The sequence below is a fragment of the Mustela nivalis genome (assembly GCF_964662115.1).
Source record: "Mustela nivalis genome assembly, chromosome: 20".
Classification (NCBI taxonomy): Eukaryota; Metazoa; Chordata; class Mammalia; order Carnivora; family Mustelidae; genus Mustela; species Mustela nivalis.
Window position 1 is genome coordinate 24,630,956 of NC_139039.1, and position 288,358 is coordinate 24,919,313.

A 288,358-nucleotide genomic window follows, 5' to 3' on the forward strand; every position below is an offset into this window, starting at 1 on the left:
TTCCTGTTTGCCCTCCCCTCTCTGTCAGTTTTTGCTTCTGTCCAATGAGTGGCCTCATGGAGGTCAGACGTGCCAAATTAATTTACTTGGTTATTCAACACCCGGAGACCCAAGACCCACTTCTCTGGGTCTTGAGGTCTGTAAAAAATACCCGCTTCAGGAACCACATTGGCGTGATTCATTTGCCAGCTTCTCCAAGTACAATCAGGCTGTCAGGGTCCTATTTGTGCTCTAATAATCTCTGCACAGCCAACCCCCAAAATCAGTGGTCTCCAGCCTGGCACCGTCACCCCGGCCCCCGGCAAGGCTCTCACACATATACTCCGCGTATCAATTGGCCCAGCCCGGGGGTGGGGGGTGCGGGGTGGGGGGTGGAGGGGATCCGCCATTTCTGCTGCAGGTGTGGGGGGTCACCTCGGGTCTCCTGAGAGCCCCGTAATCAGTATGCTGCTCCCGCCTGCCGGCGAGTCTCCTACACCCAGGCGTTCTTATCAGATCACGAGTTTCATTATGGGCTGTCCACTGGGAATCCGACTAAAAGCAATAAATTCATTTTGCTGCGCGAGTCTCTGGACTATTAAAGCATTTCAGTCCTGTTTCTCCTTTAACATCCCACGAGCCAAATATTCACTCTGACAAAATGCTATTCATTACAAAGTTAAGATGACTTTGACTCTATTTCTCTCCCACATAATACAATGAAGACACTCTGTCCTGGATTCGTGTACAGCCTGATGGTATTACAGATAAAAACACGCCAAGGCAGGCAGTCTTTTCTCAAAAAAATGGATTGAAATTACCTCTAGCTAGCTATGCCTTGCTTAGATAAAGAGTAGCTGGGGGGGGGGGGGGGAGGTTTTCTGCTCATTTTTAATTTCCTGACCAGTATACTGCTTTAGGGAGGATGATCAGGGAGAAAAAAAAAATAATAATGAAATAGTAAAATGAAATATCACTGGAATATAAAAGAGATAAAATCCCCTGTGACTCCTCTTTTATCCACGGATACTTTCCCCATGCAGAGTGTGAGCAAACAGATCAGAGAGCTCGGTGGAATTATGGGATACCTCTGGGGCCCGGCTCGAGGTAGATCTTAGAAAGATCTTGCCAATTGATTGATTTAAGCAGAAATTATAGCTATATTAGATTTATCATCTAAGTCAGCTGCAGGTCCAAACCCTGCATCTGACACATACCAGTATCAAGTAAATTTAGAAACCTCTAGAAAATGGGGGAAACACTACCCCCATCCTCCGTTTATTGTGAGGACGGAAGGAAAGACCTGATGCAAATCTCCTAGCCCAGCCCTTCCCAGGCAGTAAGAAAAACATGAATATTTTTTTCCCCTTTTCTTTGTCCTCCTTCCAGCGCAGAGAGCTAAAGAGAGAGTGGGATAGATGAAGACCAAGAACACAGCCCTAGATTATTGGGGGTCTCAGAGAGACAGCTCTGCCCCACCTATTTGACTTAGAGCATGGGATCTTTCTCCTGCCTCCATTGAAAGAATTAAACCAAATAACCACAGAAAATCTGATCGCTGTGTTTGGTGTAGGAATGAGGCAATGGATATTCCAGATAAAAACTGGACGGCTCGGTTGATTAAGTTCTGACTCCCGGGCTCAGCTCAGGTCATGATCTCAGGGTCCTGGGATCGAGCCCCCCTTCAGGGTCTGCATTGGACCTGGGGTCTGCTTGGGATTCTCTCTCTCCAGCTCTCTCTCTCTCTCAAATAAAATTAAACAAGAAACAAAAACAAAAACAAACAAAAACCTGTGAGAGGAATTTCTCTGTGCCTGGAAGATAGAGCCCCTGAGACCTGGCTTATGCCAGTCTTAAGTGTCAAGGATCATATGGCCCTCCTGATGGGTCCTGGGTTTCATAGCTGTATATTTTGGGTGTCAGTTTCACCGCTAGGCTTCCACCCTTCATTTCCTTTCTCCTCCACCCAGGGCTCCTCCTGATTTCTTTGCTCACTCTCTGCAGTGTTGCATGCTGTGCACCTTTGCAAGCCACCTTGTGCCTTACCTAATTACTTTGTTGATTAATGAAAACTCAGCTCTTCTGCTTTTCTGCCCGCAGGCTCTGCACCAGGCTTTCCCTTCCCCGAGCTGGACGAGAACACTGGCGGCTTGTCAGCTCTCACAGCTCACGGCCTCCAGGGCTCAGGAACAAAGGGAGGCTCTGTTGCTTCCACAGCCCTGACCAGCCCCATCCCAGAATAAGGAGAGATTTAGGCTGAACTTTCCCGAACACAGGAAAAAGGACCGCCCCCCCCCCCCCCCCGCCCGCCACCGCCATCAGCCAAGAAAACAGGAGTCATTTATCCTTTCACTTGTCGAATTAGAGGCACTGCTTTGTAAATAAAGCAACTATTTTCTTAAAAAGGTCTGCATCCAGTCTCTCTGGAGTAGATCGACTTCAAAATACCTGATCTTGTCAACCCTGAGAAATTCTCTGGAGAGTGTGTGGAATCCATACGGGTACTAGAAGGTATCTTCGGATGCCTTCTTAGACGGGACGCCATGAGAAGGCTGTGATAACAGATAACACTGTGGGGGGCAAGGAAGAGGGTAAACAAAGAAGAGTTTCCACACCTCAAGTTGTATATCGGCGCCTCAATATGTTCGAACAGCCCATCAGTCATTAACTGGCTGGGAACATTTCCAAGTACTACATCAAAACATACAACACCAGAAGGCATTCTCCAAAACAGGTCTTATTTATTAAATGTTGTTTACTATCTCTTGGCAGCTTTGTCTTTTTAGATGCCGTTTGGAAGCCTCCCTAATATATACACTGTCCAGCGGAGAGATCTCTGTTCAGATTCTCAAATAAAAGACTGGCAGAAGCTCAAAGGCAAGCATGGTAACTTGGGTTTCTTGGAGAGATCAGAGAAAGCTGCTCACCAGCAAACCCACCCATGTCGAGTCCATTCAACCCACTGGATCCATCCAGGACTGTGGTTTAGTGGGAAGGATTAGACTGTAATGCTGTGCTATGATAAGACGAAACTCAGAGCTCAAAATATTATAAGCATGGGTAAGAGAATAGATATTAGTTGAGAAGAAAATGCATGGAATTTCAGATGTGAGTTGGTGTTGCCCATTCTGGGCAGCGTTGGAAATTTCTTTTTATCCTAAAATCCTTTGTAATTCTAGAAGGTAGGAGGAGCTGAGGAAGAATGAGAAATATAGGAGATTTCATTCTCTGGATCTGATCATTTTTGTCAACCACACGTAAATATAGAGAGCTGGCTTTCAAAAACATATACAATTACATTGGCTTTGGGGTGTAAAATTGTGAACTTACGGGATCTAGTCATTGATTAATTTTTGAGATGAGCAGTTTGTTTATTCCTTCCTTTCAGAGGAATAAAACGTGAGACAACAAAATGAAGAAAACAGATCGAGAAAAACCGATCCGCCAAGACCTCATGAGTGACAGACCATGGCCCTGAATTTGCCACCTCGACTCAGAGAGGGCCCTGAATCTCGGTGTGTTAGAGATGACAGAGCAAAGTAGCCATTCTAATGAGTCGCATGGGCACCTGCAGAGGACACAGAAATTCAATGCCTGCCCACGTTTGTAGAGGGACTGTTTCTGTAGCTGCTTCCACCAAAGTCACTGAGCAGCCCAGATGTCCACTCCTGTTTGAGGCTAGAGGCCTGTGGATGAGTCTGGGGTACCCGAAGTGCAGGTACAAAAGGCTAGGATAGGCGGACTCTTGCTGGGGGTGTCTGCCAGCATTTTGTGACTTCCATCCCCACCGACCCCCCGGGAGGAGGTCCATGTGGAACTCTCGGGACACTGGATGCCACAGGGCACAGGTAATAGCGCTCACCAAGCAACTGGACCCCTTTTCCTACAGTAACCCCCACTTCCTGCAGAGACAAACTGAAGTGCAGGGACATGAAAGTCCTTTCCTAAATCTACCCCAAGCAAAGCAGCAGCTGCGAAGTTACTAAAAGCCATGGATTACAGATTCTAGGGCCACAGTTGAGCATTCAAAGGCCTTTCCTTCTCCTTAGAGGAACCCTTAGAGTGAATAATCCCATACTGTAGGACCAATAAAATACAAAGAGTTTTTATTCTAAGAGAGAGAGGCATAAATGGAAAATGCTTCCAGGCTTATTTTTTAAAAGGAGAGAAAATACATGAAAGCATCGTAAACTAAAAGAAAAACACCTTGCAAATCCAGAGTATGATTATTGTCTTACTACAATATTTCATCACTTGTATTTCCAGGAAACATCAGATTACTTGACCTCAAGGGTACTTGAAAAGGACACAGAGCCCCTGCTCTGATTAGAACAATTGAGGAATTGGGTTCTCTCTTCCTTTGGTAACAATTCCAAAGGAACTCACTCTATCTTCGCTATGTCATCTGAAGATTTAGATTCCCAAAATAACCACCGCGCTGTATTTGATTAATAACGATCACAATCTATAGCAACGCTCAGATGAGCTTATTCAATGTCATCCCTGATGCCGAGCGACAAAAGGGATATAAATACTTGTGATATAACCAATACCCTCTCCTACCTTATGCCTCATTATACGAAAATGGTGCCATTTCCCCCTGAACAGTAAACCTAAAGAGAAGACTTATGTTTTTCTTTTGTGCTTCCCCTGAGGAGCAAATTTCACCTAGAAACAGAGTTACATCCACCAAAAGCAATTTGTGTACCTAAAGCATTCAGAAATGCTAGCCTGCAGAACCATCATTAGCATTTGATAGCACGCTTTGTTCCTAACAAGCACTCCTTGGCCCTGCAAAAGGCAATAATTGTAGTTCTTCTTCATTCGCTTTAAGATTAATTTGTCCCTGGGGGTCACGGGACTGCCAGGTTAGCAGCCCTAGAATCTCACCTCATAATTGTACTAAACTATAGCCTTATGAAGCCTCCCTCGGCAATCACTTAAAAAAAATTACGATTCTCTCCAAATCCTGAAGGTTAGAAAACAGGCAGTAAGGGACACAGCTGACCTAGACCCAGCCATGGATTTCTAACTTAGTAAGTTTAGAGACAGAGCATTCTCTTTGCTGGATTAACAGATGTTTACTCTCGACACGATTAAGGGACCTTGCTCGGAGTCACATGCATTTCAGGAAATCTGCAAAGACCACACTCTTCCCTTGGGTTCTGTTGATCTTGGTTGACTTTAATCCGTGGTGTCATTTCCCCTCATGTCCAGTTTAGAAACGTATTTACTGAGGACGATCACAGCGCGCAATCTGAAGCAAACAGAATCCAAACCTTTCAGAGATTCGAGAAGTCGAGCAGATGCTGCCGATTTGAAGCAGAAGCTCTAAACATTATGAAGGATCCGACATCTGTGAGCACCTACTGTATGCCAGCCCTTGGGCTAGTACTTTGCGCTTATTTTTTTTTTTTTAAGATTTTGTTTATTTATTTGAGAGAGAGAGAGAGCGAGAGCATGGGGGGAGGGGTGGTGGTTGGTAAGGGGCAGAAGGAGACGGAGAGAGGAAGAAGGAGGATCTCCTCTAAGCGGGAAGCCCGTGGCAGACTCCCAGGACCCCGGGGATCATGACCTGAGCTGAAGGCAGATGTTTAACAGCCTGAGCCACCTTATTTAATATTCACAACAACTTACTGAAATAGATTTCATCTCCCTTGACTACAGAGTCGAATTTGAATTTTGTGGCTATTAAGTCAATTGTCCCAGATCACACAACTAGTGGGCCGGGGAGCCAGATTCCAAACCAATGGCGCCCAGCACCCCTTTCTACCACGTCGGGCAACCCTTAAGCCAGCAATCACTGCCCCCCTCCCCTCCATGCTAAAACCCAAGCCCCGATGGCGGCAGGGGGGGACGGGTCCAGCCGGTGAAGCAGGTTGGAATTCCAGGCAGTAAGATCCGAATCTCTGGGTGCTAGGATCCGCGTACTTGACTGAGCTCCTAAGACAGATTCAATAGGTCAAATGCAAGACATTGGAGAGCAAAGTACTTCCTTCTGGGCCCTTGGGAAAATCAGACCCAGAAGAAACATTTGTGGTGACAGTCCAGGCCCATGACAGAAGCTAGGAACACTTACAGGCATTACAGGATGTGCTGAGCAGGAAACAGCCACTCGTGGGGGCAGACTGTGCTCCGAAGAGACAGCCGATTGCTAGGCAAAGCTAAGGGGAAGCTCAATGAGTCCAAAGTCGGAAGAGAGAGATGCAAGCTGCTCGGAGCTGGTGGTCAGCGGCTCGGCTAAGTGCCCAGGGAGCAGCCAGTGTCTGAAGTACCGGCTTCAAACCCCGACCTCACCTGACCTTCTCTTTACATGCATGTCACCCCACAGGCTGCGAAGCCACGGTGGGTCCCCCAGGGACCCAGCTAATGCTTGGTGATGCTAGAGACGGCTGCACAGGGATCTGAACGTTATGAAAACCTTCATGTCCCCAGGGTTAAGCGCTGTGCTGAGATCAGAGAAGGGACTCAGTACTTGTGGAAGGCAGGAGGAAAAGGAGAGAATAGGCAGATTCGAGTACCACGAACTTGCCATTTAGAACACGTCCAGCTCCAGGGTTGTGCGTCAGGAAGGGACAGCAGAAACCGAAGCTGGTCTCCCAGCTGTGCAACGACCACCATTAGAAAAAGTGTTGTGTCTGACGACAAGGAGATGTGCCTTGAGGGACTCTAATCACAAAGATGGTCTGGGTTGCAAGATGAAAAATCCAGTCATCAGAAAATACCCCGAAACTAAGAAGAATCTTGCCCCCAAGGAACTGGGAGATGAATTAGGACCTTATTCACTGAGACACGGGAAGGAGGAGAAAGCAGGGAACCAGGATGTGGAGGCAGTAAAGACAGTCGGACCAAGAACCCAAGACCTAACTGGGACATTCCTCTAACTGAAGCCGTTGTTAGTTTCGGGATGAAGCCCAGCCTGCAGGAAGGGCTCCGTACTCTTCACAAAGAACGTTCCAGGTCCAGCAGACAGGGAAACTTAACGGATCACTGCACATTTTTCTGGTGACCAGTTGCTAGTTATTCATTCTGGCCCCCAGATAGCTGAGGGGGTAGAGGAAATCTCCCCGGATTGGGTAACAGATCGGCCCCTCCTGGTGAGCCCTTTTTTTTTTTTTCTTCAAGGATTTTATTTATTTATTTGACAGACAGAGATCACAGGTAGGCAGAGAGAGGGGGCGGGGAAGCTTAGCAGGGAGCCTGGTGCGGGGCTCGATCCCATGACTCTGGGACCATGACCCGAGACGAAGGCAGAGGTTTAACCCACTGAGCCACCCAGGTGCCCTCCTCCTGGTGAGCTTTTTAAAAGGAGGAAGAAGGGTGCCTGGGTAGCTCAGTGGGTTAAGCAGCTGCCTTTGGCTCAGGTCATGATCTCAGGGTCCTGGGATTGAGCCCCGCATCAGGTTCTCTGCTCAGCAGGGAGCCTGCTTCCTCCTCTCTCTCTGCCTGCCTCTCTGCCTACTTGTGATCTCTGTCTGTCAAATAAATAAATAAAATCTTAAAAAAAAAATAAAAGGACAAAGGACACGGATGAAAGAAGGCAGCGGGGCAATCTACCCATAACCGCAGTTCTTTCAGGAGCAGGGAGCAGTACGACCCTCAAAGAAGAGGCACGGCGCTCCTCCGAAACGGAAGCCTCTGGATCCAGTCCTCGCCTGTAAACTCCTGCTCCAGGGGGTGGGCTGGCGGGTTGGAAGGTCTTCTGCCCCTTCCTTCCCTCTCCTCTTCTAATGCCACTTTACCAGCTGGACTATTTTATTTTTATCCATACAAGCTATAAACTCCAAGAGAATAGGTACTAGGTATAGTTTTTTTTCCTGCTTTGTGTCCTTAGAACCAAGGTCTGTGCCTACCATACTCAATAACTGACTTCTCGATGAATGAATGAATGAATATCAAGGATTTACCTCTGATTTCAACTACAGGGAAGAAAGAGAAGCATTTTTAAAGCCCAGAGGATTTTAGACACAGGACGGGTGTCTACACGGGGCCATACAGTATACCCTGGATACCGTACAGGGATCAATTGCTTTCAAGTTTTTCCTTAGAAAGCTCCCGCGGGTTGCAGGGTAGCAACATAGAATCTTAACATAGGGCTTGGGGCTGGAAATCCAAACATTACACAAAAAGAACGGGTGACAAGATGAATGCTGTAACTTAGTAATTTCTAGGTCACTTGCAAATGATTACCGTTAATAATTATAAGCTTTTATGGGGCCCTTTCTATTTTCAGAGTGCTTTACAATCATTCATGGGTTCTTCCTCACAACGGCGCTATGAGGTAGATCATCATTATTATCGCATTACAGATGCACTAAGGATTTAATTGATCCACGAATGGAGCTAGTTTTAGTGGTGCATTTGCCCCGCTGCTTTCAGGTCTTAAAAATCTATTGATGCTGTCTAGAGGGTGATCCTGCTAAAGGGCAATTGAGAAAGACACATTGCAGAGAACGACCCAGAATCACAGGAGCAACGTAGGTACTACATTTCTGAAAGGTTAAGAGGTGCCCAAGAGAAACTTCGATGTATTCTATAAGTACATACATTAGCTGCCGACCGTGTTCTCAAAAACGACTTTTCTCCTAAGGTTACTGCCACCTTGAAAATAAGGATTTAGTTTAACGTGTATAAGTTTGAAAGCAATTTATACAATCTGGCCTCACAATGCTGAGCCAGGGTTCCCCTCGGTGATGTATTTGAATCCCAGGACCAGATTATTCTGTGCCTACGGGAGCTACATGTGATCAGATGTTCACTCCGAGGACTAAAGTGGGTATGGCCACCTGTTGGGAATGGTATGGCCCGAGAAGGCTGGTGAGTCTGTGGAGAAGCTCTTGAGCCATGGAAACGCTCGGTCTCCATTTGCAAGGACAGTGTTTTGGCTGCTTGTCTATGGGATGCTTTTCCTTCCCCACTCCATTGTCTGCTTTTCCATGCGTCCATCTGCAGAGACTTCTCAGCATGCACTGAGATTGTCCTTGTTGAGTGTTGAATTATATCCCTCAAAAAAGACATGCCAGAGTCCTAACCCCAGTACCTCAGAATATGACCTTATTTGGAAATGGTGTCTTTGCAGAGGTTAGCAACTTAGAATGCAGCATAAGGATAGGCCCTAATCAAATATGACTGCTGTCCTTAAAAGGGGAAAAATTGAGGGGTACCTGGGTGACTCAGTTGGTTAAGCGTCTGACTCTTGATTTCAGCTCAGGTCATGATCTCAGGGTCATGAGATCTGGTCCTCCATCACTCTGTTGGGCATGGAGCCTGCTTCAGATTCCCTCTTTCCCTCTACCCCTGCCCTGGCCTCTAAAAAGGGGGGTAGGATTTAATATAGAGACAGACATACAAAGAGGGAAGATCGCCCTGCAAAGATACAAAATTGGAGCGATACATCTGTAAGTCAAGAAACACCAAAGATTGCTGGCAAACGTCCAAAAGCTAGAAAGAGGCAAGGAAGATCCTTTTCCAATAGGTTTCAGTGGAAGTACTACCTTGCCCACACTTTGATGTCAGACTTCTGGTCTCCAGAACAGTGAGTCAATAATTTCTGTTGTTCTAAACTACCGAGTTCCTAGTACTTAGTTGTGGGAGCCCTAGGAAACTAATACAGTCCTACTAATAGGTTAATCTCAAAAGGAGATGAAAAATGACGTATCGTTCAAGGTCACCCAGTGTTCAATTCTTTCAGGAGTATTATGTCACTTCCTACTATGGAAAAACTTGAGTAAATAAAAGAAGATCCCCCTCATCCAGACCACTAGATAATATTTTGAATTGTTGCATTAACAATTATAATTATGGCCACAGCCCTACACCATGGAAGCGGCCCACTAAAAATAAATAAGATTTTCCTATTAACAAACTATATCCCTATTTTGTTGGGGACCTTCATTGGAAAACACATGCTTTTGGTCACAAAAAATGCAATGGGGAAAAGTTGAATGACAACACATGACATTATAAAGTGTTTTAAATGCATATCTTACCAGTGTCCACAACAAGCAATTTTTTAAAAGAGTGAGTTAAATACAAATGAGAAGAAGTGAAATAACAAAGGCAGGATATCAATGAAATAAAAAATATAAAGCAAAGAAAATCAACAATCCCAAAAGTTGGTTTTTTGAAAGATATTTAAAGGTTATAGATATTGGGGCGCCTGGGTGGCTCAGTGGGTTAAAGCCTCTGTCTTTGGATCAGGTCATGATCCCAGGGTCCTGGGATCCCAGGATCAAGCCCTGCATTGGGCTCTCTGCACAGCAGGGAGCCTGCTTCCCCCATCTCTCTGCCTGCCTCTGCCTGCTTGTGATTTCTGTTAAATAAACAAAATCTTAAAAAAAAATAGAATAAAATAAAACCTGATGAGATAATCACTACACATCCACTGAATGTGTTAATGTGAAAAAGAGCCACAATACCAAGTGCTGGTGTGAATGAAAGCCTATTCCTTGCCCCTGGAAATATAAGTTGGCACAACTATTTTAGTAAATTGCTTGGTAGTAGCTACAAAAGCTGGGGACATTCACACCCCTGTGGCCCAGTGATTTTACTCCTAGATAAACGTCCTAGGTAATGTATGCACGCAGTTACCCAAACACACATACAAGAACATTTAGAGCAGCACTATTCTTAATAGCCAAAAGCCAGTAATTGTTACATTGACACAGATCCCCCTTGCAAACATGCATTGAGCAAAAGAAGCCAGATACAAAAGAGCTGATACTGCATGATTCCATGCCTACAGAGTTGGAAAACAGGAAAAATTAATCAGAGGTGGTAAAAGGCAGGGGGGGCAGGGAGTGGGCGGAAGAGGGTCTGGAGAGGCTTAGAGGCAGTGCTGGTGATGGTCTGTTTCTTGATTTGGGTGACGGTGACAGTGGTATGTGAGTTTTGAAAATTGATCTAGTGACACACGCTTGTTTGTGTATTTCAATACTAAGATTTTTTTTTTTTAAGATTTTATTGTACTTATTTATTTGAGAGAGAGATAGTAAGAGAGAGAATGAGCAGGGAGGGGAGGGAGAAGCAGGCTCCCCACTGAGCAGGGAACCTGGCATGAGACTTGCTCCCAGGACCCTGAGGTCATGACCTGAACTGAAGGCAGATGCTTAACCGACTGAGCCACCCAGTTTGTCCCGCAATATTAAGTTTAGTTGAAAAGTACATATCCTATTGATAGTAGGTCTTAAAAACCACATAAAACCACATCAAGTCTGATAGATTCTTAGAATTGGAGTTCAAAGGGGAATGATTGACCCACCCTTGATGAAGCGGCGACCAGAACTATGGCCGGAAGGATATATTCAGGTCACACTCTGACATCCTCTCAATGCCGTGCCAAGGGCTTGAGTTTATTCCGTAGACCAGACACAGTGAGCAGCAATCGAGAGAGGCAATATGATCAGATTCGTGTTAATAGAAAAATTCTTATGGCACCCTATGAAATAAATTAAAAACGGGGAGAGAAGACACAGGGAGACTACTGAAGACATTGTCAGAATGTTGAGACCAAAAAAATGAAAGTTTGAGATGGCCAAGCATTCGAACTTGAGTTCTGCCCCTGCCCATCCCTGTCTGCTTCTTTATGTGGATCTGTTCAGTAAACAAGCACAGATTCTGAAAACACTGCTTCTGCTTGGAAAGTCACCATCCCAGTATCCCAGGAGTATCTTCAGTTGCTGATGGTTTGCGGGAGAGGGGCAAGCCCCTGGAGGACCGGCTGTCAAACCATTTTTATTCGGACGGCTACTGGGTGCTAGTTCTTGTCATGCTTCATCACTCAGGGCACATTCAAGCATGGAATTTCCTGCGAAGGTAAAAGAAAAGTTATGCTATCTGTTGAAAAAAATCACAGGACAGAGACTGTGAGCAGCTCAGATCTGAAGACTACCAAATTGGATCAACCCTTTTTAACACCAACTTCTTTTTTTTTGCTTTTTACCATTTTTGATTTTTTTCCCCCATTATTCTGTATAATACAGAATAATTTCCATTATTCTGTAACCTTTGGAAAGAACCACATGAAACTACAAAATTGGCAAATGTCTTGAAATCTGTTTATTAAATATTAAACACAAATTACTTCTAATTTCAACCCTCATTTATTAGCATACCCCTCAATCTTAAAAAAAAAAAAAGACAGCTCCGAAGATAGACTTATACCATTCTTTAAAAAAGGAAATTGTTCCCTTTTAACTTTACACCCACCAGACACCCCAATTTCAAAACACATCATTTCATTGTCTTGGTCATGGACATTTTCAAGGCGAGATTTTATATTTTGCCCTCAGAGCTTCCAGTTATCAAGAAAACCCTGCTTTCCTTTACTGAAGGAGTTTGGTGCTGCTGACGTTGGTGTATCCCTTCCAATATTTGTCATCCTTATCTTTGCTTCTGGAGACATTTCCTCTGGCTCACTAGCTTCATCTTCATTAAAAGCTGCTGTGACTGAAACGTTTTTTGGAGCAAGCGTTGGAACAGTTCTTTAGGCTTCCTTGATCCAAGTTTGATGGATATGGCTGAGGCTTGCTTTGTTGTCTACCTATGGCAAATCCCAACTTGGAGATCTTTGTAGGTTTTGTTGGGAGGCCCACAGCTGCTTCTTCAGCTGATTGCATCTCAGCGCTGTGACTGGAACCTTCCCCTCCATGACTGGAAGAAATAGTCTTAACTTTGACAGTTTTTTCTACTTCTTCTTCAGGTTCTCCAGCGGCTCCAGCTCGCTGTGGTTTCTCCGGCTTCTCCTCTCCCTCCTTCCTGTCCACCATTTTCCCGGCAGTGGCCTGATACCAACTTCTTTACTTGAACGATGCTGTCTGACGGTAAGCTAAATGGAAACACGAGACAGTATAGGGAATGCTCTAGCTGGTTTATGGCTTTGTATGTAACCAGAATGTTCCTCCAGTCCTGCGGACACAAGAAATTCTCCCCCACCCCCTAGTTTTTAAACAAGGTATACAGTTACAAGGATCCAACAAAGAGACAAGAAAACCTCTCCCACCCTTTTCTTTTTGTCTTTTTTGTTTTTTGTCTTTTTTGTTCATTTTTTTTTTGTCTCTTTTTATATATAGTATATGAGGTGGGGGTATATGAGAAAAGAGTTAACCCAGAAGGCCTGAACTTCTATTCTTGGAAAGGCCCTGCTGCAAGATTAGCCCTTGGCTGGCATCTGGGAATTTATATTTCAGGAGTGTTCCCACCACTATGCAAGCAGAAGGGCTCACTGTATCTCAACTGTACAAACAATATGGTGTATACTTGTATTACGGTTCTACAGAGAAACAAAACCAATAGGATATATAGAGAGATAGATGCATATATAGAGATATAACATATGATACATATGAGATATATATGAGGTACGATATGAGATATGATAGAGACAGAGAAAGAGAGAGAGAAAAAAAGATTTACTTTAAGGAATTGACTTCCATGATTATGGAAGCTGGCAAGTCCCATAATTTGCATCTCTGCAGTGTGGACCATTAGGCCTGAGATCCAGAAAGAGCCAATATTGCAATTCAAGTTCAAAGGCCATCTGCTGGCAGAATTTCTTTTTGCTTGGGAGCAGTCAGTCTTTTCTTTTTGTCCTTTGCCCTGGCCTTAAAGTGACTAGACAAGACCCACCAATGTTATGGGGAATAGTCTGCTTTACGCAATGTCCACCAGTTTAGACATAAATCTCAAACAAAACACCCTCACAGAAACATCAGATGTTTGACCAAGTATCTGGGCACTGTGGCCCAACCACATTGACACATAAAATTAATCATCACAATGCTGAATGCCTGCTTTCTTTCTCGTGGTCTGGATATATGGGACATGCCAGGCAACGACTGCCTCTGTGATCAGCTCTCAGTAAAAACCTCAGGCAGTAAGTCTCTAATGAGCTTCCTTGATAGACAACATTTGTTGTCACAACTTGTTGTTGGAAGAATTATGTGGATTCTGCACAATCCACTGGGAGAGGACCCTTGGAAACCTGCATCTGGTCTCCCACAGACTTCATCTCACACACCTTTTCCCTTGGCTAATTGTGCTTTACATCCTTTTAGTGTAATAAATCATAGTTGTCAGTGTGGCTAGATATTGAATCCTGTGGGTCTCCCCAGTGAACCATCAGATCTGGGGGGGGGGATCTTGGGGACCCCCCAACCCAGGATATTATAAAAGCCCATCTCATTCTATTCTTCTCTTGAAATACATCAAAAGGCATGACAGAAGTAAATCATATATTGTATCAAAAGAACATAATAAATGACATAAAAATAGTTCAAGAGGAACTAGTGATTACAGAGTACTTTAGAAATATGAAGTGCTACATAAATACTAAGTAACAATAAGACAAATTGTACATTTCCATTAATTCCAAAGGACATTTCCGCAGATTTTCACAGAAAATAAACTTAATTATGTATGTCCAGCAAGAATGGTTATAAACCTTTTAAATAGTCCTAGTATATTTTCAGTGAGAAGGATAAGTGTAGAGATCCATTAACCAAAGGGAAAAATGTTTGGGGACTACTGAGTGAAATTTCAAGCCTAATAGGTTTTGAAATCAGTTTATTAGAATTATAGAGAAATATTTCATATATAATGATCTCTGGGTTTTGCTTAATAGTCATACTAATTAACTTCTCAAATTCAATAAAAGTGCAGGAAATTTACCTATGTTCAGTACTTGACAAATAAATCATGGTAATTACATATTCACATGGCCAATGATAATTTTTCCAACCTAGTCTAATAAGCAAGAGTTCTTCAAGATAATTGTTCTTTAAAAAAGCCATGTGTATAAAATGACTTCTACTGGTCAGGAGTTTTGAGGGTTCATGCTGATATCCAAACAAGTTTCCTAATTCTTTAGGAGAGTAGTAACAACCTGTCCCTTTTAGTAAGATGTGTATTTCCAGGGTGTTACAACACATCCAGATAACAATTTCTGGGGGGGGTGGTGAAGGTGTTAGGTGAAAAAGTACTGGGATTTTTAAATTTCAGGTCTGCCTTGACTTCCTCTGTTGCTGCATGGTGAACAAGAGAATATATTAAAACCCCAGAAAATCCACAGAAGATGAATTATCAAAAGCCTGATATCTAAGAAGTAATTAAAACCAGGAACCATGCAAATTTAGTCCAACTTCTATATCACAAACGAGGCTGGTATTTAATCACTTGAGGTATATAACCTCATCTAAAACAGTGATCCTCAACTCATCATCACTAGCCATCAGGGATATTCAAATTAAAACCACATTGAGATACCACCTTACACCAGTTAGAATGACCAAAATTAGCAAGACAGGAAACAACATGTGTTGGAGAGGATGTGGAGGAAGGGGAACGCTCTTACACTGTTAGTGGGAATGCAAGTTGGTGCAGCCACTTTGGAAAACAGTGTGAAGATTCCTCAAGAAATTAAAATAGAGCTTCCCTATGACCCTGCCATTGCACTCCTGGGTATTTACCCCAAAGATACAGATGTAGTGAAAAGAAGGGCCATCTGTACCCCAATGTTCATAGCAGCAATGGCCACAGTCACCAAACTCTGGAAAGAACCAAGATGCACTTCAACGGATGGATGGATAAGGAAGATGTGGTCCATATACACTATGGAGTATTATGCCTCCATCAGAAAGGATGAATACCCAACTTTTGTATCAACACAGATGGGACTGGAAGAGATTATGCTGAGTGAAATAAGTCAAGCAGAGAGAGTCAATTATCATATGGTTTCACTTATTTGTGGAGCATAACAAATAGCATGGAGGACAAGGGGAGATGGAGAGGAGAAGGGAGTTGAGGGAAATTGGAAGGGGAGGTGAACTATGAGAGACTATGGACTCTGAAAAACAATCTGAGGGGTTTGAAGGGGTTGGGGGGTAGGAGGTTGGGGGAACCAGGTGGTGGGTATTAGAGAGGGCACGGATTGCATGGAGCACTGGGTGTGGTGCAAAAACAATGAATACTGTTATGCTGAAAAGATATAAAAAATTAAAAAATAAATAAATAAAAAATTTTAAATATATTTTATATAAGTTATATATATATATGTATATATATTGTGTGGCCAATAAGCACATGAATAAGCACATAAATAAATATATAAGCACATAACATCACCAGCTATGGTGTAAGTACCTGACATTAGGCCTTGATGGCTGAGGTACCCATTTCAAAAGACACCCTTCTCTTTCTTGGGAACAGACACGGGACAGGTGGGGGAAGGTGAAGGAAACTTCACCTTGGTAAATTTCGTATAGCTTCCGATAACCAAGGATACCAAAAATGGCACTATTAAGGTCGTTTCTTTGAAGCCAAGAGTCAAAATACATGCCATAAAATGTCTGGCAAACTCCCTCTGTGGCCAAGGCTTGTCCAATGAAGGTGCTAGTTACCTTTATAAGCAGTTTTTTTAAAGAAACTCAAAGAAACTCATATATTTTATCCATTAGGATCTGCTGTAGGTCTTTCAGATGAAGAGAATTTAATATCAGGAATCAAATGCAAAGATTATGGAAGGGACAGAGAAAATAACCCAGGCATAACAAAGCATCCCAGAAATTAGGGAATCATTGACTTCTCCTGGGGCTGGAGGGCCAACAGGAGGAGGTGATATTGCCAGAGCCCAGAGGCCCAGGGGGGCAGATCTCGTTCCATATTTCAGTATCACAGATGGGTAAGGTCAAGACTCTTGCATTAAGAGGGGAAATAATAGTGAGATGTGGTTGTCAGCAAGGGTTTTTTCAACCATCCTCTTACACATGCTTGTTTCCCATGGCACTTACTTGTAATTAATCATAGTGGGAAGAGTCTCTGCTGTTGAGTCAGTAATATCTTAATATCCCTGGCAACCTAGAAGCCAGGCATTCTAAGGACAGTAAGGCAGGAAACAAAATAGGGAGAACCCAAACTTTTAAGTCAGAGAAACTGAGGTGGGATGCTCTGAGTAGGTTCCACAGGAGTTCCATAGGCTACGTTTTTGGGGGGTCACTGAGAAGAATTTTAGTATGGACCTGATAAATGAATGTACTGATACCATTCTTACGTGTTATTGCAGTCCACCTTGAAAAAAAGAAGTTCTTTTAGTCTTTAGTAAGCTCTGACTTTCTCAGTATTTACATGTTTTGATTTGACATGATCAGGAAGCACCTTGAGTGCTCTCAGTTGCTACCAAGAGCCACTTGGTTCCTTGTCTTAACTCATGTCTCCGTCACTCTGAAGCTTCCTGCTCTAACGCTGGCCGGCCTTGGTAGCTGTCGTCTTTGGCTCTCCTCCCCCTCTCCAGGTCTGAATAGTGATGATTATAAGTTTCCAGTGTTAATCAAGGCTTGAGATATTCAGGCAGCCAAATCAATAAAAGCTTTGTATAATTAAAGTTGAGAAAGTGATTGAGAAAAGCCATAATGATGCGCTTGCTCTTTAGAAAGGGTTGGCTGAAGTCTAAAGATTTTCAATAAGTTCCACCTTCCTAAGAGCTTTGTTTCTCAGAGCCGAAAGAAAAATGGTGGAATGAATTTGAGAGTACTGTAGTGGCAAGAATCGTAAAGATAATTACCCACATTAGCCACATTCCATCCATTTTCTTTGCTTTTTTTTCTACAAAACTAGAAACGGAATCCAATAAAACCCATCTGCGATAACAGAACAGATCCCTTTAACCAAGTCTAAGTGCGCTGGAGCTATAAATCCAAATGATAGTGCCCAAACTGCCAAATGCTGTTCAAATATTCTGCCCAAGTCAGGTGTTGAGGGAACATGCTAGAAAGATATGGCTCACTGGCATCCATAAGTCCTCCTCGTTGGGAGTCCTTGGGGTGGCATGGAGCTCTCCCAAGGAAGACTGTAGTATGATCTTGGGCAGAGCACAACACAGAATACTGTCTTCTGTCTGGCTCTAGAAGCACAGGGGCTGTGGGCCCCCAGGGGGCAGCTCCATCAATGATTGCAATGCTATTAATACTACTGATCATTTTTAATGAGATCTTGAGAATCAATGATGGTACTTCATGAATACACACTGCACCTAACGGACTGGTTAATATTTATAGAAAGTCTGTGACATTTCCAGTGTTGTGACAAATAAAAGAGCTATTATTATCGACCATGTGATTCTACGGAGCTTTCAACATAGGAGAGTCGTATGTATTTGCCACTCTCTGCATAGGAGGACCCATATGCAGAGATGATATTCAAAATATTTAACAACCTTTATGGCCCAATTACCAACCAGTCAGATAGAGGTCAGTCAGCAACAGTTGATGGAGCCCTACTTCTGCATATTGGCTGAACATCAGTCCTGCTTACGTCAGAGTCTCCAGAATCTGAGTACATTACAGGAGACCTACCAGAGACTGATTGCCAAACTCAAAACGCAAATGAGATAACCATATCATCTTGAGGACTTTATTCTTAACTGTAGATGGGGATACAGAAGTAGATGCAGAATAGTCCAAAAAGGGATATAAGAAAGGACTGTAAAATTGTATCTTTAAAGCTCTGTATAGAACTCTGAATTTTTGAAAGCACAGAATCTCTTGTCAAAGAGAGAAGCCCCACACGTGCACCCGAATGTTTATAGCAGCAATGTCCACAATAGCCAAACTATGGAAAGAACCTAGATGTCCATCAACAGATGACTGGATAAAGAAGATGTGGTATATATACACAATGGAATACTATGCAGCCATCAAAAGAAATGAAATCTTGCCATTTGCGACGACGTGGATGGAACTAGAGGGTATCATGCTTAGCGAAATAAGTCAATAGGAGAAAGACAACTATCATATGATCTCCCTGATATGAGGAAGTGGAGATGCAACGTGGGGAGGGGGGTTGGGGGGTAAGAAAAGAATAAATGAAACATGATGGGATCGGGAGGGAGACAAACCATAAGAGACTCTTAATCTCACAAAACAAACTGAGGGTTGCCAGGGCAGGTGGCGGAGTAGGGAGAGGGTGGTGGGGTTATGGACATTGGGGAGGGTATGTGCTATGGTGAGTGCTGTGAAGTATGTAAACCTGACGAGTCACAGACCTGTACCCCTGGGGCTAATAATATATTATATGTTTATAAAAAAATAAAAAAATAATTAAAAAAGAGAGATCATATATACTTTAACTTAGCATATATTTTGGGAGAACAATTTGAATGAAGAGATCAAATTTGATTGCTAGAGAAAGAAACCATTCTTCATCATGCGTAGGAGTTTCCAGGATATGAGAGGGCAGAGACCTGCTGATCTCCCAATGGACTAGATTTTATTAGTACTCCTTTCCTTCCTGAGAGCTGAACCAGACCCAGAGTCTGGAGGGGACGGCAGGAAACTGAACAGAGCCCTGCTCATTCTTCCTATGACTTTATGTAGCAAGAACCGCTCACTTCTCTGTGATACCCATAATTATTCCTATTCAAAGTCAGCTTTGCATGTGTGGTTTGTATAATTGGAATGTCAGGAAGGTGCCGAGGGAAGGAAACTCATCCATTGTGGAGTACCATCCAGTACTGAGGCGGGTACACACACTGGAAAAGCCGGGAGTAAACGGTGTAGTCACCATGTGGTAATGGAGAAATCCATTCTGGACAAGATGCGGGTCCTACCTTCTCAAATGTAAAAGGACAGACAAGATTAAATAGCCCTCCCCCAATCATAAAACAATAAAAACTGAAATTTGTTTGAAAGTTAAAACTGCCCTCTCATGCAGCTTAAGGCTGTTTTAGAAAACTTTCAACTGTTTGGATGAGACCCACCCACAAAAATGGAAGAAAATCTCCTTTACTTAAAATCAGCTGACTGTAGATGCTGAAAACTTCTGCAGAACATCTTCATAGCAACACTAGATTATTGTCTGATCAAATCCCTGGCACCACAGCCTAGCCAAGAAGACCTATGAGACTCAACATCACCCTCCACCTTGTCACCTGGGCACCCATACACATCTCCTTAAACTACGCTTCATCTCCAAATACAAACAATCAGAAAGTCATACTTCTGAAAGGACATGGGACCCAATTTGAGCCAAGGAGATGCTGGGAGAAACAAAGAAAGTTTTGCCTTTCCTGCTTTCTATTTCACTGAGAAAAGAGAAGCAGTCAAGAGTCATTCTCAATCTCCCACAACCATCTGTAACCGTTCATTGCACATGTGACCATCTACGCTGCCTTTTCTTTTGTTACTAAAGATGGACTCTCCGTGATTGTCCTCTAGAGCTCAATCAACCCTTTTAATTATCTAAGGACACGTTGCCCAGCAATTCTCAGCTGTATCTCCTGCATCATGAATTCCCCTCTCTACAGGATTCCTCTCATCAGCAGAAAAATATACTTTATTTTTCCCATCTTAAAAACCCTTCTTTGGGGGTACCTGGGTGGCTCAGTGGGTTAAAGCCTCTGCCTTCGGCTCAGGTCATGATCCCAGAGTCCTGGGATCAAGTCCCGCATCGGGCTCTCCACTCTGCGGGGAGCCTGCTTCCTCCTCTCTTTCTGCCTGCCTCTCTGCCTATTTGTGATCTCTGTCTATCAGATCAATAAATAAAATCTTAAAAAAAAAAAAACCCTGTTAAGTGACTGTTAAGGAGCACAATATTTTACTATCTACTCTCTACTAAAAACCACTGACTGGTACACTTTACATGGGTGAATTGTATGTGAATGTGAAGTGTATCTCAGTAGAACTATTATTAATAATAATAATTATTTATAATTTAATAATAATAGATATTATTAAAAAAAGAGGATGTTGGCAAATATATTTAAATATTTGAAATTGGGTTGAATAAGTCACAATGATATTTCAAATACTTTAATGGAAGATCTGAAAATATTTGCAAACTTATTCTACAAAAACGATATATCATCTATTCATTAAGAAAAATGTGATAGAATAGAAAACAAAAAGAGGAAAAGAAAGTACCTCCATTAAAAAAACCCTCTCTTGACATCATGCCTCCTTCAGGTTGCTGCTTTATTCCCTCCCTTCCTTTGCATCCGAAGTTTATTTTGAAAATTGTCTCTACTCTTTTTCAGCAATCTCTCTTTTCCCACACTTCATTGAACCTGCTCCATTCAAGCCATCATCTCGCCACTTCAATTAACACTACTCTTCAGGGGCACCAGGCACCTCCATGTAGCTACATCTGATCGTCAATTCTCAATCCTGATCTTTTCTATCAGTCATCGTTGACAAAGTTTGCCTACCATTTCCTTGCCATCCTTGCTACGCAGCTACAATGGTGCTGTGGAACAAATCCACCCCCAAACTCAGTAGTTGAAAGCATTTATTTTGCCCATTCATCTGCGGGTCACATGAGGGGTCTTCTAATCTAGGCTTGGCTCACCAGGGACCCGGCAGCAGGATGGGCTCAGATCTACTACACAGGTTATTCTATCTTGGGCCAGTGAACTCACCAGGCAGGTCACATTTATCTCCTGCAAGAGATCAAGTGGAAACATAGGATGCCTGTAAGGTCTAGATCTGGTACTGGCATTTCCACCAACATTCTATTGGCCAAAGAAAATCATGTCTTTGAGCCCCAAATCAAAGGACCCATAAATATGTTCCATTTTTAGGGGCAATACTTACATTGTCATATGGCAAAAAGCATGGACACAGGGAGGGGTGAAGAATGGGGTGTTTAATTTAATCTACTGTGCATCCTTGAATCACTTTCTTCATTGATTTCTAGAATCTACACTTTACCTGTTTTACTTTTTCCCTTTGGCTATTCCTTCCCAGAAGTGGAATTGGAATGCCTCAAGGATCACCCTTGGACTTCTTCTCTAGCTATAGGGATTCTTTGGTGATATCATCTAGCTTTATGGTTCTAAAAATTGTTTATGTGCTGATGTCTCCCAGTTTACATCTTCACTATGACCTCTCCCCTGAATTCCAGAATCATACACCCAACACCCAAGCCTAGACTTGAATGTCTAACAGTAATTTTAAACTTAACATGTCTAAAAACAAAATCCTGATCTTCTTCTTCTTCTTCTTTTTTTTTTTTTTTTTGAAGATTTTATGTATTTGACAGAGAGATCACAAGTAGGCAGAGAGGCAGGCAGAGAGAGAGGAGGAAGCAGGCTCTCTGCCGAGCAGAGAGCCCGATGCAGAGCTCAATCCCAGGACCCCGAGACCACGACAATGAGCTGAAGGCAGAAGCCCAACCCACTGAACCACCCAGGCGCCCCCTAATCTTCTTCTTAAAGTATTCCCCATGTATGTCCCCAGAACCGTTGCCCTTTCCTTCCAGATACTCAGGTAAACCCTTAGAGTCGTCTTTCCTTTTTCTTGTCACCATCATCTCTTATATTTTAACAGCCTCTTCCTCCCTAGAATCTGTTTTCAATATAGCAGCTAGAATAAATTTTTAAGGATATACATCAGATAATGTCATTCTTCTGCTCAAAAGCCTTTAATGACCCTTCAACTCACCTACAGACTTCAAAGCCATGGGCAATCTGATATTCTGTTATTCTTTGACCCTATTTCTTCTCCCTTCCTCACTCACTCAATTCCAAGCACATGAACTTCCCTGATGTTTCCTGTATGCATGGCCCTTGGAGCATTCACAACATTATGTTGACATTGTCTGTTTATGAATCTATCTTTGCACTCAACCATAAATACCCATAAACACCAAGATAGGACCAGGTCTAACTCATTTTGGGATGGGTCTGGTAAGGCATGGGGCACATAGGAAACAGTCCTGTGTCTATAGGGGCCAGGAACTTCCCTGAGTAAAGCTGGCTAGATATAAACTAATAAAAAGAAACACTAGGAAATAATTGCCCTCTCGTAATACCAAGTGGCAGCAACTCTGCAAACTTCATCCTATTCTTGCCACCCCCGTGGCAGCCAGAAGAGATTGTATTTGCATTTTCCCAAATAGAAGAGGCCCTTTCAGTTTCCAGGCTTACTAGATCTTCCTTAAAGACAAGGGGCGCCTGGGTGGCTCAATGGGTTAAAGCCTCTGCCTTTGGCTCAGGTCATGATCCCGGGGTCCTGGGATCGAGCCCTGATCCAGGGTCCTGGGATCGAGCCCTGCATCAGGCTCTCTGAAGCCTGCTTCCCTTCCTCTCTTTCCGCCTGCCTCTCTGCCTACTTGTGATCTCTGTCTGTCAAATAAATAAATAAAATCTTAAAAAAAAAAAAAAAACACTGTAAAGCAAAAGAAGTAGGTGCAAGAGACTGGAAATCATTTACTGGGTGAAAAGAAACCTCCATGTTATCAGGTAGGCAAAACTAGTCATATTTTCCACATAACCTTCAATATCCCATTCCCAGAGGCCTTCCTTAGTTCTTGATGATAATAAGACTCAACTTTTTTTTTTTTAACTTTCCAGGACTTCAAAACATTTTTAAAAATTTTAGTATCATTAACATACAGTGTTATTTTAGGGTATAGAGCATAGTGAGCCAACAACTCTAGACATTGCTCAGTGTCCATTGAGATAAGTATATTCAATCTCCTTCACCTGTTTTACCCATGCCCCTACCTCCCCTCTGGTAACCACCAGTTTGTTCTCTATAGTTACCAGTCTGGTTTTTCATTTATCTCTTTTTTCTTTGTTCTTTAGCTTTGTTTCTTAAATTCCACGTATGGGTGAAATCACATGGTATTTTTCTTTCCCTGACTGTCTTATTTCACTCAGCATTATACCTTCTGGATCCATCTACATTGTTGCAAATGGCAAGAGTTCACTCTTTTTCATGGCTGAATAATATTCCTATAGATATAGATATCACATATATCTATAGCTATATATAGATATATAGATATCACATCTTCTTTATCCACTCATCTATCAACAGGTACTTGGATTGCTTCCATAATTTGATTATTGCAAATAATGCTTCAGTAAGCAGAGAGGTGCGTCTATCTTTCTGAGTAAGAGCTGAATTTATCACGTGCCAGGAGCTGTTCTAAGCCCTGGACATATATATATTAACTCATTTATTTCTCACAACAACTCTTCTCTCCTCACCTTGCTGTTGGGTTGACAGGTTAAATAACTTCTCCTGGATCATTCACCGTCTTCTTCTGAGGTACGATATCAAAACAAAGATAGGATATGAAGGAATAGGCAATACCAATGAGAAACTGCACACAAATACCGTTTAACTCAAACAACTTCCATTCATTTATTTCCTTCAATGAGCCCAGGAACAACTGCAAATAAGCAAGAGATGATAGCTGGTACAAGGCCCACACCACCTGTTTGGGGATTGACTAGTGTCTCTCAATGTCCCTGGTGCCACTGACTCCCACCATAGACCTGGTGGGCTCTGCTTGCCAAGGTCTTCACTCTAGTCTTCACCAGGGGTGAAGTCATGATTATTATGTGGTGGTCTGTGACCCCTGATAGTTAGGGATATATATTCATCATGGCTTGGCTGGCTGGCTCCATGTTCTGAGTGGGGAGGCTGAGTACTCTGGGTATACCTTAGGATCTACTGGCTTGCACTTGCATCAGCCCTATTCTGATTGGCTACACCCCAACTTACATAAGCCATTTCAGCATTACATATGCATTGTTAGCTAGTTATGCTATTCCTTATCAATACATTCCAGAGCTTTCTGGAACTTTTCCTTCTTTCTTTCTTTCTTTTTTTTTTAAAGACTTCATTTATTTATTTGACAGAGATAGGTTATAAGTAGGCAGAAAGGCAGGCAGAGAGAGAGGAGGGAGGCAGGCTCTCTGCTGAGCAGAGAGGCCGAAGTGGGGCTCCATCCCAGGACACTGAGATCATGACCTGAGCCGAAGGCAGAGGCTTAACCCAATGAGCCACTCAGGTACCCCTGGAACTTTTCTAAACTTGCTTATGACTTTGGGGGATAGCAGGTATTTGTAAACTCTTTTGAGGGATGAAGCCATATGCTAATCTGTAATGGAGTGTATATCTACATATATATATGATTTTCATTCCTTTTGTAAAAAATGCTTACAAGAATATTTTGGTGGGAAAGCTTGTTTACCATTTTTTTAAAGCATAGCAAGTAAGTTTTGATTTATCTCTGTCAAAATGCAAGTTGTGGCATTCTTTAATCACACATAGCTAGTTAGTGACAAAGCCAGGATTTATGTCCATGCAGTCTAAATGCAGAGTCCACATTCTTTTTTTTTTTTTTTTTTTAAGATTTTATTTATTTATTTGACAGACAGACCACGAATAGGCAGAGAGGCAGGCAGAGAGAGGGAGGGGGAAGCAGGCTCCCCGCCTAACAGAGAACCCGATGCAGGGCCGGATCCCAGGACCCTGGGATCATGACCTGAGCCAAAGGCAGAGGCTTTAACCCACTGAGCCACCCAGGCGCCCCCAGAGTCCACATTCTTAACTCGTATATTACATTGCCTCTTTTCCTAGAACTGATACTTCACACTGAAGTGACTACTGCCAAGTATACAGACCATACCTGGAGAAAATCAGAGCTATCAGAGGCCAGACTCGGCTACATAAGAGGTATCTTAAAAAGCAACTGAAAATGCTAATAAACTAGTGTATAGGGATCTTTAAATTACTGTACTTTTCTTACACTGTAATAAGTTATTAAGCCTTTTATTTTAATTAAACATCCTCAGATACAATATGGCTAGCATGATTGCAGCTGTTTTAAGTTTTGCCCATCTATGGCTTTTCAAGAAAATATTCTCCTAGGTTTCCAGATGGAAATTCATCTAAAATTTCTCTTGGCTCTGTACCACCTTCAGAGAGAGAAATCTGGGCCATTGGCACAAAGGGCATTTCTGGCACGAGAATAACATCTTCTAAGGCCAAGGTGAGGAAATGGCACTGCCTCAGCTAAGCTCTAGCCTGTTCTCGTGAATTTGCAGAGAAGGCTTTGCTCAGAGCAAGGAAGAAAAAGTGGATTTAGCAGATCTGAGATACTGCTAACCGGTGAACTTGGATCTGGGGCAGACTAATGAGAAGTACATGGATGGAATAACCACACCAAGTCTAACTGAACTATGGACACTGCAAGTTAATGACTGTGTAACTTACAAAGTGCGTTCATATGATCTCCATGGGGAAAAACAAACATTACATCACAGCCCAGAAGGCAAGTGCCCTTTGAGTTGGTGGCTCTTTCTTTTGTGTCAACAGTATGGCTCACGAGAGAGCTGTGTGCTCACATTTTTATACCACACGGACATGATTTTTCTGAAAATATTTTTGAAAATGGCAAGATGTCACATGACTATGATCCTCAACAATTCTTGGAGATAGTCAGGGCCTGTACAAAATCTTGAATTTTCAGATGAGGAAACAATTAAACCTGATCTTTCTTTGCTTAAGATTTCTGCTATGTGTAAAATGTTGGATATTTTATTCCCAGTTGCTGTCTTTGTCAGAAAGGATGTTGTAGTGGTTATGAATTCCTATTAACATCTGATGTATGCCTCATAAAAGAATGAAACTAACACTCCAGAAGGACTTATAAAACACCCAGGTCTTCTAATCCTCATGACAATGCTACGATAAAATCAGAATTTTAGAATGACAGAGCTGAAGCATATTTACTAAGATTAACCAACTAGTAATGGTCAGAGATATGATTCAAGCTCATCTGACTTCAAGCTTTGTTCTTTTCATTAGGGCACAGTACATTCCTCATGGAATTGCGTTTAGCTGTAAAAGATTAAGTAATGATCTCAGCCCTTTCCTGTTTAGAGCTCAGTATTAGTCCATATAAACCTAAACCTTATAAATACTTAATGTAAAGTACATTTACTACTTTCCACTGGAGGGGGAAAAAGCAATTTCCAATTGATCGAACGCATGTTCAGATGTTTACCAGTAGAATAGTTTCAGGCAATCTGGGCTTTTAATCTTTATCCCCCAGAAATTTTCTTATTTATTTGTATTGATAAACAGATGCAGTAGATACATTTGAATTAGGGTAAATATGACAGCTTCTCATAATTGGCCATCAGGGTCCAGGTGGGATATTTCTCATTCAGGGAGATGGCCATAGTCAAGGGGCACAAGGTGAGTTAGGGGCATCTAATGTATTATGTTGATAATACATAATACACTTCTCAATGCTATCCTGTGCTGTGCATTAACTTAAGATTCAAAACCAGAAGAATGTGTATTGTGACAGATTTTAATTGTACTGATGGAGGTTTTCTTATTCAACCATGTATTTTAAACAACGGTACAAATTTATGAAACAGATGAATATTGGTTAAAGTTATAATCTGAAATCCCAGATTGATAACAAATGTCACTCATAATATTAATTACATTCCTGACCTTGATTTATGTACATGGTAGTCCTAAATAAACCTACTTATTTATTTAGGTGAGAATATTAACATCACAGTAATTACCTTTATAAATTTCTTTTTTTTTTTAAGATTTTATTTATTTACTTGAGAGAGAGACAGTGAGAGAGCATGAACGAGGAGAAGGTCAGAGAGAGAAGCAGACTCCCCATGGAGCTGGGAGCCCGATGCGGGACTCGATCCCGGGACTCCAGGATCATGACCTGAGCCGAAGGCAGTCGTCCAACCAACTGAGCCACCCAGGCGTCCCCACAGTAATTACCTTTAATACTGAACATATAAAAGAACGATTTGGGGGCACCTGGGCGGCTCAGTCCTTAAATGTCTGCCTCCCTCTCAGGTCATGATCCCCACGGCCCTGAATGTAGCCCTATATGGGCTTCTCTGCTCAGCAGGAAGCCTGCTTCTCCCTCTCCCACTCCCCCTGCTTGTGTTCCCTCTCTTGCTGTGTCTCTGTCAAATAAATAAATCAAATCTTTTAGGGGCACCTGGGTGGCTCAGTGGGTTAAGCCGCTGCCTTCGGCTCAGGTCATGATCTCAGGGTCCTGGGATCGAGCCCCATATCGGGCTCTCTGCTCGGCAGGGAACCTGCTTTCCTCTCTCTCTCTCTCTGCCTGCCTCTCCATCTACTTGTGATTTCTCTCTGTCAAATGAATAAATAAAATCTTAAAAAAAAAATCAAATCTTTTAAAAAATAAACAAAAGAACGATTTGTCACTTGGGTTTAATATTCTGTAGAGACAAATTTCTATTTGACCCATGTAAACCTTGCTTTTTCTTAAGGCAGTCTCCATTCACGTCCCCTCTACTGGAAGAAGGCCGTTTCTCTAAACCACCACAATGCCTCGTTTACTATTAAATAGGAGGCAGGAAACGGAGACCACCCGAGATTATCCCATGCACGGACACATCTCTTTTTCTTTTTTTTTTTCAATTTATTTATTTTCAGAAAAACAGTATTCATTATTTTTTCACCACACCCAGTGCTCCATACAATCTGTGCCCTCTATAATACCCACCACCTGGCACCCCAACCTCCCACCCCCGCCCCACGCCACTTCAAACCCCTCAGATTGTTTTTCAGAGTCCATAGTCTCTCATGACACATCTCTTTTGATGGAAGGCCATAAAAGTAGGTACAGGCAGAGGAAAGAGAGAAAAAGGAGTTGCTGAAGAAAGTCATCTGAAGGTGAGTGACGGAGAGTAGTTACATTTTTATCTCAGTTTGGGAGGGAGAGAGGAGAGGTTCAGCTGGAAAGAATTCAAAAGGAAAACATTCATAATTTTTTGAGTCAGACTTAAGGTGAGATATAAAAGTAGAGAGAACAGAAGAGAAAGAAGATCGTAGCTTTAATAGTTAACAATCACTGAACGATTCAATCAGTTTGGCAGGGGAGAACGTGAGACACAGAATGGCTCAACAGCTTGCCCAAATTTATACAGCTAGAAAAAAGGAGTTTGAATTCCAATCCTGGCAATCGGAACCCTTATTTTTATGGAACTATTAACAAAGTGGATGGAGCCAGGATACTTCCAAGAACGGACGTAGAGACCAAGGGAGTAATGGGGCGTAGGGGGCCAGACCCCATATTTAAAAATCACCAAGGGGCTAAATATGGTTATGTTTTACTAATGGTCAGAGCGATTTCTATACATTAGTTCATTTAATTCTGCTAAAAATTCTGTGAGTGACACTTTGTTTTATTTCTTAGACGAGGCCACGTGGGACATGATAAACGTACCCTTCTTGCATTGAGTTACACCTCAGGAGACGCTCTGGAGTAAGACAAGGAAGACTGAAGGTGACTTGGCAACAGAACGGAACCGGGCAAGGTAAGCTCCCTGAGAGAAAGGAGGAAAAGTGCCCCATTTAGGGAGTGGTCGGTTCCAACTTTCAAACCTCCGCAGCCGGCCCGCCAAGGCGTCACAAAGCCCGCCCCTCAGGCACAAAGCCACGCCCCCTTCCGTGGTTGTTCTTTGAGCTCCCAATACTTCCCTCCTTCTCTTTGGCCCCTCCCACTCCGCCTAGCATCATTTCCTGTGCGCTGGATGCTAATTGGCTTAGCGGTCGGAAGTGAGGGCGGGCGGTGGGGCCGTTGCCGCAGTGACAGTGCTGGGGGAGTCCGAAGATGGCGGCGTCGCGTCGCTCTCAGCATCATCACCACCATCATCAACAACAGCTCCAGCCCGCCCCAGGGGCTTCGGCGCCGCCGCCACCACCTCCCCCCCCACTCAGCCCCGGCCTGGCCCCGGGGACCACCCCAGCTTCCCCAACGGCGGGTGGCCTGGCCCCCTTCGCCTCCCCGCGGCACGGCCTAGCGCTGCCGGAGGGGGATGGCAGTCGGGATCCGCCCGACAGGCCTCGATCCCCGGACCCGGTTGACAGTACCAGCTGTTGCAGTACCACCAGCACAATCTGTACCGTCGCCGCCGCTCCCGTGGCCCCGGCGGTTTCCGCTTCATCTGCCGTCGGGGTCGCTCCCAACCCAGCCGGCGGTGGCAGTAACAATTCACCGTCGTCCTCTTCTTCCCCGACTTCTTCCTCATCTTCCTCTCCATCCTCCCCTGGATCGAGCTTGGCGGAGAGCCCCGAGGCGGCAGGAGTTAGCACCACAGCAACATTGGGGCCTGGGGCAGCGGGGCCTGGGCCAGGGGTCCCAGCAGTGAGCGGGGCCCTACGGGAACTGTTGGAGGCCTGTCGCAATGGGGACGTGTCCCGGGTAAAGAGGCTGGTGGACGCGGCAAACGTGAATGCTAAGGACATGGCCGGCCGGAAGTCTTCTCCCCTGCACTTCGCTGCAGGTCAGAGACTTTTATTAATCCAGGGGTTTGGTCTTGGGGTCGGGGGTCTGGGTAGGGATAGAAAACAAGTTATGATGGACTAGAATGGGGGCGTGGTTATGGTTCTTTAACACCTCACCGGAAGACTAGAGGTTTCCTTTCTTTAGGATAGAGCCTGGATGACGGGGGCGTGGTAGGGGAACGCGTGAATCCGTTCTTAGTGTTTGCTTCGTGATATTTGCGTTTCCAAACTCCTTTAGTGGTAGTCTCCGGATATGGGTGTACTTAAACTTTTTCAGTTCCGAGTGTGAAGGAATAAAGTTAGAATCGGGCTGTCTTAAGAGTTGTGTCATTTGTTGGCTAGTTTCTTTCGTTTTTACAACAAGGGCATGTCCCAGGAGAATAGTCTAAACCAAAAGAGGTTTAACTCAACAAGTGTTTAAGGATCTATCGTAGTCTTGCTAAGCTAATGAAAGACATAAATGAAATTTGTGAAACTTTCCCCCTTTCTCAAGGAGCTTACAGTTTAACTGGGTAGATTAAGATGTGCCTATATGAAACAGCTGGAGAAGAATATTTGGATACATTATGTGACCGTAGAAGAAATAGGCTTTGAAGTCCTGGACTTCTATTTGTTACTTTTCTGACAGTTTACCTTATCTAGATCGCCTCCGTTTTCTCAGGGGAAAAAATGATATACCAAGTTTGTGTGAGGACTTAGCGAGAAGCATCTGAGCCATTGGTTCTCCCCCCCCCCCCCCCCCCAAAATGCTGGTTCCTGGACCCCACACGTGTAACTAGGTATTTGCTGGAGTGTTGCATATTTTAGGTGAAGTAGCATTTCTTTTTCTTTAGGTCACATGAAAGGTCTAAGTCTGATATCATGAGTCAACTGAGGTTTTCTTTCCCGTACCTTGTTCCGAATTGGACTATTTTAGCACATGTCACAGATCTTTTTAAAAAGATTTTATTTATTTATTTGACAGAGAGAGAGCACAAGGCAGAGCAGCAGGCTGAGGGAGAAGCAGGTTCCCTTCTGAGCAAGGAGCCCAATGTCAGACTGGATCCCAAGACCCTGGGATCATGAGCCAAAGGCAGGCGCTTAACTGACTGAGCCACCCAGGCACCCCTACATGTCACAAATCTTGTATTCCTCAGCATACTGCATTATAAATAATCATTAACCTGATGGTAGTGATATTTATTTCTGTGATAATGTACTTATTTAGGTTTAGTCACACATAAAATGGTGCTTGTCTCCCAAATCAACTTTTTCCTGTTACTTTTTATTCTGTTTTAGAGGTTTATGTGTGCAGAGATAAGTTATCAGACAGACAGTAAACCACAGTCCTGTAATGATGTTTTAATTATGAAAACTGACTTAGAACTTTTTTTTTTTAAAGATTTTAAAGATTTTATTTATTTATTTGACAGACAGAGATCACAAGTAGGCAGAGAGGCAGGCAGAGAGAGAGAGGGGGAAGCAGGCTCCCTGCTGAGCAGAGAGTCTGATGTGGGGCTGATCCCAGGACCCTGGGATCATGACCTGAGCTGAGGCAGAGGCTTTAACAAACCATTGAGCCACCCAGGTGCTCCTGAACTTTTTTTTTTTTTTTAAGAAATAAATTTTTTCGTTTTGTGGAAATCATAAAAACAGTAAAACTCTACATGGTATTAAATTGTAACACTCTGTAGTCATTTTATGATACTTTCATGTTTGTGTGCATAGCACAACAAATTGGTTAAATCTGGTCTTCTGTGTGTAGGATGAGTAGTTAACAGTAATTCTCAGTTGACTCTTAGTTGGTTAGAATGCGAGTAACGGGATTTTCATGGAAAAATGGTTTTAAAAGAGGAAACTGGAACAATCCCTAGGATGGAAAAGTTTAGAAATTGTAATTCATTTGTTCCACAAATGTTTTGTTACTTGTCAGAGGTCACATGTTAAATACTGACAAAATTTTGATGTGGCAGATACCTTTGCCCTCATGGAGCTTACAGTCTAATAGGGAAGATTAAAGAAGAACAGCAGTAATAAAATAGCACATTAGTAACCCGAAGTTATTGTAATAAACCGTTGTGGAGGGGTAATAGGGATTCTTGTCCTGGTTTTGAGCATTTAAGGAAGTCTTTTTAGATGGATAGGGATTTAAAGGATGAGTCTGATCTCTCCAATCTCATTGAAGGAATGTTAACGCCTTAATTTCCATTTAGCAATGATTTTATGGTTCCAGAGAATAAATGAAACCATTTAAAAAATCTCAGAAGTGGTGTGAAGTCATATTTAAATCCTTACAACTTTTAAAAATATTATAGTTCTTTCCAGCAGCAGAATTAAGAATTTTTTCTATCCCATTTCGGACTGTGATAATACTTGTTTCAAATATGATTTAGAGAAAATAATGGAATCATTCTATCCACAATTAGAGACATAATCTTCAGTTTCCATTGTTGATGCAGATTCTCAAACTATTTCTAATGCCTTCGTAAGATGGCCACATCCGAGGGACCCAGGCTTTTATTGTTGACTGGAATTTAAAGTTGACTTTCTCTTCTATAGATGAGACCCTTGATCCTGATTTTCTGTCGTGCTAAGGACAGCAGTCAAAGCTTTATAAAAAGTATCAATTTAGAGTGGTATTCTCTTTTAAGTTTAGTTCCCAGTAGTGACATACATATTTTTGTCACAGGGACCAGTATGTATTCATGAGATCGCTTTTTGAAGAAAAGCTTAGATGAGGTGTTTTTTTTTTTTTAAACGGCTTTAACAAAATGTTGAATTCCAAGGTTTCATGGTACTCACTTTAATTTGATGAAATTTTGAAATAGGCTTCCTAGGTAGTTAATTAACACAAAGATTAGGATATGTAAAATGAGGCTCTTCAGTATCAAATCTAGCAAAATATGCATGACAGTTTTATGCTTTCTTTTGACTTGAATGGTATTACAACAACACACATGGAACTATTTAAAGTTTGCCCAAGTCATTCCGGACTCTTCAGACTTTTTAGCATGACCATGCTTGTCTTTTTTTTCTTCACCACTGTACAAATGAAGTTCCTACACCTGAAAAAAAGACACAAATAGCACTGTGTCCTCTAAACGCATCCGTGGCTAAGAAAACAGTCAGAGTGCTTCAGCCGTGGCGTGGGAATCTATTTTGTACTTAACATGGTCTGCAGAGCAAGCTCGTGGATTGCACTTTCTAGCAAATGCCCAGCCTCGGGGTAGAGGCTCTAATTTGGTAAAAGGTATTAGCTTTTAAATGTCTTCTCAGTTTTTCTTTTTCTAGTCTTTTCTTAAAATCTTGTGCTTTGTTTAAGGTACCCTTTAAAACAAAAGTTACATTGAACTTTTAGTTAGAAAGGTGTGCTAAGTTTCTCTTACAGTTAATGATATTCTTTGGAGCAAATGATTTAAAGAACAAAATAGCTGTTTGTAAGATACTATGTAGAAGTTGGTAACAAGCAAACTGGTCAACAGAGGAGTGTTTGCATAAATTAAAATACTGTATAATTTCTGTTACGTATCCATCTGCTTGTATATTCCTCTATCCATTAGTCTGTCTAATATTTTGAACATGTCCCTGCTCAAATTTCAAGCACCTGTGCAGCTTCCCCTGACAACACCATTATATGCACGTTATTATCTAGAGTTCAGTGTTTGTTCACAAATTTGTCTTTTAGTGTAAAGTCTATACAAATCTTATTTGTGCATTCGTTGAGTTTTGACAGATGCAAGCACCTGTGCAACTCAGACCCTTATAGAAAGGCGTCATCGCCTCAGAAAGTTTCCTCCTGCCGTTTTCCTAAGTCCCTGTCCCAGATACAAACACTCCTTTTTTTTGTCCACTCTAGATTACGAGTTGCCTGTTTTAGAAGTTCATATAAATGGAATTATATAATTCCGTAATTCCAAATATAATTATATGATATTTACTCTTTTTTCTGCAAGATTTATTTGGCTCAGTTAATGTTTTTGATGTTGTATCAGTAGCTCCTTTTCCCTATTGGGTAATATGTCATTATGTAAATGTGCTACACCTGGTTTATCCCTTCTCCTATTGATGAACTTTTAGGCTATTTCCAGTTTTGAGCTATTGTGAATAAAGCTGCTCTGAACATTCCTGTAAAAATTTTTTTTTGTGGACATAGATTTTCTTTCTCTTGTGCAAATACCTAGTATTGAAACTACTGGGGCTGAGGGTAGGTAAGTACTCAGTTTTGTAAGAAACTTCCCAAAGTGGATGTACCATTTTACATTCTCATTAACAATACTCACCATTTCCTGTTCTTAAGTGTTTCAGTTTTAACCCTTCTGGTGGGAATGTGTGGCATCTCATTTTGATTTTGTTTTGCATTTCCTATTCTTAAGTGTTTCAGTTTTAACCCTTCTGGTGGGAATGTGTGGCATCTCATTTTGATTTTGTTTTGCATTTCCCTGAAGTCTAATGTTGAAGACTTTTTCATGTGTTCAGTTGCCATTTATATATCTTTTATGAAGTTTTGTCTTTTTTAAAATTGGATAAAGTTTACTTTTATTGGGTTTATCTTTTTATTGTTGAGTTTTAGTCCTTTGCTAGCTACACGTTATACATGTTGTGTTGATCCATTTTTAATAGGTCTTTTGAACAGATGTTTTTAAATTTAAATTTATTAAATATATGTCATTTATATATTTATTTTACAGTTATTATTTCCTGTGACCTATGACCTGGATAAGAACTTTTACCTGTTCCCAAGTAACAAAAATATGTTTCTTACTAAAAACGGTATGGTTTTAGCATTTACATTTAGGTTTGTGATCACCCTTATGTTTATTGTTATCTTTGAGCTTGAGTTGAGGTGGTTTGTTTGTTTGTTTGTTTATTTATCTGTGTGGCTATCCAGTTTTTTTTTTTTTTTAGGACCATTTCTTGAAGAGGTTTTTTTCCCCTATTGGATTGCTTTTTTTCCATTGTCAAGAATCAGATGTTTGTATAAGTGGGGGGTCTATATCCAGACTTTATATCTGTCTTACCTATCTATCTGTTTTTATGTCAGAATTACATTGCCTGGGTAACTGAAGCTTTGTAGTTAGTTTTGAAGTTGATAGTGTGAATGTTCCAACTTAGCTCAGCTTTTTCAAGATGCTTTGGATTTCCTAGGCTTGTTGAACTTTCATTGAAATTTTAACTTCACATAGTCAATTCTACAGCATGGCATGCTGAGCTGATAATTGGGGTTATGTTGAATCTATAGGTCGGTTTGGGAAAAATTGACATCTTAAGAATATCGAGTCTTCCAATCCATGACCATTATTTAACCATTTATTTTCTCTTAGCAGTTTTCATAAATTCTAGTGTGGGGAGCCTTTCATGAGATTTTTTTAAATTCTAATTTTTAAAATAAAATTATTATTTCTAATAGTTCTTTTGTAGATTCTTTAGGATTTTATTAAAGAATCGTATCTTCAAATAGAGGCAGTTATGACATATTTGTTCTTTTTGATAATGTTGAAAAAAGTGATGAGGGTGGATATCTTTGTCTTGTTCCAACTCTTAGGGGAACAACAGTATTTCACCATTAAGTATGATGTTAGCTTTCAGTTTTTCATAAGTATCCTTCTATCAAATAGAAGAAGCTCTTTTCATTTCTGGTTTGTTGAGTGGGTTTATCATAAAATGGTGTTGAATTTTATCAAATGCCTTTTCTGCATATTTCGAGATAACCATATGGGCTTTATCCTTTATTCTTTTAATATATTACATTGCATTTATGAAATGTTAAGTCAACCTTGCATTTTTGGGGTAGACACTATTTGGTCATGATGTCTATTCCTTTTTATATATTCCTAGGTTTTGTTTGCTAATGTTTTGTTAAAGATTTTTGCATAGATCTAAGTTTATGAGAAATATTGGTTTGTAATTTTCTTATCTTTTTTGTTTTTGTTTTTGTAATACCTTTGTCAGGTTTTGGCATTAGGGTTATGCTACCTTCCAAATAAAGTGTATTTGGAAGTGTTTATTTCTTTTTATTCTGAATGATTTTTTTGGACACTTGCCATTATTTTCCTTAAATATTTGATAGAATCCCCCAAAGAAACTAACTAAACCATAGTTTTCTTTGTGGGAAGATTTTTGATACTGAATTTAATTTCTTTAATAGGTAGATGGCTAAGATACTCAGTTATTATCCCTCAATTTTGGTGAGTTATATTTTTCAAGGAATTTGTTTATTTTGTCTGAGTTGTTGAATTTGTTTGCATAGGTGTGCTTATAGCATTCTATTTTATTATTGTTATATTGTCTCTAAAAGCTAATGAGACAGACTCCTTTATTATTTTTCATACTGATAATTTGTGTTTTCTTTGATTAGACTAGCCAGAGTGTTTATCAGTTCTACTGATTTTTTCATAGTGCCAACTTTCAGCTGTGTTAATTTTGTCCATTGTTTGTTCTCTTAATTATTTCCTCCTTTCTACTTATTTTGACTTTACTGTATTAGTTACTTGTTGCTGTTTTTGAAATACCCCAAAACGTAAGAGCTTAAGGTAACGAACATTTATTATTTCATAGTTGCTTTGGGTCAGGATTCCAGGTGTGGGTCAGCAATCTGGGCATGACTTAGCTATGTCTTCTGGCTCAAGATCTCTCATTTGACTTCAGTCAAAATGTGGGTTGGGCTTGTGGTCTTATCTGAAGGCTTGACGAGGGCAGAATCTCCTAACAAACTGTTCATGTGATTGTTAACAGGATTTATTTCATTGGCGGTTGTTGGACTGCGGTCTTTCAGTTCCATAAAGCAGCTCCCAACATGACATTTGGCTTCTTTCAGAGCCAGCAAGTGAGAGAACAAAAGAGATCAAGCAAGATGGAAGCTAGAGTCTTTTTAAAATGTAATATTACAAGTATTCCCTCATCAACTTTTGTAGTATTCTGTTAGCTAGAGGTTAATCAGTACGACCAGCCTGTATTAAAAGGGAGAAGATTACACTGGGGCATATATAATGGGAGATGGAGGTCACTGGGAGTCATCTGAGGAACTATATTGCACATTTACTTTGTTTTTCTCTTATAAATTTCATTTAGTTTTAGTTCTACAAGTAAACGTGTGATAGATAGTCCCCAGAGATGACTACCACATATTCTTCCTCTTTATGTATATGTATACTGTATCACTTATCAAAAGGTGGAGGCTTTTTCCTTCCACCTGTATTTGAGTTGGTTTTGTGATTTGCCAGGATGAATGGAATGTGGCAGTTTTGCGTGTAACACCTGAGCCTTCAGAGATCTTAAGTTTTCACTTTCATGCATTGGGAACTTTCTTGAACCCAGCCACCATGCTGGGCCTTTCAGCCAGAACCCACTGCCAGCTGAGTGAGTGAAGCTTGGGTATTCCAGCCTCATCAAGCCTCCAGACGATTGTATCATCAGAATAATAAGTAGTAGTTGTTATTTTGAGCCATAGATTTTGGAATAGTTTGTTATATAGCAATAGATAAGAAATCATTATTTATAGCTACAATTCTAGCCATATCTGTTGCAAATGCTCACTGCTAGTCCTAGTATTGATGTCTCTAGTTTTTTTTTGGTAGTCTGTCACTACTTCGCTGGAGCTTACTCAGGAAGGTGTCCTGGAAACAGCAATGCCTGAAAAAAAATTTTTTTAAGAGATTTTATTTATTTATTTGACAGACAGAGATCACAAGTAGGCAGAGAGGCAGGCAGAGAGAGAGAGAGAGAGAGAGAGAGAGGAGGAAGCAGGCTCCCTGCTAAGCAGAGAGCCTGATGCAGGGCTCGATCCCAGGACCCTGGGATCTTGACCTGAGCTGATGGCAGAGGGTTTAAACCACTGAGCCACTCAGGTGCCCCAATCTGAAATTTTTTTAATGCCAGTAAAAGCCGTTGCCTTATTCTAGGAAGTCAGTTTGACTGTATATAAAATTTTTGGTTCTTTTTTTCTTTCCCGAGTATTTAAAAAATTATCCCATTTTTTCCTGGTAAAAGCTGCTAATGTTGAAAGTCTGATGGTAATCTGATTTTCTTTATGTCCCAAGGATTTTTTCCTCCTGCACAACGTCAACATATTCTAACAGAATTTATCTTAGTCTTAGTTTCTCTAAGTAGATTTTCTCAGATATATGTTGTGTTTTTTTACATTGCTCCAGATCTTGTATTTTAGAAAAGTTTTTTTGAATTTTGTTTTTAGTTTTTGGGCTTTTTTTTCTTTTTATGTATATTGGAACTTTACCTTTCACTAAATTTGCCACTTGCTCTGTGTGTGTATGTGGTAAAAGAATACATAATATAAAATTTACCATTTTAACCATTTTTAAGTGTTAGTTCATTGTTAGTAAGTACATTCACAGTGTTGTACAACCATCACCACTGTCCATTTCCAGAACTTTTCATCATCTCAAATATAAACTCTTGTGTCCATTTAAACACTAACTGCTCATTCCCACCTTACCCCAAGCCCTGGGAACTGTCATATACTCTTTTTTTTTTTTTAAAGATTTTATTTATTTATTTGACAGAGATCACAAGTAGGCAGAGAGGCAGGTGGGGGAGGGGAGACAGGCTCCCCACTGAGCCCCATGAGGGGCTTGATCCCAGGACCCTGGGATCATGACCTGAGCCAAAGACAGAGGCTTTAACCCACTGAGCCACCCAGGCGTCCCTGTCACATACTCTTGAATCCTTTTTAAAAAAATATATCTCATTTTTTTTTCTTTCGTTTAAAAAAAAAAAGTTCTCCTTTTATCTGCCATTTTTCTTAAGGCAAGAGTTGGGAAACTTATTCTATAAGTGACTGGACAGTAAATATTTTAGGCTCTGTGCCTTGTGTGGTCTCTGTTTCAGTTGTTTCAACTACTCAGCTCTGCTTTTGTGTCATGAAAGTATCCATAGACAATACATAAATGAATGGGCGTGATTTGCTCCAGTAAAGCATTATTTTTATAAAAGCAAGTGACAGCCATATTTGGTGCATGGGTTGGAGTTTGCTGATTGCCATTACAAGGCATTCACTGGGGTATTTTTATTCCCTGGGGTATTTTTTTCCCTTTTATTTTCCTTCTTGTTTGGTTTTTACTTATTTATCTTTTAAAAATTTTTGAACTATTTTCTGAGTTCTGTCAACTTATTTTTAATTCAGATATATGCTACTTTTTCATATGTCGCATCATTTTCATGTTGCCTTTTAGCCAGTATTGAAGTAGTAGGTCATAAATTTGAAAGTATTTTCTTCTGGTGTGCATTGTCTGTAGGGATGTTAATCTGCTCAAATTCTTCTTATTAAAAACTCTGCATGGGATTTCACCTCAATTTTTTTCCTCATTTTTATAGAAATTAATAAATAATATCAAGAATAAAAATAGAGGTCTGAAATGTTGAGCATTAACTCCCCTTTTTCTCATGTTGGACATACAGGTCTTATCTAGGATAGATGAAGTCTCCATAAGGTTCATGTCTTGGAGTAGTAGTATTTAAATCATGAAATATCACCATTTTATATCTCAGCTTATATAGCCTCTGTACCACTTTTTAGGAACATTTACCAGAGATACTATGTTAAGGGCTTTTTTATAATAAAATGGTTTCCTCATAGTCTATTTATGTAGATTTTTTGACAAGTTTTGTCTACTCTTCTGTGTTTTCTTTTCCCTTGGGGCATCCCGTTCCTTCCAAAGGAGCTGTATAGATCACAGCTAGGTGTTCATTCTTTCCAGACCTCAAGTGATTCTTTGGCAGTTAAAAGGGGAAAGAAATACACCTGGGAGATAGAAGAAGTATCATCAGGGGCCACGTTATGAGCATGCATAAGTTTAAAAATGGGATCTTAAGCTTAGATCTCAGGAGAAGAAATAATCAAGGAATGTAACTAATGCTAAGAAAATACATAGTAGTGCTATGTTTTGGAAAGGAATAAACATTGTCATGAGTCTTGTGATCAGTTGCACAAGACTAGCTTGTTCTTGAATGTCTTTAATAGCCTCCTTTTGCTTCACAACAAAGAAATCTTTTGGGTGGTTCTCTGTAAAATATGCAGTAGATACAATCGAAGAGATCAGTGTCTCTTAAATTCTTATTTTTTCCCACATATCAAGGTCCTTAAAGTTACTTCGACTTATGTTTATTTCTCTGATAAAAATACCCAGGAAGGTGGGATGTAGCTGTGATCATGGTATTTCCATTAAAATTTAGGTACTCAGGATAATTTTGAGGGTTGTTTTCCAAAAATCATTTTTTGAGTAACTGAGAAAAGGTAGGAGTTTTTGGTTTTGTGTGCTTGCTGGGTTTTCCTTTTAAGGCTTCATTAGATGTCTGAGATTGCTTTTCCTTACAGTGAGTTGCTGGGTTCTTTGTCAACTGGAAACTTGTTTTGCCTGTTTGTTCAGTTATCTGTGGAAAGAATTAGAACTGTGAGTTTAAATCCCACCCCAACATCAACACCCCCCCCCCCGCCTTTTTTTTGGAGTGTGTCAGCTCCCTATTCAGTTAACTAGTGTGCTTTTTAATTGTGGGGAAAAAAAGAGAAAAATATGAAGTAAAGTTTTCTCTCTCCTATGTCTCCTTGATGTAACAAAAAGTACACTGATGGTTGGTGGTGGCTGCTTTTTTTGTTTGTTTGACTTGCAACTTCTTTCTTATATGGTAGATGTATTTTTTTAAAAAGTGAAGAGGCATTTGGTAGATGATTTGTATTAACTGTAAACTGCATTTACTGATTGACCAAAAATTCTTGAAGCTAAAGTCCTGATCATCAATTACAGTTTAAAAATAACCTATGTACCCAGTTGTAATGCTTTTGAAAAGCTAGGGTATGCCCAGTTGATGCCCAGTAATAATGCTATAACTAGACACCAAAAAGATCGGATGCCTTCGTTCTGTTATATTCACCAGCCGTGGAGACCATTTTGATGTTCTCATCCATCTTGTTAATAAGATGTGCAGTTCTCCCTTTCCAAAAGCTCACATTGTTCTCATGTTGACAACTCTTTTTTTCTTTTTTAAGAAGAAATGACCTGGGATTACAGCTAGTGAATAAATGAATACATTTTAGCTATTTTCCCCCACTAATGTCTTGAGAAGAGATGTCAGCCTATGCTTTTCCTCTTTGTAGGAAGATACTCTTATTTGGGGGGAAAAAAAAGTTTTGGACTAATATAAAAATTGGTAGCAAGTTATCAAAAACTTGGTTGCCCTCCTACCCCCAAATACCCACAAATTTAACAGTAGTGAAGTATAATTGTTACCCTATTAAAATCTTACAAAAGCAGATAAATTTGTAGTATGTAATAACAGCAGTTCAGTGTTTAATTCATTGAATCGCTTCTAGTATGTGCTTTATAAATATTTGAGCAAGTGAACTTTGTAAGTTAATGCTTCTGATTTCTCATCTTCTTTCTTAAATGTATAAATAATAATCCTTGTATATTAGTCCAGTCCTTTGTTATTAAAGTGCTTTCACTGCTCTGTTGGCACATACATGAATGAACATAGTTTTGATATTACTAAATAATAGTATAAAAACTAATAGAAATAGTAAGAATTGTCTGGGAGTGACTTTTGTGCTTTCCCTGTGTAATTTTATTTGATCCTTACAGCAGCAACCATACAAGGTAGATTTTGTTTTTGTTTTTGTTTTTAAAAATGAAGCAACTGAGACTCAGAGAATTATGTCTTTTCCAAGGTCACAAAGCTCTTAAGTGATGGAGCCAGATACAGTGTTTTCCTTGAAGTGTTAGGCTCACTTTGTTCATTCTCAGGAGACTGCCAGATACACAAGTCAAACAGAGCTCAAGCAGTTGCATAAGTATTATTCCTCAAGACCACCGTATTTTGGTATCTACAAGTGATTAATGTGTGTTTCTCATTTTGTCACAAGAATATTAAAAAGGTTGTGTACTCTAGGGTTGAGTTTAGTAAAATTAATATTTATATTTTCATGACATTTTTAAGTGAAACTGGCTGCCCCCGCCCCCTCCCCTTTTTTAAACTGTGAGGACCTGGTGGTAAAGAATACAATGACTATTAGTATAGTTTGGTGCCACTGTCTTGGTTCAAGCCAAGATGTCAGCAGTTTCACTTGCCATCACCGTTGTAGCACCAAGAGCACCATAAGTGCATCTTCCAGATGACCGGCACATGATGTTACAAAATGGTGTGGTATCAGTGTGTTGGTATCAAAAAATTCAAAATGGTCTTAGTATTATTTTGTAAATAGTTTTGACTTTTCAGACTCCCAGAAAAGTCTCAGGGACCTCCAGACGTACCCACCACACTCTGAAAGCTGCTGAGCTTATGTAAGTGGTTCTTAATTTTGTTAACACTCTTTTTTGAGAATCTGATGAAAGGCATGAACATTCTCCCAAGAAAGGTGAACAGCAAATTTTACATGTAATTTTCAGAGGATTACAAACATCTAGAGGCACTAGAGCTATATGGTTCTTAAACTGCATCAGAATCACCTCAAGGGCTTGTTGAAACAGATTGCTAAGACCACACTCCCAAAATTTCTCATTGAGTTGGTCTGGAGTAGAGTCTGAGAATTTGCATTTTTAACAAGTCTAATGTAATGCTGATGTTGATGTTCACTTTGTGAGTAGTGATTTTTAACTCTAGACCAATTAAGTCAAATCCAGAAGTAGGAGCAAGGCTTTTGCTTTTTACAAATCTCCTCTGGTGATTCTCACATGCAGAGTTGAGAATCACTCTTTGAGGATATGTGTAACATGGATTAAAACTCCCAAATCTAGGGGCGCCTGGGTGGCTCAGTGGGTTAGAGCCTCTGCCTTCGGCTCAGGTCATGATCCCAGTGTCTTGGGATCGAGCATTGGGCTCTCGGCTCAGCGGGGAGCCTGCTTCCTCCTCTCTCTGCCTGCCTCTCTGCCTACTTGTGATCTCTGTCTGTCAAATAAAAAAATAAAATCTTTAAAAAACAAAACAACAAAAAAAACCCCTCCCAAATCTAGTGATATTAAGAACATCTAATATTTGTAAAACCTTTTATGTTTTAGGAAGTATTTTGACAATTGTGACTCAGTGACTACTAAAGAGCCTATTACGTAGTTATTACCTCTGAGAAAAACCTGGCTAGGTATTCAAGAAATTGTAGTTTCATGGTTGTTTGGATTTTGAGTCTAGGAAGTTTGAGTCTAGGTAGTGAACTGAAAGGGTGATCACTGAAAGTTTTTTTTTTTTTAATTTTTTTTTTTTAAGATTTTATTTATTTACTTGACAGAGATCACAAGTAGGCAGAGAGGCAGGCAGAGAGAGAGGGAGGAAGCAGGCTCCCTGCTGAGCAGAGGGCCTGATGAAGGGCTCCATTCCAGGACCCTGAGATCATGACCTGAGCCGAAGGCAGAAGCTTTAACCCACTGAACCACCCAGTGCCCCTAACTGCAAGTTTTTAAGACAATGCTATACATATATTCCTAGAGAGTTTTTGTATATAGATACATGTGTTATGAAATTTACTTTACTAAAAGGTTCTACTAATTTATATTACTAACATACCCTTGACAACACCAGGTAAAACCCCTGTCATGTGTCATTGAGTCACTACCCCTCTACCACTCATAGATTAGTTTAGTTTACTTTTGAACTTGGTATGAATGATATTAGATAGTATATACTATATTGTGCGTGACTCCTCTCTCTTGTATAGTTGTAGTTGATTCATTTTCACTGTTAGAAGGAATGCCATGGTTTGAATATTCTGGTACGTATCTGTTCTAGTGGTGATGATCATGTTTTTGTGAATATTGCTCCTCTGAACATTTTTGTACGTTTCTGAACATCATCATTTAAAACATATTTCTTAACTTTTTGATTAAAAAAACAGTTCATGTTTTAATATGCATTTCTTTGATTATATCTGGAGTACCTGGTTTTACTTTTTTAAATAATTTGTATTTCTTTTTTAGTGAATTGTTTTCTTCCCTTACACTTTTTTTTTTTTTAACCTTTTGATGTTTTCTTATCATTGCAAATATTTTCCTGGTTTGCTTTTTAATTTTATATCCAACTTTTCAAACCTGTTGCCTTTAATTTTTTTTTTAAGATTTTATTTATTAATTTGACAGAGATCACAAGCAGGCAGAGAGGCAGGCAGAGAGAGAGGAGGAAGCAGGCTCCCTGCTGAGCAGAGAGCCCGATGCGAGACTCGATCCCAGGACCCCGAGATCATGACCCGAGCCAAAGGCAGCGGCTCAACCCACTGAGCCACCGAGGCGCCCCTGACTTTTTTTGTTTGTTTGTTTTCTTCAATTTTATGTTTAAAAAGGTATTTCCATTCTGAAATCATGCAAATGTCCACCTCAGTTTTTTTATGGCTTCATTTTCTTATTTTGTACCTTAATCTGTTTTGAATTTATTTTGCTATATACTAAGAAGTAAGGATTTTAAGTTTTGGGTTTTTTTTTTCCTAAGCAGGTAGCCAGTTTCCTTGAGCCCTTTATTGTATAATAAGTACAACCATTAAAATAAAAATGAAGATGAAGTCTCTTAATTATAGTTGAAAGCAGAGGTATTCATTAGGGCACATTTTGCTTCTTTTTCTTTGAGTCCTCATTAACTGTTTGATTAATTCATTGTGCTGTATTTGACCTTTCTGTTTCTACTTTTATAGTGAAAGTATTTTCTGCAATAATATATTGAAATAAATGGAAGTAGACTAAAAACTCAGTGGAATTTCAGGAGTCCTTAGCTTTTCTGTCTTCTAACAGTGTTGTATATACAGATACATTTTGCAGTTTTCTGATACCTAAATTTGCATTGCAGAAATTTTAAATTATGCTGCTTTGATAGGGAACAGTCATAGTCTAACCCCCTGACATACAGAATTTAAAGGATTTTTAATTCTGACACTTCGGTTTTGAAGGCTGATCCTGCTTCTCCATGGTTTTTGTGGTAGAAAATTAGTTGATTCCATGTTGTTGTCTGTTTCAGAATCTTTATTACTCTTTATTACTACCTCTCCGAACCACTCTGAACTTATTTTAGGTACTTGAATGTACTTCACACCTCTTGAGCTTTGGATATACTCTATCTTGTCCTCCTTGGGACATTTATTCCAGTCCTTTTTTCTGCTTAACTACTTACTCTGTAGAATTTAGCTCAGGATATCACTTCATTGGGGACGCTTTCCTACCACCAGCTTAGTTACGTTTATATGGCTGTGTGCTCTTTGTAACGACCTACATGTTGCAATTATTTGCTGGAATGTTCATTGTTCAGTGTTCCTGGAGATCTCACACACACACACACACACACACACACACACACACACCCATCCCTAAATCCATTTTTCATCATGCTGAAGTATTTTGATGAAATCACTTTCAACTAGTATCTTTTTGTGTTCAGCTTTGAGATTTTACATATCTGAGATTAATTTTACTCTTTCATGTAAATGAAAAACTGGCTGTATATGAAATTAAGCATCAAAATGCTTTTCCTTGGGACGCCTGGGTGGCTCAGTTGGTTAAGCAGCTGCCTTCAGCTCAGGTCATGATCCCAGCATCCTGGGATCGAGTCCCGCATCGGGCTCCTTGCTCAGCGGGGAGCCTGCTTCTCCCTCTGCCTCTGCCTGCCATTCTGTCTGCCTGTGCTCGCTCTCTCTGCCCCCCTCTCTCTCTGATAAATAAATAAAATCTTTAAAAAAAAACAAACAAACAAAATGCTTTTCCTTAAAATAAAGAAGGTTGACTTTAATCTGAAGTCAAAAAGTTTGTCTTTTCTTGCTGAAAGGTTTAGAAATTTCATTGCCTTTAATATTGCCAGATTGCACAAAACATGTCCATGCATTCTGTTTAGTGCTTTATGAACTCTTATTAATCTGAAACTTTACATTTCCCTTTAATTATGAGAAGTACTGTCATTATTTCTATGTATGTATAAATCTTATCTTCCCATCCTCTACCTTTCCGCCTTCTCTTTATCCCTATCAGATACTTACTGGGCTAGTTCTTCAACCTTTTTTTTTTTTTTTTTTTTTAATGAGGAATTTATTCTTTATTTCATTACTATTCAATCAATTCATTATATATTTTAGTTTTCCACTTACATTTTTCATGACAATATTTCCAGTTGGTTTTACCTGAATGATTTTTGTTCTCATGTCATGCTTTCAGTATTCTCCATTATTTTCTCTTGAAGCATTTAATTTGCCAGTTTTAAACGTCTTTTTTTGTTTTGTTTTGTTTTGGTCTATTAATTCTGCTTTTAGTTTATTGTTCTTTCATGGTGCTTGCACTCCTCAGACATGTTATTTTCCACTGTGAGCTTACATTGCCTTAAAACCAACAGTTGGGCCAGTATTGCATTGTTATGGGAGAATGAGTTTGATAGGGGTCAGGTTTAGGGGTTGTGAAAGCCTGTGTTCTGTTTTGGTCCTCCAGGTGTTTTGAGGTAAATAGGGACGTACCTCAGGGTAGAGAGGCTCTAGGTGGGAATTTTTGCTCAATTCCGCCCTGGTTGCACACAATTTCTCTCACTCTTATCTTTTCAAAGTGTTGTCACCTTCAGTGTATTGCCTAATTAGGAGTCTACCTCTACTTTCCTTCCCACCTCAACTAAGTTCTACTATTTTACCTTGGTGTTACTCCTTTTCTGTTGGCTAGAACTGGTTGGAAATACTGCTTTATATTCCACAGTGGCATAGGGGACAATGTGACTGTGTTGAGGAGTAAAAGGACACAATTAGGACATTTTCCTCTTGCTTCTCCTCTGTCCAGGATACCTGATCTATCTCTTAAGCTGATGTTTCTTCTCACAGCGATACTTAAATATTTTCTTTTTCTTCCTCAAGGGATGATTTCTTAAACTGTTTTGTTGTTGTTGTTTAGGTTGGAATCTGAGATTTATCTCTTCCTTTCTGCTTCTCACTTGGGTTTAGGGAACCAAAATGTCAAGAACCAAGAATGTCAAATGCATTCTTGACTATACTTGCTAATTAATACTATTTTATCTACCCATAAATGCTTTTCTAAATCAGTTTCTACAAAGTGGAAAAATTAATTGGTGAGATGCTTCCTTTGACAGATGAAAAACATGGAACTTCATTGACATTGAAGTCATTCTGTAGTTTGTTTTCTAAATTGTTATTTTAGAAATAGCAGGTTGATAATGCTGAAGAAAGTAAGTAGGTTCTTCTTCTGTTTTATAGTCTAATTTTTTCTAATGTTTTTAGACAGAATAATGAACAATTTACATCTGTCATTAAGTACCTTTTTATCCATCACAGCTTAGCTTTTGTGGTTTCCTTTGATAATAAGAAAAACAGTGATATATGGGAGAGTTCATGAGTTATTTCCTAAATATTCTCAAACTTATTTTGCTCTTATTTTGAGTATCTTTTGGGTATAATTAGATCTTTCTACCCTTAAGGAAAAAAATTAAAATGAATAAATATGGGAGATGTAATATAAATTTTTTCATTGAGTATATAAGTGTAGGTCAATGGATTTCATAGTTGAAATGATATACAGTGGTTGTTGCTTTTGTTGACAGTCTAATTAGGTAAAAAATATCTTTAGGTTATAACTTTGTTACCGTAAATAATAAGATCACTTTAAAATACTCCAAACACCTTAGGTTTCTCATGTTTTATTATGTTTCAGAAATCACAGTTGTTAGTTACAAGATTTAATATTGGTCAGGGTTGTTCCTTGGAAGCTTTAATTTTAGTAGGTTTAAAATATTGAACATAGGGGCACCTGGGTGGCTCATTCATTAGGGGTCTGCCTTCCGCTCAGGCCATGATCCTAGGGTCCTGGGATTGAGCCCCACCCACATCAGGCTCCCTGTTCAACAGGAAGCCTGCTTCTCCCTCTCTCACCCACCCCCCTTTCTTACTGTGTCTCTCTCTGTCAAATAAATAAATGAAATTTTTTAAAAAAGAAATATTGGGGGCGCCTGGGTGGCTCAGTGGGTTAAAGCCTCTGCCTTCGGCTCTGCTCATGATCCCAGCGTCCTGGGATCGAGCCCCGCATCGGGCTCTCTGTTCAGCGGGGAGCCTGCTTCCTCCTTTCTCTCTGCCTGCCTCTCTGCCTACTTGTGATCTCTGTCTGTCAAATAAATAAATAAAAATCTTTAAAAAAAAGAAAAAGAAATGCTGAACATAAGTGAAACAATTTTCTATCTCTAAACTTGGACTTGGTGAAGAGATGCCAGATGACCTTACATTTGATATTGAAGCATTTTTGAATGGCCTTAATTTAAACTCTAACATTAGAATAAGGAAAACAGTTAAGTATACTTTTAATGGAAGCAACGTGAGTTTACCCCATGGTGATTCACAGAAACTATATCAGGTGAGATGTTGCACAGAGAAAAACTTTATTTGCAGCAAATAAGGAGATCATGTGGAATAGATTCCAAAGCTGGGACTCCCCGAGAGGGTGAATGGGTACCTTTTGTTTAGGGTTAGGATGAATGTTTAGATAGGAAAGCCTTGTCAGATATGTGGAGGTTGTATAAGGTTAAGCATATGCCTTAAGGAAACATTCGTACGCATACGTTATATGTATGTAAATAAGGCTGAGGCTCTTCCTTGGGTGGAGATTTTAGTATTATAATGAGATGAAGGTAATTTCCTCTCATCCAGGAGTCACTCCACAGTCCATCAGAATAGGCACATATCAGGGATTTGGGTCAACTCTGGGTAGTTGCCATCATCTGAGGGTGGTTTTGGGTTTCATTTGTCTGAGTTAAGAGGTAAGCCAGAGGAGCGGGGTGGCTCAGTGGAGTAAAGCCTCTGCCTTCAGCTCTGCTTTGGTAATGATCTCAGGGTCCTGGGATCAAGGCCCCGGCCCTCGCCCCCACCCTCCCGAGTTGGGCTCGCTGCTCAGCAGGGAGCCTGCTTCCCTTCCTCTCTCTCTGCCTACTTGTGATCTCTGTCAAATAAATAAAATCTTAAAAAAAAAAAAAAAAAGAGGTAAGCCAGAAGGAAATGCTTAAGGAAAAATGTGAGACAAAGGTTAGTCAGTACGAGTAGGTGGGCAGTACAGGACAGGTCTTGGGATCTAACTGGTGACATATTAAGGTAAGGCTTTGTGTTATGAATTTAGGTTTTCCTCACAGAATCAGCACAATGATTTCCACATAGTATATTTTAAAATTTCTTAGAATATATAAAATAATGCACTTCTTTCTCACACTGTTGAGGGGAAAGCAAGTGCTGCAGTTTACAAAATAAGTTCACATTACTTAGTTTAGTAGAGAAGAACAGTTTCATCTGGGTGAACTTTTTATTGCTACCTGCTTGCCTGGACCCTTCTCCAAGTGGCGCCTCCATAAACCGAGTTGCTCAGGCTAGAAGCTTGGGAGCCAGTCTTTGTTGTCTTTCCTTTTGACCCATCTATACTGCTGCTGTCTATTCCAAGCCACCATCAATTCTTGCCCAGACTGTGGCAGGTTTTTCTTAGCCTGTTTCTCTGATTTTGCCAGTGACCCTCTCCATTCTGTTTTTCACATAGCCAACCGATAATTCTTTTAAGACTTAAATACAATCAAGTAATTTCTCTCAGAATGGACTTCCAACATACTTAAAATCCAAACTTCTTACCCACGACTTAGAAAGCTGGGACAGATACTGTTGGTCATTCACCCAAAAGTTCATTTTCTCCTTTATCTTCAATAACAGATCTTAGATTTTGTAGAAGGCTGCGTGTGCCCAGTTTAAAAAAAAGAAAAATTGACTTTCCAGACTTAGGGGAGCTGGACAGATGACTCATTTTTGGCTAATGAGATATAAATGAAAATATCTTAGAGAGGCTTCCTTAAAAATAAAGACTATGAGAAAGCCTTTTTCTTCTCCCTTTTCCCTCTTCTTTCTTATGTGGGAACCTGAATATGTATAACACTCTTTTGTGACCATGAGGAACAAATGAGAAGATAGCTTATGCATGCTATAAGCATGCCAGAGTGGAACAATGTTTAAAAGCTCTTGTTAAACTTATATATGAGACTGAATTGCCTCTGACCGGACAAGTTTAGTGAGATATGTGGAGTCTCTACCTTTTTTTTTTTTTTTTTGAGGTTTCACAAATGAAGTATATCATTATTTGTAGCTGGGTGTGTTCCTCACTGATAAAGGCTCTTCACTTCACAATCTGGCTCTTGCCTGTCTTCTGACCTCTTTTTGCCGTTACTGCCTCTGGTCACATTAGCTGGCAGACAAATCTTGGCTGACAGACTCCTTCCTGCTCGGATCCAGACTCCTCATGACTCAAAGGCTCTGTGTGATCTGGTTTTATTGACTGCCCCTAATGTACCACTGCCCTCTCTGTCCCAGGATGAAAAAAAAAAAATCCTTAAAATACCCCCAAATCCTTGAGAAATATGTGTGAGATACTAATGAGGAAACAACACAAAATGAGAGCTCTGAATTTGAGGAGAGGTATGTATATGATATACATGGATATACATGATACATGGTATATCATTTCCATGGATTAGAAGATTCAGTATCATAAATTTGTCAGCTTTATAGAATTAATTCTAACCAATGAGCTTTAAAAACTTTTCTAGCACATTTCTTTGTGGAACTTAAAGATAATTGCATTGAACATCAAAAAGCAATAGTCGCCAGGATAATTTTTTAAGAGAAACAAGGGGGATTGACACTGCCCTACTTGGTATTTTAGACTTTCTTTGAAGTTAAACTATTAAACAAACTGACCAACCAAAGAGAAAAGATGTGAAAAACATAAAATTAGATCTGTAACTCCCAGCATATATACAGGTAGATTAAAGATGTAAACATGGAAAGCAGGGGCACCTGGGTGGCTCAGGGGGGATAGCCTGGACTCCCTAGAATCCAGGGAATCTAGGGAGTCTGCTTCTCCCTCTCCTTCTGCCCCTCTCTCTGCTCATGCTCTCTTTGTGTCTCTCAAATAAATAAAAGCTTCAAAAAAAAAAAAAAGTGGAAAGCAGAATTATAAAAGGAATCTAGGGGAAAATGTATGAACAGTGTAGGAATAGAAAGGATTTCTTATAGACTTTGTCGAAAGCAGTGTAGGGGAAGATTGATATGTTTTATTATGTTCAAGTTTAAAACTTGTCTGAAGTTAAACATAAATAAAGTGTCAAGATAAGCCATAAGCAAAATAATGTGTTTTTAATGCATGTAACCAATATAAGATTAGTGTTTAGGATATATAAAGATCAACAAAATAATAAGAAAAGGCAAAAAAAGACTGTCTGACAATGAACTGAAGGCTAACAAATGAAACTTGAATGATCAGTGAAGATATAAACAGATATTTGTATCAGTATGTATGGGTTCAGCTCCAAATATTCCAAAATTCAACTAACAGAAACTTAAGCCTGAGGATGTTTATTTCCCGCTTGACAAGTCTAGAGGTAGGAAGTTCAAGAGTTGGTCGGATACTCTGAGCACAGTAGGGTTCTATGCTAGGATTTTCGTAATTCTCTTGACCTTCTCATCATGATATCAGCAGCTCTGAATGTCACAACCTTACTGAGAATTTTCTAGAAGTAGGAAGGGAGAGAGGAGAAAGGATCCTTTTTGTTTTACATATCTTCTGTTAGCAGGGAGAAAAGTCTTTCCAGAAGCTTCTAGGTTTTCCATTCTGTCTCCTTGCCAGTCATGGCCAAAGAGGAATAAAAAATCACCTTTCTGGCTTAGAGGAATCAGGACTCATTCCTTGTGGGAAAGGTTTACCTTCTCTTTGCTAATATAGTACATTTTTTTTTTTTTAAGATTTTATTTATTTGACAGACAGATCACAAGTAGGCAGAGACACAGACAGAGAGGCAGGCAGAGAGGAGGAAGCAGGCCCCCCATCGAGCAGAGAGCCCGATGATGCGGGCCTCGATCCCAGGACCCTGAGATCATGACCCGAGCCGAAGGCAGAGGTTCTACCCACTGAGCCACTCAGGCGCCTGCTAATATAGTACATTCTTACTGATTCCTGAGCAATAATTGAGTTTCCATGGGCCAGCAAGAAGAGGGGATAATTGCCACAACTATTAATTTCACTAATAGAGATTGAAGATCATGTGATAGTGACAATATAAGTATATATAATAACATGGAATATGAACAGATCAAATATAAATATATTAATGTGAAATATATAAACTTACATGTTTAAAAACATGTATATGAAAAGTATAAAAATACGGACAAGTATATCAAACATTGAGTTTATGTAACGGGGTCTTTGGGGAAGAAAGGAGAAGAGTAGGATTAGGAGAGATTTCAGCTGTATTAATATATTCAATTTTCTAAAAAAAAAGTACAAATATCTGAACCAAGAAAATGTAAATTAAGCAATGCATTTCTTATTTTTGCCTCTTTGTTTGTAAAGATTATAAGTATGTGTTCATGTACACAGGATAGGGAAATGGGTGTACTCAAGCATTTTCGTTAAAAATGAAAATTGATGGATTGAATTAGAGGACAGTTTGGCAACATATGAAATTTTAAACATGTATCCTTTGACCTAATCCTTCTGCTTTAAGGAATTTATCTTAAAGAACTGGACAGATATATGAAGATATGTATACAAGAATATTTTACTTTTTTTTTATAATGGCAAATTTTCTTTTTATAATGGTGAAACCACCCAACTAAATAAACTGTGACATATCCATGTATTAAAAATCTAAGTAATTCATAAGAAAAGGATGTATACATTTTAAATTTTTACCTGAAAAAATATCTGAGATAGTTGAAAAGCAAAAAGGCAGAGTGAAGATGTTAAAACATATACACACACAAAAAAAGAAATCTGGAGGTTTAATCATCAAATGTTCATGCTGGTTATTTCTGGATGATGATGGCATTACAGAAGATTTTCCTTTGTGAAAATTTGGTGTTTTGTTTAAATATTTAAAAATATCTCTGGTATTTTTATAGTTGGAAGAGCCTTCATATGTTTTCTTTTTGTAAATTAAAAATACAAAATTAAAAGCTACTCACTTGCTCTTTGATTTAATTATGATGAAGTAAGTAACATTATGTATATTCATGTAATCAGCAAATATTTTGCTGAAGCCATACTGTGTATCAGGCACTATTTTTTAAAAAGATTTTATTTATTTATTTGATAGATTACAAGTAGTCAGAGAGGCAAGCAGGGAGAGAGGAGGAGGCAGGCTCCCTGCTGAGCAGAGAGCCCTCTATCCCAGAACCCTGAGACCATGATCTGAGCCCAGGGCAGAGGCTTTAACGCACTGAGCCACCCAGGCACCCCTGGGCACTATTTTTGATGCTGGAGACACACACTGGCTCATGAGATAGTTCTTACACAAGAATACCTTTTTTTTATGGAACATCTTGAGTGGTGAGTTATATAAAAGGCAAATAGGTAAATGAACAAGGTAATTTCAGGTAGTGATTATATGCAGAAAGAAAGTAAAACTGAGTGATACTGAAAATAATGATGGAAAAGTATATGTACATGCATAGGTGACTTTAAATTGAGTGGTCAGGCAGAGTCCACTGAATTGCTTATCTTTGGGCTGATAATTGGGTGGCAAAAGGAGCTAGGGGAGTGAAGATCCCAGGTGCAAATTCTCAGAGAACAGTGCAAAGTCACCTAGGCTGAAAGGAGTTTGTCATATTCAGGGAACAGAAAGTGAAAGACAGGGCAAATGAAACTCAGTGACATGGGAGAGGGGAGAGGGGAGAGGCGTCAGCTCACATAGAGCCTTGTAGATCCTAAGGAGTTTGTAGTAATATCATATGTGTTATGGGAGCCCACTGCAAGATTTTCAGCAGGGAAATGACCTCATCTGATACATGCCTTGGAAAGATCACTCGCCTACTGTGTTAACAATGTAGGGCAGCAGATGTGACAGTAGAGAGACCATCAGAAGTATATGCTGTTAGAAGGCTGTATGCGGAAGTCTAGACAGGAGATTATGGAATTGGAAGCCGAGATGTAGCACTGGGGAGTAGACAGAATTGAGATGTGTATTTAGAAGCAAGGCTCATGAATATCAGCACTGAAGGAAAGAATTACTTAACAAAATGAGGATAATGGTATCTCTCACAGGGTGTTATCATAAGGAGATGATGCATGTCAAGTATTTGGCATACTTTTTGACACATGTAAGAGCTTACTAAATGTTCGTTACTTACCATTATTATTTTTAGTGTTGTCAAGAATAGGGCATGTACTTGGAGCAAAAAGTTTTTCCTGTAAAAGCTAAATTATCCCTCTAGTGTAACTCAGTAGCATATGCTGTGTGTTGGTAAAGATCAGGGAATTACAGTCTTTTTAGTGACCTTTGCTGGATCAGAGAGAGAAGGTATATTGGTTTTCCTTCTGTCCTTCCTTACACTGAGCCATAAATACATGGATAAGTAGCAACTGTGTATAAGTGGCAACATTAAAAAATTGTGATTTAGCTATTTTTTTAATCATGTGGTTGCTTAATGAAATGTGACACTGAAAGTCTTGTCTGCGGTATGTGTCTGTAATGCTTTTACTTTTGGTTGTTTTCCAAAGAGTTAATTAGCGATAAGTTACTTCAAATTCTATGCAGTTCTTTGACTGTGATCCTAATTACTATTTTTATTTTGGTTCTTTAGACCCAAATAAGCAATTCAATTATAGGGATAATTATGACTACAAACCTTGTTTGTGAAACAGAGGCCTTGTATAACCATCAGAGATAATGAATTCTCTCTATGTGTGAAAATAGTGTATAAGCATTTAACATTATAGAATGATGAATGACCAGTTATGATTCATACTCAATGGAACAGATAAAATATATGTTCTAACTAAACTTTATGTTTTAAATAAGCTTTTCTAAATTACTAAGTACTAAATTTCTAAGCCATTTAAATAGGGGACTGTTGGGTGGATAACAAAACCTCTGATTTAATAATATATTTTATTAATGCAAGACCAAGTTAAAAGAGATAATTCCTTCATTGTCTACTGATTTTGACTCTTTACTTCCATGTTCTTTTATAAACATGTATGTGTACACGATTAGATAAATTTTATACAAAATTGTGTTTTAATATAATAGGAAAACAGATAAAGAGAAAAGGAAATTCTATAATCCCACTACTAGTGATTTAATCTTTTTTCTATCTTCAAATATACATGTGTATATATATTTTTCCCCTGTATTTTGTTTTATATATTTTTAATCTAAAAGACTAATTACTCTAAAAACAATTTTCCATGTTTTTGTGTTAACATCCTGTGTTTTCTTGCATTTATGGTTTCTACTTTTTACATTTTTTTAAACTAAAGTAAAATATACAAATTTAAAAATTTTAAATTTTATTTTAAAATAAAATTTACCCTTTTAGCCATTTTTAATGTATAATTCAGTGGCATTGAGTATATTCACAATGTTCAAGAGCATCCTTTTAGTATAGGATAATGTCATATGAAAAACCATCGTTTATTTAACAGAGTCTTTATTGTTGGACATCTGAATTATTTCCATGATTTTCCATAAATAATGCTTTGATAAACATCTTGATGCAGTCTTGGTTCAGCTAATGCTAAAATTTTTTTTTTTTTTAAATGTGGTACCAGTTTATACTCACTATCTGTATGTGAGCACAATTCCATTACCCTGCACTCTGTTTCATACCAAGCATTTTTGGTTTGCTTTTTATATTTTAGATCTAAAAGTATTAGTAAAAAGTAAATACACTCTTTGCCATTTTGCTTCAGATTTGTAATGGATACTTATAAAAATGCCAGGTGATAAGTTTTTAAAAAAAGGATCTTATTTTAGGTTACCTGTTTATTATTGAAGAAAGGAAATTATCATTCTCAAATATTATCAATGCATTGATTAGGGAAATGTGAGTTTGCCTTGCAGACTTTATTCAAATCCATAGAAATCATGAAACCTTCATGAGCAAGGAAGGCATCTATGGCCCGATGGAGAGTAAGGTTGTGATAATAGGGTGAAGGACACTGAAGTTAGAGAAATAAACAGAACCTAACATCTGTAAAGTTGTGCAGGTATTAAGAAATGAACAGCAAGATGGGGATAGTTATATTTAGCATGTATCCTATACTTTTGGGATTTCAGTTAGTGATACAGAATTGACCTCTTTTCACTGAAAATTTTTCAACTGAATTTGAAGGATATTTTCTATGGAAACCCAGTTCTGACTTTGTAATATGGATCTGTGGAAAATGTCTTTTACTTGGGAGACTTTTTCTTAGAGCTTGTTTTCCTGGATTTAATGAATTTCTGTAGATAGTATGGAGAACATATCTTGAAATAAATCTTTTTTTTCTATATTCCTCGTAGTGTTCATTTAGTTTATATGCATAAAATGAAGGAAGATATGACCATTTTATTCTTTCAGTTTTATTTTTATTTTTAAAATTTTTTATTTTTTATAAACATATATTTTTATCCCCAGGGGTACAGGTCTGTGAATCACCAGGTTTACACACTTCACAGCACTCACCAAAGCACATACCCACCCCAATGTCCATAATCCCACCCCCTTCTCCCAACCTCCCTCCCCCCAAAAACCCTCAGTTTGTTTTGTGAGATTAAGAGTCACTTATGGTTTGTCTCCCTCCCAATTCCATCTTGTTTCATTGATTCTTCTTCTACCCACTTAAGCCCCCATGTTGCATCACCACTTCCTCATATCAGGGAGATCATATGATAGTTGTCTTTTTTTGCTTGACTTATTTCGCTAAGCATATTACGCTCTAGTTCCATCCATGTTGTTGCAAATGGCAAGATTTCATTTCTTTTGATGGCTGCATAGTATTCCATTGTGTATATATACCACATCTTCTTGATCCATTCATCTGTTGATGGACATCTAGGTTCTTTCCATAGTTTGGCTATTATGGACATTGCTGTATAAACATTCGGGTGCATGTGGATCACTACATTTGTATCTTTAGGGTAAATACCCAGTAGTGCTATTGCTGGGTCATAGGGCAGTTCTATTTTCAACATTTTGAGGAACCTCCATGCTGTTTTCCAGAGTGGTTGCACCAGCTTGCATTCCCACCAACAGTGTAGGAGGGCTCCCCTTTCTCCGCATCCTCGCCAGCATCTGTCATTTCCTGACTTGTTGATTTTAGCCATTCTGACTGGTGTGAGGTGATACCTCATTGTGGTTTTGATTTGTATTTCCCTGATGCCCAGTGATATGGAGCACTTTTTCATGTGTCTGTTGGCCATCTGGATGTCTTCTTTGCAGAAATGTCTGTTCATGTCTTCTGCCCATTTTTTGATTGGATTATTTGATCTTTGGGTGTTGAGTTTGCTAAGTTCTTTATAGATTTTGGACCCTAGTCCTTTATCTGATATGTCATTTGCAAATATCTTCTCCCATTCTGTCAGTTGTCTTTTGATTTTATTAACTGTTTCCTTTGCTGTGCAAAAGCTTTTGATCTTGACGAAATCCCAATAGTTCATTTTTGCCCTTGCTTCCCTTGCCTTTGGCGAAGTTCCTAGGAAGATGTTGCTGCTGAGGTCGAAGAGGTTGCTGCCTGTGTTCTCCTCAAGGACTTTGATGGATTCCTTTCGCACATTGAGGTCTTTCATCCATTTTGAGTCTATTTTCATGTGTGGTGTAAGGAAATGGTCCAATTTCATTTTTCTGCATGTGGCTGTCCAATTTTCCCAGCACCATTTATTGAAGAGGCTGTCTTTTTTCCATTGGACATTCTTTCCTGCTTTGTCGAAGATGAGTTGACCATAGAGTTGAGGGTCTATTTCTGGGCTCTCTATTCTGTTCCATTGATCTATGTGTCTGTTTTTGTGCCAGTACCATGCTGTCTTGATGATGACAGCTTTGTAATAGAGCTTGAAGTCCAGAATTGTGATGCCACCAACTTTGGCTTTCTTTTTCAATATTCCTTTGGCTATTCGAGGTCGTTTCTGGTTCCATATAAATTTTAGAATTATTTGTTCCATTTCTTTGAAAAAGATGGATTGTACTTTGATAGGAATTGCATTAAATGTGTAGATTGCTTTAGGTAGCATAGACATTTTCACAATATTTATTTTTCCAATCCAGGAGCATGGAACATTTTTCCATTTCTTTGTGTCTTCCTCAATTTCTTTCATGAGTACTTTATAGTTTTCTGAGTATAGATTCTGTGCCTCTTTGGTTAGGTTTATTTTCAGTTTTATTTTTGATGCCACTTTCTAACTACATTACACAGTAAGTAATAACATGCAGGTAGTGATACTTAGTAAGACCAAATAAAATTTCAGGTAGGAACGAAAGAATCATTAAGAACGATATTAGCTTCTAAAGATAAAACCCTAATGCTTACAGTCTTCTTTCTTCTTAATCCATTGCAGTGTGGCTTGTCATCATTGCACTATAATTTAAAATTGTCAGTGGCTTTTTTACCCCTCTAAATCCTTATCATGCTGTACTTCGCATAGTGTTGTTGTCCTTTGACTTCCATAATGTACTTTCTTGGTAATTTTTACTTTTCTCATTGTGTGCCTGGTCCTTCCACTGATTCAGATCCGTTTTTTTCCCCCACTTTTTCTATCTGAAAATTGTTATTTCCTATCAGTTTTCTGGTTCTTTCTTAATGCCTGTATTCGCACTTGTTTGTCATATTGTTTCCTCAGACTAACTAAATCCAAGCTTGCCTTGTTTTACTTTTAGTTTGCCCACCAGTCCCAAGAGTAGATATTTTGGCATTATCTTTAGTTCTTCCTTTTCAGAGTTCTCATAACCAAACTATTACCACATATTTCTGGTATCCATACATTCTTCTCTAGTTCTTCTGGTATAATGTTTAGTGTTGTAATTTGTTTTAGATTTGGCTGTCAGCAGTATTTAATTAACCTTTATTTCTTAAAATAGATGGATTTTATGCGTATAATTTTTTCTTGCGAAGCATGAGGGCAAAGTGAATACCTTGGATTGGAGTCTTACTCAATTTTGTATTTCTAGCAGAGTTGCCCGGCACATAAAAGGTGTTGAAGAAATGTCCTTTGGAAAAAATTGAAAAAGTCTTTTGTTCAAAGACTTAAGGAAGAGCTTTCTTCCATCCAAGTACTAACCAGGCCCAACCCTGCTTAGCTTCCGAAGGAAGAGCTTTCTTAGTTCTGAGTTCTGTTAACAGGAAAGAATCCATTTGAATGGTAGCCATTTTTTTCTTTCTTTCTTTCTTTTTTTTTTTTTGTTTTTTTTTAACTCTTTTTACTATAGAAGACAGTATTGCTAGCATTCCTATTTGGTAATATTATTAAATAAATATTAATGGTTCTCTTTACAAAATTGTTTCAATGTATATTTTTCCTCTTTTTAGGGTTTGGAAGGAAAGATGTCGTAGAACACTTACTACAGATGGGTGCTAACGTCCATGCGCGTGATGATGGAGGTCTCATTCCACTTCATAATGCCTGTTCTTTCGGCCATGCTGAGGTTGTAAGTCTGTTACTGTGCCAAGGAGCTGATCCAAATGCCCGGGATAACTGGAACTATACCCCTCTGCATGAAGCTGCTATCAAAGGGAAAATCGACGTATGTATTGGTAAGTATTATTTGATGATATCTAAGTTGTTAGATCAACCTGACAGGTATAACATTTTAAATAAAGGTTTACCATTTTTCTTTCCTTTTTCTTTTTATTGTGGTAGAAATCGTGTTCTCTCAGAATAAGAAGGCTTTATTACTTTTTACTCTTAGAAGCAATTTTTTTCCATCAAAAGGGAAATAAGGAGATGGCAATATAAACTTGGTTAAGAAAAGGATTCACAACATTAACTGTCCAAATGCAAGTCAGATGCTGACTGATGTGGAACATAATTTTGATGGATTACTATTACAAATTTAGTTAATTTACAGTCTCTTTAAAAGACTGCAGTTTTCCGTCCTAGCATCAAATGAGTGCCATTATAAAATACAAGGTCTTATTGAATTAGATGACATATTTGGATGCTTTAGGTTGATTCAAGGAAAGTCATCTAGCACTAAGGCAAAATCTTTTTGTTTATGTTGCTATGAGTGAACACTGGCTATTAGCACTGGGAAGCTTTCAGTGAGTGGCTCAAATACAGTGGTACAAAGCATAACATGTTCAACATGTGCCATAACCTAGAATAAAAGCAAAGTTCAGTAAAACTGAACTTTTCAACCATTTTAAATTTCAAGATGATATGAAATTGTATTTAGAAACATTTCTTTCTCTTTTGTATTTATCTAAATTGTGTGTGTGTGTGTATCTAGTATTTTGCTTTACTGTATACCATTCATTTTTAAATCTAAAACAAGCTTCCAGAAGACCAGTATTTATTTCTTGACCTTCAAGATGGTGGATATTTGTTTAGTCTGTGGCAGGTTGATTTGCATAGTTGTCTTCTGGGAGGACATCCATTTCAAGTTTAGTCTTTCATGTTTATCTTTATCATAAAACTCAAATATATAAATCATTTTTAAAGATGTATGGTGGTATCGTTATTAAGATTTTTCTCTCTCTAAATAGTTATCTTATTCCAGTGTCCAGTGTATTTTTTATTTTCCCTCCAATTACTGCAATGCCTGATGTATGACTTCTTTATCACATTCTCTGTCATTGTCTTTTGTTACTTCCACATCTTTTGACATGAGCCCTTGGATACCCTGGTCCTTTTTGATCTTTGAGATCTTCCATTTTCATTTTATTCTCCCATTTCCTCCTAAGTCTTTCACTGACCACATCCTGAACTACATTATTACCTAAAACTACCCTGAAAAGCTTGAACTTTTAAGTATCCTCTCTGACCACAAAACCTCTTTAGTTGTGGTAAGTTACCATGTGATGATTAGTATTTGAACTTGATATGTATTCTTACCTAATCTAGAGTTATAACTTCCCTATCTTCATTCCTTCTTGCTTTACCTTGTGAAGTATGTTGGATTCTTTTGTCATTAGTCACACAATTTTATATAGTTTTCATCTTCTCCAATTATCATTTCTAGGCTTCAGTGTTCTATTTTCTTACCTCTACACCTCTGAATTTTCCATTCTATCGGTGCTTTTAATATCTTACCGAAATGAATATTCTTTCCTCTTCCTCCTAATCCCCCTCCCAACAGTACATAACGAAAATGCTCCTTTTATCTAGGTTCTGTTGAAATGAAAGACTAGATGTAGGATGTGAATTTTTAGAGAATGGATCTCCATAGCCCCCAGCCCCATGATCTGTAGTGTACTTTGGCACATCATGTTTTCCTTCTGTTTAACTTCCTGTGTCTTATAAAAGTTGAGGGAAGGGAAAGGGCACCTTTGAATTATAATCAAAATATAATTGAGGATACAGCTGCTATTAAAATAGTTATTATGGGAAACAAGATTGGTTGTAGACCCTTTTGTACATTTAATTAGCTTTCAGGAACCTGTTAGGAAACCAAATATATCAAAACCTCCCATAGTTTATGTATCATACCTTCTGAATTTGAGTATAGTTAAGGGATTTTAAAGTGTTACTATAGGCAAATTTCCACTTTGGGACAACTGGTCAAAAGCTTGAGTGTGATGGTTTGGAGAGATTAGTGTGCAGAATTAATTTTTGAAAGGTTTTTGCCTTGATGATGAAATGCTGACCTGATTTTTTTCATATTAACCGTATCTCTATATGTGAGGTAGAATAGAGAATACTTTTGATTTTATAAAGTTAGAGCCAAGACACATTATCACTGGCTTAAGGGAAGCAGCAGGATGGTTGCTTCAAAGCACGCGTTTTGGGACTATATGGTGACCTGACTAGTTACCGGCTATATATGAAACTAGGGCCCACTTAACTACCCTGTTTTATTAGATGTGAAACGGGAATGCTTGGATTCTCAGGAGGATTAGCTGATGACAAATGTAAAGTTCTTAGAGTACTTGATATGGTGAATGTTAAATAATAAATATTGGTTGCTATCTTTCTTAATTGAAATCTAGTTGACGTATGTTATATTAGTTTCAGGTATACAACATAGTGATTAGACAATTTTATACTTTATGCTGTGCTCACTACAAGTGTAGGGACCATCTGTCACCATACAGTGCTACTTATCACAATACTGTTGACTATATCCCCTGTACATTTTTATCCCCATGGCTTATCCCTTCCATAGCTGGAAGCCTGAATCTCCCACTCCCCTTCACCCATTTTTCCCATCCCCCCTCTGCCCTCCTCTTTGGCAGCCATCAGTTTGTTCTCTGTATTTATGGTTCTGTTTCTGCTTTTCGTTTGTTTGCTTTGTTTTTAGATTGTACAAATAAGTGAAATCATATGGTATTCATCTTTCTCTGTCTGATTATTTCCCTTAGCATTATACCCTCTAGGTTCATCCGTATTGTAGTAAATGGCCAGATCTCATCCTTATTATGGCTGAGTGATAGTCCATTGTGTGTGTGTGTGTATATATATATACCACATCTTCTTTATCCATTCATCTTTCTTATCTTTCATATCTTGGCTATTGTAAATAATGCTGCAGTAAATATAGGGTGCACATATCTTTTTGAAGTAGTTTTCATTTTCTTTGGGTAAATACCCAATGGTAGAGCTAAAGAATCATGTGCTATTTCTATTTTTATTTTTTTTTAAAGATTTATTTATTTGAGGGAGAGCAAGTGCGAGCGGGGGAGGGGCAGAGGGAGAGAAAAAGAGGGGGAGAGAGAGAGAGAGCGCGAGCAGGAGACCCCCTACTGAGCACAGAGCCCAACATGGGGCTCAATCTTATACCCCAAGACCACGACCTAAGCCAAAATCAAGAGCTGGACATTTACCAACTGAGTCATCCAGGTGCCCCTTTATTTTCAATTTTTTGAGGAACCCCCATACTGATTTCCATATTAGCTGCATCAATTTACATTGCCACCAACACAGCCTGAGGGTTCTTATTTTCCACATCCTCACCAACACTTGTTATTTTCTGTCTTTTTAGGTCTAGCCATCTGACAGGTGTAATAGCAGTTATTAATTGCTATTATTACTGCTAAGATCTCAGCCTGAATTCTGACTTTAATGTAATGTAGATTTCCTGATTTCTTCTCTTTGCCCATTATTGACTTTTTTTAAAAAGGCCAATTTATAAAAGTCTGTCCCAACAAAGCAAATAAATGAAAAAAAAAGTCAGACTCATAAATACAGGAATAAAGTAGTGGTTGCCAGAGGGGAAGGCCGTGGTGGTGGGAGGGGTATGGGCAAAACGCATGAAGCGGATTAATAGGTACAGATTTCCAGTTAAAAAAACAAAAAACACTGAGCCTGGGTGGCTCAGTGGATTAAGCCTCTGCTTTCAGCTCAGGTCATGATCTCAGGGTCCTGGGATCAAGCCCCGCATCAGACTCTCTGCTCAGTGGGAAGCCTGCTTCTCCCTCTCTCTCTGCCTGTCTCTCTGCCTACTTGTGATCCCTGTCTGTCAAATAAATAAATAAATCTTAAAAAAAAAATACAACAAAAAACAAAAAAGAAACAAAAAGTCTATCCCATGTGTTTCTTAGATGCTGTTTAGCTACCATAATAAAGAACAAAATACAGCCTGAGATTATTTTAAAAAATCAAGTTTTAAATGTTTGTATAATTAAACCAACTACTTAAGACAGAGGTCATGTTAATTATATTAATGCTGATGATATAATTTTTATATTTAACAAATCTAATTTACTTTAGAAATTAACATTTTTCTACCTTTAGAACTTATTCATTTCTCCCTGTTTCTTCCTACTCCCAGATATAAAGTCACCTAAAATTAAAATAAATGACATCTTCTTTTCTAAATACATGTCACGTGATTTTTTTGAGACTATCCAAGTGTTAGTGCTTTGAAATTCCATTTAAAAAGCCAAGTCGTAGATATATCTTTCACAAAGTTAATTGAAATAAAATCTGGGACTCCTAATAGACATTTGTCTTTTTTTTTTCTTTCTTTCTTTCTTTCTTTCTTTTTTTTAAATTTTGGCTAGCTAGTACCAGCTACTTTTCTGATTTTGGAGATTTAAAACAATGAGTGATCATTCTATGGAGAAATACAGAAGCTTCTGGAGTCCCACCTCTCTTGTTCCTATCTATCCTGCAGACAGGGATGGCCTTGTTTTGGTCAATCAGACAACCCCTTCTATACTGTTGAATTTTGAGTACAAAGCCTTAGAAATATTAAGGAATCATTCACTATAGCAATTTTGTTTCCTGCAGTGTTAGTAGTGGCCCCGCTCCATTAAGGTAGACAGAATTGGTTTCTGTCATTTCCAATGAATGCTGCAGAGATCTTGAGGATATAGCTAGGTGGAAGTTCCAGTATGGGGCCTCTAAGATAATCAAGAAATCTCTTAAATCTTTATATAATTTCTATTATCTACACTATTTACATTTATACCACACTCTCATTTCTTCTTCTTATACTCTGTGATTCTCAAGGGAGAAGGGGACAGAGCTAGTTCCCTTTGAAGACTTCTGGATTCCTCACCAGCATGGAACAGTGTGCTGACTTCATAGCAAACAATTTCAGTGATAATGGAGGTGTGTGGTTTTTAAGACCTGTGGGATTCTCACTGATTGGAATATCCAGCATTTAGATTTGAAAGCCCAGTAAACCAAGTGAAAAATTCTCAAAGAGGGGAAGAATGAACAATCAGAATATACCCAGAATTGCTGTAGGGGTCGGATAAATACCTGAATAAAAAAACAAAACTAAAAAAGATTCCCTTGGGGAAATTAAAGTGTAATGTGGAAGAAGCCTTCCTGAGGCCAAAACAATCTAATATTTTTCTAAGGTAAAAAATTCAATAGATGAATTAAAGAAAAACCACATTAGTAGCCTAAAGATCACATGAGAAATGACCCCCTATACAGAGCAAAATGTTAGCATCATGAAGTCATAAAGGTAAATAGATGCAGGAAGTCAATATTATTTTGAATACCTAATGTGGTAGGAGTTTCAGGAAGGAAAAAGAAAGAAGAAAGAAAAAAGGAATTGATAGAAGAGAGCAGTAGTAAACAAATGATAAGCTGGAAACACCCAAGTCTTGAGATTGAAGAGTCACAGAATTCCACGCTAGATTGATGAGAAGAGACACACCGAGGAAGACAAATGTGTATATACTGATGTTTTCCAGGCAGAAAGAGTTGAAAGATCCTTCAAGTTCCCCTGTAAAGGTGGAGGTTGGAATTAAGCAAAGGACTTTCCATTTACAACACTTAGGGTTTGAAGTCAGTGGAATACCTTCTAAAGACTACTGGAAGAAAAGTAACAGAAATTCTCTTGATAAAGAGGAGTTCGTCAGCTTTTTCGGGGTATGAGAGGCTGAATAGAGCAAGTGACATTATTTTAAAGAAACAAAGCTCCTGTCACTTGCTTTCTCTCTCTCTCTCTCGGTACTTTCAAATAATGCTTGACTTCATTTGTCTTACATGCAAAGACTAAGAGGATCCTTACTATATAAATATATCTTACTTGGAAACCTCAGATTCAAACTGCTACTTAAAGTCTAACAATTAGCAGTTTAAAACATTTTTCAGGCTCAGTGGCATTATATTATACTGCTTGGAGTCAAAAAGATGTGGTGGGTCTTTGAGCAAGTTCCTTATTCTCTTTTAGTATTAAAGTGACAGTAAGAACTGTACTTCATATAGTTGTTAAGGGGATTACATGTGAGGATGCAAATAAAGTACCTTCGCGTAATATCACCGTATATGCTCAGTAATTAGTAACTGCTCTCATGTTAGTAAAAAAATAACATGATCAAAAATAATATTCCTACCGTATTATATAATATTGATTCAGACATTTTTTTATTTATTAAAAATGCAAGAGAAAATGGAGCTGTGATGATACTTTTTAATATTATATTTTTAATATTATATTTTTTAAGCAAATTGGTTTATTAGGAGAGATTAGGTCAGCTATACAGAGTATCACTTAATACCATAATTAAAGTTAACTATTGAAATCAATTAATAAACATTCTTAGGTACAGTTCTTAATTTTTTCTTATCCCAATTTAAAATTTCAATTACTTATTTAATATGTAATAGGATTTCTGCCTCCCCCCCATTATTTACCATTTGGAGAGTCTTCGTTATATAATTGTATCTTGTCTGTTCTTTTTCTTTGTCATAGAAAAGGGCATGCCTTAGTTGGTTAGTATTCAACTGCATAAAACTTAAGTTCAGGGATGCCTGGGTGGCTCACTTGGTTAAGTGGCTACCTTCGGCTCAGGTCATGATCCCAGCATCCTGGGATCGGGTCCCACATGGGCTCCTTGCTTGGCAGGGAGCCTGCTTCTCCCTCTGCCTCTCCCTGCCACTGTGTGTGCCTGTGCTCACTCACTCTCTCCCCCGTCTCTCTGACAAATAAATAAATAAAATCTTTAAAAAAAAAAAACTTCATATCCTGGATAAGATTCTAGTTCAGAAAAAAATAAAACAGACACTATTACATTATACAGTTTATGTAATTTTTATATAAACATATGCACATATGTACGTGTGTGTATGTTTATGTGTGTGTGTGAAATTAGGTGATTAATCACCCAGCTGATCACTTGTTATTGTGGCCTGATAAAAAAGAAGTTACCAGCAATAGGAAAGATTTTGCTCTTAGAGTCACGAAGACTACTGTGGTCCGCTGCAAGAAACAGTAAATAGCAATCAGGGGACCTGGTGACTACTCTTGGATCTCTCATTAGTAGGCACTTTGACTTGGGACATATTATGGGGCAGATTACTCTCTGTACTTTAATTACTTTGTTTATCAAATGGAAATAATGGAACTATTCTATTTATTTATTTTTTTTACCTTGCTGTTATTTTATAGAAGTATTAGGGGATGGAGGAGGGTCATGTGTGTTACAGTTGTGCTTTTAAAACTTGTAGCTATAAGAAGGGACATGCTATATGTATTAGGCAAAAATAATAGCCCAAAAATGTCCACATCTCAATTCCTGGAACCTTAGGAATATTTTATTTTACATGCAAACAGAAATTAAGGGTATATAGATGGAATTATGGTTGCCAGTCAGCTAACCTAGAGACGGAGAGATTATCCCAGGTTATCTTGGTGGACCCCAAGTACCACAAAGTTTCTTCAAATTGGAGAAGAGAAGGAAGTCAGTGGTGCATTGTAAGAAGGATTCAACCAGCCATTACTTGCTTTGAATATGGGGAATAGGGCCATGAGCCTAGGAAAGCAGGGGCCTTTAGAAGATTGAAAAAGCAGAGAAATGGATTCTCTTTGAGAGTTTCCAGTATGGAATGCAGCCCTGCTAACACCTTGATTTTAGCCTACTGGGACACGTAGGTGTTCAACTTGAACCTTTAGAACTAAAATAACAAATTTGTGTTGCTGTTTTAAACTATTGGACTTGTGATAATTTATTATAACAGTAATAGTAAGTACTTTTTCAAAGTTTATTAAGATTTGGCATTTTCTAAAGAGAATAGTAGAATGTTTCTTGATATAATTAAGCTGCTTTCTTGGTAGTACTTAAAGTTTTGGCCACGTAGGGTAAGTAACAGTGTTGGTTGTATGTATTCTTAAAATAAATTCTTAAAATAATTATAAGGTAGATTAATAAATATGTAGTAGATTCATATTTGTACTTAAATTATTGTTTGGAGATATTTCAAGATTTGGGTTAAATAATGTGACTGACAGCATTTTAAAACGAGAGATTTTGTATTAAATTCAGCATGAAGAGCCCTTGTCCTTATACAGACAGATATTCAGATGGAACATTTTCTTTGTCATCATTGTCATCGAGTGCTACATAATAAAAATTTGAAAAACGGTGTATAACTTGACAGCCAAATTGTTTCTTATATTTAAAAATGGAAATTTTATTGTCTTCAGTATGTGGTGCTATTGAATATTTAGATTGAATTGAAGACTAATGAGAACATGGAGATTTCATTCTTGTCTACCTCTAAATCACTGTTATTACTGAGGGCAGATCTTCATTTTCTGCACTTGTGGTCCATGTGTTTCTAAAATGAGTCAAGTAAGCATTGTAAAGGTTCACTGTATGAAGTGCTTTCAGACCCTTCAAACTCTAATGAGCAGTTTGATATTTATAGTTTATTTGGTGATCCAAAAAGCAAAGGAAAGGTAATGTTGAATTCTCATAGTTTCATTTCACGTCTGAGTAGGAAGAAGTGAGGATGTGAGGGAATCGGTTAATGGCAGTGGGGAAAAGATAACAAGAATCAGTTGTCATTGGTATTATTGTCATGGAGAGCTGAATGCCAGGGCCAATTCTTAGCTGGTATGGGAATGGGGATTTGTCCTGTTAATGTTTGTTGATAGCTTGATTTGTGTGCTGTAGTTTGCTTTAGCTTTCCTTGAGAAAAGGAAATTTTGTAATTTAGTAGGGGAACCCTTAAATGTTAACTCTGGAAGGAAATGTTTAGTCACTAAATTGCTGGTCATGGCCAGCCACATGGCACTGGCTCTTCTGAGTTTACCTTCCCTTTTGAATTATTTTATTTCATTTATTGGTCCTTGGGTATCAGTTATAATAAGAGGTTTTATATCAGAAAACCCATTTCTTACCATAAAAATACTAAGATTTGTCATATAACTAAAAATATAGGCATGTACCTTGATAAACATTAGAAGATAAAACCAAACTCCTAATATAAAGCTGTGTTATAAATACTCCTTTGGGGTCATTTTTCTGCATGTACACAATTGAATTAGGACTTTCCAGTGGTGAGTGCAGTGACTGTATCTACATTAGTTTATTTTCCTGGTAAATCTCCCACAGGCAAACATAGGCATTCTTTATTGCCCCAAGAAATTTTTAAGTTCAAAATTAATTTTCTTTTTTTGGGGGGGATATTTTTATTGATGATTATGATTTTCTGATGTTATGCTAATAGAGTTTCTTGAAATTATAATGTAAGACTATTTTGCCTCCCCTGAAAACATCTACTAATACCTCTTTATCGTTAAAAGTTGCAGAGGAACTTATCTTTGCTGATGTTGGATGCGTTGGAGACATGCAGATTGGTTTCACACATTTTTGGATTTAGGATGCTTTTTTTCGGCCTCCTGAATCAGTACATTGTACCTTATTTCCCCCTCCATTGGTTGCAGTGGAGTTAGTTGGTCACCATTAGTCAATGGTGATTGCTAAGACTGTGTGGGACTTATGCTAAAGACATAAATGTGTTTGGTATCTGAGTAGGGGGCTTTTAGCTCTTAACTTCTTATAAGCTGACACTGGCTAGGATGGTCTAGGAATCCATCATTGTATACTGTAGAACTTCAAGACTAAATAATACAAAATATTCACAAAATTATAAAGTATTTATTAAAGAGAAAATGCATGTTCTCATCTCTTTCTAATACTACTGAATCTATAAATCCACGCATAATGGGTTGATAAAACTTTTACATTGATGCCTCAAGAAAGCTCTAGTGGGTTGTCTTTGCTAGATTGTTGCAGTAAACCACAGATCTTAAAAATCATATTGCTTTATTGTATTTGATTCTTTGAAACAGTTTACATAATAAGAAGCATCTATTATATACCTTTCTCTTTTTATTTTGAAATAATTGTAGATTCAGAGGAAGTCACAAGAGTAGAACAAGAGGATTCCATGTATCTTTCACTTAGTTTTTCTCATTGGTTACACCTTATGAACTTCAAGTGTAATACCAAACACAGGAAACTAGGATAGGTACATTGGGCGTATAGTTCTGTGCCATTTTATTACATTTGGAAGTTCATGTAACCACTGCAATCAAAATATGTAACTATTATCACAAAGATCCCTCTCATTCTTTATGGTATACTTTTATGTGGTTGACTCCCCAAAACCCATCCTTAACCCCTATCAACCACCAATCTGTTTTCTGTCTGTATGATTTTGTCATTTTGAGAAAGCCAGAGTCATATAGTATGTGATTTTTTTTTTAGACATTGGCTCTTTTTTCCACTCTGCACAATGCCTTTCCATTTTTTTTTTTTGTTGTTGTTGTTGTTTTAAATTGCTGACTCATATTTGATATACCGTGTTGATATATCATGATTTAGCTATTCACCAATTGAGAGACATTTTGGTTGTTTCCAGTTTCTATTATAGATAACTCTTCTATGAACATTTGTGAATGTTCTGTGAATATGAGTATTCATTTCTCTGAGATACATGCTTTGGAGTGTGATTGCTGTGTCACATGTTAAGAGGGAAACAAACTGAGGATTGCAGAGGGGATGAAGAGGGGATGAGTTAGCCCAGTGATGGGTATTAAGGATGGCACATCTTACAAGGAGCACTGTGTGTTATATGCAAACCATGAATCATGGAACGTTACACCAAAAACTAATGAAGTATTTATTGTATGGTGACTAACATTACATAACTTTAAAAAAGACAGAAAGAGTATGTTTAGTTTTCTAAAGAAACCGTCATCTTATTATCCAGAGCGTTAGATCATTTTCCATTCCTACTGCAGTATGTGAGAAATCTAATTTCTCTGCACCTTTGCCAGCATTTGGTATTGCCACTTTGTTTTGTTTTAGATGTTCTAGTAGGTGTGTAGGGAGATCTCAGGATGATTTTAATTTGTACTTCCAGAATGGCTAGTGATATTGAATGTCTTTTTGCATGCTTATTTACTGTCTGTATATCTTTTGGTATAAGATGTCTCTTCGTGTCTTTTGCCCCTTTTCTAGATTCTCTGTTATCTTAGAAACACTCACTTTCAAATAACAGAACACCTTACCATAAATCGCTTGAATAACAAGTACTTATTAACCAATTTCATAGAAAGTCTATATGAGGTTACAGGATTGACTCAAGAGTTTCAGCAATAAGTAGAGCATGTACAGAACCTTGTACGTCATAGTAGGCATTTGGTAGTATATATTGAATGAGTGATTGACTAATGTGGATATAAATCCTGTGGTGACAGTAGGTATGAACAGCCATGACATGATCTATTTCCCTTATGGTTTCCAGTGTCATCTCAGTTTTTTAAGGAAAACATTCAAATTAGAACACTTAGATTTTGACTGCTGAATATTTTTATTGTGATAGCATACTGAATATTTTTTGTCCGTGAAGGTTTATATAGCAAGCATGTTGGGTATCAGTTCCTATTTATTTGTTTTCAAACATTTACTCCTTTACTAAGTATTATTTGTGCCTATTTTGTTCCAGGTACTTGCTAGGCATTTAGATTTATACACTGGTAAATAAAACAGGATTTTAAAATGTTTATAGCATCAAAATAGATGGTGCTATACTTGGTCCAAAAAAATAATGATTTAAAGGTTCATATAAACTGATGGGGTATTTTAACTAATAAAATTGATGTCAATGCCTGAATAGACTCCTTTTATCTCAAATGAGAAAAAGCTCCATGTTATATTTTTGGAAATCAAACAGTTGAGTTTTCCATAAGCTTTATGATTTATCCCAAATAACTTAATTTTATTATTTAATTATCATTAATCTGATAGTAAATCTTATAGCTAAAATTTTCTGATTAATAATAGTGATTGAACTCACAGTATTACTTCCCTGTTCTGTTTGAATTCTGTTCATATGACAAAAAAGTTCTGCAACCAGTGATTTGAATGTTTGGAAGCCATCACACCTGTATTAAAGGAGGCATAATCTACTTGTGTTGAGTAGATTTGATTGGAGAAGTAGGAAACTGGAAGCAGGATAGGAATTCTAGATCCTGGGTGGTAATAGTATCAGCTAGATTAAAAGATCTGGTATCATTTACATTTCAAAGGACCCTTGTAAAGGGTCAGACAAATACATGAAGTTATAACAATATAAATTATATATGTTATATATAATATATATTATATATATAATAATATGTAAGTTATAACAATATAAAATTGTCAGAGCACATCAAATTGTTGAGTCAGAAACTCAGCCATGCAGGAAAACCTAGAATTGAGAACCAGGCCAGCTCTGGGGACTTGAGCAGCACAGGTCTATGAATCTTCACTCTAGAATCCTCCACTCATGTTGATGTGTCCTGGCTTCAAGTTTACTCTGGTTTTTAAACTTGAGATAGAAAGAATCCAACGCCCCAACTTGAGTCAAATGTTGACTCTTAATCAATCATCTTTGGTACCAGAGAATTTTCCTAGTATGGACATGGCTCTTTGGGCCTCACCACTTCGACTGGGTGCCATTCCTAGAGAGGTACTGAGTGGGGAGGTGCAGAGGGTGTGGTAAGTCAGGGAGAGGAGGAAGTAAACGTGGTTGAGTTTTGAATTTGGATCCCTTCAAATATTGAATAATGATTACCATTCTTTGAGCCATTTTATTATGCCTTTAAAGGATACCTTAACACTGTTTCTGAGGGAAAAAACCCTAATATTATTATAATATCTTTCAACAACTGACTCTAAACTTTTTTCTTGAACTTCTGATTTTAGTGTGTGTGTGTGTGTGTGCTGCTGCCCAGTGCATCTCTTCTCTCGCAACATGTTCCATTGTCTCATTGGACTTTGTTTATCAAATATATGTTAAAGGTTACAATTATTAAGAATTTTAAGATGGTGACAGCAAAGAATTAAACGAAGCATGGAGCCCTGTGCAGCTGCACAGGTTATATGCCCTGATCAGATCACATCATTGGCCTGATTAAAATGCTTCGCAAAGAATTCTCATTACACTTAAATGACATCTTAGTTCCTTATCAGGGCCCTACTTGATCTAGGTCAGACTCCCACTGTCTCTGAAATAGCCAAATTGCTTCTTTATCAGCGTATGTATACTCGTTCCTTTTGCCTGGAACACTTTTTCCCCAGATTTTCCCACACAATGTTAATTCCTTGTATTTTTTTTGATGACACTATCATGATTTCTTGCCCTTCCCTGCTTGTCTGGTTCTCTAACCATGTCTCATTTTACCAACCATGTTTCATTTTACGTAATAGCACCTATTACCTGAAATTATATATTTGTTCGTCATCTATGTGTACTCTTCCCTACTCTCTGCCTGATAGAAACACAGGAACCTTGTCTACCTTATTTTGCACTATTTCAAGTGTTACACACTTCTTTGCCTACTCTGTAACATGCGTGCTCTGTGCCAGAACTTCTTTGTGGTCTTTTTTTTTTTTTCTTTAAGATATTATCTATTTGAGAGAGAGAGAGAGAGAGATCATGAGAGGGGAGAGGATCAGAGGGAGAAGCAGATTGCCTGCTGAGCTGGGAGCCCGATGTGGGACTTGATCCTGGTACTCCTGGATCATGACCTGAGCCAAAGGCAGCCACTTAACCAACTGAGGCAGCCACTTAACCAACTGAGGCCCCTGTTGTGGTCTTATTTTGCATAGTGTTGAGCACATAGTGTTGAGTTCATTTGCCCTTTGGCCATTTATATGGTTTTGGAGAAAAGTCCTTTGTTTATGTCCTTTATTTATTTTTAATTGGATTGTCTTTATTATTGAATTATGAGAGTTTTTTATGTATCTAGATACCAGTTCCATACCAGAAAGATGATTTGCAAGTATTTTCCCTGTTCTCTGCTATCTTTTCATTTTCTTGATAATGTACTTTAAAGTGGAAAAGGTTTTAATTTTGATGAACATTAAAAAGTCTACTTTTTTCTTTTGTTGTTTGTGCTTTGGTTTCATATTCTTTGCCAAATCTTAGGTTATAAAGATTTAACCTGTGCTTTCTTCTAAACCTAGGGACTATTCTGTGATTTATAGTTTTAATTCTTTTTTTAGGTCTCTGATCAAATGGAGTTAATATTTGTATATGATGTGAGATAAGAGTCCAACTTCATTCTTTGGCACGTGGGTATCTAGTTTTCCCATTTGTCTCCTAATATTTCTTTACAATTCTTCTTTGTTCTGTAAACTTGGTAGTAATGTACTTCTTTCATGTGTGATTCTGATTATTTGAGTCTTCTTTTTCTTTTTGAGTCTGTTTAGCTAAAAGCTTGGCAGTTACTGTGCTCATTGGTGGTTCCTTTTTGTTGTTGTATCGTGTTCCAGCATGGATGTAGTACAGTTGGTGGACGTTTGGGGGGTGTACAGTCTGTGGCTATTACAAAGAGAACTGTTGTGGATGCAGGTGAATAGGTCTTGGTGTGAACATACTATTTCAGTTCTCTGGGGTAGATGCCTATGAGTGGGATTGCTAGGTGGAATGGTATGCGTCTGTAGAACTTCATAAAAAGCTGAATTTCCCTGTTGGCTGAATGTGTTGAGCATATTTTCATATACTTATTGGTCATTTGTGTATATTCTTTTTTGAGGACTCAGCTCAGATTTTTTTCTTTCTTTCTTTTTTTTTTTTTTTTTTTTTGGTATTCTTATTATTGAGTTGTAAGAATTTTTTTTGTGTTATGGATATAGGTCTTACAGTGTGTGTACTGTGAATGCTTTCTCCCAGTCTTTGCCTTACACCTTTCATTTTCTTAATGGTGTTTTTGGACAAGCAAAGGTTTTTAATTTTGGTGAAGTCCAATTAGTCAGTTAAAATAAAATAGTATTTGGTGTCTCAATAGCATTCGAATAAAAAGGCAAGATTTCTGTTAGACAGTTATTCTTAGGCTAAAAACAGTTTATGGTGAAATATGATTATAATTTTAATTACTTACAGAAATACAGGAAAGCAGTTGGGTTTAAGGGTTTTTTTCTTGAATTGTATTATAACAATTTGTTTAGGATACATTTTTAAAAATCAAAATGAAACAATAAGCCACTCCATAGTGAAAACAATATATAGGTCAATTTTAAGATTTAAAAGTTAGATGGACCTTGTTTATTTTTTATTTTTTATTTATTTATTTTTTTTTAATTTTATTTATTTGACAGAGATCACAAGCAGGCAGAGAGGCAGGCAGAGAGAGAGAGAAGCAGGCTCCCCGCTGAGCAGAGAGCCCGATGTGGGGCTCGATCCCAGGACCCTGGGATCATGACCTGAGCTGAAGGCAGAGGCTTCAACCCACCGAGCCACCCAGGTGCCCCTAGATGGACCTTGTTTAAATTAGAAAATAATTATCTAAAATGTGCATGCTTATTTTTGTGGTAACATTCTTTGCCCCTGCCATTTGGAGGTGTATTTTAGAATTTAGGGAAATGGGTTATGTTTAATAGCTTATTGCCTGAAATCTTTCGATAAAGGAAGGCTCAACAATTCCTTACAATTGAACATTTTTAGCATTTATGCTTTCCCTCTGCTTTTTTGAGATCAGAGGACACATAGATGTCCTTTCAGCTGTTTCTTCATGTTAGTGGCTTGGGTAGAATTTGCATAGTTTTCCATATTTCCATATTTTCACAATATCAACAGAAAATATGAGCAGTTTAAATATCCAACACTGGTCTTTTTAGTCTGATGTAGGCTAAACCTCCAGTTCTTGTTGGCATCTAGAAGCAAACAGTCCTCTGTCCACTGAGTATATTTACTTTCCTTCTTTATCCCTCCAATAAAATGTGAATGGGAGCAGAATATACCACCGCTGAAGCAGAAGTGTGAAGAACCAGAGCATAGTTTTCCTCTGTCTACCTTGGTTCTGAGGATACCACATTTTAACACAGAGCTCTCTCTAGGTTAGGCCTGGGAGTAAGGAAACTCTCCTGCTGTCACTTTCCCAACTTGTGTGACTAAGAAATGAACTTCTTTTGCTAAGCCTATGAGATTCTGGAGCACTTTGTTACTGCAGCAAAACCTAGACTAGCATGACTGAAAGCACTGCTTATGAATTTGAATTCAAAGTAAAAATAAACAATAAAGAACCGATTATTTAAGAAGAATGACTTGTCTGGATGTCATTATGGAGAAAAACACCTTGGAATTGTTCCCCAAATACGCCAGGTTCATAAACACAGGTATTAAATTAAAATTGTTTTAATCAACATATATTTGCTTTATAATGCAGCTGTTGGATGAGGGGCCAGTCTCTTAAACTGAATCAGATAAGGTGTGAACTTGAGTATGCTCCAAATATGGTAGTGCCCTGTCGTATGTTTCTGTAGTGTGCCGCTTAGATCTTGGTTCTTGTTGCTTGATAGATTGTTAGTTCTCTCTGGTAAGGAACCAACAATAATCTTTTTATTCATTCTTGTATTCTTACTGCCTATCCTTGGTACTAATTATATACTCAAGAAATGTGTGTGGAATAACAAGCACTTCATAAGAAGTTGGCATGAGGGGTGCCTGGGTGGCTCAGTGGGTTAAGCCGCTGCCTTCGGCTCAGGTCATGATCTCGGGGTCCTGGGATCGAGCCCCACATCGGGTTCTCTGCTCAGCAGGGAGCCTGCTTCCCTCTCTCTCTCTCTCTGCCTGCCTCTCTGCCTCTCTGTCTACTTGTGATCTCTCTCTGTGAAATAAATAAATAAAATTAAAAAAAAAAGTTGGCATGATTCTTTCTGGCCTTTTTACTTTTAAGTCTGTGTTCTTGGGGATAAGGAAGGCAAGTAATTTTCCACTTCTTGATTAGGTGATATTTTGAAGTGTTTCCATTTTAAAGTTAATATCCAGCACTCCCATATTTATGTAGAAATATAAAACACATTTTATGGTCAGGTATAAATTATGTTTAGATTATTTATCATTTGCCAAATCATTATTATGCTTCATTAGGGTAGGTCAGTGAATATTGATTCCAGTCATGCACTGATTCTGGTTATAGTGGATTTCATACAAAGAACAGGCAGTCAACAGTTTTTGTTGCTACTTGTGGATTAAACCTTTGAATTCCTGCTGTCAAGAACTGAGGAATTGAGGTAGGGAGAGGTAGGAATTGAGGTAGGGAGAAGAAAGAAAAAGGTGATGGTGGCAAATGTAGGACAAATTGCTGTGGATGGATGATAAATAATAAAGTGCTTTCCCTTGAGGCAGCTCAGAGTACTGAACCAAATTAATTTCACTAATATTTATGTACTATGCATGAGGCAGATGATTCACATTACCTGCCATTTTATCAGTGAGGGAAAGAAAGCTGTTACTTTCCTACAGTCTTTAAAGCTGATACAAAGTTGCTATAATAGAAATGTTTTCTTGATTGAGAACTGAAAGTTCTCTCTGCTTAATGGGATTTATTTAAGAATATATTTTAAGCATAAAAATTAATTTCGATCTTTAAGTGTGTCAAATAATTTCTTCTTTGAGTTTAGCTTTTTAGATCATGTAATATTAGCACATTTAAAGTAGTATTCTTTACCTAGCCTTATTTTAAAAGCCTCAAAATGAAATCTTAAGATAATGTATTTATTAAAACTTAAACCAAGTTTTTGTTACTGTAACTCACTCCTAAAGTAATATCCCTCTCATAATGCAGGTAACTCCATTTTGCATTATCTGCTATCTAGAAAGAGATCTTTTTTCCTTGTGTGAGCTCTGTTGTGAGTGGAGTTTTACTTGATCCGTGGTTACCTGCCCTTTAATGAAGTCAAAAGCCCTGGAACTTGGAATGGCATGCATTGGGGATGGGATTGGGAAGAATGAGATCAGTGCTGGACTGCCTTGGGTACATTCTTCCCTCCTGTTATCTTATCTTATCTTATTTTATTTTATTTGTTTGTTCATTTATTTATTTTACTACCTGTTATTTTAAACATAGTGTCTCAAAATTAACAACTTTCTTGGTTTTGTCTTATTATTTGTCAGTATTGTTAGATGTAATAGGTGTTCATTAAAGAAGATTTAGAAAATAGACCCTAACAGCAGTCACACTGTTTTCTGCCCAATATGGTAGCCATTAAATGAAAATAAGCTAAAACTTAACATATTAAAAATTTAGTTCCTCGGTTGCACTAAGTCACATTTTAAATGCTTAATAACCATATATGACTATTGGCTGTCATATCAGAGTGTGCAGATGATAGTAATTTCCATTACTGTAGGAATTTCTGTTGAACAATATCGTTAGATCCAGTGTACCTATATATGTAGTCCTTTTTATAATAAAAATAGGATCATTCCATGCATGCCATTTTCTTATTTTTTCACTTTGTGTTGTGAATATATTTCATTATCAATGAATATTTTTATCTTATTTTTAATGGCTGTCAAGAATTATATGGAAATAACCATTATTTTTGTATCACTCACCCATATTAGACCATTTATAATATTTTTGGCTTTTCACTTTTGTTTTATAAACAGTACTATAGAGAATATCCTCTTCATTAAATATATGTGTAAACCTTAATTACTTTAGCATAAATTCCTGGAAAGCCACAACTTTTTAATAAGAACCAAAGAAATGTAGCTGCTGAAGATCTCTAGTAGGATTCTTGATTTAGTCATATTATGTATTTATACGTCATTCATAAATGAGCTAGGTTAAGGAAAGTCATTTCTCACATATTCCTTACTCTTTACAAAAATTCACTGAAGATTCCGTGAAGCCCTTGAGACTATCATTCACTTGCTTTTGTTTCATGATTGTCTCTTTTCCTTTTTCCTGCCAGAATACCTCCCGTAGGCATTTTTTACCATCAGTTTTCCATATAAATACTGAATTGGGATCTTTTAAACAAGTCTCAATATAGCATTTTCATAAAAAGTAAAGGTTGGCAAAATTCCACACTTAGTTCCTTAAAAAGGAGAGGAAGAGCCAAGAATAATAGTAATTTCTCCCTTCTGAAAAAATCCCCATTGACACTGAACACTGTTATCTTGATAGCTTGCCCACTTAGGTTCAACTGCTTTCAAGAAAGTTAGAGTATTTATGCATTTACCTGATAAATTTGGGACTACGTTAGTAGGCATTCTGGTTAATGGTAAATATATACATACACGCACACGCACATTTATATGGAGAGTTTTATATATGCTTATTGTGTTGTATTAGAAATTCCATAGTGAATGCCTTAATTCTCCTAAGGCCTTAAGAAATAGATCAAAGATGTTTAAATTAGAGGGAAAAAGGTAAAAAATCAAGAGCAACTAAAAAAAGACCTCATGGTTTTTTTTTTAAAGTGATGCAGGGATTTGCGTATGAGTCAAGTCTGCCTGTTAAAGGAATTAATTTTACATTTGCCTTTACTTTTAGATTAACCGTGGTGATCCAAAACAGTCTGGATTTCAGTGAGATGATGCGTGGCTTAAGTTTGTGGTTGTATGAAAATGGTATTTGAGGCAAATGGCTCATGTAATCAGTTTTCCCTTTACATGGTTATCGTGTTATCTGAAACGTGTACATACTAAAGCTGTGTCCTTGCTTTGTATGGTTCCGTGGCAACGGAAACGGCAGAAGCAGGCCCAGATGGGAAAGATCCCCAGAGTCCTTTCCACTCCGCATTCTCTGCTGGCCAGACTACACACAAAGTTAAGTGTAATAATTGCAGTTCCAGGCTTTAAAAAAATCTTCGGTACTCTTGTTTCCGTGCTTAAATTATTGGAATGTGTTAATTTTCTCTTAAAGTGGAGGGGGTGTTAGACTTTTCATCCATAAATAGAATCCAGGAATAAGTAAATAAACATTACTGTGAGTTGTTTAATATTTTGCCCTTAGGTATGACAATGATTAAGAAATCCCACAGGGCAAAAAGTGACAAGGCAAGAAACAACAAATGTTGGAGAAGTTGTGGAGAAAAGGGAACCCCCTCACACTGTTGGTGGGACACAAGCTGGTGTAGCCACTTTGGAAAACAGTGTGGAGGTTCCTCAAGTTAAAAATAGAGCTACCCTATGACCCGGCAATTGCTCTCCTGGGTATTTACCCCAAAGAGAAAGATGTAGAGAAAAGAAGAGCCACATGCATCCCAGTGTTCGTAGCAGCAATGGCCACAACAGCCAAACTGTGGAAGATGCTGAGATGTCCTTCAACAGGTCAGTGGATAAAGATGTGGTCCAAATATATGATGGAATATTACTCAGCCATCAGAAAGGACGAATACCCAACATTTGCATCAACCTGGATGGAATTGGGGGAGATTATGCTAAGTGAAATAAGTCAAACAGAGAGAGAAAGTTATATGGCCTCACTTATTTGTGGAGCATAAAGAATAGCATGGAGGACATTAAGAGAAGGCAGGAAAAATGAAGGTGGGAAATCAGAGGGGGAGATGAACCATGAGAGACTGTGAACTCTGGTAAACAAACAGAGGGTGTTAAAGGGTGAGCCCGGTGATGGGTATTAAGGAGGGCACGGGTTTGTTATATGCAAACAATGAATCACGGAGTACTACGTCAAAAACTAATGATGTGCTTACTTTATGGTGACTAACAAAATAAAAAAATTATTTAAAAAAAAAAATCCCACAGCGATGGGGCACCTGGTTTACTGAGTCAATTTAGCGTTGGACTCTTGATTTCAGCTCAGGTCATGATCTCAGGGTCATTAGATCCAGCTCCGTGTTGGGCTCAGCGCTCAGTGCAGAGTCGGCTTGAGATTCTCTCTCGCCCTCTGCCCTCCGCCTTCCGCCCTCCCCAGCTATGCATTGTGCACGCGTGCTCTCTCTCTCTCTCTCTCTCTCTTTAAATGGATAAATAATTTTTTTTTAAAAAAGGAAATAAGAAATCCCACAGGGTATCCAAATATATGTTTATTTTGTGTCAAGCCTGAAAATTCCTAAATTAGCGGTGTGTGGTACAAATAATCATGGTTAGAGAAAGAGGGCGTATATTTTCTTTTGCCTCTTATTTGCTGTGCCTATTTTGGGACAGTTTTGAGTGTTGATCTTTAGAAGGATTATGCTAGAGCATGAGATTTGAGGGAGCAAGTGCAGGAAGTATTCTAGTGGGTCTCCAAAAACAGAACCCGAGCTGTCATGGGTATTATTTCTGTGTCTTGGTTTCATGCTTTCCCACAGGGGGGATTGTTTGATGGGATGAGAAAGAGGTCATTGGTCATGGGAGTAGCAGATAAGGTATTTAGGACAAACGTGTAGATGTGCCTTTCAGAATTGACCTAAGAAGAAGAAAGCTTGAATTACAGTTCTGGGGCGATCTTGCCTTGTACTTGTGTGGATGATAAGGTAGAAATTAAATGCTTGGCTTTAGTATTAGGTATGAATTCTACTTTACTGCTTAAAAACTGTCATCTTGCACAAATAATTTAGTTGCTGTGAACCCCAGTCTCTCATTTATAAAACAAGTATCCTACATATTGCATTAGGTTGTTAATGGAAGTAATGTGAAATACTAAAGCAGGTAGAGCCACAGTAAATGCTTGTTCCCATCCATTCTCACCCCCCCCCCCCCGGGTGGCAACAGTAAGGTGTTCTTCATAGGTGGGTTTTGGATTCTGACACTCAATGAAAGCTTAATGATGGACTGGGTGGCAGTTACCGTATGCTGTTCTTTGTTATCATCAATGTGAATTAGTTTATGTCCTTTGTTTCATAGCCTGTGTAATTTTTTAAACTTGAATTGTGATTTAGTAAGGTATGAAATCAGTTGTTTTTCTTCAACATGGGAGAAAGGAGCTGAGGTGGGATATAAAAATATGATCGAATAACTGTTTTTAAAAATACTATAATATTGGTTTGGGATGTTTGTGGGCAAGACAGGTGAAGGACCAGTTATAAAATAAGCCACAGGATAAAAAGTAAAGCAAAAAACAAAGAAGAAAGAAAAGAATAGTGTTAATAGGATAATTTATAAAATCCAATAGAAAAAACAAAAGTCAGTTTAAAAAAATTATTTGGTATCTTTCCTAAAGAATGAAGACTTAAAGAGTTATAGTCTTTGTCAGACTGGAAAGTACAACAGCGCCTTGAAGTTCAGTCTGTTGAATCAGTTCTCAGAGGTACAGGAAAATGATAGTAATGATATAATTAATTGTTTTAATATTTTTATTTATGTTAAGTTCAGTTAGCCAACATATAATACATCATTAGTTTTTTGAGGTAGCGTTCAATGTGTCGTTAGTTGTGTATAACACCCAGGGCTCATCAGATCACATGCCGTCCTTAATACCCATCACCCAAAGCAGAATCAGGATGTCATGGTATGGGCTCAACCCTATGTTCCTTGTGGAAAATGCTTTTAAATGTGTAATTTTAAACCTTGTATCTAGTGGTATGAAGACTAGTTTTAATTGGTCTTAACATTTTTTTACTAATGGGGAGTTTGCCTGGAATACTAAATCCTTGAGACTTGAGAGAGGGGTGATGCGAGTGACAGTTTAGGGAAGGTTTCCCAGAAAGAGACAGATTGGGAAGCACCCTTTTGCACATGGTCATTGTCCCTTAGAACGGTGAAAAGTCAGACTAAAGTTATCTGCTTTGTTCCTTATTAGTGTTTCATTAGGCTTGAGTAGTCAGGTTTTGGAAAAAGCAATCTCCCCCTAAATAAAAGGAAGCATAAAACAATATTTGACTTGGCACAAATGAATTCATTGTTTGTAGGGCTCTTACCATTTAGCCTTTATTTCATTCCAGCAGGTGCATTTTTAGCACTTTCTGTGTACATGATTCTGTTTTTGAAAGGCAGATGAAAAGATCCTGATCGAAGGGACAGGGTATTATAGTGAGTCCCTATTGTGTGCCAAGAGCCACACTAGGTTTATATGTATTGTCTCAACTATAACGGGAGTTCTCTGAGAAGGGTAGTGTTGTATGAAAGAGGAAATTGAGATTGACAGAGTTGAAGTAACTTGCATAAGGTCAGACAGTTGTAAAGGACAGAGCAGTATTCTAAAACCCAGGTTTGTCTGACTCCTGGACAGTACTTTCTTTTAGACTTGACTCTCTGGGGTTTCCAAGTAGAAAGAGATCTCCTTTGTCATAATCATTCTTTCCTTTTTTTTTTTAATATTTTATTTATTTATTTGACAGACAGAGATCACAAGTAGGCAGAGAGGCAGGCAGAGAGAGGGGGTTGGGGAAGCAGGCTCCCTGCTGAGCAGAGAGCCTGATGCGGGGCTCCATCCCAGAATCCTAGGATCTTGACCTGAGCCAAAGGCAGAGGCTCAACCCACTGAGCCACCTGGCACCCCTGTTATAATCATTCTTATATTTATTTCAGGGTGCTTTATCTTAAATTGTGGCTTGTGTAAGCAGTTAATGCTGATTTCCCAGATGTATTGTGGCCTGGTTTAACTCTGTTGCAGAAGGTCATGTCATTGATTTCTGGCTCTAAAAATCTGCTATATATAACAGAATAATCTGTTTCTAAGTTACTTTAGAGCAGTGGGCCTTTTAAAAATTTCTTGATTGTCTATATTTATAGGTGAATTTGACAATGGGAACAAAAATCTAAGTGGAGGATTCTTTTATTATTATTATAATATTTCATACCAAAATTTGATCACAAAGAACTTCTCTTCTTTGTGAATTCAGTAAATTTTTATTTACTTGGATTAATTTTCTGAGGGAGGAAATATTCTCTAATGTCTCAGGTATACATTATGGTGATCTCCATGGTATGTCTAGTTATCATTTGTCACCAAAGTTAGGATATTTTTGAGAATCTACCTCACACTGTACTTCATATCCTCATGACTTATTTATTTTATCACTGGAGGTTTGTACCTCCTAATCTCCTTTGCCTACTATATGCTGGGCACTGTTCTAAAGACTCCTCAAGTATTTATTAGTTTTGTTATCTTTTGTCCTAATTAGGTCCCATGTATTGGGCACTGTTGTTATCTCCTTTTTACAGAAGAGAAAACGGAAGAGCAGAGAGAATGGAGTTCTAGGGCCCCAGAATCGGGAGGTGGCGGAACCAGGTCTCTAACCCCTGCCTTCTAGTTCTTAACCACAACTGTGTTCTTAAGTGGTTAACTAAGATGTTTTGCCATTAATAAGTGAAGCAGACTTATAGAGAATTTGATTTTTTTGAACTTTTTAAAAAAAAAGAAACGCAGTCTTATTTTTTTTCCAGTGAGGGACATGGAAAAAAGTAATCAGTAGGCATCTAATTAGACACGAAAGGCAGGTGAAATTAAGTAATGTATCACAGGCATGCTAATCCCAGATATTGACAGAATTCTTTTTTGGTGACTTCTGTATGAAAAGGCAAAGATTAAAAAAGTTATTAGAAGCTTAGGGCTTTTTACACAATAAAAAAGCTATTTCTTGACTATTTTACTTGAGTCATTTTTACGGTCTCAGTATTATATAATCTGGATCTGAGTTTGTCACCACATGTATTTGTTGCATTTTGTTCTAGTCTGTAGCTTTCCTTTTCATGTTTGTAAATGTGTCATTTGAAAAGCAGAAAATCTTAATTTTTATGAAGTACAATTGATCGAGATTTTTTTATGACTTAGGCCTTTTTATCTTAAAAAAATCTTTCTGTCTCAAAGTCATAAACATTTTCTTCAATGATTTGTCCTATGGGTTTTATTGTTTTAACTTTTATATTTAAGTGTATGTCTCGTTTGGAGGTAATTTGTTTGTGTCCTGTGAGGTAAGAGTCAAACTTCATTTGTATTTTTCCTTTTTCTTGTCTGTAGATAGCAGTTGTTCCGGCATGATTTGTTCAAAAGATTATTTTTTCTTTCGATCATTGTATTACCTTGCTTTCTCTATAGAAAATCAATTGACCGTACATGTGTTGGTCTGTTTTCTTTTTTGTTGTTCTAAATATCTGTTTTTATCCCAGTAATTCACTGTCATAATTACTGTAGCTTTATAATAAATCTTGAAATTGGTGGCATGATCCCTTTAACTTTACAAGTATAGACTTTTCAACTTGATTCTTGGAGTATCTCCCTCTCTTTACTTTTTCATATCATATTTTCCTTTAATTCTTTGAATTCATTTGTAATAATTGCTTTAAAGTCCTTGTCTGCTAAGTCCAACATCTAGGCCATCTTGGATATGATTTCTTTTGACTTTTGTTGTTGTTGTTGTTGTTCTTGATTATGGATCACATTTTCTTTTTTCCTTATATGTCTAGTAATTTTCTTATCCAGTGGTAGATATTGTGGAGGCTGCAATGTTATTTTTATCTATCTTGCTCTGAAAATTTTTTATTAGTGTATTTGCATAGTTTGGTTGCTAGGAAGTCACCCTGAACTTCTGCATGTTTGGGGTTATGCTCTATTAGTGCATTTCTGTGGAAGGTGTTTCCTAAGATCTTCATCTTAGTGGAACTCAGTGTTCATACTGTCTCCTCTGCAGATCTTGTTGAAGTTTGGTTTTATAATTTATTAGGGCGTGTCTAGATTAGGGCTTATTCTAGGGCAGTTTTCAAGTATTTTGGCCTTTTTGCATTCTGAAGAGCTTTATTTATATGAATCATATAGAACATTAGAAATCAAAACTACAAAAATTTAGTAAAAATACTGGCATTAATGCAAATAGTCTTTATTATCTGGCTTAATCGGAGTCGTTTGGATTGTCATACCTGCTTCTGTGTGCAGTTATGTTCTGATGACGTAGATTCAGATTTTAGTTGGAAGACGGCAATGTATTTACTAACATTTTCAAATAATTATGAATATTCTCCTTTGATATCCCAATCCAAACATGGCAAGTGGTAGTTTCTAAATGAGTAATTGCAATATGGAAACAAACCATAACAGAAAACTTTTTCTATTCTGTAACATCACAGTAAATTAGTCTGTGTTTCACTTTGAAGGAATTTGTACCCAGACATGATTTTGTAACAGTTTCCGTTGGTCACTTTGAAAGTATTGATTCACTCAGACAGAAATTCCAAAATGTTGACACATTTTAAATACCACATCAAAAAATTACATTTGTTACATCAATGTTAGCAGAAGAGCATAAGTATTTACAGTAAGTTCAAGTTCATGTAGGTAGATTAAGAATTTTACAAAGTTCTAATTTTTGCTTGAGCGCTTAAATTTTATCATTTACATTAAAAAAAATGCCTGCCAGATACCCAAGTCTGAATGACCATAGTATTTCTGTTCATATTTATTTTCATTAAAAAGGATGCATCAGGACAAACAGTGGCTAGTTCAGTGTGTAGCTTCAGTAATCACCCAAGTCGTCTGATTGAGACAACTCTTGTGCCTTTCCATTGGCTGCAGTCCTTGAGGCATGTTCCAATTCTTTGCAGAGAACATTAAAAAGATGTGAATCCAAGGGTCAAGGTTTAGTAAAATTAATAATTTTTACTGTCATTAAGGACATTCTAAAATGAAACTGCTTGTTTTTTCTTTTAAGGTGATTGCATGGTCGTGAAGAATGCACTGATCACTAGTATAGTTGGGTGCCACTGCCTTGATTTGTACCACGTTACCAGCAATTTTGTTACTTTTGCACCATGTGCAAATGTTATTACCAGCAGCAAAACAAGGAGATCAATGGCTTTGTAGACCCCAACTCTCTGCTCGAAGGTGGTCTTTTGTTTCTCAGCTCTGCACGGTGTTGAAGAGGTGTTTTTAGAATCTCTGTGCTTTCTTACAGCCAGACTTCCAATTTCTCTCAGCCCTACTCCCCCCACCAACCTCCAGCACTTTTTGACCTCAAGTAACTGTTTTTTGCTCAACCGAATAGCAACTACTGTTAAGTCTCAGATGGCCTTGTCTTACACAAACTATACAGGCCAGCCCACAGCCTTGTTATCAGCAGGGGTCCCCACACAGACATCTGAGCCCTGCTGTCTGTAGAGTCCCTCCTCTCCAGCTTGCCATCCGGCAGATTCCAACCAGTTTATCTACTCCGAATTCAGATCACTTGTCTTCTCAGCTCAACATGCCAGCCGTGTTCTGCTTTGATTCTTCTAGCTGTATGCAGGCGGTTGCCACATTGCCACAAGCAGAGTAGTTGAGTGATTATGGTAGCCACCTTTTGAGTTTCCTTTCTTTCGAAGATCACAGTTGAACACTATTGTTCATCGCTGCCGTCAATGAGTTGCTTCATATATTTTGTCCAGTTCCGTAATTATTTACATTAGGAAGAGAGGGCTAGTCTGCTGTTACTCCATCTTGGCTGGAAACCAAAGCCTTCATTTGTAATTTCAGTTAATTGTATTTTTATTTCTAGAGGTTCTTTTTGGTTGTTTTACAAATTTGCCTTACCACTTTTTATAGTTTCATATTTCAGCTTGTCTTTTATTTCATTAAACACAATAAACATAGTTCTTTTTATATTGTAACTGGTAGTTCTTTCTGGTATTTGAAGTTTTTATGAGTCTATTTTTTGTGTTGTTTATTGATGTTAGTTGTTGCTTCTGCATTTTAGATTACCTCTGCCTGGTTATCTTGGCTCTGTGCTGGGCGTTTTACTACAAATTTATTGACAGGACTAACTTTTTGCCCTTTGATGAAGGTACCCTCCCCTGAGAGGATGGGCATATATGTTTGCCAGATACCCTGATGTTACTGCCAATCTGGGACCACCTTAGAATCAAATTCAAGGCTTCAGATAGTTTGGACACCCTGTTTTTCCAATCAGATGTGTGGTTCTGTATTAGGGTGAGTTCATGTCACTTTATCCTCATCCTGAGGATAGCCCTTTTTGTGTGGGGACAGTTTTTGTTAGAATCTTTACTTTGGGGGGCCCAGCAATGATTGCTCTTCCTTTTGCCCTTTGAGACACTGCAAGGACAGCTTATATTTTTCTGTATTAGTAATTGCTTTCAGAACAAAGACAGTTTCCATATACATTTATCCTCTGGATTCCCATTTGCTCCTTAGTTTTGGGCTAGTAATTCTTTTTCTTTTTTTAAAAGATTTTATTTCTTTATTTGACAGACAGATATCACAAGTGGGCAGAGAGACAAGCAGATGGGGAGGGGGGGCAGGCTCCCTGCTGAGCAGAGAGCCCGATGCAGGGCTTGATCCCAGGGCACTGAGATCATGACCTGAGCTGAAGGCAGAGGCTTAACCCACTGAGCCACCCAGGCGCCCCTGGGCTAAGAATTCTTTATCTCATTAGCTCTTAGATGATTTTAAGAAGTTACATTTTTGTTTCAACTCCAGTTTTGTTCACTGTTTACAGCCCAAGGATTGTTCAGCTAATACTGAAAATAGGAAATTGTGTCATGTAAGTTCTAATCCAAATTCAATAAGCCATACTACTATATAGGATCATACCATATATATATGTGTGTGTTTGTATGTGTATGTATGTGTATATATTCATGTTACTTGAATTTTCATGTTTACTCTTAGTGATAAATAAATTCTTAATGATTTTTTTAAAATAAAATACGGTAATTTACGTTTATGCCATGTAAAATGTATCCTGAATGAAGAAATAAATGGCTTTTCAAATAATAATGTACCATATATAAATACATACAGCATTATAGTGGTATAATACTAGTATTATACAATTATTGTACATGTTTCTGTGGGAGAGGCAGTCTGCATATGTATCAACCACAGAATATGTCATATATATCATTTAGAAAAAATGTCTTTTAAAAGCATGTGTGTTGGTGAGAGTCCTATACACTGAAGATTGTAGTTAGTTAAAATTTGATTCCTTGATATTTTGCTCTAAAATTGGGTTTTATTTGCTAAAAATTATAATGCATATAGTCCTTTTGTGACTCAATTTTGGAAGCTAAGTCAAATGAATATTAAAGAGTAAGATGACTATGAAACACATTTTGACATAAACATAACTTCTTTAAAAATTGAGTGTTCAGGGCACCTGGGTGGCTCAGTTGGTTGAGCAACTGCCTTCGTCTCAGGTCATGATCCTGGAGTCCCAGGATCAAGTCCCACATCACAGGGCCCTCTGCTCATCAGGGAGCCGGCTTCTCTATCTGCCCCTTGCCCCTTTCATGCTCGCTCTCTCTCTCTCTCTCTCAAATAAATAAAATCTTAAAAAAAAAAAATTGAGTGTTCATGTGGGTGGCTCAGATGGTGAAGCATCAGCCTTTGGCTCAGGTCATGATCCCAGGGTCCTGGGATCAGGTCCCACATTGGGCTCCTAGCTCAGTGGGGAGTCTGCTTCTCACTGCCACTCCGTTCACCCTGCTTGTGCTCTCTCCCTCTCTCTGTCAAATAAATAAATAAAAATAAAATCTTTAAAAAAAGTTGAGTGTTCATTGTGAGGAACAGTTTTAGACTATTAATGTAACTCTAAAATTCATGTAACAAAGCATTTATGATATTAATAGAGAATTTTTACCTTTTATAGTGAAAATTATACTAAACACTTTTTGATAATTTACCTAAAAGTCTTGCTATGTTTTTAACAGTTTATTTTTTTTAAAGATTTTATTTATTTACTTGACAGAGAGAGAGAGAGACAGATCACAAGTAGGTAGAGAGGGGAAAGCAGGCTCCCCACCGAGCAGAGAGGCCATTGTGAGGCTCGATCCCAAGACCCTGAGACCATGACCTGAGCCGAAGGCAGAGGCTTAACCCACTGAGCCACCCAGGCGCCCCTTGCTATGTTTTTAGCTTGGAAAATTCATACTGTTTCTGTTTCTTTTATCTTCTTCTTCTTCTTCTTTTTTTTTAAGATTTTATTTAATTATCTGACAGACAGAGATCACAAGTAGGCAAAGAGAGAGAGGGGGAAACAGGCTCTCTGCTGAGCAGAGAGCCCGATATGGGGCTCCATCCCAGGACCCTGAGACATGGTCTGAGCCAAAGGCAGAGGGTTAACCCACTGAGCCACCCAGTCGCCCCTTCTTTTGTCTTCTTAAATAAATTAATAATACCTGCAATTAAATATAGTTTATCCAAAATATAAATATGATTTACATAATAGTACTTTTTATTTTTCTAGGAATTTGATAGGCTTTGTGTACATGTAGGAATATTTTCTTTTTTTGGAAGAATTAAAATGAAATGAATGCTTAAATTTAATAGTTTTGAGAAATGAAACAATTTTAGTTCCTACTGTGCTTGCTGGTCACAGGGTAAAGGCATGAATCTGGCTCATTATAGCTGAATGCTTGTACCAGAAATAGGAAAATCACATGTCCTTCTTGCCATGAGCTCTTTTGAGAATGACATTTTAAATATTGTAATCCTACCTTAGTTTTAGCTATCTGTTGTTATGCCAGCTGCTGTATTTTCTCCATCCTCCTAAACTCAAAATGAGATAAATGGATTTGAGATAAATGAGTTGAACAATTGGATACAGTTAAGTCATTTGGGATTCCAGATTTGATGATGACCTAATCGGTTAAAGATAGTGCAAGGAGATTTTGAAGGGCCACAGTAGTCTTGAATTTATATACTGGGTGTTATTCAGATTTTAGTTTCCTTGTTTTTCTTTCAAATGTTACCTTGTATATTGTTTGTATATTTTGGGAACTTTTCTTCAGACATTTGTGTTACTTTTAAGGGGGAATTTGTTACATATTAGTGTCTTGTCAGTGTATATTGATGTTACAAGATGGATTTTTAATTGCATTATGTATTACAGGTCATATTTTGTTATTGTTTGGTAGCTCAGAACTTTGAAAGCAGAATTTGAAGCAGCGAGAATTGAGAGTTGTTCATGTCACCAGGTCAAGTGTAGACTGACATTCTTGAAAGCCATTGTTGTTACCTTTGCCTGATGTATGTGCTGTTCTTCTGATGTTAAAAAATAGGGAAACAGATCCCCTTAGAGAATAGTGTAAAACAGCAATTTGATTGGAGGAATTGCTTGGGAGAAGCTTGGGACGTTTTAATACATACCCCACAACTTCCATTGATGATGGGCTCAACTTCGAGTTTTGTCAAAGTGTTAGGGTAAATCAAAAATGATTTTTTAAATTTTTATTTAGACGGTAGGGGAGGAAAAGATTCTACTTGAAGTAACTCTTTTTTTTTAAATTAGGATTTCAGAACATAATATTTTACGTCTTTGCCAATAAAATACCTTAGATATCTAGAAATCATCTACCTAGTCCAGCTCCTTCACTTTATAGACCTGGAACTCTGGCCCAGAGAATTTTACATGTGCCCTGGCTCATTGCTTCTCAAACTGTATGTGGTAGAGGACCAGTTTTCTTCCTCTCCAGTACATGGCAGGCCAGTAATTTTGTAAAGTATAATAAAAATGAAATATGAGAATAAGTAATTTTAAAAGAACATACGCAATTCTAAATGCTGCCTCTTAATTTCTGTGCTTATTTCAATGTCTGGGGATTGCAAAGAGACCATACTGTCACTGCCCAAGGTTGGAGTTGGCAAACTCTGACCTATGAGCCAAATACAGCTCACCCCTTGCTTTTTGTATGACCTATAAGCTAAGTATTGTTTTTACATTCATAAATGATTTTTAAAAATTCACAATACTAGTATTTTGTGACACATGATAATTATACAAAATTCATACTACACTGTCCATAAATAAAATTTTATTGGAACACAGCCACACACATTCTTTTAAATATTGTCTGTGGCTACTTTTCCTCTATAAGGATGAGGTTGAGGCCGGGATGAATTCAGAGACCATATGTTCTACAGTCTTATATGTATGTACTATTTGTGAAGATCTAAAGAGTTGGCTCTAGGACAGAGTGTTGAATCAGTAGTTAGTGGCAGAGTTGAGAGTATAAACAAGGTCTGCATTTACAAATGCACTTTAAATATTATCATTAGCTGCTGGGTAATATCAGGCTCAGCGCTTAGTGCCTTTGCATGCCGCTCTGTTCTCATGTAATCTTCCCAGTACTGCCCTTTTATACAAGTCAGAGGTTAGCTTTCTGGTTGTGGATGGTTTTATTGCCCCCCAAACTCTTGATTCTACTGAGTTTTGTTGTTTTAATTAACTGCTATCCAATTAATTAAAAATGGTTGAGTATTTTCTAATGTGGATTTTGTAGTCAGCATCAGGCTCAGAAAATCCAACTTCTTTTTCTCTGCTGCCGCATTACTCAGCACGGATGTTTCTGCATTCAGGTCTGATGGAAGAAATAATGGAACTCAAAATCTTTAGAAAACAGATATTTCTAGTAAAAAGATTACCCTTTAAAAGTCACCCCAAATAAAGCAAAACTGCAGCTGAACTGTAATGGCAGATTTCTATTGTAAAGTAGCAGAGAGATAATAGCTAAAATACCAGCTACAACAAAAAAGATTGAGGTTTTAGATGACTTTTGGAGGAACAAGAAGGCTTTCAGGTTTTTGCCTCTACCTTGTAAGCTGCACAATAAAAGCTCCCATCGTATTATTGTCAGGTCTTGTTAAATTAAGATATTGCTTTACTTGTTTAAAGCAGGCTCTGAAGTTCTCCAGATATGCATTAGAAATCTCTGCATTCCTTGTTTTCCTGCCCTTTTCATGTGATCAGTGAACAGCTTAGTAAAGATAAAGTGATAGCTGTCACCTTTACATGTGATACACGAGTCTGCTTCATGATAAAGACCCTTTACAAGCCAGACCTTCATGTTGGGTCTTCTTGGAAGACCATTCCTCCTTGGAATCAAAAACAAAAAACTGGAGCATCTGGGTGGCTGGGTGGGTTAAGCTTCTGCCTTTGGCTCAGGTCATGAGCCCAAGACCCTGGGCTCGAGCCCCACATCAGGCTCTCTGCACAGCAGGGAGCCTGCTTCCCCCTCCTCCCTGCCTGCCTCTCTGCCTACTTGTGATCTCTGTCTGTCAAATAAATAAATAAAATCTTAAAAAACAAAACAAAACAAAAACCTCACAAAACTGTTGCCATGAAAACTTATTCTTGCTGATGGAAGAGTAACTACAGTTTGATCTGTGATACTTGCTATTTTATTCTACTTCCTCTCGAGTCAGTTTGCAAACATCTAGAAAATAATTATGATTGCTTACATTCCAGGGTGAAATAATACAGAAGCACTTGGCAAAATCTCTGAACCACGACTTGTTTTTACTGTCCCAGATCTGAAAGTAGCAAAGATTTAATGCAAGAGGTACTGATGTACACTGTTCCGGCAGGTGTGTCTTAATTCTAGAGAAGGCTGATCCTTTGTACATTATAATGAAGCTATTGACCAAGTGGCTTATGGATAAAAGGAAGGAGAAGAGCCTAATAAACAGTGGGACTTATTCCTTAGTAATATAGGAGGATTGCCTTCCAAATATTACAAAGGATGTACTTGGAATGTCAGTGAATGAAAATTCAGGACTCATCAACGGTAGTAGCGCAAATGTTTTTAGATATTATATAACAGGTCTCAAACTACTTATTTGAATTTAATATTTCTGCTTTGTTTTAAATTTATGTTGTTAGGCTAGCAGTAAGTAGTAACAGCTACTGCTCTTCTCTGGAGTACACAAAATTGTAGCTATCCGAACTGTTAGAATTTCTAACTTGGAATTGAACCTTGCTTGCTCGGACCAGTTTTTAACGTATGTATTAGCTTAACCATTGGTTGGGTAGCATTACAACAACACCCCTCTCACCCCCGTACACTCACATACCAGATGTGCTTGAGAAATGTTTTGGATTAATAAATTACTCCATCTGGATTTTACTTAAACAAGTGCTTCTGTCTTTTGGGAGCGTCCATGTCTAAGGATTCTCTGTAGCCACTTTCTACTGAATATAGCATGTGCAACACTAATTTCTTAGCATATATTATAGTGATTGAGTTTCTGTTCCTAAACATTTTTCATGGGAAGAGTTATTGTGGAAGGCAGTGCTTTTTTGCAGCTCGACTGCAGGGGACTAGAGTTGCATGCATTACCATGTCTGCTAAACTTCTTGGAAGCGAGCCAGTATGTTATGGTGAGTTTCATATGTAAGCAGTGAGCCACTAAAAGGCTTGCACAGTATTACAACTATTCTGAGCAGAGGAAGCGTTAGGAAATTCAGCAGTAAAGCAGCAGCAACAAGCAGCCACAGTGGTAGTAAAGATAGGAAGGTTCACGGGTTGCAGATTTCATGGTGCGAGGCAGTGAGCACACAGCTTCCCGTTCTGCTGCCCGAAGGAGGCAAACCCAAACCGTCTAGTGCAAGATTTTTCTAGTTTCATGTTTATGATGTTAAGTCATGTGATAATACTGTACCACAAGTTGCCAACTTTGCTTTACTCTAGAGAGGATCCTTTGCTGCAGTGCTTTTTTTCCATCTTTCTGTTGCTTTCTTTCTTCCTTTTTTTTCTTGAAAGAGAGAAAATTGTGCAATGTATGTTTATGCCTACACCATGCCGAGGCGACACTTACCAGTAAATAATCTCTGTATCCCTGAGGTAAGATACTGTTTCTGCTTTCCCTGCACAGTGCTGCTGCAGCACGGAGCTGATCCAAACATTCGGAACACTGATGGGAAATCAGCCCTGGACCTGGCAGATTCTTCAGCAAAAGCTGTCCTTACAGGTGAGCAAACAGAGAGCTACCTAATTATTTTATCTATGGAACTACTGGCTTGATTTGATAAAATTGGTACGTGCTGCATTTTATTTTCCTGCTGGTGGAGCTCAACAAATAGATATGCCATTACCTCTACTTTATTAGTGATTTGCTGTATTAACTGTCTCATTAATTTCTATGCCATCATAAGCAGAAGCAGTAAGACTGTTTATTCATAGGATTTCTGAGAATTACAGCACTAAATGATAACATACAGTGTTCACTCATATTTTAGTCCTTTTTTATGGTTTAGATCGTAATTTTTCTGTACCTCATCTTTTCAGTGGATTTCTTTTGAAGACCTTCACCACTGAGCAAGCAAGGGCATTTGTCTTACTTTATAAAAGTAGTTTTGATCGAAAGGACAACCTGCTGCCTTATTACTCAGGGGAATGGTTAAGTAAAATATGATGCTGCCCCTCCTTTGCCCTTCTGTTTGTGTTTTTACCCTGTCTCCTCACTTTGCCCGAGATAGCTGAGTACTTTGTAGATGAGGCAATGCAATGTGTTGCCTTTTCATTTCAGATCATAAAATTTGGGGCTTAAGTATTGGTTTTGATTAAGGCAAATGTCAGGAACCAGCAAAGAGGAAATGCTGGACTAGAAAGGCTGTCTCCTAACAATATAGAAAATGCTGCTATAAGTGATACGATGTTGAGCACCTATTTTCATTGATCTTCATTCTCAAAATGCTGCATTGGATCTATTTTTGCTTTTATCCTTAGCGTCCGGCTTCTGCTGCCTTTGCCTTCTTTCACTTAACTGACCTTTGTAATTGGGAGCCCTTTTGTCACTGCAGTGCTAACAGTATTGTTTTAGGTTGTGTGAAAGTCAATGACTTTTACCTTCCTTTTAAATTTGCCTGTGTTTGAAGAAAATAAATCTGACCTTCGCTTTTAAGTTTTGAGTACATGCTGTGCATTTTTATCAAAGATTCTGAGGTGAATGGAAAATGTTTATATATAGAAAGCTTTGAAAATACGTGGAATTTTGCTTAATTGCTCTCATAGGAAGTCAATGTCCCACTATGTTAAAATTAAGATGATCTCTGCTAAAGTAAAGTAATATGACTTTTCTCAATTAATTGATTAAGTGATTTGGTCAAGTGAATTGGTTAAGTGATTTGGTTGCTGAATCAAGAGAACATCCACTAGAGGAATAAAGCTATTTTAAACCAGTGTAGATAAGAAGAAATTTAAATATAATTATACACTTCCAAATAATGAAATTAAAATATGTCGCCCCAGGCCTCCTTAGGTTCTGCAGCTCTTCCTTCTCCCCTTTTTACAAGGCGGTGGGCAACAGTAGCAGCCTTGGAGTGGTCTCTGCCAGACGGAGACACAGCGTTTGTTCGCAGTACCAGAGGTGCCTTAGAAATGCTGACCAAGACTGTCTCTGTAGCTGCGTGTCCTCCCTCTGACCTTTCCTTCTCCTCAACCCTCAGAGCCTTCCTCGTCCGTTCGTGAGATTCATTTCATGCGACACTGTTTTTAGATCCACTTTCAGTTTTTTGAAAGACAGAGTTTAAATATAAAGTATTAACAGCAAGAAGCTATCTCCTAATTTGAAACGATTTCTGGGGGGACTATATCAGCTGCTCTTAGTTTGCAGAAGAGCTTTGGCATGATGACTCGTGGAGACTAGGTCCCTGGAAGACAGATCCCCTAACTGTTAAACTCGACTTGAACAGTGTCTTGCACTGTGCTTTGCTGAGATGGAAGATCTTAACTCTTCTTAGTCATAATACTGAATTCATTAATTGTTCTTCTCACGAATATTTACTTTTTTGGAAATGATGTACAACTTTTCATATAGGATTTAAAAGAAAAACATTCTGTCAAGAGTGAATTTAGTAGAAAATATTAAGCTAGTGATATTTACACATTCTTGTTACATAATATAGCGAATTAACGCTTAAGGGAAATACATTCTAAGATGTTTCTCTGCCATGCACGTTCTCTTCTAAGCAGTTCTTTCGAATGGAATTTATAGAGGAAGTATTTCTAAAGCTAAATTAAAATGATAAGGCATTGATTAAAAAAAAGTCTTTGGGGTGCCTGGGTGGCTCGGTGGGTTAAGGCCTCTGCCTTCGGCTCGGGTCATGATCCCGGGGTCCTGGGATCGAGCCCCGCATCGGGCTCTCTGCTGAGCAGAGAGCCTGCTTCCTCCTCTCACTCTGCCTGCTTCTCTGCCTACTTGTGATCTCTGTCTCTCAAATAAATAAATAAAATCTTTAAAAAAAAAAAAAGTCTTTAGAAAGGAATGCCTTAATTTAGAGTTAGTAGAGATTATTTTGGGTGAAGTGTTGTTCTTTATTTTTATGCCAGGTGTAGTTGTAGTACTGGTACTTACCTTGAGAGTAAACTCTCTGTTCTTAATATTTTTCTTCTTTGGGAATTTAATTCCTGAAGATGACTTTGTAATATCTTTCATGTTACTGCTTTTGTGCATTAGCCAAAACTGTGTACAGGTGTATATGTATATTCCTTAAAGGAAATTAACAAAGTGAAAGTCTCTTTTTACAGAGTATTTTGAAATATATAAATGACTAATAACCCCTTCTGCATAAAGAATGCATGGATTTCTGTAAAGCTATGTAAAACAGTATCTTTAGTTTTATAGGTAAGGTACCCCAGCAAGAGCCATTTGCTTTGGATAGTGCACTTAGGTATTTCAAAGAGAATAATTAGTTGGAGAGACTCATTAAACTCTTCGTTGAATTATTGTGCTAAGGTAAATGATACTGTTTAGAAGAAATCTTAGGGCTCTTGTTTTTTGTTAGCCGTTCTGAAGTTTTGGGCAGTAAACTAAAGGATTTGGAGGTGGTTTTTGTTTGTTTGTTTTTAGGAAATAAGCATATGAAAAGTCTAAAATAGCCCATGTAAATTTTATTTTAGATCAGTGTGGTTGTGTTATGATTTTGGATACTTAAAAATTTATTTTGGCCTTTTCCCCCCCTACTTGTAAGAAATACATTCTTTGTAAAAATTAAGGAAAACGGAAAAATAATACAGAAAAGGGAAAAAAATCATTCTTAATTCTACTACCTAGAGAGAACATTTAGGTATATTTTATTTATAAGCACTTTTTTCTGAACACACGTACCCCACACTCTTCTTTCTCTTTATTGAAATCAGCCTTATGTATTGTATGCATACTGCTTAATAATAATTTTTTTAAAAATTTAGTTACATGGATATTCCCAGAAAGCATTAAGTATTCTTTTGCAATATGAATTTATAATGGCTTTATAATACCCTTCTGTGGATCTAGTTTAGTTTTTTGAGCTAATCCTCTAGGGTTTACCTTTTAGGTAGATTGTTTTCATTCTTCATGCTTCACTGTGAATTTTGAACCCTTTTATCAATTCTGTTGGAATTGTGCTTCTTTATCATATTCAGTCTTAGCATCCACAGATGCGCTCTGTCTCTCCATTCCTGATTGAAGTATGTGAGGATTTGGAGAATGAGGAGCTTCCCTTTTAAACGGCTGTGTTGCATGTGGTATTACATGGGGAGAGCCACATTTAAAGTTGGACACAGGACACGTTCATTGAAGAGGTTAAGGATGTTGGGGTGTTTGTTAATCCTGTAAAGAAGAGCCTGCGAGCACAGTGGGAAGTTGAGTCAGGAGAAGTATAATAGCAGACTGAAGCTGAGAGTTCGGGAAAGGATACAGAACCAAAGATGACAGGGATATAAAGCGGGTGAGTTCAAATGTCGAGATTATTAGTCCCAGCAATTTCCTAGCAGGCTTAGGGGTAAGAAAAGTGGGCAAGAAAGATGTATTCACAGTAAGGTCTCCCAAGAATAAGCTTTAACCTGGATTCATTGCACTTCTGAGGAAATCCCAATCTGTGATTGAGGGACTGGCTCCCAGTCTTTGCAGAAAGTTTCAGCTGTGACTCAGGCCAGAGGCAGTGTGGAAGGGTCTGGCATGTGCTTGCGGAGCATGGCATGTTAGATCAACAAAATATATCTGGAATTTTACTCTTTTTTTTTTTTTTTCCCCTACCCCACTGCTTCCTGCTGCTTTTCAGATGAAATCTGGATCTTCAGTAAGATCAGTGAGGACTTTAGTGAACTGGACCCTGCCCAGATAGATTTGACTGCAAGGTTTGCTAGAGCCACAATTTAGGATTCCTGTCTTTTTTTTCATACTTTGCATTCACCCTGTCAGTAATTCAGATCTACTGTCCTTTCAAATCTCCAGTCCAGCCATGTCTTACCAGCTTCTCTGCTTTCACCTTGTATATGGCTTCATCGTCATTCTTTCGTGACAGCAGTAATCTTGTAGCGTCTCTCTGCCTCCACTTACTCTTCGCTCTCTTTCCACTGTAGCTCGAATTGGCCTTTCTAAAGCCTAGACCAGCCCTATGATTAGAAAATTCCTTTCTGTATTCTCAGGTCCTCCTAATAAGTCCAAACTCTTAAGCCATAGCACTCTGTGATCTGGCCCCTGCCTTGCTTATATCTGATTATGTTCCTCTGGGTTCTCCCATGATCTCTTTGCTTCTGCTACAAGCTGGCTCTTTGCCGTTCCTCCCCCAGACGAAGCCCTTGTCCAGTCTGGACTAACACATGCTGTTCACTGAACCTGGAACACTCGCCCAGAACTCCACGTAGTTCAAGTCAAATCTGTGCTCAGATGTTTACTCAGAGAAGTCTTTTTGTCTTCAATCCCATTAGCTTTCTTTATTTTCTTCATGGCTTTATTGATATTTGAAATTGCATTATTTTTCTGTTCTTTGTTTGCCCCAATGGAAAGAAAGCTTGGGTATCTTGCTCGCTTCTTGTGCTCAGGACTTGTGCAAATACATGGAATGATTAAACAAACAAATACTTCAAAGATCTGATTACTGGTGACTGAGGGCAGCCTATTTTCCAGGTTCTTCAGATAGTCATTAACCAGTAATTATTTGATCTCTCATGGCATATTGTAGTAGTCTTATTAAATATTGTAGGTCCTGAAAATTGTTTTGGATTGCTTATAGTCATGTACATCTCTTAAGACAGTGCATTTAAAAGAATAAATTGGGGGGCGTCGGGTGGCTCAGTGGGTTAAAGCCTTTGCTTTCAGCTCAGGTCATGATCTCAGAGTCCCGGGATCGAGCCCCGCATCAGACTCTCTGCTCGGCGGGGAGCCTGCTTCCTCCTCTCTCCCTCTTTGCCTGCCTCTGCCTACTTGTGATCTCTCTCTGTCAAATAAATAAATAAATAATCTTAAAAAAAAAAAAGAATAAATTGGTATGATGGTGAGGTGTGTACTGAGCCTTTTATCAATAGATTTCTTGGATAGCTCTTTTGATTGAGAACATTCCAGTTCTGGAAAGATCAGACTGCCTGCAGCTGTCAAGTCAGACTTCTAGATGTCAGACTAGGGTCTAATTTGTACTGTTTTCTTTTGGCATTGCTCTGTTACTACGCTGCTTTGCATACTAGCTAATACTACGGTGTGACATGCATATCAGGTGTAGTACCTTTTTACTGTCGGCCTACATGATTGAAGACTGATTTCTCATATCCTTAATTTGAACTTTAGGAATTATTTTTATCAGTTATTAAGAAATCTAATAGTATAATATGCTTTCTAGAAAATAAAACATATGAGGAAATACCTTACTTTTAAAGAAAAGCTCTATGTTTATCCACCTCATTTTTATTAGCGAAAATTATTGTTATGTTAGGATGAATACCTTTTTTTTTTTTTTAAAAGAATTACTTTCAGTGTGAGAGTAAGAAAGTTAAAACATGTTATTGCTGAAATAAATCATTGTGAACACTCTTTTAAAAGATATGTTAATCCCTTAACCACATAATTCTTAAGAAAATTTTATTAATGCTTTGATTTGTCTATAATATTGGACATGAGCAGGAAAAGTGTAAAATTTTGGTACTAAAAGTGATTGAAACACCTTTTCTTTGAAACTTTAAAAATATGAAAATAATTTAGAAGAATAATATAAAACTACTACCTTTTTAAAACGATCTTAGCTGACATACTGATTTAACTTTTAAAGTGTTACACCTTCAATAAACAAGTCAAAGCCCTACTGAATCTAGTTATTATAATAATAATGATGATGATGATGATGTTAATGATTGACAACTCCTGAGTGCTCCTGTGAGCCAAGCACTGTACTGAACACATTGAATCCTTACACCACTAGGAAATAGATATGATTGTACCCATTTTTACAGGTAACTGGGGAGTCAGGTTACTTTTATGAGTTCACACACTCATTAAGGGAAATTCCTGGGATTTGAACTCAAGCCATTTGGCTCCAGAATCAGTGCTCTTACGCAGAACTGGATTTTTTACAAACTTGTTCATTTAGAAGGATGCAGTATAAACATATTTGAAAAACTAGACAAATCCATAAATTCAGGGCTTAAATCCAGTCAATTAACATTTTTCTCTACTTTCTTAGATTAAAGATTATTTCTTTCACAAAAGAAAATTTAGGGCACCTGGGTGGCTCAGTGGGTTAAGCCTCTGCCTTCGGCTCAGGTCATGATATCAGGGTCCTGGGATCGAGTTCCGCATCAGGCTCTCTGCTCAGCAGGGAGCCTGCTTCCCTCTCTCTCTCTCTGCCTGCCTCTCTGTCTGCTTGTGATCTCTCTCTGTCAAATAAATAAATAAAATCTTAAAAAGAAAAAAGAAAATTTACTTGATTAATATTACCTGCAAGATTCATCATTATATTATTACAGAATGAATTAATTGGGTAATAAAAATGATTTATCTAATTTATAAAAGCTATTTTTAAGTCTTTGCTCTTTAGTCAGCAGGCTTGAATAATAGTCACTTAACACATTTTTTAAAAACCAGTATTTTGAAGGAAAGATGTAATTCAAAATGTTTGAGCTCTTCATAGATAAGGGGCAGATAATGTAAGCCAGCCTTATGTGAGTACGGGCAGTTATGTACATACAGGGAGTAAGGGAAATGGAAACTGTCCTTCTGTACAGATAACCCAGCACTCTAGTATTTCAGACTCTTCCCGTCTACCTTTTTGTGTAATTAAAGCCAGTAGGCTTACATCATTAAAACCAGCATGATCTTTCAACTCATCAAAAATGACATATTTGTGAAGCGTAATAACTTGTTAGTGTACACCCTGAGAGCAGCTGTCATTTTCCCCAGTGAACTGTAGCAGTCATACAGCATCTTCATTGCATTTTGGATTACAGCTTTAACTTCAGCCAAATCTTGGCTATTTTAAATGGTTCTTCTAAAATTTCTGATAATAAAGTGATTACTGTTAACATTTACTTTCTTAAAACAGCACGTGTGACATCAGGATTCATTAATGCTTTGGTTTTTTAAGGTTAATAGCCCTATTATTTGAAATTTTTACTAAACTTTTATTTTGACATACAGTTTTTCATACAGTTGTAGGAAATAATACAGAGGTCCCCTGTACCTTCTGTATTATTTTCCCCTACTAGTAACGTTTTACAAAACTGTAGTATGGTGGGGGTGCCTTGGTGGTTCAGTTGGTTAAGGGTCTGCCTTCAGCTCAGGTCATGATCTCAGGGTCCTGAGATTAAACCCCACATCAGGTTTCCTGCTCAGTGGGATGTCTGCTTCTTTCCTCTCATGCGCTCTCTCTCTCTCTCTTTCTCTCTGTTAAAAACAAACAAACAAACAAACTGTAGTATGGTATCATAAACAGGATATTGACATTGATGTAGTCAAGATACAGAACATTTCCATCCCAGAAGATGTTCTGTAGTTTCCCTATTCATAATATGTTTATTCTGGTAATGCTGGCTTCATAGAATGAAGAAGTATTCTTTAGGAAATGTTGAGTGCTTTTATTTTCTGGGAGAGAGTATTTCTTTTGGTAGAATTCACCAGTGAAACCATTTGGACTTGGTGCTTTCTTTTTTGGAAGATTTTCGATTCAGTTGCTTTTATAGATACAGAGCTAATTAGGTTATATATTTCTCCTTTTGTGAATTTTGGTAGTTTACGTCTTTAAAGGAATTGCTCGGTTTCATCTAAGTTGTCATATTCCTACGGGTAGAGTTGTTCGTAGTTTTCTCTTATCAGGCTTTTGGTGTTTGCAGGATCTATAATGATACCTTCTGTTTCATTTTTGGTGATTGGTCATTTGTCTTTTCTGTGTTATCAGTGTTGCCTAGGAGTTTGTTGATTTTGTAGATATTTTCAAAGAGCCAGTTCATTGATTTTGTTCTTTTCTGTTTTCAATTTTATTGACTTCTGTTCTTTAGTATGTTCCCTGCTCTGTTTGGACTCCGTTTGCTCTCTTTCTAGGTTCTCGAGGTGGTAGCTTAAAATTGATCTGAGATTTTTTTCTCTTTTCTAATGTATGCATTTAGTGCTATAAACTTACCTTTAAGTACTACTTTAACTGTATATCACAAATTTTGTTATGTTCTATTTTCATTTTCACTCAGTTCAGTGCATTCTTTTTTTAATTCTCTTGAGACTGCCTCTTTAACCCATGGATTATTTAGAAGAAGTATGTTGTTTAGTTGCTGAATGTTTAGAGATTTTTCTCTTACCTTTCTGATACTACTTTCTAGTTTGACTACATTGCGGTTGGGCAACACTCCTTATGTTTTCATTTCTTTTCATTTTAAAGTTTTTGTTTTATGTCCCAGGATGTGGTCTTTTTTGGTATGTTCATGGGCATATGATAAGAATGTGTTTTGATGGTTATTGGATGGAGTATTCTGTAAACAAATGTTAGACCCTGATAGTTGATGGTGTTGAGTTTTACTGTATCCTTGCTGACTTTCTTCACATAACCTCAACTGATATCAGAGGGTAAGAGGTAGGACAGGGTGGCCTCATTCCATTGGATTGTAGTGTAAGTCTGTGGCATTCTGTGATCTCCACTAACACTGTGTTCAGGGGAGGCTAATTATTACCTAGCAGATGTGAAAGTCCTGGCTCCCAGTGAGTTTGTTAATCTAGGCTCATCACGAGGCCTTTGATTCATGGGTATGGGTGGAACCACAGTTATTTTGTTTTTTTTTTTTGTTTTGTTTTGTTTTGTTTTGAGTTTTGCTTTTGTTTCTGTTTTTGTAGTGTTTGGCTGGATTAGGCTGGTTATTATCTAAAGGTTTTCTGTGTTGTTAGGCTATACCTTTACTACTCTGTTGTCCCAGAGGGCGGGCTTTTGTCTGCATCCATGGTCATTTCTAGATTGCGAACTTACTCAATTCTTAAGTCTGTGTACATGGAGCAAAAAGAACTTGAAAACTCACCACCCTGTTGTTCCTTGGATATCAAGATCTCTAATCATTCTGCCTTTTTCTACCTATGAGTCTTTGAATGTTTATTTTATTTATAAGGTTCACATTTTTTAGGTGTTCTTAGTGGGAAGAATAGGGGAAAGTACATCTCCCATTTTCCTAGAAGTCTAGAAATTATTTTTTATTAGTCATTACTATATGGAGCGAGTCATTTGAGGATTTATGCATATAATGAAACTGCATAAATAGTAGGAATTTTTGTGGCATATCTATTTTTCTAAACCTGCCTGCTGATTAGAAGCATAGATTTAAATAACTGTGAGTTATGAGAGGTAGTATTGGACCCTCAGTACTGTTCACACAGTATTGCACAGAATACCATTGCTTGATAAACATTTTTGCTTTTTTAACTGAATAAAAAACAATATTATGATTTTAGGTTTTTTAAAATATATATGTAATTTTTTAATTTTTTTATAAACATATAAGGTATTACTAGCCCCAGGGTACAGGTCTGTGAATTGCCACACTTACACACTTCACAGCACTCACCATAGCACATAGCACATACCCTCCCCAGTGTATATAGCCCCACCACCCTCTCCCTGTCCACCCCCTACCCCCCCACCCAGCAACCCTGAGTTTGTTTTGTGAGATTAAGAGTCTCTTATAGGTTGTCTCCCTCCCGATCCCATCTTGTTTCACTTATTCTTCTCCCACCCCCCAAACCCCCCCACGTTGCTGATTTTAGTTTTATAATTGACATAATTGTGGCAAAAAGCAAAAGTTATCAAGAGCCTGCTACTTTTCAGTTGGTAACTGGTTGAAAAACATATAGTCCTCTCTTTTGTGATCTTCTTTCTATGGTGTTCACTAATTTCATTTACTCTTTGGCTCAGCCCTAGGGATGTTGGGGGTGGATAGCCAGTATTTTCCTAGTTTGCCTCATTCAGAGAGGAATTATATTTGAAACTTTAGAAAGTCACAAACATATGGCATGAGGTTTTTATTATTTAAAAAAAAAAAGTTGTCATTGAGTAGTGGAGCAAAGGAATAATTGGTCATTTTTTAGCATCACCGAGGCTCCATAATTAAAGTAACCAGCTTAGTGTTGGAGAATTTCTGGTAGAATTTTTACAGAATACCGTCCTTTCTTGCTGTACAGTGTCAGTGTCCCTCAGTGTCCCTTACTCATTCATAAGGCTGGGGAAATGAGCACGAAATGATGCAAAAGATCTAAGTTGACTTAAAACAAAAAGCTTCTTTGAACAGATACCTGCTTTTATGCCTGGCATTTTCCAAGCAGAACTGTGCTTACACCTACCTGCATTTCACAGTTTCCAACATGCTGTTTAAGCAGATGTCAGTGAGGAACATGAGCTGACTGAGAGGCAAAGACTAACTAGTCGTGTAGACCCATTTGCTTAGGGAGCAGTTTAGGGAAGCTTTGGAACCTCAGGAGGATGGTTGATGACCATGGAAGGCTGGGCGCTCTTCTCAACCCTGTTTATGCTAGACAGAGGGAAAGATATCACGAACAGCAGGTTCATGGCTGTACTCTAGGACTGCAGCATTGGCTGTACAGCACAGTTATAAGAATTGTGGAATCAAGGGGTGGGAGGGCAATCTGGCTGCGACATCTGTCACCTCAGTGATCACCAGGATTGATTCGGCTGATCTGGCTTGGCTAGGTGGGTGTCCCCTTCCCCCCTTACCACTCCCATGTGTGTCCCTCCCAAAGCTAGGTGCTTGGGCGAAGAGGATAGCCGTCCCCGATTTTACAAAAAAAAAAAAAAAGAATTGTGGAATCAAGAAATCTGCTTTATCCAGCTTAGATTTTATTGCCCACCACTGTCTTCTCTCCCTTACAAACATAGTCAACTGTTCACTGACTAGAGAGCCAGTGTACTCACTGGCGACACTATGGTATTAAGCCCAGCTGTCTGTGTACTTTATACAGCTGTACTCAAGAAATGAATGTTGCCGGAAAAAAGAAATATATGTGTGTATATATGTATTGACATATTTATATATTTTATATATTATATATATTTATTTATATATATTTTATATATATATATTTATATTTAGATATGGTATTATATATTTATATAGTATATATGTATTTTATGTATGTTCTCTATATATTTATATACTATATATATTCTTATATATTATATATATATATATATATATATATATATATATGACCTTAGTATCATAGCCATAAACTTCAAATCAGCTCTTATTCTTGTTTTAGCCATTTCTCTCCTTGAATCTTTTTTTTTTTAAGATTTTATTTATTTATTTCACACAGAGAGAGAGAGATCACAAGCAGGCAGGCAGAGAGAAGGGGGAAGCAAGCTGCCTGCTGAGCAGAGAGCCCAATGCCAGGGCCCGATCCCAGGACCTTGAGATCATGACCTGAGCTGAAGGCAGAGGCTTAACCCACTGAGCCACCCAAGCGCCCCTTGAGCTAGTCTTCTAATGGCTTCCAGGATACCATACCTTCCTGCTCCCTGCCCCCCCTCCCCACCCCCGATGGGTCCTTCTTGTGCTGATTTTTTTCTCCTTTGCTCTACATCTAAATATTAGAAGAGCCCAGTATTACTTTTAGGATTTTCATTTCTTTTCTGACTTTCTGGGTGATCTCATCTATTCTGTTACTTTAAATACTATCTGTGTGGCTCCTCAAGCCCTTTATCACACCAGTTTATGACTCTAGTGCTGACCTCTCCTTTGAGCTCTAGAAATATGTGTCCTACTACCTATTGACACTTTCAGCTTCATTATCTAATAGACGTTTCAAACTTAACATACCCAATACAGAATTCTTTATCTCCCTAACTAATGCCATTGTCAAGGTCATCAAGCTCATTCTTTCAAACTCTTAAGAAATGGCATCAAAATCTACCAAGTTGCTCAGGCCGACTTGATTTCTACTCTTGTCATCATAATACTTTCAATTCATCACCCAGTTCTGTTGGTTTTACCTCCAAAATCTATGCCAGATTGTTATCTCTCAGTTTTTCCTACTGCCGCCAAAACTTCTAATTTAGACCAGGGCTAAACAGTGTGATCTCTATAGGCTGGTTCTGGTGAGCTGTTTGTTTCTGGCTTACAGTGAGATAAGGGAGTGGCACCAGAATATAAATCAACTACATCAGTAAGTACACTTTTAGCCAACTTTTTTTTTCTTTTAAATAGCAAGACTCCTTTGATGATAGCACATTGCACTGATTTACATTCAGATGCAAGCTCCTGACCTTTTGGTAAACTTATTGATTAGTGGTGGTGGAGGCTATTGTTGACAGCGTCCTGTCAGCCTTCCTTTAGTCCACTGTCTATATAGTAGCCAACAAACTTTTTAAAATTTTAATTGGTGTATTTCATTCATTTCTTTAAAAGTATTTCTATTTAGAATAAAATTCAAACTTAAAAAAAAAGATTTTATTTATTAATTTGACAGAGAGAGAGACAGTGAGAGAGGGACACAAGCAAAAGGAATAGGAGAGGGAGAAGCAAGCTTCCTGCCAAGCAGAGAGCCCAACGTGGGACTTGACCCTAGGACCCTGGGACCAAGACCTGAGCGGAAGGCAAATGCTTAACGACTGAGCCACCCGGGCGCCCCAGAATTCAAACTTTTTTTTAATCTATTTCCTACCTGCTTATCTGACCGCATTGTTCAGTATTTTCCCTGTTGCTTCTTATAGTCCAGCCACATGAACTGCATTTCTCTTAATCATGAACTCCAAACTGGTTTCTCTATTTCTTTCTCTACCCTTCTGTCCTCTCCTTGGTATGCTGGTTCCTTTATTGGAATGCTCTTTTCCTCAGATCTTCTTTTAACTACTTTCTCTTCGTATTTAGGTCTCAACTCTCAAAAATCACTTACCTAAAATAAGTTCCTCCTAACCTCTCAAATACATTAGTGTCCAGTCCCGCTGATGGTCTCCCTTTACATCACTGACCAGTCACTGTCTGAAGTGATTTCATTTATTTACTTTTTGGTTATTTATTGTTTAACTCCCAGTCTCTGAATTCCAGTACTGGCTTCTTGAGATACGGGATTTTCTCTTTTTTGTTCATTGTTTATAGCGTCAGCATTCTCTAAATATGTGTTAAATGATCATTTAGTTAATTGGTGCTTCATAAACTAGAACTGTTTTACTATAACACTGTAACATGGTAATATCAAAGTAGCATTCCAGAACTATAAAATTACAAGAAATGCTACATCAGTCAGGCAAGCTGCCGTTGACAATAAGAAAATGCAGAAAGGGATCTTTGATAGGTTTTCCAGTCTAGTGTTTGTTCATTAAATCTGTGTTGATCTGTTGATGGCAGCGTCTGCAAGTGCCATTTCCAGCTGCTCTTAAATAAACTAACGAATTTGCTCCTTAGTTAGAATGTTTAAAAAAGAATCCTCATCACATTAATGAAAGAAACAAAAATAAAAAGCACCTCTTGTGTAAAAATTCATGCTATATAAAATTTTCCATTATCACCCATGCTAGGACCCCAGTAATAATAGCTTTTGTTATTGAAGGACAATTACAAATGATTAGTTGATTAATTTGTATAGTTTGTATATAATATCATAATCCCAGATGTATAAAATAACCAATGAAGAAGGAGATTCTGAAGCTCTTCAACTGATTTTTATTGATTTTTTATGTTCTATATATACCCTCAGATTTTTAAAAATATTTCATAATTTCATCCAGAAATTTTTTGTCCAGAGTAGAGCCTTCTTTTATGGTCTCTTTTTGATGAAGCAATATTTGCTACCTCATGAGGTTTTTTAAATCTTCATGCAGTTATATAAGACCACTATTGATTTGATCTTACTTTTAAAGAAAACAGCTTTTGAATTTGTTGATTCTTATGAGGTCGTTTTGGTTAGATACTCTTGCTAGGTTTAGAAACTTTATATCTATCAGTGTGTTGATTTCAAACATTTAATTTTATTTTTTAAAAAAATTTAAAAATTTTTTATTTATTTGAGAGAGAGTAAGAGAGAGTCAGAGGAAGAGGCAGACTCAGGGAGCTTAATGTGGGATTTGATCCTGGGACTCCAGGATCATGACCTGAGCCGAAGGCAAATGTTTAATTGACTGAGCAGCCCAGGTGCCCTCAAACATTTCTTTTTAGTAATTAGCTTGTTCTTAAAGCAGTTTCCATAACACTGTTGTCACTTAAAATTTTTACTTAGCAAGAATCCTCTTGTTTTTGAAGAGTGTTAAAAGGGATGTTCCATGACAGAACTCCTGACACCAGCTATGGCATTGTCGTAGTCAAGAGCCATTTTAGGGCATTTTAGGGTAGACAAAATATTGAGAACCTTTCGTGACAGAATAATCCTACTCCAGTGTGATATGATTTTTGAGGGTGTATTTTTATGTATTTGCTTAGAGGTCATAAAATATACTGGTGAAAAAGAAGCCATTGGTAATTATTTTATAAAGTTAGGTTGCTTCTGGTGTCATGGAAGGAAATTTACTAAAAACTAACCTAATTTGGAGTTCTTATCATATTAATAAACAGTCTTGTCTTTTTTTTTTTTTCCCTTTTGGTAGACTTAATTAGATCCCACAATCAAAAGATCTGCTTCAAAATTTCTCATTTATTCCAGTCTATGAAATCTTGGTTTTTGTATTTGTAATCCCTTGCTTTTTGCTTTTTCTCTTTTTGGTTTTTCATCTTCTTCAATTTATAAAAGACTTTTCCAAAGCAGAGCTAAAACAGGATCTGACATGGTTAGTTGATTTTTTTCCCCCCAATAAACAGGTGACAAGTTTTTAGGAAATTTTTAACATGAACCCATCCCTGGAATGCAGATGTAGTTTTCATAAAATGGCAGTTGCAATGGCAGTGGTGCATGCTTCATTGGTTGACTCATTTATAAGTCTTCTAGAAGGAGAGGAGGGAGATGAACTTTGTGTTGTATGTTCAAAAGTAATAAAATTTTACATTTTACATTAAAATCTTTGAAAAAAGCTTTGAGTAGATCTTTAGTGGCAATTTTAGGTGTTACTATTATTTATATCTGTGGAGAACTTAATAATATCCATAGTTGAAACTTGTAATTAGACCTTCAATAAGTAGAAAGACGGTAGATTTCATATACTAAAATACAGTGAAATTTTTACTGTTTAATACAAATGCAACTGCCATTCTGCCCCAAAATTGCATTATCCATTGGATTAGCAGTCGAGCTATTGAACTGCATGATTCATATAACATTGCTAATGTCAAGCTTCCCTACTGCTATTTCCCCAACGTTTTTTAAAAATATTTCCAGCTTATAGAGAAGTTAAAAGAATAGTAAAATGAATATTTTATACATTCTTCCCATACATTCACCAGTTAACAGTCTCCATATTTACTTTATATCTTCTCTCTCTCTCTCCATATATATATATGCACGTATACATACATACATACATATACATACACACACACACATATGTTTATATACATATATATATATGTATATGTTTTTTTTTCTTCCTTGAACTTTTAGAGTTACTTGGAGACACTGTGATGCTTCACACCTAAGCACTTTAGCATGTATGTCCTAAGAACCAGAATAAATACAACTGTACTTGAGAAATTAAGCATTAATAGAATTCTGTCTTCTAATATACAATTCATCTTCCCACTGTTTTATGAAAATATTTCTTGGCCTGTGACCTTTCTCATCAGTACCAGGTAACTCCATTTCTTTAAGTAGCTTTTGAGCCCTTTGAACTCTTTCGTGGACACTTAGAGATCAGTATATCATTTCACTTCTACCTCATTGTCACCCCTTTTATTGAAGCTGTTAATATTCACTGAAACATTTACCTTTTTTCTTTCATATCTTTTTGGTTTAATGATGTTACTGCTGCCTGTGTTTGTGTCATTCTTTTACAGGGATAATTGGATGTAGCTAGTGATTGTGGAACATGATGCATTACCACTTACATTAAGCTCTTAAGAAATATATGTAAAACTGTTTTAAAAATAAAATTAAGGGCGCCTGGGTGGCTCAGTGGGTTAAGCCGCTGCCTTCGGCTCAGGTCATGATCTCGGGATCCTGGGATCGAGTCCCGCATCGGGCTCTCTGCTCAGCAGGGGGCCTGCTTCCCTTCTCTCTGCCTGCCTCTCTGCCCGCTTGTGATCTCTCTCTATCAAATGAATAAATAAAGTCCTTAAAAATAAATAAATAAATAAATAAAAATAAAATTAAGGAGCACCTGGGTGCTCAGTCAGTTAAGTGTCAGACTCTTGATTTCAGCTCACGTCATGATGTTGGGATTGTGGGATCGAGCCCTGCATAGGGCTCTGTGCTCAGCAGGGAGTTTGAGATTCTCCCCTTTCCCTTTCTCTTCCCCCCACCACATGCTTGTGCTCTCTCTCTCTCTTTCAAATAAATAAATCTTTAAAAAAATAAAAATTAAATTACGACTTTTTAATCTTCCTTCAAAAATTACATTACTGATCTTCTCAAGGGAGTTTAATGCATTGGTAATCCAGACTGGATTTTCTAAGACTTTATGATTTTTAGCAATAAAGATATATAGACAAAAGGTTATTTATAGTTGTAAAATATTGGAACCTTCCTAAATTCCCACTTAGAGGAAAATGGTTGAATGATGTGGTATATAAATATAATAGGGCGCCTGGGTAGCTCAGTGGGTTAAAGGCTCAGGTCATGATCTTAGGGTTCTGGGATCGAGCCCAGTGTCGGGCTCTCTGCTCAGCAGGGAGCCTACTTCCCCCTCTCTCTCTGCCTGCCTCTCTGTCTACTTGTTGATCTCTCTGTCAAATAAATAAATAAAATCTTAAAAAAAATAAAAAAGATTTCACACCTATAAAATAATGAAGTTCTTTATAAGCTGAGGATTAATTCCCTAAGAAATACTGTTTCCTGGAACAAAATATGAAAGCGTACTTACAGTATGCTGTCCTTTTTATAAGAAACATAAACATAAGTGGTGTCTAATCCCCAATCACCTTGCCTGTCCTTCTTCACACCTACACTGTGTCCGTCCCACCCACACTGTGTCAGAGTTATTCTATGTGACCAATAGCATCGTGGCTGAGCTGATGGTATGTCACTTTTGGGACGGGTAATAGAAGATTGTGGCTTTTGTCCTGGGCTTTTTTCTTGTACCCTTGGATCACTTGCTCTGGAGGAAGCAAGCAGCCATGCTGTGAGCTACCCTATAAAGAAGCTTCTGTGGAGAGGTGCTGAATTCTCCGGCCAACAACTAGTGAGAAACTGAGGCCTGCCAAGGGCCACCAGAGAGTACTTGGTAGCAGATTCTCAAGCCTACGGCTTAGCTGCCGCTTTGTTAAGAGACATTAAGTCAGAATCATCCAGCTATCCACTCCTAGATGCCTGACCCTCAGAATTATGTGACATATCTGTTCTTTAAAGACGCCAAGTCTTGAGGTGATTTGTTTTTTTTTTTTTTTAAAGATTTTATTTATTTATTTGACAAACAGAGATCACAAGTAGGCAGAGGCAGGCAGAGAGAGAGGAGGAAGCAGGCTCCCTGCTGAGCAGAGAGCCCCATGTGGGACTCGATCCCAGGACCCTGAGATCATGACCTGAGCCGAAGGCAGCGGCTTAACCCACTGAGCCACCCAGGCGCCCCTTGAGGTGATTTGTTAAGCAGAAATACATTACTAGTACACAAGGGAAAATTTTAAAAAATATATTGTTATTATTGTTACAAAATGAAATACAGGAAGGCTAAACCAGAAAACATTGAAATTAGTTGTGTTCAAGGGTGTGGAGACTTCACTGGCAAAGGAGACTGTAGCAGATTTTCTATAGTATACCTTTTGATACAATTTTAATTTCTGGAAGCATGTCGATGTTTTACACATTCAAAAAATAAAATTAAAATTAAATTAAGAATGGGAGGGGACCCTAAAATTTTAATTCAGACAGAAACAAATGAACCATCTGCATTTCAAAGAAATAACCACATTGAGAGAAACAAGTACTGATCCAAGTAACTTTTGAACATAGCTTTGACTTTATAGTATACCTTTATTTAGAAGGGAGGAAAAGGGCAATTTCAAACAGACATTGAGTTCTTTCTGTTAGGTGGTTTTGCAGTGATGTGGGGTAGTAATTCAGAAACTATTTTATGTATATTTTAATATTGAATAAATGTGTTGCGAGCCACATTTCTTACTGTAGCATAAGAAACTTACAAATGTTGAATGTGGGAAGACAAAGGAGAACCTTATGGTGTTGGATTGAAGGTGCAGGTTTCAGAATCATGGGTAGTGCCTAGGGGAGAGGAACTTCTTAGGTCCGCTGCAGAAAAGGTCTACAGGCAGTTATGTCGTCCGCAGCAATGGAGAACCCCTGCTTTCTGTGCTATTTCCTTACATGCTATTAAAAGAGCTCTTTGAAAAAAAAATAACAAGATTTCAAGGCTAGTACAGGAAGGTATAAGATGAACCTGGAGCATCTTAATTGTGCTACAAAGTAAGGAAATTCTCAAAAAAATAATGGGGGCATGTCAAAAGGACACAGGGGCCCTCTCAAGGGAACTCCCACCAACCAGATTTGGGACAATTTGACCATGAAAATAGATAGTGATAGTAATGGATTATAACCCATTAGATTAAAATAGGAATAGATATATTCATACAGTGATGATAAGTGAGTGAATGAATGAATGGGGAGAGGTTGGTTCTTACTGGTAGATTGCTGGTAGATAAATGGTAGATAGATTGCTGGTAGATAAATGTGGTGGGACTGTTGGATTTGGAAAATCACTGTTGGCAGCCATCAGAGTGAAGACTGGTTAGGACAAGAAAGAGCGGGTGTTAAATCTCAAAGACCAGATTTGACGAGGAGCAGTATGTGTGCTGCTGGTTCTCAGAATAACTGCCCACAGATTATTACTTGGAAAAACAGTAGCTCTACAGTGGAGAAATCTGACAGTATCTTTTTAGGGAAAGCAAAATTAGTATCACCAGTGAGAGTCAAATAAACTGTGTGTGCTGGCTCATATAATAATTAGGAAGGACATGGCATCTCTTATGTTCTCTTCTAGCCAGGGATGCATAAGTAAGTCTCATGAAAAGACATTAGATAAATATAAATTTAGGCACATACTACCAAATAATTGGCCTGTATTTTTAAAAAAATGTCAATGTTTTGAAAGACAAAGACTGAAGAATTCTTCGAAATTAAAAGAAATTAAAGAGACATGACCACTAAATGCAAAATATATGATCCTGGACTGGAGGGGGAAAATGCTATAAAGGATATTAATGGAACAATACCAGAATTGGAATACTTACTCTCTATTAGATAAAAGTGTTGTACCAGTGTTTAGTTTCCTGAATATAATTACTTTGCAATGCTTACATAAGAAAATATCCTCGTATTTTAGGAAACAGATGCTGAAGTGTAATAAAAGGCAAAGAGACACAATGTATTGCAACTTTCTGCAGTGGTTCAGAAAAATTATTTGTTACCTATACGGACATACACAGAGATAGGGAGGGCGGAGGGAAGAAAAACAAGTTTTTCTCTGCCCTTCAAGGTCTCTTTCTTGAAGAGAAAAAAGAAGTTTATGTGAGACAGATTACTAGGCAGACCATTCTTATACATTTTAGACAGAGAGACAATAAATTCGTGGGGAATTGATAGGATAAAGAAAACAGGTGTTTGAGAGCTCTAATTAGTAGGGAATTCTAAGCAGAATTTAGGCTGAATTAGTAGATTAGAAAAAAAGATGAATTTTCTTCCTATAGCTTTCAAGTCCCTATCTCTGGTGATAAGGATATCTTTGTACTTCTCAGTACAAAGAGAGTATTTTTCATATGGAAGATTTGTTTTGCTTTCGGGAGGACAGAGGAGGGTCTGAGTGTCCTTCCACTGCATTTAAGTAACTTATTTAAAATAATGAATTTGTCAAAGTGACACACTTTGGGGTGATCTGCCCTTGGCCCCTACAGGGAAAAAAGACGGAATGTAAAGCACACAGGTGAAAAATTAAAAATTTGGTGATTCTGAGCAAAGAGTATTCAGGAATCCCTCTGGACTAATTTTGCCATTTTTCTATATGTTTGAAATTATTTCAAATAAAAAGGTTTATCAAATTATTACTGTAGGCAAAAATGTGACAGAGTTTGGTTAATAAATTATTTAGTCCCTCTATACTATTTTCTACCTTTCAACCCCAGATCTCGGTGTTATTTTTTTTCTAATTACTCATGTTGAGGAAAAGCTCAACCTTTTTTCCTTCTAACTGCATTTGTGTTCCGTTCTTTTTATTATTCCCTCAGAATTAAGTGTTTATTTCTATTCTGTGAGTAGAGGTCCAAGCTGCATGCCTTGTTTTGGATCAGAATACCATTTTACAAGCATTGTTGTGATTGTTAACTGTCTTTGTTTTCTTTTTCTGAAGAAAACTCTTGGGCATTAAATTTGTTGAGGTTATTTTGAATCCAGTAATATCTCTATCCTTTTTTCTCTACTTCAAGAACTCAATAGAATCAATATTCTTCTTTGGGTGAGAATGTATTCACTTCGTTCGAGGATGCATCGCCTTAGTGGGCGCTAGGTAGGGCCTAGTGCCCCGGAAGCTTTTTCACTGATTAGCCTTCTTAGTTTTGTGCATCTGTTATTAGTAGGTGAGTAGGATTTTCTCTTCTCAGGGAATGATGGAGCTTACTTACAGTGTGAATGATTTAGAGTGTCTTAAAATTGTGCATTTGATTATCAGCCTCTGACACGTTAAAATGCTTGCCTTTTTTTTTTTTTTTTTTTTTTTTTTGACGTGAGCATTGAAATCATCTGAACTGACAGCTTGACTGGGCACGAAGAGGAATACAATGAATCATATGCTCAAGTCTTTCTGAATGAAAGAGGAAAATGTGTAATTATCCGAAATGACAATGAGTATTGTTTTATACGTGGGTATTTCTTTTGAAAGAAGTAGTTTTTAGGCGATTAATTAGACAGGAAATCAGTGCTTTACAAATAGACCGTCCGTTGATTTGTGGATTATCAGAATTTCATCATCTCTAGGTTAGGTTATAATTCTTTTCTTTCTGAACAGGAATAGCACTGTGTATCAGTTTTTATTTATGTTCTTCTCCTCTGGTTTTTTCTTTGTGGGGAGAAATTCATTGCTCTTAATTTTAGTTATATGTATTTGGCATCAGTGTTTTGAAATAGGCCCCAGGTGAGTGAAAAAGAATCTTTTTCTCTGTTGATGTTCTAATCTTTCTGTGTTGGTTTTCTATTATTCTCTTACCCTCCATTGCACTGAAAGTGAATGATATATTGCTTATGACAGGATATAAAAATGACTCTTATTTTTAAGAAGTCATTAGAATGCCGGTGGCAATAACAGACAGACATGAGAGAGGTATTCTTTTCTCCAGAAGAGCGACAATTCTGTGGACTTGTTTGAAAAATAAGCCTTCTTTCATTTTTAAAAACCTAATAAGGGAGTATAAAATAACTGGTTGTCTGTACTCTTTATACAGCAAAAAGAAAAACATGCCAAGTAGAAATATTAATGATTATTTATAGAAGAGAAGGGTAACCAAGAATACAGAAGGTAAAGAAATTTAATTAAGAATGGAAGCAATATTTAAATGCTTTATGTTTAGAATCACCATACCAAAAGTTTGTGATTTTATTCATTCCTTTTTCTAAGGATATATTTTTATACATACCTTTCTTGATATTTTAATTCTTAGTTAGGGGACATTTGACTACTCAAAGGACTAGGATTTCAGAGAAAGTTCTTGGATACTTTAAATTTCTCTATAGTAACTTAATCCTGGCTTTCATGTCACGGTTACCCCATTCATTATTTAAAATACATTTTGGGCCAAATGTCATGTATAAATGTTGTGGGTGATGCTTTGAATTATGACAGGGTTTGAACCTAAACATCGAGTCTCTTGGAGAAGAAACTAGCCATGATCATACAGCTACATCTGTGTGTGTGAACGTACACACGTGTGTATATATCCATTTTACATGATTATTATTTTTTCTTTCAGAACAAAGACATAATGTTATTGAATGATAATTTGTATATTTTATTTCTTAAAGAAAAGAGAATGGGAGATATTATTCCAGGCATTTTTTTACTTTAAGTCGTTGTGTGATGCTTTTCAGAGAAAAATGGTTAGATAAAAGTTGATACATTTTTGAACATGATTTGACCAAAGAATTAAGGTAAAGATAGTCTCCCCTAAGAAATATTTAAAAATATGAAGTAGAAATATTTTTTTAAGTTTCTTTTTTTTTTTTTAAGATTTTATTTATTTATTTGACAGAGAGAGCTCTCACAAGTAGGCAGAGAGGCAGGCGTGGGGGCTGGGGAGCAGGCTTCCCACTGAACAGAGAGCCCAATGCCAGACTTAATCCCGGGACCCTGAGATCATGACATGAGCCAAAGGCAGAGGCTTAACCCAGTGAGCCACCCAGGTGCCCCAAAGTAGAAATATTTTTTTAAATGTGTTAATAAGCAATGTCTGCTCATATAAAAAGGAGAATGGCACATTTGGGGGGGAATAGAAAAAAAGGAGGAAGATGATGTACATAAAGCCCTACAGAAGAAGTGCATGTACGTACATGGTACAGCTGGTGCCCGGATCGTAGAGCTGAAGAACACTTAGAGGAATGAATAACTGGAAAGCTTTCTACAAACTGAAAAAGAAAGGGAATTTGGTTGAAGATCTCCTGAAAATTTTACCCATAGAGAACAGAATGAGGAAAGTCCTTAGGAGGCTACAAAGATTGCAAAAAGACTTAAATTTATAAAATGCCTGACTTCTAACAGTTTTCCCCCAAAACAAATTGTTTTCTTACCCACTTTTATTAATAAGTTAACTTACTTTCTGTGAACCTGAATTGAAAAATATTGCTACTGTTATCATCACACTTTGCCCATAGGTTTGCCATTGTCCAGTAGTGTGATGTAATAAATCTGAGTGTTCTCAGTGTTATTTAAAACAAATGGGAACGCTATCTTCTAGGTTCTTTGAGGTTAAAATTCAGCAACACTGGTGTGTTTTCTGTAAAATAGATCTATCTTTAATTGGTATGAAAACCAATTAAGCTTTCAAGTTGCCCACATTTACAAACTGTAAGTTGTTTCAACATAAGGAGAACAGCTTAGGAAAAGTTTTTATCTGTAGGATTTAAGAGTGGCTTTCTTTTGATTTTGACCAAACCTTTTTCTGTGGGCTAAAACAAATGAATTTTATTTGTTAATCGAAGTGATAAAGCACATATGATTGCTTTAAGATATATTGCATAACCTTTATTTTTCTTATCTACTGTATAATCTTATACAAATAATTAAGCCCTTTTTTCCTTAAGTATTCAGTGAAAGACCTTGTATCTTTTCATCATGTGGGATAACACTACATATATTTACTATGTGTTCTGTGTTTAATGCAGTTAAATAACTTTTGTATTTATCTCTGATTTAATGAAATGGGCTTAATTAAGTGCTGAAGCCATTCCTCCAAAATATTGGTGAATTCTTAGTGTCATGTCAGTTTTGGTTTGTGCTGTGAGTCTGTTGCAGTGACGAGGTGAATTGAAGCGTGTACAGAAACAAAAGGCCTTCTTTGCGTACTTTGGAATACTTAGAATCTTTTATTCATTTTCCCTTAAGACACTCATTTCTACAAATGTCTTCTGGCAAGCTGTGTAAAGCTTGGTGTTCCAACACATTCAGGAAAGTTCAAGAGCGATGAGCGGTGTGCTTTTATTTACTCAACAAAGGATAATTGCAGATAAGGATCACAGACCTCCGTAAATCTTCCCACTGTATCTGAACTCTTGAGCTGGAAAATACTTATACAGGGAACATATGAAAAGGCCTCAGTGGTAATTTTGATATTCTTGCATCTTGATCATGTCAGTGTTAGGTTTATCCTTCAATTCAAGGCTTCATACTATTTGGGTGACTCATTGGAGAATTGTTCACTCTCATTCAGTTTTAGTTACACTATAATATTAGAAAATCAAGCACTGTCTGACTAGGTCCATTATATTCAAGAATTTGTCTTATGTTAAATGGATGGCAATGATTGAGAATGAAATTTGGCATAGTAAGAGTCCTCCAAAATTAGTTTCATTTTCTTTAATTTGTAAATTTGTGCTCAGCTGATCAGTAGAAGTAATGTTTTCATTACCAATTAAATGCTCCTTTTGAGAAAGAAAATAGCACCTCATATTCGTGAACTATTGTGACACATCTAGGCCACAGACAAAAGCAAGGTCATTGAGAACCCACAACTTAACAAACATCCTCCTCACAGGGTTGATAGGAGTAACAGCTGCCTTTTTAGCTAGCCATACAGTTGCCCCCATTTTCTAGCAAGATACAAACCTCTGCTTCCTTAGACCCTCCTCACAAGTTTCCCAACAAAGCTCAAATGCAGTAATAGATTCTTTGTAACACTCCCTCACTGAAATGCCCACTGTTTCCTGTCGCTTGTGTTCCCCCTCAGGGTAACAAATGACAGACCCAGCTTGTTCAACTGTGGCTGTGTTCCTGGTCATCTTTGGTTGGAAGGCATTGACACTAAAACATATTTCAGAAGATGCAAATTATTCTCCCAGCATTTAGGAGGTGAATGTTTTGTTATCTTTTTGTTAGGTATATTTTCAATTCATGTGTTTCTTAGCACTTACGTATCAGTCATTTTGATATTTGCTAAGTGTATAAGGATACTGTCTCTGCCTTCTAAGGAGTTTCAAACTGAGAACTGATGTATTTTCATGTAGTAAAAAGGAATCTGATTTATTTATAAATCTCTTTCCTTTATAGATTGTACTCATTTTTACTATGTTCAACTGGAGGCAAAGAAAAATGCTTGAAAAGCTGTTATTTTTTATAGGGTATGAAATTTTGGTTACCTTTGTCTAATACCTTGACAAGGGCTCACTTTTTGGAACTTATTCACAAAAACTCTAGTGTCATGGAGTATTTAAACATTATAAAATAATCTCTCTCAGAATGTTTTGTGCATGTGTGACAGAGAGAGACATTTACTTTATAACTCAGTCACAATAATTTACACAAAGCCACCTGATGGCCAGTTACGATGATTTGTCCAGTGCCTTCCTGAAAGAACTTCTGGAATTACTGTTAGCTTCAGCATCTGCCCCAGGAGATCTGTCTCCACAAATTGTTTTCTGTAAAATATGAAAGTTTCTCAGTTCAGTGTCAATTGTGAAGACTGTAAGTCTTCATTTCACACAAAGCAGAGAATGAATCTTAAAGCATTTCTTAGTTTCGCTCTTCAGCAGATAACCTCAGCAAGTCTTCTTATATTTCAAGGCAAATCAGCGAACCCCTGGGACTTGAGATTTTTAAACCTTCAAGCAGCTACAGATAATTCTTTATACACTTGTTGTAGATATGTTTGCCTTAAATCTTTTAAGGTTATCAAGATGAGAAGACATGAGGCTGTCAAGAATCAGAAAATAGCTTGCTGAAATTTTGAACTAACTCACTCTTTAGGTAATCCTTGTTACTACTCCTGTGTAATTATTTGCAGAAGCCATTATAGAAATGGCTGGCTCTATCAATTAAACCACATTTACTCAAAATGAATGCATAGTATTTTTTGCTAGCACAGAATGAGAGATTATGTAAAAGAAGAATCATTTTCAGCATTTGCATGGTTCTGGCTGCTGTTAATTATAGCTTTCTCTAAAATCTGTGACTATTATTACCTAATCACAACTTAGAAATGTGAATTTATTTGAAACAATTACCCACTTTTGTCACACTAAGATTTCCACAAACATAATTTAAATTTTGTTTGTATCTATATTCTCTTTGGACTGGGGACAAATAATTGGAGATGTGGCAAATGGGCCAGAATAATGTCATCCTTCATAAGCATGACCAGCCATGAGCTATCTCGCTATAATTTGTCAGACTGTTCTTTTTATGTATAAAATCCTTTAATGTTGTCCTTGAGATAAGACTCAATTCCATTTAGTTTAGGATATTGGATACCATTTTTTCCCTTTTCCTTTTCTTTTAGCCCTTTCTCTTCAAGTCTTTTCTAGAGATACTTTACTTCTCTATTTAAAATGAATAATAGTACCTTTTGAGGAAACGGGTTAATTTTTTCCTGGGTTTATACCTGCAAAGAAAATACTGTTAAATAAATGCACATTCTTTAGTATCTCATAAAAATTCATGTTAATTTAAACCGAAACATAGAAAATTCATTATTTTACCTCTTTTGGAAGACTATCATAGTAACTGCCTGACTGCAAGTGTATAAATACTACACTTCTCTATACCCTGTTGTCATAAAGCAGCTGATTATGCTATACTCCCATAATTTTATGAAAAGATGAATATTTGTCTGATTTATTTTTATATAAATTTTAAGTCTGTGAAAGGAAAAGACAGATTGAGTAAAAACCAAAATCTGCTTTATTAAATGTCATTTAATACGAGAAATTATCCAGAGAAGTTTGCTTTTTTTTTTAAACTCATATTTTGGAACCATTTATATATATCTTGGGCAGTGAGTTTTTATTAAAAATGTATTCATTAGGGGATCCTGGGTTGCTCAGTTGGTTAAGTATCTGCCTTCGGCTCAGGTCATGATCCCAGGTCCTGGGATTGAGTCCCTTATCAGGCTCCTTGCTCAATGGGGGGCCCTGCTTCTCTCTCTGTCTGCTGCTCCCCCAGCTTGTGCTATCTCTCTGTCAAATAAATAAATAAAATCTTTTTAAGAATTTATGCATTAGCCGTAGTCTTGAAAAGTAATATAAAATAAATCTGGGGTGTACCATTTCACATCCATTAGGATGGTACTATTTTTTTTTTTTTTAAGCCCTTAGGGGCACCTGGGTTGCTCAGTCTGTTAAGCAGCTGACTCTTGATTTCAGCTCAGGTATGATCTCAGGGTTGTGAGTTCATCCCCCACATTGAATGTTCTTGGGGATGTAAGAATAGGCAAAGAACACAGACCCACAAATGATTTTTCATACAATATAGAAAATGTGACGGTACGCAGAGGAAGGGAACCATTGATTCTCCACAGAAATTCTTAAAGCCAAGAACTCAGGATTTTTTTATACCCAGGTTGTTCTCCACTTTTGAAGCCTGGTATTTTCTGTCTTAACATTTTTGTGTATTTTTCTACTTAGAATATTTTGTTTTTCCATACTTTTGCTCAACAGTGTCAAAAATACAGCCTAAACATACGATCTTACTCAGTTTCCCTCTCCAGTTCCATCTGGGTCATCTAAAATGCAGTCAAATGCAGTCAACAAACTAAGCAAAAGGAAAAAAAAATACAGTTCTTTCCTGGCTTGTTCTTAGCAACACTAGTATTATTCTGCCAGATAGATAGCACTTTCTTCTGTATCCATCCGAAGGCATCAGGTGATTAGAATCATTATGCAAAATATAAACACAGGAAATTAAGATCTAGAACGAGGGTAAAAGTATGCTTGCCTGTGTGTGTGCGCTGGCTTGCTTGTTGTTTTTTCAAGTTAGAACTTGTATAACCTTAGAACCTTTCCGTGAAGGTAGTAGTAGGTAGTAGCTTATTTAACAAGAGTTCCAAATGTGCTGCTTTTTAAATTTCCTAAGATATTAATCAAGAAGAAAGGAAAAGGAAGTAGCTATCTCCAATCTGCCAGTCACAGATTTCTGTGCTTTATTTAGTGTTTACTCTGAGCTGATGTACTGAAGATACAGACACCTGTGCACATGCGTGTGTGTGCTTGCACAAACACACACACACACACCCCAAGCATGAGTAATCAGTGACTAGCAGAACTGATCCTGAAGCCAGGCTGGTGATGTCATCATTAAGAAAGCATACTAACTCAGAAGAAAGGATCATGAGACGCTTCTGTAACTGTGGCATGGCCTTGGAGAGAAACATTGTTTTGTGCAGCCTTGTCCAAGTCCTATTGGAAACAGTCATTATCAGCAGGGCTGACTTGTACTTCCTCAATATATACAGTAGTACTAATCCTAGAGTACCTTTACTTATCTCAAAATTCATGCTTTAAAATACTGACTATGCACTAATAACACATATTAATCTTCAGCCAAGTTTCATAAGGATTGCTGCCTTCCGAGACTGTTACATTTCTGGGTAGATAAATAAAAATGTGAAAAAATCAGTATGCATTTCGTGAAATCATTATAGGTAATTTAAAGTAAATCTAAAGTTAAAAATGAACAAAAAACCCAAACACATATGAAATAGAGTAACGAATTCATATTTTTCATTATGACAACATTATTGAAACATGGGGTATACCATGTTTCAATAGGTCAGTAGGTCACCAACTAGGATTGAAGAAATATCAAGTGTCTGTAGGATAGGAATTTATTACCAGTACATGCAGCTTTCTTTTGGAATGAAGTTTTCTCTCTAGAGGAAATAGAGATCTACTCATTGTGAGGTTCCGTCAGTCTCAGTAAGATTCTGTCTCTTTTGGTGCGGAGGAAAAGGGAGAGTTCATTTGTGTGTTTTTTTCTAATTACTTCTCCTGAATCGCTTTCACTTTTTCTTGGAAATTATTTAAAACAGTCTATTTTTTTCCACTATTATATTTATATGGTACATCAGTTTCTATAGCTTTCTTGTCATAGTGTGATTACAACTTTCTAGGGACCCAGTAGATTTTTTAGGGCAGTGAGACAAAATGCCTCCCCCTCTTTTCATTATATAAAAGCGATTTTATTACAGAGAAAGTTAGTGGGGTGTGGAGAAATCTGTTTCCTCAGAGTCCTTACATGTTAGTTAATCAAAATTCTTTCTCTGATGTTAATGAAAAAGAGTTCCTACCTCTTTGGTGATTTCCAGGGAGAGATAACAGTTATTAGTATATCAAATGCCTTAAAAATTTGAGAAGTGTCATCATCATCATTATCACACCGTCGTCATCATCATCGTCATCATCATCATGTGTTGAGAGGACTACTGGGAGTCAAACATTGTTGGGTGTTTTGTGTATGTTACCCTGGCCCTCAGAGCCCCTCATAAGAGAAGCATTATCTTTTTCATTTCACAATGAGAAACATGAAATTCAGAGGAAGGTTAAATGATTTGGTCAGGCTGACTTGGTGAGATAAGAGGGACCCAAGATTCATTCAAAGGGTGTGGCACAAAAGGCGATGCTTTCTCTTGTGAGTTACCACTGCTTCCTAAGCCAGGCCCCGGCCATGCTGCTTCTCCCTGAACAAGTGCACCTCCCATCCCCTTCTTTATGATGACAGCCATGAAGTTAGAGGAAGAAAAAAGCTTAGAGGCAGTGGTAACACACCATCCTAACTCCAGTAAGAGCTTTTTACCTTCTCCTTTTATTTTTTGTCCACAGTAAGCATATGGAGCTCTGGAAGAGATTCATCATTAACCCATCTTATCTAATACAAAGATTACCACAAAAAATACCACACCCAAATGAAATATTTTGTTTTTGAGTCCGTGAAGAAAAAAATTATGTATATCCTTTTATACTTTGTAAGGATATGTATATCCTTTTCTAGAAAATTATTTCTGAATGAGATACATTTCTGTTGTTTTTGTCCCCTTCCTCTGTCTCCATTGGCTCTCTGTGTTTTGCTCTTTTGTTGTTGTTTTCTTAAATGCTTCATGTGTTAAGGACCATGGCCATTGGCCACTCTGGCGCCACAACTCTATAGTTTTTATTATTTTTCTAATGTAAAAAGAGGGCTTTTTCCCAGTTGTATAGTGGACTGTCTCAAGGAGGAACTCTGAGCTGCTTTTGTCAAATACCTGTACCCGGATCAGTGTGGCTGGAATAGAGTGATTGGCGGGGGCAGAACAGGGCTCTGTGACTGGGAACTCCACTCCAGTCACGCAGTCCCGTAAAGGAGGGACTTGGCCCATGCCAAGGGAGAGAGCACTTACCAAAAGAAAGATATAACAGGCATTTGGGCAGATAAAAATAGTATGTCTGTTGTGCTTTTCGGTTTGTATTTATGTTTTTCCCTAGTTTATTCCTAACCTAGTGCTAATAGCTAAAGATGGGGTGAGTAGTCATTATGCATTTACAAGAAAAATAAAATGTTAATTCTTACGCAGTTGAAAGGAAGTATGAATGCAGTTCCTCAGAATTTCATCAGTTTTTCTTTCAAAATATACAAATGTTTTTATTGGTACAGATTGTTTTTTATGCCATTGCAAACTTAACCAAAGAGGAGAGTAGCTATTGTTTTTAGATACTCAGCATATATCTTCTCTAAACAGCTAATTCTCCAAAAGAAGGTCATGCCAGGTAGAATTTTATTTCTTGGTTTATAGTCTCTAGGTGTTAAACTGGAGCCTTATTGAAAAAATATTTTATTCCCAGCAACTCGTAGGGAATACCTTAAAAGTAGAATGTGCTTTCCATTCAGAGAGGAGCAGTAGTCGAGAAGCAGCATTCATCGTGGCTAAAAACTCTCCATCCACTGCACACTTGTTGTGGGAGGCACAATAGTGGCATCCCAGAGATGTCCGCACGCTCTTGCCCGGAACCTGTCAGTGTCACCGCTTGCTGTAAAAAGGACTTTGCAGATGTGGTTGTTAAGGATCATCACATGGGGAAATTATTTCAAGTTATCTGAAGGAGGTCCAGCAGTCATCAGGGTCTCTGTAGAAAGGAAAGAAGTCCAGTCAGAGAAAGACGTGTGACATGGAAACGGAGGCTGCAGCGACGTGGGGCCACAAGCCAAGGCATGTGCACAGCCTCCAGAAGGAATGCAGCCCTGCTCGTCCAGTTCAAACTTCTGACTTCCACAATTGGAAGAGACTAAATTCGTGTTTTAAAACAGTAAGTTTCTAGGAATTTGTCACCACGACAAAGGGAAACTAAGATAATTTGCTCTGTGACCTTCTACTTCTCCATTTCCTCACGTGTAAAATGGAAGTCAGCATGGAACCAGAACAGTATTTGGGGATTAAATGAGTTCCTTAAAGGAAAGTGCCTGTCAGACAATAAGGTCTGTCATTTTATGTATGGACTGAACTTAGAGACTCATGGGTAGATCTAATGAAGAGCAGCCTGCAGAATGCACGCATGTATAGTTTAAGTCTAAATTTATTGTAATTAGCAAGTATACAGCTGTAACATAGACGTCATGCATATACATATATCATCATGGATCTGTAAGGGACCTAACAGCTCAGCCAATCTACTCCATTACTCCATCAGGATTCTGTACTGTATGCCCATGTGACATTGCTATACTATATCCCTGTGAGCTCTCTGACATCATTAGTCTGTTGTTGAAGAACTTCAATGGTTAGAAATATTTCTCCCATTTATTAAGCCACAAATGCACTAACAACTTTTTGGAACTATATTATCTATGGCTTTGCATTTTTCTTTCTAAGAGCTCCTCTGAAATACACTACCAGAGGACACTTCCTCTACCTATAACCACCACCAAACCCTACCATCTCATTTTCTATACTGGAGGCTAAGTAGCAGCCACTCCCACCGTTTTTATTCTGCCAATACAGAATAAGTTTCCATTTTCTTTTTTTCTAAATGTCACATTGATTCATTGAGTTTCCTATCAAACCAGCTTTAGAGTAGTTGAATCTGGGCTAGTCATAAGTCAATTTTTAAGTATTTCTTAACTTGTATATGAACAGTCAACTTTCTTCCTTCCCTCTTTCCTTCCTTCCTTCCCTTTTTTTTTTTTTTTTTTTTGTTTTGTTTTTTGTTTTGTTTTGTTTTGTTCTACTAGCAGGACATTGTCTTTATCCTTGTTATTCATGTAGTGCTCACCACCAGTTGCCATCATTTTGTATCCTAAGCTCAGGTTCCTCAAGACCAGATTTTGTTCTTTCATGTTATCTAGATAGCCTTTTTTTTCCCCCCCAAAGCTCCTTTTACGTTTCAAGTAGAAATGATGAATTTATCAAGTCACTTGGTCCCTTTCCCAGAAGTTGAGTGTCACTAGGCATGGTCTGTATTTCTTTTGGTAAGATTGTTGATCTCTGTAAGATTCAGGAAAAGTGGTGAGTAGTGTGTTGGACACATTATCTGATCATACTCTCAGTCACTCCTTGGCACGTGCATTTGTGTGAGGTGCCCTTGTAAAAAGCTTGTGCTGCCTCTTACGGGTCATTAGCCATCGCCGGTCTATTTCTCTGCATACTCTAGTATGTGACAGGGATTCTTCAGTCCTTGGTTTCTGTGACTTCTCTTCACTACTGCATGCATCGATAAAGGCCCTGTTCACCTACTAAGAAAAGCCTCACTTCTGCATTATCTGGTCATTAATGTTCAATGCTCTGTATCTTTTACTCACTTCTGAGTTTTTAGCTTTCTCAGAGTGTATCTCCGAAACTTCATTCTTGGTTTCTTCGCCCTTCCCAAACTTTGGCCCCTCCTCCTACTTTTACTACTGTCCTTTCTTCTCTCCTATTTCTTCCTTCTTATACCTCCCCTTCCCTTTCTTGCTCGCCTACCCATCCCTCCACCCCTGCCAAACAAATGTCCGGAAGTCATGCTCTGAATCAGAAGTTCCTTACATCCAGGAGAACTGTTCTTACCTCAGAATTTGCCCCAACATTAGTGACAGTGTTTACTGAGTTTAGTAATCTTCCAGCCCATGATAGTTTTAGATGTTAACTGTCTAAGACAGTAGCTACTGGCCACAGGTAGCTATTGAACACATGAAATGGACCTTGGTTCACATGGTAAAATGGTAATATTTCAGATTTATTGGGTAAAATAAATGTATTATTAAAATTAGTGTCTTCAATTTTTTTTTAAAGATTTTATTTATTTATTTGATAGAGATCACAAATAGTTAGAGAGGCAGGCGGAGAGAGAAGAGAAAGCAGGCTCCTCTCTGAGCAGAGAGCCCGATGCAGGTTTCAATCCCAGGACCTTGAGACCATGACCTGAGCCGAAAGCAGGGGCTTTAACCCACTGAGCCACCCAGGTGCCCCTTCTCTTCACTTTTTTTAAACATGGTTCCTAGAAAATTTTAAGTTACATATGTGCCTTGAATTATATTTGTACTAGATTGCATTTTTAGACACTCTAAATTAAGGAGATTCATTAACATGAAGAAAAAGAGAAAAATAAATTATACATTAAAAATAATAAAATGCATAGCATCCTGGAGCCATTTTGGATAGGTACACCTATCCCTGCATATCTCAACTGGCCCAGAGGGCACTGCTGGATTGTTGCACAATCTGGCCAAGGTTGATAATAATTGGCCCTGATTTGTCAAGAAAGATTAAATTATGTTTGGAATAAGCCACTTTTGAATGCATACAAGTGTATAATATATTTCATAAAGAAATTCCATCAAGAGTAGAGGGATTAAACTTCTAAATTAGCAGTTATGTTGAAAACTTGGTTATCTGGAGTGATTTAGTTTTCGAGTGTTCCAAGAGAGTTAATTTTTATGGTAGCAGGTTTATAATAAGGCTGAGTGACAATTTTTATATGAGAGTAGTTGACAAATTCATGGGAAAATAAGACCACCAAAAGAATGGAAATACCAAAATATTCAAAAACATTTTGTTTCTTCAGAAATGTTTAATATTTGATGTGAAGTATTGTATTTATATTAAAAGCATTATTTCAAAAGAATTTTTGTGAACCAGTATGTAGATTTGATGTCATCATTCAAGTGATCTTATGTCCTACCTGCAATATTTGTCTTTGATCATCTGTGTTTAGAAATGGTGATGAGCATTTCTTACCGGCAAATTCTACAGTGAAGTTATTGATCATTCAAAACTAAAACTTAACCTTGGAAAAACAAACTAATGTTACCATCCGTGTCTGAACTTCGTGGCAATGTTGTTTGTAGGAAGTGATGTCTATCACAGGTTAATCTAAGCAGCTTTCTAAAAAAATAAGAAACAAGGAACTTCTGAACAATTATGTTCCAAAGAGATATCAATCACTGAAAATTATATAAATCTAATTTCTTCCCTCTAAGAAATAATAATTAGGCAGACAAATTTACATTGTACATACAGAAAACAAAGAATATTGCCTCAAATTTCATTGTTACTAATACAAGATTGTCTTAGACATGTTTCTGGTAAAAATTTTGCTGCCCTGTCTTGCTAGGTATTTAAAGTAAGGAATTAGATGATAAAACTGATGCTAAGAGATGGGGTTTAGTATATTTCAGATAAGAAAATGAAATGTACAGTTGACATGTGGTTGATATAAACTCCACATAGGAGAATGTATCCCAATAAGATAATTTTAAGATTATCTGAAATTGAATATCTATTTCTCTTTTCTGCTACTTCAAGTAAAATTATTTCTCTGACCTATTTAGACAGACCTGAAACAGTTTCCAAAAGCAAAATGCTACAAAATAGTGTTTCCCAAAAACGCAGGTATATCCTCTTCATTTCCTCAACCTTTTGAAGTCTTCTTTTCCTATTTTTCTGAAGTAAATTTTCTCCTACATTGCCTTCTCAACTAAACAAAATAAGGAAAGTAGATAAAAGTACAAGAGGTTAGTTGAAACTGGAAGTAGTCAGAGTAGTACAATAGCCCATTGTATTAACTTTATAAAAAATGATTAAGTAATTAAATGAATAGTCTAATCTATATTAGATTTTTTTTTTGAGGCTAATATTATGCTTAGGGAAAGGACAAACTGATTTTCTAGGCATTATATCTCAATAGCTCTCTTTTATGGTCTTTCAGATGCAGTATTTTTCAAAACTACTTCTCTTAGAGAACATTATCTTTAATATGTCTGAAATGCTTCCTAGCTGAACTGTGAACCCTCAATGTCTGTCTTGAAATGGGCTGTATAAGAATGAAAGGCTGTTCAATTTTAACAACTAAGTTAATAATTAAATAAACTGGCCATATTATTGAAATAGGTTATTCTAACTTAATAGGCATTTCTCAGTATATAAAGTCTGAATCTAGAGTAATATATTCATTAAATACAAACTGAAACAACAAAGTGCTTCTGTGGTTGTGTTCAGCAAGATTATTGGACCAAGTGTTAATCTAAGACCAAGATATAAATATTTAAAATTTTACTATTTATAGCTATGTAACATGACATTCGTAGTCACCCAATAAAGCTAACACATCAAGTAGCAAGCCCTGCTTCATTGTGATCCACGGTGCCTTCTCTCTCCTTGATGTTCTTTCCATTCTGTTGCCACCATTTATGTTCTTTTTCCTCCCGCCATCCACCTGCGGCAGCCCCGTAACTAATCCCCAGTGTCTCCAGGTCTTAATTCAGTGAGTTATCAGGTTAAGTTCAGCTTTAATTAGCCTACTCTCGTGCTCAAAAAAGGAAAAGAATAACTCCCTTGTCCTGTGCCTTACAAAATAATGTTCAATTCTGCAACATAATATTTCTAGATTCAAAAAAAAGATCAAATTTATTCTTTTGAAATATTATTCAGTGTCCTCCATTCCTTCACAATATATTTTATATTGGTCACTCTTCCCCAAGTAGACCTTCACTTTTTCTAACTTCTTTGCTCATGTAGATAATTATCCAATCTTCAGTCCATTTCCACGTGTTAAAAATCCTGCCCAGAGATGTATGGGCTAAGCTCATTCGTGATTTGACTTCATGCAGTCACTCCATATCATTCCAATTAAAAATACCACCAAAGGGCAGAGATTACGGTCCTAGTTTTGTTACTACATAGTTTTAAAATTGGCGGTATTAAAGGAATCATGTGTAAAATAGGGATATCAAACCATTTATCTTGCCAAGCCTGTTTTGAGATTATTATTTAGAATCAATGAACACAAACCAGAGGTTCTTAATGTGTGGTAACTATGAATCCAAGAAGCCTATAAAAACTCTAAACAAAGATTTGAGTTTATGTTCAAATGCACAAGGTATTTTTCTCTCTAAGGAAGGAGGTCTAAAGTGGCTTTCTTTAGCTCGTTAAGATTGTCCATGATCAACAAAATGTTAGTAACTATCATTACCCTGATCTGAGTCTTTTATTTACATAGACATACCTAGACGCACACAGTATCTCTCTCAGTGACACTGGTAGATGTCTAAAAGCTTCAAAACCATAGTGCTTAGCTCTGTTATCTCCTAAGAGTGGTCCTCAGCCACTTTTCCTCAACACATCTGACCAGTAATGTTCACACTGGTGATACACTTCCAGCAAGAGTAATTCTGCCCTGCTGCTCACTAAATGACTGAGATATTCTGGGGGTTTGGTGCCATTCCTGGTGTTGTGGCTTTAAATTTATCACTTTCTTTCCTTCTGATTCAAGATTCAGTACACAATATGTTATTAGCGGCTATATTGTGATTGGCATATTGTAGATTTGAATACATATTTGTTAAATGAATAAAGAAAGGATGTTATTCAATGGAGAACTAATACATGAATGGCAATTTTTGAAAAAAGAACAAGAGTTTGAATGAGAAGGATTATGCCTAGGATAATACCATTAATCAGACTTCACTAAAGTTAATTAACCTTGAATAAGAGATTAAATGATACTTTTGGGAAAATGCAAGAAAAATAGTAAGTTAAGCATTTGTAGTTAAAGAAGTAAATCACAATTGATTGGTACTTCTTGAGAAGACCCACAATTGTAAACAAGGTTACTGCATCTTTTAGAGACTTTGTAAATGAAGGACAAAATACATTATACTAAAAATATAAATGCAATCATACAGAATAATTACAGTGAAGACAAGACAGTTCTCAAATCATTCAAAAGGTAGTCACTTGTACTTCTACATTAGCCTTTGTGGTTTTTGTTTGTTTTGTTTTGTTTTGTTTTTGTTTTTGTTTTTGTTTTTTAGTCCCTTATACTTGTTGTAAGCAGCGAGGGTTGGACAGTCCCCAAATAGGTGTCTCACAAAAATCCAGGCCCTCAGTAGGCTGCTGCATTGAGGGTCCAGGCTTCCTGAGAAGAGTAAGGACTGTAGGAAAATAATTTTTTTTTCACAGATAACAGTATGATTCCTATAAATCAAAATATACTTTGTTCATATATTCTCATAGCTCTGGGATTGCAGGTACTACGTAGCAACACTTTCTTGAATGAAGAGATGAAATTTCAGTATTTTTCCTGTTGAGAAATACACAAAAGCACCAGTGAGAAGCGAAGAACTAACTAAAAGGTGTGCAAATTGGTTCAGTTTAGGTGAATTGCCAGTACAAGAAGAGGGGCTGGGATTTCTAGCTGTGAGGTTGTGGCAGTACTGTCTTATTTCTCATTTGTCAACTTTTTCTATTTTGTTCTTGTTTTTTGATATTGTTCTATTTTGATACTGTTCTACTTTGATAGGTGACATATCTGTACTCCAGAATTAAGAATTTTTCAAGTTTTTAAAAAGGCATAATGGGCAGTTTCTTAAGCAATTGAAACATATACTTATTGTACAACTCAGCACTCCCACTCCTAGGTGTTTACCCAAGGAAATGAAGACATGTACATTTGTCCTTGCAAAACTGAATGTTTATAGTAACTTTATTCAGAATCACCAAAAACTAGAAACGACCCACATTGTTCAGCTGGTGAATGGGTAAGTAAATTCAGAAGCGTTCATATAATGGAATACTACTTAACAGTCAAAAAGAACAAATATTTGTATGTCCAATGACTTGAATAAGCAATTATACTAAGTAAGAGAATCCATATTCAAAAGTTTACATATTCTGTGATTCCATTTATATGACATTCTAAAGAAAAAGTAAAACTATAGGGACAGAAATCAGATCAGTGGTTGCCATGGAAGGGGGTTGGATAGGAGATTGATTGTAGAGGGACCTGAGGAAACTCTTTGGATGATGGAAATGTTCTGTATCTTGAGGTAGTGGCCACTCCGCTGTATAAGTTTGTCAGAATTCACAGAACGTAACATCTAAAAAAGGGTGAATTCTATTGTATGTAAATTACATATCAGTAAGCAAATAAAGTAAGACACTGTACATCAACTATATCTTATAAAACATCCCAGTACAGTCTGGTGCTGCACCTTGTAATCAAACATTAATATTTTTGCAATGAAATCTATGATAGCTGTGTATACTAAGTTGGTTGAGTTTTGCTGCCAAATGAATTTGTGGAGCTTTTTGTATTTGGGATTTGCAAATAAATTTTGGATGGGTGACTATGGAAAAAGCACCACTGGTGTAGAAACAAAGAATATGAATCTGTTGGCCTGTTTTGGATCAAATATGGATTTCACTTTACCAAACCACTTTTTCGGAATAGGCATTATGATAGTGAAAAGATCAATGTCCCATGTCTCCCCATTTCACTCAGTTCTCCCTTCTTGTCTTCTTTTTGATGTATCAAAAGGTCTTCTTCTCTACAGCGTAATCTAAAAGGTCATTTTCTTTGTAAGTACAGGTGCACTTTACAGAATGTCTCATTGGTTAATAAAGTCCTGTAGGAACACTTTTCTTGGCTTTTAATATCCAGTCTTTTAGAGGAGATATATATATATATTCATACACACACATATATACACACACACACATATATATATATATATCTTATAATGCTTTGGGGGGACCAGTGTATATTTAATGTATATTTATATTTATGTCCCAAATCTTAGTATTTACATTTTTGAAAGAACAGCAACATAAGGAATAGGGCAGAGGGCAATAGGGGAAGGGAGGGAAACTGAATGGGAAGAAATCAAAGAGGGAAAAACCATATGAGACTCTTGACTCTGGGGGAAATAAACAGGGTTGCAGAAAGGGAGGTGGGTGGGGATGGGGTAACCAGGTGATGGGCATTAAGGAGGGCATGTGATGTGATGAGTCCTGGGTGTTATATGCAACTAATGAATCGTTGAACATTATATCAAAAACTAATGATGTACTATTCATTGGATAATTGAATTTAAATTAGGAAAAAGATTTAACACTCAATCTAAAATGTAAAAACAAAAACAGCAACAAAAGTCCAGTGAAAAGTCTTGTTGCATGCCAAATACAATTGACAGAATGTCAGAAACAGGTTTAAATCATTTGAAACTGCAGAGAGTCCATAAATGGAACATGTATCTTAGATGTTGCTGGGGCTAACTAAGCAAGGTCATATTACTGCATACAAAGAAACTAGTTATTAACAGTTCTGTCATTTATTGATTGCACTACATGTTTTGTTTTTGGTTTTTTTTTTTTTTTTTTTTTTTGCAGAGCCTTTGTTATGTTTGAATGTTATGTCTTTGTTATGTTTGAATGTTATGTCTTTGGAATGTTTTAAGACACTGGTTATTTTGTGTTGACATGTAACCTGTTTTTATATTTTAATCAATATAGTTGTATTTGAGGATCTTTTTCTTAAAGTTAAGAAATATACAAATCACCACTTTCTTCTGAAAGAACTGTTTTTATTTAGCTTCTAGTTGGGGTGTTTCCCCAAATTTACAATTAGCTAAGTAAAAAGTATAAGTTGAACAAAAATTGCTTTACTGCTTTCTCTGTAATTCCAAGGTGTAGTATGTTTTATAATAGTTTAGTAGAGATTTTGTACCCCAGATAATTTCATGTTTTCCTTAAAGTTTGTTTAGAGCAACGTTAAAATTGTCATAGAAAAAGATCTGAGCAAAAAGAAAAAAAGATCTGAGCAATATTGAGAATCAAATATAGGATGAGAATTTTAGAGCTGAAACCAGAGATGATTTAACCCTTCACCCTCTCTTTCCAGATGACAATAAATTGGAAGGTCCCGGAAGATAAAGTACTTTCCTGAGGTCACACAAGTAAATTGATGGTAGAGCTAGAATTCACTCCAGATCTTTTATCATACAGTTCAGTGTTCTCACCTGTATTTCATGCTGATGAAGAAGTTGTTTGGTACTTAATAGGAGACACAAAGTTTATACAGTTTTGGCGGTGACAACTTTAAGAAAAATATGGAAAGTAGTTTATTAAAGTAAAAGAGGACTTCTTTTCTGTTTTTTTCAGGATGACTTTTTAAATAGTCAATAAAAACACTAACGTAGCATGGTCCAAAAGAAGTTCGAACAATTCTAACGTTCTCCCTGCGCTGCCTACTATAGTAGACAATAACCCCACGTGCTCATTAAAAACTTGAAATAAGACTAGTGCAACTGAGGAGCAGTGTTTTTATTTTTTTATAATGTTAATGTACGTAAAAGTAAACAGCAATGTGAGAGTGCTGGGTATTATATTGGACAGCAGAGCTTCGAGGTTATGTGGTATTATAGCACAGGCCATGTTTAATGGTAGCTAATATTGGCTAATTGAAAAGGTCAGTTGTAGGAGGCAAAAGAAGAAAAGGATCTCCATTAGGAAAATACTCTGTTCAAGCGTAGAATTTGAAAACCCCCAATGATTCTGTGTGTAGAATGGTTGTGGAGTGTTTAGTTTGACCATGATTCTGGACTTAAGTATGGACTTTGAATGCAGCATCAAAATGCGTGGAAGACTGGAAGATTCAGATGCAGGAGGAAGGCATTGAGAACTCTGATAACTTTGTAATTTTTCCCCAGTTGTCCTAAAAATATTTATGAAAGATTTCAGAAAAAAAATAAATTCAAGAATTCCTGGAGTTTATTATAGGAGAATAGCAGCCTGTCTGAAAATTGCTTTTGGTGGAAGACCTATAGCTTTAGCTTCTTGAGATTAGATTATTTCCTGGTGTGGTAGTGAAATTCCTTCCATAACAACATAGTCGGTTCTAAATTTTCAAATCTACTAGTGAAAATACAGTGGTGTTTGTCATCTAAATTAATATTTTATTTCCCATATAGGCTGTCAGGTAAGCTACAAGATCTGTTCATCTCTTACATTTGCTGGTACCTTGATGAGGAAATATCTCTGTGAGAATTATCAATTCATGGTACTGTTTAGCACTCAGCTATGTAAGGGTCCCTAAACCTGATAACTGAGATGATTGATTAAAGTCTTTACATAGCTCTTCCCTTGAGATATCTAAAGCAGGAGGAATTAAAGCATGCTATAGGAAATGCCAAATGTATTGATCATTTGAATAGACCCAGAATGAATTTTTCTCTTCTCCTCCCTTGGTCCACATTGTTAAAACAAACTAAAAGCTTAAGCCCTTTATACATTTTTTTGGTTCTTGTTTTACAAGCTCATATGAAAGTTTAAATGCTTTAAAATGTTTTGTTGGAAATATTTAGCTTATGTAATATAAAGAAGTTATATTAGTTTAAAGCTGGTCATTGTTGTTTTAAAAATTGCTTTATCTCTATTTTTTTGTTACTCTCTTAATTATATCTGTCTTTTAGAATTCAAATCCGGTTGGTTGTGTTCACATATTAGCCTTTTTTAGGGCCTGACAGATCATGAATAATGCTCAGTAAACCTGTAAACAATTCATTTAACTGCTTCAGTGTCAATTTCATTAACTGAAATGAATATGTCGCAGATGATCCCTTAGGAGAATGATTCTGAAATTGGAGGTGAGGTGACAGAAGAAAGGTGACTTTCCAATTATATTCCCCTCATTGCATCTAAGAAAATGTTACTATAGGCATGTATTGCCCATGGCTTCAAAGTAGAGAAAAATCATAATCCTTTTTGAGTCTCTCATTGCTCTAAGATTTTGTGATTCTGTATTCATAATATTTTCATGCTGTTTCACCTCAACAAAACCAAAAGACTCAGTTTTACAAAACTAAGGCTACTTTGATCCTGTCATTTGCAGAAGAAGGAGGCAAAAGCACTTTAAAATGTTGAAATTAAGTTGTCAATAATTATGACTCCTCTATTGATGTAAGTCTTCTTCATTTTTATTCAAAAAGTGATTTCACCTTCACACTAGGTAAAAAGAGAAGTTTTTTCCTAACTACCTCAGAAAAATGGAGAGGGGCGTTTCATTTTTAACCATTATATTTTTAACCTTTTTTTAAAGCTTTGGGATAGCATACCTCCTTAACACATTGACTCAAACCTCCCCCTGTGTGTGTGTGTGTGTGTGTGTGTGTGTGTGTGTGTGTTTATTCTTACATATATCCTGTCACTAGTTTACTAATAAAAAAGCAATTCAGACTTTGAAAAGTAAACTTTGTGCCTTGCTTTTTTTTTTAAGCCCACATATTTTATTCTAATCAAAGAAAAATAGAGGCCATTTATTTTCAGCATTGCTGGCTGCTATTATTTTGACTATAATTACCTAGTTTCCTTTCTGGCTGATCTATTGCTAGCCTTTATCTGGATGTTATTAAAGAATATAAATGCTCCATCGAGCATTGTAGTCTCAGCCAGAATATTTTCAGAGTTGCAGCTAAAATGAAACAGAACTAGTGGTTTGGCTGTTAAGTAAGTAGCTCAGATTTGTTGTCGGCATATACAAGGGACTCTAATTCACTGTTGGTTGTTCCTGAGATGTAGTATTTGAAAAATAGCTTCGACTGTTTATGGATTATGGTCCTTGGGCACCAGATAGTGGATGCTGGAATGTATTGCAGAAAAGCTGATTAAAGTACTAGAGTCTCTAACAGTAAAAGTAGAAAGTCATTTGTAATACCTGTGCCTGACTGTCGGATGTGCTTAAATATTTTCCTTTAGAAAGCTTTCGTTTATTTTCATCTTACTCATGCAGGAATAACATTTTTCTAAAAATGTGCCTTTTGGAGAAAACATCCATAAGCTGTACTTGATGAGAAGTGTATGTAGGTAGACTGATTTGAACTTGGAACATCCCAAGTACTTTGCAGTTTTATTTTCTACCTTATTAGAGTCCTGTTTCGCTGTGAGTCACATTTCAGTAGTAGGTACTTCTGTTCCCAGTTTTCATGTGTTGTGACTGTTAACCAGGGAATCTATACTTACCTCAAAATATAAACCATGTCAGAATTCATTGTCTCTCCCCACCCCCTCCTTACCTCTTGGGCCACTTTTCTCCCCAACCGCATTCACTGAAGTAGAGTATAATTACAGAACTTAACAGGTCTTTAAATATACTTTGCTCTCCCCTTGTTAAGGTGTTTCAATTACTTCTTCATGGGTTTTGAAATAAAGTTCAAACTTGCTTAGAGAGCCATTCATGATCTGTTCCTGCTCTGTCTCAGGCTTGCTCACCCATTCCCCTGCAGTGTGTGGGTTCAGGTTTGCGGAACTACTGTTTTGTCCTTATTTCTTTTCCTTTGCTTGGTTGCTTCTCCTTCACCCTTTTCACCTGAGCATCACCTCACATTTCCCCTCAAACCTTCCTTGAACCACAATTACCCTGTCTCTAACGAAAATCTCAGAGTAGGCTTTAAGCTCTTTATAGCGTTTCATAAGATCTTTTCAGACTCTACCAGAATCATGTGTTCATCTGTCTCACTTAATAGGCGAGTATTCCTAGAGTTCCGAGATGATAGTGTCTTCTGTGTTTTTGAGTCCGGCATATATACCTTTCAAATAAATGTTTGTTGACGGACTGACTGAATGACTTCTACAGATAGTTTCATAATTTGACTAACTTTGCTCCTGATTCTTAAGGCATCTGAGGGTATGAGTTAGCCATTTTCCTCATAAGAAGCATTTTAAATGGACTCACTAACTCCCGTATTGCCACCTAAAATGTATAGTTAAGGTAGGTCTTTGGCTTTGGGAAGGCAAGAACCTTATTGGCCGGGACGTAAAGTAATAGAAGTCTTAAAACTCAATCAGTTAAAGAATGTGGATTGAATACATTATTTGGGAAATTGGAAAGACCAACTCCATGATCATGATCTGTGTATATTGTTGAATCTATGACTTTAGTGTTATATAAAATTCCCTTAGGAGAGAATAGATATTTAATAACTTTTTCCTTATTTGAAAATAACTGTGTACATTTTTGAGATTTTAATGTGATCTTAATCTGAGAAACAAGACAAACTTTAAAAGAATATTTACTAATGATGGGTCATAGAATTTAAACATGGGCTCGGTTGTCCTTAGGTGACTTTATAGTATTTGCATCAATATTCTGCATTCTGTAATGAAATAGAAATAAAATGCAAAGAAATCCATATTTATAAGTGATAAGACTTCTAAAATAAGTTAAGCTTAATTCTTAATAGAATAACATTTTCATTTAATCTAAAATTTCATTTCTTAAATATATGCTTAATATTTGCTTTCATGTAATTGTTTGCTTAGACATTTTGTATAATTATTTTTATCATTATATAGCCAACTGAGTCAGCATATCACAGCTGAATCATAGTCCTGGCTGTTCTTTTTATTTATTGAATGAGCAAACACTGTATTATTAAAATTCCTTGTCCTTCAATTGAGCTTGCAAAAGAAGCTTATTCGTTAGATCTTGAATACTCTAAGAAATGCGTATCAAAGGTTTTAAATTATATACCTCGTTTCAGCCTGTGATGTTTTAAAAAAGAGAAGGAAGAAAAATTACCCACATCTCAGTAGTTCTCTATCTGCTTATTCTCAGAGACCCTAGCCTCGTTTTTTAAAAATAATTTTCAGGTTTCTTGTTTGTTAAGATTTTATCTTGAATTTGTATAAAGTGTGAAGCCTGCAGCATGTTAGAATATTACTGTCATTTAAGAATGTATTCACTGTTTTGGTTTTTGGAGCGCTGCCTCCAAGAGGTTCATAGCATTTGGTACGGAGTTCACGTATTTCTAGTCTACAGACCTACCCTAGTGAGGCAAAAGCTTCATGATGCTGATACATTTTTTCTATTGCTGTAATGCTCAGCAGCGGTAATTAATTTTTTTTTTTAAACTTTCCATGTCATTACCAATAAAACTGAGGTTTTTTTGAAGCCTAGTAATTTGTACCTTTAAAGAGCCACATTATTTTGCTTTTGTCTCAGAATGTATTATGCTTCACAAGTATACTGTGACAGCCTGAATAGGAAAGGGGGGAGGGGACATTGTCTTCAGCTGGCATGCTGTTATCAGAGGGAATGTGTTTCTGGACACGAGATTTAGCATTCATTGGTTGTCTGAAGAAAGCTATTTCATCTGAGGATTGGACAAGAAGCTGCGTCAATTTGCTGCCCGTCTCCAAGGCACTGGTGATGCTGCCTTCACAAGCTGGCTAACGTCACGGCTCCATCACCCAGCGGGGTGTGGACTCTCTTTTTCTGTTCTTCTCTATTTAATTCTGTATTTGCTGCCTACTGCATTTCTTAATCTGTCTTCTGCCAAATGCTAACAGCATGATATTTTGCAATCATCTAGGTGAATACAAGAAAGACGAACTCCTAGAAGCTGCTAGGTAAGTGATTCCATTCATTTTAAGTGAGTATAATGCATGTAAGGGAGAAAAAGGGGAGGGCAGGTGGAGGACTATAAAAATTATAACGTGTTATTGTCTTGCTTGGATTTTATGTGATAATGCGGATAAGACCTCATACTCAGTCTCTCTATACTTTATTTTACATGATTAGTGTCTTAAATGATAGAGTTTTTCAACATGGTAAAGATTATAAGGTTGATTTTATTTGAAACATTTCTTAGGGTACCTGCAGATCTGAGTTGCCCAGCTTTTCGGATGATCTTCTTGGAGCATTTAAATACCTATCTCTTCATTTTCCTCTGAAATATTTTCTAGCAAAGCTTGAATGGGGGGCATAAAGTAAATATTAAAATTTTCATCCATTTTCTTTTGTTCTTGGTCATTTTTATTTTAATTTGTTAGCTCTTTTCATCATTTTGTATGTATTTTTAAGTCCAGTGTTTTAGATCACTTATGAGAATAAAGTTTGTTTGTAATTAAGGTGACTTGATGCAGATAAATAAAACAAATAAGAATGTAGAAAGCTATATTACCCAAGATGTACCACTGTATGATGATTAATGGGAATTAATTAGGAATATATTAATTTAATTGAATATACCAAAAGAGATTCATTGAGAGCCATATATAAGAAATCAAAGCAAAGCCATATTATTTTCCACTCTTCTGAAAAATAACCATAAATATTCGTAAGAAGCTCTATAATCTTATAGGCATTGACTCACTACCTTTTTACAGGAGCGGCAATGAAGAAAAACTAATGGCTTTACTGACTCCTCTCAATGTGAATTGCCATGCAAGTGATGGGCGAAAGGTAAGTTATTTAAAATATCCTCCTTTGACAATTTCTTCTTGTTTTATACTGAAAATATTTGAAGTTGGCATATATATATGTGTCTGTACACATATGTATATGTCCTGTATAACTGTATTTTTACTGGCATCTTTTGACCATAAAATGAAATGCTGCTGTATCTGTTATTGGCAGTTGTGACATATTCATAGAGCTGGTGAAGCATGGATTTTAAGCCTTTTCTCTTAAATGTCAGACACTGGAAGTTGTTTGTTAAATGGAACTGCAGCTTTGTCGGTGATTAAAATTATGACATGTATTATTTTCTGTGTACGATTGTGGCAATTAGAAATATTTGTTTATGTCCTGTTTTTACCCGGCTTTGTTAGGGTATTTGCATTTTTGATTTCCTGTTTGGCAGAGGGAGATTTGTTTGCTAGACACCAACAGTTTTTACCATTTAGAGCTGAGAAAATGCCAACAATTTTTTAGATAAGTAACAGTTCAGCTTTTTTGTTTATTGTTTCTTTAATTGGCTAAGTTTTTATCACGCTATATTGAAAAAAATAGGTTAAAGAGGAAATATTCTGCATTAAACTACAGTTGTTATAAATGTAAGGTGTATGTATAAAACGTACAGCTGGCATCTTCGTGATATGCTTTGTATTTGTGCTGTTTATTGGCTAAAATGTAACCCTTCACAGCCTCCGATAATTGACTGCAAAGTTTTGCAGTAATTTACCTGATAGCTACTGAAAAACAAAGCACTCTGTGCTGTAAAGTCTTTTAAAAAATGACAGCTCCTATCTTATTGTTTAAGGATAGATTTTGTATTTCAAAAGCATAAAATATTTGTAGAGTCACATCATAAATATTGAGGAAAATCATTTTGTGTCCAGCCTTTAAAGAATTAGTTTCTTTGAAATTATTTATAGTAAAAAGGTCCTCTGGAAAATGTCAGGATGGATGGTACACCCCTTAGATATAATGTCTTTAAGTGTGTCCATGCTCTTTTCCCATTGTAATGAAACCCATTTAAAAATGGCAAAGAATTGAATCCTCCCCCCAAATACATGTTATTTGTTATTATAGCTGGCTCATATATCGTGAAATATCACGTGGCCTAGTGAGCATGCAGTTTCTCTGGATAATTTAAGGGAAAGACTTCTACTTTAATGGAAGGTTAAATTATATATATTTCAGGCTATGAACTAGCAAAGATTTACTCAGTATTATTGATGACTTTTGAGAGATGTTGTTAAGTGATAACTGCTCATTTTTTTTTCTTTAATTTGGAAGTTGCTGTGGGGATTTTAACATTCTTGAGTTACTGTGAGCTCCAGATTTTGTTTGGATCCTCTCAGTAGATAAAGTAACTTTTATCACAGTGCAGAAAAGGGCCTTCTTAACTATAGTAAGCGTAGCTATATCTTTATATGGAGCTTATCTAGAGCCCAGCCGACTTCAGGTTTTCTTAGTCATTTTAATATTACAGAATTTTTGTGCTATTACTGTAGCAGGAGTCGATTTCCATCCCAGACTCATTCTCCCATTCTCGCCCTTAGACCTTGCCAGCCCCACTTGTAGCTCAGGAAATCGTAATAATTAAGGGGCATGAACACTGATAATTAACAAATTACCTCTTCTCCCTGCCTCATCCCCATGTAACTATATAGAACTCCTTGATTTTTCCTTCTCCCCTAAAGAGGATGTATCTCTCCCCTCATTCCTTTAGCTGGAACAGTGTATTCCTTACCCAAATTCCTATGGCTCCTTTTCTGTATTACTCTATGGCATTTACCACAGAAATTTTTCCTCTATTCATCCATTTGCTCTTTGTATTTTGCACTGGACCAAGCCCGACGCCTTGCAGTTGGCAGAAATCTTAGGATATGAATATGCTCCCTAATAAACACAATTTTATCCTCCGAGTGTAAAATCATCTGTGCTCTTTTCCCTTTAGAAAATTAACTCTGAAGTATGTGAATGGGAGATTTTATATTTTCTGTTATTATATGTCATTACTAGTATTATTTTATTCATTTATTTTTGAGTTATTACACAGTGGAGGAAAATTATATATTTTAATGTATAGGACATTTTTAAGAACATTTCATAAATTAATATAATGCTATAGGATTCATAACATATGAATAATGCAATAATTCTCCAAAATGTGTTACTATACTTTTTTAGATTATTAATTTGCTCAAATTAAATAGAAAAAGGAAACGAGACGTAAGCATTTATTACGTTTTGGTTCTATGCATATAACATTAAAAATCATTCACAATTGTGCATCGGTACGCAAAATGCAAATAAAATTTTATAATTAAAATCGAATTGAGTTCATATTTAGATATTACCTTTGTTTATGGCACAGAGTAATTCTTATTAAATGTGCCAGCTACAGTAAAGCCACAAAGTGGTACATATTCTGGATGCTAATGGAGATTGGGATAAGATCCCTTAGTTATGACAGTATCTTTTGTTTTCTTGCTTTTGGTGTCAAGGATATGTGTAAGCAAATCTAGCTGTGAAATTACACGTCTGTCTTATGTATTTAGTATTTTTTCAGGCCATTTGCATGTGTTTAGGAAGTGAGATTGTATATTAACAAGAGAATAAAGCTACTTTACAAATATAGTAAGTTATGTATATAAGGTTTTATTTCTTAAATTTGCATTTTAGAATGCAGTGCAGAATCAAACTTATTCTTAGAGGGTTTCTAAATGACTGTGTTAATGCTTTAGTGAGTCCTTGCCTATCTCTGTTTTTACTATGATTCCTGGTTTATAAATTAAAAAGCACATGGAAATGTCAATTTCGTAATATTTTTAGAGAGAACTGTTCCTTATAGTTAACTAGTAGGTGCAGAATTTGCCTTGATACATGTCGGGGTTTTAGGCTGCAGCATTCCTTTTCAATGCAATATGTGGGATTATACAATGACAATGTAACTTTTAAATAGTCTCTTAATTCTATACTGTGATGTGGTGATTATCTAATTAGGTAATATATGAGTGGTTAATGTTTTTATTTCCCATAGACATTTGTTTTTCTAACCTGTAGAATTCTGAAAATAGTGAAGTACCAATAAGGTTTTAAGTAATTTATATTGTTATTTATGCTTTTATTTTACATGTAAATCAAAGTGGAGCTTGGCTACTTGAGAAATTTCCAGTTGTTTTTTACCCCGAAAAGCAAAGACAAAATTTTGTTACAATATTTTGTTCTGAAATGCCACTTTTGTACACTTATATACACATTTAAATGATGGCCACTTTAGAAACATGGGGCATAGATAGAATTTATTCTTCAATCACCTGCCCATTATGATTAGACATAACATTTTATGGTTCCTTATTTTGAATTGGAGTGAAATGCAACTAGATCTTTTGAACAGATTGTTCCCTTTCTAGAATTCTTTTTTTTCTATATTTTCAAACATTTATTCTTCCTTTAAAGTGTTTTCTGTCAAGATCAGATGTTTTATTAGCAACCAGCCAAATTAATTGTTTGATATGTAACTTTAAGGTGATAGGGGTTTTTTGTTTTTCAGTATTAATTTTCATAAGGATACCTTTATACACTGAACAAAAAAATTCTTCAGTACATCTCAAATTATTCTACTACTCAGCCCTCTTCAGAGTTCTTTCTGGTCCCTCTTGTGTGATTTCCCTTTCTTGGCTGCCTTTATCCCCTTCCAAAATGAATGTCCTACATCTATCCCCTCCTTATAACAAGGGACTAGATTGGAGCTGGGTATTACTGAATGCGTAATACTTTGCATGCATGTACTGTGCCTATCACTATGATTGTCAACAAATAATGAAAGTAATGAATATTTGTTGGTAACTTATTTTTAGGAAGTATTCAGTGTAATTTCTGGTGTTTCAGGTTTCTTTCAGCTCCTTTCACTCATTCAGCCAGCACTCAGGTACAGTGTATAGGTCACTGTGCTAAGTGTTATGGGAGATAAATATGTGTTTAATGGTATCGATTCACAAGAAGCTCAGTGCGAGATAGAATGATTAAGACATTTTCCTGTACATTGAAGGTAATGCTCTAAAAAAAGGTATGATTCCTTTTGCTGTCATACAATTATAAAGTGTAGATTTAAGGTGGGTTTTTTGTTATTGTTTTTTGTTTTCATTTTTGTTTTGTTTTGTTTTGGTTTTGGTCCCTTTATTTTAAAGCATTAGTATTTGGACATGGATGCTCTTCTCTAAGAAACCACAAATTTAGATGAATGGGCAGTTGGAGGAGCATGATTTAAACTCAGAAACATTCACTAAAGAGTATCTTTAAATGTCAGATTTCCGCTGTGTAAATGTTTGCTTCCATAAAACAGTTAATAATGAATAAGATTCTGGAAACAGAAAACTAAAGTGTTTGAAAACTATTTTTTAATGGAGATCAGGTAGAAATAAAGTAGAATTTAGTGCCACCCGTTGAAGATACCATAAAAGAATTATTTAGTTGAAAGATCAAACAGACTCAGAGGTTAGACATACTGGGTTCTATTCTCTGCTGTTCCACTTTCCAAGTGTGTGGCCATGGCTCTGCAGTTTTTAGTGCATTCATTTGTAAATGGACATAATCATACTCCTTCCACAAGGTAGTTGAGAGGGTAAAGTGAAATAATGTGGTTAATGTAAACCATTGTAGCACGTGGTAGAACCTCAGTAAATTAAAATCCAACTCCTTTGGTACATGTATTTGAAGCTTTGGGGCATATTAGAATGGACATATGTATAGTTTTGAGTACTCCAGCATTCCCCCACTTTGCCATGGAAATTGTCTTTCAGTCACATATCATTTGGATAAATGTATGTTACCAGGTAGTCTACAAAGCATGTAATTGAATTCTTTCGGAGCTTGGTGTTCACCACCCTCCCAAAACATCACTTTTAATAAATAAATTTGTTTATATTAACAGTTTATAAATTCAGAAATGTGTTTTTGAGATATCTATAACCATTTGAGCCTATATTTATTAAAAATTAATACCTGGCTGAAAATAATACCACAGTTTTCATTTCAATTCCATAAATGAATCCAATAAACAATATAAGATTAGTGAGCTTTCTTTTGCATTTATATTTGAATTTTAGGGTTATATATGTTTGTTGTATTGTAATATAGAATTTCTCAGTATTCCTGGTTAACAGCTCCCTCCCTCAGTGTCAGTCTCCACCAAAAATCATGTTTGACCAAGTTTTAACAGCCATTGTATGGTAGATTGTTACTTTGAAGACTTCTCAAAGGAAACCATGCCTCTCATTATTTTATGCTTTGGTCTTGTTCCTTCCCTACATTGACTTTGAGCTAAGCATAGGACTGGTTTGATGAATAAAGTAAAGCAGAAGTGGTGTTGTGCCACTTTTGGGACTAGCCCTTGAATTGGTCTGGCAGTGGCCAGCCAGTTCAGGGCTTCTGGAATGCTCTCAGCTGCCACGCCATAAGGCAGCCCATGCAGCCACGTGGACACCTCTACCCGGGGACCTGCCTGAGCTCAGCTAAGTCTCTGTGTGACTCTTTGTCCATGCATCCCAGACACTAGCCTCAGTCATTCCCAGGTTAGCCTCTGGGTGACATCAGCCATCCCTAGCACCCTAGCCCATACTGCGTAGAGTAGAAGAGCCAGTCAGGTAAGCCACTAGTTGGGGGTGTTTTGCTATCTAGTACAGGATCATTGAAATGCCCATACTGTAAGTGAATATGACTCAACACTTATTATCTTTTGGGCGGGAAAGATTGCAACTTTTCTCAAGTGGATTACTGAAAAGGGCTCTTTCAGAGCTGTGAGGAAGAGTTAGTGAAGATTTAAAGATACATTTATTTCCTTAGATATGTTTAATTATTTTGAATTTATATCTTACATTTTCATATTATTTTCCCTCTTGGAATGCAAAAATTAATTTCACATGCCTGTGCATTTCTTGAGGGGGCGGTGCTCATAGTATTATGGGGAAAAGCAGGAATTTAAAGCTAGAAGACCAAGTTTTAAATTAAAATTATTACTAGGCAAGTTTTGTCATATCTCTGGGTTGTCATTTTTTTTTTTTTTTAAAGATCCCTCCCTCCCTTCCTTCTTTCCTTCCTACTTTCCTTTCTTTCTGGGAAAGAGCATGAGCCAGGGGTAGGGCAGAGGGAGAGGGAGGGAGAGAATCTCAAGCAGACTCTGTGCTGACAGCGGATCCCAACTCAGGGCTCAATTTCATGACCCTGAGATCATGATCTGAGTTAGAATCAAGAATCGGACACTCAACCGACCTAGCCACCCAAGCGCCCCTGAATTCTCCATTTTTTAGCCTACACATTGAAGAATTTGGCCATATGACCTCTCAAATACCTTTAACATCAATATTTTAAGATTGTAATATATTACTTATTTAAGATTGTAATATATTACTTATTTAAGATTGTAATGTATTACTTATTTCTCGCTAGAGTTAGTAGCAATTACCAGTCATACAGAATTAGATTATGTGAGGATGTATGGAGTCACACCAGATAAGACACTCCTGGAATCTGGAATAAAATTTACCTAGAGCCTTATTTCCCTTTAAGAAAGTGTTAGCATTACCTGAGGGCCCATGCCTGGCTCTCTATAGCCTTTCATGGCCTTTATCATCGTCCTCTGATCTTGGCATAACTTGGTGGATGAAAAGTCATACCATTTTTTAAATTTCCAACTTTTATGGATGTTACTTGGGATTACAGGAAGGTCAAAGTGCCATAAGTTTGCATTAGGGAACTCTTCAAGTACTTTATGTTTAATTATATATCTAATCTAATCACTTCTTTAAAATACATCTTGCTGAGCAGTGCATGCCTTACTATAATGCAGAAATCCCTTAGAGCAAGTTTTCTTGCCTACTTATGATGGAATATATTGTATAAAATCACTATGCTTGTGTATATTCGTTTTGTAACAATAAGGGCTTGAAAATGTCTTTTTTATTTTTCATTAGGGAATCGCTTCTTCTAAAACAGTCTCTATTTTGTCAAGCATGACATTTCTACTGGTGAGGGTAATTAGTACTCATGCCAACTGTGCTCTGTTTCTCTCTTTGAGAAACGAATTTTTAGTAGAAAGGGACCTGTGTTAAAAAGCAGGTAGTAGGGGCGCCTGGGTGGCTCAGTGGGTCGGGGCCTCTGCCTTCAGCTCGGTTTGATATCCCAGGGTCCTGGGATCGAGCCCCACATCGGGCTCTCTGCTCAGTGGGGAGCCTGCTTCCTTCTCTCACTGCTTGCTTCTCTGCCTATTTGTGATCTGTCAAAAACAAACAAACAAACAAACAACAAAAAAACCTTTAAAAGGCAGGTGGTAAAACAGGAGTTCACTTTAGCTCTGCTTAGCCACCCTCCTCCTAACTTTGGTTTCTCCTACACCCGTATCCAAAAAACATGTTTCCTGCAGTTGTCAACATTAGACTAGTTACTAGTTGAGGGATAGAAAAGGAGTGAGTACTCAATCATTTTGCTGTGAGTATGATACATTACTAAAATTTGATTTAGAAGCCTGGTTACAAAAGTGACACTTAAATGTCTTCTTTTAAAATAGCAAGAATCTAAGTTCAAAGTGCTCTTTCTGCAAGTGAACCAAACTTTATAGGGTACAGTAGATCTCAGCTGCAACATTCACTTGGAAATATCTATGTGGCCGAGTGGCAAGGGCGGTGGGTGTGGAAGTAACACACACAATAGCTCCAGTGGTTTTGATGATGTCCAAGTTCTGTGATTGAGTGGGATGGTGGGCAGTGTTAGGAACATATTTTTATGTTATCAGTTACTACCTGAAGAAGATACTTAAAAATATCCCTATAATGATTATGATTTGATACAATATCTTTGGTTTAAACTGTTGGGTTAACGTCAGTTAATAGTAGAGTATTACCTTTAGGTAAGGGTGAACCTTAGTGGGTGAAAGGCTTGCTTAGGGACAAAGACAAGTCAGATTTTAAAAATTTCTGGCCTGATGAGAAGCAACAAAAAGGGAAGAGTTAATAAAAGACTTAAGAATTGTGAGATTGGGGCGCCTGGGTGGCTCAGTGGATTGAGCCTCTGCCTTAGGCTCGGGTCGTGATCCCAGGGTCCTGGGATTGAGCCCCATATTGGGCTCTCTGCTAGGCAAGGAGCCTGCTTCCCCACTCCCCTCCATGCTTCTCTGCCTACTTGTGATTTCTCTGTCAAATAAATAAATAAAATCTTTAAAAAAAAAAAAGAATTTTGAGATTATATGTAGCTTTGAATGAGCATTATAAGGATCTGTGGTCTGACTATAATACAAAAGCAATATAAATTGTTAATTTATTAATTTGTACAGTTACCTGATATCCCAGCTCAGGTTGCCATACCATAGACCGGGTGGCATAAAAACCAGAAATTTATTTCTCAGTTCTGGAGGCTGGGAAGTCCAAGATCAAGGTTTCAGGATGGTCACTGTCTCATGAGGGGCTTTTCTAGCTTGTGGAGAGCCCCCTTCTTGCTGAGAGAGAAAGCAAACTCTTGGGTATCTGTTCTTTATAAGGGCACTAACCCCATTATGAGGACTGTACTTCATGACCTTATCCAACCCTACCTACCTCCTTAAGGTCCTGTTTCCAAGTACCACCACATTAGGGTTTGGGCTTCAGTATATGAATTTGCCGGGGTGGGTGTGGGCACAAAACACTCAGTCGATAACACCGGGTTATTTTCATATCACTACCTTTTTAAAAAATATTAATTTCCTAATAATTGACCAGGAAGCGTGCTTCCCTTCCCCCCCCATACATATTCATCCATTTACTTACTTGCTCAATTAAATTAGAATTATAAAGGAAAATATCTACAAGCATCAAGAATCCCCATAATATTCCTTTTTTTAAAAGATTGTTTTCTGTGACTAGTAAGAAAATGCCTTACTCTGCTAAGAATAGTGTCAACAGTAAAACTTCAAAAACAACACTATGAATACCATGTGTAATTATTTGAAATGCATATTTGGATAGCCGAATTAGGAAATTTGAAAATAGACAAACTCTACATATAAAATGTTTCCTATATTGATTTATCTTTTGTGAAGATAGTAGCATGATAACACCCTACTCTGAGACCATAAAAATGCCCGCTAAAAGTAATCTAATTTCAGAGAGGACTCAGTACCTCTTAGGACTGGGAAGGGGCTATGGGCCGGGAACAGAACTAGAGCTCTCTGCTCTTGGCTAGTGTCAGCTGCCAGATTCACATACCCACGCTCAGAAACAACAAGGACTTTATCACTGAAGGAACTTTGAGGTGACAGCCTATCTCCCAAGTCCTAGAGCTCTTAACAACATGAAAATCAGGACTTTCTCCCAATTTGCACAGTTAAAATGACTATTTAAGGATCTAATGCAGAATGAGTCCCTTATAAATAATCTTTAGATGCCAATCAATGTACCTTGTGTCCTGTTTCAAGAATAAGTCAGCTCTCTATTGAATGTAAGTTAGAATCTTTGATGTTTAGATTTTAAAACCCGAGACTGCGAATATTAATTATAAAAAGAATTCAGGCAAGGTTTGAGTAGTGTGAAAACTTTTCTGCATAAGGGATAAAGCATCAGGTTAGTATCAGGCACGAAACCTGGTTTCCATAAAGTCTGCCAGCTGTTTCTCATTAAATAATGCAAAATTAATGTTGCACCTTCTGAGAGTGCTAAGCATTCTTTCTTTTTCCCCTCCCATGCAAACCCAGTGAGAGGAAGCTAGAAACTCATTTTCATGCGTACGTTTCAATTCTGCTGAATCTGAGGCTGGAAAAGAGAAAAAACAAATTTCTGGCTATTGCAGAATCCCCTTGGAGTTTCCATGATGAGAACGTTAAGTTAAAATTGAATTTAGTTGGCATTCAGAACTTTATTCTCACAAAGATTCCTCTGTGGATTTCCTGTTCTTTCTTGTATGCTCCTTTCCTTTCCCTGCTCCTTCTCTTCCCAATATATGTACTTAAAATAAAGATAGTCCTTTATAGTCTCAATTTAAAAATAAATTTTTACTATATAAGGCAGCTGAAGTACAGGAACTTTATTTTATAAGCCATTTCATAAATTCTACAAGTTTTCAAATGCTTTAGGTTCATTCTTAAAGATGACAGGTGTTTGGAAGACTGTCCTTTTTGAGACTGGGAAACAGCAATCATATTTACCTCTGTTCATGCAGCCTATCTAGAATTCAAAGAATGTTCCTTGGAGGAGAACATAAAGGGTAGTTAGTCCGGCCTCCCAATGCAGTGTTGGGACGTCACTGTGAGGATCTGATGGACTGCTATCTGGCTCTGCTTGAATACATTTTTTTTTTTTTTTTTTAATGAGAGCTCACTGGTCTGGATCGGACCATATCTGACTTAGTGCCGAACTTAAGATGGCACACATTAGGGAGCTGTATTGACTAGCCAGAGGGTAACCAGGAAGGTATCCAGAAAATTATTCTGGAAAAAACCATTGAGACAACTGCAGGGATTTAGTTCAAGAGACCAAGTGACAGTCTGTTAGAGATATGTAGAAAAACCCTGCTCTAGGAAAGACGCCGATAAATTGTCTTGTCCGATTTCAGTTTCCTGTTATTCTTTCTTGTCCTCTACTACTTACTATTCTACACAGCGCTGTTAAGAAGCCCTACATTTCAGGGGTGCTCATCCAGGGGGATGGTCACACTCTCCTCATTCATGGGGTTTCACATATAATACCTATGGATCAGTGCTGAGGTAGTTAGAGCCACCACCGGGATCCCTGCCCACCGTGAGTTACTCTTCCTGCCACTTAGCCGTATTAATCCATCTCCGAACATGCTATCTAGAACCTGAGCAGCCGGCCAGAGGAGGAAGGCAGAAGGGGCGTGCTGAGATCAGACCGTCTGGATTTGATCTCTGATGGTGCTGTTGACGTCTTGTGCTAGTCTCCCTGTTCCCCAGTTTCCTCCTCTCTATGCAGATTATAATAGTTTTCTAGCGCTGGTAATCGGTGTGTAAGGTAAATATAAGTAAATCCAAGTTAATGCATATAATACATTTTGAAAAGTGCTTTGTACCTAGAAAGTCCCTAATAGATTTTAGCTACTATTTTCAATAAACAACTTTGTATTTTCAAAATGTTTTCATATCTTCCATTTCATTTTAACCTGAAAATAACTTGTTGAGGAAACTGGGGTGATTGTCTGCTTTTACCCTATTACAGAAAACATTAATATGTTAGACACTCAGAGGTTCTAGGAGTGGTATCATGTCTGTTATTACAAAGTAATAGTCCTGATACAGTCCATTGTGATGAGATCATGTATGTGTTTAGCTCGAGACACCATGCTCTAGAGTAGCATTGATCAGGAGGCCCAGGACCAGAGGAAAAGATTGGAGAAGAAAACATTACTATAGGAGGATCGAGTAATGTGTAATCTGTAGAAGAAAAGTTAAAGGACACCTAGTTTTTGAAAAAGGCATGAATAAAATGTCTTTTTAGAAAAGTTGTTATTTCTACTTGAGTTCATCAGTTTTCATTCCCCAGATAATTTCTTTTTAAAATTCCCTTTATAGGGGCGCCTGGGTGGCTCAGTGAGTTAAGCCTCTGCCTTCGGCTTAGGTCATGATTCCAGGGTCCTGGGATCGAGCCCCACATCAGGCTCCAGGCTCTCTGCTGAGCAGAGAGCCTGCTTCTCCCTCTCCATCTGCTTGCCTTTCTGCCTACTTGTGATTTCTCTCTATGTCAAATAAATAAATGAATCTTTAAAAAATTAAAAAATAAAATTCCCTTTATAAAAGCCCAAGAATTGAGAAAACTTCAAGGAGATTATAATAATCTTCATTATGGTACTACTTTAAATCTCCCCAAGAAGACAGGCTTCGGTGATATGTGTTTCCATGCACTCGTGCCCATATTGATTCTCTAGCTTGCAAGTTGTTTGATTTTGATTAAAGTATCACTGTCTCCAAGAACTTCTTAGGTGTACCTAGCAAGCAGATTAATCATGTCTCTCTGCCTGAAAGAAATCTAATAAGCTCTGATGGTGTGGTTATTATATTTTCCTGGGAATTTTATATTAATGTCTGATAATAGCATTTTATTTGTGGAAGGGAAATACTGATCTGTCTTAACCAGACGAGCAGTTTGAGTGAGGTGTTTTTTGTTAAAGAGCCAGAACAGAGGTGGAACAACCTGATTCTCCACTTCTAGACAATGAGTAAATAATCATGGTATAGCTAACAGTGGAAATACTATACAAGGAATGAGATAAACTTATATATACTAATATTTTAAAAGAAAAGTAGTGAATTACAGAAGAGTATAATATCCATTTGTGTGACTATAACAACAGCAAAAAGAACTCAGAAAAACATGTCTATGTACACAATAAAAAAACTCAAGTGATACTAGTGCATCTATAAACAGTGGTTCCCTTCAGAAAAGGGGTTTGTTGAGCCAGAGGAAGAAGTAGAGAGAACATTTTACTATATATTATTTTATAGGGAATATACTATTTTTATAATATAAAAGGGAATTCTGTTGGAGTGCATGGTGAGTAAAGATAACTGATAATTGAGAGCAGTTATAAAACTGAGAAAATTCATATGTAACACCTCTTTTTTGGAACTATAACTGAAAGTATGTTTTTATAAAAATGTGGAAATAAGTTTTGGAATTTTTAAGTGTAATGATCTTCTGTTTGTTTGTATATACTTTATAAAAAGATGGAATCAAGGAGATTCAAATCAAAACCACATTGAGATAACCACCTGACACCAGTTAGAGTGGCAAAAATTAACAAGGCAGGAAACGACAAATGTTGGAGAGGATGTGGAGAAAGGGGAACCCTCTTACACTATTGGTGGGAGCCACTTTGGAAAACAGCATGGAGATTCCTCAAAAAATTAAAAATAGAGCTACGCTATGACCCTGAAATTGCACTACTGGGTATTTACCCCAAAGATACAGATGTAGTGAAAAGAAGGGCCATATGTACCCTAATATTCATAATAGTGATGTCTGTAATAGCCAAACTGTGGAAGGAGCCGAGATGCCCTTCAACAGATGAATGGATAAAGAAGCTGTGGTCCATATATACAGTGGAATATTACGCAGCGATCAGAAAGGATGAATATCCAACTTTTGTATCAACGTGGATGGAACCGGAGGAGATTATGCTGAGTGAAATAATCAAGCAGAGAAAGTCGATTATCATATGGTTTCACTTACTTGTAGAACATAAGGAATAGCATGGAGACCATTAGGAGAAGGAATGGGAAAATGAAAAGGGTGGGGAATAGAAGTGAGAGATGAACCATGAGAGATGGTGGATTTCAAGAAACAAACTGAGGGTTTTAGAGGGGAGGGGGGGGGGATGAGTGAGCCTGGTGGTGGGTATTAAGGAGGGCATGTATTGCGTGGAGCACTGGGTGGTGTACATAAACAATGACTCTTGGAACACTGCATCAAAAACTAATGATGTATTTTATGGTGACTAACATAACACAATTAAAAAAAAAAGATGGCAGGAAGTTAAGAAATTTACAAGGATGATATTCGGAATTCACAGGTCACAGAGATAGTAATTGCAAAACTGATGGTACACAGAGCAGTCTTACCATGAAAAGGAGGATATCCAGGCATAATATGCCCTCTGATGCAGTGCTGTATGAAGTATTATTTATGAAGTATTCTTGCTAAAGAAGTTTCACGTGAAAGAGGAAGTTCCGATTTATGTGGAACACAGAAAACAGAGATAGGCACAAGTGAAATCAGCACACAGGAAAGGGAAGAATTAACAAGGTCTCTTCAATAAGTCAGGATCGTGAACAAAGAAAAAAGAGATGAAGACCATTGTAGATGTAGGGAGACTTAATGGTATAAGAACCAAAAGAATTGGTCCTGACATCCAGCGAACCAACTTGAGAAAGTTTTTCAGGCAGTTAGGAAGGTGCTTTATATGGGTATTAAATGGATTTACCACTGTTATGTTAAATGTAATAACTTTGGGGTTTTAAATGAAAATGCCCATAATTTTTAAAGACACCTTGGGAGAGCGAGATGTTAACAGTGTCTTGAGTTTGCTTCAGAACACTTCAGTGGGAAAAATAAAAGACAAGAAAAGAGGTGGCAGATGGCAGTGTCACCAAGTCTTAATAATGAATGGTTATTGAATCTGGATGATGCTTACATGCATGTTCAAGTGCTGAAAAGATCATAAAGCTTTATCTGATGAAGCCATTTTTGTAACTGTAGCAAGAGCAAGAGGCTGGAAGAAGAGCTTGACTAGTATGTGGAGCTTGTATGGACTGAGAAAGACTACACTTGGGTCTTTTAAAGGAATTGTTTAAATGGGAAGAGAAGTATCCTTTGTTATCTCTTGAGCCAACTTTTAATAGGATTCTTTTCCTAGTTTGGCAGAGGAATAAATCTTTCTTTATTCAGAATGTCTGTGTGCCCTTGCACGTAGGCGCGCACATACAGACACACACACAATTTTCTGACTTGGGACAGTTCCAGGAACCAGGAAATTCATTCAGCATGAAACTGAGTAGAGTGATCAGCATCTCCATTTGCCAGGGATGAATGGGTTTCCTGGGACCAGGAAAATCTTGGGCAAACCGGGATGAGTTAGTCACCATAGTCCGGAAAATTCCAGAAGATTTGATCGAGGTCAAACTGGGCCTTTATCTTAATTAAAACCAAAATACACTATGTATCAGGAGGTTAGATAGCTTTCTGATGACTTACATCATGGCTTAACAGTTGTGGTTTTGTTCTTTCCTAGGGAAGGCATCAAACATGACTCAGGCCTCTGTTGAAATGTAGGTGTAACTCACACAGATTTAAAGTCAAATTCACCAAACCAGGTTTTTCATCTCCTCTGTTCCCTCTTAGTAATGTAAATCAAAAGCTAACAAAAACTTTCTTTTTTTAATACCCTACTAAATATAAGGTACTGTGTTAAGCCTTCAAACGTAAAATTAAGATATAGTCTCTGTTCTCATGAATTCAGGGTAGATTCGAGGAGACAAATAAATAATCACTGTATGTTATTTTGTGACAGGTGTTAGAGTAAAAGATTGTGACAAATAATTTTAGGACCAGTCTTTGGCAATCTTTTTTGTATTTTATTTGCAAAATAGTGTCCAGAGACAGAACAAAGGGAGAAGAGATAATTATTTGGAGTTTGCTATTTTTTTAAAAAGATTTTGTTTATTTATTTGCCAGAGAGAGAGAGAGAGAGAGCAAGAGAGCACAAGCAGGGGGAGCAGCAGGCAAGAGGTAGAGGGAGAAGCAGACTCCCTGCTGAGCAGGGGATCGAGTCCCTGCATCAATACGGGATATGGGACTCCATCCCAGAATCCTGGGGTCATGACCTGAGCTGAAGGCAGATGCTTAACTGACTGAGCCACCCAGATGTCCAGGGAGTATTGGTATTTTGGAATCTCATTTTAAAATCTTATCTAAGGAATGTCCTAAAGTGTGTGCTTTATAAAAGTGGAATAAAAACAGTCTTAAGAAATTAAGAGTTAATTTTTATATTTTATGCTTTTTAGATGAACAGTGTTCCAAAGATTGGGATATATTCTGTATGGTAATGGTTAAACTTCCAGAGCTTTCTCAACACTATCAGATCAAGGAACGCTTTCCCTGTATCCAGCAGTCATTTGCAAGAGAGCAATATGTGTTTTGTGTTAAAATGTAAATGCTAAAATTCCTCTGGGATTGACTATGTGTAATAATGCATTTAAATCTTAAGACATAGTTATCATGATTTCTTTGCTCAGTGGAAAAAAAAAGATTTAGAATTTAAATTTTTATATTCTGGGCACATAATAGTAGTATAGGTTTTTGAAAGCTGATAGCTGCCTTATGAATCCGTAAGATTCTTTTATTTTGATATTTAACCCCCAGGAGTATCTTGTCTTTCATTGTTGTTTGGATTTGTTAAGTCACATGTGAAATTAAATTTAAGTGGGAAAATATTTTGTTACTGGTAGGCCTATAATTTTTTCTGATGGTATTTCACTTATTAGTACAATCTAATTCCCAGTCATTTCAGCTAATTAGTAATTAGGGCATTTGAGCCATGTGGAGTGAACCAGGGGGAGTGGAGTAAAAGATGAGGTTGGAAAATTGGAGAGCAGTATTAGGAAAGATTTTTTTATGACTTTCTAGGTATTATACAAACTTAGTTTTTACTTAGAGTGGGATAAAGAAGGTTTATTGGGAGGTTCTGAGCAGAGGACTGGTGTATCTAACTGGTCTGTTTTAGCAGGACCACTCTGTGGCTATGTTGCCTAGACTCTGAGGGGATTATGCTGGAAGCAAGAATGCCAAATAGACGACTGTCACAACTTGCCCAGCTGAGAGAAGATGGGGACTTAGACCAGGCCAGTGGTATTGGAGTCGGAGAATCCAATACAGAGAAGTGATTGGATTCTGGAGATATTTTGGAGATAGTGCCAACAGAAGTACTCTCACTGCAATGAGCGGAGTGTGTGAGGGAAAGATGGTACTCAGGAAAAACTCAAAAGCTTTTGACTTCAGGAACAAAAAGGATAGAGTTGCTATTAAAAGCAATAGGAAATTATTCATTGTAGGTTTTGTTGGGAATACTAGCAACTCACTTGTGTACATGATGATCATGAGATGTCTCCTGTATATCCTTGTGGCGAAGTCAAGTAGGAAGTTAGATGACAAGAGTCAGGCGTTCAGCTAAGGGGACTGAGCTCGAGACAGGATTGAGGAGTCATCAGTGTATGAAAGTTAAATAAATGCACAAGACCACATAAGATCACCAAAGGAATGAGTATAGATAATGAAGAAAAGAGATTTAAGGACACAGTCATGGAGTACTCCAATGTCAAGAAAATGAGAAGCAACCAGACAAAAAGACTAAGGAGTAACCAGTGAGGTAGGTCTTGGTGTCCCAGATACCAAGGAGAGAAGTATTTCAAGAAGGAGGAAGTGGATCCACTTTGTCAGATAGTGCCAACAGCTAAAGTAAGGTGTGGACTGATAAATGACCACTTCTAAGTGTGTAAGATACTTAATAAGGTGATAATAAGTAGTAACTACTATTTGTCATGCTTTTTCTGTGTGATACTGTATTAGGTGCTTATACCATTTTCTGTCATCCATAAGATAGCCTAAAATGGTAGAAATGACAATTCTCATTTTACAGACATTGGAAGGCAAGACCCCAAGACACTGAGAAATTAGTCCAAAGTCACATACCTTATAAAACTGCAAAGCAGGGATGCAAAGTGCAAATATAAAAGCCTTTACTCATTTCCTTATATTATGCTGCCCAGATTTACGGTAAGGTTGCAGGCACAGCTTTTGAACAGGGCTGTCGCTTGTCAACTCTTTTCACTTTGCATGTATGTATAGGGTAAGTTAAAGCTGTCTTACTTGCTTTATTCTGTGCTGCAAATCTATATCATAAAAGACAAGGGTAGATGTGTATGTTTGTTTGTTTCTTATGGCCTGATTCCAAGAAGAAAACTTGGAATTATGAGATTTCCTTAAGGAGGAATTCCTTTTTCTGTAAACATGTCACAGTATGAAATGTCAGTGATAACGTTCTCTTGCAGCAGAAAAAAGTAGTTTGTATATTTGCAAGTGTTCCATACTTATCACTCCTCATGCTTGGCTTTTTGAATATTCCGATGAAAAATCTCTTAAGAATAAATCTAACTGGCACCTGGGTGGCTCAATGGGTTAAGGCCTCTGCCTTCGGCTTGGGTCATGATCCCAGGGTCCTGGGATTGAGCCCCGCATCGGGCTCTCTGCTCAGCAGGGAGCCTGGCTCCTCCCACCCCCGCCTGCCTGTCTACTTTTGATCTCTGTCTGCCAAATAAATAAATAAAAATTTTAAAACAACAACAAAAAACTCAGCAGCTAATTGTAATATGTGAGACTGCGGGAGACCCTAAGAACAGTGGGAAACGTCTGAAAGACCCGAAGCAGAAATTACTTAAGACTGCAGTTTGGGGAAGATCGCTGTAGTTGTTCTATAGAGAAGAAACTGCGGGTGGGCGGCAACTCTGGTGGCTGAAGACCTGGACTGGAGATGGCTGGACCAATGGAGGAGAGCAAGAATGACGGCGTCGGTCCGCCACATGGTAGCAGTGCCCAAGTAGCTGTAGCCGACTCTTAAGGGAATAGGTAAATTCAGAGAGAGAGAGAAAGTACAGAGTAAGTGAGATGAGCCTTTCCCAGTAGTAGTTCCAATGTGGATGCTAATTATGCAAACTTAATAGCATCACTGGAGGGCATATACAAATGTATATGTAAAATGTATGCAATAAATTTGAAGAAATGACAGAAGGCAAAAAGAAAAAGTAAAAATTAAGAACAAAAGATGATTTGAATAGGCATACCCTACTAAGATCCCAGAGGTTTTTCCTCTAGAAAAAGTCCAGTAGGTATATTGTTTAGCGTTTAAACATTATATACCAAAATACTATCTTCTGATGCAAAGCAATTAAAATCATGTGGTCTACGACTAAACTTAATGAATGGCTAACACACAGGGCCAACTTTATACCTCAATTGCCAAATGGCAAAGGAATGATAAAAGTAATTTTCTAAATGCTAGGATAATTAACAGAGTGTAATATAGCCACCCAGGTGCCCCAGCTGCTGAGTTTTTTTTCGTGCCTCTGTGTCTGGTGGGAATGGATATGTGCTCTTCAAACTAGCTGGAATAAATTTCCTCATTTTGCTGCCTCAGTGATTTCTGTTTCCTCTCAAGTCTACCTTCGGGGAACAGTTCTTCTGAGAATCTGCCCTAATGGCAGTCCCTGCCGCTGGCCTCAGAGTGGTTTAGGTGTGTAGCCGCTTAGGACATCCTGAACTTCCTTTCCTACAGTATTTGTCACATTTAATAGTAGTTGTCTGCTTTCTCTGGGTGATTCCTCAGACCCTAGACTTCTTTTTCCTCCTCTTTGGCCTTTTGAAGAGTTAGTATATATGTTATTTCATTAAGGGACTCATGTTTTGGAGGAATAAGTAGACTCATAAAGGCAGAGTACTGCGCCTTTCTTGTGACCACGCTGGCCCTAGCATTTACCATGCTGCCGTGTATATTGCAAATGCTAAAATATTTTATTTTTTAAAATTTTATTTATTTATTTTAGAGAGGGAGCATGGGGGCAGGGAGGGGCAGAGGGAGAGGGAGAGAGATTCTTAAGCAGACTCCCAAGCTGTGTGCAGAGCCCAACACAGGACGTGATCTTATGGCCTTGAGATCATGGTCTGAGCCAAAACCAAGAGCAGACACTTAATCAGCTGCACCCCCCCAGGCACCCCAGTGCTGCATTATCTTAAATGAATGCGAGTGATAACCAAATTTGTGTTCAGCCTTCACCACTCCTTGAATTCTAGTTAGTCCTCTAATCACTGGGGTATCAGGCACTTCAAATTCGATAAGCCCAAACGTGGAAATCTTTCCCTCTGGCTTCCTCTTCTCTCCTCCCTTTCCTTTTCCAACCTATAGCAATCCTTTCTTTTCATCTGTCACTGACATTTTTTAATTGGAACTGCTGTATCCTTTACTACCTGCATCAATTATCAGATTCTATCAATTCTGCTTTCTAATAGTTTTTGATACTCACTCCTCAACTCTGTTTCTTTCACAAATGCTCTATTTCAAGCCTCCTATCACTTCCTACCTTGTCAATTACAGTCTTCTAATTTACCTAATTACAGTAATTTAGAAACTAAATATATAACCATTTTCAAAGCACTATAAATAAATTTTAGTCTCAATGCTTCTTAAAAATATGGAAACTAAATATTTTTTCTTCTGTTTTATCCTTCTAAATAAACAGTTAAAGTGTATGTATATGTATTCATCCATTTAGGGACTTTGTTCATTTTTAAGAATAAGAAAAACAGTTATTAGATCAAATGTATTTGAGCAAAATTTTGTAAAAGATGCTTAATATGAAAAAGGAAAATCTTTTTGTGCATCAGTAATGAAGATGTCAGTTTTTTCATATAATAATAATAAATGTCAGCTAAGTCCTATAAAAGCTTACTGACTTATTGAGCGGACATCCAAAGCAGTCATTGTCTCTGGAGGAAGCTTCCCTACTGTATTGTAAAGTCCAATTCAGTCCTGAAGGTGAGCCAAGATAGCATAATAGAAACTAATTTTACCTTCCCTCTTGAAATTATTTTCTTAAAAAAAAGCTAAACAAAATATATGAAACAATGGTTTTCAGAAACTGGACCTCAGGCAGTACATGGAAGTGATCCCTGAGAGATAAGCATTAAATAAGCCAAGTTGTGTGATTGCTCCAGCTTACTGCCTAAAAAGCATTTCTAGTCCTTAAATCAGAGAGAGGAAGCCCAGGGGGAGCCCAGTGATCTCCCTGAGATGAGAAGGTGGAATTAGGAGCTTGGGAGACCACGTGGCAAGAGTTAGCAGGTGGAGGGCCAGTGAACGGAGCACTGCAAAGAAGAGAGCTCGAGAGATCTGCAAAGTTTCCCTGACTTGTTTCAGCTGAGTACTGATTAGAGGAGTCTGAGGAAGCTACACGGGGTGATGAAAAGAACCACTGAAAGAGAATTAGACGTAGCAACCCCGGCACGTCAACTTGCACCACATCTGTGATCGTTCTGTTGCTACCAGCCAGACTGGGCAAACTTCCTCATTCATTGGCTATCATAGGGTACTCAGAAGGGTCATACCTCCCTGGAAGGGGAAGTTAGTCCTAGTCTAAAGGTTGCTCTGCTTCTGTTTAACAAAGCTTAAAAATAAGCTTTGAAAGCAACCTAATATGTATCTTAAAATTTATGAATATATATGACATATATATATTCATAATCGTAATTGAAGTTCCCTAAAGAGAGAATGGTGGGAGAGAGGGGACAGAAAAAAATATTTGAAAAAATAATAGAATATTTTCCAAAGCTGGTGAAAACTACAAACCACAGATCTAAGAAGCCCAGCAAGCCCCAAGCATCACAAAAGAAGTTGGAGACGGAACATCGGCAGCAGAAGAGCATACCAATGTCCTTCACAATCAGGTTGCTTGAAGCCAGTGATAAAGAGAAAGTATTAACGTATCCAAAACAGAAGCCACATGTGCAAATGAATAAACATAAGGATGTGGGCAAATTTCTAGTCTAAAATGATACAAACCAGAAGATAATGAAGCAGCATCTTTAAAATATTAAAGGAGGGGGAGAAACAGTTTTGAAAATAACTTGATACTTGCTGGCAGTCTTATTTGCATAACATTTGACATGTGTCTGGAATCAGAAATTTGGATGGGCAAGTTGTTTGATGGTAAAGAAATTTTAATTATTTTTATATGATATTTTGCATTTTATAAGTGTTTATATATGAAATAAAACTTTCTCAGCACATTTTTGAACTAGCTAGGATGAATGATTTTATCTCTTTTACACGTGAAAAGGCTGCGATGTATAGGGAATATGACTTTCACAGTTTCATAAGATCCAGGAATATAATCAGTTTCCTGACATCCTCTCTGGGACTCTGTTCTCATCTACCTGGTCTCCTCATTATTAGCTGTGAACTGCCCAAAACTATCTCCTAAACTTAAAGACTCTCAGAATATGTAAAATATACTGCCTCGAAAGCAGTAATAATACTTTTGTTATCTTGCCATTTATAGTACATGAAGAAAAGAAATTGAAAATCTTACTAAATATCAAGGCCCAAATAGAAGACAGGAAAAATGAGAGTATACTAAGGTATACTAGACCCTGTGTGAAAAACTGTTACAGTATTTAAACTTTAAGTAAGTGAGCAAAGGTGGGAAAATAGCAGTGGTTGCAGAGAACCTTTTAATTTAATGTCATTGCCTTTTTTAAGAAATTTGGTTCTTTTCATTACCATATAAAATATGAGCAGAGAACCTTTTAATAACTTGGTTCAAATTAATGTGGCAGAAATTAGTTGGGGAGAAACTGTGTTTTATATTTATGCTGCATATATAGTACATAAAATAGAATTAAATGCTATCTTGTCATGTCATTGCATATGATAGAGCAAATTCATTTTGACCCATTGCTAACAGCCACATGGAATGAATACGGTCCATTGTCCTTTTTGTTGCCACTAAAGTTTCTTCAAATTGTTCTTTAGAGAGGCTTTTCAACCTTCGTATTCAAGAGAAATTTTGAGAGCCATTTCTGTAGGGGAGGCCTTATGATAGAATGGGGATTGAAACACTCAGACTTGAAAAGTGGGCAGAAAAGTAGGATAAAGAAGAATGTTTCCAGTTGTGAAGAATGTGAACCCTAAAAGTCTTTCCAGAGCGCTGAGAATCGTTCCTTTCTTAGTGGTCCCTCCCATCTCCCACTGCTCCCATATCAACCTTTGTAAGTTTTCTCAGGACAGATGTCCAGGATTTTATCAGGATAAAAACCAAAGTAGAACATTATAGAAGTAAGAAAGTAGAGAAGTTGGGGTAGAGCTAGATTACTGAAGGCCTTAAAAACAAGTGGGAGAAATAGGTGAATGACACTGAAGTTAGATTTTCCTCCCGAGATGAAGGAATGGTCTATCATCCAGTTATGAAATGTGACCTTCTGGCACTTCCACTCCGCGTCTTCTGCGTGTGTGCACTTTTACTGTGTTTCAGTCCAAGTAAACAGCAATGAAATGACAAAGCAAGAATGATTTACCTCAGGAGGGGATGTGTTTTTCTTTTTCTTTTTTAGTCTACCCCTCTACATCTAGCAGCAGGCTACAACAGAGTTCGGATAGTGCAGCTGCTTCTCCAGCACGGAGCCGATGTTCACGCGAAAGACAAAGGGTAGGTGTGTCCATTTACTCCCTTGAATGGTCTCATCCAGGGATCTTTATGCTTTGTTCACCGCATCCAAAACACGTAAGGTTTTTGCACAATGGACAAAGGCATCCATTTCTTTACAGCTCCTGTAGCATTTTAAGAATGTTAAAAGCTTCGGTTTGACTCCATTTTCATGTTCTACTTACTGAAGAGGCTTTCTCATGGTGATGGCCTAAATTAGTTACATTTTATTGCATTTCTATTATTTGAAGTTAAAATTTGCTTCTCTCAATTACATTTACTATTTTTCAACTCAAGTCGCATTCCAGAAAGGGAGATAAAACAAACTGAAAATTCTGATAAGCCAGTAACATAGCTATCCTATTCACCTGGTATGTAAGGATCATCTTTTATGGATAAACCAAAATCATAAGTTTATAATGTTCTACTTTGGTTTTTATCCTGATAAAATCCTGGACATCTGTCCTGAGAAAACTTACAAAGGTTGATATGGGAGCAGTGGGAGATGGGAGGGACCACTAAGAAAGCAAATTCTAGAAAACTTTGTACCCATTCCCTACCTAGTCTTCAGGGCATCTAGGAAGTAGGTCTGCTCCTATGCGATAGGCTAACATTCCTCATTATCCCGCCTTAAGATCAAGAATATATTGACCTTACTGCCCAGGTAAAGAAGGTCCCTATTACACTCCTGTGATTGGCAGCATAAAGCGAAGCAGCCCAGAGAGGAGGGTTTCTTTCACTTTGCCTCTCTCCATGTCAGAAGACATAGGAAAGGAAGAAACAACTCAGTATTTGAACAGTGATCAGAGAGGGAATCTGTCATTCCAAATCTACTCTTTGTGGTGCTGCTTCTCTCTTGTCGGTGCCTGGTGTTTTGCCATATGCAAATGGTGTCCCAATAGTATAGGAGCACATGTGCCTGATGCTCTTGTACATCTCGGTTTCCTTGTGCATGTCCAAAACCAGATGGGTGTATGATAGGTGAGTCATCAAGAGAAGTGCACCACAAAAATGGCAGTCTTTGACTCGCGCAGAATGATACTTGGAGATTCAAGTTATAGGAGTTTGGATATTTCATTCTTAAGCTGGAAATTACTTTCCAAAATGAAATAAAATGGTAGAAATATTTCAGCTCACTCTCTAGTAACATTTTTTTGTGATACTTGATCTATAAAGCATGCAGTGGTCAATTAACACATGCTCTTCCTTTTACTTAAATACTTTTCTAATTGGTATCTTTATCATTATATTTAAGGGTTATAGACACAAGACACGAGGTAAATATAAAAGGCTAAACATTAGCTATGCCTTGTATCCTCTTACTAAATACTTTAAGATATTTTTAATATAATATTGGAATCTATTAAAATTTTGTCTCTTAGCACTTCTTCATGACTACGTTATTTGAAATTGCAGTACTTTAATTAGCCTTTTTTCCTTTAGTGGACTTGTGCCTCTTCATAACGCATGTTCGTATGGACATTATGAAGTCACAGAACTGCTACTAAAGGTAAGAGAAATTTTAAAATATTGAGCATTACTTGCTTTTTTTTTTCTAACTTGTAATAAGTTTTCACATGATTTGTAGGCCAGTTAAGAGTTTTAAGAAAACAAAAGATGTTTTAAAAATATTACTGCTGCCTTAAAATTTTTATAACATTCACTTTATTTTAAATTGTTTGTAAAAACTGTTATTAAGGAAGCTAAAACCCTTCTTGACATTTTGAAGAGTCATAGCTGAAATTTACAAGGAAATAAATGTCTTCTGTGTTTTATTTAACCCAGCGAAATGATCCCTCACCCAAAACTTGTTTCCTCCATTCAGCATGGCGCCTGTGTTAATGCTATGGATCTCTGGCAGTTCACTCCACTCCACGAGGCTGCTTCCAAGAATCGTGTGGAAGTCTGTTCTTTGTTACTTAGCCACGGTGCCGACCCTACATTAGTCAACTGCCATGGCAAAAGCGCCGTAGATATGGCTCCCACTCCTGAGCTGCGGGAGCGATTGACTTGTATGTATTTATATCCTAAACTCAGTATTGCTTGCTGTAAATTAGACTATCTCAGTTTCGTTAGTTTAGTCCTTAAACTGGTCTTTTGTCCCACTTCAATACTAACCTTCTGTTCTTACACATACACTAGTTTATAATCCTCATTTCGGGTCCTGTGCTTTTCTTTTAAGGCTGATGAGCCTGAGTCAATCAGTAACCATTTATTGCGTGCTTACTATGTGCCAGGTACTGGAAATACAACAGCGTACAAACCAGAGAAGAATTCTCCGAGCTCATAGAGTTTATATTCTTGTACTGTGGATAATAATATTTGCTATATAACATTACTGAGTACTCACTGTTTCGCAACCCCTGTAGGATTGTACAACCATGTTTCTATTTTTTTATGTGTGTTGTATAGCCCAAGTACGATCACTTGCCCTAATTTGAGTAAGATCCTTTTAATGATTTGGTGGAATTAATAGTCTCAAATGCTGGTATATATTACCTACATATACATGGGCATGTTTTGTAAATAAACTTTTTGTTTTGGAATAGTTTTAGATTTACAGAAAAATTATAAAAATAGTATAGAGAGTTCCCATATATTCCATATCCAGTTTGCCCTCCTATCAACATCTTACATTAGTATGATATACTTGACATACATTATTAACTAAATATCATACTCTACTCATATTTCCTCAGTTTTTACCTCAGGTCTTTCTTCTGTCCAGGATCTCATTCAGGACACCACATTACATTTACTGGTCATATCAAATACTGAGATATATTTAATTCTATATGTGGACATTGCAGGTTTAAATTAAACTAAGCATCACCTACCCAATATTTAGCTGGTCTCCTGATTGGTATTCTCTCTCAGGATTCAAAGAATTAGGTAACTGGACTTCAATGCCAAAGAAAATCTTTAAATGGTAACTTAAGAAAAAGGCAGCGTCAAAATGATGATAATGTCGTTTAAACTTAACCAAATTTTAAGCTGGCTTATGTTAAGACAGGAAGAGGTGCAGTTTTCATTTTGCTTACCTAGAAGTTTAAACTTATTTTGGTACTAGAACAGATGACATCAACAAGATTAAAGGCCAGCACAAACCAGATTATATCCAGACAGATGTCTTAGCAATGAATCCTTGTAGAATGCCTTTATTCTCCCTCCCACTCGTATGACCCTTGTTATATGTTACCTTGCATTAGATAGTTCCTTCTTCTCTGTGTATGTTGTCTTCCCAGTGAAATTTAAATTCTTAAAAGACTTTTCATTTTATTATTGTCTTCTTAGCCCCTGTGCAGTGCTTTGTTACCTAATAAAAATGTCTTGCTGGTATTCGTGTTTGGGCCCATCTGTCCAACTACCTCAACTCAGCATGATGCATTGTGCACTATGCACAAGTTCATTGACTTGAATGCGAAACTTTATCTTTTTCTAATTTCCTTCTTTTAGTTTGTACCCAGGGCTCAGCTTTATCCCCATCTCACCTTTAACTTCTTTTTCCTATCAAACATTTTGCAAATTATGAGTAGTAGTATGAGTTTTTATAGTACATTTCAATGGACCATCTGATTCCACTGTACAGATGATGAGTTTATAGAAATTTGTATAGTTTTGTAAAAGAAGTTCCCTGATTAGAGTATTTTTCAACCTTCTCAATATTTTTTATTTTATTAAGTAAGATTCTACCAAGGAATTATTCGAAGAAAATGATTTAACAAAGTTGGAACTGCTCTAAAACTAAAACCTGTGGTTCTCCTCATCATGCCCCTGCCTTACAGTAGGCATTCACAATTACTTTTTAAGTTCTTTTTAAGAACTTTTAAGTTCTTAAATTACTTTTTATGTTTTAAGTTCAATTACTTTTTAAGTTCTTTTTAAGAAAATTGTACAAGAGGACACCTGGGTAGTTCAGTCAGTTAAGCGGCTTTGGCTCAGGTCATGATCTCAGGATCCTGGGATCGAGTCCCACATTAGGCTCCCTGCTCAGCGGGGAGTCTGGTTCTCCCTCTCCCTCTGCCTGCGGCTCCCCTGCTTGTACTCTTTCTCTCTCTGTGCCAAATAAATATAGTCTTTTTCATTTTAAAGAAAATTATACAAGAAACAAAGAAAAACAATATTTTGATCAGACCCATGGTCATAGCATTTTCAATATACACATTTTTTTCTGCTCTTGTCTCTCTCTCTCTTTTCACATGTTGTTTCCATGAAGCCAAATGAACAGGTAGTTTGGATTCTACACATACTAGAGGAGAAAATACTGCAAGTAGCTTTCGTTCTAATTTCAAAATTCATTTGAAAAGAAATTTTTAAGGCATTTTATAAATACTAAGTTTTCAGGGTACGTTTGAGTAATTTGCAGTTTTACTGCTTTCTTTTTAGCTACTTAAGTACTTCCTTGAGTTTTAAAAAGAAACCTTTATGTAACATTTGCATTTAGAGGGACCATCATATTGTTGATAGATTTTCCATTCTCTTCTTTTTTATTCTTGAGTATACATCAATAAAATATTTTACACTTGAAGGTCAATTTGGGCAGAAATCTTTACCTTTTTTGTAAAGAGCCAAGAAAAGGAATATTTCTCTTCTTGTTATTTGAGAAAATATCATGTTGTTTAATTGCATTATTATATCCTAATTTCTTGATTTCCTTAGTACTACAGTCTTATTGTTTATGTTTTTAATTTGTCCATTTAAGTTTTTCCTGAGTACCTTTACTGAACTTAAAGGAGTAATTGAAAAAATATAATTGCTTTTATCATTTTGATATTCATACGACATTTGTCATTAGAGGAAAAGCCAGTATAATTTGAATTGAACTGATATTTTTCTAGACTGATGACCAAAGTGAAATTGTACTTTTTATTTGAAGGCAGTTCTCAGGACATCTCTTTCCTTTGTAGTGGTCAGGTTCAGGGTCCCGCTCCGTACATATGGCAGTGGGTAATTCTTTCACTTGATTTATCCCAAATTCTCTCATTAAAATAAGAATCTATAATTTTGTTATTTGAAAATACTGGTTTACTTTTATTTCATTTGAACTTGACTTGGAGTTTCTGATGTTTCAAATTCCTAATCTTTGAGGAATTTAGCAATGATAAGGTACAACTAAATAAGCGGTTTTATAAAAATGGTTTTCCCCTGAACCTGCCATGACTTATAAATATTCAGCATTCACGCAACAAATGAGACATACTGTACTGTATAGCGAGCAGTGTGCTAAGTGATGGGACTCCCGTAGCAGATATGGTCATGTGATATGTCCTGTGATAGAAGGGTAAATGCAACTGCAGTTGACTTCACAAGACGGAATGAGGAACATCAGGAAGGCTTATCCAGAGTATCTAAACTGAGACCTTGAACAATAATAGTAGTTATTAAGGCACGTGTATGTGTGTGTGTGTATCTCTTTTTCTGTCTTTTGAGGGACAGAAGGGAGTAAGATGGGGAACTCAGGAGAGGAGAGAAAGGAAAAGAAAGGAATTCAGTAGTAGGCAGGTGCAAAGGTCTGCTGTGTAATATATTCGGTTATAAACCATTTATATCTTTTTAGAACAATCGTCAACTTTTTGTTAGCAAGTGGTCATATCAAAATACAAACCAGAATTGTAAAATAGAAAAAATGACTGTAAGTTTTTAAGTTTGGGATCGTTTTTCATGCCACTGATTTAGAAATCACTTTTGAGGGAACTGGGTGGCTCAGTGGGTTAAGCCTCAGCTCACTCAGGTCATGATCTCAGGGCCCTGGGATCGAGCCCCTCGTCGGGCTCTCTGCTCAGTGGGGAGCCTGCTTCCCACTTTCTCTTTCTCTGCCTGCCTCTCTGCCTGCTTCTGATCGCTGTCAAATAAATAAATAAAATATTTTTTAAAAAATCACTTTTGCAAAAATCTTGTACAAGTAATAAATTTTTTTTTTTGAAAAATTCTCAAACTCTGATACTTCCCCATAGTTCAGTTATTCCCTTCTCTGGGCTAAAACTATTACTAATTGGCGACTATTTTTCTAAGTGCCTTTTTGGTACCATTTCTTAGTTGTGGTGGCAATGGTAGTAGTAACAGTGCAATAAATTCTTTCCTCTTTTACTACTTGAATTTTCATTTCATTATATGTACTTTCATAAAAGTATGTACAGACCTATCTTTGTTGTTTAAGAGCTGTGAAGTATTCCAGTGGATATGTTTTTGTAACTGGTTTTCATTTGGTAGACATTTTTGGTTGCTTGTGTTAAAAGTGTAGCTGGAGTGTATGTGTATCCTTTGTATGTGTATCCTTATGAATTCTGAGAGTATAAAACAGTCTTATTTCAGAGTATACATTTTTCAAAACTTTTCAGTAATTATACATCCTTGTCACCTTTATCATTGTATCAATCTGCTGCTGCTATTGGTAAAATAGAGCAATATGTAAAGTTAATAATTTTCTGATTTGTAATCATGCTAAAATGATTGGTACAGATTTTAAATCTTTTTTGTCAACCATTATTTCATTAACAGATGAATTTAAAGGTCATTCTTTACTACAAGCAGCCAGAGAAGCAGACCTAGCCAAAGTCAAAAAAACACTCGCTTTGGAAATCATTAATTTCAAACAACCACAGTCCCATGAAACTGCGCTGGTAAGATTTTATTGTTAATCCATTCCTTAGGCCTGTAATAGTAGTGGAGGTACAAAGGATGATTTCATTTCAGAAACCTTAAAGTAACTTTAGTATCTGAAATGCCAGGAATTACCATTTTAGTGTTGGTTGCATTATTGCTTTCATGGGTGAGGGAATAGACATTTGCTCACCCTTGATTTGAGAATTATTTTTATTTTTGTCTTTACCCAACCATATTATAACAAATCTACTTTGGTGGCCAGTTCTTTCATAAAATAAAGGTATGATTTTCTTTTTAGAATTTCTGTTTTGTTTTTTTTTTTATGGTTGCTAGGTAAAGACTATTTGTTTATACAGAGAAAATTAAAGTATTTTCAAAGGTGCTTGCATCATCCTTTGAAGCAGTTATCCAAAGAATTATTCTTAATTATCCAGAGAATTACTACATTCATTATAGAAAAATGATAAGATTGTGGTTTTTTTTCCAGACTATACAAATGATTTTTGAAACTGTTCATGTTTTTTTCTTCTAATGTCCTTACAGAAAGATTAGCTTATTTTCCTTGTCATTGACCACATTAAGTTTCAGATGTAGGGCTGTTAAGATTATTCCTAAATTCAGAATTTAAACATACACAATGCCTATCTCACAGACCTGTAAATATGCTTCCGTTAACATTCTTACATATATCTGGCACAAAAAAAGTCAAGCTGTAGTCGGTTCTTGCTGAAAACGACATTAAAAGAGTTGGCAAACTGAAATGGGCCAACTGTGTGTGCACTTAAATACATGGCCCTCAAACTGGGGTCAGATGCACTCAAGCTCTCCAGGATTATGCCTGGAGATGCTCAGAGCAGCAGCGTAAACCTGACCTGCTTTTTTGGTTTGTTTTATTCATTGGCAAGTAGGTTTTTACTCTTAAAATTTTAATACAAACATTTATATAAAACAAGTTGAATACAAAAATTGTATAAATATAGGATAAAACGTAAAATTTCTGAGAATACTTCTTCCGCTAAAGTTTTTCAAGTCTATTACCTTCTTGCCTGTCCCTGGGCATATTGGCTTATAGTGCTAGGAGTAGTTCTGTGGTAGGGTTTGAGAACCATTGATTTATGTGACTGACAAGCTCATGAAGGATTGACTAGGTCAGGTGCGGGTATCTGTGGCTTTGGAGAGGATGCATTCTGACACCTTCAAATATGTATATACTGGATAATTATTTATTGTCCAAAGGATAAGAAAGTCTCTCTTAGTGCTTAACTAAGATAATTTCACCTTGGTTTAAAGGCATGTGTCTTATTCTTCCAGTGTATCTAGAAAGAATTTGATCATCTCCACAATGTAAAATATATAAGTGTGTTCTGACAGAAGTATTCTAAATAATCAGCAGATGCTATTTAATTCTGGAATGTACTTTTAAATAGAAGTTTATTTTATTAACTTAGTTGTGTTTACTTTACAGCACTGTGCTGTGGCCTCCCTGCATCCCAAAAGAAAACAAGTGACAGAACTATTACTTAGGAAAGGAGCGAATGTTAACGAAAAGAATAAAGAGTAAGTGTAATTGCAGAAGAAGTTGTGCGGTTCTTAAAGGGGAAATGCAACAAAAGTTAGGAAATTTCCTTTTCCTTTTCTCCTCTCCATAGTTTCATGACTCCCCTGCATGTCGCAGCAGAACGAGCTCACAATGATGTCATGGAAGTTCTACATAAGCATGGAGCAAAGGTAAGCCACACCCTGAAATGAGATGTCAGACTTGGAATTGGGTAGCTAGCCCGGCTTAGATCCTTGCTCTTCTCTCTGATTTTCCTGGAGAAATGAATTTTCTAAAGGATGGTTACCATGTATTTGAAGTCACCTAGTCTCTTTTAAAACTGATTTAAATCTTGTTACTAATGAAAATAATCACCTGTGTTTTATTATACTTTAGTGCCGTAGTTCTGTAAAGCGATAAAATGTAGCTACGGTCTTATCATTCAAAATCCATTTAACTTTACATTGTTTTACAATAGTACTGGAATTGGTTGATTTTTTTTTTTTAAGATTTTATTTATTTATTTGACTGACAGACAGATCACAAGTAGACAGAGAGGCAGGCAGAGAGAAAGGAAGAAGCAGGCTCCCTGCTGAGCAGAGAGCCCGATGCAGGGCTCGATCCCAGGACCCCGAGATCATACCTGAGCCGAAGGCAGAGGCTTAACCCACTGAGCCACCCAGGCACCCCTGGAATTGATAGATTCTGATAGTCAACATCATTGATGGTTTATCAGAATAATTTTTGTAAGTACTAGAATATTGCTGCTTATTCTAAAGAACACTTTTGTTCCTTCAAACTGGTATTGATAATAATTTTCTCAAAAAACCTCAACACTAAAGAAATATGAAATTTTGGGGTAACCATTTTTGTTGGCATTGTCTGAAGTTATGAATCACTTGAGGGAGGAAGGAAGCAAACTAGTTGTTTTTTTGAGAGGTGACTTGAAATTGGAAATGTTTAAATCCTCAAGAGTATATATTTTAAAGCAGAAGTCTCCAGTGTAGACATTCTATGGAACATACAAGATGAGCCATTGGGACAGGAAAAAATATGAGAATTTTAATTTACTAAAATAGTAATTTCCTAATTTCTGAATAAAGAAATTAACATTTGCTGATATTTAATACACAGATTGATGCTGGCTCACTCATCAGGTCCATGTGTCAGCCTGTCGGAGTCAGCTCAAGGTGTTTCCTGAGGAAGAATGGGAGTCTGAGTAGCAGGGGATTGGCACTGACAGACTCCGTCATCTGTTCACTTTCAGCATGTCATGACATATTGTACTTTTCACATGCCCAAATGAGTAGATTTATGGGTACTATCCTAAATGGTGGGTCCTTCATCAATAACATTGGAGATAATCCAAGGGAATGACAATCTTAGAGCAGCAAGAGGTTATCTGGCTATTTCATGAATTAGTATTTTCAGGAATTGTCATACTTAGTTGTGCTTTTTATTTTTCTTTTAATGAAAATAAGAGGTTTGAAAATTTGTCATCACCTGTGATGACAAATGACATGTGCATAGGTATTTTTTACTTGTATGTAGGTACTTTTTACAAAAAGAAACATAATCAAACCCTTGAAGGCAAATACTACATGTTTCAAGTAAATGGGAAAATGACTGCATTTTCAAAGAAACTTTAAAAAATGAAGAATACATTTGAGAATAGATTTTTAGAAAATGTCCGCTGTTTTGGGAATTTTTTTTTTTTTTGCCAAAAAATGATGTAAATGTATCACTCTGCTATTTTAGCTACATATAATTAAAAAACTTGAAAAACACAATTTTCTAACCTGTTTGAAAGTCTTCCTTAATCTGTGTTTAGATGGTTTTTGAACCTATTAGAAAACATCAAGAAAGATGCAATTTTACTAGCAGAATTTCAGTTAAAACCCTACTATAATTAGTAAATTACATTAAAAATAGCATTTTTATTTACTAGGTAGTGCTAACAATGCACCTTTTTCAGTGGCTTTACATGTCTGTTATATCTTCCGAGCTAATGTGATTAATGGGACAAGCTATTGAAAATGAACTTACAATCAGACCCTCAAATCTACCTCACAATTTTTTATAAGATTTTTTTAAGGTTTTCTTAATTGAGCCAAAAGATATTTTGTAAACTAGTAATTAAAATATTCTTAAAATTTTTAATTTCTTCATCTCTTTCCCATCCTTTATTTTAATTCTCTTTCTCTGTAAGTTTTACATCTATCTATTATGTATTGGTATAGCACTGTTTGTTACAATTTACAGATGAGCACATATATTTATGGAATGAGTTCTCAAAATATTTTTACACTCATAAGGTTCACAATTCAAAAATTTGGGTATCCCTGCTTTGAAAGGACCATTGGTGTTTTTATATAAAAAAGCGAGGATGAACTGGAACGAAAGGGAACAGAGTTCTACAGATTTATTACCTGCTTTGAGGGTACGACTAGGGCATTGTTATATACATAATGTCTTGTGGCTCTGTCAAGCAGAAAACACTAAGCTAAGTGGGCTCTCTGCTGTACTTAAGAGCATTGTATGTTTATCATTGACCTATTTTTTAAAATAGCTTACAGCATTTATAATGTTCTTGAAAAACCATGAACAATGCCCTTCATTTTTGGAAAATATCTATTTTTTGTCTCCCATGGGTCATTTTGTTTCATGAAGTTTCAATGAAAAATAACAGTATTTTATAAACTGACCCAGTCAGGGTGATTCGAGGTCTGTGGTTCTGTCTTTTTCTGCTCTTCGTGTTCACAATACCTTCTCACCAATAATGTCTTAGTCCATCAGTGGAGCACACCTAGTTTTAAACAGCCTATCAGTGATAGACAGTGACTTTCAGGCTTGTTTACCCTCCCTAGTCTTTCCACTACAGTTCATCTAAATCGAGAACTCCTACTATTAGGCACTTTAAAATAGAAAAAAAAATCATTTTTAATCAGGGTTATGAACCAAGCAACAAGTGCCAGCTGCCATCCTCCCATTCACTTACGCCCGTTCCCAGGCAGGCTGCTGGCCCTCAGGGTTGGTTTATCAGGTGGCTAATGTGTTCGTAAAAACTCACAGTAAAAACCCAGGTTAGCTACGGTTGAGCCCCAGTGTTTGCTTGCTTCATGTCCTTTCTGGAGAACTCATGGTTTCAGGTTGACTTTTGGAAAACTTATGCTTTCCATTGGATTCTAAAAGCACCATCTGAATGCGGTGCTTGAATTAGGGCTCCGCCCTCTTACATCGTCTCTGCCATCCTGCCTCCTACCCTCCTCATGTCCAGTTCCCGAGCTAAGGCCAGTAGATCAGAAAAGGCAGAGAATTTGATAGGGAGCTCTAACACCACTAACTAATTTGTCTTAATTAGATAAAACTTAGTAATATTTACATAAGCCGAAACATTCTTTTGCTCAAAGCTTGATGATAAATATAATCAGGTTCGCTGCATGGTAAACTAAACATATTGAGACTTAACATAGAAGACATACTTTTTAGTTCACAGTCCTCTACTTTCTGGTTTTATGAACTTGAACTTCATTTCCTGGAACCGTAATCGACTCATCAGTAATATGTGGGTGTTAATATCTCCGAGCTAATGTGATTAATGGGACAAGCTATTGAAAATGAACTTACAATCAGACCCTCAAATCTACCTCACAATTTTTTATAAGATTTTTTTAAGGTTTTCTTAATTGAGCCAAAAGATATTTTGTAAACTAGTAATTAAAATATTCTTAAAATTTTTAATTTCTTCATCTCTTTCCCATCCTTTATTTTAATTCTCTTTCTCTGTAAGTTTTACATCTATCTATTATGTATTGGTATAGCACTGTTTGTTACAATTTACAGATGAGCACATATATTTATGGAATTTGTGTGTCTCCACATGTGCACACGTGTAAAAATTAAATGAGCTATGCATATATGAGTATATAGTTTAGTACCTGGCATACCAGCAGTATTCAGTTACTTGTAAATATGAGCATTGTATTTTTTCCGGATTTGTCTTTCCAAACATACTGCGTATTTCCCTTTGTTATCTAAATTTTTATAAAAGAGTTGTAAACCAGTTCCTTTATAATTTGTTTTGATCCACTAACTCAACAAATATTGAAATGCAAAATGATTAAGACCATGTGCTAGATACTGTGGAAGATATTAATTTGAAAGTTTGTGCAACTACCAGACTTGAAGCTAATCCTAAATCCAATTTAGTGGCATTAGCAATGGAGTAGGAAGAGAAAGATGAAAGCCACTTATTAAGGAATAATTATATATATGGAAATGAATAGAATGCTAGAATGGACTTAGAAACTGGTGGTCAGTTCAGGGAAGTGAGAAGTTAGAAAGAAATACTGGGGGGCGCCTGGGTGGCTCAGTGGTTAAGCCGCTGCCTTCGGCTCAGGTCATGATCTCAGGGTCCTGGGATCGAGTCCCGCATCGGGCTCTCTGCTCAGCAGGGAGCCTGCTTCCCTCTCTCTCTCTCTGCCTGCCTCTCAGTCTACTTGTGATCTCTCTCTGTCAAATAAATAAATAAAATCTTAAAAAAAAAAAAAAAAAGAAAGAAAGAAATACTGGTTTTCTATACCTTGATAATTTTGTACTTAGAGTTACGGACATGTAGCTAAAACCAGTGGTTGAAAATAACAGCACTAGAGTATGAATAACAGTCTAGGATTAAAGAGATCTTTTGGAAAGCCATCAGTATAGTGATCATGCATTGCAAAGTCCTGGTAGAGAAAATATGGAAAGATGAGTTGAGAGTTAAGGAAACGACCTTTGCAGATTACTGTGTTTAAGGAGCAGCAATGGGAAGAGAAAACAGACAGGTCGATCACATGTCTATTGAGTATAATAGGAATATGATGAAGCAACAGGTGATCAGTGCTGCGGGAAGAAATCAAGTTAGGCAATGCCATTTAACTGGGTGATATTTGTGAAAAGGCTTTGGCAGCTTTTGAAGGAGGTGTTCCAAAGATACAGGGATAGAGAATTGTATTCATTAGGGTCTTGGCAAAAAAAAAGCCCACATGAAATGGGTAATTTGAGGAAAGTTTAGTAAGGGAATTATATACAAAGGTGGGCAAGGTTTAAGGATATGAGCAAGGGATAGCAACACGTGGGGAAACATCCTCTTTGGGCCTGAAAGGTCAAGGAAAGGGAGAGGTCCCTGGAAGCAGAAGAAGGTAGCTGTTTGGAGACGGCCCCTGACAGCACTTTGAGAGAGGCTAAGTCTCACCCCTACCCCCCACACTCCTGCTGCCCACCAGTGTCCTGCCATTGCCTCCCATTAGCCAAATGTAAAAAGAACTTAGAAAACCAAAAGCACTCACTGATAGGATCCATCGAGGTGAGTTTCCCAGGACACAGAGCAGGGTGGAGGACGGATAGGAATCTGGAGGGGCAAGCAGGCAGTGTTCAGAAAAGGGATGGAAAGCAAATGGCTAGTAAAGAAAGGCAGGTTGTAAGAAAACGGGGAGTATTAGCCAATTCATTTGAAAAATTAACTTTTATAGTGGAGTGAATTTCTGTTTCTAAAAAAAATTAATTATCAACCCCCAGCTTTGCAAGATTGCCGTAAAGCCTAAATAGGAAGAGATATGAAGATTTAGTCTTTCGTATGGCAGGTTTTTTTCTTATTATTATTAGCTACCGTGGCATTCTACTGCTACTGCTTTGTCTGCTATCATTATTAAGTAGAACTTCTGTCCCAGTTGCATATGGTATTATTAACACCTAAAAATGAAAGATTTAATTCAGAGGTGCTTTTTTCATATATAAAAGCACTGCTATTTTGTCATTACTAGAGCATCTGTTAAATGTGTGGAACATGGAGAAATTTCCTTTGATTGTTCATTTGTCTTAATTTGACAGATTTATTTATATTGTATGTAGAAAGAAATTGTGTCAATAGTAATTGGCATTAAATGGGCTTATTTCTCACATTGAGAAGTGATGAAGAGTCTTTGCTCACTTTGGGGAAATGTGTTAGCTCATTACAAGGACTTGATTAATGCCTTTCTAGAAATGGATTGATAAGTAGTTTATATTAGCCCAAAGATGTTAAATAAAATGCATTTAAAGCTGTAGATTTAAAGTATCTCTTACAATTCAGATATCTGCAGTTTGAGCATGTCAGTGTAAAGAGCAAAGGGGACAGGTCTCAGACACATTTTAATTACCAGTAACAAATCAGTTGAATCTAGAGTAAGCATAAATGGAAATCTGTTTATACTTATATAACTGTATGCTTACCACTTTTTAGAGATAACCTGTATTGTTATACCATAGAAATAATCTACAGGAATTGTGGCTGAGATTCACAAACGACTAGAACAAGAGATTTGTAAACTGTTGGGTACCTTGACTGCGTTCCCTGTCTGTCTCTTTTTCTGCAGTTGCTTGGGTTTCTTTTCTTTGATGGTCTTTGTTCATCTGTTTAATTCTTCTTATAGACTGTATTTTTGTTTTACTTCTCTATGGCCTAAATATGGGCTTTGCAGGCCCTCCTTTACATGTCTTTGGCTTAGAAATATACCACCTGCAGCTACTGTCTCTCCTTAGTCTCAGGAACAAGAAGGGGCGAATCTGAATAAGGCTGCAGTTTGTGCACATGGCCATTGGATCTGCTCCCGCTAGTCTCATCAGCTGTGCTCGGGGACTGGTTTCTAGACAGTTAGGGCATGTGAGGAGGTGAGTTCCCTTTTAATAAGTTCGAGTTCAGCTAGTAAACAATCTAGTTTCATGTCTTTCTAATTATATTGAAATTTAACTTCTTAGACAAATTTTATATTCTGTAGTAGGTTCATAACACAGTAAAGGATTAAAAACCTTTTAAAATGGGGCACATGGGTAGCTCAGTCAGTTAAGCATCCGACTCTTGGTTTTGGCTCAGGTCATGATCTCAGCGTCATAGGCTGGAGCCCTTCACTGGGCTCCATGCTCTGCAGGGAGTCTGCTTGACATTGTCTCTCCCTCTGCCCCTCCCCCAACTTGTGCGCTCTTTCTTGCTCATGCGCACGCTCTCGCTCATACTCGCTCTCTTGCTCACACTCTCTCTCTAAAATAAATTTTAAAAATATTTTTTTTAAAAAAGAAGGACCTTTAAAGTGAAATATTGATTACTGTATCAGAATTTTAGCTCATTTTGTCTATTTCATTCCTCATAGGAGAGGCTTTAATTATATCCATCCTACCATGGATAACAACACTTTGTTTGTATCTGTAAAGGCTTTGAAATCAAATTAAATTATACTCTTAACCCAGATAAAATAAGTCTATTATTTTCAGTATTAAACAATTTTGTCGACATTGGCATTTAACTTTTTTTTTCCCTTCACATTTCTAAGGAAAGAAGAATGTATATTTTTCGGTTAGAGAATATTTTAATAGTTGGGTACCTAGATGGCTCAGTCACTTAAGCATCTAACTCCAGATTTAGGCTTAGGTCATGATCTCAGTGTGGTGGGATCAAGCCCTGTGTGAGGCTCCTTGCTCAGAGGGGAGTCTGCTTAAAATTCTCTTTCCCTTCCTCTCCCTCCCATGCATGCATGTGTGCTCATACTCTTTCTCTCAACTAAATCTTTTAAAAAAGAATATTTTAATAGTCTAGTGTTTGCTCAGTATACACATTAGTATGATGAAAATAATATCCTTTATCACCAGAATTTACCAATTTACTGTTCTCATGAGCCATTCACTTACCAACCATTTTCAAACACCACCTTGTACAAAGCACTGTACTTGTTACAATGTTACAAGTCTATATATGAAGTTTGAATTTGATCAAGAGTCTTCTTTTAAGAGACTTAAGTTCTAGTAGTAATAGTCTTATCCAGCACAGTCAACTTGAAAGCAAGGTATATAAGAGAAATACAAGGTAGACTGCTATTCAGAAAATAGTTACTTCTAGTGGAAGTAACAGGCTGAGGGAGAGATTAGAGAAATTTCATTTTTAAAAAAGTAGGATTTTAGCTAGGAATGTTCAAGGATTAGATATATAGAAATTGGCAAAATACAAATAATATATTTTAAATAATGACTCAGGAAGGCAAAGGAGTTAGAAGTTAATGGTTAGTGAGTCCAGTGGGTACTGAAAAGGAGAGTATAATGAAAATCTTGAACAGATGTGTTGGAGCAAGGTCTTGATAGTTTCATTTGGAGAGTTTTGATTTTGCTCTTATAATACTTGGAGAGCCACTAGAAAATTTTGAATAGGCAGGTGGCATGCATAGAATCCAGCTTCAGAAAGAAAAATACTTCCTAGAAAACTGTCCTCTAGAAAGCCAGTTACAGAAATGTAGACCCAGGGTATGGACATTGTATCTGGCATAATGATTTAGCAGTACTCAACAAAATTAGTGTTTTAAGATTTTTGTAGAAAGAGACAATAGTAAGATAATGTTTCTTACCTTCAAGCTAAGACAGTTATAATGTGCTTGCCACCTGTTCCCTGGGGTATAGTCTGTCCACCAGGACATAGACCTATTTCAGATTCCTATCTTTTTTACTCCTTTCTTGCAGATTTATGAAAGCCTGTCATTTCTTTTTTTTTTTTTTTTTTTCCTCTTCACTTTCACTTTCAAAGTGGCCTGATTTAGAGGGAAAGTACATTGTCATTCTAGCTAAAGGCATACAGAGGCTGTTTTTAATTCTGAGGTTACTTGAAATCCAGATTGAAATAGACCCATGTTCAACAGCTAAAGTAGAATTACGGTGTGAGTTAACAATAGATGATTAGTTACAGAAATACCACAGAATAGTTCGTGATCTTATTACCAAATGAGTGATAGGGACAATGATAGCTTTAAGTTTAGGAGAGAGATGAACTCAGTCTCAAGGTTAACACTTTGAAACTAGGCTTTTCACACTGATTCAAATATTGAGAGACTCCACTCAGCCATTTCCTGATAAGTCTGCATGCTGGTTTCCAGGATTTTGGCGGGTTTGAATCATGCTTTTATACCCTATATATTTCAGGCCAAATGCTATTATGGTTTTTTGTTTTTTGGGTTTTTTTTTTTAAGATTTTATCCATTTATTTGACAAACAGAGATCATAAGAGGGGGTAGGGGAGCAGGCTTCCTGCTAAGCAGAGAGCCCAGTGCGGGGCTTGATCCCAGGACCCTGGGATCATGACCTGAGCCGAAGGCAGAGACTTAACTCAATGAGCCACCCAGGTGCCCCTGCAATTGTGGTTTTATATCATTTATCTAATTACCCCTGTAGGAAAATCATTAATTACTACTTAGAACTAGAAAAACATGCATACCTCAGGTTTCTATCTCTAGATACAAGGGAGAAAAGGGAAATGTGTTTTGTCTCTAAAACTGCCAGATACATTTTTCTTCTAACATCTTCTGAATATGTATCTCAAGCCAGCCCTAGCCACACATTACCACACATTATATGTAGCATTTTTCTTAAAATTTGAGGCAATTTCTGTACTTTGGTGAAAATGATCTCCTCAGTGCTGAATGGTAAGAATCTTTGATGACGTCCTCTATCATATCCTTATGGTAGAGATTGTGATGGAGGGGAATAGAGAGGACCAGGTCTAAAGAAGTCTTATCAGAAAAATTGATGTAACACTCCCTATTTTCTTCTGGAAGTATGTATGTTGATGATTCCATTGATAGATAGATAGATAGGTAGATAGATAGATGATAGATATTAAAGTTGTCCAGGTGCTTGGGTGGCTCAGTCGGTTAAGGGTCTGCCTTCGGCTCAGGTCATGATCTCAGGGTCCTGGGATCAAGCCCCGCATTGGCTCTCTGCTCAACGGGGAGCCTGCTTCTCCCTCTCCCACTCCCCCAGGCTGTAGCCCTCTCTCAGTGTCTCTCTCTCTCTGTGTCAAATAAATAAATAAAATCTTTAAAAAAAAAAGAATTAAAATTGTATCTCTTTAAAGTAAGAATAATAAATTTATGATGGCATATATAAAATCTGTCATTTTTTTTAGGTTAAAAATACAAAACTTACGGAGAGCAGTGCGTGTGTGTGTGTGTGTGTGTGTGTAGCTATTTAATTTGTAAGTTCTTTTTTTTCCCCCCCCAGAGATTTTATTTATTTATTTGACAGAGATCACAAGTAGAGAGGCAGGCAGAGAGAGAGGAAGGGAAGCAGGGGAAGCGGGGCTCGATGCGGGGCTCAATGCGGGGCTCAGTGCGGGGCTGGATCCCAGGACCCTGGGATCTTGACCTGAGCCGAAGGCAGAAGGTTCAACCCAGGCACCCTAATTTGTAAGTTCTTAGAAGAATCCTTGTGAGTGAGCAATCTCATTTATTTGGTTATCTCAGCTTGAATGACCCTTTTAAGTGCTTAACTATATGCATAATACTAGATTGTATTTGGGGGGTTGGTTTTTTTTTTTTTTTAGAAGTTTAATCCTTACATAATAAAGAATATTTTAAATGTTGGTAAGCCTGTTTTTTGACCGAGTGAAGAATTGTCAGTGTGTATGAGTCAAAATTGCCGAAGCCAAGAGGACAAAAAGACAGTGTTGTCTTGACTTTCAGGTTGTCATGGGCTTTAGTTGGCCCTTTTATCCAGTGCTTTCAATTACAGATTTTGTAGATAACATGCTCAAGTTATTTATTTTCCTATATTTCTCCATCAATAGAGTGAATTACTATCAATTCCCAATTATATAACTTATAGAATGGTAGTAGAGTAATAAATCCAAACTTATGGGAACCATTAAACAATTAGAGTTCCCTATAACTCTCTGGGATCACAGTGATAAAACATCACCCTTTTTCACTGTGAAACTGAATTAGAACAGCAATGCAAATCCTGCCGGATGACCCATTGTTAAAATCAGAGAATGGGGATTGACCTGTAGTCCTATAAAATGGTTACTGTTGCCCTTTAAAACAAATTTATCACCTGCCTTGAAAGGCACATACATTTTGGATTTTATTGCCTTGAACCATTTCAGAATACGTATGCGGAAGGAAAAAGAATAGATTGACCACTTTGTAGAGAGCCTTGATTGTATCATCGGCCTGCTTGATAAAAAAATAAATAGCAGAGCATCAGAGTACTGATAAGGTTAAATATAAGAGGAAGTTAGGGACCTTAATTTTTGTATTCAATTTTGAATCATTTTAAAGATCAGTAATGGCTCCAAAGACAGCTGATTTCCCTCCAGCAATCACTGTTCCCTTTCTTCTTTGCTTCAGAATAGGGATCAGCAAACATGTTCTTAAAAAGTCCAGATAGTAAATATTTTCAGCTTTTTGGGTACTTACATAGCCATTTTAAAAGCAATCATTTTAAAAATATAAAAATCATTCTTCACTTGCAAGCAGTGTAAAACAGTCCCCTAGTTGGAATTAACCCACAGATCATAGCTTGCCAACTCACTCTTTGGAACTCTATTTTGTTCAGAATAGGGAGCTTCTTGGAAGCCTGGATTAGGAACAGTTTTGGTAATTTTATTCTCCTTACTTGTGACTGGTAAAGGCATCGTTTGGGGAGGTGTCTTTGGCCCTAGCCGTAAGTCAACTGGGAAAACTTTCTTCTTTTTTTTACAATAGATGTATAAAACATTCTTTTTGGCTTTGGAGTATGGAGTTGATGGCATAGAGCTGCCACCATCCTCTTTTGACCATAGAAGGACAAGCGTGGAGTCCTGAGATTAGGGTATCTGAGAAATTGACATTTGCTTCTTTTGAGGACATGCTCCTATGAGGGTTTTCCTCACAAAAACCCTTGTCGAATGGCTGTTTAATATTTTCCCTGGCATCCATTCTTGTTCATTCTCTGGGTTGTACAAAATAACACCACATTGTTCTAGTTTTTTTTTTTTTTTTTTTTTGCTTGTTTCTGTGGAATGAGTGCTTCTGTTAAATATCGCTGATCCTTTTCTACAGCTTCTCAGTGTGTCACCTTCGCTGGCTGATAAAGTACTCCATCGATACCCTTTTGTTGCTACAGTAACAATTTAGAGTTCGAGGGGACAATTCTCTCATAAATAATGAAAAATATGTACATTTTCTAAAGCAAAGGATTCTATGTTACACTGGTCTGTCTTGTAGTTTATCTGGAAAGTTTGGTTTTCTGAGATACTAGAATCTAATGCCACCTGTGGAAATGAGTGGATGCCGTATATACGTCAGTAGGGAAGAAAACATAAAGCTTCGGTATATGATTAAGGTTTTAACTTCCTAGCATTATCAGTCAGTCCTCATCAGATGGTTGGAATTTTTTTCAACTAGGCATAAAAAATTCCTCTTATAAATGAACTCTAACAGCGATTTATACATTATTCTTTTTTTTTTTTTTTTTTCACTTATTCACATAAGCTGTTCACATAGCTCCAAGCTATGTCCTAGACCTTGTGTTTCTGGGGAGTGGGAAGGACAGAGGAGAAGAATTACATTTAAGATCAAGTCATAATTTCTGCTTTTATTTTTTATTTTTATTTTTTTAAAGATTTTATTTATTTATTTGACAGAGAAAGAACACAAGTAGGCAGAGAGGCAGGCAGAGAGAGGAGGAAGCAGGCTCCCAGCTGAGCAGACAGCCCAATGCGGGGCTCGATCCCAGGACCCTGGGATCATGACCTGAGCCGAAGGCAGTGGCTTAACCCACTGAGCCACTCAGGCGCCCCTAATTTCTGCTTTTAAAAAGCTTCTGATTTACATATAGCATCTAGCACCACGCCTAATATCGGGAAGTGCTTAGTAAACGTTAGCTGCATCCCTTTCTCAGACTTTTTAGGAGGTAAACAACTTAGTTGTAATTTTGACAGCTGTATACAAGGATAAGGAATTTGAAACAGAGAATGATAGCTTGGTAGAGAAATGAGAACGTGTCAGCGGAGGTGCATTCAGCACCACCCCTCCAAAACCGAGAGTAAAGAGAAACAAGGAAAGTTAATGGAAATAATATTAGTGAGTGGTGTTTTTTGCCCAGACTCATTCCATTCCACAGGTGCATGCCCCAGAGTGAGTGAGAGACAGAAGGGAATCTGTTGTTTTCTGTATTGTGCTCAATTTCACCAGGTTTATATATCGAGACAACCTCTCTTTACACATAGTGTGTTTAGTGTTTAAAGACACTATATGACTTTGGGGTTCAGTTGATCTGCTGATACATTGAAGGCAAAACTGGCCAGGGTTGAATTTGCTTAGAAACCTTGTATCTTTCTCTACCATTACATTGTCAAGGTGTTTGCAAGGATAGTGTTGACCAAAGACAGATTTTACATTTTGCAGTGACTTTAGAAACTAACACCTTCATAAAACAGGGTTCCAGGGTCATCTGATAAAGCTGCAGCACAGCAAGCCTATCAAATGGTGATGAAAAAAATAGAGTAGAAAGGAAGATAGTATAAAAGTAAATTACAGATGGTCTTAAATGACATGCTGAGGAGTTCATATTTATTTGAAGGCACTGAAGAGTCACTGAGTTTGAGCTGAAAAATAACTTAGTAATATCTGTATTTTGAAGTAGTAGTTGTCAGACCACATGAGTTAGCAAATTGTACTGAGGATTTCGGTCACTATAATTAAATAATTTAGTGGGTTTCTTACCAAATTTCCAGAAAAATATTAATGATTAGAATGTTCCCAATTTTAAGTTTTTCTCATGTGGTGAGGTAACAAAGAAATAGAGAGAAAGTCAAGAGGTTTAGTTTGGTAGCCTGTGTTTTCCATGAATACATGCTTATGGCTGTGCTTTTATCTTGCTTATGTATAAACAGTCACTTTTCTGCTGGCAAATGAGACCTCTGATTACATATATCAGTATGTCATGACAAATTTTGTGACACTCCATTAAGAATTTAGATGAACCCTTGCCTGAAAAAGTGTGACAGCCTTACTTAAAATGATGGAAGACTGAGACATGGAGATCAGTCGTCTTAAATCTTTTCTTTCCTTAATCTTGTATTGGGTGGGTATGCACAAATATGCTAGAATAATCTGCTAGCATATATTTGAGAATTACTGTCTGCCCTGAAGAGGATCCTTCTAAAGAACTCAGAAAACCTGTATAATACAATCCATAATCTCAATAGCCATAACAAAAATTGGCCCCATGTTAAAATTTGTAAGATGGTACTAACTTGACATGGGTATTCAGAAAGTCAGTAATCACCAAGACTTCGAGTAATCAAGACTTCTTAAGAAAGCTCAGCCTTGCACTGGATTTCATAATCCAGAAAGTCAGAAAGAAGGGCTACTCTGAAAGAATCAGCATGTACAATGAACATGGATTTTGGTCGGATTGGAATAGAAGGTACTTAGAGTAGGGGCATCCTGGAAAACAGGTTTGATCAAATTATGAAGCTGATCCCAAAGTTGAATGTTATCTTAAAACTAGCTAAATTATTCTTCCTTTATAACTTCAAAGTTTTAAAAATGGAACATTTGAAAATTTAAATCTTTGGGGGGCTGGTTAAATGTGTTAGTAATTCAGGCACTAGTAATTCAGTTAAGTAATGAGGGTATTCTATTAAAATTATTTACTAAAATTAGAAAAGAAATGTAATTAACTACTTTTTTTTTTAGATTATTTATTTATTTATTTGACAGAGAGATCACAAGTAGGCAGAGAGGCAGGCAGAGAGAGAGGGGAAGCAGTCTCCCTGTTGAGCAGAGAGCCCGATGCGGGACTCGATCCCAGGACCCTGAGATCATGACCCAAGCCGAAGGCAGCGGCTTAACCCACTGAGCCACCCAGGCACCCTGTAATTAACTACTTTGACTGTCTTCGCTTACGTATTCTGTAGTCTTCATGTTACAGGAGCAAGTTTGGTGAAATCCATTCATCCAGAAGTATTTCATGTACATCTTGGATGTGGCAGGCAGTGAACATCGGAGTCCCAGCCCTCAGAGACCTTGCATTCTAGTTGTTGAGGGGAGTGGAGGGACTGGAAGGTGAACAGGAAGACAGTCATTCAGGGCAGGGATGAGTATGTTGTAATTTTCAATAAGATAGTCAGAGAAGGATAACTAAGAAGCTGACATTTTTTCAGAAGCAGTCACCGAAAAGTTAATAGTAAATAGACTATGGCATTTTTCAGAATGCTTTTGACAGTTTTATTTTTCTCATAAGAATTTATTTGCTAGGGTGTAAAATGGAACAAGTAGATACTCAATTCTCTGTTCCCACCCAATGGTTTTACAGATGAACGCACTGGACACCCTTGGTCAGACTGCTTTGCATCGAGCTGCCCTCGCAGGTCACCTGCAGACTTGCCGCCTCCTGCTGACTTATGGCTCTGATCCTTCCATCATCTCCTTACAAGGCTTTACAGCCGCGCAGATGGGCAACGAAGCCGTGCAGCAGATTCTAAGTGGTGAGTTTAAATAAATAAGTAGTACATTCTGGCCTTCCCGCTTCATGTCCGCTGACAGAAACAGACAAACTCTGCACCACTTGTTTTAAGTAGCTCTTTGGAACACTTTCTCTGCCTGAATATTTTTCATACCTTTCCTTGCTGGCAGTTTAGCCTGAGGCCCTTCCTATCAACCTTTTTGGTGGAGTGAGGTAGGTGTCAGGGAAAGGAGACATATACTCTTTCTCTCTCTCTTTTTCTTTTTTTTTTTAGTTTTAAATTGAAAACCTGACTCATGGGTGTTATGATCAAAGGTGACTTAAAGCTCCTATAAATGGTGTGGAATTATGGCAGCTCTAAAATCTGTCAAATAGAGAAAATAAGAAATCATTCATCTGGTAATGTTCTTTAATTCAGTGTTCTTATATATGGGATAGTCTGACCGACTTTTTTTGTATTTCTTAAGGTCATTTCACCGTTAGGAAATTACCTTGTTTTTCCTAGCTTAAATACAGTTATAAAATCTTAATGAATATTAGTGCCTACCTACTGCAGCATTTGATATTTTATCTACTTAATGTATTGAGGGAGATTGAACATAGAACTGATATGAAAGTTGACTAGTTTCCTGAGCCCCCAAATTAGAGGAAATGACACCGTCTAGCTCTTGAAAAATGGTGAGCTAGATAGAAAATTAATTTGGTATAACTGACTCTTGCTTCCCATCCCTTTGTTTTTGTCTGTGGGTTATATCTGCTCTAGAATGACAACAAACAGAAGAGTAAAATGGAGAAGGAAAGCTACAGACTAGGAATCTGAAGTCCTAGTTACTTTCTTCTGCCGATAACCCAGGATTTCTTTGCTCCATCAGACACAGTGCCTTGTCATAAAGAATATTTTATAATATGCCCTTTTCTTATTCAGAAATGAAATGTTTAGATAATGTGACCTAATTGTAGAGATACCTTCCAAAAATCCCAAATTAAATACCCTATCTATAATATAAAGCGAAAATGACAGTAAGTTGACATAAAATAATTTATAATTATTGTGATAGTAATAACTTGGATAAAACAACACTAGAAGACAAAAATAAGCCCCCACAAATTTCTCAAGAGCCCCGCAAAAATATAGCACAGCTGAGAATCCCAACTATATTCTGAAATAGGGAACTTTCTAGGCTTGTGGAGCTCATATATGTATTGTTAGAGCTGAATCAGAATATCTGTGCAATGTTTTAAAAGCTATTAATTGGGATTTACTTTCCTCGTGCCAGCTCATTAGTAGATAGTATCATTCTTTTTTTTTTTTTTTTTTTTTTTGGTATCATTCTTCTTCAGTCTTAAATGGTGATCTAGAGACATTTGAAGTAAGCCCTGTCTAGAACACTTTTACATCAAAATTGAAAAGATCTAGAGGAATGAAATTTCCTATTACAGGATTGCAAGCTTGAAGTATGAAAAACATTTAACTTCCTGTTCCAGTGGAGCAATAGAACATTTACTTACAGAGGAGATAGTATCCTGCTTTGATTAAGAACTCTTTCAGCCTTCTCAGTAAATTCTAATATAATTTCTAAAAAAGTGGGACTTTTATTAAAACGTTCTAAATTTTTTTTACACTTTTACCAGGAACCATTAAGCGTTGGATTTTAAGTTAGATTTTATAATTTGTAGCCATAAATCAGGCAAACAGCTATCACATCAAAATTTCTAATAATATTATGCATAATTTTAGAGATAATTGACAAAATGGAGAAGAAAGGATTGAATAAATTAAGCAGATTAGATCCATTAATGCTTTTTAAATGCCTTCTAATTCAGTGTAATTAGAATATATGACTTCTGGTAAAAGATGAAATTAAATACTGAATCACAAATGAAATATTTTATTCAATTATTTTGGTAATTCTTCTTAAAAGTTTGTTTGGAATATAAAACATTATACAGGTAATTAAATGTGTAACATAGGACATGCCAGAACTTTTGGATTTAATTCTTAATATTCTTTATTGATCTGGAAAAACAGTACAAATAGTAGAATTGTATGATAAAATGTTGCCCTTAGAAAGGTTTTGAAAGTAGGAATTGTTTTTTTTGTTGTTGTTGTTTGGAAAAAGATATAATTTTTTAAACTAATATTTCTATGAGAAACTTGTGTATCTATAGTCTGTGGTCCGTGTACTAGCTGAACTTTCTGATTTTACCTACATTGACTCATCCATCCCAAGTTATATGTGTAATGACTCCCTAAAGAATGCAGCAGTCATTTTCAGGCTGGGAGTTGTATCCCAGTAGTGATCTGTAAAATCAATTTAGTGAGTTGTAACCAACATTATAAAAAATAGAACAGAGTAGAAAATATCAGAGTTCAATTTTTGAAATGGCCAATGTAACTTCTGTCTTTCTAAAGCAAAATACAGCCATGAAGAGATTTAATTATGACACAGAATTAGGATAAATGTGGGTTTACACAACTTTTTTTTATCAGATATATACATTTATATGTGTATACACACATGCGTACACACATACAGATGTATTAGTATCAGAATGTTTGATTTTATGTGTTTATATATACATATGTGTATGTGTATTCACTTTGTGTATTGAGTCCCAACATAAAGTATGTTAGGTTGGGCATACGAAGTAGCCATTTCTGTAGGAAAGACACAGCCAGATATTGGGAATTGAAGGTGGTTTAACCTACTGTGTTTTATTGTGGGTCACGGACAAAAAAGTCTGGCAACATCTAAATAGCCTTAGCTCTCTTACATCAAAATAATAAACATTTTGTTTTCTTAGGGGAAAAAAAATGCAGCAGTCATATAGGATGTATATTAAGTTACTGGTGTTCTGTTCCGGGTAACATTTTAAAGATGCATTTAAATACACCTGTTGATAACAGGTTTAAGACCCACATTTAAAGACCTGTGCTTCCTGCTCTGAGGTCAGTAGTTGCATTAGTAGTTTACATTAATGGAGTTTGAATTGTAAACTCTTGGCAGTATTTACATAAGAATTAACATCAGATAGCAACTTTTTATAAACCAGCATTTTAAAACATCCTTTCAGAAGATTTGACCTTTTTCTCCAGAGATGCTTTCTCTATATCTGCTCTGTCCACATGACTAGTGGCTACTATATTAACAGATAAAGACTATTTCCAGCATCACAGTTCTCTTAAACAGCAATTTTAGGCTTGATCTTGGCATGAAATAATTCTGACTGTATTCCAATATGGTTATCCCATTATTTTCACCCAGTCATTTATAGCGGTAAGGATTTGTGAGAGCCAAGTGAAACACCGAAATCCCCGTTTACATTTGCACATTGAAATAAGCCAGTGCGGCCTATTGCCAGTCCAGTCAACGGCCAGTCTGAGGGGATTAAAAAATAACAATAATAAAATAATTGTTTTACAAAAATAACAACTGCCTTCCAGCCTTTGAAACTTTAGGTTTGGGGTTCCTTGTCTTCCCTCCCCTTCCCTTCCTTTTCCTTTCCTTCTCCCTTTCCCATTCCTTCCTCTCCCCTCCCTCCCCTCCCCTCCTTTCCCCTCCCCTTCTTCCTGTCCTTCCTCCTCTCCTTTTTTGTCTCCTTTCTCCTTTCCATATTCTGGTGAGCAGAAGAGAATAGGAGAAAAAATTAGAAGCTCATCTTTAACCTTTGACTCGAGGTAAAATCTTTAATTTCATATTCTACAAAAGCCAGCGTGCTTATAAAAGAATTTAAAAGTTAAAGCATTCTGAATTCTTTTCTTACAGTTTTTACTAATATAGTACTTTTCTTATACTTTTTACTAATGTAGTACTTTGTGTATCAGCTACTCTTCTTTTACTTATGTTCCCTTAATTCTGCACCTCTTTGTACAAAGTTCCTGGGGTGTATATATATCCTTTCAGCTAATACTTTGTTCACATCGTTTCTAAAAATGAATCTGTTCTAAGCCTGTTCAGGATTTATAATGGATGCAAAACTCTATAATTTGTATAGTAATTAATCAATATCTTTAAATAACTGCTTTCGACTCTTTGAGTAGGAGTAGGGATTTCTCCATAGTTCTCAGAAGCATTCTTGTATTTGCATAAAAATTTTTGCTTGATTGTAAAATTATACCATTTGCAAGTAGTCTGTATCAAGACCAGTGTGCCAGTTTCAAATAGTTCATAGAACTAAAACATTTAGCCTTATTTGTATCCCTCAGATGCTAGAATCTGAAAATATCCAAAGGTCCAACTCCATATACATCAACAATTGTCATTTTATTTTGTTGAAATGATAAATTAAAACTATTACCTAGAGATATCCAAAGGATGTTTCAGTGCATTTTCCCAACTGCCAGAATCACTGTCACAGAGACATAATATACACATGGACTTTCTCACCCATAAATGCAGCGGTGGCATGCACAGCAAGAATGGAGGCAAATTAGACCAGAAAGAACAGAATAAAGGCAGCCAAAGAAAGAGCAGTGACGGGCCAAACACACTGACCCCAGTACAGACTAGCATGGAAGTCAGTTCAGCAAATGCTTTCTGAATGTTCTCTGTGAAAAGGAACATGAAGATGAGCAGGACCTGATTTCTTTCCTCCACAGCTCCACAGACTAACAAATAATGAACTCTCTTCTGAAGAGAAACATTTATTGATGTTTCAAAAAGATACTTCATCATATGAAATACTCTCTCCTCGCTTTAATCTTGGCATTTTATCTGCTACGTATTATCATGACTAAATAAACACAGTTTCTATTTTATGGAGGAGTTCTCATAACCAATTCTGTAAAAGCCACTCTCCTGAATGAAGCACTTTAGACTGGAAAGAGCCAAAGTATTTCTTCTGAAATCTAAAACCTTTTCATAGCATCACTTGATCTTCCCATGTAGATAGTAGACTCAAGAAAGGCGTCTTTGATCATAAGATAATGTAGTCTTAAATCCAAAGAAGATTTAAGGAAAACCAACACTTAGTTTATAGGAGCAAAAGCTAATCTATTAAATGATTTGTCTATTGTCACCAGTACTAGTCAAAATCCAAGTCTCCTGGACTTCACTCCTTTTGGGTTACATGAATGTGCGTTATAAAGGCCATCCATAACGTCCGTAAACATATTTTGAGTGACATATGTTGTTTCCTTTGAAAATTTTTAAATTTGAGCCAATGTATAATGAATTTTTGGTTTGTTTATATTGTATTAATCGAAACACTTCATTTGTTAGCCTCGTACTTCTACATCTAGCAGCCTCATCTGATTATAGTCTATTTAGCATTTGTGTCACACCTCCCAATTGTACATTTTTAACTGCATTTCTCTGATGCCATTCAATAAATGTGAATTAAACAAATTTCTGTATTTAGTAAGCCCTTTTGTACACTGATTATATTTTCTGAGACCACTGATTTGGGGAGTAGTCCCTCTGTTTATATTGAGGAAGTTGAGGCCAAAAAGAAAAAAGCTGAACATTAAGTCCTGAGAGTTGAGTGCCTTCCCTCGACTTAGTCAACAAAATCTATGGTAAAGCTTTGCTACCGCATTTGTAAGACCAAAGTATCATGAAGATGTTTTTGATATCGTGCTCCTATGTTTCTTTATTCCCTTTTGCCAAATGTTGGCCCGAAAATTTGAAGACTTGAATAGTAGGGATGGAGAAGGATTGTGTGTCTTTGAATTTATTTAAATGTAGCTTAGGATGAGATAGTTATGAATTGAAACAAGAAGGTACTTTTTCTTAACTGAAAACAAAGAAGAATCCATAGCTTAGATCTCAGGAATTTCTTACCCCTTAATCTCTCTTTCCATTCACCAAATAATTTTCCCTTCTTAATTCTGTGATTCCTTAAAAGCCAACAGGAGTAACCTTTCCTCTCCTTTATTCAGAAAGTACACCTATCCGCACTTCTGATGTTGACTATCGACTCCTAGAAGCATCTAAAGCTGGAGACTTGGAAACTGTGAAGGTAAATCAGTGCTTTTAGAATCTTGGGTAGCGCTGTTGAAACTTTGCTAACCAATTAATTTTAAGTTCCTAAGTGAAACTATTCAAATCCAAATAATAAAAGGGATGAACAAAGTAGATCCATAAACAGGAGAGCTCTTTAACCAGGAAGGATTTTCTAGTATGTGCTTTATTATATCCATTAAACTGCTTTAGCTACTTTCCTTCTGAGTCTATGAAAGCTCTTTTACTTCCTGTGGTATTAATGAAAGTGTTATTTGTAGCCACATTCATAAATGTCTAAGCTAGTTCGAGCCCTGGTGATATGTTACACAATAAAGTTCAAAACAATATTTCTTCAACTTTTCTAAGAGATTCTCACTGTTGCTCTAGGAAATTGCTCTATGATCCTGCATTCATTCGGAATTAACTTAAATACCAAAGATGGATTTTCTTCTTTTTTTTTTTTATTTAAGAAAGAAAGTTCTTTTTCTTTTTTTCTTTTTATTTATTTGAGAGAGAGAGTAAAAGAAAATGAGAGGACGAGCACAGTGGAGGTGAGGGGCAGAAGGAGAAGCAGACTCCCCGCTGAGCCCCTGATGAGGGGCTTGATCCCAGGACTCCAGGATCATGACCCACGCTGAAGGCAGACACTTAACCAACTGAGCCACCCAGGTGCTCCTGGATTTTCTTTTCTATGTAACTCTGCTTGCCAGGAAAATTTTAACAGCCTTTATTTGTGGTATAGAAATCACAAATAACATTAAATTATACATAAACATTAAATTATAGATGTAATTTTTTTCAGATATAAAATGATATTCTGATACTAAATATCCTTTTTAAGAACAGATACTTCCTGTCTGCAATCACTTATGTAGGGATTAAGATACGGATGAAGATAGGAAGAGATAGGGGTTTTGTTCTTATTTGGGCGTTGGTCTTAGAGTTTGTCTGTCTTTATTTCTTTCTTTTTTCTTTTTTGAAGAAAGGCCAAGTGTGGGCCAGAAAATTTGAAGACTAGAATAGTAGGGATGGAGAAGGATTTGTGTGTCTTCGAATTTATTTATTTATTTTTAAAGATTTATTTATTTGTTTGTTTGTTTATTTGACAGGCAGAGATCACAAGTAGGCAGAGTGACAGGCAGAGAGAGGGAGGGGGGGAAGCAGGCTCCCTGCTGAGCCCGATGTGGAACACCATCCCAGGACTGTGGAATCATGACCTGAGCTGAAGGCAGAATCTTTAACCCACTGAGCCAGCCACCCAGGCACCCCTCGAATTTATTTAAATGTAGCTTAGGATGAGATAGATATGAATTGAAACAAGGAGGTACTTTTTTCTTATCTGAAAACAAAGAAAAATCCATAGCTTAGATCTTATCCCTTAATCTCAGTCTCCATTCACCAAATAATCTTCCCTTACTGGTCTTCCCCCTCAGTGGGAAGTCTGCCTGTCCCTCTGCCTCTGCCCTTCCCCTGTTCATAGTCTTTCTCTCTCAAATAAATAAAATCTTAAAAGAAAAAGAAGAAGAAGAAAGGAAAGAAAATACAGTAAACTCTTTCAAGCTGTGTTACCTAGAAATTTTTTTTTTAATTTCAGTATGTGGCCACTTCTAACATCTCTTCCATCTTACAAGAACATCTGTTATTTAAAGAAAAACAGTAAACTTCAGTTGTAATAGCCACTGGGGAGAAATTTTAAAGTTCTCTTAGATCTAAAACTATATACTTTTTTCCTTAAATAAAATTACATATACTTTTTGTCATTTGAAATATATGCTAATAAAAGGAAATCTTTACGTATAAAAGTGATCAGGACTTCTTTTCTACATCATGGCATGATAATCTCACCAGCCTTGCTATCTGTACCCATGATCATTAAATTAATAGCTTAGTATTTTCTTAATTTATAGTTTTTAATTCCATGTGTTTTGTATGTACTGATAGGCAAATCTCTAGCTTTCAAGTTTCCTAAAAAAGCATTTGTGTCACACCTCCCAGTTCTACAGTCGGCCTTCACAATAAAGGCCGACTATAATTTTATGAATGGAATGGAAGTGGCAGAAGAAAAGCAAAGCACAAATTAAGTGAGAATTAAGCATGGTAAATTTCCTTCCCTAGAGGCTTCAGAGAGTATTAAATTATTAGGAATTAGAAGAAAAGGCTGTTTGCTGAGTAAAGTATTTGAAATTATGAAAATCAGGTAGGAAGGATGTAAATTTGCTTTGGCATTCAAAAGGAAATTGAAATTGAACAGGGAATAAAGAACTTCAAAATACTAAAAAGTGAATGTTTCTTAAGCAGAATGGGCTTTTATTTTTGTAACCTGGCAAAATGAGTTGTGTGTCATTCCATACCACATTCCTGTTTTGCTGATATTCTCTGCGGGGGTGGGGGGTGGGGGGGTGGAGTTAGACTGTAAGAGCCTGAAGAAAACCCAGCAGCAGCAAGAAGCAGCTTTAATCATGTAAGCCACCAGTAGAAGGTGTTTACTAACAATTTTTGTGCTCTCTAGTTTTATGTATTAATTTATTCACTTCTATTTCATTTTGGTTTTTGATTCTATAATGTACGTACGTATTAAGGTAGCCACAGACTCACTTATCGCTAAAGGGTAAGATATTTGACCTGGCCAGATGACGGTGGCTCTTGAGATTCTAGAGTCAGGGCTTTTCCACATAGAGCTGGTGAGACTGTAGGCTCTCCCTGTGGCCCAGCTCTCCAGCCTGTGTGCACTGTGCCACCTGCCGAGTCCTGCTCTTACCCTACCGATGGGAAAGCCCCGACTCAGGAAGTCAGTAGAAACAGGTGCCTCCCAGGCTTTTGGTTTTTATGTAATAATAGCTCATTACAGTGGCAAGAATGGCAGCAAGATTGTCAGATGCCTGGAAAGCCCAGCCATCCTACCTTGTAGGCGAGAAAATGTCACTGTTTTCTCTGGGTTTTTTTGACTATTCTTTCCATTACCTTTCTTTGCATCACTTCCCTGAATGAGGGCAGTTAGGAAAGGAAGCATGCATGTAGCAGAAAGATCAAAAGAATATGAATAGGGAAAACCAAGTCTGAGCCTTTATTGTACCTTTACCTTACCAGCTCTGTGAAAGGACAGGCTGCTTAGCCCTCTCTGAGCGTTGGTCTATTTTATCTGTAAGATGGAGATAATGACCAACTTCACAGATAGATAATAGTTCTCTCGCTGAAAGAATATGAGATTCTTTATAAATTGTGAATTATTATTGATGTATTATTAAAATTCATTCGTCACTGCCAGTGGTGCAACCTGCCGGTCCCTACTTTGCTTCCCGCTGCTGTATAAGCAAGCAGACGGAATCGAGCTTGTGCTGACACACTCGCATTCACGAGGAGATGAAAGACGAAAAACGAGAGCATGATTGGAATCAGTTTGACTCGCAGCGGCCGACAGACATCTCCCAGAGATCGGGGGAAGCACTGATGACCACATGGCTTTCCTGGAGCGGGTCAGGGGACCAAGTGGGTGGCCCAGGCAGAATTCATATGATCTTTCTGGCGGCGTTTTGCTTGCCACATCAGTGGAGACAAGACCTCTGGGTAGTTCTGCAGTCAGCCAGGGTCGGTCCTCCTTGAGGGAAACATGGCAGACAGCGTGCTGGTACAGGCCGATGCGCTGGGCACACAGTCTCGGGGAGGAGAGCCTTACGAAGATGAAAGACGAAGGCATCATTTGCCATGGAGAGTCTTGCTTTATTATGAGTTTTTCTCTTTGATGAGGATTTTGGCCAGGAAATGTTAAAAAAAAAAAAAAAGATGAAATTGCTCTGTAAACTGTAAAAATATTTGTAGACACTGTGAAACCAAGCAGAGTGCTGATTTTTAAACATCACTTGCATTATCTAATCTTTAGAAATAAATATTCATTAGGAAATAACAGCTTATCCAGGATGCCTGCAGTATTTTGGAGCAAAACATGGGAATAAATATTAATGTTCTTTTTGTGTTTGTGCGTGTGTGTTTGTGTGTGTGTGTGTGTGTGTATGTCATTAAAGCAACTTTGCAGCCCTCAGAATGTGAACTGCAGAGATCTGGAGGGCCGGCATTCTACCCCTTTACACTTTGCGGCAGGCTACAATCGCGTGTCTGTCGTCGAGTACCTTCTACACCACGGTGCCGATGTCCACGCCAAAGACAAAGGGTATGTGTTAGAATTTAGTGTTTGGGACTTGCGAATTTTTTACAACTATTTTTTGAAGTCCTAGATATTTTTTTCACTCTTAAAAAAGTAATACGTGTTTTTTAAAATTTAAGGCATGTAATAGAAATGTACAGTATAGCAAATGAAAATCCCTATCACCCCACCTTCTGAAGATTACGTGAACACTTTGTGATAATCCTCCAGATTTTTCTAAAAGTTCAGATGCTCTTGCAGTGGCAGTGCTTGTTTTTAACTTAAAGGATGACGCCCTTCCACGTAGCCTACTCTGCAACTTGCTTTCTCACCCAGGAGTGTATCTCGAATGCCTTTCCGTATCAGTACTTAATTGTCCATCTCATCTTTTTAATGCCTGTGATAGTATTTTACTGCATCGCGTGAATGTGTTTATACAGTTTGTAATTTATTGTTCGTCCTTTCTTCTTTTTTGCTATTTAAAATGTATGCTCTCTTCCCAAAAGAAGCCATCCATCCCAAAGTCATTGGTATTAATAGATGTATAATTTTATTTTCACTAATTCAGATATTCTATACTTTTTATATTAGTTTACTAAATTATTTTAATTTATCTAGACAGAGTTTAAAGCAGTCACGGCAGCTGTTTAAAAATGCGAGAAGGAAGTGTTAACTGAAATGAGCTTCCGTATTCTGAGTTAATTTCATATCATCTCAAAATAGAAATAAGCAAGCACTTTTCTGTGCAATTACATATCAGAGTGGAATTAAACCATACAATTTAGACTTCAGTTAACCATTACGGATTTATTTATCTTTTAAAACGGGCACTTCAGACTTGAATATTTAGTAATAATAGCACCAGCTCTTTCCAAGTGTTGTAGCACTCTGGAGAGCAACCAGTTTCCATTGCCCGTTTTATTTTTATTTTATTTGTTTATTTATTTATTAAGATTTTATTTATTTATTTGTCAGATAGAGAGATAGAGAGAGAGCAAGAGAGCTCAAGCAGGCAGAGTGGCAGGCAGAGGTAGGGAGAGAAACAAGCTCCCTGCTGAGCAAGGAGCCCGATGCGGGACCTGAGCCAAAGGCAGTGACCCAAGTGACTGAGCCACCCAGACATCCCTCCATTGCCCATTTTAGTTAGCACTTAGTATTTTTGGTCTCAAAACATTAAAAAAAAAAAAAAAAAACTGATCCTAAGTAAAAAGACATTTGATACCTTGTTTTTGTCATGTTTTAAGTGCAACTTAAGCTTGTCCTTTGAATTCACTCTTTTTTTATAGGAATCCCTTTCTATCTTTTTCCAATTGCCAGCTGCCTTCCAACCAGAGCTCAGAGTTATCTCAAACTAGTTTGCTCATAAGTTGAGGCAGCTAGATTTTTCTCATCGGGCTGGAGTTTATGGTTGGTGTCACTGTCTCCCTTACTGAATACTGAAGTTTCTGTATCATTTGGCTTTTTGAGTTTTCACTGTATGACACTTAAATATTTAAATCTATGCATAGAAACCACAACTGAATTAATAGGAATTAAGAAATAAAAACCAAAGACAAAAGGTAAAACTTGCCTAAATAAACTAGTTAAATTGCATTGTATATTTTATAAGCATACAGTTTTCATTAGGAAAACCCAAATGGAAGAAAAGCTGAGTTGATTAAAAGCCAATTCCTGATTAGATTATTCCTGAAGTCACTTTGTAGTGTTGCTCTTAATATCGATGAAACCTGACTTTAAAGTATTGTGATGGAGCTTTTCTGTGGGTGTATCTGTATGTGTTTTAAGCGTAGGATGGCTGTGAAATTTCTATCCATCACCAAGAAACTAGGGAAAAAATCCTTATATTGAAAGGGATGTTTTTGAAATTGTTAATTCCTATTTGGAAATGGATGACTATATCTTCAAGACCAGAGGAGAATTCTTTCTTTTGAAGTGAGTGTTCAGTATAGTCACTGCTGTAGAAGAATTATGTTATTTTTATTATAAGTATCATTTTAACACAAAGATCTGTTATATGTCTTTAAAATAATTTTCTTTTGTTTAGTGGCTTGGTGCCCCTACATAATGCTTGTTCATATGGACACTATGAGGTAGCTGAGCTTTTAGTAAGGCATGGGGCTTCTGTCAATGTGGCGGACTTATGGAAATTTACCCCTCTGCATGAAGCAGCAGCTAAAGGAAAATATGAAATCTGCAAGCTCCTTTTAAAAGTATGTAATTTTAAAAATTATAAAATATAAAGTAATTATATTTATTTTTTGGTTAGCATGTAAAATTACATCACAGTAAATTATTAAGTATAAGAAGTGCTATAAAGACTGCTTCCATTTTCTATTTTAGGGGGATATTTAAGTGTGGTATGATACTTACATAGCTTTGAGTAGTGTCTGAAGTGCCTTTCTGAACTGATTTGATTAAGTTCAGTTCATCACAGTTCATCAGGGTAGGTTTTGGAAAGAGTTGCATTAGTTTGCACTGCTTATCCAGTACTTATGGTACTAATGTGAGAAAACATTGTACTAGGAGAAACAAGAGTTTTAATCAACATTGATTTTTTTTCTTAGCAGCTGTTTTATTATTAACAAACTCATTGCTCATTATTAAACATATATCTTACAAGAACCTTAATATTAGATTGGTATTAAAATATAAAGTAATCTTTAGACAAAATTATGCATATAAATTTGGGGGATATAAATGAAATAGTAGAAACTGGTAGTTTTATTAAACTAACTTAATGATTTTGTGTTTTTTTAAATTAAAAGATGTGAAAAATAATCAGACATATTGTTTTTTGTCTCTCTTTTTTTTAACTAGAGAAAAACTTACGGGGGTTAAACATAAATAGAATTCTTGTCCCACCACTTTTATGGTATCAGATAAGGCCTCCCCCACCCCCCGCCCCAAATGCATATAAAATAGATCTCTTTCCTTGGGTGAGTGAAGATGAAGTTAAAAATAAACCTTAGAAAAGATAACTATAGAAAATACAAACCCCATTTGGTTTTGTTGGTCTCTTTTGTCTTATTGTTGTTGTCTTAGCACGGAGCAGATCCAACCAAAAAGAACCGGGATGGAAATACACCATTAGATTTGGTAAAAGAGGGAGACACGGATATCCAGGACTTGCTGAGAGGCGATGCTGCCTTGTTGGATGCTGCCAAGAAAGGCTGCCTGGCAAGAGTGCAGAAGCTGTGTACCCCGGAGAACATCAACTGCAGAGACACCCAGGGCAGGAACTCGACCCCTCTGCACCTGGCAGGTAAGTGTCAGTGGCTCATCCAAGGCCCATTGGCCGTTCTTGGACAGCTGATACAGTTTACCAGAAGATGAAAGAAATGCTGAGCAGAAATAGTAAAATGCTTTTGATTGACATCATTTTATATAATTTCTAATTGTAAAGGCTCTTAGTTATGTGAGAGGAGTATTAGCTTTTAAAGCAAAAAGTATCTATAATCTTAACATTTTTCTGGTCATTCTTTATAGACATAGATATAAATATTGATATATTTTCTTAGTCTAACATGTTTGCCTTTTTCACTCTAATAGCAGGCTACAATAATCTGGAAGTAGCTGAGTATCTTCTGGAGCATGGAGCAGACGTTAATGCCCAAGACAAAGGTGGTCTAATTCCTCTTCATAATGCAGCGTCCTACGGGGTGAGCATGCTAAAGTTCCAGTCTGGAAAACTTCCCTGACATTTACTATTTTATCAAATGCATACTGTGCAGGAAGTAAGTAGATACGTAACCACAGCATAATGTAGCACGATTTGAATCTTACTATTCAGAGTGTTTCCAGCCTTCCCGTGCTTAACTATGCTTTGGCCAAGGGCCATGCTCTCACAGCTCTCTGCTCTTCTCACATTCTCTAGCACGGGAATAGATGTGTAACGGCTGCTCATTGAGTAGTTACTGATAGAGGTAATAGATCTTAACTCTCCCCCAAGTAGATTTTAGAAACTATAAAATTAAGGAGGCTGTTTGTTTGTCGGCATGGAAGTTATGCCTGCTTTTGTTTATCATCAGAATCTTAAAAATAGCCAAGTAAACGGTCGAGCCGTTGGTACATGTGGTTTCACAGAATTTGATTGTCTCACTGAAGGCCTGCAGTGGACGTCCAGAGCCATTCTTAAAGCACTGTAACTGGAATCATCAGCCGCGAGAGCAAGAGGAGGGTACTGCGGTGTCTTGATGACATTTGTTGAAACTGACTGTCCAAAAATCACCAAGGCCCACTTAGCCCTAAATCACGCAGGAACAATCACACAGGATAAATGTCCATGTGCTTTTCTGTTCATTCACTTACTCCCGGTTCAACTAGAAAACCCCATAGATGCTGGATCATACATACCAGGGACCTCACAGCTGGAATCATATTGATGAGGACAGTTTCTGGATTTGCAGAAGCCTAACAAGCTATAAGTAAAAACTAATCATTGTGATTTCATATTCTCTTACTCTTCTCCATTGGCCTCCATGAGGAATGTCCTCATCTTCTCCTAAGCCCTCTGCAAAAACCAGTGTTTCAGAGAGATGACAGTCTGTGGGAATACTTTTAAGGAAAGGCAAACAGTGCAATTTGAGTTGGACAGACAGGAAATTTCCCAGTGTAACATAAATTAATTAGAACTTGTCAGATTTAATAAATATATTATTAGTACTGAAATCATCTTGAAACTGCAGTAAAGTTACCTTTCCCAAGATGATTGTCTCTTCTCAAATTTAGTAGAATTTTCTTCTAACCTTTCTTCAAAAAAGGTGCCCAGTTTCACTGTACAGCGTATATTTCTCCTGAGGTCCAGACATGCTAAATATTTACTGCTAACATACTACATATACAGTTACATATGATTTTTTTTTTTACTTGTCTGTCATTTGGAGATTAATTTTCACTTTGTAGCATGATCCTTCTCTCTGTCTTCTGTCCCTCGAATCCCTCTGCTGCTTCTTCAGTTAGGAGTTTATAAAGCTGATGGGATCAGTAGAACATAAAGCAGAGCCTTTTTTTTTTTTTAAGATTTATTTATTTATTTGACAGAGAGAGAGAGAGATCACAAGTGGGCAGAGAGGCAGGCAGAGGGGAAGGGAGAAGCAGGCTCCCTGCCGAGCAGAGAGCCCAACGTGGGGCTCCATCCCAGGACCCTGAGATCATGACCTGAGCTGAAGGCAGAGGCTTAACCCACTGAACCATCCAGGAGCCACAAAGCAGAGTCTTTTTACTTCATACAAATCTACAAAGGAGTAAGGATAGATGTGGGCAATAGAATTAGTTCTTGACTTGACCTAGTAAGACTTACACTATCTGTTGTGTAGACTACATGGATCTGTGTGTTTTTTCAATACATTTTACACATAGATAAGTTCTATCCGGTCAGTCTTTAACTGCCACCATCTTCACTGCTGTCACAGAAAGCAGAGAAAATAAAACTTAATTCAAAAGTAGTTTACCTTTTAATTCCTAGTCTCCTGATAGGAAAGGCGTTGAGATGTTACTTACACGTGTGTGTCCTTTGGTGACTAGTATGAGAGAAATAAACGCACAGTGGCTAAACAGTAATGTAGTATGCAGGTCAACCTTGTTCTGTTTTGTGTTGCCTTGAAGCTACCTTGTGCTTAGCTGAAGGGAGGTGCCGTGCAACCAGGGTCCAGAACAGAGGCCCACTGTTCCATTTCATACTTACTTCACCATCATCTCCTAACTCCGTGTGAGAAAAATAATGGACATCTTCTGTTTCATCTCTCTTTCCATGTTACGGTGTTTATTATCACATCCCTACTGCTAAGCTCTTTGTAAATGAAACGAATTATCCAAGTAAAAATGAACAGAAAATTCTCCAGGCTGTGTAGAGAGCATGTAATAGAGGTTGTAATCAACCTGGTTGACACCATCCTTCTACTACAGAACGGTAACAGGCTAGATAATGTGTTTATAGTAGGTTTTTTTTTTCCCTCATTGTATTAGGTGGGTTTTTTGAGTCACTAAAAGTCATTCTGGTATTAAACTTTACAAATTCAAAAATCAGATAGCTGTGAGTCAATGACTATTCACTCAGTAGTCATAAGTGTTCCTCACTAAAGCCCTTACTTTTTTGGTTCTTGACCTTTTTTGGTTGCTGTGGGCTTTCCCTGCACAACACTTACCTCTCCCCTCTCCCTGCCCCATAACATCCCTGTGACACAGTGATTCCCAGTTGGCAGTAGGTAAGATCACACTCCCCGTTGAGAATCTCGGTTTTAAAAAATAATTTTATCTAATGCCATTTGTCAGTAATCATGTCAAGTCAGTATTTATCTCATTCTCAATTAGTAGATTTAAAATGAGGACCAGTGTTAGCCACAATATAAAAATTTTAAAAGCTACTTTGTCTTCTTTTAACTAAAGGGTAGATATAATAATATTTTTAATATCTCTAGATATATAAATCTGTCTTTCAAAAGTCCCTTTTTTACTCATGTCATAGTAAGCCTTGGCTGGATAGTATAATGAAAAGGTAGGGCTCTGGTCCTCATTTCTCTGTTAAGGTGGCAAAAACACTAGTTACATTGTGTTGGGTGGTGTTCATCCAGCGGTCCTAGCGCTGGCCCGGCTGCAGGGTGTATGTGGTGCACTGTCCTGAAGTAACCGTTTTATGGAGGAGATTTTTATGGTGTGAAATAAAAGCTTCTCAGTTAAAAATAAAGCTGTTTGCAGAGTAGTTTGGGGCCTAGTGTTACCCAGTAATCCCTACGTACGTGACTTCTCCCTGATATGATACGCTTCGCCATTTTTGACTTTTCAGGAAATGACACTTGAGTTTTAGTCCGGCAAGACCTGCGGGTAGCTGTGTATAATGGAAAAACCTGAACTCGGGCTGTGAGCATCTGCGATCTCATCTGTAGGCTTCTACTTGATAACCCAGTCTCCAAGCAGTACCTTAATCCTTCTGATCACAGTTTTCTCATTAGCAGGACTCAGATGCTGAAAGCTTCTTTACAGGGTTGTTGTGATAATTAGACAAGATCATGTATGTGGAAAGTGCATCCTCTGGCCTAAAATCCATATTATAAGTAATAATAATAATGATAGTTATTATTATAAGATAATAATAATAATAATAGTAACTATTATTATAAGGTAACTTGCCCCCAGGGGCGCCTGGGTGGCTCAGACATTAAGCACCTGCCTTCAGCTCAGGTCATGATCCCAGGGCCGTGGGATCCAGCCCCGCATCGGCCTCCCTTACTCAGCGGGAAGCCTGCTTCTCCCTCTCCCTCCGCCTGCTACTTCCTCTGCTTATGCTCTTTCTCTCTGTCAAATAAATAAATAAAATATTTTTTTTTTTTAAAAGATAACTTGCTCCCCATAGCCATCCTACTGGTCAGAATAATGGCTGGGCGCCACCCAGTGGTCCTACGAGTAATCCGTGTGCTGGAGCAGCTCCGTGTCCGTGTGCGATAGACACACAGACTAACTGGCTTCGGTTACTTGCAGCCTGGGGATGAAATAATCATGTGAGATATCCGTGAAATTACATAAAGCTACTTAAGCTATTATTTATTGGTAATTATTCTTTGACTTGTATTTTACCTTTTTTACTCTACAGAGCTCAGTTTGCTACCTGTGTCTCTGTGAGTGTTTTTATACAGAAAGGATTTGCCATCTCAGTTTTTCCAACTGTAGGAACAGTCTAAGAAGTTTAAATAAAAGTTACAGATGTCAGGAGAGTGTTTTGTATTAGAATGTCTTATATATCTAATATACATGTACACCAAACAGTTTTTTCGTTATTCGGTACATATAAAACATTGGTATTTGTTTACCACAAAGCCTGTAATTTTCTGTTACCTCATGACTCTTTCATTTTTCAGTGCCTTCTCTAAAAGGTATAATCCTGGGATTTCATGACATCATTGTACAACTAAATGGCTCTCATTGGAGCCCAAGCATATTTCTCTTCTCCTTACATTCCAGCTTTCTAGAATTAAATTGGGGCCCTCATAGTCTTTTTAGGTAGTATTTGTCAGTTAAAGTGTTCTGTGTTTCAGCTGGATTCTGAAACCATGTTAAATTGCCTCTCCATTCCAACGGAGTTCAGTTCCTTTTCTAGACCTTCCAGTTCAATATTGTTCTTTCAGTGGTATAAACTGAGGAATAGCTTATTTATTGGATTTGTCAGCCTTAAATTTCAGATACTATTTTTGTCCCAGTGGTGTAGCTCTTTAAAGACTGGAGAAGTGTGTTGTTAGCATACTTTGGTAGTAATCTACTCATTCCTGTTTATTGCTCTTTCCGATGTTTGTCAGTAGATTTAACAAGCATGTAATTGGTTGCTCCAAGCATAAACTATAAATTTAGTATAAAGAAAGTTGAACAATAAATAACATATATACAATTCATTTTACACACACGTAATTTTCCTTGGACTATCTAATTTTGGAAGCCTATGCAAATTAGTCTACCAAATTATACTACTCTACCAATACACATGAGAGTAGAATAAAATTAATCATCTGAATCATTGTGTGAATGCCCTATAACCTTAGTGGGGAGAAGCTTGAAGCTATTCCATGCTTTTGGATTAACTGAACAAAAAGAGCTCTTCTTTTCAATATATATCCTTTAAATAAGGGAGATAAATTTGGGGGAGGTTATTTTGTTTTAAGTAATTTATGGAATACCACAGTTGGTACCTATTTTTATCTTTTGTGTTGGAATCAGTTTTATAATGATGTATATCATTCATAATCCCAAGATCACAAAACATAGCTTCTTCTCAAAAGCCCTAGTATAATTGTGCTCCTTTGATTCATTTTCTTTTTCTTGTCAAGCCAATGTGGGAGCTTCCTTAGAAGTTATTTGATTTATATTTTCCTCATAAATTCTTTTCTTTCTTTTTTTTTTTTTATTATGTTAGTCACCATACAGAACATACAGGACATCATTAGTTTTGATGCAGTGTTCCATGATTCATTGTTTGCGTATTACACCCAGTGCTCCACGCAATACATGCCCTCCTTAATACCCATCACCGGCTCACCCATCCCCCCACCCCATTCTCCTCTAAAACCCTGTTTGTTTCTCGGCATCCATAGTCTCTCATGGTTCATCTCCCCCTCCATTTTTCCCTTCCTTCTCCGAAGGTCCTCCATGCTTTTCCTTATGTTCCACAAATGAGTGTTCGTATGATTATATGATAATTGACTTTCTCTGCTTGAATTACTTCACTTACCATAATCGCCTCCAGTCCCATCCATATTGATCCATAAGCTGGGTATTCATCCTTTCTGATGGCTGAGTAAAATCCATTGTGTACGTCCCATCTTCTTTTTCCATTCATCTGTTGAAGGACATCTCAGCATCTTCCACAGTTTGGCTCTTGTGGCCATCAGTGCTATGAACATTGGGGTGCATATGGCCCTTCTTTTCACTACATCTGTATCTTTGGGGTAAATACCCAGTAGTACAATTGCTGGGTCATAGGGTGGCTCTATCGTAAGTTTTCTTCTCTTTATTTTTTGAAATTATTTTCCTGAAATTAATAAGTATTAGATTTTAAAAACTTGAATATTGCCTCAGAAAAAAGCATCTGTTATTTTCAAGGTGAGTGTTGTCTTTGGGAGAGCAAAGACTGTCTTACAGAAAATAAGAAGCATGCCATAAATCTCATCTTGGGATATATCTGTTTCTACCTTCCCTGTCTCTTCTTGTTCTCTTGAAAGTCAGCTTCTGATAACTCAGTATATTGCAGTAGAGCAGCGGCTTGAGTTAGATATCTAGTCTTAACAGATGATGTGCTTCTGACTTAACTATCAGAAGTGGTCAAGCTATGCCAGGAAATGTATCCATAAAGAACACAAATAGGACAATTGCACAAAATTATAGAATATTAGAGTTGAAATGGATTTTAGAACTACTTTAGTGGCAACCAAAGTAGCGTCCTTAAATATGCTTATAAGAATAAAGTTATTTTTATTATTCTCAAAAGCCCAACCATCGAATTAATATTACTGTTGCATAATTCATTGTTTTAAGCTTACTTTATAAGGACTTTTTGGAAGAAACTGAAACTTTTTGCTGTATAGAACTTACTATTTGAGGGAACCTGCTCTCCGCGAAACTTTCTTCTACATTGTCTCACGTGCTCCTGACCCCTCGCAGTTCTTTAGTTCTTATCACCCCTTTTGTCTCCTCTGAGGGCTCTTCCACTCTCCTCTCTCCAAATACTGTTTTCTCAAAGCTTTATATCCCCCCCACCCCCGCTTAAAATTATCTTTCTGTATTCCTTCTCTTAGCAAGTTTATCAACTAGCTACAGCTGTCAACTCAGTATTCTGTTTTGTAGTCCCCCAAGAGTCCAGGGGCCAGGCACTTAGTGGTACTCAGCCATGTCTGGTGGTTGGGGGAGTAGGTGAGAGCGTGGGGGAGCATAGAAATGGCACCCCTCCTTGTCTGTGCTCCCGCCTTTTGTGTCAAACCATTCACAGAACAGCATTACTTCGATATTTTACCTCAAAAACTGTTTACTCAAAATGAAACTTAACTTTCATAGTTTCATTCCCACTTCAACTTTCGCTACTCAAAGTCTGTTAATGGTTCCCCTTTGGTTTTTAATCTTCTAGACAAATTTTGAAAAACAGAAGGTAGTCAGTCAACTTTGCCTTTTCTGTCTCTTTCGTTCTCTGCAGCTAATCTGTCTTTCTAAAATCCAGGGTTTTTTCCATTTTCTTTCCTTGTTCCTTTTTTCCTTTCCTTTTTTATCCAGTTTCTCGATTTTAGCTCTTCTTTTCCATTCTTCTCTGGCCATCATGGTTCAGCATCTCATCACATCACACCCAGCTTTTTTTTTTTTTTTTTAAAGATTTTATTTATTAATTTGACAGAGAGAAATCACAAGTAGATGGAGAGGCAGCCAGAGAGAGAGAGAGGGAAGCAGGCTCTCTGCTGAGCAGAGAGCCCGATGCGGAACTCGATCCCAGGACTCTGAGATCATGACCTGAGCCGAAGGCAGCGGCTTAACCCACTGAGCCACCCAGGCGCCCCCACACCCAGCTTTTAATGTATCTGCTGCTAACATTTCCCCCACCCACAAGTCATTTTGGACATTGCAGACTCAGTTTTGTACAGTGCTGTTTTGTTATGTTACATTACTTCCCCAAGGGCTGAAGAGAAAACAGTGAGACTCTTTGAGACAAATGTTTCAATAAATAGATCAGATTGCAGTGGGTTAGAAGAGAAATAGGAAGATCAGAGAAGCAAATAAGAACACTTGTTTCAAAAGTTTCAGGCAGTCTAGACCTTGGAGAGGAGGCTTGGAGTCAGGTCATAGTTTCATTTTCTGTGTTCATTTTTAAGATAGACCTGATTATGGTAGAAGGCCAAATAAAAACTTTTATAAGCACCTATGAAGAATCACAGGGTAAAACAGTAATGACTGCGGAATGGAGATTTTGGAGGCAAGAAAAGATGGGGTCCAATATATAGGAGTGGGAGAAGTACGTTTTTTTTTTTTAATAGAAGAAACGTACATTAAGGATGAAAATAGGGAAGGAAGTGTTAAAACAGCAGGCAGACCTGATGGAGCTTGACCAGATAATCTCATTCTTGGTCTTTCGCAACCTTTGTTTTTTTCTCAGCATGTGGATATAGCAGCATTATTGATAAAATACAACACGTGTGTAAATGCCACCGATAAGTGGGCATTTACTCCTCTTCATGAAGCAGCCCAAAAAGGAAGGACCCAGTTATGTGCCCTACTTCTGGCCCATGGTGCGGATCCCACTATGAAGAACCAAGAAGGTCAGACACCTTTAGATCTGGCAACAGTAAGTCTTCATTCTGAATTATTTAGTATTGCCTTAAATTTGTGCTTTCCGAGACGACATTAAATTTCAGGGCTTAGCAGGTTTACCTTTAGCAGTAAGAACAAATTTCCTTCCTTCTGAAATTTTTTTTATTTGCATATTAGATAATTCAAAACTCTGTTAAGGCAAACTAAGCAGTGCCTTAAATTAATTCTTTCTGCCATGCTTAACTTGCATGGGAAAACAACACGTATCTAGAACGTATCCTCAGAGAATTACATGAGTGAAGTATCTTAGACCTTCTACATTTGGCATATTGTTCAGGAGCAGCCGATGTACCTGAGGCTATGAGATAGTCAAAGAAAATTTACCTTCTAGGCCGTATAGTATGCCTTTGAAGATGGAAACGTAAATTGATATGCACAATAATATATCATTTTTTAACCACAAGTACCTTCCCAAGCCACATTCTATCTCACACATCTATTGCTGAGTAACAGACCACTTCAGAACACTTAGTAGCTTAACCAAAACCAAGTCAGTGGCTTCCCACAGTGACTGACTGTTGCCCCCGGTTCCATGGGTTCCGTGGCTCCGCGACCCAGTTCTGCAGTGCGTACGCCTCCGTCCAGCTGGGAGCTCAGCCGAGGCTGCAAGGTCTCGGGCCGCGCTTCATCCTCCAGGGTGTCTCTCCACGGAGCCCCCCTTCCCTCTGTAGTTGACCTGGACTTCTTTATAGCATGAAGACGATGCGTCTGAGAGCAGAAGTAGAAGCTGCCAGTCATTTTAAAGCTGGCCTTAAAAACTTCAGACACCACTCTGTCTACATTCTTTTGGTCACTGCAACTTGCAGGGCTGCCCGATCTAAAGGGAGGGAGACAGATGCCACCTCTGGTGGCGCGCGTGCACGCAGAGGAGGGAGTTAATGGCTGGCTGTCTTCAGAGACTCCCACGTCGTCTCACAGCACTTAGGCCTAACGGGCTGTGACAGTGTGAATAAGCCAGCCAGACTAAGGCGGTGGCCTTCTAACATTTCCAAATTATAACTGGACATTTAATTATTAAGCATGCACTAAATAACTGAAGAAAAGTCATTGTCAGTATTGAGGCATCTGCAAACCTGGTGTAAATATGAGAACTTCAGAAGGAGAGACTGCGTCAGTACTGCAGCAGGCTGTTTTTTAACGAGACAGGAAACTTTTTAAACTCATTCCCATCTTTATTAACTTACACTTTGAATACGTGTGTCATCAGTATGGACAACTGTGTCTGCACGTTTCACTCAGTGTTTAATAAACGTTTCCAGAAATCAGTGTAGTCTACATTCTCAGATGTCTCCTTCATGGTTGACTTTGATATACGTGAATGTGTGTGTGTCAAGAACACAGATTTTTGCTGAAAATCTGTTCTCAGCAAATTCCAACTATATAACACAGTAGTATTAACTAAAGTCAGGGTGAACATTAGATCTTCAAAAGATGAAATATTTTTAAAAACGACACAGGGACTTAAGTTCTGACCCCTACAGAAACTGCTGGCCCTCTCTGGAGTTGCAGATCGGGGAAGGAGCGATCAAAAACCAGTGGGCAATAATGAAGCACTCGCTAAAGACAAATTTCACGAAGCATTTGGTCCTTAGTGGAAAATTTTACCATTTTAAAATGTATTTGTGTGTGTGTTTGTCTCACTATTTTTAGGCTGATGACATAAGAGCTTTGCTGATAGATGCCATGCCCCCGGAGGCCCTGCCTACCTGTTTTAAACCTCAGGCCACCGTAGTGAGTGCCTCTCTGATCTCACCAGCATCCACCCCCTCCTGCCTGTCTGCTGCCAGCAGCATCGATAACCTCACCGGCCCTTTAGCGGAACTGGCAGTAGGAGGACCGTCCAACACGGGGGACGGGGCAGCGGGCGCAGAAAGGAAGGAAGGAGAAGGCGAGTGTACTCGTGAATGCTTATTTGGTTTTTGATGGGGGTGTTTTGTGTTTTGTTTTTTTAAAGAGAGAGTAGCCTGGGGGGGGGGGGCAGGTTGGGTGGGAGAGGGTGGGGGAGGGGGGAGAGGGAGAGGGAGAGAATCCTAAGCAGGCCCAGTGCAGAGCCCGATCCTAAGACCCTGAGATCATGACCTGAATTGAAATCAAGAGTTCAACCAACTGAGCCACCCAGGTGCCTCCCTCGTTTTTATTTTTTTAAATGAACAGATTTCACTTACTTCTCAGTAATTATTGAAAACCTGTCTTAAAGACAGCCTGTCTGTAAGTTTTCACATACACACCAGTTTATAAGAACTATCTTCATAGAATAAATACCTTGACATCTACATTGTTCTTATGTATATTCCAGTATATCCATTTCTAACCATCATATTGTATTTAACTACTGAGTGAGTCTTCTTACTGAAATTATATCAGAAAAAAAAGAGATCATTTAAGGAATGGAAACAAATCATAACTGGTAAATTCAGTTTTTTAATTCCAAGCTATTAAATATTTCACTAAAAGCATTAGATTAAACTTTGTAATATTATAGTTAATATAAATGCTACCAATAAGATAAACTCTGCTTTACTTCTCCACCAAATTCAGAGTTAACCTGAGGTGACTGAATTAAATAGATGTATTCTTGATGACTTTTATGCTCTGTAAAATCATCTGTATGGCCAAGGGTGTCAGAGAGCCATGGCTTTAAATAAATACTATCACTTCCTTTAGATTGATAACTGCTTTCTGAAAACTTTAATATATGTCTGTTTTAGTTGCGGGTCTTGACATGAATATCAGCCAGTTCCTAAAAAGCCTTGGTCTTGAGCACCTTCGGGACATCTTTGAAACAGAACAGGTAAGCTCTCCTTTTCGCTGAGTCTTTTTAATGAAATATTAAGAGTTATTAATTACCATTCTTTGTTTCTTTTTACTTCTTAGCTTTAAAACTCATACCAAGCTCTAAAGAAGCCAGGGGAATTTAGGATTTTATAATTCTTCCCAAAATTGTTTAACAGATGATGCGAGTCATTAACCGTTACTTCATTATATCTTTATAAGCGGTTTGACTACCGATGTTTTATTACATAAACTTGGGCCATGAAACCACCTCAAAAGAATGTTTCAAAATCTTCTTTCATTATTCTTTTTCCACAAAGTGTATCTCAATAAATGTGAATAAACTCCGCTTAAAACCAATGACACATTTTTATATTAGCTGTTTAGCAAAATCTTCACAAAGCAGTCATCTGTTAAATTTGGAAAGCAAAGTAATTCCTGGACAAGTGTACCTTTTGCAAATTGCCTCTTTATGAAGTTTCTGTTGTCTAGATGAGTCTAAAATAATGCTGAACCAAAACTTAGCCATCTACTCTCGGACCTGTCCTGTTTTCATGTTCATCTTAAATGTGTATGACACTCTGAGTAAGAAGTCACCATTACAGCATTTATGAATTAAGACCCTTCTGTTTGTCACTCTATTTTTATACAGGATAATGACTTTTTAATTTCTTACTGTATGATTTTATTACCACAGTCAGTATTCAATATTGAATAATAATAACTTGCTGATTTTAAATCGACTGTTACTACTCTATATAGAATCTTAAAATGAGAAAGGTATTTAGTCATTTTCCCAGATCCTACTCTTTTAACATCCAATTGGGAGGATAAATTGTTACACTTTGGGCAGGTATAATAAAGGGCTTGTAATTTCATGTGTGCCCCAATCTGCCCCTGTGTATAATCTAATTTTATGTTTACATTTACCCTGTTTGGCACAGAAATCTAATGTCTAGTCTGCTCATGTACTCATTTCATAGGGCTGTTACAACAAATTAGCCCAAACTTGGTGTCGTCGTTGGCAGGGTTGCCCTCTCGTGCCTCTGCCAGGTTCCGGGCCCCTTTGGCTTACAGTCGCATGACTGCAGCCTCTGCTTCCCTTGTCACCTTGCCTTCTCTATGCCTGCGCGTCTGTGTCTTAGAAGGATACTCGCGTCGGATTTAAGGCCTACCCATGTAATACTATCGATCTCCGGGGCACCTGGGTGGCTCAGTGGGTTAAGCCTCTGCCTTCGGCTCAGGTCATGATCTCAGGGTCCTAGGATCGAGCCCCGCATTGGGCTCTCTGCTCGGCAGGGAGCCTGCTTCCTCCTCTCTCTCTCTCTGCCTACCTCTCTGCCTACTTGTGATCTCTGTCAAATAAATAAAATCTTTAAAAAAAAAAAAATACTAGCGATCTCCCCATTTCAAGATCCTTAACTTAGTCCCATGTGCTAAGTTTTCCAGATAGGTCCTTCAGAAATTCTGGGGATTAAAACATGGATACATCTTTCTGAGGGCTGCCATTCAGCTCACCACAACACAGGACAGCCCTTCATCTCTTCCTAGGACCCAATCAGCTTAGCATGGACTTATCCTTCCAACCGCCCTCTCCTACAGAGTCTCTCCTGTTTTAAGATAAATATACCCTTTTAATTTTTCCCTTCTTCTCTCTGTGGATAGTGCTTCCTAGTTCCTCACTGGCCTCTTTGCCCCATTTATGGTTTCTTCGTAGTCAATTTGGAGCTAATTAAAAACACCAGTTCTTTTTCATAGCAGTTACACTGTTAAGATTATTTAATGTCTTTTTTTTTTAGTTAAATTTCCTTATATTGCTTATTACAGTTATGTTCTTATTGATCAAAACAGTGGAGCAGAAATAGCACTGGCCTAAAAGACCTTGATTCTGATTATTTTCTCTGATTAGCTGTGTAACATTGGAAAAGGCATTTAGCTTGTCACTTCCTCTTGACTGTAAATTATAACACCTTCAAGTATCCAGACAGTTAAAATTCCTGGTCCTACCGTGCTCCTGTGTCAGTTTTTAAAGTATGCTTTAACGACCCGTCAGATGTGTCCTTTGTCTGGTGGTGAGGACTTGCTAGACTTCCCTAATAATGCATTCTTCCTTGAGCTTCACCTACCATTGATTTACCCTCTGGTTTGGAGATGCTTTTGTGTTTTTTTTTTCCCTAAAGATTTTATTTATTTATTTGACAGAGAACACAAGTAGGCAGAGAGGCAGGCAGAGAGAGAGAGAAACAGGCTCTGCACTGAGCAGAGAGCCCGATGTGGGGCTCGATCCCAGGACCCTGGGGTCATGACCTGGTCTGAAGGCAGAGGCTTTAACCTGCTGAGCCACCCAGGCGCCCCTGGAGATGCTTTTTTTTTAAGATTTTTTTATTTATTTGAGGGAGAGATCACTGGCAGGAGGGAGAGGCAGAGGGAGAAGCAGACTCCCTGCTGAGCAGGGAGCCCGATTCGGGGCTCAGTGCCAGGACCCCAGGATCATGACCTGAGCCAAAGACAAACTCTTAACCAACTGAGCCCCCCAGACACCCTGGAGATTTCTTATGAGACTGTCCTAAACAGTAAGAATGTTTTTGCCTTATTCCCTCCCTGGAGGTATGAAAGCTCTTGTGAAAGCATTATCTCCTGCTAAAGCCAAAGGATATCCCTTAATATATCCCTTCTTCCCAAATCAGATCCACAGGAACTGAAATTTCACACACCTTTGCTTAATAAACCAAAGACCCTAGTTCACACAAATAACTCCAGTCGACTGTTGAACGTTTTTCAAAGGATTTCCATTTCTCCCCTTTCAATTTGTTTGCTGCATAATTTTGTGCTTTATTTTTTTCTCTTTTACTTTATTCTCCCAGTAGCTGATTTCCTGTGACATGGATATCTCATTCTATTGATTGTAATAGTTTAATCGTTTAGTCTCTCGGTTGGGGCTTTTGACAGCTTCTCCTGTTTCATCAGCTTTATTGCTCTCTTTCACACTGTACTTTTGTTCTGAGTAAATGGCTCCATCGATTTTCTTGTTGCAGGAATAATTTCTGTATCCTTTTTTATTAATATGTTGACTGTTCCATTTAATGTATATTGCCCAGCACAGCTCCTTCCTCCAGACAAATGATACTCCCATTCTTTCTGTTGAACTGTGTCTGACTGTCTTCTGGCCCAGGCATCAAGCAATCAAAATAACTTCTACTTTGACTGCAAGTGTTCCTTGAGCAGCCTTTAGTTAAAGAATACTAAATTCTGTAACCCTTTCTAAAGTTTACCTGCAGAATTTTCTCCCATTAACATTTCTGTATCAGGCTGTAATGTGATTGCTGATGGTCAAGATATTTGGGTAGTGAGGGAAGGAGTGGGCATATACCCTGTACTCATTTAATTCTTGTCCATTTCTGTTAAGCCAGGGAGTGGTTCTGTGTCCTGAATCGTTTTGACACACAAGATCTTTCTGCTTCTGGTTCTGCTCAAGGATGCTAACCCCGCAGTGGAGCGGGGTGTAGTTATTTTACTTCCGGTCTCAGGGAAACATCCTTCAGGGGCATCACAGCCTCATCCCTTCACAGTTATTCTCTCAGGAGTCTCTTAACTAACTTGACTTATTCAAACATGCAAACTTCACCAAGTAATACACACCCGTGTCCTTTGTTGTTGTAAATACTGTACCAGTGTCCCTCTGGCCCTTCCTTTATAACGTAGCTTCCTGGTTAGAACACTTTTTCTCTGGGAAAGGCTGATTTGATTTTTCACTGCAATTCCTAAGCATAAATGCTAGGACTATGACTTAGAAGGCTTTTTTGGACATATTTATGGGCAACTCATATATTTTCATGAAAAGTGACCTTTATAAATTTTTATTTCAAAATCAAAAGACCAAGGAAGGGTCTCGGGTACATTAACTGTGAATGTGATTATAAAATTAGCTCTAACAACTCTTACTCTGGCCTGCATCTTTTGAAGCCCAAGTGAAAGGAAGGAGCTTGTGCATTTAGACTCTTAATTTTTCTCTTCCCATTAAAATTCTACTTTTTCTCTCTCTACCCCAAAAAAAATGAACAAATCTTAGAAACAAGAGGCAACCCTTTGTCAAGGGACATTTGCTTTTTATGTGAGGTGATTTGCCTGATACATCAACAATCCTTATTTTAAAGATTAGAATTTGGGTTTTTGTTTTTTTTTTTTTTTTTCAATTGAAGTAGAATTGACCTACACTACTTACTAGTTTCAGGAGTACATCATAATGATTTGATATTTTTGTGCATTATGAAATTATCCCCACAATAAGCCTAGTTACATCTGTAACCATACAGAGTCATTGATTAGGACTGTGTTCCCTACGCTGTACATTCCATCCCCATGACTTACTTATATTGTAAGGGGGAGTTTGTGCGTCTTTACCATCTTCACCTATTTGCCCAGCCCCTCAACTCCTACCTCCTCTGGTAACCCAAGTTTGTTTCCTTTATCTGAGTCTGTTTCTCTTTTCTGTTTCAGATTCAGCGTAGAAGTGAAATCATACTGTTACTTGTCTTTCTCTGACTTACTTTGCATATAGCCTCCATGTCGTCATGAATGGCAAGATTTCGTTCTTTTTTAAATGGCTGAGTAATATTTTACTCTGTGTGTGTTGTGTATACACAACACAGACACACACACACCCAGAGTACATCTATATCCATTCATCTACCTGGGTTACTTCCTTATCTTAGCTATTGCGAATAATGTCGCAGTGAACATAGGGGCACATATATCTCTCCGAATTGGTGTTTTTGTTTTCCTCAAATAAATACGCAGAAGTGGAACTGTCAGATCTTATGGTAGTTCTATTTTTAATTTTTGGAGGCCCCTCCACACTGTTTTCCACAGCGGCCGCACCAGTGTACATTCCCACCAACAGAGCACAAGTGTTCCCCTTTCTCCGCCTCCTCCCCAACACTTGTTGTTTTTTTCTTTTTGATTCTAGCCAGTCTGATAGGCAGGATCAATTTGATTTTAATGTGTGCTAGATATAAATGCCTAGCCCAAGAAACTTGTAATTTCCTGGAGATAACTAAGTTATTGTTTAAGCGAATTAAAGATAATTTTCCCAAAAGAGCCTATTTCTAATAGTATAAAATGCCTGAATCGTGGAGCAGCATATCCAGAATCCATCTAACCTGCTTCCAGATATTTCCATTTCCTTTTTTGAGACAATAATCTCATATTCACCAGTTTTCAGATTTCTGGAATAATCTCTACTCCCATTGCTTTTTTTCTTTTTCTTAACCATTTCTATTTACCAGGCCCTGTATTCTCTCATTTTGCAATTGCTCTCTGATTTCTCCCTTCAACCCTTCTCCATTACCTTGTTCACACAGTCCTTTCCCAGACCTGCCCTTCAGAATGTTGTCATTCTCCTCCTCAAATATAACTTTGATCGTGCTACTCTGCTGAAAAGGCTCCCTAGGAGTGTTTGGATACCATCTTGATAGATAAAAGCACGTTAAGATCTGCTCCTAGCCTGCTGCTCTGTCCGTCCCTTCTTCTTGCCTCTCTATACCTTATACTCTTACCCTTTTGGACTTCGGTGCTGAGAGTCTCCCAATGTTCCGTAGTCCCTTGCTGGATTTTCCTTTTGCACATGCTGTTCCCTTTGTCTTAAACACCCTTTCCTCCTTTCTCTGCCTGATGAGCTTCTGCTTCTTAGCCAAGTTGTTACGTTCTCCTAAGAACCTTTCCTGAACCCCCTCCTGTTCCTTCCATCTTTCCCAGCCCTACCTACAACCTTGACCAAGTAGGAACCTTCCTAAGAGTTTCCATAGGGATTGCTCCAAAACATTTACCAACCTTTACCACATTATTGTGTTTACTTTTTAATCTTGTCAGAAGAAATAGCATGAACTTTTGTGGTAGTACCTTGTTTGATTCCCGGCCCTGCTCTTTTACTACCAACTTGGACTAGTTATTTTCCTTTCTGAGCTGTAGTGGATAGTTTTAGAGTTAAATGAAATGTTTGACAAGTTGCTTTTTGGGGAAAATACCTAGCATCTAGAAGGTGTTCATTAAATCTACTGTATAGGAATGAGTGAACAAATGAACAGTAATCTGAATTCCTAAGCTTATCATTTAAGGTTTTCCAGTGGCCACTGCCTGTTAAATATGGGGACAAATTGGGCACCACGGATTCGCAGCAGCTACATGTAATGTTTAGTTATTTTAGCTTTCTAGTCAGCCCTTTAAGAAATATAAGCAAGGGCAAGAGAGATCGGGCGATCCGTCTCAGCTCTCCTGTGTACTGCATTTAGGACTGCTTTGAGCCTCAGTTCCCCATGAGGATGTCCTTAGTAACTTCAGGGTGGTCGTGAGGAGTTGGGGAGCTATTCATTTTGTGAGTGGAGCTGTATTGTCAGATACATTAAATAGTCTCCGTTTCTTTTCTAGAACTTTACAGAGAGGATGCTGTCCTTTGGCCTTGTTTCTGATTTTTCCAGATACACACTTTATGTCCAGATTCAGAAAAGTTTAAGGTTTCTTTGAATTGAAGCTACCACGTCGATATGAGATCCTGTTTTTCCGTCAACCTTATTTGAACCAAAGTTTAGAAGGAAAAAACGGGACATCGCTAATGTAGGAAACCCTGTGCCCGGCTTCCAAAGTATATTAGATTACGTCTGCTAAAAATATACAGGCTCCTATTATGTTGTGAATTACTTTGTCTCAAAGATGTATATCTCAGAACTGTTGCTTTTTAAAAGCTCTGCTCAAAATTTCCTTTTGGTGATTGGAAGCGAATTGCCCATTTTGTACAATGGAGCGATTATTTCTTAAATGGCCACTTAAGAGCACTATAGTAAATTATCCTGAAGAGTGAGTGATGTATACTTGCTGTATCGAGAAGATCAGACTCATTATATAATATTTCATTCTGGCAATAAAAATCAGTGAACTCCAGGCCTAATTTGCCAGGGTTTTTTGTTTTGTTTTGTTTTGTTTTTTATGTAATATTCAAGTAAAAAGGTAGAGAACACTACAGATAGATAAAACATATTTGAGTTGGAAAAAGGGTGTCTATGGAAGGATTTCTCAGTTTTCCAAGGAAAGAGAAAACTAAAGGCTCATCTTGTAAAGTAGTGTTTGCATTGTTATAGGGCCAGCTTCTTCTGAGCTAGATTTCACCATTCAGCCCTCCAGAAATGTGGAGGCCCCAGATTCCGTCCTGTGCATCCCGAACTCTGCCACTGGGTGGCGGTAGAGTCACAGTTACTTTTAGTCAACAAAGGCGCTGGGTGATTTTGAGTCCTGGTAGTCAGCCGCCAGCTAACCACCTCCATTTGTAGGGATGAATAAGCAGAAATTATAAACCACTGTTTTTACAACAACAGAATGTATGTAAGGCTTCAGGGACTGTTAAGTCTGGGAATTTATAAGAGAACTTAAAAACCATCTACTCTCCCTTCTGAAGTGGTATTTTTTATATAACTTCTGTATAACTGTATACTTGTGTTCTAAATCTCACCGCTTTCAAAGACAGCTTTTTCCATGCTGGACTATTTCTCAGCACTGGGGAGTTCTTTATCTTGATATAAATCCTACTTAGCTAAAACTGCTTCCTCCTTTTGTCACATTCTCTTTCCTTGTGCTAAGCCCCTCTCCCTTTCCCCCAGCATTTTTCTCTGCTACCTGATGGATCTGGGGATCTGGTATTTCCCTGTCTTCAAGCTTCTGGTTGTTTTCTTTTATATCTTGAGTCAGGCACAAAGTGGTAGAGTTAAATAATCAAAAGGAAATACAGCAGTGTTCATTCTTTATCTCTATAGCATTGTTTCTGCCATTATAATTCACCATTGACTAGAAGGAAGGAATATTTCAAGTGAGTAAAAAGCTGATAAAATTATCAAGACAACTTTAAGATTTTAAGTTCACAGTTAAAGAAGACAAAAGAGTTTGTCAGTTTGGATGGGTTATTATAGCATGGAAGACGCATGGAAGAACTGAACCACTGTTAAAGATTTAGCGATTAATTCTGTTCCGTTTTTTCAGATTACACTAGATGTACTGGCTGATATGGGCCATGAGGAGTTGAAAGAAATAGGCATCAATGCATATGGACACCGCCATAAATTAATCAAAGGAGTAGAAAGACTGTTAGGTGGACAACAAGGTAAGTTATTTGGGGAAAAAGAATAAGTCTCAGAAATTAGCGGGATAAGTAAGTTGTCAGGGCTCAAGTGGTCTGAACCCAGAGCTCATACACTTGGAGGGTGTAGCACCTCCTTCCTGCCCCCTCTCCCCACCAACATTGTATATGCTGGGTCTTTCTGGAATCTTCACTTCTCTCCTTTCCCACTGCTGTTGAATCCAGTACAGGTCGCCTAATCCAAGCCACTGTCATCTCTCCCTTGGACTGTCACAGCCGCCTTCCAGCTTATCTCGAAGCCTCACCTTTCCCACCCCCCACCCCCCAACCCCCATGCCTGGCTGCACTCCTCCCAGAAGATTCTTTTCGAAATGACTCTATGATCATATCAGTGCATTGCTTAACACCTTTCAAGAGAATCCTGTTGCTTTGGGGATAAAATCAGACATTTGTAACATGGCTTTTCATAATCTGACCTCTTCCTCTGAACTCATCCTGAACCTTTGTCCCTGCCACAACTGGCAGCTCAGGCTTTTTTCCACTGTACCGTGCTGCTGCAAGCCTCCTATCTCCCCCCCACCCACGCCCCTGTGGGCCTCCACGTTTATCATCTCGGTTTGCCGCAAGTGCTTTCACAATAGGAAAGCAAAGGGAGAGAAGGGGAAGAACTTGATTTAGTCACTGCAGAGCCAACAAAGTCACAAGAGTAACATGAAACTAAATGGTAGCAGTTTTTGAGTTTAAGTCTTGCTTTTTGTCTGCATTACATTAACAAAGGCAATGAAACTAACAAGAATAATCTGTTTTAGACTTGAATTATGAGTGGCCATTTCAAGCCATCTCACAGAGTTTTTACAGGATAATTCTTGGATTTTAGACCTGACTGCATTGTGATTACAATGTGTTTCTCTTTTCTATCAGACATAGCTGCATGTACGTTTATAATAGAATTCTGCTCAAATAGAAATTGTTGAGCCATGCTGGGGAACTCTGTAAAACAGATCAAATTGATCCCCAATCCTCTCTCCATTACTTCTCTTGTCTTTGGATGTATTTGTTCAATAGAACCTTATATATGAAGGTCACATTGCAAATAATTTAAATTTCTTCCAAAATATCATTATTTATGACAAAGTCGTCCCTAAAATTGAGCCTGAATAGTGTGGACTTTAATTCATTAATTTTTCTTTCCTACAGGCACCAATCCTTATTTGACGTTTCACTGTGTTAATCAGGGAACTATTTTGCTGGATCTTGCTCCAGAAGATAAGGAATATCAGTCAGTAGAAGAAGAGGTAATGTACATCAACATTTCTAATTCTCTTTTCCTGAAGTCTGTGGTTAAGCCTATTTTTTCAGTAGAGGTAAGCTTGTCTGACAGTGACTTAGGATCACTCGCCTCTCTGTCATCCGAACTGCCTTAGCCATTGCCGTGGCGTACTGCCCACGCTCAGGGAGGACCGTGGATTAGGGTCTACTACAGGGTTTTCCCATTAAAAGCCTAGGGTTTCAGTGACGGGCCACAAGGGTCTCTTCGTCCCAGAGACTTTCTTGAAATCAGGCAAGTAGGAACCCTATTAGAACTATTTGCTTGTGGTGTTCAAGTGCTACTAGGCAAGTGAGAATCTTGTCTCACATACAGCAAATACCTTCTTATTTTTATTTTCACGCAAAGTTATAAAATGGGATGATAAAATAATACACCTACTTTTCCTGTTCGCCTGTGAAATCTGCCTCATAATTCAGTCGCCTTTCCCGACTTCAGTCACTGTGTTAAAGCACTATCCCTCCTGCCAGACAGACACCGCAGAAATTCCCTCCCTACTCTGGCTTCCCCCTCATTTCTTACACATAATAAACAGAGTGCCTAATGTCATTATCACAATAAATAAGCCACCTAACTAATTCTGTTATTTTGCAGAGAAATGCATGCCTGAGTCTTTTTGTTTATTTTCTACCTTTTAACTAGAGCTCACATTATTCTCATGCTGGGAAGTCTGGACCTGTTACCGTAGGGAGGGTTTTCGGCTCAGGCTTGGCCAGTCTGTAAGGAAAGTGTAGCACCTTCCAGGGGCTTCCTGCCTAATCACCCTGTTAGTGGTTAGCCGATTTGGAGACTAATGTCCAAAATGTGATGAATAACTTTGCAAACAGAGCAATAAGATAGAGAATTAACACTTTGAGTCAATTCTATGAGAAACTTGGATCTTTAGAACATTTTACTTTTCCGTAATCCTTTTGAATTTGGAGAGCGCATGAAGAAAGAGTACCACTCAGAGCGAAGTTACTCTGCTTAGTTAACCGGCACACCCAGCTTCTCTTGGTCACGGAAATGTTCTTTGATATCCCAAATTGATAATATGGTCTGTTTCACCCAGGGAACAGAAGTTTATTGATTTTTTTTTTTTTAATTCTTTGTTGTTTATTTGAGTATTTGTTTAGTGAGTATTCGTCAAATGTGAGCTTAAGTTTGACTTAATCCCAATGTTGCTTCGCATTCTCAGTAACATAAAATAGTAATGTAGATAACTTAATGTGATGTTTTATTTCTGTGTTCCCCATTGTGCTTACAGGAAAATCTTCCAAAGCTTTTACTAAAAAATAAAGAGAAAATGCAGAAGTTTAATATTTATGTCATGACTACTTTCTCATCAGAAATACCCATTAAACTCTGGTGAACCATTTATAGTCAACTCCTATTTATTTATTAGCCCTGAGTCTGAGACTCATCAGTAAAAAAGTGTAACAGAAGTGAATGTTGAAAACAGAGGAATGTCTTTAGAATTATATACTGGCATATTTCCAGAAAGTTCTGTTATTTTGTTCTGTAGATGCAAAGTACGATCCGAGAACACAGAGATGGTGGCAATGCCGGTGGCATCTTCAACAGATACAATGTCATTCGAGTAAGTCGTTAAAATTTCAGGGTGAAAATTGGATTGCAGGGCATATCTGAAAATTAAATCTAGACAATGAAAAGTTTTTTTTAAACGTCCTATTTTTAAACTGTCGAGATAATCAGCCATCTGTTGCCTGGCAGTCAGGTGTCACTTTCCACTAATCCCTCAAGACCGTATTTCACCAGAAACAGAGACTGGATGGAAGCAGGAAAGCTACAGACAGAAGGCTAGATCTCCTAGGGTTGGTGGTACAGATACAGTGATGAGTTGCAGCTTGCCCACAGATTTAGACCAGAGCTGACAGAGTTTTTATCACCACTTCCGAGTACTTTGAAGGCCTGGTTTTCAATCTGAGTCAGTGATTATATCAGAATACATGTATCTCTTAATTTCAGTATCTTAATTTATAACATGGGATAGATGTGCTTTTTTCAAAGGAGCATCATAGAGATATATAAAACCTGTTGAGAACTGACTACATCCTTGGAAGTTACACCAGTGCCCCTCAGAATTCCCTGGAGAGTTTTTAGAGAGCTTTTAGAAGAATGCAGATTTACAGGCCCCTGTATCCCAACATTCAGCAAGTCTGGGAGGAGTCTCGGAATAGCTATTCTTTTCTTGAACTCCTCAGGTGATTCTGAGGTACAACCAGGTCTAGTGCAGAAATAATAACCAAAGCCATACCTGAAAATTTTGTCACTAACAGCCAGAATGTTAACTTAGTTACACTGCCCTGGCAACTTTATCCTTTTTAAATAATGTTTTAAGCAAAGGAAACAAAAACCAAGAATTGAACCTTTCTCAAAGAAAACATACTTTTCATTTTAAATTATAAACTACTAACATCCATTTCACTAATTTGCTTCTTTCTCCCTTATCCTTAAAGATTCAGAAAGTTGTCAACAAGAAGTTGAGGGAACGATTCTGTCACAGACAGAAGGAGGTGTCTGAGGAGAATCACAACCATCACAATGAGCGCATGTTATTTCACGGTGAGCGGCGCGCCTGTCTCTATCTCTTGGGCTTTTGCGATTTCCAATAAAGTGGAAAGCCTGTGTTATTGACTATATTAGTGTTGTGCTGAAAATGGCTGGTTTTGATTTTTTTTTTTTTTTTAATTATGTGTCAGTACAGTTTGCTAATGCATTGCATGTTAGGACAGGCTTTCCAGGGTGTGTAGAATGAGAATGACTTATCTGGAATGGTTTCAGAACTTGTACTGCAAGCTGAGCCATCTAGATAGTGAAATATTTTCATTACAGTTTAGCATAATTGTTTTCAGTTTATCAGATTATCTGTTTTTGTGTAAAGTAAGATTGGCATAAAATCTATATTTTTAAATCCACAGGGACTTTGCCATCTTTTTTGGGGGGAGGGGGTGGAGGAGCAGAGGGAGAGAAGGAATCTTAAGCCTCTATGCCCAGCACATAGCCTGACATGGGGTTCAGTCTCACAACCCTGAGATCATGACCACCCGGGTGCCCCTGTCCTTCACTATCTAAAAATCTTATGCCATCCGCAAAAGCCACATTACATCCTTGCTTGGCAAACACTGGGTCCCTGCTAAGATTCCAGTACGAGAAATAATTTAGGTATGGTAGACCATCTTACAAGTTCATATACACATTATTGATAATATTAACCTCCCAAGTGCAAATAGTTTGTAGCTAATTGAGGTTCTAGAGAAGTATTCAAAAACACTGATCTTTCTGTGTTTCTGTTTTTAGGGTCTCCTTTCATTAATGCCATTATTCATAAGGGGTTTGATGAGCGACATGCGTACATAGGAGGAATGTTTGGTGCCGGGATTTATTTTGCTGAAAACTCCTCCAAAAGCAACCAGTATGTATATGGGATTGGAGGAGGCACAGGCTGCCCCACACACAAAGATCGGTCATGCTACATATGTCATAGGTAAGTGTCTTGCCTTTGGGATTGCTGTCCTCAGATCATGAGCCTCAGTCGTTCCTCAGGCTCTACAGAAGTCACTTATCCTCAGTGTTGTGACTCAGAGTGAAACACACCGGTTTGGGGTTGAATAGAAATAGCTGACCAACCTCTGCCCTAACAGGAGAAATGACAGAGAGCTCATCGCCGCGCTAGCAGAAGCCAGATACGTGTCAGCCAGTCCCAGGTTACGATGAAACTCCCTCCATCTTGACTTTCTCCCTGGGCTTCCCTTGCCTTGCTTCAGATTCAGAAAAAGAAAAGATTGAGAATTATTTCTGTTGAAGAACCTTTAGCTTTAGATACTTTTAAGCTAAGAGGCATAACTTCTGTAAACAAGTTGAATCTTTAATCTGTTTCTGATGTTGCTAGCTGTGCTTTAAGGCAGGATATATAATTTGCCTTAAAAAGTTCAATTTCAGAATATTAACGTTGGATGTAATAGTAAGCAGATGAATGTTAGCTTTTTAAATAGAATTTTAAAACTTAAATTCAAGAGAATAAGAGAATAATCTCTCTGAAGTCAGTGAAAAAAATACCATTCTCTTCCATGCCACTGGAGAAAACACAAAAGAATTGTACATTACAAAGATTACAGTTGATTGTATTTTTCTTTAAATTAACCAGATGGAAAGGTTACTTAGAGATCTTGTAACTCAGGGAAAACCCCAAAAAGATCCAGATAGCCTTGAAATTCATTATAGTTGTTGATCTTGAAACATCCTCTTATCCATTCCTTGATGAAAATCTTACAGCCACCAGCAGTTCTAGCTAGGATGGTTGCAGTATGTCCAGAAGGAACCTTCTTTCTCTGTGGTTAATAGCACAGAAAAGTTCCGATGGAGGTGTGACATGCCGAAACTCTTGTTGCTGCAAACCTATCCTAAATAAGCACTAAAAGTGAACCTAGATGAAGATTAGCAGCTGCCCACTGCAATTAGACACATACGTTTATGTCTTAGTCAGGATTTCCTAGGAAGCAGAGCCTGAAGCAAAAGCTTATGTGCTAGCACTTTCTTGGCAAGTGCAATACTGGAGAAGCTGGAGTGACGGCGCAGAGAGAAATAAAGCAGAGGCGCAGAGAGAAATAAAGCAGAGAAGGAGGCGGAGCGAAGACAGGGAGACGCGTCAGTGCGTTGGCCGGTTTCATAACAAGTGTGGTCTGTGGCTCAGTCCATGAGACTTCACCTTCACAGAGGCTGTGTGAACTCTAGTACACTGTGGGAGACCAGAGCTGAATTCACCTGCCGGCTCCTGTCTGGCACGGATCACCATTTGCCCCACAGGGCACTGCTGTCCCCCCACATGGGGCTGTTGTGTCTGCAGAGCGCAGCTGACGCCCAGGGCTGGCCAGGGAGCGGACTGGAGCCGGTGCTCTCCACGGGCCCGTCTGCTGCCCACAGCTTCACGGGCCGGGCCTGCGTCTTCTCCTGCCCCCGCAGCGATGGGGGTGGGGGCTGGGGCAGGAGGCAAGGGCCTGTCTGTGTGATACATGGAGCAGCCATGGCAGTGGGCCGAGCAGACTGAGCGGGCAGAGTCCGGTGACTCCGCCGTGCTGCCGTGACGTGGAGATGGAGCTCGGGCACCTCCCTCTGTCGCAGTCAGGCTGGGGCGCCTGGGCAGCTCCGGGGGTCCGGCATCCAACTCTTCATTTCCGCTCAGGTCATGCTCTCTGACCCGGTGTGAGCACGGAGCCTGCTTAAGATGTTCTCTGCTCCCCCCCCCCTCCTCCCCCTGCTTCCATGTGCGTGCTCTTGCTCGCTCTCTCTCTCTCTCTCTCTCTTTTTCTCTCTTAAAAAAACAAAAAACAAAAAACCTTTTCCGTGGGGACCTCCAAGAGAAAGCCGCTGACACGAGGCCAGTGCCCCGCAGGGTCATTAGGAATATTGTGCTGGAAAAGCCCGCCCAGGCAGGACCCAGTTATGCTGGGTCTGGCACGATTTGACTCAGAGTTGTATCTCTGGTTAGTTACAATGCAAAGATCATGCTCTATTAGTAAAAACGAACTATTTGAATAATAACTATTTTACCCATTTAACAGTATGATCAATCTCACTGAGTAGTTAAAACATTTGTGGTTTATATTCAAGGCTTACAAACTTTGATTTTAAAGGGCTACCTAATATTTGCAGGCCATATGATCCGTCACAGTGATTGACCTCAGCCCTCGTAGTGCGGAAGCAGCCGCAGAGGACACGTGTATGAGTGTGTGGCTGCATTCCAATAAAATTTTATTTACAAAAACAGGTTGCAAACTAGGGTTAGTTTATGTAATGCACTTTCTTTCCAATCAGCGTCTCTTGTCCTGTGTAATAGTCAACATCTTTCCCAATTGGTGTTTCACCCAGGTAGGATGATTTCCAGCCATACATTTAAACTAAGCACTTTGGTGTATGATCCACTTTTATTATCATTTATCTCACCCTGGTTTTTACTTCTTCCTAATGAGTAAACCCCATCTGGATTTCAAATGGTGCTGCCTTCTGTGTATTTGCTTCAGTCCTCCTGCCCTCCCCGGCCTGGTTCATCCTCACAAGGACTCCATTTTTGCTAGGATTCCTCTTTTTCGACTAGTCAGAACTTGCTGGGTGTTTTCTGTCATTGATTCTGTAACCACACCAAACCTACTTTAGCTATTGAGTCTGCTGCTTGTGGTAAACCAGGATCTCAAATTCCATCCCGTCCATCCCTACTCAAATGCGAAAGTGACATTTTAAGTTAGCTTGCCTTGTGTTAAATAATTATTTTAGAAAATTATCACACCTAAGAGTTCCATCACTCTAAGATTTAATGCTTCCTTCAAAGCATTGCTTTCCTTTTTCCTTTAGGCAAATGCTTTTCTGTAGGGTGACCCTTGGAAAATCCTTTCTGCAGTTCAGCACCATGAAAATGGCTCATGCCCCTCCAGGACATCACTCAGTGATCGGGAGACCAAGTGTGAACGGGCTGGCATACGCCGAGTATGTCATCTACAGAGGCGAGCAGGTACGGTGCCCATCAGATCAGCATAACTGAGCTGCTGAACATGTCAGCACAGAGAGCAGAGAGCAGCTTCCATGTAAAGAATTTTCTTTATGGATGTACGTGCTACAGGCTGGTCATGTGAGTTCACTCTCAGTATTTCTGCCTGTGGCACTTAACACAGAACAATAGCTTTCCGAGTGGTGAAGCTGTAGTGCATTCAGTTTCTGCCCAGTGTGTAGGCTCCAAAGTAAAATTGTCAACAAGCAGGAAAACTTTCTATCATTTTCCAACCCAGCCCTTAACTCTCACAGTACTGCTAAATGCCTGTTGATTTGACTAAAAACAAAGATCAGTTTGTCTGAATTTAATCGAATTTCAAATGGTTACCTTAACTACGCTGATGGAAAATTGGGGGGGGGGGGAGAGAAAGCAGGAATTAATTAAGTACAAGTAACGTAGGAAAACAGTATTTTATTACATGCCATCAGTCCTGGCCAGGTAAGGTATGGAGTAGCCATAGGAAAGACACACAAATCCTGAACTTCATTCACTAGATGTGTTGATGGTGATGGTATGGGCAAAGCAATGAAACTCCTTTAGGTGTGTTGTAGGATTGAGCAAATGAGTAAATGTGTTGATGTTTGATTTGGAAGCTGGGATTCTCACGGTAGAAGAAGGGGCGTACAAATCTATAATGTGGGGATGATGAGAATAACTGTAGAGAGGGACTGAAATTGGAGACACTGATAGGAGCTCATTGCTCATACATGTATGTATGTTTGTGTACTTGTGTGTATATACAGGGATGTGTGTAAGTGTATATATAGGTACATGTACGCATATGAGCATAGATATGCATATATTTCTTAGCACTGTCTCCTGAAAGCAAGGAGACCCCAAAAGCAGTGAGCACACCTAGACCTAGATCTTGGTCTCTAATACCATTCCCTACCAAAAGGAACCCAGGCTCTTTGAAGAAACAGCTAATTCCAGGGCTAGAGCAGAATAGGAGCAAGGTGAGCCTGGAACATCCTGGAAGTAATGAAGTACTCAAAGTTGTGTGGGGGGGCCTGTCACAAGGACACAGAGCCAGCAGGAAGGGGCTCCCACCGGCCAAATCTGGAACACTTTGATTACCAAAATAAATATAGTAATAAATTTTAAGCCTCTGAGAAAAAAAAACAGGAGTCCATGATTCTGTAGCGATACCCAGTAGATAACTAGATAAATGAAGGGCAAGGAAGGCTTTGCCTGTAGCCGAAAGGCACGGAGAGGCGAGCGGACGCGGAGGAGCGCTGCATTTGGAAAATCATCATCTTGGGACCATTGTGACAGGAATCATAAGTGGATGCTTAAACTAGGAGACAATTTTGATTATGAATAAAAGGATATTTGTATGGTCTTACGAACTACAAAGGAGAAGAAAACAGTAATTATACATTGGAGAAAAGGGGCAGTGCCTTGACCAGATGATCAAAAATAACATCACCAATAAGGGACAGATAGAAATAGAGTGTGCCCCAGATATGATACTCTGAGAAGAGTTCACCATTGTCTATGCAACATTGCAGCCAAGAATGTATAACCTTGTTCTAATCAAAGTGAGGAATGTTCTATTAAAAAAAAAAATGTGGGAAGGCTGGATTCTTCAGAAATGTCCATATGATAAAAGGCAGAGAAAGACTTTAAAAACTCTCCAGATTCAATGAAACCCAAGAGACAGGACAACTAACTTAAGGTCCTGCCCCCAGTTGGATCTGGTATTGGAAGAGAAACATTATTAAATCGACTGAGAACATTGGAATATGAATGATAGGTATTAAATTAAAGTAGTATACCAACTAAAATGATAATGTATAATTATACTTTTGTCCTTTGTATTCCTGCTGAGCCCCCCTCAGAAGGGACTTCTCCTTAATGAATCATCATCATAATAATGTTATAGTAGTAACTTACATTATACTGGATTCTTATTATGCCATACCTGTGTTAAGGTATGTTCCCTCTAAACCTACTTTGTTGAGAGTTTTTATCATAAATGGGTGTTGTACTTTGTCAGACGACTTTTCTACATCTGTTGAAATGACCATCTGGTTTTTATCCTTTCTCTTACTGATGTGATGTCTCATGTTGGTTGGTTTGCAAATATTGAACCATCCTTGTAAGCCAGGAGTACTTCCCACTTGATGGTGATAAATGACTTTTTAAATGTATCGTTAGATTCAGTTTACTAGTATTTTGTTGTTTGTTTTGTAAAATATAAGTTAAGTCTTATGGTATTTGTCTTTCTCTGTCTGACTCACTTCACTTAGCAAATACCCTCTAGGCCATCCACATTGTCACAAATGGCAAGATCTCTTTTTAACGGCTGAGTAATACTCCGTTGTGTGTGTGTGTGTGTGTGTGTGTGTGTACATATATACCTCACACCTTCTTTAGCCATTCTTCTGTCAACGGTTCTGTCCTAGCTACTGTAAATAATGCTGCAGTGAACATAGTTGTTCATGTATCTTTTTAAAGTCCAGTTGTTTTTTATCCTTTATTCTCTTTATTATCTTACTCCATATCCCTAAGCAAGTAATTTTTAAGTCATCATCCAGCAGATTCTTTGGGGGCCCTAAAACACTTACCTCACCAAAGAATACTAGTTTTCAGCCACAGAGCACTCTGAAATGCTCCCTTTAGTTGTATCATTATATTAGATTTAGGGTTGAAGAATTCTTACGTAACATACATAGTTTTAAGGGTTGTTTTTTTGTTTTTTTGTTTTGGCCCTCCACCCAATTGCCTTGGTAGTGATCTCCTCTAAGAAACGGTCTTTCCTTTCCAGATACAGAGCCTTTCATTTTACATACTTTAAGAAAAAGAGGCCAGAGAGAAAGAGACTAAATGGGGTGGCAAGTCTCAGTCTGAACCATTATGTTACCTGTGAAAGTTGCCTTTTATTAGTCACCTTTTATTTATTTATTTATTTATTTATTTATTTTTAAAGATTTTATTTATTTGACAGAGAGATCACAAGTAGGCAGAGAGGCAGGCAGAGAGAGAGGAGGAAGCAGGCTTCCCGCTGAGCAGAGAGCCCGATGCGGGACTGGATCCCAGGACCCTGAGATCATGACCCGAGCCGAAGGCAGAGGCTTTAACCCACTGAGCCACCCAGGCACTCTTATTAGTCACCTTTTAAAAATGATCTCAAAACAGTTCCAAGTTACTGGTGACTCACCAGGCCTCACCCTTCCCTCTTCTAGCTCAGTGGATTATATTTGGGAGTAATTAATTTGAAATCAGTTCAGCCAAATTACTCTTTCCTTCAAACTTTTATTGAACATATGCTATGTGACAGCAGTGTCAAGTGAGGTGGAAAAGAGAGAGACTTTCTCCTGCCTTAGTTTTCCCGGCCACAGCATGTGCATGAAGGATGAACACACTACTAAAGGGTGCTCAGAGTGGAAACCGCGTTACAGCAGTTGTCCAGATGATAGGGTCTAGACACATTTCTAGGCAGTACATAGGTCTGCCTGGCATGTGTGTGTTGTTCAGGCACCTGTCGATGGCCGGCCTTCGTGGGCTCTGGGGCGCGTGTAGAACACTGATGGGGACCAGCAGCCTCTGAGATGCCCACTGAATACTGTACTGCCCCAGGAGTGACTCGTTTCTCTTCTGGCCCTTTGCAGGCGTACCCTGAGTATCTCATCACGTACCAGATCATGAAGCCGGAAGCTCCCGCTCAGAGCGCCACAGCCGCCGAGCAGAAGACCTAGTGAACGCCCACGGGGAACGGCCACAGCGGATTTGAACTTGGGACTGGATTACAGTGGATTGTTGCCAACAAAATCAATATTCCATAAATCCCAGACAGCTAGAAAGAAGCTGTCTTTGACAAAGCATTGCGATAGTGATGAAGAGAGTATGAGCAACTGACCCGTACTCCACTGCTACTGTTCTCTTTGAAGAAATGTTTACAGGGGCGGCCTTTGACCATATCTCAGGCTCATTTGCATTGCAGTCGTCCGTTTCCAAAACAAGATCGCTTTAATCTAGGCTTGGAAATGGGGGGTAAAAAAACCCATAACCAATACTTTCCCAAATTTCACACTTCACACACTACATTTGCTTTGTTCCATATGGCACGTGTATGTAAAAAATGTATACATATGATAGGCTCATTTTTAGTTGTTTCTAAACATGCATCATTGTCTTTTTTTATCTTTTCTTCTTTTCATTTTTTTTTATTTGTTTGTTTACTTTGAAAATGAGCCGGAGCCTTATTGAGGATATTTTGCACAGAGTCACACTGACTAAAATCATTAGCAATTCAACCGAAGCTTCTGGATGAGCAAGACTTAGTTTCCCCTTAGTTTTCACTTGGATTTCTTTTGTATCCGTACTTCTTATCATTGTAAATTGGGACAGGAAGGAAAACCATCACGTTTTAGCTTCCTTTTATGAATTGGCCAGTCTTCCCAGGGAAAGGCACAAAGGTCAGCCTGACCGAGGAGCTCCCCGAGTTCAGAGAAGTCGAAGCCGCTGAGGGCCCCTTGCTGTTCCCCATCACAGCCTGCCCTGGAGGCGTTCAGGCCACTGCCGGAGACCCTGGAGGGAAAGGTTGGAGTGACTGGCCCAGGGCTCATGAAACCGCCACACGGGGGGAGGGCTGGGGCGGGGGGCGCAGCGCCCAGACGAGCAGGGAGCGCGTGGTTCCCGGAGGCCGCAGCAGGGAAGGATCGCAGGGCCGGCTCGAAAGGTCGTCCTCTGCGCTTCGCCTGACCACCTCCTTGTCGTCCCCGACATTAGCTGCCTTATTGCCAAATTCAGTGGAATTTTCATACTTCATGAGAGTCATGATAATCTTTATTGTTTCTCCGATGTCGAAAGCTAGGATTCACGTCCTCTCTAGGAAGTAGGTGTGCGAGAGCTTCGTGTCTTCTCCAGGTTTGGGGGTTACTTGGAGGGAGGTGCTTCGAATAGTTTCTGTAGGTCCCGGCTCTGCATTTTCATACCATTTCTTCCAATCTCTTAACAGACAAGGAGAACAAAAGCGGAAACCAAAGCTCTCTCAGTTATTTTTGTAAAGGAAGGTGGAGAAATACTCGGCTGTTTCTTCAGGAAGTTGCCACTCTGTTTCGCGTGTTGTAATCAACATCTGCCCGGCGCACATTGTCGCTTTTGAAGGGTGATCCATTGCACACCTCACACTGGCCCTTTGCATCTTAACTGAACAGCGAATTGGCCGCATTAATTTATTTACTTTGATACGCTGTGCATCTGCTCAGCTTTGAAGCAAAAAGAACATAAATGTGGTTTAAAAAAAAAAAAAGGAAAAACAGTGTGATGCAAACCTGCGATTTCAACTTCAGGTTCCAAAAACTAATTTGTGTTTAAATGCAGGCTGATTAAGCCATGACCTCACTTAATCTCCTAAAGGAAAATAAAATGGTGACAGGCAAAAATTCTAGAATAGGCTCTTAAAATATACATTTAGCTTTCTTTTGGGCTTGAGTCCAACGCTAGAACTAGGCATCGGGAACTAGTTTGAGTTTTATAGCAGAATCTTGCATGGGTCCTCAACATGAAATCAAGAATTAGCCTCAGTTGTTGCTTCTATTGAAGTTTTAGTGACCCAAGCTGGGTGTTTGTGTCTTGGCTACTTGTTTAATAGCAGTAGAATTCCATACGAAGCTTCCGAGTTTCATATTGGTTAAGAGAGCTTTTTTTCCTCCTTCCCTTCCTTTTTTCGCTATGTGTAACAGTGGGTTGAAGGAATGGCATCTGTGGTTTGCAGTAGCTGTGAAAGTGTATATTACTTGCCTCCCCACTTAGATATAGTTTAAAATGGTAAACACAGCTGTGATTTCTAATTCAGTAAGAGGGTGAACATGGGATAGGTATCAAAGCTTCATAGCTTTATTAAAAAGATAAGCCACTATTCGACTGTGGTTTTATGTCGTTTCCATCATACTAACTAGATTCATGGATATTTTCGACTTCAGCCTTACACTTGGAAAGTTAAACTGTGGTGCAGTATTTAAACTGCCGATGTTACGTATCTGATGTTCTGTGTGCCGAGTAAAGGTACTGTGTAAGGAAGACATTTGCAGTGCTTCTTGTCTTGTGATGATTCGAGTGTATAGTAGTTATTGAAAGAATGTGTATATATTATTCATCTGCTAAAGAGAATGGGTTAATTGATCTTTCACAGGAGCCAAATACATTTTTTTCAAAACTTGAAACAAACCAAAGGTCATCGTGAGTGCCCGCAAGGTAGTGAAAGTTGGAACTTGCATCTCTAGCAGTGCGGAAAAACCCTTTGGAATATAAAAGCATGGCATTACCTTAGGCCAAAATCCATTTCATTTCTTGTAAATGCAGTATATAGGAGCACTAGCAAGTTGAGGAGTTCCAGTATGGCCTCCCCAGAAATGGCCAGCGTGTTTCCCAAACCAAACGCTGAGAGAATCTGGACACCTCCACCACTTTACTGCAGTTCTAAAATCAAATCTCCTAGACCCGGTGGTTCCAGTTGACTGGGTATGGCCAGCTGGGTTCTTGAGTCCTAAATGAAGCGTCAGTTAAGGCTCTGAGCCGGACGCTTTCTCCTCGTACCTGGCCGCCTTCCCTTTCCCCCACGTTGCTAGTCTGGAATTACAATTCGCTCCGGAAGTTACCTTTGACCCCATTCATTTTCCTCCTTTCTTCTTGAGTCTTGCAAAAGGAGACTGGACCTCTGTTTCCATATCACAGCCAGAACCGGGTATTAGGCCTCATGTGCTCTGCTCTGAAGATTCTGCCAATTTGTTAACAAATGACAGCATGGAAACCAGAGTTTTACTTCTATGCAAAATAACAGCAGTTCAGCCAGGATTCTTCCCTTTTCCTTCTTGGAATCTGGAATTTCTAGCTTTCCAGTAGCATAAATAGAATAAATAATGCTAGGGTGTTTTCATGACCGCATCCTTGTGCTTCTTGACCTTGCTGTCAGCGGCTAGACTAATCTCCCTTTGCTCTCAAAAGAGCAAAGTGCATTGATCTATACAGAGAAATGCCTGAATAGGGCAAATAAAGTAATATAGATTCATAGTCTATTATTATAGTCTTTATACAAAAAATAACACTTTGGTGTACGCTCGAAGAGCAATAGAATGCAATAAGTCGCCTAGGATTTTCTTTATATCAGTTCATCTGCCAGACGCACACGGGTTATTGGCCATCGCTCACCCCCTCCTCCTGAACACGTGTGCTCTTCGGATTCCCGCCAACAGCCTTGCAAACGGAAGTGGTGTGTGTTTCCAAGCACCTTGCCACCATTGTGGCCAGAACCCACTCGTAGGATAATGTGCGATAAGCAGCCTTCTTGCTGTGACATTTGTTGGGCAGTTACCTTCCATAGAGCTGTAGACTTTAGTCGTTCAGGAACACTCAAAACTGACAGTAACACAGGCTTTCACGTGTCAGAAATTTCACTGAAAAGATGAAACTTAAACTTGTCCGATGTCAAATCAGTGACAGGAAAATGAAAATAAAGTTAATTGTGAAGATATTATTTGAGCTTTGGTTGGACACTTTAGCATATGACCAGGAAATGCTTTTTTAAAAAACCACCCTAAAAAGTAAAGCATCTTCAGATACCTTGTATATTCTGAAATTAATAGACAATTAAATGTTTCTTCTTAAGAAAGCCTTAACTATGGCAGAAACTTTTTAACCTTTTATAGCCTAATAAATATAAACTTGTAATTCCATTTCTTTGTGTTTGAAAGGTGTCCATGAGTCAGGTGTGTCTCTAGTAGGTCACACCCGTGAGGCTGATTTAATGAGGGTCTGTTTCATAAGTAATGCTTCCTTACATGCCAAGGAGCAGATCTAATCAATCTCTCCCGATTTCTCTATGTCTGAAATTCCTCAGCTACCAGATATTCTGGTTTAAAGAAATGCTAGCAAGATTTCCATGGTCAGTGTTGTGTGTGGGGAACACAGCAGCATCTCAGGAAGATACCATGTGGGGTCTCCGTGTTGCCCAAGCTGTTTCTTAATCATTTTAAACCACAAGCCGTGGTTCTGAGTGCAAGGCAGTAGGAAGCTCCAGGTTTTATACCCTGGGAGACCAAACCCGTTCATGGTGTGACCGGTTTTCTACATCTGGCAGAGGGCCTCCTTTGAAATAGGATTCGCCCCGCCCAGATGATTGCATTTGGACTTTTCCTTCATTCACGTTTTCTATTCTGCTCTACCGTTTTTACAGCTGCCCTACCACTCCTCTTTTCCAGCAGATTTCTAATGTTCAGATTGTTTTGCTACTTTATACCTGTCTCCGCATTTCTGCAGGCAGCCCTGAAAACCCTTTGTTGATTCAGAGGGTTTGCAAAGAAATGCAGTTAACCTCTGGTAGTGGGGTGTCTCACACACACGCCCACGCCCCTCCCCAAGGTTCAGGATGAGAAGCTAGAAAACACAACAGTACAAACGGAACCAAAATCTTGGAGGCTAATAGCCTCGACCCAGAAGATGACCTTGACCCTTAACCATTGTACTCATTACACAGAATATTTAAACTCTCTCCATGTGCATATAATACCTGCTTCTGCTTCCATTGTTTCGAGCTCATTGGTCTTTGTGGTAGTTGTATTTGTCTTTGATAGCTACAAACTGAAAAGGTACTTTTATCAACAAGGTTTCTCAAAAACATTTACAAAACCACCTTTGAGGAAATCTAGAATGTTTCCTGGCAACAGCCTTTGGAGTAGTAATGGTTATTTTCCCATTGTGGTGTTGTCTGTGTGAGTAACCATCGTAGTGACTCTTTGGTTCATTATCGGTGTTGTTTTTATTTTTAGTCTCTGTGTGACCCACCAGTGGCAGGGGCTTCCAATCCCCTCTCTTTGTTTTTTTTTTTTTTTTTTGCATTTGTCTGTCTGTAGGATTGCCAGATAAAATACAGGCACCCAGTTACATTTGAATTTTGGATAAAAATAGTTTGTTAGCTTAAGTATGTTTCATGCATTATTTGACATATGTTTATGGTAAAAAAAAAAAAAGTTATTTATCTGAAATTCAGATTTAACTCAGCATCCTGGCTTTTTGCTTTGTTTTATTTCGTTTTACTAAATCTGGCAACCCTATCAATTTGGTCATGGGAAATCGCTCACAGCATGTAAATCCTTCTAGTCATCACGGTCTTCCACGTGGAATGGAAGACCTTTTTTCCAACGCCTTCTGCTTTCCAAAGGAGGGCGTCAAGGAACTTCACCTGCCTGCGTGGTGGGTTTCTATTTAAGACATCTTTATGATTATATTTAACCTGTAATTGTGCTTTGGCTAAATGTCTAACAGTACTTGTAACTGTTTAATATTCAATAAAAACATTTTTAAAATATACGGTGTCTGGAAAGCAGTCCGCTCTGAAGTGTCTTCATTTCCCTGTTGGTTCATTTCAGCCTGATCAGCCTTAACACGACTGAGCGCCAAGCGTCAGCATACCAGTAACGACGGTCCCTCTGCTCTTCAGACTGAGATCTGTGCCAACAGTGCCTTATCCGCATTTCTGGGCTCGCAGGGGAATTAGCGAAGTGCAGCAGAAGCATAGGCTCCTTCCAGAAATAGTTCTAAGTAAATAAAAATTTAAAAAAGAAAAAAATAGCTCTGAAATGAAGGGGCATGGGCTCTCGCGGCAGACCTCTCGCTGGCTCCCGAGGCAGCTCTGAGGCCTGGCACCGCTCGCTCTGCGGACTTAGTCCCTCCCCTGTTCCCAGCACGAGACCCACCTCTTGCACAGCGCCTGGCCCCTAGCATGAAAGAAATTGTTTCCTTTTCTTCCATTGTCCTCTCTCTGTGCCTAGCGACTCATTGGTAGCAAATTGGAAGCTAGAATTTCATCCGTAACTTCTTTGCCAGAGGGAGTGTCAGAGTCACAAGGAGACAGAATTAAGTACTTGAAAGCATGCTAATAACCCTACAAATAACAAGACCCATCCCTGAGCCCTAATTGTTAGGAGTGAGTTGGACAGTTTGGGAGTCAAGGCCAGGGTCCCCAGCAAGACAATCAGGACAGCTACAATGAAACAGCACTAACATCCTATTCTGCAGCTTAGACAGGACTGCACCAACGTTCTGCTTTGCAGCCTTTGCAGAACTGACTGCTGCAGAATGTCCTAAAATGAGGCAATGCACCAAAAAGCACTTGTCAATATCACAGGCAGGGGCAGTTGAGACATGAGCCACCCCTGCCCCCCCCCATGTTAGCAAAAAGACCACATGTTGACATTAACTTAATAGGCTGACCAGTCCATGACCAAAGCCCGGTTTGACATGACTCAGCACACCCTGATGGCTTAAGAAAGTTCCGCAAAAGAGCTCAAAAAAAAAAAACCCTTAACTTAGAAACTCTGGGGGCAACCTTCTAGGGCCCCCTTCCTCTCCAGGAGCTTTATACTCTTGGCCAATAAACTTTGCTTTGCTACCCAACACTTCATCTGGTCTACCTCTTCATTCTTTAACGTGGTGGGACCAAGAACCCGGGGCACTAAGGCAGAGAATTCCTGCAGCATGATGATGAGCGGGGTACTTTGTATATATGTTGTGAGATATATATATATATAATTAATATATAATATATATATAATTAATAATATATATTATATATAATTAATAATATATATAATTCCAACATCCCACAAAGTGGGAAATTTAATCCCCATTTTACAGATAAAGAAACTACTGAGACTCAGGTAAAACAATAATGTCCCAGAATTCTTTCCAATATAGACTTTGGCACCTGTTGATAGGCACCAAGCATGACTGTATCTGAGGTTTCCAAGTTTCCATGTTTAAATGGGCACGAAAACCCCACAGTGACCCTACAACATGGTTTTATATCATCAGTGTCTCACGGGAAGATCAGATTCTAAATGCCAGTAGACTTAGGGTTTCCCTGCGGCTTTTGCCAGTGTTAGAAAACAGAAATTATAGATTGTCTTTTCTTAAATGTGCCTTTCTGATAGTCCTTCTCTATTCGTGTATAGAAATGCAACCAGTTTCTGTATGCTGATTTTATACCCTGTGACTTTACTGAATTCATTTATTCTAACAGTTCTTTTGGCAGAGTCTTTCACAACACCTTTTTAAAATTCAACGCCAAAGGCACGATCCACAAAAGAAAGAAACCGATAGGCTAAACTTCATTAAAATTAAAAAAAAAAAAAAAAAAAAAAAGAAACTTCTGTGAAAGACACTGTGGAGAGACAAGAAGATAAGCCACAGCCAGGGAGAAAATATTTGCAAATGACACATAAAGTTCTGCTATCCAAAATATACAACGAGTTCCTAAAAACCCAGGATTTAAAAAATTGAACAAGCCGAGGAAAACCAAGGCCAAAGATCTGAACAGAGACCTCACCAGAGAAGATAAATGGATAGCAAGTAAGCATATAAAAAGGTGTTCCACGAGGGGTACCTGGGTGGCTCAGCGGGTTAAAAAGGTGTTCCACGGAATCCATCATTAGGGGAATGGAGACTCAAATAACAGTGAGACCCGTTAGAATGGCCGAAATCCCCAAAGCTGGTGAGTATGTGGAGCAACCGGAATGCCCATTCATTGCCGGTGGGAGTGCCAAACAGTAAAGCCGCTCTCAATGACAGTTTGGCAAGTTACCTTCATGCTCATAACCATACAATTCAGCCACTGTGCTCTAAGCTGAAAGCTACATCCGCACAGAAACCCGCACACAGATGTTTATGGCAGCTTTACCCACAACTGCACAAACTCAGAAGCAACCAAGATGTCCTTCAGCAGGTAAAGAAAAAAGCTGCAACACAGGCAATGGGATGTTTTTCAGCTCTAAAACGACGTGGGCTACCAAGCCATGAAAGACACGGAGGAAGCTTGAATGCCCACTGCTAGAGGGATCAATCCGAAAAGGCTACACACAGTGTGATTCCACCTCAATGACATTCTGGGAAAGGCAAAACTGTGGAGACGGTGGAAAGGTCCACGAATGCCAGGAGTCAGGTGGGAAGAGAGGGGGAAAGAGGTGGGGCACGAGCTTTTTGAACGCAATGAACACATTCTAGGATGTTGAGATGTAGAGGAGTGTCACGGTTCGATGGTCCAAACCCGCACAGTGAACAGCACCCAGGAGTGAACCCGAGTGTCAACTTTGGACTTGGGGTGTTGAAGGTGCGTCAACGCAGCTTCACCCACGAACAAATGCGCCCTTCTGGTGGGGGCCGCTGACAAGGGGGGAGGCCACACGTGTGGGGACAGAGTGTACAGGGCAGATCTCAGTACTTTCCAGGTTTGCTGTAAGTCTGAAACTGTTAAAGATTCGGTCTATTTCTAAAAGAGAGAAGTGAGGATAGAAATGTGTTCTAGCAAAGGATAGATGGATGATCGATCGATAGGTAATAGATGGATAGACTTTCTCTTTTAACAGAGATAGGAAACCTAGAGAGGCACATGAAGAAATAAATAGTAAATAAAAATAGTTAATTTTGACCTAACTCCTTTGACTTCAAAGAGGTGATTAGTGTAAACATATACGAAAGAATCCTTGTATTTTCAGTTAGTTTGAAACTGGGGAGAACAAAGAGGAAAAGCAGAAAATTCTGTTTCCTTTGCTTTGGACTCGGAGCTGGATTTTATAGACCAGTGCTCCAAAGCTGAGACCTAGGGGGATTATGAGGAAAAGGAAACAGTAAGCCAGATGAGCTCTTCTCCTCTGGGCTCACCAGTGTATTACAGTAAAATACAAGTGACAGCCCTTCTCGGTGGTGAGGACCTGGCCACAGGGCGAGCGGCTTTGTTCTCTGTCTAAATAGTCTTTAAGTAAGGCAGAATAAAAAAAAATTTTTAATTAAAAATAAAATAAAGTCGGGCAGGATAGTATATACCCAAAAGAATTGAAAGCAGGAACTCAAAATAGGTATTTGTTTAAAAAAAAACAAAAACAAAACAAAACAAAAAAACACTATTATAAGCAAAAACAAAAGACAACGGGAAATGTTTGGAATTTGTACTATGGACAAGGGGCTAATCTCTTCCATACAGAAGAGAGTTCCTGAAAATCTGTAAGATAAAAAAAGATAATCAGTTATGAACACACAGTTCATCGAAAAAAATACGAATGGTTCTTGAATACATCAAAGTGTTCTAGCTCAGAAGAAAAGAAATGCAAATACACATAGTAAATTAATGCAACTTACCTATCAGATTAACCCAGGAGGGTTTATGACAAAGTAAGTATTTGGGTAAAAAAGCCATGCGTGGGGAGAGAAATGACAACAATATGAACACCACATCCGTTTCCATCAGACATACCACATTCTCTAACCCAAGGGCAACAAAACTATAACTGTCACATAGAATAGTTAAAAAACTAAAACCAAGCCACTTGGAAGTTTAAAACCCTCTCCTGTATCATTCTTGAGCTAAAGAAGAAATAAAAAGTGAAATTATATACTATTTAAAAATAATTCATCGATACTCTATTACAAAATACTATGCAGCCATTAAAAAGGGTGAAAGAGGGGCACCTGGGTGGCTCAGTGGGTTAGGGCATGTGCCTTCAACTCGGGTTATGATCCCAGGGTTCTGGGATCGAGCCCTGCTTCGGGCTCTCTGCTTAGCGGGGAGCCTGCTTCCCTTCCTCTCTCTGCCTGCCTCTCTGCCTACTTGTGATCTCTCTCTGTCAAATAAAATTTTTTTTAAAAAGGGTGAAAGAGACCAGTGTATACAGACACGGGACATTTCCAGAGCGTGCTGTTAGGGGATAAGGCAGGCTGTGTGTGGATTAACACGTCTACGCAGCACCCCCTGGGGCAGGAGGGTCTGACTGAGCAAAGACACGTACTCTCTCATCTATTGCTTTATGCTTTTGCACCTCAGAAGAGAGGAATGTGATTCCTTAGTTTCTGTGGTCTGGCCCGGAGCCATCCCTGACCTGGGGCGACAAGAGGAAATGTCTGGCTGATCACATTGAGGGCAGGGCAGGAGTAACAAGGAAGAACAAGAGAAAAAATTCTGCTAACAGTATTGGGCTGTCAAACATGCATGTATACAGCACAGAAACAGGTCTCAAAGTAAGGATACAGCTCGTTTTGGTTATGGAAAGTTCAAGTGGGATGCAGGGCTGCGATATGGAGCCCTTAATACCCTTAAGTATTTGTGTTCTTTGAAATTTGGGTCAGTGAGCACATTTCCATATATGAATATTTGAACAGCATTATTGGGATATAATTTATGTGCCATAAAGTTTACCCATTTTAAGTGTGTAATTCAGTGATCTTAAGTAAGTTGACTAAATTTAAGGGTTGTACGACCACCACTGAAGTAGTGACACAAAGTCAGCTTGGAACTCTGATGGGCTTGGAACTCTGATGGGAGACACCTGGAGCTTCAAGGCCAAGTTCAGTGGGAAGCCTCGACACCTTGAAGGAACCAAATCCCTGGGTTATTGTTCTGAGAAGGCTCAGTTCCCTGCTTTCAAAAGAGATCCGAGCACTGTATCCAGAAGACTCCCTATTCTGAGTGCTGGTAGCCATGAGGTTCTCGGGACCGGGATGGCCCCTTTGCTAATTCCTGCGAGATAAAGCTCACACGGAGACACCTGGATCCCAGGGGCTGGACAACACCTTTAGGGAACAGACAGTTATGAAATCCCCAATCTCAAGGCTAACAAGACTTCTCTCTAGAGACCTCTCCTCAAAAACACATGTTGGAGAAACTGATCCTTTTCACCTGTTTCTAGTTCCTTTCTATGCCTCCACCTGCCCATCTACCCTCTCACCAACAAACTTCTCTCCCCGGGAGAGGACACCCATCTCACTGGTCAGAACTCAGGACATCCATTGGACCACATTCCCCCCCTCCCCGGGTGAGGTTCCTATGCCTCTAGGTTAACATGGTTTTCTTGTCCTTTCTCCTGTCACAAAGTCCTTCCCTTCCCTTCTCTACCAGCAACTAGGAAGGTAACTTAGTCGGGGGCTGGCTCTATTCAGCTTAGCCCTTTTGGGTTCACGGAGTAAGTTGTTGGTCTAAGCTGGGTTGTCCGAATCAGGTCTCGTCTAAGAGCCCATTGCCGGGAGGCAGCAACTCTGTGCCCATCTGATGATGTCACTAATATCATTCTTGGATGAAAATCCAGGCCAAACCTCCCCATCCTCACAGGCATGATACGTGCTCAAGAGAAGCAGGGGAAGGGGTTTTAGCAAGAGTTCATGGGAACGTGTCTCTTACCCAGAGAGCCCCGGAGCTACCCAGTCTGCCTGCCTTAGCTGTGTGACCGTTTCAGTAGCTCTGAATTCTGCTGGTGGAGAACTCAGCACACATTCTCTCTAGCCAGCTGTCCTCAGTATCAGGCCCTCGGCTGAGCTCTGTGCCCCTCACTGTGTACAGGGAAGATGGCTTGGGTGGCCACCAATGTAAAAAGGTGAGGAGTCATGTGCAGATGGGGGTCTTGAAACCTCTTCCTCCCTCTGTTCCCTCCTTGGATGGTGCTTTTACAGCTTTCTGCTTTCTAGTATTTCTTTATCTAAGACTAGGTGTACCTTGTGATGTTCTCTGGATCAGATGGAGCCATTGATAGCATACAATGTGGTTGAAAACTGTTTCGGTCCTTGGAGGAGATCTTAGATGACAAATGTCTCCCAATTAAGAGTGAAACTTGACATTCTTGCGTTTTCTTGAGCCTGAGAGGCTTGACCCTGGCTTCAACCAGTCTCGTAGAGAGGAAGCGACATTGTGACTTCTGAAACCAGATCACAAAAACGGGTGTTGGCTTGAAAGCATCCCGCCGGAGCTCAGTTCTGTCTTGAGAGAAATCAGACAGCTCCAGAGAGAGGGCGTGTGTCAACGCTCCAGAAGACGGTCACAACTGGAAGCTCAGCGGGAAGCCACGGACGGCCCATCACTTGAGTGTGCCCTTTTGGAAGCCCAGCCCAACTGCCTTCAGGAGACAGCATGACAAGCCGTCACGGACTGTGACCGCCTGAGATACCAAGGGACAACCACTCAGCAGAGCCTTTCCCAAGTTTCTAATCTACAAATTCGTGAGCAAAATAAAGTGTTACACAACGAAGTTCTTGGGTAAATTGTAGTAGTCATGGTGGCCATACTTGAAAACTTTGGTCTGGAAGTTGAATGGGAAGAGGATGGAAGACAGAGCTGTATCAGGCATTCCTGAACTAGCTATAAATCAGAAATTGCCTGTGGGTCTATAGGGTCTCTGACTCTGTACGTTCTAAGCGGGTGCAAGAATCTCTACTTTGTAAATAATTTCCCACAGTACAAAAGGATGTAAATCCCACCCCTCCACCTACAGAGTCTCTGCTGTCTGTTACTTTACCATTTCCCCTGCCTATTTCTGCAGATTTCTCCAGGTGAAATCAAGATCATTTAGCCATGTTCCTCACAACCCCCGTTGGTGTTTTGAGATCACTTTAAATGTAGATTAATCTTAAAGACATTAAAGACATAGGATCCTTTCAGTATTAATACTGATATCATTAGATATTAATAGTATCACTAATGATACTCTTATCATTAAGGACATAGTATCTTTTCAGTATTAAGTCTGTTTATCCGAGTACATCCTTTGGTTTTCTCAAGTGTTCATATATGTTCCTTGTCCACCATCTGGGTCTAGCCTATCTCTGGTATAGTTTACTGTAGACTCTTCATCTTGAAATTATATTGTACACGGGATCTACTTCCATCTTATTTTTGGTTTTGGTTTTGTTCTGTTTTGTTTTTTTGCCTAAGAAAGTTACCGAGTTTTTCCTATTAATGTTACAGTCAAGCACTCACTGACTTCTCCCTGACGGTCGTTCAATGGATTCTCTTGTGTTTTTCTGACACGTTTTATCTGCAAACAATTTGGCTTCCCAACTTTCCAAATCGTTTACCTCATTTTTTCCATGGGCTGATCACACTGGCTAGTTCTTCCAGAAGGATAAATTAACAGTGATTCAGGGGGGGATGCACGTTTACGGATATGTTTTCAGTTTACAGTTTGGGAAATCCACAGAGCAGCACTGAAGGACCACTGACGTGCATCCATGTATAGTTTCAACCTGGCCTTGAAAATATTGCTAATTTCCATGATCCTAATGAAATATGAAGTCACCAAATTTCCTAAGAGTCTGTGTGTGTGAGCCAGGTATGACCCCTCGTTATCGGTGGGGTGGGGGTCCCAGCAGGGGTAACGTCATATATATTCCTGTACTATAGCCCTAATCACCTTGTGGTTAGGCTGTTTGATTGACTTCTCCCTCCAAAGAGCCATCCTTGTCACTCTATCCTGTGCCTGGACCAAAGTAGGTCCGATGAGGGACACTCTCGGTCTCTTATTGTCCAATTAATTCTTTCTTCCCCCGGGACGCCCTTCCTGGAGAAACCAGGTTCTTAGAGATGCAGGTGAGCCTGTCTTCGGGTGGTGTTCAGGGAGCAAGAACAAGGCCACTGGTTTTTCTAGCCACCATCTTACCGTCACCGTCACGAAGGACACAGGATCATCCAACACCCCAGACCTCCTTTCGCTCCTTTCCAAGCCATCACAGCAGTGCCGTTTCCAAGGAAAGGATAAACCAGGCCAGACATGGTTGAAAATGTATTTATTTTTCTTCAAATGATCTTTGTCAGGCAATAAATAAAAAGACATGTCGACTCTTCTAAAAAACGAAACCAAACAAAAAATAATCCCCTAAACTATATACATCCTACAGAAGTACAAGCATTATCAAATGTAGAAATGACATCACTCTGAAAGACGGGGCTATTTACAAAAGTTACAAGTATTGCATCGCTCTGTCTTGAAGAAGCCTCTCCCTCATCTGACTCCTGAGCTCTGAGGACAGGCAGGATGCTCCTGGGGGACAAGGGCATCTTCAAGAATAAGCCCCATTATCTTCCTTGCTAGACAAGGAGCAACCCCAACATCCAGACACTGTATTCAGGTTCCTAACAATGCTCCACACATCAGCTGCCATTCAAGGTCACCTGCTCCTTGAGCTCCTGAGAGAAACGATCTTGTCCCTCTGCCGGGCTGGGATGGACAGAAGGAACCTGCCAAGCCAATGACAACCCCCTAGCTGTGGTTTCCGAGACCAGTGAGTTCTGTGTCATTAAGACCTCCCCTCCAGCAGCACCTTGCCCTCCAGAGAGCAAGGCGGGTTTTCCCACCTTGGCTACACATGGAAAGCACCAGGGGAGCTTTGGAACATACGGATGCCTGGGTTCCAGCTCCAGAAATCCTGGTTTCGTTGCCCTGGGATAGCCTGGTAGCAAGGTTTTCAAAAGTCCCCAGTTAACGCCAATGGACAGCCAAGGTGAACCACTGCTTTAATACAACAGACTTGGCGGCCAACTCCCATCCAAGCTGACCATTCTACCTCCCTTCTACCCACTTTTCCAGACTCTAGAATTTCTCTCATGGCTTCTCAACCTCGTTGAAAACTCTGGAATCCGACTGGGACGAGCACCTGGCAAAACAGCCTCAGGAGGAAAGGACAAAATCTGCGAGTGCTCAGGCACCATTCACGGCAGCTTCAGCCTAATCCTTCTCCATGGCAAAGTCCAATCCATTACCCTCAGTGCTCCATAAACATCCCTGGGTCCCACAGAATTCCAGGAGGGAGCCGACCGCGTCCCTTGGTCTCTAGAGAAGATCCAAGGTAGCCAACAGCACCGCTGACAGGATCAGGGCAAGTGGCAACGCTTTCTGGCCGTTACAGGACTTTTGCATCACCAGAAGAGACTCCATGGGGGAGATGCCGGTTGAAATCCACCTGGCCATTCGAGCGGACCCTGTAGTGGTGTCTTCATTACAGAGTCACTTCGAGTCATCAAAGAGGCTTCTTGATGGCATAATTATGACCCTCCAAAAAAAAAAAAAAAAAGTCCCCTTTTCCGATCAAGCTAATTTCCTATTTTATCTCTGAGAGTTCTGGGACTCAGGCTGTTACCGAGTACAAAGAAAATGGCTTTATAAATAGCGGTTTGACACAGTGACAGAAAACTTGAATTGGAAAGCAGGGGAAAGACATGTCTGGGGCCGGTCCTGAGCTCCGACTGTCCGTGTGGTTGGAATCCAGTCTGGGAAAGCACGACACACAGGTTTTGGCAACTGTACACTTGTTCTGTAGAAAGTGAGTCTGTTCCAGGCTGGCTGCCCTCCCCACGCCACAGGCGCCCCCGCCCCCCAGGTCTGTCTGCTGTTGGAACCCAGAACTCTCGCAGCTGCAGAACTGCTCGACCTCACTCATCACAAAACATAGAGCAACTTCTAGCAATCAAGAAAAAAGTGGGAACGGCCAACCGCGCCATCTCTAAATAGGTCCATTGCCCGGGAACCTCAACCCCTCACCTCTCCCCTACCTATTCAGCCAAGCCGCTCCCAGGGATGGAGGGGGCCTCTGGCTTTTCTAAAAACAGGAAGCAGGAACTCCGGCCTCACCCAAAGACAGGGCTTGACAAAGGCAGGATGAGTGATGCCAACACAGGTTCATATTTATGGAAGGAAATGCAAGGAACCTGGTCCTGTCTGGAATGCCAGGGTGAGAAAGGGCATTCCAATGCGATTCTGACGTCGAGGCTTGAAGTTATTTATGGATAAGCAAGAATGTTCATTTAGATCTAGACTCACAAGGGGCTTAAAAAAAAAAAAACCCACCAAAAAACAAAAGAAAACAAAAAACATCAAAAACAAAACAAAACAAAAAAACCCCAAACAAACATGCTCTCATTTCTAGACAAGTCCGCAAATACCTCTAGGCGGCACTCTGTAACAACACTGTTCCACACTACCACAAATGAAGTAACATGTAGCTTCCCTGCTCCCTCCCCCCAAGCCCAGTCCGCATCAAACATCCTTCTCCCTCCCAAGAGCCTTATCTCCATTTGGAAAGGCCCCTTAAAATGGCATGAACCCAAGAAAGATTCCAAAATGGGAGCCAGGCTCAGGGTGCCCAGGAAAGCAGCCCAGCAGCCAGCTCCCAAGAAGGGTCTAGCCAGCTTCTCACTCACTCACACCGTCTTCCATTCAAGACGGGAAACATGGTATCCAAAACCCTCTTCTTCTTCAAGGAAGGGCCTTGAAAAATATTCAGCTACACCAGGAATTTCAAGAAGGCAAGAACTGCTGTACTTCCCTCTAACATTACAAATACTGAAGTGTGCAGAAGACAAGACGGTGCTTCCCATCGCCAGAGGATTCCCGTCAGGTTCATCTCCAGTTGGCTGCTTGCCCCAAGGGCCTCGCTCCATGGAGGACAATCTCAGCTGCACCGAATTTTCCAGAAGCACCTTTTACCACACAGCACTTAATCCAGGGCATAGGCGAGCTTTCCCGCAGGTCTGGGAGAAGAGGCTCCTATCACCAAATTAAATCACCGATCTCAAGAAAAAGCCGTGTCACTGGGACCTAGAACCGCTTTTGGGTCCCCCGTGCCTGGGAACCAGCTTCAAAGAAGTCAGAAAGCAGGTCCTTCCTTTTTTCCTCCTGCCACCCTACCTGCCTGCTTCTCAGTGGCAACCAGTGCCCACTGACCCTCCCGCTACCTGGTCCGTACCTGGGAGATACCGTCCGGCTCCTAACTGCCTTGACCGTGGCAGGACATAAATACATCCCAAGTTCACCATCATCCCTAGGCTCCTTGCACTTACATACTCTGAGGAACTTCTTAATAAATACTTTTCTTTATTATTAAGCATCATTATCCACCTGTTGGTGACTTCACAAGGAAAATCATCTCCTGTAAGATTTCTTTAAAAAACAGAACCGCAACCAAAACCCGTTACAAGAACAAAAGAGAAGGAAGCACACAGAACCAGGCACTTCTGGCAGACTTGTTTTCTTTTTGTCCCTTTCCCACCCCCGCGCCCCCTCCCCCCCTCAATACAACCGGGTGGGCACGTTTTGCCAGGATCTGTGGGTTTCATAACTTCAAGCCTTACTGCTTAAAAAAATGAGGTAAGAAATTCCTATCTGAAAAGTAACACGGACGCACAAACCAAACCGAGGTCTTCCCTGCCCGCGGAGGCAGCCGTTATTGCTCTAGGCTGGAGTGTGTTGTGGGCTCGTAAGGTGGATTCGAAGTCCTTATTGCCATTCTAGCTGGCCCCGCAGGAGGGCACGGGGGGAGCCCGGCGGCCGGGCTCTCGCGCCAACAGTCCCCGCCAGCCCCGCGGAGAGCCGGCGGCGGCGGGGGTCGGGTCGGGGCTCCCCGCGGCCCTAGCAGCTGGGGGAGGTGGTGATGGGGCTGTGCAGGTAGGGCAGGCTGCTGGGGGCCGCGTGCACGCCCACCGACACCGGGAAGCTGAAGACGAACTGCGACGTGGGCGTGGGGGTGGCCTTGCCCCGCTCCCGCAGGGGCCCCGACGGGCTGGCGGCCTCCACGGCGCACGACGTGGCCAGCACCTGCGACTCGAACTGCAGCAGCTGCCCCATGAAGCTGAAGTTGGGCGAGATGATGCTCCGCCGCTGCTTGACGAACTCGAAGGCCTCCTCCAGCCGCACCCGCTTCTTCATCATCAGGTAGGCCAGGCAGATGGTGGCCGAGCGCGAGATGCCCGCCTGGCAGTGCACCAGCACGCGGCCGCGGCAGTCCTTCACCGCATCTGGGGCAGAGGGCGCGGCGCCGTCAGTGCCCTGCGCGCGCCCGCCCGGGGGTCGCCGGGCGGCAGGTGCGCGCAGGTGCGGGCTGGCCCCGCTGGGCGGGGGGTGGGGGTCTGAGGAGTATTAGGGGAGGGGCACTCCCATTCGAGGAGTAACAGTCCTAAATTCTCCTTAGAGAAGCCCACTGCAAGGGACTCTAGGATTCCTGTTTTTGAGATTTCACCAAACAAATGCACTAAGCTTAGGAAAAAAAGCCGGGTTCAAGCTGGTGAAATCCCAAGGTACCTCAAGGATTTCCATTTGCAGAAACAAAAACAATGACCCCCATTCTCTCTTTATTTGTCTTCCTCCCCAATCCCCAAAGCCTTATCATCTAGACATTTGGAGATGGCCAAGCAAGAAGTTGTTGGCTAGGCTAAGAGCAGAGGAGTGGCAATCTGTCTTCCTATTCTCCTCTCCCAACCTGGCATCCAGGGGGCCCGGCCTTCCTTAGAGGCAGAGGGGAGATCGGTGTGCCCTGGAGACAGCGCTGCCTGAGTCCCTCCTTCAGCAGGGAGGACTCCTGGCTCCCTCCCACCTCCCGCCCGGGCGTGCACCCCAGCGCCGACCTACCGATGTACTCGATGGCCTCCATGAACCAGGAGCTGATGTCTGCCTTGTGGTTGTCTTCCACCGGGATGCACTTGTACTGGTAGTGTCCTTCAAAGTGGTTTGGGCAGTCAGAGGAGACATTCAGCAGGGCCGTGATCCCCAGGGCGTCCAACATGTCCCTCCGGGCAGCGTGGTAGGCACTGCCGAGGTAGAGGAAGGGAAGGATCTCCACAGGACCCCCCTGCACCAGAAAGGGGAAGCAAAGGCCCCCCGGGCATGGTAAGTAGAAGGCATTCAGGAGGAGGAGGACGGGGACCGGGAGAGGGAGCCTGTCCGAGGCGGGCTTTCACAAGCCCTGGGGAGAACGCCGGGGGACGCAGCCTTCCCCTTACACCTGCTGGGGCTCCCCGCAGATGACAGAACCAGGGGACTTCTCTAGCCTTCCCACTCGGCTCTGCTGTGAGCTGAGAAGCCGGGATGGTAAAGCTTGGTGGGCCCCACACGCCGGTTCCAGTCGCCGCCTCTCGGATACGAGACGCCATGCTGGCCTTGCCACACCGTTGGCGACATTCATCTACACCTGCTAATGGCCAGGCTATCTGGTGTGTGATGTGGGGACCTCTTGGGTCAGATACATCTCTGGGTGGCACACCAAAAACAGGTGTTACCAGCCTCACAGACAAAAGGAGGGATCTTGGCAGTATGAGGTAATATCGGCTTAAATTCGTGACATTTTCTGAGTCACATCAACTCAAGAAAAGATCTGAGATCTGGGAGCAGAGTTGCTGCACCCCATAAATTCACCCCCGTCCATCTAAACCGAAGGCCTAGAAGGAGTCTGCTCATAAGGAATATGGCAGCTTAAGCTGGTTTCCTTAGGGGAGGGAGAGCCGACCATTTATGTCCACTTGGCATTTACAGTGGGCTATACACTACCGGGGGGGGGGGGTAGTTCCCAGGGCGGCGCCGTCAAAGAGGGTGCTCTCTCGGCTTCTCTGCAGCGGGTCCCACCCTTCTGATTTCAGCAATCCTCACCCGCCTGCACGTAACTTCAGAGGCTAAGTCGGAAAGTTACATCTTTGTCTTTTTCCGAGCGAGGCTAAGAAGAGGGAAGGGGAAGAATTTCCAGGAACAAATGCACCCTCCCTAACACCCACCGCAGCAGCACTCGGGGTTCACTACCTTCTCCCCAAACGGAGGCCCTGCATCCCCAACCCCTAAAAAAGCTGCAACCTGGAAACAAGCCCCCTTGCCCCCAAGTTGCCCCTCCCTGGAGGGCTCTGGGCCCCGAGTCTACCTGGTCGTGCAGCGGGGTTCCGCAGGAGCTGCAGCCCACGTCCAGGGATTCCGCGGTGCTGGGGGGCACAGCAGGTGGGAGGGCTGCCAGGGCCTTAGTTTTGGAACAGAATTCTGGGTACTCGGAGGAAAACCTCTCATAGCCACCTGTGAAAAAGAAACATGTTCTGGTTAATAGGGTCACTAAGCCAGCAGAAAACCAGCAAGTACTTGAATCCTACCCTAGACGGAGAAGGGCTCGGAAGCTGGGGCCGGCTGGATCTACACTGGCCACCAGGTGGCGCTGTGGGCCCAGAGATAATGGCTATGGAGCCTACAGAGAGACCCCTTTGGTCCGGCTTCATCCTGAAGGCTGGAAGGAAAGTTTTAGGAACAAGACTTAAGATTCGAGATGCAGATGCAGAAAGGAGGACGCGGGGGAGCATGCCAGAAGGGACCTTCCACAGCAGCACCTTAGGGTGATGACAGCACGAAGACAGGATAGCCACTGCGGGTTTCCATGAACACGGAGGTGCCAAGCCCCAGGACCTGCGATCATGTCTGTCATCCCCCAACTCCAGCTCTTCCTTTGGAGAGGTTCTCGAATGTGGGAGAGAAGGAAAAGAAGAAATTACCCTGGCACCAGCCCCTCTGGATCTCAGCAACATAACAGATGCCAATCGCCCGGCCACACGAACAGCTGTTCTATCAACATGGGGCCAAAATAAGAGGAAACGGGCTTAAATATAAATCCCTCTTGCTACATGCAGGTTTGGGGCAAGGCAGGATTTCCTGCCCTGAGAGTTGCTAAGCTCTAGAATGGTTATCTGTGGGATCGTCTTCCGGGGAAGGGAGGTCTTTTAAGCAAAAAGAGATAAAGGGACAATTTCTCTGTAATAGTGTCAGGGGCGAGCAGAAGAGCACGGGCTGGCCGGAGGTGGGCAGAGATGTAGGTAGGCAGAGGGGCAGGGAGACACCAGGAGACAAACACCTGATCAGGATCTGATTCACTTGGGAGCTAAGGGACGTGGCTTGATGAGCAACTCAGCGTCTACGGTCCGCGTTTGGCCCTGTCCGTATTTTTTATTTTGCAGTTTCTGGAGGACCCACGGTGGATCATAAATCAATTCAGTAGGGCCTGCACGTTGTGGAACAACCCCTCTCACCGACCCGTTCACCCAACAGTCACATAGGTAACAGCTAAATGTCTGGGTGTAAGCAGTGAGGGGCCAGTGTGCCCTGGAACCATTCGTGGGAACCTTCCAACAGGCAGACATGTGACGGTGAGTCAATGACTTGCCCAAATCCCACTCCCCCGCCCCCCAAAAACACTGCTTTGCGGAGGCAGGGAAAGGGTTCTTCACTGCATCGTGAGGCTTTTTTTCCTCTGAGTCCCAGTCGCCTGCATTCCCCCTCCATGCCCTCCCTTGGGATAGAAACGTTTGGCTGCCTCCCTGGTCACCCGCCTGGCTGCTGCTGAGTCACAATGACCAGCCTCCCCGGATGGAAAACCCGCTCGAGGGGCCAGGACTGGCAGTATCAGGCATGTCGGTGGCCCTCCTGGGCATCTCAGCTCAGGGGCACCCCTCCTACCCGTCAGCACCCCGTTTTCCTGATAAGGCTACAAACCAGGCTGTCCCAAATGCAGAGAAGACAGGATGGGGGAAGAGGCAGCAAATGTCTTTAGCTGCGGCCCCAACACAGGACTCGGGAAACTTCTTCCAGTTTCCCCCCTTGGAAGGATGGAAAGAGAATTGGATCAGTTAACAAACCACTGGTGAACACTCATATACAAAGACATAACTTGTTACTCCAGACGATTCTATAGGATTTGAAAATTTTTAAGTAAACAACTCTCTGTGTTTATAGTACAATAATTTGAGCTATCCAAATACATTTGTGTCTTTTTTTCCAAGAAATGTAAGGCCTGGGCAGTGCCCTCCATAAGCTCATCACCTAGACAGACAGACTAGCAGTGCCCACCGGCAAGTGATCAGGGGAGTCCAGGGGGCCAAGGGCCAGGCGGCAAGGTCACAGAGGTCCTAGGACCAACCCCACCCATCCCAGGGGCAGGGGAAGTGGGAAAGGCCTCAGAATGATTGACACAATGTTTTTCCCATGGCTGAGTAGGTATGAGCAGGGAACCACGCGGATTCTCCTTCCGACTCACAGGTCTGGGTTGCATTCCAACCCAAGAAATCATCAGCTGTGCAGCCTAGGGCTGTCATGCAACCTCTCTGAATCTCTCCCTCATCTGTAAAATGTGATGAACTGTCGGGGCCCAGCGGTGTCCCTCGAAGACCACTTGGGACAGCCAGTGCTCTGCGCCTGGACTCGGGGAGTCGCATAATGAAGGCTTCCTTTTTTGGCACCAAAGAGGGAACCCAGCATTACTGGCGACTTCCCAGACTTTGGACAGCCTTCTTCTCCTAGGCTTTACCGTTTTTTTCCCATTCACAGCCCTGAGATCTGGTCATCGGACAGTAGAAGGACAGGCACTGCACTGTCCAGGACCTTTCCCCATCGGGGACGTCCACTGGCTCTGGGTGGCTCCTCCGAGCAGTAAAGGACAGAGGACTCCCGGGCCATGACGGGCAGGGGGCAGGTAGGCAATTGGGCAGGACAGAGGTGACCTGGGGGCCAGACCATGCTTGAGGGGGGTCATTTGTCATCTGCGCATCCCCACCCCCAGACCTCTCCTAACAGTACAGAGAGCGTGGGAGAAGACAGCATTAGAATGGGGCAGAAACGTCACGACTGAAATCAGTTCGCTCTGTCAGATCTTTAAAGAACAGGCAGAAAGGAACCGAGTGAGAAAGCAGATTAGCCCGAGGGACTGGACATCCCAGGGCAGGGGCAGCAATGAGAGGGTTTTTCCCTCCTGAGCTCTTGCTAGATTTGGAGGATCCATTACAAAGAGCAGCACCAAAGGAGGTCCTTTTTGCAGGCCGATGAGCTGCACTGGTCCAGGACCAGTCCGATGAGTAGAACACACAATGATGGGCAGGCAGGGTGCTGGGGCAGAAGCCTGTGAGTTAGGAAACCACTCACGCCAGCACCCCACAAGAGTATCCGTCCTCTATGGCCATCAGCACCATGTTAGTAAAAATGATAGCCACAGTTTAGGGGAAAGGCTTACTCTGTGCCAGTCTCTTCCCAAACATGGGTCCAACTATCAGCCCTTGAGGTGACTGGCCCTGATGTCACAGAAAAGAAAACTGCGGTTCAGGGAGACCCCCAAGTAAGGGGAGGGACAACGTTCAGCCCATTGGTCTCGAAGCCATCTGCTAGTCTGGCCGTCAGAAGCCCACCCTGCTGTGTCCCCATCTCTGCCTTCCTGGTGGTCCTTCTCTTGGGGGAGCCACAGACTGCTGGTTTTTCACCCTGTTGAAGTCACAGAATTTTCAGGCAAAAACCAGAAAGGATCTGATCAGGACACTCCTGACATTTCACCAAACTCTGCTTCTTGCCAGGGCTTTTCAAACTACAGGTTGTCACTTAGAAGTCATGATCAGTACATTTTATTTAATACGATGTAACAGAATAGAAACCTCTAGAATGCATTCCATTTAAAGGGGGATTTTACAGAACTCTGGTTTCAGGTGTGTCTGTATCCCTACAGGGTCATGATGGCAGGATTTCAGACCATATCATCTTGAAGTGCCTATATATATATATATATATATATATATATATATAAAGATTCTATTTACTTATTTGACAGAGAAAGAGAGCACAAATAGGCAGAGAGTCAGGCAGAGGGATAGGGAGCAGCAGTCTCTCTGCTGAGCAGGGAGCCGGATACAGGGCTCGATCCCAGGACCCTGAGATCATGACCCGACCCGAAGGCAGCCACTCACCAAGTGAGCCACCCAGGCACCTCAAAGTACCAATACTCTTGTGATCTTAAATATCACAAACTTTATTTGTAAACTACGAACTGACAGCAGGTGTCTCCGAAATCTGCTTTTCGAGCTTCTGGATACAATCGTATGAGACATACACCAATGACTTTCCACCTGTTCCGTCTGTGTCCAACAGAAGGTAATTCTATAACAGATACTCTGAGTAATTTTGACTCGTTTTTCCCGTGTTCTTAATAACAGACTTTCTAGTCTTAAAGCTCTCATTTTCTCATCTAAATTTTGAAACTTGAGGGGCTAAAGGAAAGAAAAGGAATAGAATTCCTCCCCACCCCATCCCCAATCAACTTTTCTGAGGAATAACTACCTCCATAGCTCAATTCCACACTCTTTTTCTCACACTCACACAGTAGCACAACTGTCACAGTTTATTGCAGAGAACGGCCCACTGGCCACACGTCCATGCAGGGCTAGGACATCAAAGTTTCTAGAAAAGGCAGGTTGATGTAGTGCTGATCATATCACCACAGCAGGACCTCTAGTGGGGTCTGTGTGGGGAAAGCCAGTCATTTGGTGGTGACAGTGGTCCTGGATCTTAATACGGCTTTCACTCTCTCCATTACCTTCTCCATACAATGTCACCCGTTCAGAGACGAGGCTCCCAGACAGACAAGGGCTTGGTCTCCTGGGACATTTTATCAATACAAGGCAGCTGATGCCCAGCGAGAACGTCTGGGGTCCTCTGGCTTTGATAACTTCCCTTGATGTGGGGGTTAACTCCATAATCACCTTGTAAATCCTGAACAGTGCTGAATGTTTAAGTGAGCTGCTCAGGCTGGGACCCCAGGCACAGACCCGTGGTCCTGCGCCCGCTGGCTGACAATGACGCATTGGAGCTAGGTCTGGGTTGCGGTGCCTCCCAGAACTTTTGGGCTATCTGCTTTGTCCAGCAAGCGGGCTTCTGCTGCCTTCCGTCAGAGAGTGAACTCTTCTTCCTGTCAGACTGCTGTGATCAGGCAGCAACTGCCTCCCAGCTAGGAAACTGGCTATCTGGTTTCAGATGTTCTGATTTTTTTTTAAAGGAATTTCTTGGCTCCTTAAGAAGGCCACTCTGGAGGCGCCTGGGTGGCTCAGTTGGTGAAGCATCTACCTTGGCTCAGGTCATGATCCTGGGGTCCTGGGATTGAGCCCCACATCGGGCTCCCTGCTCAGCAACTAGTCTGCTTCACCCTCTGCCTCTCCCCAGCCCATCCGCTCTGTCTCAAATAAATGAATAAAATATTAAAAAAAAAAAAAAAAAAGCCACCCTCCCTCCTTCCTGTACAGCCCACCTCTCCTATGAGCCTTGAGGACAAGCCTTGGGAGCTGTGATGGGCTTAGTAAGGATCGAATTTTCACTTTCAATTTGTACCTAACACCTCGTTTTTAGTTACTTTTGTTCGTTGGAAGCATCCAGTTCAAATGATGCAAAAAAACAGTGAGATTGCTTCATTCGTTGTCATTCTTTGACTGCAGGAGAAGTTAGAGACTATCTATAAGGCCAACCATTTTGTGTAATTCTGATGCCTTCAAGCCTTGGCTGTCATGGGCATTGTGTCCTGTTTCTAGGAAGAAAAGCTAATCCACTTCTCTTTGGGTGGAGGAGGTGGGCAAACTCATACCCCCTCATCCCTGGGACGTTGCTGTTTAATGCCACTGACCTGGGGGACTAGCATGGGCTGGGCAACTGGGGCCCGAGAGAGACAAAACAGGCACAGAGTGAGAGCAGGGCTGCTGGCTGAGCAATCCCCACTCCATCACTGGCCTTGCTGGCTGCTTCCTTTGGAAACTGTCATGTCACCATCTGTATGGTCAGGCCCTAGGACTAAAACATATTTGAGTCCCAACCTGGAGGAAGAAGCCGGACTATCTAGTTGGTCGTCCTTTCTCAAAACATACCAGGACAACTTTAAAATCAGAACTCAAATAAAAACAGACAGAAGTCACGAGCTGTGGTCAATTTTAGACAGGAGAAAAGTAAAATAGTGTTTTTTATATCTAAAATCTTCTGCGTGAGACTGACTTACTGGAGAAGTAGGAGAGGCAGAGAATGCCTTCTATTAGGGTAAGAAAATGCTCTCTTTGTCTTTCTCTAATGACCAGGGTTCTTTATAACCCCAATCTGAGGATTTACGAAAGAAAGAGAAAAGGACTTCAAAGGAGATGTGTATTGTAATAAACATCTCAAAAACTGAGATTTCTGAACGTTCCCTAAAAATGCCTTACAGGATTTTAAATAAAGGAACCTCAGAGGAGAAAGAAAGAAAGAAAGAAAGAAAGAAAGAAAGAAAGAAAGAAAGGAAGGAAGGAAGGAAGGAAGGAAGGAAGGAAGGAAGGAAGAAAGAAAGAAAGAAAGAAAGAAAGAAAGAAAGAAAGAGTAAAGGAAGGAAAAAGGTTTAGGTCAATGAGAATCTTTTACTAGCAAAAAGACCAGAAAATGTAATGATTTAGGAAATGGAAAGAGTAACATTTACTCTTAACTGTGAATTCTTGCGTGAGGTGAGTGGCAGAAAGAGAGAACTGAGATTTTGAAAGAGGGTTATTTAGTTACTCAGTTACTGGGAGGATTAGAGAGCCTTTGGCTGGGAAGGACAATGTAACTTCTGAAAATATTCTACTCTGTTCCTGTCCCTGCAGGTTGTTAGAGACGTCTGCCCGCTTTTGCTCCATATTCATGAAATGAGACCTACACAGAGTCCCATTACGTGAAAACTCAAATGAGCAACTCCCGTGGAAACCAAACCAGCCAAGCCCTAAACCATTGGAGCATCTACTAAAGATAATCTAAAGGGCTTTATGTCCCCCCTTCCCCAGCGCTTCCCTTTAGTTCCCTGCCCGGGGAGTGCCCTCCTATGAACGCACATTTTCTCCACCAGAACTTAGGAGCCCTGCTTTCCTCTCCTAGCCCTGTGGGAGCAGACACTTCCTGGGTCCTTCTAACCTCAGTGGGGATGCCTTTTTGCTTAGAGGACCAAGAAGAGGAAGAAGAATGGTGTTGAGACTTCCTCTCCTTAGCACATATAGGAGAAGCAGCCAGGAATGCCCCTGTTAACCTGTTAGGCAGACATTCTGCCGTCCCCGGGGAGCTAGCCCTATTCCATCACCACCACCCACCCCTCCGAATTATAGGAGGCTGCTCCCAAAGGCTCCTTTCCTTAGAAGACACAGTGAAACCTTTCCTGGCTCCTCCCCGGGCCTGTTCCTGCAGACGCACTGTTTCTACCTGCTGCCCAGGCGCAGACGCTCGAGGATATGGACTTGGAAAAGCCTGGAAGGAAGCTCTCCATGACACACGCCAGGTCAGACCACAGGAAGCAGTGCGAGCCTCTGGAGGAAAGAGCCCATAGAAGGCTTCTTTTCCTTTAGCCAGGGACCTCGGCAAAAGCCAGGGGGCTGTTATTTTACCCGGAGGCTCCTGTCCTACGAGGGGACTGTCATTGTAGCCAGAGGCTCCTGTCTCACCCCGATCCTGAGCCTGAGCCTCTGAGCCTCGCGCCTAGCGGCGAGCGCGCGGGCCGGCTGTCCGGACGGATCTGGCTCTGGGTTCTCCCCGCTCGACCACGGAGGAGCCGGAGAAGGACCCGTTAAATATACGCCTTCCCTCCCCGGGTCTTGGGTGTCCTCGCGCGCGTTAGTCCACGGGCCAAGGTCCCCGCGCTGCTGCTCCGGGGCGATCCCCGCCGGATTTCTTCCAGGAAGAAAAACAAAACAAAACGCACCCAGACTCCACGTGGGTCTGCACGACCTCCAGAAGGGCCCTGGCTTCAGAGGCCCGCGAAGGAAGGCGCAGGCTTGGGCTCTAAATAATGGGGGGCAGTCCAGGGCAGCGCGGCACGGAGAACACCCCGTGCCAGCGAGGAGCCCATCACCCCCGAGAAATTTCTCTCCCCGTTGCCACGAACGCCAGCAGCGGGTAGGGGAAGGCGGGCGTGCTCCGCAGCTTCGCCGCCCACACCAGCGCGGGAGGAAGCGGGACGTGCGTCCGCCGGGGGCTCCCGGGCACTGCTCGGCCACCAGGCAGGCGAGGCCCCCGGGTCCCAGGCGCCCGGCCTTCCGGTGCAACCCCTTCCCGGCACTTTCTCTTAAAACGCTTTGGGGAGAAGAGAGGAAGATTAGGCTCCCTCGGAGGTGCAAAAGGCAGCCCTCGCGGAAACAGAAAAATCAGCAAAATCGCCTTAGTAGTTCAACCGAAGGTCAACAGCAGCATTTCCCCAGCAGCTGACAGGTCAAATGGCCAGGAAACAACTGCCGAGAACAAAGCCCCCCGCTGTTCGGCAGGGGCAAACCCGGCTCGCCGGGGTTGTTGTGCTTTTTGGAAAGGGCGGCGGGGACAGGTTTCCGCCCCTCCTCCCGCCACCGCCTCCCTTCCTCTCGGGTGAGCAGGTCCGGAGGGAAAAGGAAAGGAGGGAGGAGGCGAAGGGCGCCTGCAGGGAAAGGACCGGCTCTTTGAAGGCCCGGGTCTGAAACGCCTCACGGGTTCGGAGGCAGGGACCGGACGCCGGCGAAAGAATGCGCGGAATGCGGCGGTGGGAGGCAGGGGCGCAGCGCGGCGGGGGCGCCCCTACCCACACCGGGTCCTGCCCGCTCCCCCTCGCGCGGGGACAGCCAAGGGCCGCGGCTCCAGCAGGCGGGGCAGGTGCGGTCGGCGCACGGTCCCTCCGATCACTTAGCCCGCGGTCCTTTGGGGGTTTCCGACTTCCCGATTTGACAAGAACTCCCGTCCCCGAGGAGTTGCGCCAGGGTCCGCTTAAAGCCAGCACGCGCCGCCAACAGATGGTCGAGAAGCGGCTCTGAACAAAAGGTCGTCCCTCTCCGCAGCCTCCGTTGAGGGGGCACCGTCCCATCTCGCGTTCCCCGAATACACAGTCCTCCGGCCCCACGCTCCCGGAGCTGGGGTCGAGCCCGAGGCGGGAGAAGTTGGCCACCTTCCAGGCGGAGCTCGGAGTTGGGCAGCAGGGAACGAGACGCAGATAGCTCCGCACAATGTCCGCAACCCGATCCGCCTTTCTGCATTCACGGAGCCGTTCCCGCTTCGGCACTCACCCTTAACCCTCTTCCCCACCTCTCGGGTTCTCGGGACTCGGCGCAGGGCCCGGGCGCGCCAAGACAACAGGCCTGACCTGGTCCCGCCCGCACAGTGGCACTGGGAGCACACACACCCCCCCTACCAACACACACACGGATTCTGGGTGGGCAACGCAGTGGGGTCCCTTCGCCTAAGAGGCCTGACGGTCAGTGAGTGTAAATAAATGCAGAATCTCCGAAGGACTCCCGACGCGGCAGGTAACAGAGGAAACGCACCCTCGCCGTCTCTGGGGACTTCAGGCGCTCGCACTTGCACACAAACGCACAAAAACCTTGCAAACCCATGCAAACCAGCGCGCACAAAGGAGTGCGCGGGGATCCTCACGGCCACGAATCCCTCCGGGCACTTCTTCCCCGGCCCACTAAGACGCAGGCCGCCCAGTCCCGCTGAACCTCCCCTCGGGCTCGCGCCCCGGCGCCCGAGTTTACCTTTGAGCAGGCAGATGTCGGTGCGCTCGGCGTTGCGGCGCAGCGCCTGCACGACCAGAGACACGGTGCTGTCTTCGCGGAGGCTCTCGGCGCGCGGGCTGCGCTCGTCGTAGACGATGACCGCCGAGTAGAGGCCGGAGCGCAGGCGGGCGCGCACCTCCTCCTCGGCGGGCAGGATCTGCTCCAGGCTCACGGAGCCCTTAGCCCGCCGCCGCACGATGGTGTTGCAGCGCACGTTGACCGAGCCTCGGATGTAGCCCGCGCTGTGCGCCAGGAACGGTCTGCAGTCCAGCAGCAGGCACTTGCCGCCGCTCAGCAGCCCCAGGGCGCCGTGGCCGCCGCTGCCGCTCGCGCCGCCGCCGTTCTCTTCCCTGTTCATCAGCCTTTTGAGCACGCTGCAGTCCATCTCCCGCAGCTCCTCCACCGTCACCATGGTCGCCGGGCACGCGAGGAGGCAAAGGACCCCTGGGCCAGCCGAGCTGCAGGAAGGGGCAAGCGGGGGCTAAGGAAAGCGCGTGCCGAAGTGGCCGCAAACTTGGCCCCCACAGCCTCCCACGGGTGCACCTCTTCTCCCCGGCCCCCTTGCTCCCGCCGTCTCGCGGTTACATAGCAGTCCGAGCGGCCTCGGGCGCCAGGCAGCACCGCGCGCGGTGCCGAGGGGGAGGCGGCGGCGGAGCGGAGTGTGTTTACGGGAGAGGACCGCGGGCTCCCTTCTGCTGTTGCCTCTATTGTATTTTGCCGGTTGTGCCGCTCCCGCCGTAGCCGCCGCCGGCGCTGCGGTTCCGGCCGCCGCTCCCCACCAGCAGCCGGAGCTCCGCGCACTGCCCCAGCCAGAGTTTCCTCTTTGGCTTATAGATGTATTAAGGCTCTTCTGCTCTCCCCCGGGAGGGGGCAGATTCATTACTACCTCCCGAGGCCCCGCCTCCTGCCGTCCCGGGCCTCGCGCCCTCCCCCCGCCCTCCCGCGCCGGCTCCCCGCCCCGTCCCGGCTCCCTCCGCCCCGCCGGCCCCTCCTCCGCCCCCTCCCCGCGCGTGAATGGAGTGAGGGCCGCTGGCGCCCAGTCATGGGAACGCGACGTCACAAAGAGCGGAGTAAACAGGGCGCTCGGCGCTCGCCGTCAGGCCCATTCATAAAACCGAGACCTAGAGGAAGAGGGAGGCGGCCTCCGACCGGCAGGCGAGCGGCGGCGCCGGGACTTTGTGAATGGAGCGCGGCGGCGGCGGTCATGGCCGGCCGGGTCCCCGGCTCCGCGGCGCGCCGCGCGCCGGACACTGGTCGCCGAGCCGCCACCGCACCCCGCCGCGGCCACGCGGGTTCGGCGTGCGGAGCACGGCCAGCCGGGAAGCCGGCCTAGTGGGAGCCCGGGGGGGCTCGGTGGGGAGGTCTCGTCCCGTTTAGCAACCTCGCGGGTCTCCCACCGCGCGCCGGAGTGGAGAGGGCACCGTGGCCCCGCGGCCCAGCGAGCGCGGCCGGGGGGACGTCCTCGGCCCCGGCTTTCGGAGTGCGCGCCGCCCGGCGGGTCGTTTGAGCCACGCGACCCCGCAGACGTTAGCTTCTGCATTAGCGTGATCGATTTTCATCCGAAGCCATGAAATCCGCCTTAGAGCGTCCCGTGGAACGCGGGCGAGCCCCCGCTTCCAAGATGAAAGGGAAAAGCCCTCCGGCCCCGAAGCCCAGTAATAAGGAGGTGTTGGGTTTCTTGCTTTACGACCCTGAGGCGGGCATTATTGGCCGGAATGTTGTTCCTAGGGAGGAAGGCCGGGGTGCCACTCCCGTCCACGCTTCCTAAAGCTGTTTATTGAATCCCGGGGGGGGGGGGGGCGTTCTCGGCTTTCGGAAAAGTCCTCACCTCATCTTGCATACACGTGCATTGTTTTCTCAGGAAATGACAATTAGGGTCTACATTTGGTGAGAAGCTAGACCCTGAGAAACGGACGCGGGAAGGTTTCAGTAAGTTCTGAGGGCGAGTGCGTCCCTCTTTCCAGGTCGTGTAGCGTTCTCCCCGCCCCCGGTTTTACTTAGGCATTTAATTTCCCAGAGGCCGCTTTTGGCAGGGGGTTGTGCGCGCCCCGGTGGGGACACGGCAGAAGCCAAAAATTACTCGCCCGACATCATGCCAAATCTTGTTAGTGAGAATTAACCGCCGGGCAGGGGGAGCGGGGGGTGGGTAGGAGGCTGCAGGACTCGCTCGCGGCGCGGGTGGCAGCGGAGTCGAGCCTGCCTTTCCGGGTCCCGCCTGGAGGCACGACCCCGGCGGCGAAGGCCGCCGAAGCCGCGGGGTCCTTCCCGCCCCCAGCTCGGCCTTCCGCTGGGCTTTTGTTGCGGGCAGCGCGGCTCCCTGGAGTTCTCACCTCCGGGCTCCCAGAGCGCCCCACCCCCGCCTTCCACTCCCCTACCGGGTCTCGGCGGGGGGGGCGGGGGCTTCACTTCCGAAGCTTACCCCCGCCCTCCACCGCACCCCCCTCGCGCTGCGCGGCAGACCCGCCGGAGTCCGGGTCAAGTAGGGGGATCTTCCTTTTTCCTCGGACTCCAAAATGGCTCAGCAAGGCACCGCGAGGATCCGGTCTCTATTTAGAATTCAATATTGTGTTCCTGGATTTTTTTTTTTTTTTTTTTTTTTTTTGCAACGGGTTCGTTTTAATTGTTTTTAAAAGCGCTACATATTTGAACACTGACTTTTTACGAAATTTGACGCCACAGACACGCCGATCAGGCCCTGAAGGGGCCACAACTGCGCACCGACCGCGGCGTCCGGGTGGCGGCTCTGGGGCGCCAAGGCACTCGGGGTGGGAGGTCAGCAGTCCCAGGCTCACTGCGTGGCCTCTCCCGTGGGGACGGGTGTGTACTTCCTCCTGGGGGCAAAGGGGGCCTGTGTCCCGGTTTCTCATTTGCTGAGCCGGCTGTAAGGCTCTGTAGACTCGCTCTCACCGGCACACCCGGAACGTGCGCCCTGTCCAGGGGGCGCCCCCAGTCCCGACCGGCCCGGGCCGCGTTCCCCTCTGGCGTCCCAGGAATCCGGCCCCGCCAGGCCCGCCGGCTGAGAGCTCTCTCGGCTCAGGAAGCGCCGGCGCCTTTACCCGGGCTTGGACAGGATTTCTCTTGGAGGGGCCTCTGGGTCGGAGGCAGGTCTGGGCTAATTTCACTGGTGTGTCTGGAGCTGCGGAGCGTCTCTGGGCCATACCGGCCGCGCTGCGCCAGCCTTTGTTTCCCGGACCCGACCCCCCCTCCTCCCTCGCCCAGCGCTCACGTGGTCGGTAAATAACCTTCAAATCCGGGGTGGGGGGGGGATGCCCAAGGACAAAGGCTTGCTTTCTGCACCTGACAGTAATCCGTGGTGGCGAAGCCCATAAATCCCGCAGGCGATTCACAAGGAAGGTGGTGTGGGCGGGCGCGTGTGCGTGTGCGTGTGTGTGTGTGTGTGTGTGTGTGTGTCCACGTGTGTGTGCCCGCGCCTGCGCGCCCGCTCCTCGGAGGGGAGCGGAGGCTTCGGACTTCATGTGTTTAAGCCAAGAGCAGCTGTAATGACGAACGCGAATCCCTGATTTTTGAAAGATTAATCATTTAAAAAAAAAAATCCTCTCCTCGACTCGAGAATGAGCCTTCAGTTGTGTGAATTTCAACAAATGAAATTTTAAATTTTGTATTTATCCGATTCTCTTTAAGCACCCTAAATAATTTTTTTTTAATTTTTAAAAATTATTTGTATTGTTTGGTATTTTAAGTGTGCGGGGCATTTGGGACACGGTTTAATGAATACAATATGAGGGCCACCCGATACCCGCTGTAAAGATGTTAAAACTTGTGTCCAATTAATGCGCGGGCTGGGGGCGGGAAACAATGAGTTTACACAGGAACCTTGTCAAAACAGCTGGTCTGTAAGGTAGATCTTGGAGAAAACAAAGGCGTTTGGTCGGGAGTCATTGTTTGAATGTCATTTCAAAGTTAATTTAATTAAGGAAGGCATATGTGCAGGAGTTGGGGTAGGATTGCCCAAGGAGAGCTATTTTATTTATATTCAGCAGTAAACCTCCAGGGGGAAAATATTTTAAAAATTCACTGTGACATGTAAATCCAACTTCTCTTTCATCAGACAGTCCTGAGACCGACCTTATTAGTCACTGGTAGGCCTGGCAAAACCCCTGCTCTTGTTTAAGAATATTTCTTTCCAATTAGGAAGTTGTGTGATCTGGGAATTTAAAGCCCAGAGTCAGATCCCCAGAGAGAACTATCGCTTCTATTCTGGTTTCGATGCCAACCTCTGACTCACTGCCTTGTCCCAAAGTGCCTGAATAAAACTTGCCTGAAAACCCATTAATGAATTAATCAAGGTGTATTGGAAAGAAAGGGTGTGTGGATTCCTGTTTCCTGAGCGGAGAAGGTACCTTGTTCCTTACTCTTACAGGGAACCGGAATGATCTGTGTTGCCTGGAACCGCTGGCTGGGCTTCCTCGATCAGCGGACGCTGGAGCTTCCCCCCGGCTCTGAGAATGCCGGAAAGGACTGGGGAGCTGTCTCCTCCAAGCAGAAAAGTGTGTGTCCACTGCGTGCCTTTAGGCAACACGTATAAATGGAATTGAGGAATTTGGGTCTTTCCCTGCCCACCTCTGAGCATCAAGTCAGAACTCAGAAACTGGAAGGTTCTTCAATATTTAGACTGAACATCAAGCAGTGTCCAAAAACAGCCTCGGGCGCCTGGGTGGCTCAGATGGTTAAGAGTCTGCCTTCAGCCCAGAATCCTGGATTCCAGTCCTGCATCCCGCTCCCTGCGTCTCCCTCTGCCCCTCCTCCTCCCCCTGCTTGTGCGTTTTCTCTCTCTCTCTCTCTCTCTCTCTGACAAATAAATAAACGACATCTAAAAAATAATATAGCCTCAAGTTTTAGTCCTGACTTTGTCACATTGATTTTCTATGCATAATACTATAGCATTTGCTAATGATTTAAAATGCTAGGTTTCTAACCTTAGGGTCTCTGCAGAAAGGTTTTAATACATTGCTTGGTTCTCTACTTTATTTGAAAACTACTGGATCTAGGCTATGCCACTATCTAGCTTTGTGATCTTGGGCAAGACAGTTTCCTTGATCTCAGCTTCTGTATCTGCAGATGAGGAGCTGGGCCAAGGCAGTTTTTAAGGTCTAGTCCCTTTCCCACCATGTATCAATCTGAGTGTGAGAGCTCTCTGTCAACCCCAAGGCCAAACTTCCATAGGTACCTCCTTTCCCTCCCTAAAGCCAGGCAGGCTACAATGCCAGACACCTGTCCACAAGACAAGTAACGGGCTCTTTTGCTCCTGGAGAGCAAAGTTGGTAGTTTTCATTTGTATGTTTTGTGCTAATGTCCCAAGCAGCTTGATAAGACTTCAGCCTTTCAATATCAAATTTGGGGAACAAATACTTCTGCAAATAGGAGATAAAAATGGGCTTGGCATTTTGTGGGGAGAGGGAGGGGCTGTCACCCCTCCCTCAGTGAATATTGCTTTGTTCATTTATTCAACAAACACGGTAAACTCTGGGGTGGAAACTAATTTGTCCAAAACACTGACTGTGTTTTCAAAGAGTTAATCGTGTAGTTGGGCCAGTCAGGGCGGGAGTGTCACTGATGTTACTGAAGGGCACGATCTAATAAATGTCATTAGGGAAGAAAGAACAAAATGCCAGGGAGATTCAGACAAGAAAGGGATTGCACTATGGTGTGGGATTAGGGAGACGGATGAAAAAGGCCAATTGTAATAAAATGCATTTCATCTACTTAAATGTTATCCTCGACTTCTCTTTTAGGTCCTTCTTCTTTTCTTTTTTAACTTTTATCCCACCTCTGACATTGATTCCGTCCTTGGGCCTTATATCTTTTCCTTTCATTTGTTAACCTCTCTCTTCCCCAGTGGGTCTGCCTGCTAAAAATAGATGAGCGATTGGTCTGAAGCTATGAGAGAGCTAAGATGATGCAAAAGCTCTCTAGAAAATCTATGCTGTGGATAATGAGGCAACCTAGATTCCAGATGACCTAGGGCTGGTCCGACCTCTAACTACTGCCAGTGACATACATCATCTCAAGCAAGTCCGTTGTTCTAGATCTTAATTTTACCATCTAGAAAACTAGGGGAAAAATAACATTATTATTTACTTGTTTGGGGACCAAAAAAAAAAAAAAAAAATTCTAAATCACCTAAGGACCCAGCCTTGGTGAACGTATTTTCCAAACCAAACCCTCAAGTACATGCTCAGAAAAGATTTTTGGACTTATAAAATTATTTCTGTAAAAATTCTTCCCAAGAAGTAAATATTAATCACATTTGTTTAAATAGTTTCTAAATCTTCTTTTACTGAAAGCAATAAAAACAGCCCCAAACTGAGACTATCACAGAAAATCTGGTACTTTGGGGCATTCCTTCTTCATTGGAGAAACAGGAAAAAAAGGGGGGGGGCAAAAGAAAAGTTACAGAACACCCATGTTGTGCCCCTTCTTTGCCATCAGAGTCCCAGATCATCATCCACTGACATCCACACGTGCGTTGCACAGACAGTCCTGGACACAGTTCTTCCTGCCGCGTAAGTGTGAGGACTGTGTGTCCTACCTTTCAGGCGTTTATGCTGCTCTTTGCTTCCACATCTGGCCTCATTGAGGTTTTCTTTGTGTTAACAGTTGGTTAACGCTCATCATAGGAGAGGGGGAAAAAAAATCTTTCCTATAGCCTCTTAGGTTCATACCCAGGACCTGCAAATTAAACTGACAAAGGTTAACAGGAGAAAAGGCGTTTCGTTTTAATTGATGTTAGTAATTTTTTTTTTTAACATGCACAGGGGATTCACAGAAAGGAAATGAAAACCAAAGAGATGCTTAAACTTAAGGACTTATATGCCTTCTTAACAAAGGGCAATAAATTGTAGATCGATGCCTAGACAAAGGAAAGGAGGATTGGGCTTCTAGGGCTGATCAATTAGGGAAAGGCAACTAGGAAATATATGGGGGAAACTAAGGGTAGATAAAGGTTATTTAGTAAAGTTTATTTGTATAGATTCATCTTGGTGCCCTCTGCATCCCTGGTTGTTCTCTTCCTTCCATGGATGGGAAAGGAGACACCGGCACAAGAGAAATTTATGCTTTTAGGCAGATGGGAAGGAGAGCAGAGAGCTCTTCTTATGTCTTTTTTTTTCTTTTTCCCACTTGCCTTCAGCTCAGAACAATCTTTATCCCAAAGTGGGCTATTTTGTTTTGCAATAGTACATTCCAGTCCCCTCCACAACCATAGCACAGCCTGGCCAGGTGCTAAGAGAGGTATCAGAGTTCCAGCATGAGATTTTCCTGAGTGACGAGCAAGGCCCACTTAGCCAATCAGTGGCTCTAGAAACCCTTAGTCATTTAGAAACCCTGAAACCCTTATTTCTGAGTTTTCAGGTAGACAGAAGGGAAAGAGGCCAAGAACCCAGAATTCATGGATGCAAAATATCCACCTTATCAAGAATTTTCGCAAAAAGCAAAAGGCTTTGACACTGCCTGACATTGACCGGCTCACCTCCCCGGGGCAATAGTAGTTTTCTGGAACTGGGGCCTGAACGCCTCTCCCAGCCGGATGGGATACTCCGATTACCAGCCTTGCAAAGGAGCAAAAGGATTCCACTCTCTCCCTCCAGCTTCCCAGTGGGCAGTGGCTCAGAGCTGCTTCTGCAGAATCACAGCCCCACCTGCCCACGCACCCCCAACATCCGCCTGGATTAGCCTTCACCACGAAGCTGGTCCTCTGACACTATACATTTCCCTCCATCTAATCTAATCATCTGTGTGATCCAGTTTTTGTCTTAAAAAAAAAAAAAGATTTGGGCCATCTGGCATCAACATACAAAAGGAAAATAGCTAAATGTGCTCCATTCTTTTCTAGATAAGAATTGTAGTTCTCTACCTTTTCAGCTGGAATTAGCATAACAATCCCCAGGGGTTTGCTCTCTGAGGGAAATACCCAGGGTCCTCTTCAAGCAGCGGTTAATTACATTCTGCTATTTATCCCATTTATTAGAGGTTAACTAATTTGCACCCAGCCAACTCCATTTTTAATCTCATCTATTTCTCTTTCTCCCCAGACTCCCCTGTCCTGTATCCACTCTGTCACACAGCCTTGAACTTCCCCCACCAAGGAAGGAAGTACCAAGGTCTGGATTCTCTTCTGGTTGACCAGAAGTCCCTTTGGAAGGCCCATCCGGTTGCCCCTGCTTTGTATCTGAGTTATATCTTCTCCAGACCGGGGTTTTGTTTGGTACAGGGGGTAAAGACGTGGGCTTTGGAGCCAGATAGATGTGGGTTTCCAGGCTAATCTGGCCATTTAGCAGGTGGGGAACTTTGGATAAGTTCTGACCCTATCTTCCCAATGGGAGTGTTACTAACACCTAGAATGATTTGGGGAAGCATCACTGCACAACTCTTACTCCCTTTCATTTAGAGAATTTTTTTTTTAAGCTCGGCAAGGTCTTCGAGGCGGCATTTCTGAAGTACTCATCAGTCTCTCCGTGGAGGTTCAATTGGCAAAACACCAGGAGTATTGGAAAGCACCGTGTTCCGTGTTGTCAGGCCTGGTTACTGCGTCAGTCCAGCTGGTAAGCCCAATGTTTGCCCAGTTGTCTGCCCATAGGCCAACGCACCCCGGATCCTTTCTGCTGCTTCCGGCTATTCTGGATGGCTCCATGCCCCCTCCTCCCAGCCCCCTCAATGTGTCTCCCCCACCCCCTCTCCACCCACTCCCCACGCATCCTCACACTCATCTCCCTCTATCAGGGAGACCTGCTGGGACCACCTTAGTGGGAAAGGCAACTCTTTCCCCTTCTGATTTACTCCAACACTAGCTGCCTTTCATTCATTTCTTTCCCTTTCTTTTTAAACGCCTTTTTGTTCCAAACCTAAGGGTAGAATTTAGTGATTCATCCATTACATACAACACCCAGGGCGCACTACATCATGTGCCCCTTAATGCCCACCCCCCAGTTACCCCATCCCCCCGCCAGCTCCCCCAGCGCCAGCAACCCTCAGTCTGTTTCCTAGAGCTCAGGGTCTCTTATGGTTTGCCTCCCTCTCGATCTGATTTTATTTTTTTTCCCTTCCCCTCGGCTCATCTGTTTTGTTTCTTAAATTCCACATATGTTCACTCATTTATTTCTTACTGTTTTCTGCACAGTGCTTGTCTTTTCACAACGTTATGTAAGATATCCCCTTGATAAAATGGTAGCCTCCAATTCCACAACTGGGCAAAGGATCTGTCGTAATGGGATCAGGCTGCCCTGAGAAAATACCACAGACCAGGTGGCTTAAACAACAGACATTTATTTCTCAGGGTTCTGGAGGCTGGGAATTTCATTCAAGATCAAGGTGCTGGCAAATCTGGGGTCTGTTGGGGACTGGCTTGCTGGTTTGCAGACGGCTGTCTTTTCATGACATCATCACATGGTACAGAGCAGAGAGCGGGGAAACAGGCTCTTGCCGGGCTCTTCTTACAAGGGCGCTAATCCCGTTCCCAAGGGCTTTATCCTCGTGACCTTGTCCCCTCCCAAAGCCCCACCTCCTAGTACCATCACTTTGGGCGACAGCGCTTCAGTATATGAATTTTCAGAAGACACACATACTCAGTCTGTAGCAAGCTACCCACTTTTTTTTTTTTTAATTTTATTTATTTATTTGACAGAGAGATCACAAGTAGGCCGAGAGGCAGGCAGAGAGAGAGGTAGGGAGAGAGGGGAAGCAGGCTCCCCGCCGAGCAGAGAGCCCGATGTGGGGCTTGATCCCAGGACCCCGAGATCATGACCTGAGCCGAAGGCAGAGGCTCAACCCACTGAGCCACCCAGGCGCCCCAAACTACCCACTTCAATACTGAGTTTTCTTTCTTTTCAAGAGCAGAATCAAGTCATCTTAAATCATTCCCAGCAAATTCACATTAAAACCTCCATGCAGGGGCGCCTGGGTGGCTCAGTGGGTTAAAGCCTCTGCCTTCAGCTCAGGTCATGATTCCACGGTCCTGGGATCCAGCCCCACATCGGGCTCTCTGCTCGGCGGGGAGCCTGCTTCCCTTCCTCTCTCTCTGCCTGCCTCTCTGCCTCCTTGTGATCTCTGTCTGGAAAATAAATAAATAAAATCTTAAAAAAAAAAAAAAAGAAAAACAAAAAAACAAACCTCTGTGCATATTATGTGCCTCGGCACACTGTGAGCTCTGTTCTTGAACCTTCACAAAACTGCAGTCCTAAGCCCAAGCTCTGCCCGGGATACTCGGAACCGAGATCTGGGGATTATGAAATACTGTGACTCCTCAGAAAAAGGACCCAGACTTTTCGTGTCTCCCCCTCCGCGCCCACCCCCTGCCCCTGAGCCTCTCTGGGGCATTTGCATTCCTTCCTTTCTTCCCGACACCCAGTAAGAGTCACCTGCTCGGCCACACTGTCACTGTCACTAGCTCTCTGACCACCGTTCCCTGCACCCTTTTTTGTTTCAACTTTTTTTTTTTTAAGATTTTATTTATTTATTTGACAGAGACACAGCAAGAAAGGAAACATAAGCAGGAGGAGTGAGAGAGGGAGAAGCAGGCCTCCCACAGAGCAGGGATCCCAACGCGAGGCTCCATCCCAGGGCCCTGGGACCATGCTCTGAGCTGAAGGCAGATGCCCAACGACTGAGCCACCCAGCCCCCCTATTCCCTGCACCATTTTTGTGGTTCTGATGTTCGCAGCTGAGCCACGCAGCTCACGCAGGACCACGACTCAGTTCTCTGGAGAGACCGATTCAGACCCTTAGCCCCCAACTAGTCCCCTGGCCCAGCCACTCCCTGAGCTCCTTTGGCTCCAAGATGCTCCGGGCGCTTTCCAGTCCTGTCCCCATCAGGCATGTGCTCCCCGGGAACTTCTGCTCCAACCAGCGGCTTCCGCTGGGCTGAGGCGCAGGCTGGCCGTCACAGTGAAGCGGCCGATGTGTGCGAATGGCTGGGCCTGCCAGGGCTGGAGCCAAAGGCTGCGCTTCCTGGCCTGAGGCAGAAACACCACGTATAATCTTTTCCCCCTTTCACAAGGGATATTTTTCAGGCTTGTAATGAGGTGTGGTCAGAATGTATTCTCTTCTAGAATATGAGGTCAGGCAGAGGTTTTTCCTTGTCCTATTTCATACATGTGAACCCGAGTGGAGGCAACAAACCGCGCTGTTCAGTATTTTACACCAACGTCAGTGGATACAATTCTTGGGCAGACATTTTTGCGGGGTGGTTGTTGTTGGTTTAAAAGGAAAGGCAGGACACTGGCCTGGGGACCTTTAGCAGTAACGTCACTGTCTCTGGGTTGGGGAAAACACAGAAATTGTTTTTTAAGGGGTGCCCACTTGAGAGTTACCAAGTCTGAAGGATACCAAACTGCAAAACGCTTAAAATATGGATCCTTTTGCTCTTACTGATGAAGGCTCCGGTTTCTGTGCTATCTTTCCAATCGACTAAAGAATCCAGAAAGATGGGGCAGACGGGTTTAAGCCATCCCCGTAGGGCAGCTCTTTTCTCTATAGGGCAAAGGCCTTTTCTCTATAGGAAATTCCCCACGACCTTGCATTTCAGGAGCTGAAGAGTGTGTGGACACACACGCTCACCTGTGTGTGGACACACACACGTATATACAAGTGTTTGTGTCTGCAGATACATCTGTACAAATGTGTGTAGAAAAATTCTTTTTTCTTCTTGAAACACCCATTTCCAACCTCTCTCTGGGCTCCTTTTTGTAATACCCCCTTGTTCCTTCCCAACCCTTGCAATTCTAAGGGGCTTTCTTGGTGTGTCTCTCTTGGTGTGTGTTAAATTCCAGTCCTGTCCTGATAGGATATATTCAAATTAAGTGCTCGCAAAATTCAGAGACCTGTCTGGGTTTTCCCAGGTCAGTGACCTGTAAAGTTAGTTACCACCTTGGAAGGTCAGAAGCAGTGGCTGGGGGATGATTGCTGGGGGTGGTGGGGGTGGGTGGTCGCAGAGAAGGAGAAAGACAGTTGCTCTCACTGAGTTAGGCTCTCACTGAGAAGAAGGGGGTCTGGCCTTTTCCCCACCGTCCCCCTGGCCAGTGCCTCATGTCAGCTTCTGCCCGCCATCAGGCAGGGTCCGTGTCTGTCTCTCTGTCTCTCCCTCCTACACTATTCTAGTCCTGTTGTGAGAGGCCGAGCTTCCCTGCCTCCCCCTTGGATGGGACTCGATTCAGAACATAACTGTACCACGTCAAATACCCTGTACAGTGAGCTTGGGGACATGGGGACTAGTCTGAGTCTGCTAGGCCTGCGCTTACAAAGGCCCACAGACAGAGTGGCTTCAACAACAGGAATTCATTTTCTCCGTTCTGGAGTCCAGACGTCCGAGCTCCGGGCACCATCAGGGGTAGTGCCTTCTGAGGCCTCTCTCCGGTTCGTAGGCGGCTGGCTGGCTTCACTCTGTCCTCACGACGGCCCTTCCTCTGTGTGTCTGTGTCCTACTTTCCTCTTCTTATAAGGGCGCCAGTCATGTTGGATTAGGGCCCACCCTTATGACTTCATTTTAACTTAATTACCTCTTAAAAACCCTATTTCCCAGTATATATATATATATTCCATTCTGAGGCATTGGGAGTTAGGATTTTAACATATCAAGTTTGGTGCCATCATAGAGCTGTTGTTAACTTTTCCCGGAAAGACACCTGGTATCTTCAATGTCATTCTTCTAGACACTCTCTCCAGGAGGTAGTTCCATGTAGCTGAGAGAGCTTAGGTTCTAGAAGCTTCCCGAACTGGATTTGGACCCCAGATGGACTGTTTCTAGCTGTGTGCTCTTAGGTCGGTTACTGAATATTTCCGAGCTCTAGTTTCCTCTGCTGACCAGTGGGACAAGATACACACACCTTAGGATTAGCCTGAGCATTCAATGTGATGACGTAAGAGAGCCTAGGATACTACCTGATTCGAGACCCAGTTGCTCTACCTTACCTCTTGCCTCATTCGCTTCTCTGAGACCCCCAAGGCCCTGCCTATCTAGAGAGCAGACAGATGCAGTTATTTCTGATCAGGTCAGCCTTGCCTGCTGGGTCAATAGCTTATGCCCACCCCCACCCCCCGCCATAATTCCTTAGAACCTCGAGGGAAGGATCTTGGTCTCCTGGTTCCCACCTGCATAACTGAACCTGCTTGGTGCTCCAAGACCTTCCCTCCTGCAGCTCCTTCCCCCGCCAGGCTGGTGGTGGAGGAGAGCTAGGAAGCCACTTCTCCAAGGGCACTTGCCCCAGGACAGGTTGGGGGGTGGGTAGGGTAGAGGTCTCCTAGTGGAGAGGCCAGCATGGCCGCAGATGGAAATCCAAAAGGTCTAGCCTTGGATTGGGGCCAAGACCAATCCACTGTACTAGTTGTCAGACTCCAGGGATGAGCCGTTTCCCAGGCTGTTGGAAGGTGACCTCTGGCTTGTCGGGAGAGTCCGAAGCAATTGCTAAGAGCAGTTGAGGAGAGCAAAGGCGGCAGGGAGCGTGCCAGATTCGCGGGGAGAGCTTGGCTGGCCTTGCTCTGGAAGGCATGGCATGGAGGCCGTCCCTGAAGACAGGGAAGGAGTTTCTCAATCAGAAGGAGCCTTGCAGGGTTGCTGGAATCAGCGCCTTCCAAGGAACACCCCCCATGTCCCTCCTATGCTCTTTCCTGCTTGATCCTGGTCTGGGCTCTTGTGGGCAGCGCCTTCTGGCAGAGAAACCATAGGAGCAAAGAGGTCAACCAGGGGAAGGGCGCTGCCTGGGAGCGAGCTGGCCCCTCACTGGTGTTACTGTCTCCTGCCTCTCTTCTGCCTCTGCCTGTCCTTCTAAGCCTGGTTCCCATCTTCTCCAGGAGGTGCCAAAAGGGGAAGAGGGGACCAAGAAGCAAGGACAATTTGCTTGGCAGGGGTAGCAGCTATGGGAGAGTTATTTGAGTATTGTGTCCTTAGAAGTACCCCCTTGCTTCCCGATGCAGCAGAACACGGGTTAAATAAGCCCTGGTCATTAGTACACAGCCCCGGCATCTGGAGCTTTGCTGGGGATCAGGGAGGGAAATGTGGCATAGGAAGAGGAATTCGAAGCCCTCTCCAGCATATGCATGAAGTTGTAGGTGTCTCTTAGTCCCAGTGTCTCCCACCCAGCCTGGCCGTGTGTCCACAGCCCTTTCCCCCCACTGCCCTTCGATTAACCTTCTTAAACACAGCTTTCATCCTATTTCCTGATTCCAAATGTCTCATGACTCTGTTGCTGGCCACGATCAAGGGGTCTCCAGTGAGATGTCTATCTCCTCTCCCAACATCTTCAACCCTTTGTCTTGGGTCACCTTTGGCTCTATGTCTTTCTCAGATGTACTCTGTATTTTCTTTCCGGAGTGCTTTGGCTCACACCGTTCTCTCTGCCCCAGAGGCCCTTCTCCCAGAGCTCTGGGGATAGCTGAAGGAAGATCTTTCCCCACTCTGAGCATGCACAGATGAATTCGCCCCTGTGTGCTTCCCAGCGCACTCCCACTGGGGCCTCACGCAACCCATCGTGGACCAGTTTGAGAATCAACCCACATCCAAATGATACAAAACCAGACCAGACAGTCACCCATCTGAAGAGACACTTCAAACTTCACTTTTGAATCAACTGGAAATTTGGGCAAAACTTCTTTTGACATTATGTCTGCCTCTTTCACTTTCAGTTGGGGGAGACTCACTGGTCTTTCTTTCTTTTTTTTTTCCCCCCAAATTTTATTTATCTATTTGACAGAGAGAGAGAGACACAGGGAGAGAGGGAACATAAGCAGGGGGAGTGGGAGAGGAAGAAGCAGGCTTCCCATTGAGCAGGGAGCCTGATGCGGGACTCAATCCCAGGACCCTGGGATCATAACCTGAGCCAAAGGCAGACACCCAACCGACTGAGCCACCCAGGCATTCCCTCACTAACCCTTCTTAGAAGATGAGACTCTCTTTGTCTGGCAAGCAATAAATTCATGTCTGTACATTCAGACTACTCTGGCTGCCTTTCTTCCATGTCGCAACTGAGTGCTATGTTTTCTTGATTTTTTTTTCCAGCCAGAACAATCCTCTTTCCTCCCGAACTCCTTCAGCACTGCCTCAGTTTTTATTCATTCAGTTAACAAGTATCCAGGCATTGTTATTTTACCTGGCAATGTTCTTTGTGGTGGGCTACGCAGTGAGCAAAACAGACAAATAGATTGTGATGGGAATCCCTAACCTTGTGAGGCTTAGATCATCTACAGGTAGAGACAGACAATAAACACCAAAAAGTAACATATAAAGGATGTCAGATGTTGACAGAGAAAAATAAAGCAGGGATAACAATATGCAGTGTGGGAGAATGGTAAAAATTTTAAATATGAAGGTTTTGTAAACTTGATGTAAGTTGGTTTAGATATGCTCAATTCTTAGGTTCTTTTTGGTAGGTGATGGTGGTCACTAAGGAGTTTGAGGTAGCTGAGGGTTTGATGCTCGCCTCTAATGTCGCCATCAGGGAATAAACCAAAAACACATCTCAAAACAGATTCTGCTTTGACATTGATTAACCAAATAACTGTCAGCAAAGCAGGCCTGAAATCATTCATAAAAACCTGTTCTGAGTTCCCAGTGACCTTTCTGCATCTCTAGGGTTCTGTGCCTTCTACTTGGGATCCCGAACCACAGATTGTTCCAAACTGATGTCTGGATATGGAACAGAGTAGGCAAAAAGTCTCTCCTACTATGTGCCATCTACAAGCCTTTCTGGGTTCTTACACCCTTTTTATGTCAGACTAGGTTTTATCTCTAAGTCCCTAAATGATTGTAGAAAACTGTTGGAGTCAATCATCAGAGACGATTTTAATGTCACCCTTCCACCATGCTACGTAACGGATTTGTGGTTTCACCCATAAAGACCTTTAAAAAAAATTATCGTGCTAATTAACAATGCTGGTTGTTACTTGAGTAGGGACAACAGAAACTCTGGGAGCAGTGCCTTGGAGTGTGGCCTTTCCCAGTAGAATGCTGGTTGAGAATTCCAGCACTGTGCCTTCTCCATTATGCACAAACTGACCATCTCTAGAATTAAAACGTAAACGAATGGACAATACGTAATACACTACTGACTGTATTGAAGCATTTTAAAGTAAATTACAAGTATCATAACAGGTGTTAAGGGAAGACTTCCCTGGGAAAGTGGCCTTTTGAAGTAAAGTGTGCCCCACATGGGACTCCCTTCCTGTTTGAGGAAGAGTGTGGCTGAAGGTGAGTCAAGGACGGAGGGAGAGAGCCGTCTGCAGCCGGTGACAACAGAAAGGTAATAGGGCCACATCATGTGGAGCCTCGTGGGCCATTGTAAGTGACATGGGAGCCACTGGAGAGTTTTGCACAGAGCAGGGACAGGATCTGGCTCAGGTCTTCACGGGATCGATCAGGTCATCTTGTTGAAATAAACCACTGGGGACAAAGTTTGCAGCAAGGTGACCAGTTAGGGACCTACTGGAATAGGCCAGGTGAGACTGGTTGGAGCGGTGAGAAGTAGTTGGATTCTGCAGATACAGGGTTGGGTGACAAATCTGAGATGGGGTGTGAGAGAACGAAAGAACTCCAAGTCGACTCAAGGTGTTTAAGTTGAGCACCCTGCAGGTTGGATGAGGGGGAAGATGAAGAGGGAAACTGAGGGGAAGATGGTGTGGGGGAGGGGCGCCTGGTGGCTCAGTTGGTTCGGCATCTCTCTTCTGTTCAGGGGATGATCCCGGGGTCCTGGGATCGAGCCCCACATGGGACTCCCTGCTCAGCAGAAAGCCTGCTTCTCCCTCTCCCACTCCCCTTCCTTCTGCTCCCTCTCTCAGTGTGTGTCTCTATCAAATAAATAAATAAAACTTAAAAAAAAAAAAAAGAAAGGTGTTGGGAAGGTAGGTCAGAACTTCAGTTTACCAAGTTTGAAAGGCAGACTGGTGATGTGGAGTATATAGCTGGAGACAGGAGATTTATGTGCAAGGGAGACTGATAGGCACGAGTTCTAAATTTGGAAGCAATCGACATAGAGACGGTGCTTAAAGCCATGATTCTGGATAAGGTGACCAAGAGAGTGAGGCAACAAGTAGATTAAAAAAAAAGAGAGAGAAGAGGTCCTGGATCGAGCTCTAAGACTCTCAAGCATTAAGAGGTCAGGGAGGTAAGGAGGAAAGAGCTAAGTCTGAGAAAGAGCCACCTGAGGACGGAGACAAGGGGCTTCACAGCATGGAGTCTCTGGTGCCCTTGGGAGAATCCCTCCCCTGGCTGGAGCGGATGCAAGAGAACCGGAGGAGCAACATTGAGGCCATGAGTATAAACCACCCTTTTAATCAGTATTGCTGAAAGAGCAAGAATGGGGGGTAAATCCCTTTGGGGTGCTATTTATACTAGATCAATGCCATATTTCCTGATCATCTAACGCGTGCTAGGGATGGGTACCAATGAACAGGGCTGGAACCATGTTTCCCCCTGGGAGTCCCCACCTAGTGGAGAAAACTCTACAAACAGCCGCAGGCTGCCCAGTGACGGACTGCGCCAAGTTCGATGTTGACGGGCAGACACAGAGATGAACAGGAAGAAGTTCCGGGAAGCGACGTCTAATCTGGCCTTGAAGGAAGGGCGTTGGTTGCAGGTAGAGTCGGGGAAGCAAGTTGTTCTCAGTAGAAGGAAGACTGTGGTCCAGGCATGAGAATGAGATGCTTGGAATATGTGCGGGGGCACAGAGGGTGGGAGCTGAGTCCGTTCAGGCTGTAGGCCACAACGATCATGGCCTCATGTAGAATTTGAACTTGTATTCGGTAGACCATAGGAAACACCATTTTTAACTCTTAGAGTGAATGGATCTAATTTTGTATTTTGTTGGACACCTCTGGGGTTTTAGTGCTAGAGACGGGAGGCAGAGAGACCTATGAGGACTTTTTGCAACAGTCCAGGCAAGAAACAGGGGGGCCCGGGCAAAGGTGATGCCATGAGGGTGTTCAGGAGGGGAAGGACGTGGTGAAAGCCACAGGACCCAGTGACAGGTTGACATGGGGACTAGGGGAAAGGGAAACACAAGAGGGAAGCATGGCTCAAAGGTTTCTGGTTGGAACTCAGCTGATGGCTTGATTAATCTTTTTGTGTCCACAGGACTAAATACACAATAGGGTCACGAAAAGGCTTGGTTGTTTGAATTTAAATATGGCGGCCCTAAAAGACAGTTCTGAAACCAGTTTCTAAGAAATCTGTCTCTGCACAACCCCCTCAGTGTCCTCGTTCGTGTTGACTGGGGTCCAGGGCGATGGCATCCGCGGGAGACGCCTTGCCCCTCGCTGGGCGCTCAGCCTCAGATAACCTCGTGGAGAGACTGGAACAATATGCAGTCACAAGGACACCATGTGATAGAAAGCATTTACCTCTCGGGACTGTGATGCTCTGGGAGTGTGGAGAAGAGAGAGACCTTGGTGAGACTTCTGGGTAGGCCCTGCAGGGTAGGGGGGATGAGGGGCCTCGTCATAGTGATTATGAATCTGTATGGAGCGTTCACTACATGTTGGGGGGACGGTGAGGCGTGCAGAGTTTGGGGGCGCTTCTTGAAGTTCCTGGATAGGAACCTGGGAGCGGCAGAGTCACAGGCGTGACCCGGGCTTCCAGCTCCAGATCCTCGCTCTCGATCTCTCTCCCGACAGCTCCCGGCAGAGGGGAACAGAGATGGCACTGAGGGCTGCTCCGGAGCACGTTTGGGGTGCAGTGAACCACCCAGAGGAGCTGTGCTAAGCAAAGCAGGGGGCACCCTTTGCTAGGCTGCTGGAGGGACAGCAGCTCTCCTCCTGCCCTGGACAGCTGGGGGCCGAGGGGAGGTCCTTCTCAGCCACAAAAACCATGGGGAGAAGCAGGAGAGAAGGAAGCCGAGAGAGGCTGCAGTTCGGACCCACAATCACCAGACCCCCCCCAAACAGCAGGATGGGGGGTTTGGGGGGGATCATTGATAACGGGCTCAGACAACAGGCCCAGGGCAGGGGGCCAGGAAGGACTCGGCTCCTGTCAGAGGGGCCCCCCAAGACAAATGGCTCAGGGCCCTCCTCCCTGGGCGTGGGGGGTTGGAGATGGGTCTCCGTCAGCTCCCGAGGGGCCTGGGTGAAGAGGAGAGTTGGTCTCCCGAGCTGAGCCAGCGAAGCTTCTTGGAGCAGCCGGTTTCCTCCCTCCTTTTCACCCCATCCTCTGGAGCTGAAGGAAGAAAAGAAGCCCAAGAATAGTGCCATGTGGGAGAGCGCACCGTGCAGGTCTTTGACCCCCCCTTCTGCCTTACATAACCCTCCGGTCTCCTTCGGGCCCTCCGCCACTGCGCTCTCCTGCGCGTCCAGGCGCTTCTGCTGTAAGAACGGCCCCCAGGGGCCACGGACCCACATCAGGGCCTCTTGTGTGCAGCACTGAAGGGGGAGCCCCCGACCGCCCCCCAGCCCTGAGCACTGCAGCCCCTCGGCCCCCTCCAGGGGCCAGCCCCAGACGGCAGGGGTGACTTTCCAGCTCCTCTCCACACATAGGCCCCGCACCCGGGCTGGGGGTGGGGTGGGGTGGGGGAGGAGGTCCCAGACTAGCTTTGCAAAGAAGGCCGAGCAGTGTCAGTGCTCCCCATTCAAGGCACAAATCCGTCACGATTCCCAACCGGGCCAGGGGCGGCTATAGGCCGTGGAGGTAAAGCTGTAAACGGAGCGAACAGGAAACTCGGCCGCCCAGGAGTTCACGGTCTAGTGCATGAGTGAGTGACGTTAGCCCGCTTCTGAAGAATTCCAGCCTTCAGCTGACGTGACCCCGACGGGCATCCGTCATCCTGTGTCCTGTGTCCCCAGCCCGGCCTCCTCCCCCAGCCTGGTCCTGCCTCCTGCTCCCGGTCAGCTGGGGAGTTCCCGTGCAGATCGCAGGGCAAGGCTGAGAGGACATTCCGGTTCGCGAGCCTCGCTCCCATCTCGGCCCCCAGAAGGCACAGCCCTGACAAATGCACACTTCTGGGGCACGGCTTGCAAGGGAAGATGTTACGTCTTGCTGGGCCAGAGGGTGACTCACTTGGGCCCTCCCAGGGGTGGCTCAGAGACAACTCCCCTTCCCTTTGAACTTCGGTTGGTCCGAAGTGGGGGTCCTGGGAAACACATTTGCGAGCCTCACTTGGCTGGCAGATTTGGTGAAACGTTGGAGAAAACCTTCTGGAGTGCACGACATTGACTTCCTCTGCTTACCAGTTGAGAGGCAAGCCAGGGAGGCAGCGGGGAGAGGACCTGAGGGAAAGGGTGGGGAGCCACAGCGCCATGAGAGCCCACAACACCCCCATCCTCTGGGAAACGCCCTGCATGGTGTCTGGTAAGGACACAGCCACCCACCGAGCACAGCGGAACGCGCCCAGGCACTGTACCTGCCGGATGTTCCTTCTTGTGGCTTCAGAACCATGCTTCTCCTGCGGGGAAACGTGCTTTCCCTCCATTTCGGTGGGCTTGTCAATCAGGCTGCCCGCCGGGAATGGTCACACCCAGGAGGGGGGCCTCTCCGCCTTTTTCTCCCAAGCAGGCGTGAGGTCACCTGGCACGGGTCTGTCTCAGTGGGCCTGTTGACAGGATCAGATCGCCGATGGCTCTGATTCCTGTCCTTTTCAAGCTTGATGATTCGATTCTGGAAACTACCCCGTGTCTGTCTGACGCATCCATGTTCTTGCCGAGATTATCCAAAGCTCTTTTCTGTTGCTGGTTACTTTCGACCCCGAAGGGATAAGAAAACTAGTCTGTGGCTGATCGCTGGACCTGATCCTGCACAGGGATAGGGGGCCATAGGGCCGGACATGCTTACAGGGACCTCTGGACCTGCTTTACCCTTGATGGAGAAACCCTGGCGAGAGGTGGGCTCTGCCACCAGAGCCACTGAGCTGTCCTGTGATGTCTGTTGAGGAGCTGGCCTGCCCCCACTCTTCTGCTGTGTGGTCAGTGTTGCCAGGAAGAAGACTCCTTTGTATTTTGGATGGCAGTTTCTAGAATGTTCTCTTTACTTTGCCTGAGTCTGGAGTGGAGGGCAGGTAGGGCTTCTCCGCATTTGCCTGCATCTAGCCTGGCCTCCCAGGCCTGACCCCTTACTAGGTCAGACTCCAGCTTGGCTGTCTCCCTTCTGGCCCTCCCACTCTCCTCCAGACCAGCTCACCCTGGAGCGAGGTCAGTGCTGGAGAGAGAGCATAAGGCAGAGAGGAAAGAACCGGGACTTTAAGCCTGACAAGCCCAGTTGCAGCATGTGGTTGGCTTTGGCTCACGCCTGCATCTCTCATGGAGGCCCCTTGTGAGTGTTCAATGAATGGTGGTTCTCTAAAGAACCTGTTCCTAAGGAGGGTGGGCTATCCGGTGTTGTTCTTTTTCCTCTGGATTTTCATACCCTGCTATTTCTGTACTTTCCTGACTGCTGCACTCACCATTTTGTGTTTGTTTGTTTTTCTTTTTTTTAAGATTTTACCCATTTTTTCAACTGAGAGAGAGAGAGACCACAAGTAGGCAGAGGCAGGCGGGGGAGGGGGGGAAGCAGGCTCTCCACTGAGCAGAGGGACCGATGCAGGGCTCGATCCCAGGACCCTGAGATCGTGACCTGAGCCGAAGGCAGAGGCTTTACCAGTTGAGAGGCAAGCCAGGGAGGCAGTGGGGAGAGGCTTTAGCCCACTGAGACATCCAGGCACCCCACCATTTGGGTTTTAAATCTCCTGCCCTGGGGTGGGGGAGTAAGTACTCTCCTTCAGTGTGTTCAAGTCCAGTATGGAAGACCATCTATTTTAAAAAGATCCAAGTTCAAGATGGGAAGTTGAACCACGTGAATTCTAAGTTACCTTCCACCTTAGGGTTTTACTATTCTATATCCATTTCTTGCTTTTGAACTTCTAAAAGAGTTTTTTTTTTTTTTTAAGATTTTATTTTTATTTATTTGAGAGAGAGAGACAGAGAGAGCACCAATGGGGGGGGGGGGCAGAAGGAGAAGCAAACTCTGTGCTGAGCAGAGAGCCCAACATGGGGCTCCATCCCAGGACCCTGGGATCATGACCTGAGCCGAAGGCAGACACTTAACTGACTGAGCCATCTAGACACTTCTACAAGATTTCTTATTGCAAATTTCTCCAGCATTTGCAAAAGTACCGAAATAATACAGTTACCAATAAACACATGTAAAGAACACCTAATTGTCATAGTTTAACTTTCTTTTCAGGATCCAAATAAACCCTGTGCGGTCTTGTTTCTTTTTTTTTTTTAATTAAATATTTATCGAGGCATAATTTACATATAAGAAGGCACACAGATTTTCAATGTACAGGGTGGTAAGTTCTGACCACTGTGTCACCATCCCCCGGGACAGGACAGGATAGAGAATTTTCTATCATGTGTCTGTTCCAGTCAACCCTCCCCGCCAGAGGCAACCACTGTCCTGATTTTTCTCACAATGGATTAGTTTTGCCTGTTCTAGAACTTTATATAAATAGAATCATGCAGAGTGGAGTCTTTTATGCCTGGCCCCTTTTGCTCACCATCATGGTTCTGGGATTCTTCCATGATGCTGCAAATACGCATAGTTCATTCCTTTTTATTTCTGAGTAATATTCCATTGGGTGAATATCACACAATTTATCTATTCACCTTTGGATGACATATTTACCCAAGATGAATGAAAACATATGTCTATAAAAAGAACTGTATAAATAAATTCATAGCAGCTTTTCCCCTAATGGCCCCAAACTGGAAACAACCCAAATGGACATTCTATTTTTAAACGAGCATCTCATCTCCTAGACAATGAGGACAGGATGCTTACCTGATTCATCTGCGTGCCCTTACAGCATTTTGAACGTGGTCGATGAATCAATAGGTCTTTGTGGAATGGATGAAAGGCACAGAAGGATGAAGAGTTCTGCAGGCCCAGTTCAAGAGGTGAGGTGTGAGGGCTTGCCGGGGTCAGCTCACCAGGAGTCAGACAGAATGTTAGCAGAACAAAGGTAGGCGTTCATTCATACCAGAGCTTCGGTGCTAAGCACAGAGCCTAGCACAGGGTAACTGCTCAGAAAACACACACTGAATGAATGAAAAGGAGGGGGCAGGCTGTCAGGTATTGAAATCACTGGGTCTCCTTGCTTTTGGGTCACCCTAGCTTTCTCATCTTCCCTGCTTCTGGAAAGACACCCTTCTGGGGACAAGGTCAAGGGGACAGTGTCAAAGAGGGAAAAGGTCTAGGAGAGGCGTCTGGAGATCAGGATGAGGAGGTTGAGAGTTTCCAGAGTAAGGTGAGATTAGATTGCGTTCTCGCTCTTGCCCCTGACTCCACTCCTTATCTCTTTTATTCTTGTAAGCTGGCAGACCCAAGCACAGGACTCCTCCGTTTCGAATCAAGAAACTCAACTGAGAGCCCCAGGGAATCCACCAGGTCTCGGAAGTGCCGGCTCTCCTGTTTCCCAGCGCTGCCTCAGGCTGACGGTTTCCAATCTTCATAAAGGCATCAAACAAAGCCAGATGATGGAGAGCTTTCCATGAACCACAGTCAGGGACTCTGACCCTCAGCAATTCAGGAAACCAGACCCTTGGCTCTGGGTTGGTAGCTGATTTTACAAGGAATAGAAAATGTCTTTCAGTGTGTTTGTTGCAATGCAGGGATACACAGATTTCCTTCAGTGACAAGTATGAAAACCTTCAAGTCCTCCAAGGTGACACGTAAGGGTCTCGAGAGTAGTGTGGAGAAGAGGAGGTTTGCTGGGCACTTTGTCTCCAGTGTGACTCTTAATCATAAAAGGATGTGTATAGAAGGATCTAGAGATTGTTGTCTGTGATGCCCCAGCTCTAGCACTTGGCCTGGAACCCACAGGCACTTAAGTTTCTAGTAAGCCGTAGCGTGGGGAAGGCTATGGGGTTCCTCTGTTCTTCTGGTTCTATTTCTAGGTGTTCATAGGAACTCAGGTCAGCCTGTCTCCTCACCTTACAGTGGGAATGCTGGGTTAGGCTCTCTCTAAGGCCCTCTTTCCAGCTCCCAGACCTACGCTTCCAGCATGACAAGTTCAGGGGTGATCTGTCGGCCTCACCACTGTAAACACATTCGGGGGAAACGCTCACAGCGTCTCTCGCAACAAGCCTGGGTGGTTTCAAGACCACAACTCACTGTTCATTCCCACCGAGGTAAGCTTCCCACTCACAGTGTTTTCTTTTTTGGGGTCCAATTCGGAAATGCTTTCAGTCAACTGTCAGTGCGGACGGAAAGAAATCTGGAAGGTTTTCTGCTTTATAGCCTTGTTGATATTACGCACAAACAAAGCCCCAACTGCCTTCAGAGGATGGTGGAAGGATAGGAAATTCTCATCCCTTCGGGTCTAAAAATAAGTATTTGTTGATGATCTGGACAATCTGATTGCTGGAAACAGCAGCAGCCTGGAATCTTTATCACATGAAAGAGAAGGGTGCGTTTCCCCGGCCGGGCCCAGGGACACCAGAGTTAAAATAAATCTGACCTTTTGAAAGGAACACTCAGAAACTTGTATCCGTGGTTTCCACTCCAAGTCCCTCCCCGTTCATGGGCCTAAGTACTGAATTTTACATGAGATATTCTAAGTACGTACTTCAGGCTGAACATCGGTTGTTTCCTGTTAGGGCTTAAAGTGGATGATATATTCAGCCTGACCTTTAAAGAACTTAGGACTCGAGGAGGCTTTCTAAGGATTCACTTAATGGAAGATGCGGAAGATTAAAGATAGTTCTGTCAATAAAGAGGATTTTTCCCCCTACTTTGTTGACCGACAGAGCTCTTGGTCTCAAATGGTTCTGTGTGCCTTCCCCCCTTTTTAAAGAGGTAGCTGGCCTGTGGGCTTTGGTGGAGAAGGACCTGGGTTCACATTCTGGCCTTGGCCCCTCAGTCTTCGTGGGATGGCTGCACACGGCCCCTAAGCCAGTCTGATCCTTCAGCATGTGACAGCATGTGACAGGGACCACCTGCCAGAGACCGGCAGGGGGCGGGGGGGGGTGGGTCTCTGAGACCAGAGACAAGCGAATTGAAGTCCCTTTCCCTAAGCGGCATTCCAAGTGACAGTGAAAGCCCACCTTGGGCTAAATTCTGCTACGCGTACAAATGTCTATTATCACGCTGTACGGTTGTATAACCTGTTCAGCCAACCTATTTTCTAGGGCTCTGGAAAGGATCTTGCACGGAAGATTTGCTCAGGGGCTTGGGGCCTGCCTTCTGGTGGTTCTGCCGGGGACCGGAGGGACTCTGAACCAGTGGGGAGGTCTTTGGCATTAAATTGCTGGATTTGCCCACTTTCTAAGCCTCATTAATGCAATGGTCCTGAAGGCTGGGTTATCTTTCTAACCAGTGACCTATTTTAGAATATGTCACCTACTCACCTCACCAATAGGGATATTCCTAACATCCCCAATGCTAATTAATAATCTCTGTAGTGTACAGTGACATACTAGAATTTAAATGTTAAGGCACTGCCTCTGAAGATATTCGTTCTTGATTAGGGCACTCTGTCCGTCAATCACTTCTGATTTGAACTCCAGCACTTGCTAGGAGCGCCCATGGTATAGACAAGAGACATCTTTTTAAATTTTTTTTTTAAAGATTTTATTTATTTATTTGACACAGGGAGAGACACAGGGAGAGAGGGAACACAAGCAGGGGGAGTGGGAGAGGGAGAAGCAGGCCTCCCACAGAGCAGGGAGCAAGATGTGGGGCTCCATCCCAGGACCCTGGGATCATGACCCAAGCCGAAGGCAGACGCCTAATGACTGAGCCACCCAGGCCCCACAGATGAGAGGTATGCTGTCCAAGGATCACACTGTTTCTACTGACGTGTTTATAAATTACCCTACAAGCCCTATAGCAGTGATCACGGGCAAGTTACTACCCTCCCCAGGGCTCAGCTTCCTCATCTGTAAAATGGGGATGATAATACCCTCTAAGGGTTTGTTGTGAGGATGAGAGGAGATTAAAGTGTATAGAATAAGCAAAATTTGTGTGTGTGTGTGTGTGTGTGTGCGCGCGCGCATTTGCTGGAATAGAGAGCTTCTAAACACTCGTCCCTTTACACTCACCTCTTGAGGAACCCAAAAGTGGAAAGGGAGCACTTTGACGGGTAGAGAAAGCAAGCAGAGGTACCAAATATGGGGAGCTGTGAGCAACTGGGGATGCTCCTCAAGTTGCAAAGAAAAGAAAAGCAAGTCAAAGTCACGCTCCCACCCTTTTTCCAGAAATGTGCCCTTGTAGAAAATAACATAAAAAGAGAAGTTCAAAGAAGAGAGAGACCAAAAAGTTTTCCCTGAAGATGTTTCCCTAAAAGTTTTTCATCAAAGATGCTCCAGGTGCCTATGACTTGAGAGCCACCTAAGATGCCATTACCTGGGAAAGATCTTATTTGATGAGGAGCACACAGGTTCAGGAGAGAAAGCACCGCCCCCTCTGGGAAGGAGCCACGCCCTCTGTACATCGCCTGCCCTCCCCGCCAAGGGACAGTGGGTGCAGTCCAGCCTTCGCCCTCCTATGGACAGAGTGGCCAGTGAGGAAGATTGAAATGGTAAAGGGGATGAGGGAACAGACCAGCTGAGAAAACTAGAACCTGGACGAGGGGAAAACAGAAGCCAGGAGGACACAGCGTGTTCCCGTGTGACGGGTGAGTGTAGAACTCACTCAGGTGTCTGAGCTGCGCCTTCAGAAGGGCCAGCCGTCCTTGCTCCCAGCAGGTAGCTTGAGGCTCAAGTGGAGAAGGGTCCTTCTGAAATGAACAAAAGGTTCGCCATCTGATTGAAGCAGGTTAACATGACGCCGGGACCTGGAACTTGGGTCAACTTACCTCAACATCAGTGGCACTCTGTTAACCCGCCCCTAAACCAGCCATGGGCCTATAACCCATTGTCGGTGGCTCGGGAGAAAAGGTCCAGGTATTTCAGAGCCAACCAAAGAGATCTTGAGAGCGAGATCCCCACTGGATTAGTAAGGGTGGGTGGAAACATTCGGGATTATTACCTTTGAAGCTACCAAGAAACCTGGCCCTGGGGTCATTATGAAATGTCCTTACTCCTAACACTTACTAACAGAACCTTGAACTTCTGTTCTTGGATGGATCCTGAGCCTGTTCTCTTACCTTTTGGGGTTATCACTGTGACACCACCAAGGACGTCATAACACTTCATGGATCTTGGATTCACAACTCAGCTCGACCACCTGTTACGCTGTGTAACCTTGGGGAAGGCCCTTAACTTTTCTGAGCTTTGGGCTTTTCCTGTAAAAATGGGGATAATAGATAATAGAATCCCAATCATGGGATTGGAGCCTTTGGTGGTGGGAATGGTTGGCTTTCCATTGTCCAAGTTTGTTCAAGTACATTTTTTTTTTAAAGCTAAGTTTTTAAATTTTGATAAGAAAAAGTCGAGATTATGTCAGCCAGCTGCATGAGGCCTTGGGTCAGGGCAGTCGTTTGGGGAGGAAGCCCTGTTTCCTCAAGGTGGCCTGTGGGGACAGGAAGTGGGAATAGCAGGAGAGGAAATGGCGAGTATTTAATGGCTGGAGCCTCGGACCCCTGTCATGTCCTTCCCACCCTTCCCCCACCGCCACTCCCCACTCTGACTTAAGCAAAGTGAAGGCCTCTCTGTTGGCATGTCCTTGAGCAACAGTGTGGACAAGTCCCTCACCTCATCGTCGCTTGCCTTGCTTCAGAAAGATAATCTTGCCTGTTCCAGAGGCTTTGGAGGACAATTCCCCTCCCCCCTTTCCCTCCTCGCTGGTGGAACCATCCAGACTTCCGTGAGCTGATGGGAGCTAATCCTCTCACACTGGCCCCAGGTGCTCTCCCATGGGCGCAGGCCAATTTTCCGTCCCCTCTCTCCTGCCCTCTTTCTCGTTGACTTGGGGGCTTTCGAAGCTCCAGGATTTCAGCATTCTGGGTCTAGCACTGAGTCTTTGCTCTTGAGGAGCACGGAGAAAACCCCCAACCCTACTCGGACACTCAGACCCGCTTCTGGCTGTGTTCCTGCTCCTTCCTTCTTCTTCCGGGTCATCCTTCCGCTCCGGGCCTCGCTCCCACGCCCCGTCCTTCACCCGCTGGGAGAGGTTTTATCTGCCTGTCCAGGTCTCTGCTGGGGGAAATAACAGAAACCGTCACATGCCACCACAGGGACAGTCTGGGTTGAAACTGCTGGGGGCGGACAGGAAGCAAAGGAAGGCGATGTCCTCGTCACATGTCTCAAGGCATCACTTTCTCCTTTTCTGTTTGTTTTACCTCAAATAAAGCTTGGTTTTTTTCTGGTCTTATGGAAGCCGGAGGTTTTCTTCTGATTCTCTCTTTTAGCACTCCGAACTTGACCCCAGGAAACATCCAAATTCAGATTTAGTGTATCTGAGGTGTGGGGGAAGGGGCAGTGGGGAACTTACTGTATTTTT

At 40.2% G+C, this 288,358-nt stretch overlaps 3 protein-coding genes, 1 long non-coding RNA gene and 1 pseudogene across 5 annotated transcripts; 2 read left to right on the plus strand and 3 right to left on the minus strand.

The window, feature by feature from the left end:
* Positions 1-12,013: 12,013 nt before the first annotated feature.
* LOC309855407 lies at positions 12,014-29,787 on the minus strand (annotated as a pseudogene). The gene is made up of 3 exons (XR_014316616.1): positions 29,652-29,787; positions 29,005-29,104; positions 12,014-12,805 (listed from the first exon to the last, which is right to left on the minus strand). The product of XR_014316616.1 is annotated as an uncharacterized misc_RNA (transcript).
* TNKS (tankyrase) lies at positions 29,118-236,478 on the plus strand. The gene is made up of 27 exons (XM_082715639.1): positions 29,118-30,064; positions 59,300-59,524; positions 93,928-94,023; positions 139,433-139,469; positions 140,229-140,304; positions 162,981-163,075; positions 164,516-164,582; positions 164,898-165,084; positions 169,571-169,692; positions 171,141-171,232; positions 171,325-171,403; positions 186,345-186,516; positions 192,376-192,455; positions 196,459-196,604; positions 198,622-198,787; positions 199,620-199,839; positions 200,127-200,236; positions 208,192-208,380; positions 210,057-210,294; positions 211,115-211,197; positions 219,201-219,321; positions 220,495-220,592; positions 222,129-222,203; positions 223,084-223,189; positions 223,925-224,111; positions 226,973-227,129; positions 230,783-236,478. Exons 1-27 carry the CDS (start codon positions 29,392-29,394, stop codon positions 230,867-230,869), a joined length of 3,984 nt encoding a protein of 1,327 aa, XP_082571765.1. The 5' UTR covers positions 29,118-29,391; the 3' UTR covers positions 230,870-236,478.
* Positions 236,479-244,694: 8,216 nt separating this feature from the next.
* DUSP4 (dual specificity phosphatase 4) lies at positions 244,695-260,938 on the minus strand. Its single transcript, XM_082715641.1, has 4 exons — positions 259,993-260,938; positions 250,599-250,744; positions 249,323-249,542; positions 244,695-248,712 (listed from the first exon to the last, which is right to left on the minus strand). Exons 1-4 carry the CDS (start codon positions 260,423-260,425, stop codon positions 248,327-248,329), a joined length of 1,185 nt encoding a protein of 394 aa, XP_082571767.1. The 5' UTR covers positions 260,426-260,938; the 3' UTR covers positions 244,695-248,326.
* LOC309855412 lies at positions 251,017-258,823 on the minus strand. The gene is made up of 3 exons (XR_014306788.1): positions 258,198-258,823; positions 252,206-252,309; positions 251,017-251,276 (listed from the first exon to the last, which is right to left on the minus strand). It is a non-coding gene; the product is annotated as an uncharacterized lncRNA (long non-coding RNA).
* Positions 260,424-264,855, plus strand: LOC309855314 (uncharacterized protein; the record flags this gene model as incomplete). Its single annotated transcript, XM_082715481.1, has 3 exons — positions 260,424-260,483; positions 260,603-261,942; positions 264,395-264,855. The coding sequence occupies 2 exons, from the start codon at positions 260,424-260,426 to the stop codon at positions 261,344-261,346; spliced, it is 804 nt and encodes a 267-aa protein (XP_082571607.1). The 3' UTR covers positions 261,347-261,942; positions 264,395-264,855.
* Positions 264,856-288,358: the final 23,503 nt, after the last annotated feature.

What these genes read in the sequence shown, in the direction of transcription:
- DUSP4 (XM_082715641.1), bottom strand. Translation starts at nt 260,425, where the DNA reads ATGGTGACGGTGGAGGAGCTGCGGGAGATGGACTGCAGCGTGCTCAAA. An exon ending in CGACATCTGCCTGCTCAAAG is followed by an intron (nt 250,745 to 259,992) that starts GTAAACTCGGGC and finishes TCTTTTTCACAG; the next exon opens with GTGGCTATGAGAGGTTTTCC. An exon ending in GGAGGCCATCGAGTACATCG is followed by an intron (nt 248,713 to 249,322) that starts GTAGGTCGGCGC and finishes CCTCTGCCCCAG; the next exon opens with ATGCGGTGAAGGACTGCCGC.
- TNKS (XM_082715639.1), top strand. Translation starts at nt 29,392, where the DNA reads ATGGCGGCGTCGCGTCGCTCTCAGCATCATCACCACCATCATCAACAA. An exon ending in CACCTTTAGATCTGGCAACA is followed by an intron (nt 208,381 to 210,056) that starts GTAAGTCTTCAT and finishes CACTATTTTTAG; the next exon opens with GCTGATGACATAAGAGCTTT. An exon ending in TCATGCTACATATGTCATAG is followed by an intron (nt 224,112 to 226,972) that starts GTAAGTGTCTTG and finishes TTTTTCCTTTAG; the next exon opens with GCAAATGCTTTTCTGTAGGG.